The sequence below is a fragment of the Leucopleurus acutus genome (genome assembly GCF_964270905.1).
Source record: "Leucopleurus acutus genome assembly, chromosome: 21".
NCBI lineage: Eukaryota > Metazoa > Chordata > Mammalia > Artiodactyla > Delphinidae > Leucopleurus > Leucopleurus acutus.
In genome coordinates, this window is record NC_139163.1 from 17409799 (window position 1) to 17673279 (window position 263481).

General features: G+C 39.5%; 4 protein-coding genes across 12 annotated transcripts; 2 read left to right on the plus strand and 2 right to left on the minus strand.

Moving 5' to 3' along the window:
* The first annotated feature begins 7787 nt into the window (after window positions 1–7787).
* MTMR7 (myotubularin related protein 7) lies at window positions 7788–108665 on the plus strand. 7 transcript variants are annotated; one of them, XM_082863776.1, is made up of 15 exons: window positions 7788–8319; window positions 9227–9381; window positions 51354–51476; window positions 52680–52842; window positions 60805–60962; window positions 69242–69370; window positions 75968–76102; window positions 85343–85475; window positions 97828–97937; window positions 99019–99144; window positions 100885–100934; window positions 102926–103126; window positions 104741–104881; window positions 106217–106343; window positions 107057–108665. In XM_082863776.1, exons 2-15 carry the CDS (start codon window positions 9364–9366, stop codon window positions 107417–107419), a joined length of 1977 nt encoding a protein of 658 aa, XP_082719902.1. In that variant the 5' UTR covers window positions 7788–8319; window positions 9227–9363; the 3' UTR covers window positions 107420–108665. The 7 variants fall into 7 exon arrangements, with proteins under 7 accessions (XP_082719902.1, XP_082719904.1, XP_082719903.1 ...); XM_082863778.1 differs by lacking the exons at window positions 9227–9381; window positions 52680–52842 and adding an exon at window positions 8460–8570; XM_082863775.1 differs by lacking the exon at window positions 7788–8319 and having other exon boundaries at window positions 8610–9381.
* A 6999-nt stretch (window positions 108666–115664) lies between these two features.
* On the minus strand, window positions 115665–154123 carry VPS37A (VPS37A subunit of ESCRT-I). The gene is made up of 12 exons (XM_082863875.1): window positions 153708–154123; window positions 141282–141356; window positions 139306–139420; window positions 138657–138757; window positions 127905–128130; window positions 126367–126437; window positions 123655–123782; window positions 123516–123574; window positions 123369–123437; window positions 119596–119739; window positions 117809–117889; window positions 115665–116262 (listed from the first exon to the last, which is right to left on the minus strand). The coding sequence occupies exons 1-11, from the start codon at window positions 153830–153832 to the stop codon at window positions 117809–117811; spliced, it is 1194 nt and encodes a 397-aa protein (XP_082720001.1). The 5' UTR covers window positions 153833–154123; the 3' UTR covers window positions 115665–116262.
* Window positions 154124–154208: 85 nt separating this feature from the next.
* Window positions 154209–171130, plus strand: CNOT7 (CCR4-NOT transcription complex subunit 7). Of its 2 annotated transcripts, none has more exons than XM_082863997.1 (7): window positions 154209–154384; window positions 155952–156162; window positions 158024–158217; window positions 161591–161752; window positions 164497–164641; window positions 166983–167093; window positions 168729–171130. In XM_082863997.1, exons 2-7 carry the CDS (start codon window positions 156046–156048, stop codon window positions 168855–168857), a joined length of 858 nt encoding a protein of 285 aa, XP_082720123.1. In that variant the 5' UTR covers window positions 154209–154384; window positions 155952–156045; the 3' UTR covers window positions 168858–171130. The 2 variants fall into 2 exon arrangements, with proteins under 2 accessions (XP_082720123.1, XP_082720124.1); XM_082863998.1 differs by lacking the exon at window positions 154209–154384 and adding an exon at window positions 155018–155231.
* A 3650-nt stretch (window positions 171131–174780) lies between these two features.
* ZDHHC2 (zDHHC palmitoyltransferase 2) lies at window positions 174781–242214 on the minus strand. Of its 2 annotated transcripts, XM_082863813.1 has the most exons (13): window positions 242017–242214; window positions 213996–214022; window positions 212767–212861; window positions 202676–202796; window positions 198451–198520; window positions 197680–197712; window positions 191813–191933; window positions 189528–189660; window positions 186120–186246; window positions 185755–185847; window positions 181841–181953; window positions 179967–180041; window positions 174781–177009 (listed from the first exon to the last, which is right to left on the minus strand). In XM_082863813.1, exons 1-12 carry the CDS (start codon window positions 242141–242143, stop codon window positions 180001–180003), a joined length of 1101 nt encoding a protein of 366 aa, XP_082719939.1. In that variant the 5' UTR covers window positions 242144–242214; the 3' UTR covers window positions 174781–177009; window positions 179967–180000. The 2 variants fall into 2 exon arrangements, with proteins under 2 accessions (XP_082719939.1, XP_082719940.1); XM_082863814.1 differs by lacking the exon at window positions 213996–214022.
* Window positions 242215–263481: the final 21267 nt, after the last annotated feature.

Sequence of the window (263481 nt, forward strand, 5' to 3'; positions counted from 1 at the left end):
CTCCTCTTAAGAGCACATAAAAGATATTATAGCTGCCTGAGTAGTTGGAAGAAAGATAATGGTAAAAGGAAATGTAAGGAAAGGGAACTTCGATTCATATTTCAAATAATATTCACTACACTAATAGGTGTTTTCAAATTGGTAGTACTGTGCTGGGTGATGTGACATAAGCAATCCTAAAAATTAAAAAAAATATATCTTCAGTATTATCTACATTTTCTCAAATATTTGGTTTGAGTTGTTGTATGTAGAAATACAGGAAAAACTGAGTTGTAAGTCTAAGGTGACAAACCATGGAAGAGAGGCAACAGGACCCTAGAACCTGTGTTGACTTTCCTCCTCATGTAAAACTCTGCAGAAATGTGGACTTTCATGGGGCCTGGACTGTGGGTTTAAGCTAATTTCATCTCAGAGAGTGAGTATGTCCCAGCTGACATCTGGGTGAAAGAGGAAACAGTCAGTAAAGGTTAGCTAATTACAGTTGTGGTGGAATTAGAAATCGTGGTGGTAGGAATGTTCTTGAAGAAGCAGATACCCCTGTGCCAGTTGGGTGGGGAAAGAACAACACGGTGCAAGGTCAAAGCAGTGGGTATCCCCTTAGCTTGTTTAGAGCCCTAGGTGAGAGAAACCGAGACTAATACCCTAACCCACCTTGTATCTCCTACAAATCATTACCTACCACATAAAATAGCGTTCCAGAGGACCTCAGCATGGTCATCGATCCATGCTGGTTTGCTGACCTTGCAAGCAGGTGCTGTCTCTCTCTGAGCATCTGTTTAAGTTGCTATGATCAAGTACTTTTGGGTTGTCTGTAAGCTGCTAAGTGTATGAGTCACGGTTCTTCAGAGAAACAGAATCAATAGGAGATATATACAGAAAATATACAGAAGACATCATAGGCTATATATATCTATAATTATATATTTATTTTATCATCCTAATATCCTATATATATTCTATTATCCTCTGTCCTATTATCCTGTTAGGACATTCTACTATCCTATATGTAGTCTATGTATCTTTCATATCTATATCTATCTTCTCTCTATTTTTAGATCTAGATATGGATTGATTTATTTTGAGGAATTGGCTCATGTGATCATGGGGGCTAGAAGTCCAAAATCTGCAGGGCAGGCCAGCAGGCTGTAAATTCCAGCAGGAGTTGTTGCAGTCTTGAGTTCAAAGACAGCCTGGAGGCAGAATTCCTTCCTCTTTAGGGACCTCAGTCTTTCCTCTGAAGGCTTTCAATTAATTGGATGGACCCACCCACATTACGGAGAGTAATCTGCTTAACTCAAAGTCTACTGTTAACCACAGCTAAAAAAAATTGCCTTCACAGCAACAAGTAGGCTCGTGTTTGACCTCACAACTGGGCAACTTAGCCTGGTCAAGCTGACACACAAAGTTAACCACCAAAATAAGGGCGTTTGCTTTTGTTTTCTCTAGAGGCAAGGACAGTGGAAATCCTGACTGACACATTGTTTCATCAGTCAGGTTTGAGCACCAGTGGAAAGATGGGTGAGCCACCAACTAAAGGAGTTCATGAGAAATTCTGTGGACTCTGGACTCAAACAGAGCCGCTTTGCAATTCAGAAAAATGTGACCCGGAGCTGGCGAGAGAGGCATCCTGCCCACCTCTGTGAGAAACCCAGCATGGTTCCTGCCCTTCAAAATGGTCAGCCTGGAAGTGCCAGGAAACAACCCCCTCGGCATGATGTTAACCTTCTCATTGACGGTAGCAGTGGTGATGAGGACGTAACCCCCAGGTGGGGTTTTCATAAGACAGAAGCTGGAGTGGAGCTTGAGGAGAACAGGTGTTCCTGGGTGTATCCAGTAAGCCTCTAGGAATGTCTAGACATGCCTGGGGGTAACATTGCTGGAGACAGGAATCTCTGTCCGGGCAAATGGAGACAGTGAGCCCATGGAAGTTGTATCCACAGGCTAGAAAGACCCAGAGACTTCTGGCTTATATTCTTTTTACTTTACAGACTGAGAATTCAATTAGTCTTGATACACTTTTTGTGGATTCCGTAGGAATTCTTACAGGTATTGTTATCTATATCTATCTACAAACTGTTTGAACTCTACCCGATCATTAAAGTCAAGAGTCCAGGGCTCAAGATGAGCAAAACCATCTCTGTTCAAGGTCTACCGTATAGACATAAAGATGAGTGTGTTAACGTTGCATAAAATCCGGTCTTTGGTCAAACTTATGGCGCTCTCTGAGGGTCAGCTGACTTAGCTGACTTAAAGCTGTAAGCTATCTAGCTGTTGGACAAGAGCACAAGATATGGGGTAAGAGAACCATGAATTCAAATTCTGATATCACCTTGACAGGTCTGTGGCCCAGATTAGTTATTTAATAATTAAATCTTCATTCCTCCCTCTCCTTCTGGATCTGTTATAAGCTTTAGCGCATAGTAAGGACTCAACAAATTGTAGTTGTTAATGTTACCGTTGTCAGTTTCATCTACCATCCTTTCCATATTTTCCCCTTAAACTTCAGCTGACATCTGTGAAAGTAACCGGTAAGTATCTACTGTGGTTCTTAACCCAGGTGGGCATTTGGAACGCAGGGGCATTTGTAAATATTGCTGGGGAGGGGCACTGTGTTTGGATGTCACAATGACTGGGCGTTCCGCGGGCATTTGGTGCCCAGGGATCAAGGACAACAAACGCTCTGTGGGTCAGTCTTGCATCATGAATTAATTGTCCCACTCCAAATACCCCTATAGTGCCCATTAGTGAGAAATGCTGTGTTTTCCTTTCTGCCTATTTTGAGTTAAAAAAGAGAAATGAAGTGGAAGAGGAGCTGGGCCCAAGAAGAGGGGTTTTCGAGGGCGTAAGGTGAGAAGCACTGCTCCAATTGCTTTGAATTCACCACTCCCTGATTCCTTACAACAACCCAGTCATTAATTCCCATTTTACAGGTGAGCAAACTGAGGCACAGAGAGGTTAAGCATAGGAAGTGCTTATTCCCCTGGTAAGTGGAGAGCCTGAATTCAAGGCCAGGCGGGCTGGCCCTAGGGGCCCATGCTCTTAAGCACCCCATTATCACGCCTCTCGAGAAGGTAAAAGAAAGCAAAATCAAATTAAGCAAAAATCATCACACAATACAAAACACTAGCGGTGCGCATAATTGGTTTTAGAGTTTTCTATGCTAATGGAAAATTCTTTCTCTTTTAAGCTCAAAAAGATTAAAATGAAGTGATTTTCTTGGGTAGTGCCTCCCATTATGTTGTAGGAGAAACAATTTGAGGAAAGTATTAATAATCTCAGTGGCACCAAATGCACTTCTCTACAATTGGAAGTGAGCCCTCTTTTGGTGCAGAGAACATGTGTGTGCGTGCGTGTGTGTGTGTGTACATATATTTTTCTATCTTCTATTTATAGAGATAAATTTATATTGAGGTATTATTCCCTCTCCATAGTATTCGAATGAAAAGTTTGATATTAAATTTTTTTCAGAGAATAGAATTATACTTTGTTACTTAAAGGGTGAGGTGAAGGAGTGAAGAGAATACCTTGACTTACAAATAACCTACATGACTTTAAACAACCTGCGCTTTTGTATATTCCATAATGATGACCCCAAGTTGCAGATTGTCAACTTTTCCTTAATGAGTGATGAACACACACTTAGAGGTGTCTCATGCTGACCCTGCTGGCCAGTTGGCATAGTATTTTTATTTTACTTTTTATTATTATTATTATTTTTTGTGGTATGCGGGCCTCTCACTGTTGTGGCCTCTCCCGTTGCAGAGCACAGGCTCCAGATGCGCAGGCTCAGCGGCCATGGCTCACGGGCCCAGCCGCTCCGCGGCATGTGGGATCCTCCCGGACCGGGGCACGAACCCGTGTCCCCTGCATCAGCAGGCGGACTCTCAACCACTGCGCCACCAGGGAAGCCCGGCATAGTATTTTAAACTGTGTTGTTTTCTTGGTTTGTCCAGGAGAGTTTGTACAATTATTTGAATATTTAATACATTTTGCCATTATTTTAAATAATTAGTAGTAAAAAAATAATACTAGTGATATGACAATTGCAGCAGATGTAAGTAACTAGTCATGGTCAGGTGTTTAGCTGAGTTAGAAACATGGACTTTTGAGGTTAAGCCTATCAAGTATGTATTAAATAGTGAGTGAAAATGTAAAGAAATAAAATGTACAAAATGCTAGAAATAGGTTGTTGAAGCTCAGGACTGACAGTTGAAGGGCACTAATGGTAGAAATGGAAAATCTTTAAAATTAAAGATTGGAAATTAGATTGGAGACACTCCAGAGATCCGAAGGCCTAGGGAAGTTCCCAGAGCTTCTGCCAGCTGTTTCCTCCTTCAAAGCACAAAGAAGTCAGGTGTTCAGTTTTCACACAATAAATACTTCAGTAGAGTCAACGAACATCGTCACATTCTCTTGTTCAATCCTATGCGGTTTTTTTCCTAGTAAGCTTCTCTTCCTAAGAATAAAAGAAATTGCTTTTGTTCCACACTGATGTCACTTCAAGTAACTCGAGCAAACTAGAATTGAGATAAGAAATTACTTAAAAAATTTTTTTTGTCTCTATGTACTTGTCCTGCTTTTTGGTGTATAGCATATGCGTTATGTATCCTGAAAAGAGACGAATGATAATCCATTTACACCACTATTAGGGAATTTTGTGATTTTTAAAACTTTCTAGTCAGGGAAGCTCTATTGTTTAGTCAATTGTGAGTCTGTGTCCTGCTTTGGTTTTCAGGGATCCTGGGCATACAAAGGTGGTCATTAATATAAGGTCATGGGAAATCATTGTTGCGTCAGTCCCTACCTCTCTCAACTCTCCTTTGTTCTTTAATTCAGACTTTTAGAGTTTAAACAGCGCTTTCAAAAGTTGGACCAGGATGCCATCAGTTAAAATAGAATAAGATCAATCTTTCTCAATTTTCAGGAAAAGGAATTATCTCTTTAAATTTTTTCTTCTATAAATGTTCTTAAAATCTTTTGTGTTTGCTATTCCCAAGACCAAAATGAATGAACAAATTGCTAACAAATATGACCATAAAATTTGGGAGCATTCTACAAAGCAGATCTTTTATTGACACATTATCGTGGTTGAGATATTCTATATATGACTGCAAAAATAGTCACACATAGAGTTATATATATGTAATCCTCTATCCTGGTGGAATACTGTTTCATAGTCTGCAAAGACCACAGAACCTAAAGAACTTTATGACTTCCAGGTGCTCTTTAACCTAATAATGTAAAGAGGAAAGAGTTGAGATATTGCTCTTCAAGAGAAGTCACTTCCATTGGCACCCCATCACTTAAGGCTGCTCTGGGGCTTGTGGAAGTGGCCCCTCCTGCTTCTAAGGTGGAGGGAGGAGGTCTATTCCTAAAATGCAATGTTCCTTATGTGTTTTGATGTAAAGTCATACGTGGGAATTTAGTACAGTGTAAGTAACAGGACGACTAGTACCATTGTTTGCAGACCTTTCTGAGGAATGGCCCCGAAATTGTCATTGTTTGTGAAATCTGAGAACCAAACAGCCTTCTTACAATGCGACTCTTGGACTATAATTCATTCCTAAGTTGGCGATTATTCACGCAGACTCCCTGAAAAATGACCAAATGATCAGGAACAAAACACTGAAAATAAATGTGATCTGTTCTACCTGCAGATGATGGGGTTCCTATCTTGTGCCGTGTTCAAGCTCTTTAGGCTTGTCTTTGCCGTGGCAAGACAGTCAATCACATCTGTCAAATGCAAATGCAAACATAGGTGGTTCTCAGCCAGTTAGAGCCAGATCAAATCCGTGTTTAGTTCACCATCTTGCACAAAACCTTGTTCACTGATTTTGTTTACAAAAATATCCTCTCTGCCAAAGAAGAGATGGAAAAATTCCCTTGCAGAGCCAGCATTCAAAATTACTCATTATCTCCACAAGAAACCCTAATGTAACCCAAGAACAACTTTTACATCTGTTTATTAAGAGTCTCAGATTGTCCTGGCTATGAGATTTATGTTCATATGTATTTTGCCAATACTTAGCATCTGCATCTAAATTTTAAAAAGAAGGGGATTAAGATAAAGTTTTATTAATTATGTATGACCCAAACACCAAAGATACATCTCAGATTTTTTACTAAAAGTTAAAGTCAGTTAAGTAATTTTTTTATAGAACATTGGCTTTTAAGCACAGAACATTCCTCCAAGCTTGATTGTACTTCATAGAAAAATCTTTGGGGCTTTTTTTTTTTTTTTTTGGTTGTAAAAACAGCATTGCTAAAATCCTTACAAGTCAGGAGGGAGCGCCCTCCTCTTTTCTTTTTCCAGCTATTGTTACACACTTGGGATATTGTTTTTATTGTTTCCTTATGGAAAATAATCCAGATTTTATCCTTGAAAAATGATTACTTTTCAGAAAGATTTTTGACCTGAAATTTTAGGAAGTATACACTTAAAATTTTCTCAGCTCTTCAGTAGTCTTTTTAAAAAAACAAAATAAATTTTTTCTCCACAAAAATATTTGCTTTGACTTTTGACACTATGATGTGATTATTATTACTTGTTTCTATTTGAAATTACCTTTTTAAAGTACGCATTCTTTGTAATTATTAAAATGTGCAATGTAAATATTTGTAAAATATAAAAAAATAAAATTATAATCACCCACAAATCTACACCCAGATGTAATTGTTATGCCTGTGTTTTTTTCTTCTATTTTTTCTCTCTTTACTTTCACATATACACATACACATTTTGAAACACAACTCAGATCACACTGTATATACAGTTTAGTATCTGGCTTTTTGGCTTAAAATTTTGTTATGAGCATCTTTCTATGTCATTAAGTATCCTTTGGGAAAAATACTTTCAAGCTCATACAGTATTTCACATACAGCCAAGCCACATTTTATTTTAAAATTCTATTTATTTTAAAAGTTAATTAATTAATTTATTTTTGGCTGCGTTGGGTCTTCGTTGCTGCGCGCAGGCTTTCCCTAGTTGCAGCGAGCGGGGGCTACTCTTGTGGTGCACGGGCTTCTCATTGTGGTGGCTTCTCTTGTTGTGGAGCACCGGCTCTAGGGGCACGGGCTTCAGTAGTTGTGGCACAGGGGCTCAGTAGTGTGGTGTGCTGGCTTAGTTGCTCCGTGGCATGTGGTATCTTCCCGGGCCAGGGCTCGAACCTGTGCCTCCTCCACTGGCAGGTGGATTCTTAACCACTGCACCACCAGGGAAGTCCAAAATTCTATTTATTTTTGATATTTATTGCTTCTAATGTTTCACCAACCAAAATGTGACAGGGAGTCTTGGGTGGACTGGAGCTAGAGCTCAGATGCTTCCAGATTGTTGGATTAGGCAGAATCCTGTCCCCTAGGGGTCCGTTGGAATACTGTTATTTTCATGGGAGCTGAAGAACATCCTGAATTTACAAAAACTTGAATGCTGCACAGATATTTGCGAAAATCTGAAGAATTACGGAGCCTGTGATGATATCAACTTGCCCCACAAAACCTAACTCCATCCAAAGAGAGAGAAATTCATCACGACTGAAAACGGGATCAAAATAAAAGGTACGTCCTAGCATCAGGGCTTGATGTCGGAAAGGGAGTGTGGTGGTTCTGCGTCCAAGGTTCTGACTGATCTCAGAAACATTCCATTTCGGCGCCTGGTGGAAAACGGCAATGTCCACGTATTGACAGATTGTGAACTCTGACACTTGGCAACCCAGGAGCTCTGCTTTGGACAAACCCTAAATGAGCTTCATAAGAAGGTCTTACCTTTCATTTCACAAGAATATCTGCCGTAGGCAGATGTCCCGCGCTGGAGTGTGATAGCGGCTTCACAATCTCACAAACTTTGAGAAGAGCCTGTTTTCAGCAGTGTAGGTGTCGATGACCACAGAGTAGCAGTGTTGACAATGGCAGTGACGGACTACAAGAGGACGAAGTCTCAGTTGAGTATTGGCACTGAATGAAGCTGTCGAAGACCCAGAGTGGAACAATGGTGGGGAAAGGAGAAAACTCTTATACTCTGGAATACTGTACATCTTTGATGTGAGAAATCCTCCAAACTGAGTGCAAGTTTGATTTTTGAATCAGAAGACAGAGGCAGCATGACAGCTTCCCTGGCATCGAGAACAGCAGATTCCCAGCAGCAAGAGCAGCAGCATCTTTTGCCTCTCACTGCGTCTGCTGCAGCAGGATCCTGCCCTGGCTAGCAATGCAGCAGGGAGCCACCAGGACTGGCTGTGCATACACATTGGTTCCTCTGCAAGTATTAGGAAGAAGAGGACTCTATATAATGAAGATGGAGGCTTAGGGCTGTTGAGATTTTAGGTATTAATATTCATGTGATTGCCTTTATATTCCTAAGTTTCTGAAGCCTGAAATATTTACATTTCATAAATTATGTTGTTCTAAATATCTGTGTCAAGTTGGGATCAGTGCAAACCACTCTATGTATTTGTATTCATCAGCTTGAGTTGCCATAACAAAATACTACAGACTGAGTGGCTTGAACAACAGAAATTTATTTTTCATAGTTCTGGAGGCTGGGGAGTCCAAGATCAAGGTCCCCCAAGTTTTTGGTGAGAGCTCTCCTTCCTGGCTTGCAGATGACGGCCTTCTTGCTGTATCCTCATATGATAGAGAGGGAGAGAGAGAGAGAGAGCGAGAGAGAGAGAGAGAGAGAGAGAGAGAGAGAGAGAGAGAGAGAGTGAGAGAGATCTCTTCCGCTTCTTATAACGGCACCAGTTCTATTGGACTAGAGCCCTACCCTTATGACCTCATTTAATGTTTATCACCTCCTCGTATTTGGATCTGCTGGGGTCAAAAAGCCACTGTCATAGATCTGTTTCCACCACAACTCAAATCAGCTAGAGACCCTTTTCTTACCCAAGGCCCCAGTCAGAGCTGGTGGGCCTGATGGCCAACTCTGTAATAGGCTAGAGGGCCGCAAAGCAAAGCAACTTGCCTTTCATGCTGGAGAAGCTATTTCACCACTGCAGATCCTAGAAACTTCACTGAGATGGCAGGACCCTGAATTTCCCCAGAATGTATCTCCCATCCTCTGACACATGTGTGTTTTTCTTGGGCATCTTGGACCCCTGCAACTTTCTGTTCATTCCATCCGACCAGCATGACATTGTCAGTGTAGTGACCCAGCGTGATTCTTGGAACAGGGGACTGATTAAGGTCCCCTGTGGATAAGTTGTGACAGAGATGCATAAAATTACACTTCCAGATGAAAATAAACTGCTTATGACGATCTCTGCTTATTGGAATGAACAGACAAGAGTTATTTTGGAAGAACTGCATTTGGAGGGAATGTTGAAGTGAATCTTGAAATGAACCTAGGGGATCTGATACACAGGAATAGTAATGAACAAAGACATAAAGGTAAGTAAATGCAGGATATAGAAAGTGATTGGTTGACTAAGTGATACATTCAAAAACTATTTATTGAGCACCTACTAAGTGCCAGTGACTTAACTTTGCTGAGTTTGTAAAAGAGAAAGGTAGGATGTGACTGGGCCTTAAATGACAGAATAAGGAGATGGTGCTTAATTAAAAGGCAATTGTAAACCACCTGAAAGTTTTTAAGCTGGAGCGTGATGATTAGAATTGCTTTTCATGAGGATTGATCCGGCAGCAGAGGCTAATATTCCAGCCGGGAAGAAGCAATGAGGATCTTAGAGCAATGGCAGTGAGAAAGGAAGGGGAAGGATCAGCTGAGGAAAAGTTGTGGATGAGGAATCTGCATCTGTCTGGGTATGGGGGCCAGTGAGGGACATGAGCCAGAAACAACTCAAAGGCTCTGAACTTGAGTGATTGAGATTAACAAAAGAAATAATGACATCAACAGGAGGTTTGGTATCAGGTGGAAGATAATGATAATAATAATAGTAGCTGATATTATTAGACGGAAGCGCCTTGAGGGCAGGACTGTGATTGCTTTGGTTCACACTTTATCCTCGGTGCTTGGCTCACAGAGGACAATCAATAAATATTAGTCACAAAATATATGCTCGATCTCACTGAATTGTCACATCCATCCTAAGAAGGAGGTGTAATTATGCCCCATTTTTTGCTATCAATTTTATTTTTTATTTTGGACTACCTCAGGCATATACAAATAAACAGGAAATAATGATATATATACATAGATATTTATCTCTATATATAGATATCTACTCCTCAACTTGAGAAAAAGAAAGTAATACAGATATTATCATTATCTCCATTTTACAGGTAAGAAACCTGAGGCTGAGAGGGGTCAAAAACTTGTTCAAGGTCACACAGCTAGCCCATGCTGCAGCTGTGACTTGAATATAGGCCTGTCTGTCATACCTAGTTTGTGACATTGATGGGACATCCATGTGGAGGTACTCAACAGGTGGATGGAAATATCATATGTGAGGTATGGAGAGAATTTAGGAGTAGAAATATTGACATGGGAATTGTCTGCATCAAAATGATGGTTGAAGGGACAGCAGTGGGAAGGGAATAAACAGTAAGTGCTCTGAGGATACAGACTTGTGTTTGAGTGATGTGCCTTCTTGGAGGGAGAACAAAATATGCGAGTCTATTTTAAAACCTGGCCTGTTCATAGAGTAAGAGCTCCTTTTATGCTGGTCCAGAGTGTCCCCTTTGGTTTCTAGAAAAAGGGCAGAGCTGCCTGCAATCCACAGAGTGCTTATTCTCTATGTCTGGCATAGGGCGAGGCCAAAGAAGACATTGGTATTTGGCATCATTGGCTTTATAAAAATCCTGGAGGTGAGGATGTTATTTTTTCTAGGCAGAGCCCCAAATGCGGCTCTAACCCTATCCTATTGGGTAGCTAGCCTGCTTCTAGCTGAGGCTTGGCTTGTATAGAGATGGGTGCCCTCCTCCACTCATATCCTCATGGACCGCTGAGGCTTAGCAGTGCTGAATAGGATTTTACTGAGTTTGTAATCGTTAGCAATGCTACCCTCCTGAGGAAAGAGTTCTTGGCTTCACTCCAAATCAGAAGTTTTAGTTGCCTCAGGAGAAATGTAAGAATTCTAGAAAAAGTCTTGCCAGTGTTTGAGAAGCCTCCACATCTCCTCACGCCACTGAAGAGCACAGCATTGGGGGAAGTTCCCAGTGAACATCAAGTTTGGATATAAAAATTCCTATAGTAATATTATTTGCAACTAGACTATCTGTGTGATAAAAATTTCTTAAGGAGAGGTTCTGCAGAAGAAGTTTGGTAACACACGATAAAGTTGAGGTCTTGGAGATGACATGTGTCATCAGACCTCTTTAATGACATTATCAACCCCCTTGAGAAAAGATCAGAGACACAGGAGGTATATTATTTTGACTCTCAGAGTCCCTTCTTTAGAATGTCAGCATAGGCGAGGGTAGGTACAAAACTTAACCTCTAAATCTCAGTGGCTTCATGCAACGACCACCGCTACAAAAAGCTGTTCTTTTCACTCAGAAGAATCTGCTGTGACACTTCAGAGTAGCTCCCTTCCAAGTAAGGACTTGGAGAAACAGCCTGTTTTTCTCTTCATGTCAATCTAATGCTGAATAGTTTGTGGCCACAGTCACGTTATATACTCAGAGTGAATTTATCATCATTATTTTCTCTATAATTTCAAGATAAGATCTCCAAAGAACAAGACAAGGGAAGAGAAAGCTGGAGGGCCACAGAGGTTTTGCAGAACTTTGGCTTCAAAATGACACAGGTCACTTTCCACGGCCCTGGTCCACGGTCCCACCCAACAGTAATAGAGTGGGGAAGCATAGTCTCCTGTGTGCCCGTGAGGGAAAGGAGAATTAAATATCTACCATTTTCACAGAGGTAGAAAAGCACTGAAGCATGAGCACTAAAGGTAAAATGAGGGCAACTATATTGTGTGCTGTCAAGGGAAGAAGTAGTTTGACGAATATGCAGGTAACTAGGTCTTAACCTTATTGTCTGATGTTTTGCTTGATGGTGAAAATAGTTTTGTTGAATTTTCCATCCAGGATTCACAAATGCTAGCTTAAAAAAAAATAGCCATCTTCCAACCCACTGGGCAAAGTGACTCTGTGGTGTAAAAAGTAAATTGATGTGCTATAAATCTGGATGCGGATCCCTCTGCAAATCACGCAGTGTTAGAAGAATACATTTTTTTCTCCCCTTCTTACTTCTTGGTTCTGGTGCCAGATGGAGAGATTTCTGCTCTGTGAACACTCAGAGGTGCAACAGTTATCCACATGATCCTTGGTTCATAACAAATGCAACAGTAGCAAACTTTAGGCATTAGGTATATGATCCTGAGTTCACCTATTATTTTCCATATAATTAACATGGAAAATGTAGGAAGCAGGTCAATCTCCTTGAGGCTACTTTTGGCATTTCCACATGCTCTGTTGCCATCTTACTGGTCTACTTTTCACTTCCTTGGTGTTATCCATATCACTGTTATGGAACTTGGTATCCTCCTCCTCTGGGTCTCCCTTCCATTTCCCAGCATCTGCCATGGTACCTTGTGCATGACCGTCAGTAAATTAATATCAGTGATTCTTAACTAAATGAATGGCTGATTTCACTTTCTGCCCTACTTAGGATCAACGTGTATTCTAGCTTCTCTCACTCCACTGCCCACCAGCTCTTGCTGCTTTGTTCAATCTCTTCTGCCCCACTGGGTGGTGGTTCAGAGAAGCTGTGAAACATGGGGGCATGAGGCAGTGCAGAGAAAGTGAGAAAGAGCAGAGTGGCTGTCTGGGGTCAACACAGCTTGTGATCTAATAAGCTGGATAGCGATCGGGGCTGGGGGTCAAGTCAAGGAGGATTCCTCAGAGAACTGTTAGTTCAAACCCAAATGTTTACTTATAGAGATTTTTTTCCCTATTGTTATTTTATTTCTAGCTTATTCTGTGTTAACTTATCCTAATAAGTGGAATGAGGTCAGAGGCTGAATTGGAACCAGAGTGCTCCTGACGCTATTCCTGGTGTTTTTTAGTAACAAGAAATTATACTCTGGGTCAGTTTTGCCATATGCAAACATCAGTTTACTGAACTTGTCCTAATTGCCTCCCAGAGTGGAAGGAGGATGAAATGATAAAAGATATGTGAAGGGGACCTGAAAATTTAAAAAAATGCAATACTGTATTGATTAAATAAACATTTATTTGGAAGGTTGAAATGTGCCTACCATGGACTGGACAAAAAGAGATTAAAAAAAAACCAATGTCTACAGCCAAAGAATTTACAATCCAGGTAAAAGAGAGATGAGTAAGAGCTAGGAAAAAATTGGATAGATATTATTCTAAGAACTACGAACAGTTTTATGAAATAATTAGTTATGGTAAACCTTTACACACAGGTTTGCAAGAAAAAAAGGCGGGGGTGGGTGGTGCCCTTTGGCTTTTCCAAATGGCTTAGTACTAACAGTGGCAACAACTACTCTTAATATCATAAATGGAAGAATGATGCTTTATAATGGATGCTTTGTTATCTATATCTTACAGTTCAGTTAGTTAGAGCTAAGTGAAGATGTCAAATGAGCATCCAGTACTGTGCCAAGGGAAAGTGTCTCTTCCAACGGTAAAGTCACAGGTTGATGTGAGATGCCTGCCTTAACAGCACTTTCTCGGGCGCTAACACTGTTGCTATTTCCACCTTCATCCCAAATGCTCTGCCGCCTATGATGAAATATACAGACAGGGCCCAAGAGGCCACACTGGATCTGGAGTGTTTGTGGCAGCCTTTTTCCCGCCCCACCCTGAAGTCCCACCTATCCTGGGACGCTCTGGAAGGAAGCCCATGGGCGGTGTGGAGCAGCGCTTGGTTCCATCTCTCCTCCAAGAGGCCACAGCCACCGCAAGGCCCCCATTGTGTCTCGGGGAACAGTAACCCGACAGTCTTACGCTGGCTGCCCTTCTTCAGAGGAAGCGAGCGGCTCTGGCTTCCGCGACCCTAACCAGGCAGCCAGGCAAGGGGCGGGGCGGGACGGCGGCAGGCGGTGCAGGTGGCAGTGGCGCAGAGACGCGCGCTCTAGGGCCGCGCGCTCTAGGGCCGCGCGCTCTAGGGCCGCGCGGGCGCCCCGGGGCCCGCACGCCTGCCTCGCGCGGGCGCCGCCGCACCTGAGGGCGGAGCTAAGCCCGAGACCCGCCCGCTCCCGGGCGCGAAGCCCCCTCCCCGCGTCCCTCCCGCCGCGCTGCAGACTCGCGCAGGTACGTGAGGCCTCACCCGCCCGGGACCAGCAGACGTGGGCTCGCCATGGAGCACATCCGCACGCCCAAGGTTGGTGCTACGGGCGCGGGCGGAGGAGGGAGAGCGGGAGCAAGAGGAAGGATGCTGAGCCGACTGGAGGCCCGGCTTCCCTGTCCGGCGCAGACCGAACTGGCACCGCGAGCGAGCGAGGGAGGAGGCGGCGCCGGAGCCTCTCCCGCTTCGCCGGGAGGCTGGGCTTCCTCTTGCTGCCTCACAGGCCTAGCCTTGGCTGCTGCTGGATCTAACCTCTTGTCCTTGGGGATGCTCAGTGGACAGAGGGCTGGACGGGAGGGAAGCCTAACTGCCAGTAGAGTAATGGGGCTGCTGATAGGCTGATAAACGCTTCCTTCTGGTCTAGCACTAGGTTGCTGCTTTAAAAAATTTTTTTTCCTGTTGGCTGCTCTGAGCAGTTGAAAGAGAAACAAGCCTTCTTAATAACAGGTGCAAGGAAACGAGTTACGTGCAGGTGCGTTGAATGCACTCGGGAAGCTTGTTGAATCTAAGGGTTCAGACCCGCCCAACTCGCCCTTCTGCTTCTTGGTCCTCAGGCTATCAGCTGCAGTGGACCTTGCACCGAGCAGATGATCAGTGTTCGCTGTAGGCTGAATATTATCAATTCTTCCATCTTCTTGCCTTTTCCAGTGGGTTGCAGCTTACAGATTCGTCCACTGGTCTGTTTTAAACAACACCAGATCTTGCCAACTCAACAAAAGCGACTGGTCCCAGATCATTTCAGTTAAATAACACTGGAAACGTTGACCGCTGTACCAAACCTTACTATTCATGGTTGTACTAGTAATAAAATTTAGAGCGAAAAAGGTGATCGACATTCCTGATAAAAACCCTAAATTAGTGACAAAACCTATTTCAGGAACCTATTGGCTGTCTCTTGTTACTACCACTATAGCGCCTTGCGTTTCCGGGATGATCTCCTGTTCAAAATCTAGGTCCTGACAGTGAAGTCAAAGCTGGGCCTGAGTGGGCGGAACTTAGGAGGCCCCAGGGATCGTATTCATCTCATGGGGCCATTGCTGTGCAGTAAGTCCAGTAAGAAAAATTCATTCCTAAATTCCGGAATGGTTTCTCTTTATAAAGGCAGCTTTACGATTGTCTTATGTCAGTGGAAGAATAAAATCTTTCAGTTTGCCACATAATGTGAGTTCCAACAGTAAAGTTAAGTTGTATTGATTTTGCACTATGGAATTAAATTGTTGCTTCACAATCGGGAAATTGTAAACTTAGAGGAGAGTGCCGTAAACCGCAAGATAGGTGGCTCAGAGCTTTCAGGGTTTAAGTGGTGCTAAATAATTTATTCTGGAATGAGGAATTTAACTCATGAACTCCCTCTGCCCTTGCCAGGGGCATCTTTCGTTGTCATGATGAAGGGGGCTCTTGATAAAAATGATGTCTGATGTGAATGTCAGTAGTGATAGGGTGACATGACACTGAGTGCTTTTCTTCCTATGGAATATGAATTTTGGGAGTAAAGGCCTTTTCTCATCCTTATTCAAACTCATTCTCTACAAAGCCATGTGTGCAAACCTGAACATCAAGCAATATTCTCACTTGTTCTTAAAACCTGTTTTCATAAACACCCTGTACCATAAATCTTCTGTCAGGAAACAGAAGGAAATGGGGGGAAATGGATAATTGTCTGAAATTTCATTGAGTTGAGAGTCATGAACATTTAGGATAATGCAGGTGGAAAAAAATTAAAAGCTACACAGGTTGGGGGGGATCCAATCCAGTCATTCATTCATTTCATTCCACAAGCATTGGAGAACCTTTCCTGTGAGAAGCTCCTGTGTGAGCTCTGTGAAGCTCCAGACCAGGGAGCTCCTGGTCTGGAACGGAGGCAGTTGTAAATCTGGAGAGAGATGTGTACAAGGGACAGTGGGCAGACAGGGCAATGGATGGAGGATCAGCTCTACCATAAAGGGTGAGGGAAGGCTTCTTAGAAGAGCTGAGTCTTTTTTTTTTTTTTTTAAATTTTTTTTTTTGGTGGCACGCGGGCCTCTCACTGTTGCGGCCTCTCCCGTTGCGGAGCACAGGCTCCGGACGCGCAGGCTCAGCGGCCATGGCTCACGGGCCCAGCCGCTCCGCGGCATGTGGGATCTTCCCGGACCAGGGCACGAACTCGTGGTCCCTGCATCCGCAGGTGGACTCCCAACCTCTGCGCCACCAGGGAAGCCCGAAGAGCTGAGTCTTAACACGCAGGAGCATTGGAGATGCTGTCAGGCAGTTGTGTAACTATGGTATATTGTAATAAATCATTACTCCCTCAAAGATGCTGAAAGCCTAACAGCGATAAAGGTAGAAATGATGACATGACATGATTCCTTGAGGTTGAACAGTATCATTTTATTTTACATTTTTAAAACAATTAAAAAATTTTTATTTTTCACTTCCGGTTTTATTGAGATAGAATCGACATACAGCACTGGATAAGTTTAAGGTGTACAGCATAATGATTTGACTTACATCATAAAATGATTGCCACAATAAATTAATGACCATCCATCATCATTTAGATAGAAAATTAAAGAAATAGAAAAAAATTTTTTCTTGTGATGGGAACTCTTAGAATTTATTATCTTAACTTCCACGTATAACATACAGCAGTGTAAATTATATGTATCATGTTATCCATTCCATCTCTAGTACTGATTTATCTTATAACTGGAAGTTTGTACCTTTTGACCACCTTCGTTCAGCCTGCCCCGCTGGTAACCACAGATTGGGTCTCTCTTTCTATGAGTTTGTTTGTTTGTTTTGAGGTGTAATTGCCCTACATCACTGTGTTAGTTCTTGTTACACAACATAGTGATTCGATATTTTAAACAATTTCATTTTACATTTTTAAGTGCAATACTAATTTTCACAGTATAAATGAAAAGGGACCGTACTACTTACAGAGCTTGTGTTGTAAAATGTATAATTTTTGATGGTCATATTCGTCTTTGTTTTGGGCTTCCGTTATATTCTGGGGGTGCTGAATAGATAGCTTGTCTTATATTGTACGATTTCACGTCTTAGGTGGCTTGTGAGGGGTATACACTCGAGTTTGAAGTGTATTTACCATGTGGCTGGCAGGGGTTCATTTTAAGAGGAAAGGAAATGCATGTATAATGTACAGTTGTTTTCCTATTACAGTGAAGTCATTCATTTACTCTTTGTAAGCTGTGCGATATCCATCACAGCCTCTGTACTCTGCTTCAGTCTCTGGAGTGCAGTGTAAGGAGAGAGATACCCATGTATAATCTGGATGCTTTGCGTGTGTGTGTGTGTGTGTTTTTAACAGAAGCCTTTAACAGAGCGTGTACTAAGCAGGGTGTTTCTCTCCTGGAATGGTTCCTGTATAAGAAGAAGAAAATGTTTCAAGGAGGAGCTAGTTTGCAGTTGGGTTTAAGTTAGGACACCAAGCATTACCTGTATTGCATCACAGTGAACTTTTTGTTTCTACTTCTCTGTCTGGTTTTCTCTGCCACTCTGAAGACTTGCTGGTAAGAAAAAACCCTGCAAGAAACTTAGGGATAATTTGGGTTCACGTGTTACTTAGTTATATTTAAAGCCTTCAGGGCTTTTAGAAGTAACTTGAAGTGTTTTGTAGGATTTGGGTTAGTATGGGATAGATGCTAATGTGTCTAGGAACCTGGTGAAGTAATCTCTACTTTTTATGTTTTGGTCTTTCTGGAAGACATTTTTTCCCACACATGTAAATTTGAGTTGTAAAATAGAATATATGATGACCTCCAAAACTCCAAATAGACCTTGAAAATGCCTTTTGTTCCTTTCCACCCCCAACCCTGGTCTGAGCCGTTACTCTCACAGCCTCCTAACTGGTTCCTCTTTGCTTTTCTCCAATCCCTCCTCCACAGAGGGAGCCTGGGTGATGCTTTTATGACACAAATTGGTCATGTTACTTCCCTGCTGAAATTCTTGGGTGGCTTCCCTTTGTACCCAGGATATAGAGTGAGAATCCCCAGAGTGGCCTGCCTGGACAGACCCATGTTTACTTCTCAGCCTCATTTTGTGACAGTCGTCTTCTTACTCACCACCCTCTGATCACAGCTAGCCTTCGTGGGTTTCTCACATGTGACAGGTTCTTTTCTGCCTCAGGACTTCTGCATTGCTGTTCCATCCGGAGGATACTCTTATCCCCCTGCTCTTCACCTGCCTAAATCTCTCATCTTCATAGTTTCAGATTAAATATAATTTCCTCAGGAAGGTATTGCCCAATTCTCCATCTAAATCAGGGCTGCCTGTTATTGATATATTCTGTCATGGAACCCATATTTCACCTTATGCCCCTTGTTACATACATGTTTTATATATATGCAAGTGATTATTTGGTTCATGTCAAGCTCCCCTTTTAGACCAGGAGCCCTGTGAAGGTGAGGATCACATCTTGTTCACCCCTGTATCCACAGCATCTAACATAGTTTCTGGCACCAAGTAAGCACACAGTAAATAAATTAAGAATTGGATAATAGAAGGAATGAGTGATTCTTAATTTCAGCCCTTCAGTTTTTAATATTTTCTTTAGTAATCCAGGCCTTTTGTGCATTGTACCCATGCTAGGTACCATATTGTCAGTCTTCTAATAGTATTAAGTACTTGTGGATGTCAATATATTTTATAAAATATATAGCATATATATAATGATATGTCTTTTGTCATTATATATTGTTTTAATGAGACAGAATTAAAATAACATAAAATTCACCATTTAGCCATTTTAAAGTGTACATTTCAGTGTTTGTGGCCTCTCCTGTTGCGGAGCGCAGGCTCAGTGGCCATGGCTCACGGGCCCAGCCGCTCCGCGGCATGTGGGATCTTCCCGGACCGGGACACGAACCCGTGTCCTCTGCATCGGCAGGCGGACTCTCAACCACTGTGCCACCAGGGAAGCCCCATTTCAGTGTTTTTTGGTATATTTGTGTGTTGTGTACCTCTCACCACTATCCAATTGGGAACATTTTCATCACTCCCAAAGAAACCTAGTACCTATTAGTAGTCAGTCCTCGTTCCCTACTCCAGCCCTTGGCAGCACTAGTCTACTTCCTGTCTCTATTAGATTTGCCTATTCTGGACATTTCACATAGATGAGTAATATAATTTGTGGCCATTTGTGACTTGCTTCATTTAGCATAACCCTTCCTAGGTTCATCCAACTTGTAGTAGGTGTTGGTGCTTCATCCCTTTTTTATTGCAGAATAATATTCCATTTTGTGGATATACCGCATTCTGTTTATCCTTTCATCAGTGGATGGGCATTTGGGTTATTTCCACTTTTTTGTTTATTATGAATAGCACTGCACATGAACACTCATATACTTGTTTTTTGGGAGAACATAACTTTCCAGTTCTCTTGGGTGTATCTCTGGAAGTGGAATTACTGGGTCATATAGTAACTTTAATTTTTGAGGAAACTTATGAGTACATCTTACATATTATACAACTAAATCTTTTTTCTTTATATATACATCTAATAATCTAGAATGATTTATGTAGTATTCAGAACCTAGGCACTTTAGGATTAATTGTTTAAATGGGTGAAGAGATAGGTTTACATCAAAAGGGAGTATAGATTTTTATTGTTAGGTTTACATCAAAAGGGAGTATAGGGTTTCCCTGGTGGTGCAGTGGTTGAGAGTCCGCCTCCTGATGCAGGGACACAGGTTCGTGCCCCGGTCCAGGAAGATCCCACATGCCCTGGAGTGGCTGGGCCCGTGAGCCATGGCTGCTGAGCCTGCACGTCCGGAGCCTGTGCTCCACAACGGGAGAGGCCACAACAGGGAGAGGCCCGCGTACCACAAAAAAAAAAAAAAAAAAAAAAAAAGGGAGTATAGATTTTTATTGTTATACATTTAAACAATTTCTTAGAAAACAGCCTAATGAGATGAAGTTATATTTATATCACTCCAAATTCAATTCTAATTTGTGATAATATGCCCTTTTTATATAGTTGAAAATAGCATGCTTTATCTCTCTTATTGAAATTTTTGCCCACCATTATTTTGTATATATATTTTCTATTCAGATGTCATCTCCCTATTTATTGTTTTAATGCTTGCATATTATTCATTTGAGTAGGGTTTGCTTAAACTGTATCCACTCATAGGGATGTGGGTTTTGTGCCCCTAGGAAAATACCTGGTACAGTTTTCTTAATTATTGCCCAGAGTGGAATGATGAGAGTAGGAACAGTCTTTATAAGGATTCTCATTACGTGATATCTTTCAGTGTTGGAAAGCTTCTTTATGGTCCAGGGTTTAGAAGAACTCTTTATAGTCCCAACGAGCAGAAATGAAGGGACTGCGGAGGAGAAGGTCTTGGCTCCGTATAGAGAAGTTCTTTACCACAATTATACCTTTTATAGAAGAGAAATTAGTTTATCTCTTGAAGGATTACATGTGTCTTAAGCAGAGTTTGGATGACTCTCGTTAGCAAAGACATGAACGTGTTTCAGGCATCTGAGGGGAGAAAAGACTAGAATCCTGTCTGAATTTCCTCTGAGCCCAGTGCCCAGCTGGCCCGAGCTCCCTACTTCTGATTCTGAGAACTTGCTGTGTCCCTTGGCAATCCACGCTGACCATGGACAGCTCTAGCCATTAGGAAGTTTTCCTTATATTGAGTCAAAATCTGGCTCACTGTAGTTTTTAGTAATTGTGTCTAGCTCTGTCCCCTGGAATGTTCCCCAGTACATCAACCCTCCTTCCAGGAAATGGCCCTTCGAGGATTTCCTAGGATGCCACCACCTCCATAATCCTTCCCTCTCACCTAAGTAGTTGGCTTAGCCCTGCTTTTCTGGCAACCAACCAGTGGCTTGGTTTTAAGTCCCTTTATATCCTGGTTACTTTACTCAATGAGTTAAAAAAAGTATATGATTACTTCAGGTTTTGTTGAACTGGGAGAGAGTAAAGTTTGCTAACTATTTTTAAAATTTAAATATCCTCGAGCCACAGCTCAGTGGCCTGTGGAAGGGAGCCCTGAAGTGGTCTCCACACACTGAGCTGTGAAGTCAAGTCTCCCCTGCCTTTTCCTTGCATGATAGTATCTTACACTTAGCTTTGTTGAATGTTATCTCATTGGATTTAGCTTCTCGCTTAATCCCTAACACTGTTTTTGGATCCTGATATACATCTGCTATTCCTCTCAGTCGGGTACCATCCACTGTTTAACGGCCTTGCCCTCTATTATTACCTCATCCGTGATCTTATCCAGGGAAGAAACTAAATTAGGCAGATGTGACTTCTTAGTAGCTTAAGTTCACCCTCTCTCTCAGGTTCTCCATCCTGATAACAGATACACTAGTTGCCCCAGCTTGGTGCCATTTACCGTTTGATAAACTTGGCTTCCATCACCTCTCCAAACAGCTCGTCAAAGAAAAAACTGAGTAGCCTGCGAATGATGGAGTGAATCCTCCTGCTGACGGATAGTTTCCTTTTCTAGGTTCATACAAAATTCCATTAAAGAAGCCGTTTTAGAATCTTGCCTAGATTTAATGTCAAACTCACCAGCTTATAATTCAAAATTCCATACCCCCATTTGAAAATAGTGATGTCATTTGCAAGATCTCTTTGTGATAGAGATCAGTAGAGTCATGAGAAGATTGGCTTTCTCTGTGTCATTCACTGTCATTATACCATCGGCACTAAGTGTTATCTCTTTCATCTTTATTTTAAAAAGTATACATTTTCAGGTTATAAAAGTATATTTACTTTTAATTCCTTAATGGGAAAAATATGGAAATTAACCACTGTTAATATGTGAGTATATTTCCTTTTGATATATTTTTTTCTTTGCATGAATACTCACACTTTTTATTTGCTTGTTTAGAAATTTAGGATCACCCAATTCAATTTTGTAGTGTGCTTCTTTTCATTTACCTTATTGTGGTCTTTGAAAACATGCTTTTAGAAGACTATGTGATTTTTTTATCCTATGGAAATGTCATTATCGCATTAACCATTTCCCCATAAGGCTGTTCCAATAATATAATGAAGAATATCTTATATATTAATTATTATTTGCATATAGGCTAGAGCCCTAGATGGAATTACTGTGTCATGGAAGATGAACAATTTTATGGCTGATATATGTTGCCTAATGACTTTCCAAAAATATTATATCAATTTTCAGAAATAGGGCATAGTGTCTTTCTCACTGTACCATTGCTTAATTATTTGAAAAATATTTGTTAAAGGGGGGATAGCACTGTGTTATTTCATGGTACATTTTTTTTTATTTCTAGTGAGGTTGAAGCATTTTCAAAAATATGTTTATTGACTATTTTATTACTTTCCTCAATTATCTATTTATATCTTTCTCCATTTCAATAATTGTTGTTTTTGTGTGTGTGTATAGTATGTATATATATTTGTATATATATTTAACTGCCAGTCTGTTTTCTGGAAGTGACTATACCATTTTAAGATCCCACCAACAATGTGTGAAGGTTCCAGTTTTTTAGTATCCCTGCCAACACTTGTTATTGTCTGTCTCTTTTATTCATCCTAGTGGGTGTGAAGTGGTATTGATCATGGTTTTGGTTTGCATTTCCCTAATGACTGATTATTTTGAGCATCTTTTCATATGCTTAATGACCATTTGTATATTTTCTTTGGAGAGCTCTCTATTCAGATCCTTTGTTCATTTTTTAATTGGATTATTTGTCTTTTTTAATTATCGAGTTGCAAAAGTTCTTCATATATTATGGATATAAGTCCCTAATCAGATATATGACTTACAAATGTCTTCTCCCGTTCTGTCAGGTTTTTTTCACTGTCTTCATGGTGTCCTTTGAAACACAAAAGTTTTGAATTTTGATGAAGTCCACCTTACCCAGTTTTTCTTTTGTCACTTGTGTTTTTGATGTCATATCCATGTATATTTTTTTAAAAGCCCTTTTTTTCTGATTAAAAAGGTAATACATTACAGAAAATTTAGTTCAAAAAAAGCAGAAAGAAAATAAAAGCCATGCACAATCTCAATACCCAAGAAGAACTGCTGTTAACTTTGTATATTGTGAGCCCTTTTCTTTGTATAAAAATGGAAAAGTGTTATAAAACAAAATTACATTTGTTTTCCCTCTCTCTTTCTGTCTCTCTGTGCCTGTGTGTGGGTGTAATTTGGGGAGTGAGAGTCTGTGTTTTGTATGTCATAGTATACCATAAATATTTTTCTCACCTTATTAAACATTCTTCTGAAAAGTGATTTGTTGTAACTACATGGTCTCACGTTGCGTGGATGCATTATAAGTTATTTAGTGTTGGGAGGCAGTTAATTCTCTGTGGGTCGTAAACATTTCTGTTCTTTTGTTCTGAGGTTATCTTTTCAAGGGTGATTTTATAGTAAACAGCCTTGGAAGAGAGAAATAGTTTCTCCCTTGGGCAAAGGGCAGATTTGTTTGCTGTCCGGGTAATAAAGACAACATTTTCCTCGGGGCCAAAGGTTGGTCAGGGTTGCTAGCAGCCCTCTTATAAGATTGGCGTGTATGATGCTCTGAGCTCTGAGTGTCCTCATCTGGGACACAGAGCTGCTCTGAGTGCAGCATCCACTGGGCTGCTGTTTCCCCTCAGACTGGGGAGGTGGGGAGGGGTGGGTGTAGGCACCTGATGCAGACGTGGAGCTCCTGCTTCCTGGTGTGCAGAGAGTAATGAAGTCCTTTGTTTCTGACCCAGGAGTCTTGTGTCTTCCCTCAGCAGCCATGAAACTGCGGCAGGCTAACTTGTTAGGTTGCAAGCAGACTAAAATTTCAGGCATTTCACAGCTTTTAACCAAGTTTATTATCACTTACTATTTGATAGTTAATTTGCTTCCATTTCGTCACTAGAACAAATAACTGTGATAAACATCAGTGAATTTAAATTGTTGGGCAGATCTCTCTGTTGCCTCAGATTAAATTTCTAAAGTGTGATTTTGGGTTCCATTTCTATACATATCTTAAAGATTTTTGATATCTTCTGCTAGATTTTCCTCTAGAGTTGTGTCTGCTTTGCCAGTGTAGCAGAGGAACTTTTTTCCTTTATTCTTATGAGAATGATATGTGAAGTGTGGTTTCTCATTAATTTATATACTATAGCTTTGCTTATGGGTGAGATTGAATATACTTTCGGTGGCTGTCTGTAACAGTAGCAATATAATAATAGTACTGGTGAAAGAAAATCCTTCAGTAGCACTTGCTGTGTGCTAGGCACTCATTTCATTAGTCCTTGAAATAACTCTATTAGGTGTAAGTATTATTATTATCCCCATTTTGCAAATGAGGAAATGGAGGTGAAATAACTTAAAAGGGGCAGAGTGAGGATGCAGAACCAGACAGTGTAGCTGCAAAGTTTGTTTTCTCAGCAGCTACGCTATCTTGTGTTTGGATGTTGAGAGTGGGAGAGAGTGTGGTCTGGGTTCTCACTGCGGTCTGGCTTTATACTCCCAGGGCGAGGCCTTCTGCAGCCCTGCTCACATTCTTGCCTTGAGGCTGCCTCTGGATTATTAAACATGCCCCTTGTTTTTTCTTATTATTGCAGTTTGGTTTTATCGAAAGAACCAAGGTCAGCATTTTGCTTTGATTTAAGACAGATTATTGCCCAATTGTTAAAGTCTCTTCCGTTGCCCAATATTTGACAATATTGGGGAGGTAGTCTGTGTAATCAAATACACTATCTCACTTCAAAAGCAAGGCTGATAAGTTCGTTACAGTGAAACACGCCACTAGCGTGTAACAGCGGCAGTTACCTTTTCTTTAGTTTTCCAAGTTGTGGTTAAGCAGGAGTTTTTTAAGCATTCCTCAAAACCACCTGCATTTCTTGAAATCCTCACTTCTAGTAGGCTTAGCAAAAGTTTAGTTGAAGTCTGGTTGTTCGGGTGCGAGTTGGGTGTGGGTACAGAACACATGGTGTGTCATAGACCTTAAGAATCCCTATTCATTCTATACTGTGTAAATGCAGGTAGCTGCCAGGTAGCTTTCTAATTAGGGGATATACACTCTGTGTGTGTGTGTGTGTGTGTGTGTGTGTGTGTGTGTGTGTGTGTGTGTGTGAGATGGAGAAAATTCTATGAAGAAAAATAGCAAAATTCAAGGAGAGGGATGTTGGTGGGAGTGAGTTAGGGTGGTTATTGATATATGCTGATAATACAGCCTTCCTGATAAAATGACACTTGAGCAGAGACCTAGAAGTGAGGGAACAAGGCATCCATCCGCTCACCTAAGGACAGCAGAGGGTCTGGAAGTAGGAATGTGCTTGGAGTCTTCAAGGAGGAACAGGAAGACAGGGTGGGTGAGGGGCAGGGATGGGGCAGTCGTGGGCAATGAGCTTTGAGGGGGACCAGGGACAGAGAACGTGCGGACTTTCACCTGGCTGTGAGGAGATCCCCAGGAGGAATCCGAGCTCGGAGTTAACATTTAGCAGGCTCTTGGGCAAAAATAAACTGGATGGAGGTAGGAGGGTAGGCAAAGCTGGAAAGAGGGGGTGGCAGGTAGCAGTGGAAGTGGAAATAAACAATATATTTACAAGTAGAGTGCTAAGGATTTACTGACAGAGTAGAGAGGAGAGGAGAGAAAAAGAGGAGTTAAGAACAGCACCAAGGTTGTTTGCCCCCCGCCCTGGAAGGGTGGATTGCTGAGACAGGAACAGCTACAGGAGGGGAAGATGGGAAGCGAGGTGAGAGGGAACCCGGGCCTCAGTTTTGGACACAACTGAGTTTGAGATGCCTCTTAAGACATAGAAGCGATTTCCTTAATAGGATCAGGGAACCCCCTTAAGGAACTACAGAATGGCAATACAAGAGTGGCATACTTTTTTAATAGGACTGTTTCTTTTTTATCACTTTATAAAGGTCTCAAATCCTTTTGAAAATAGTCTGATGTAAATAAATTCAGTCAATAAATACATATTCTGGAAAATTTTCTCATAAGCCATATGCTTGTAGTTAGGTCAGAGTTCCCTATGGATCTCGTTTTTAAGCAATAATTAACCCTGAATTATTTTCAGTTGAATATTGAATTTTCTATCTTGTACATAAATAATATATTTACTCCCAATAGTTTAATTTTTGTTCTTTTCCACCTTCGCCTATCATGTATCAAGATGGACAGTAAACAAATACATTTCTCAGCATGAGAGGAATATAATATTTAAAGGTATGCTAGATTGTTCCTTTGTAATATGAAAGATGCTGCTTTGCTTTCTCTGGTTTCATCTGTTTTCACAAAGCAAACTAATACACTTATAACTCAACAATAACAAAAAAATCAAGGAGCTCAATTAACAAGTGGGCAAAGGACTTGAGTAGACATTTCTCCAAAGAAGATATACAAATGAAGGCATATGAAAAGATGTCCAACATCACTAGCTATTAGGGAAATGCAAATCAAAACCACTCTGGACTACCACTTCATACCCATTAGGATGGCTCTTGTTAAATAAATAAATAAATAAAAATAACAAGTGTTGGCAAGGATGTAGAGAAATTGGAACTCTCGGACGTGGCTGGTGGGAATGTTAAATGGTGCAGCTGCTATGGAAAACAGTTTGGCAGTCCCTCAACAACTTAAACATAGAATTACTGTATGATCTAGCAATTCTGCTCCTAGATACATGATCAAAAGTATTAAAAACAGGGACACAAACAGATACTTGTATTCCTGTGTTCATAACTGCATTACTTACAATAGACAAAGAATGGAAACAATCCAAGTGTCCAGCAATAGAAGAATGGATAAACAAAATGTGGTATATACATATAATGGAATATTATGTAGCCGTTAAAAGGAACAAAGTTCTGATATATACCACAGCATGCGTGAACCCTTGAGACATTTTGCTGAGTGAAATAAGTCAGACAAAAAGCTTCAAATATTGGGTGATTCCACTTCTATGAGATGTCTAGAATGGGCAGCTTCTTAGAGACAGAGGTAGAATAAAGGTTAACAGGGGCTAGGGTAAGGGAAAATGAAAGTTATTACTTAATAGATGTAAAGTTTCCATTTCAAGTGATGAAAAAGTTTGGGGATAACGGTGGTGGTTACACAGCACTTTGAATATACTTAAAATGGTAAATTTTATGTTACGTGTATTTTGCCACAATAAAAAAAAAAAAAAAACAAGCAAAACCATTCCCTAACACATAACCAGTGCTGAATAAATAGTGAGTGAATTTGTTGAATGAATGAATGAATTCCACCTATGCTTAGTTTGACAAATGAACATCAGCTTTTAGCGTGGTAGTGTGTGTGGGGGTGACAGTGTGGCTCTGAAGTCAAGTGACCACAGTTTAAATTCTTACTCTGCCAATTCCTATGACTTTTTTAACTTTTGGCATAATTTTTAAAAATGAGAAGTAATTCACATAACCATATAAGTCATACTTTTAAAGTGTACAGTTCAGTGGTTTTTGTTATATTCACAGTGTTGTGTAACCATCATTACTGTCTATCTAATTTCAGAACATTTTCATCACCCCCAAGAGAAACTTCATACCCATTATGAATACCCAGCTTCATACCCATCAATTCCAGTTTCTGTCTCCCCACACTCCTGCAAACACTAATGTACTTTTTCTTTCTACAGATTTGCCTATTCTGGACATTGTATATAAATGGAATGTTATATAGTCCATTATGACTGGCTTCTTTCACTTAGCATAACATTTTCAAGATTCATCCATATTGTAGCCTGTATCAGTATGTCATTCCTTTTTATTGCTGAATAATATTCCATTGTGTATATTCACCCACATTTATTTATCCATTCATCAGTTGATAAATATTTGGGTTGTTTCCACTTTTTGTTTATTATGAATTATGCTGCTATGAACACTTATATACAGGTTTTTTTTTTTTTTGCGGTACGCGGGCCTCTCACTGTTGTGGCCTCTCCCATTGCGGAGCACAGGCTCTGGACGCGCAGGCTTAGTGGCCATGGCTCACGGGCCTAGCTGCTCCGTGGCATGTGGGATCTTCCCAGACCGGGGCACGAACCCGTGCCCCCTGCATCGGCAGGCGGACTCTCAACCACTGCGCCACCAGGGAAGCCCTATATACAAGTTTTTTGTGTATGTTTTCAGTTCTCTTTGGTATATACCTAGGACTAGAATTATTGGGTCACATGGTAACTGTATGTTTAATCTTTTGAGACTGTTTTCCAGAGAGGCTGCACCATTTTATAGTCCCAGCAGCGTTGTGTGGGGGTTCCAGTTTCTTTGCATCCTCACCAGCACTTGTTATTGTCTGTCTTTTTGGTTATAGCTATCCTAGTGGGTGTGAAATGGTCTCATATTGTTGTTTGATTTGCATTTCCTTGATGGCTAATGATGTTGAACATCTTTTTATGTGCTTATTGGCTATTTGTGTATCTTCCTTGGAGCAATCTCTATTCAAATTCTTTCCTTTTTTTAAATACTTTTTTTTTTTGGGTGCAGTTTTAGGTTCACAGCAATATTGAGCAGAAAGTACAGAGATTTTTCGTATACCCCTCCCCCCACATGCATAGCCTCCCCCGTAATCAGTATCCCTCACCAGAGTGGTCCATTTGTTATAATTGATAAACCTACATTGACACGTCATTATCATCCAAAGCCCATAGGTTATTAGGGTTCAGTCTTGGTGTTGTACATTCTATGGGTTTGCACAGATTTATAATGACATGTATCCCTCAATGTAGTATCATCCAGAGTAGCTTCACTGCCCTAAAAATCCTCTGTGTCCCACGTATCCGTCCCTCCCTTCCCAACCCTTGGCAACCTCTGTTATTTTTGTGTCTCCATAATTTTATCTCTTTCAGAATGTCATATGGTTGAAATCATACATTATGTAGCCTTTTGAGATTGGCTTCTTTCACTTATAATATGCATTTAAGTTTCCTCTGTATCTTTTCATGGCTTGATAGCTCATTTCTCTTTAGTGCTGAATAATATGCCATTGTGTGGATGTATCAGAGTTTATTCACTCACTTACTGAAGGACATCTTAGTTGCTTCCAAGTTTTGGCAATTAGGAATAAAGCTGTTATAGACACTTGTGTACAGGTTTTCAGCTCCTTTGAATAAATCCCAAAGAAAGTAATTGCTGGATTACATACTAAGAGTGTATTTAGTTTTGCAAGAAGCTGCCAAACTGACTTCCAAAGTGACTGTACCATTTTGTATTCCCACCAGCAACGAATGAGAGTTCCAGTTGCTTCACATCCTTGTCAGCATTTGGTGTTGTCAGTGTTTGGATTTTGGCTGTCCTTGTCAGTGTGTAGTGGTAACTCATTGTTGTTTTAATTTGCATTTCCCTGATGACACATGATGTAGAGCATATGCTTATTTTGCCATCTGTATGTTTTTGGTGAGGTGTCTCTGTTAAGATCTTTGGCTCATTTTTTAATCGAGTTGTTTTTATCAGAAATGTCTTTTGCAAATGTTTTCTCCCAATCCGTGGCTTGTCTTTTCATTTTTTTGACTGTGTTTTGCAAAGCAGAAGTTTTTAATTTTAATTAAGTCTAGCTAATCAGTTCTTTCTTTTGTAGATCACGCCTTTGCTGTTGTATTTACAAAGTCATCGCCAAACCCATGATCATCAAGATTTTCTTCTGTGTTATATTATAGGTCTTTGTTCATTTTTAATTGTGCCATCTATAAGGGACCTCCTTCGTGGTCCAGTGGTTAAGACTCCGCACTTCCACTGCAGGGGGCATGGGTTCGATCCCTGGCTGGGGAGCTAAGATCCTGCATGCCTGGTGCCGTGTGGCCAAAAAAAAAAAGCGTACGTGCCATCTATATTTTTATTGTTGAGTTGTAAGTCTTTGTATATTCTGAATACCAGATCTTTCTCAGATATAGGACTTGCAGATATTTGCTTCCATTCTGTGGGTCTTTTTTTCATTTTCTTGTTGTTCTTAGAAGCACAAAAGTGTTTAACTGTGATGAAGTCCAATTTATCTATTTTTTCTTTGGTTGCTTGTACATTAGGTGCTATATCTAAGAAACCATCGCCTAATCCAAGATCACAAAGATTTTCACTGTGTAGGTCTTTGATCCATTTTGAGTTAATTTTTGTGTATGGTGTGAGATAGCGGTCTACATTCATTCTTTTGCATGTGGGATTCCAGTTGTCCCAGCATCCTTTATTGAAGGACTTATACCCTTTAATTATCTCCACAACCTTGTGGAAAATTAATTCACTATAGTTGCGTGGACCATAGATGCCTGGGTTTTTTACTGGCCTCTCAGTTCTATTCCTTTGATCTCCGTATTTATCCTTAATTAGTACCACACAATCTTGATTACTGTAGCTACGTATATGGCCTTGATTGAGTCACTTGAGGTCTCCCAAAGCCTTGATTTTCTCATCTGTAACTCATTAGGAGACTAAATGAGAGAATACATTTAAAACACTTAATAATGTGGCATTTAGTAAACTTTAGCTGTTTTTCTTAATTTTATTACCATCATCATTGCCAGAGGAGGTGGTCACCGGTTTGTATGCTGGAAGAACTTCTATGAAATCCGAGAATAAAAATTTTTTTCTTTATCCAAACATTTCATTTGATTTACTCATCCATTTCCTCACTTTACAGTGAGGTTGACTAGTTTTTCCCCTGAGGGCACTCTACAAAGAGTCCCTTCCTGTCACCCAACTCTAGTTCACACCCATACTTGAGAGCATAGTTTTCTTTTATAAAAATGTTAATTTCATCAACCGCGTGAATTTTAGGTAAGATGTCAAGTTTTGCTCAGGAAGCCTCTGTCGTGGCCTCTGTTCCCTGGAGAAGAAGCCTCAGTGACATCATCCAGGATTCCAGAGGGAGAATCTTTTTGGAGTGGATGTGTGGGGAAGAAACTGAGAAAACGGTCTGATTTTTTTTTTTTTTCTTTTAGTGGATGAAAGTAACATGGTAACATTGGTGTCTGCATTAAGCTTTCAAAAGGGATACCATTAAGACATTTCCTACCTTGAAATATCTGAAGGCTTGTGAGGAATGATCAAGACATGAATGTGTAACCTCCTGCATATGTCCACTCTGGACATTTATTTATTTATTCGTGAATTTCAACATTTCTCACTTGAACTCACATTATTGACTGATGTGGTTTAGTTATCACTTCTGTCATATCTCCACAGGCACACAGTGTCTGGAATGCTTGTTTTCACAGAACAGATGTGCACGTATTTTCTTATCCTTATTTAAAGTTTATTTTTATTGGTTTTTCCATTCCGAATGGGACAAGCTGTGAAATATGCATGAAATTAAACCTCTTGACCACACACCCAGGGTTCCGTGACTCTGTCCCGTGTGATGGTTCCGTTTGTATTCTTCTGTTACACTCAGAGGGAGGCCGAGAAGCTCATTTTGTACCATATTTCTTAGGCCAGGAACAGTGTAAACTATTTTCTGGTGCCCTTTCCCCTGGTGGACAGCTAGTGGACAGCTAGTTGAAGCCTTTGGGAGTTAAAGTACTTCCCAGGACATAGGCCCAACCCTTCCTCCCTCAGCCATTTAAAATAGTTTAAAAATAACCCCACTTAACGTTTTGTGGCAGGCTGTGACAACTTTATAAAAATTGTGTGTTTACTTTTCTCCTTTTTTTCGTGTATTAAAACGCTGTTTATCACAGATTGCCGGAGAAAGAAATTTACTGCCAAGCTCTGAAAGAAAGTTTCATTCCTCGGGGCATGTAGCAAAGCACAGATTATTTCGAATGGTCAAGGTGGAGTTGACTTCCACATGGAAGTGAGCTGCTCAGCTTGCATGAGTAGTGGTGGTGTACCAAAGGGGTTCTGCCTTCTTGAGCTAAGTGGATCGATTCAAAGACCCTATTCATGCAGGTATTCTTTCACTTGGACATTCAACAGCTCTTCTTTGAGTGCTTTCTGTAGGCCAGGTGCTGTTTTAGGCCTTGGAGATCCATCCAGTGGTGAACAAGACAGGCTCTCTAGTGGAACCTCTAATGGAACTTACGTTGTAGGGAAGAATCAAGCAAACAAAAAATATTCCAATATTTCAATATAGATATAATCACTGTAAGTCAAGACCTTGGAAAATCGTCCACTTCTAGAAGGTTTATCTGCCAAATCCTGCTACCTTTCTTCCCCTGTACACCTTCCAGTGTGGGCTTCTCAGCCCACTCAGAGTGAAAGGCAGTGAGTGTCCTAGCATCCTCTTGGAAGGCCTGACAGATGGCCCCAGCTGCCTGTGGCAACTCGTCCCCACTCTACACCAACTCTGGTCCAGATGTCCCACCTCCTTGTAGCCCCTTGAATTGTTCAAAGATCTTCCTGTGCAAGGTCTTGCAATGGTTCCTTTGGGCTGGAATGCTGTTTTCCCAGATTGCCTTGTGGCCGGCTCTCTCACTTCCTTTGGTCTCTACTGAAATGTCCAATCATTTTATAGGAGAGGAAGTCCCTGGACATGCTGATGCCCCTCCCCACCCAACTGCTTATCTTGCTTCCGTTTCCTCCCTAGCACCTTCTGGCATGCATGTATGTTTGTTTGTTGGCTTTGCTTGTTTATTTGTCATTGCCTGTTCCTTTGCCCCCCCAAACAATGCCAGCTCCCCGTGGGCAGTGACGTCGTCTTGTCCACTGCTGTAGCCGCAGCATCCAGAGCGCTCTGTGCCTGGCACAGAGGAAAGGTGCACAGTGAAGATTCCTTGAAGGAATGAATCAAGGAAATGGTTTAATGTGACTGGGTCCAAGCTTCACTATCTTTCAACAGCCTTCTTTCTTCTTTTTTTTTTTTTTGTGAAAAAATTTTTAATTGAGGAGTAAGAGACATATAGCAGTATTATTAGTTTCAGGTATACAACATAGCGATTCAGTATTTGTATACATTGTAAAATGATCACAATAAGTCTAGTTAACATCTGTCTTATTTTTTAACACAATTAAGCCAGTGTTCCCTGGTACTCTAGTGGTTCGGGTTCGGTGCTCTCACATGTAAGCTAATATTTTATTAATTCAAAAGTACTTTACAAGAAAATATAAATATGGCTTCCAAAAAAAAATGTTATACCTGGATTTAGTACCAAGTTCACAGATTTTCATTTTGCAAGGACTGTCAGGCTCTAAAAAGTGAAGCAACATTGTAACCAAAACTTTAACCCCAAGGATTCTCGTGGAACATTACAAATGACAGCACGAAAAAAAATCTTGCATGGTAACTCCAAATTTAGTTCTACAGTGTACCCAGAAACTGGCAAGACATGGTGTCTTGAACAGTCTCAACTTTTCAAATAAAGAATGTTACAAAGAGCTATATAGGGCTTCCCTGGTGGCGCAGTGGTTGAGAGTCTGCCTGCCTATGCAGGGGACACGGGTTCGTGCCCCGGTCCGGGAAGATCCCACATGCTGCGGAGCGGCTGGGCCCGTGAGCCATGGCCGCTGAGCCTGCGCGTCCGGAGCCTGTGCTCCGCAACGGGAGAGGCCACAGCAGTGAGAGGCCCGCGTACCGGGAAAAAAAAAAAAAAAAAAAAAAAGATATCACAGCAATCACATGAAGAGTTTATGACCTAAAGTTTCTTGAAACTTGTCAGCTTCTATACCACCTGGGTAACGTCTTCCCAGTGTGAAGACGAGTTTTATTTTGTCTTTTTAAAAATCTCTAATCTAGTTTAATGGTGCAGCTTTTGTTTTTACCTGCTGGCTTGTGTTCACAGCAGCTTTTGAAGACTGCTTGTTCAACCACACCTGCATCTGTACCCCAGCTATGGAGAAGAAGGTAAAACCTCTTAGTCCTACGGCACTTAGTTTTAGTTTTCACCTTTGCAGATGAAGTTTGGTGTTTTGTTTTGTTTTTTTGTTTGTCTTTATTCCTTGTTTCTTGTCCTTGCAACATCTTCCATCATTGAATAATACTTACCTTGTCTGAAAATTCAAATTCAAAAATAGAGCATTCCTGGTTAATCATACCTGAAGCTACCTATAAGCCCTCACATACTTTGTTTTTACCATAGTGCTGTTAACTTTCAGTCACTGGACGAATATTTTAGCACATGCGTGTGCTAAGCATTAGGGCACAAAGATGAAAAACACATAGTGCCCGTCCTCAAGGAGCCTCTTGTCCAGGGGTTGCCATGTTGCTCTGATATCATCGTAATGATCCATCATTTCCGGATGCCAGTAAGCCAAGGACTGCATCTCCTTTTTCCTTCTTCCCACAGTTCCAATGTAAGTGTGGGCCTGCTTGTTCATGGTGTTGCAGGGAATATTGGAAATAAAAGAACCTTCCTTGAGAATATGCATTCTGGGAAACAATTAGAATGGTTCAGTAAAAATAGCATGTAATGGGGCTTCCCTGGTGGCGCAGTGGTTGGGAGTCCGCCTGCCAGTGCAGGGGACACGGGTTCGTGCCCTGGTCCAGGAAGATCCCACATGCTGCGGAGCGGCTGGGCCCATGAGCCATGGCCGCTGGGCCTGCGCGTCCGGAGCCTGTGTTCCGCAACGGGAGAGGCCACAACAGTGAGAGGCCCGTGTACCGAAAAAAAAAAAAGCATGTAATAAGGCAGTGCAGAATAAATGGGAAATAAATAGTAATGACCAGAAGTGCCACAGCAATTCCCAGTCCACAGAGAGGATGATCTCTGGACTGGGATGGTCAAAGGGAGTCAGTATTGAGGAGGCGGGTCTTGGGTATTAGGCTGGAGGGGATATGCTGTGCTGGGTGAGTGGTGTCCTCACGCTCCTGGGGACCTCAGAGCTCTTTGTGACAGGACAGTTGTGCAGTCTTTCTAATTGGGCCTCAGAAGAGGCTTCCGCATCTTTGTGTCTGCACGGCATTCTGCTGTAAACTCATTTCCCAGAATGGGAATGATGGGCTCCCAAGGGGTGTCCTGTAAGATGAGAAAGGGGAAAATGTGGTGCCGATTATAGAGTTTGTCCTTGGGGGCTCGGAGCTCAGGGTGAGGCATGGGAATGTGTAAATGGGCTGGAAACTGGCCTTGCCCGCGTGGACAGGCTGTACCCCTTTGCCCTCTGGCACCGATACTTGCCAGGACACGGTGGGAGGGGCAGGGGGGTATACCACTCGGTTCTCTCTGTGCCCAGGCTGTCTCCTCTCTTTGGACCAGCAATGAGTTCCATTTGGCACAATTTGCCCTTGGAAAACTGGTTTCCCATAGTTTCCAAAGAGCTATGTAAGTAGACGGTTTAATCCTTTGCTCGCAGTGCCTTTGTCAAAAATATGTCAACTTCAGAAGCGTTTTAGAATTTTAGAAATATTTTTAGAGGAAAATCATCATCATAAGATAAGCCTTTGCCTTCTGTATTGCCTCCTAGCTAGGTCTTATTCTCCCAATATTATTCTAGTTTTCAAAATACTATTGTTTTGAAGCCAGCTATCTTTAATGGGTTGTTCCATAGGTTTATTCTTTGAGTCACAATGGGCCCAGCATCTGTTCTTCATTTATTTTCCTCTTAATCTCTATCTTCCTCTTTTTCTCTTATTTATGCTTGTTGAAAATGGTATTTTTGGTTGAGGTTATTTTGAGGTGGTGTTGAAATAAATCCTGAGACTGTCCTCTTGTTCAACAGCGCATGTTCTTTTAAGCCTACACATCCAGGGTCATCCTACCAAAATAAATTATATGGGCCCTGTGCAGATCTCTCAAGTGCCTGACTTTATTTATGAGCTTGGCTGCTGGCATAACGTTTATAGTTTCCCCTGAGCAAAAATGGGCTCCCTTTTCTTTTCTCTGTCTTTTCCAAGAATTGCTAGCAATCTCATTTCTTAAGTAGCTATATAGGCCTGTGTCACTTACTATTTTAGCTTTATTGTCCCCCTCAGGGAATTTTTAAAATTTAGTTGAATGTCAGTCAGATCAACTGTTTTATTTATTTATTTGTTTATTTATTTATCTTTGGCTGCATTGGGTCTTTGTTGCTGTGCACGGGCTTTCTCTAGTTGTGGTGAGTGGGGGCTGCTCTTCATTGCGGTGCGTGGGCTCTAGGCACGTGGGCTTCAGTAGTTGTGGCACATGGGCTCAGTAGTTGTGGCTTGCAGGCTGTAGAGCGCAGGCTCAGTAGTTGTGGTGCACGGGCTTAGTTGTTTCGCAGCATGTGCGATCTTCCCGGACCAGGGCTCAAACCCATGTCCCCCTGCACTGGCAGGCGGATTCTTAACCACTGCGCCACCAGGGAAGTCCCAAATCAACTGTTTGAACAATTGTATAGGCAGATGGAACTCAACATTGTGCCCATTTATAGGCATTCAGGGCTGTCTGAAATCATCAAGAGATTTCCTTTACCTTGGCTTAAGCTGGATAAAAATATCCTTTTGTTTTTATTTTTTTAAATCAAAAAAATTTTTAAATTTTGGCCGTGTCGCGTGGCTTGTGGGATCTTAGTTCCCCAACCAGGGATCGAACCTGGCCATGGCAGTGAAAGCGCCGAGTCCTAACCACAGGACCACCAGGGGATTCCCAAAAACATCCTTTTCTATATAGGAAAGTTGACTGACTTTTTTCTTCTTTTAAAAGCAAATTTCCCACAACTTATATTTTTCAGAGTATAACCTTATTTATTGGAATTATTTGGAGATTTGTAGATCTGTAGAAATAAGTGTGTCAAGTACCTATTTCTTGTGTGGAGAAAGGTCTTAAATTTTCCAGCCAATTGGGGAAATACATAGATTCTTCACTTTGAAAGCTGACACACTAAACATCCTTATAACATGCATACAATTCAGAATCTTTATTTTCATTGTCCTTTTGTGCAACTAGCATAACAGAATATTCTGGATAAACCCATTCATTCTTTTACCTCTTACTTTTGAAAATTAGATCAAGGTTATCGGAATGAACTTTTCTACCAATAGCTACCCATGGGTGTGTCTACACTCCTTGGATTATGAGTCTGTTTCAAACTAGGTTTTAGTCTTTCCAGATCTGAACCCTCCCACTTCAGTTAACCTGCCTGATGCTGGCTCTGTCCGGACAGAAGTTGGTGCTTGAGGGGGTAAGATTGAGGAGGCGGGCTCTGTAGGCTGGTAGATGCTGTCGGAGGAAGCAGCAGCATGGGGGCTATCTGCGCATGTGCAGATTATGGTAGCTCAGTATGTCTTTGGAGAATAATCAGTGGCCTCTATTATATGATGTTGGCGATGGTTTTGGGTATTAAAAAAGGAACCTGCTGAAAAGGTAAGGTGCTGCCAGGCTGCGGGAGGCCCTGATCAGTAGTACTGGGAGCACTGAGGCTTTGAACAGCGAGTGGTGTGACAAAGGCGTGAAGTAGGATGACAAGCTGGGAACAGAGGGCGTGGTAGCCGTGAGCCGGGCTCTGGCAGCTCACCGTGCATTCTCCCGGGCTCACTGAGGGCCCACGCCTGCTCTGCCCACAGTTTGTATGCTTTTGTGTGGCTCAAACCGGGCCACTCATCAGGTCATTCCTGTGACCACTGTGACTGGCTTAAGTGTAGGCGTAGGACCCAGTGAAATGCAGCGAGGCTGCATGGGCTGCGGGGAACGCATCCGGTGAGGCTGGGTTTCTGGAGCCATCGTGAGCAGAGAGCCGAGAGCCAGCAGAGAGGGAGGGGCCCCTGCTGAGAGATGGCGGGGGTGGGGGGGGGTGGGGGTGGGGCTGGGGGCTTTGAACCCCTGGCCAGTCTGATCGTTATGGTTAAATGCTTCATTAAAATCCCTTTTGGCTGCAGCCGTATGAAGTTGAGACTTCTGTCTCTTGCTCCTGGAAGAGTCCTGACAGAGGTGGAGTCACATAATCTGCGGGCAGTGTTACTAATTAGGAGTCTCTGGGTAACCGGTTTGGGTCCCTGGCACAGAATAGACACTCAACAAATTAATAACATGAATTAATAAATTAATTACATTAACAAAGGTTAAACTGATGGGTGGCAGCCGTCTCAGGGATTTTTAATAGGTGCCTTGCTTTGTAGTATATCTGACTGTATTGACTTAGTTTTAGAGAATAATTCAGCTTCATAGCGGGATACATTTTTAAAAGACTTAATTTTTCAGGCAGCTTGAAAATAGGATTATTTTCATGCAGTCTAAATGTGTGTATCCTACCCGCATCTCTCTCTGTGTTATGTCAAAGATATTTTATAAATTTTATGAAGGGCAGGATGTCCTAAGTATTTCTTCTGGTTACATGCCATATATTTTCTTGGATTGTGTTTTGTGATTTTTGCCTTTCCCTCATTTCTTCTCCAATATCTGACCTCTGAATAAAATGGTCCTGGGAAAAGACTTTCATTAGTTTTATAGTTTTAAACAGATTAAATCTGCCTTTTGGGAGAAGGATTGGTGTTTCTGATTTTTCTACCAAACGGCTGGATTAGAAAACTCCTGAAGCTTCCTGACTACCCCCGTTTTTTAAAAAAATATATTTATTTATTTACTTATTTTTGCCTGCGTTGGGTCTTCGTTGCTGCACGCGGGCTTTCCCTAGTTGCAGTGGGGGGGGGGGCTACTCTTCATTGTGGTGCACGGGCTTCTCATTGTGGTGGCTTCTCTCATTGCGGAGCATGGGCTCTAGGCTCGCGGGCTTCAGTAGTTGGCGCGAGGGCTCAGTAGTTGTGGCTCACGGGCTTAGTTGCTCCGCGGCATGTGGGATCTTCCCGGACCAGGGCTCGAACCCATGTCCCCTGCATTGGCAGGCGGATTCTTAACCACTGCGTCACCAGGGAAGTCCCTGACTACCCCCTTTTATGAGTTCAAGCAACTTTATGCAACTAGGAAAAATGTGTATCTCTTAATTACTTTAATTAAAATTTTTTTTGCAAACAAGTTTATTATATGACATTTTACCATGTGATTTTATTTTATTTTTTTGATGTGGATCATTTTTAAAGTATTGAATTTGTTACAGTATTGTGTCTGTTTTATGTTTTGGTTTTTTGGCGGCGAGGCACGTGGGATCTTGGCTCCCTGACCAGGGATCCAACCACACCCCCTGCATTGGAAGGCGAAGTCTTTACCGCTAGATCGCCAGGGAAGTCCCTACCATGTGATTTTATTTTTCCAGTTTTATTGAGATATAATTGACATAGAACATTGTATTGGTTTAAGGTATGCAGTATAATGATTTGATATATGTGTGTATTGCAAAATGATTACCACAGTGTTATTAGCACTCATCACTTCATATAGTTAACAATTTTTTTCTTGTGATAAGAATTTTTAAGATATACTCGCTTAGCAACTTTCAAATATACAATACAGTATTGAAAGTACTTATTATTATTATTTTTTTTTGCGGTACGCGGGCCTCTCACTGTTGTGGCCTCTCCCGTTGCGGAGCACAGGCTCCGGACGCGCAGGCTCCACGGCATGTGGGATCCTCCTGGCCCGGGGCACGAACCTGTGTCCCCTGCATCAGCAGGCAGACTCCCAACCACTGCGCCACCAGGGAAGCCTGAAACTACTTCTTTTTAAATTGGAAAAATCAGATGCTTGTTTTCCCTATTATAAGAGATTATGACAATTCCAAGCGGTCTGAAGAATGTTTTATTGCTTCACTTTTTCTTCATCTATGTCAAAATATTCTGCAACTGTCATTGAGTAGCCCATCTTTTTTGCAAACTCTGTCATTACCACTACTGTAACAGGGGAAATGGAATCACAGACACGAGGTGAGCATTCAGTGAGAGCAAAAATGTAATCTCCGAAGTCTCTGTTATGAACTTGTTTGTCAGTAATTACAGTTTATTCATAACTACAGAGATGGACGCCTTTCCTCTTTCTCTCTCACACATGTAGTTACTCGCAGGTGGAATCATTCCTTGTCCAGGAGCTCTGGGTTCAAACTTAAAACATCCTACTTGGCCTTCCCTTGTGGCGCAGTGGTTAAGAATCCACCTGCCAATGCAGGGGACACGGGTTCGATCCCTGGTCCGGGAAGATCCCACATGCCATGGAGCAACTAAGCCCACAAGCCACAGCTACTGAGCTCTCGTGCCACAACTACTAAAGCCCGTGCGCCTAGAGCCTGTGCTCCACAGCAAGAGAAGCCACTGCAATGAGAAGCCCATGTACCGCAACGAAGAGTAGCCCTCGCTCGCCGCAACAAGAGAAAGCCCGCTTGCAGCAATGAAGACCTGATGCAGCCAAAAATAAATAAATAAAATAAATAAATTTATTAAAAAAATAATCCTACTTAGTGCCACAGGGACATCTACCATAAATGAAACATTTCTAAAATTGATGCATGGCTGGTGAGAAGTGCACCTTGATTCCTGACATGGTTCTCCTGCTGCCAGAAGGTCATGGCACCTTATGACGTGAAACAGGCCAGAGCACCTGTCATGACTCTGGCCAGCTGGTCCTGGGACCACGTGGGAGCTAGGCTCCCCAGGCCTCCTTAGTACCATGGCGGGCATGCACCCCTCCAGACCAGTGAAGTGACTAGATGGCGTTAACGTGGCCATTTTAACTTAATGTTCTACACCGAGTTATCAGTGTTTTAGCTTTAGTCAGAACTTTTTTTTTTTTTTTTTTTTTTTTGCGGTACGCGGGCCTCTCACTGTTGTGGCCTCTCCCGTTGCGGAGCACAGGCTCCGGACGCGCAGGCTCAGCGGCCATGGCCCACGGGCCCAGCCGCTCCGCGGCACGTGGGATCCTCCCGGACCGGGGCACGAACCCGCATCCCCCGCACCAGCAGGCGGACTCCCAACCACTGCACCACCAGAGAAGCCCTAGTCAGAACTTTTTACGTGTTAACCGTGTAACTCTGTCGTTGAAATTTTAGGGAAAATGGAGGATTTACAGTGTTAGGCTTGGACCGAGGGGGTAAAGTATGGGGACACATCTAGGGAACAGGTGTGGGCGTCAGACACTTCTGGTCTGAAATCTGGCTCTGCCGCTTTCTAGCTGCGGGGCCTTGGGCAGTAGGTCTACAGGCTGCATGTGTATTTTATCATTTGTTCAGTGGGACCACTACGTCTAGTTTTCAGCCAGGGTTAGAAATAGTGTGCGGACAACACTTAGTACGATACCTGACACTCAGCAGTTGCTCAGTTAATGTGAGTAGTGTTGTTATTATTACCCTTCTTTCATCCTTTCTGCTCAAGGGAGAAGTTGAGAGGAATCCTCCTCAACGGTGCTTCCTTCTTTACCTTCAGCTTTTCTAGAAAAGTCCTGGATGGGCCTGATTGTGATTCTCAGCAGTTCGTTCGTTCGTGAGCAGGTAGTGGGCACTGCTTGAAGCCAGCACAGCCTCTGCACCCAAGACGGTGGATACCTGAGGCCGGGCTCTGCCCGCGGGGGCTTCTCTCCGTTGGGCCCCGAACACTGGGCTGCAGTGCAGCCCCTGGGCCACTTTCAGAGAGTGTTGTGGCATCTGCTGTGGCCGAGGCTGGTGCTTCCTTTCCTTGGGAAATCGCGAGAGCTCTGTTGGCCAACCACGTTACCGAGGGGCTAAATTTCTTGAGATTTAATATTGAGTCATTATCGTGTGTATTTTCACAACTGCTGTTTTCTGGGTTTTCTAACATCTCTCTGAAGCACCTCTGAGTTAACCTGTGCAAGTGTGGGAAGGCATTAAATACCTGTAGGTCCTTTACAGGAGTCAGAACCCAGACGGAGTCACTCAGCTGCCTGCACCCAACGGTTTCCTTTCAAAACCAGAACCGGAACCAGAACCAGAGTCGAGGCCTCCTGACTTGCAGACAAATATTTTACTTTTCATGTTGCTGGACTTAGAAAATGTCATGATACCAAATTTAGCACGACAAACTATTTATCTAGTTGCTTTTCTTAGATTAGAACATAAACTTGTCTTCGGTTTTGGCCGCTGCAGACATTTTGATTTCTCCCTGTTCCGCAGCCTCTGGATCTCTTCCCCTGGCTGACTGGCCGTGACCCTCAGCCTGCTTTATACGGGTTAGAGGACTCACCTTCAGCCCAAGCAAAACTGGTGGGCAGTGCCGTTCATCTTCCTTTCTTTCATTAAAAGGTAACCCTACACTGCACTTTGGACTCCCTGTCCTACAGAGCAGCTTTTCTTTTCCAGATAGAGATGATTCTAGAACCCCAAAATGTTCAGTAGTCCAGTATTCAACCTGCAGGGTAGAAAGTAAAGACTTCTGTTCTCTTTAGATTGAAATTAGAAGGTGGTGCAATGGAGAATGGCTGCGGAGAGGCTGTGTCTCCCTGTGATGGATGGGGGAAGGATGCAGCCATACTTGTGTCCTGTTTCAGGCCTGGCAGTGCCGTGGAGGGGCCCCATGTTTTCACTGAGGCTTTTCAGCCTCGGCTTAGAAAAGCTGATGAAAGCTTTTTTTCCTCTCAATCTAACCTCAGCAGAGCAGGGATGGGAATGAAAAGGCTATTAAACTGGGGCACAGCCTTCTCCATTGAGTCTGTAAGATTCTTCAGGATGAGACAAAGACTCCATCCTATTCAGCCTTTTGTTTTTCTTCCCAGAACCTAACACCGTGCTACACAAAGGCATTTTGTTGAGTGGAATTGGATGTTTACTGTTCTTTCTTTTGGTTCTGAGAATCCTGAACATGTCCTCATGCCAACATTTGGGTTCCCCTAGCCCATTCCCAGGCCTTTTGTCTTTGGGTTTATCTCAAAGAAGAATGTTCTCATAGTGGTTTGTGAATATAGTTTTACAATATAATTTTCTCTTAAATCATTCTGTTTTTTTAAAATTAATTAATTAATTAATTTTTGGCTGCGTTGGGTCTATCGTTGCTGTGCGCGGGCTTTCTCTAGTTGCGCCTAGCAGGGGCTACTCTTCCTTGCGGTGCGTGTGCTTCTCATTGCGGCAGCTTCTCTTGTTGTGGAGCATGGGCTCTAGGTGTGTGGGCACAGTAGTTGTGGGTCACGGGCTCTAGAGCGCAGGCTCAGTAGTTGTGGCGCACGGGCTTAGTTGCTCCGCGGCATGTGGGATCTTCCCGGACCAGGTCTCGAATCCGTGTCCCCTGCATTGGCAGGCGGATTCTTAACCACTGCGCCACCAGGGAAGTCCCAGCATTCTGTTTTCAAATACTAATTTCATGTATAAAGTTGCTTAAAATAATTGTTAACTGGTTATCCTAAACATATTAATTTTGGGTAACAGAACTAGAATGACCTCATAGGCATTCACCAGGGTCCATAGCCTCGCTGACCTGTGAGCTTGGCCTTTGGAGCTGGATAGACCTTAGCTCCAAGCTGAGCCTTCCCATCTACTGCTCGTGTGACCTGGGAAGATTTGTCAGGTCTCTAAACGTAACAGTGAAATGAAGATTATGTGAGGACCTAAGTCATGGGGTTATTGTGGGGATTAACTGAGGTCAGGTATGCAGTGAGAGCACAGTGCATGGCAGAGAGTAAGTTCTCCAAAAATGTTTAATTGTTGTTTTTATTATTATTATTTTGGTAATTTTTACACGAGCCAACTGACGGCTGGGATTGGCCTGACCCATGCCATGTTGGTAGTTATTTTGAACACCTCCATTCTATTCCCTTCAGAATTCCAAAGCTCTTCCCAGAATCTCTGCCGGTTCCCTTGGATGTTTGCACTTTCACAGTCTCCTCTAGCATAATCTTCTGCTCCCACTGAATTAGTTCAGGTTATAGATTGTTTCACCATCCATTTAGGCACCTCTGGTCCATGACTCAGCTGTGTTGTATTAAAACCCGCCTCTTACTTAATTACACAGCCCTTGTCCAACCCATCAAGGCAGTACAGTATACAACCTACTCTCCTGAAGATTTGGGGCAAAGGAAAGGTTCAGTAAAGCAACGGCAGAGATTAGATTTTTCCTCCCCATCCTTGGGTTTCTTTCCCCTGGCACTTTGCCACGTAATCAAAAAATGCTTAAAATAAGGTATAAATATTTTCTAAAATACACCAAAAGATTCACAGTGCTTGTGGTTTTTAAAAATATTTATTTGTTTTTGGCTGAGTTGGGTCTTCGTTGTGGTGAGTGGGCTTCTCATTGCAGTGGCTTCTCTTGTTGCAGAGCATGGGCTCTAGGCGCGTGGGCTTCAGGTGCTGTGGCACGTGGGCTCAGTAGTTGCGGCTCGCGGGCTCTAGAGTGCGGGCTCAGTGGTTGTGGCCCACGAGCTTAGTTGTTCCGCAGCACGTGGGATCTTCCTGGACTAGGGATTGAACCCGTGTCCCCTGCATTGGCAAGTGGATTCTTAACCACTGCGCCCAGGGAAGTCCCAGTGCTTGTGTTTCAATTATGGGCCTAGGGTGAGTTTCTTTCCCTCTTCTGTATTTCTGAATTTTTAAACATTGCATAAATAAGCATGTTTCTTAATTTTTAAAAAGACCAGTTTTAAAAGCTGGAGGAGAAGCTTTGTAGGACTGGGGAGACTTCAGTACAAGCAGGATAAACAAATCCTTGTCCAGTGATCCTCATCTCCTTTTTCTAATCTTTAAAACGTATTTCTCACAGTTTCCTCCGAATGGGAGTTACTTTATTTCCTGTGTGCATCACAGTGTGAGACGCTCCCTGGTTGGCAACCCTCATAGGCTGCTTTGTCTTGACCTGCCTATTGCTTCTGGAAAGCTCTTTGCATGCTTTGGTCTTTTGCTACTCCGGGATGGAGTTTGAGTGGTCAGGTTCCCAGCTCTGGCTTCTGCCCTCACTTCCGCGAAGAGTAGAATCTCCACTTTCTCAGCTCTGATGAGTTCACTCCTCCAGCCGTTGTGTTATGGCTTCTGATCCCAGGGCTCCCACGACCCCTTCTGCATCTTCCGTGATGCTGAGTCCAATGGGCATTTTACGGTTCTTGCCTTACTTAATTTCTCAGCAGCAATCGGCATAAACATTCTCCTTTTAAACCACTCCCTCTGCACCCTCTCCCCTGACAGCACGCTCTCCTGATTTTCCTCCTAACTGGCCATTCCTCCAAGTTTGCTTTTCTGATTCCTCCTCTTCCTTCAGAGCTTTAAGTGTTGGATGCCCTCAGGTCTTTCCTCTTGTCACTTTGCATGCTCTCCCGAGGTAGCCTCTTTCAGTCCCATGATTTCAAATATAATTTATATGCCAGTGACTAATAACTGCATTTCAGCAAACCTAAGACATCAGTGATTGTAAAATGCACTGAGATTTTATTTACCACAGAGAAAGAAAAAGTGCTGCCAGTTAAATGCCACAGTGGCTTCTTACCACATTAATCATAAGATACATTCCATTTTTGGAAATGTCAGAAAGTGAAAAATGTACACTCAAGAGTTAATGATAATAGTGTAATATCTTTTGCATAGATGAATTGCCATTTGCAGAGCACGAATGCCAAGTGTGTCTTAAGCGTGGTGTTCCCAGGAACATGCAAATGAATTGCAATAAGTTTGTCTTAAGAAGCTGGTGGTTTCCTGGGCTTCCCTGGTGGCGCACTGGTTAAGAATCCACCTGCCACTGCAGGGGACACGGGTTCAAGCCCTGGTCCAGGAAGATCCCACATGCCGTGGAGCAACTAAGCCCGTGCACCACAACTACTGAACCCACGTGCCACAACTACAGAAGCCCGTGAGCCTAGAGCCCGTGCTCCACAACAAGAGAAGCCACCGCAATGAGAAGCCCACACACTGCAACGAAGAGTAGCCCCACTCACCACAGCTAGAGAAAGCTTGTGCGCAGCAACGAAGACCCAACACAGCCAAAAATAAATAAATAAAATTAATTTATATATAAAAAAAAAGAAGCTGGTGGTTTCCTAAGAGTCATTATCTCTCCAAGCATGAAAGAAGCCTTATTACCATATAGTTTATTACATGTGTAGATGAGGTAGAATTAAGTCAGCTCGACAGTGAGGCAGCGTTATTGAACCAATGGGGCTTCATGATGGCGCCCAAACTCTTGAGATTTATTTCATTTTTTCTAGAATTGACTGACTCTAGCATCACAGTCAGGAATGTTCTGGCTGTCTTAGTGTAAACCACGTGGTGGTCCCAATTTTAGTGCTCCCATCTTCACAGAAATTCTCAGATTACGGGATTTTAATTTTTATTACTCATTTCTTTTATTACATCACTGGGAAATCATGCTGTTGGTGTTTCCCTCATTTTTTTCCCCTCCCTCCCCTTCAGCCTTACTTTTGACAGCTGTGAGACCTGTGAGAACGATTGCCAAATCTTGAAATGTAATTTTCCTGCGGCAGCATCCAAAGTTAACAAAAAGACATGGAAAAATCTCATTAAGTGTTTTAACCTACCACCATCTGCAAACCTTCTTCTGTTCCACTGAGGTTTTCTAAAAATAATCTAAGTGGTATAGCTTTCTTCACTTCTATAGGGAGAATAATTCATACTAAATACTTTGGCTTCAAAATATTATCTTATGTTCAATGTGGTTACCCTAATAAAGTTTTGTTTCATTGGTTCTAAGTGCAGAGAGAATTATTTACATTCTGTTTTTAGATATTTTTAATTGGTATGTCAATCCTGGACCTCTGGTTAATTTAGCTAGGCACATTTCAGCATGCAAATGAGTTTTTCCCCATAGAAATATCCTAAAAATAATATATCCCCTTGCTTTTCTCCTCCCACAGTCTCTTCCATATCTTTCTCATAGTCACTTCAGAATAGAATGTTCAATGACAAAAATTTAAATACCATAATCCAATCCCGTGGGAATTGAAAAATATTCTCTTTAAGAACTCTTGGGTCAAAGAAGAAATAAAGGGCTTTCCTGGTGGCGCAGTGGTTGAGAGTCCGCCTGCCGATGCAGGGGACATGGGTTCGTGCCCCGGTCCGCGAAGATCCCACATGCTGCGGAGCGGCTGGGCCCGTGAGCCATGGCTGCTGAGCCTGCGCCTCCAGAGCCTGTGCTCTGCAACGGGAGAGGCCACAACAGTGAGAGGCCCGCGTACCGCAAAAAAAAAGAAGAAATAAAAACTGCAATTATAAACTACCTAGAAAGTAATAAGAATGATAATATTGCAAACAAAACTCATAAGAGGCAGCCAAAGATTTAGCTGGAGGAACATGATTGGACTTAAAGCTTGTTATTAATCAAAAAGAATGAAAATTGATGAGCTATTAAACCCAAGAATTTAAAACTGAGCAAAGAGGGACTTCCCTGGTGGTCCAGTGGTTAAGACTCCATGCTTCCATGGCAGGGGATGCAGATTCGATCCCTGGTCGGGGAACTAAGATCCTACATGCCTCGTGGCGCAGCCAAAAAGAAAAAAAAAAATTATAAAAAAAATTAAAGTGAACAAAGAAACAAAAACCACATGATATACTCAAGGAAAGCATGTTAAAACATTTATTAACAAACACAAGCAGAAGGTAACGATTGGAAAAGAGAAAAATTAACTTGATAAATCCAAGACCTGTTACTTAGAAGAAAAACATATGCATACCTAATCACAAAGAAATAAGAACATAGTTCACAATATTGGGAATGAGAGAAGGGGTGAGGAGAGAGGGATTTACCCACAGACAAGAATTAAAAGATTGTAAAGAATTTGAAAATCGGCAGTAAAATAATTTGAAAAGAAAATAGATATCAAAATGAGATTTAGTAAAAAATAGAAACATTGAACAGATCTATAATTGCACAAAAAATTGAATGAATTATTAAAGTCTTGTTTCTGTATAAAGAAGTACCCATATTTCTTTCAAATACTAAGTAATTTGTATGTTGAAAGCTTCCTAATTAATTTATGTAATTTTAACTGTAATGATTTCTTAAAAGCATAGATGCAAAAAAACCAAAAGGGAAAACAAGAATAAAACAATTATAGCAGATAAAATATAAGGAGTATTGAAACACTAACACACCGATTCCAAGTTGGTCATATACCAAGATCCAAGACTTCTTTAAGGATTAAGAAATCTATTACTATTATTAATAGCACAGGACTAAAATAAAAAAGTAAATATTCATCCAAATATATATTTAAAAGGCATGATGTTCATTCCTCATTTTCAAAAATCAAAACTCTTATAGGAGTAGGTCACTTCCACTATGTGATTTTTAAAAAAATCAACATCAAACTCAAGGGTAAAATATAGGAAGTGTTCCCATTAAAAACAGATGTGCACGTGAAAAGATGTTAGCATCATTAACCATTAGGGAAATGCAACTAAAAGTCACAAGATACTATCTCATACCTACTAGGATGGCTATGATCAAAAAAAAGAAATTATTTAACAAGGGTTTGCAAAGACATGGAGAAATTAGAACCCTTATAGATTGGTGGTGGGAATATAAAATGATACAACCACTTTGGATTTGGAAAATAGTCTGGGAGTTCCTCAAAAGGTTAAACAAAGAGTTACATATGAACCGGCACAATTCCATTCCTAGGTATATATACACCTAACATATGTCCTCATAAAAACTTGTATGAGAAAAAACTTGTATAAGAATGTTCATAGCAGCATTATTAATAATAACCAGGGCTTCCCTGGTGGCGCAGTGGTTGAGAATCTGCCTGCCAATGCAGGGGACACGGGTTCGAGCCCTGGTCTGGGAAGATCCCACATGCCGCGGAGCAGCTAGGCCCGTGAGCCACAAATACTGAGCCTACGCGTCCAGAGCCTGTGCTCCGCAACAAGAGAGGCCGCGATAGTGAGAGACCCGCACACCACAACGAAGAGTAGCCCTCGCTCGCTGCAACTAGAGAAAGCCCTCGCACAGAAACGAAGACCCAACACAGCCAAAAATAAATAAATAATTAAAAAAATAATAGTAATAATAACCAAAAGGTAGAAACAACCCTAATGTTCATCAGCTGACAAATAGATAAATTAAAATGTGGTATATCCATATAATGGAATATTTTTGACAGTAAAAATAAATGAAGTACTGACACATTCTACAAATGGATGAACTTTGATTGAAACACGGATTGAAAACATGATGCTAAGTGAAATAAACCAGTCACAGAGTACAACAGACTGTACGATTCAGTTCATATGAAGTGTCTGGAATAGGCAAATCCATGGAGACAGAAAGTCGATTGATGGTTGCCTAGTGCTGAGGTGGTTAGTGGGGAAAGAGGGCTGACTGCTACTGGGAACAGGATTTCCTCCTCAGGTGATGAAAATGCTTTAACATTGACGGTAGTAGTGGTTGCACAATGATGATCTACACAGTGCTGTGAATATACTAAAAAGCGTTGAGTCGTATACTCTTAATGGGTGAATTGTATGGTATCTGAATTCTGTCTCAATAAAACTGTTATCAAACCAATGAAAAGCAACACAAGAGTGTTGTTACCACTGTTATTTACTGTTATTCTGAAGGTTCTAGTTAATGCCGTTAAACAAGGGGAATGAAGGTATAAATATTGGAAAGGAAGAGAGAAATTATTACGGAAAATATTCCTGTCTATTCGGAACATCCAAGAGACTTTGGTGAAAAAATTATTAGAACTAGTAAAAGAGTTTGGTAAAGAGGCAGTTATAAAACATACAAATAACAATTAAGCCATAGGCTACTATCCTTACTATATAAAGTTTTCATGAATGTATAAGAAATGATGACCACCTGGTATGAAAGTAAACCAATGATGTGAGGACCATTTACGAAAGAGACAGACTGATGAATAACCATGTGAAAGAATGTGGAGCACTGTAGTAACAAAAGAAGTTTTTTTTTTTTCTTTTGCGGTACGCGGGCCTCTCACTGCTGCGGCCTCTCCCGTTGCGGAGCACAGGCTCCGGACGCGCAGGCCCAGCGGCCATGGCTCACGGGCCCAGCCGCTCCGCGGCATGTGGGATCCTCCCGGACCGGGGCACGAACCCGTGTCCCCTGCATCGGCAGGCGGACTCTCAACCACTGCGCCACCAGGGAAGCCCCCAAAAGAAGTATTTTTTAAAACCATAAGCTGGTAGGTTAAGAACACTGCTGTTGAATGACCATTCTTGATACACATAGACATTCACAAGGCCTCAGGAATGATGCAACCACCCCCCGCATAAATTGTATGCCCCCCAATTATAGTAAATACCTGATTCTTTATTTGCCTCATTAGATCCCTGGAAATTGGGAAGAAGTGGGACAAGATGCTCAAGTACTATTCCCAGAAGGCTAGTTTGGTTCTAAGGGCTCAGAGGAAACTGAGCTATCTACCTTACGTTTGGTAGTGTATCTTTTTGTAGATGGTTGATCCTTGGCAGTAGTAAGTAGCATTGCTAAGCACTGCCATCCTTACTAGAATGTTCATCGAGTGTTTGGGGTGGCTCTGCCTTATTGGAGTCGTCGTTGCTGCTTTTTTCGTTTGTAGAAACTGTCTTGTCATTTCCTTTACATTTCATATTGAAATGACCCCGATGCACATGTTCTTGAAATTACTCTACATTTCAGAGATGTATGCTTGATAAAAGTTGTTTCCAGAAGTCTCCTGTAGCAGTTTGAATTTTAGCTCAGGGGTGAGCATTCTATTTATTAGAAAGATTTTATTATAAATATTAGCATCTTAATTTGGTAGATTTTTTTGCTAAGCATTGCAGAACATTCTTCTGATACTTTTTGCTCCTGTATGTATATTTGTATTTCCTACTAGTTTATATGGAAGCAGATAACCTTGGGGCCATTTCTACAACTGAGAAACACATAGGAAAATACATTATTTTTTAATAGAATGCTATTCATATATAGTTAATGTGTAAACTCAACTTTCATGTGTATGCTTCCTGCCTTAAAATTACATAATTACAGTGAAGTAAAAATGTTGACCTATTTAAAACACAGAAAGGGTATTCTTAAAGAATAGGATCTATACATGGGGAGGGGGAAGGGTAAGCTGGGACAAAGTGAGAGAGTGGCATGGACATACATACACTACCAAATGTAGAATAGATAGCTAGTGGGAAGCAGCCGCATAGCACTGGGAGATCAGCTCGGTGCTTTGTGACCACCTAGAGGGGTGGGATAGGGAGGGTGGGAGGGAGATGCAAGAGGGAAGAGATATGGGGATGTATGTATAGGTATAGCTGATTCACTTTGTTATACAGCACAAACTAACACAACATTGTAAAGCAATTATACTCCAGTAAAGATCTAAAAAAAAAAAATAGGGTCTATAACTCTTGTGGTACATTTAAGGTTCTATTTAAGGAATTGGTGAATTTTTATCTTTTGATACACAGAATCATTGTGAGATCTAATTAAGAGGGAAGTTTTGGTTTTTATTATTGGGAGAATTCTCAAAATCATATTGGATTAAGCTCGAGATTACTTACTGATTGCTTTTTGTGAATAGCTTTTTTGCTCGCCTCTAACCCTGTCACATTAATTTCTCTAGGTTGAAAATGTCCGCTTGGTAGATCGAATATCTTCTAAAAGGGCGGCCCTTGGTACTTTGTATTTGACGGCTACTCATGTCATATTTGTGGAAAATGCACCTGACACAAGGAAAGAAACATGGGTATGCATTCCTTATTGTTGGCTTTATGTGTTTCCCATTGTTTTAAGTAACAAGTTTTCACCCCCTCTTTTTTTGTTTGTCCTCAGGGTGAGGAGGGTGGGATTTGGCGTCTGGGTGTTCAGAGGACTCTTCTTGGAATGTGGGTTTTGCCTTTTTTCTGTAAAGGGGCACATCCACTTGATCTGTTTACTCATTTTAAGCACCAATTATTTGAACATCATCAGAGACATAGAAATAGCCAGAGCTGTAAGTGCTTCATGTCACAGCTGTCAAGTAGAGATTCAATAATGTTAGTGTACCGGATACAGCATTTCCACAGTGCTTTATTTGCAATCCACTGTATTTGTAGCATCCTGTAATGCAGGCCATTTAGTCCTCTTATTATGTTGTCTGCAGTTTTCTCATAACTTAAAAAAGAAAAAAAAGTCTAGGGAACAGTCCCATCATCAGGTATTTCTGCTACATAATAATGAGACCATTAGATAGTTCTTATTTTATATAGCCACCCAACCATGACATTATGACCAGAACCAGAGTCCCTGAGTTGTAGATTTTGCCTTTTCTGTAGTCTGTAGACTTTATCTTTTCAGCAGAAGGTGGCAGGCACTACTTAGTGGAGAGGAATTTAAAGAATGAAGTGTTGCCACTGAGCAGAGAGAGACCCTCCTGAAACGTCAGAGCACTTCAGCATGATTTCCTTTCAAGTAAATCTCTTCTGCAGCCTGCCTGACCACCAAGAGCTTCGAAAACAACAATCTCACGTTGCTGTTGAACTTGAGAGCATTCCATGTGGAATTGAGGAGCGTGGTGGTACCTCCCAGCGGAGCTGTCTCTAACTTTTGTTGATTGCAAGGTTTACTTTACTAACTTCTCATGACCTTATTTAATTTTAGCTACTCAGTGCATTGCAACAGTTGACGGCCCAAATGTTCCCTTACCTGGACCTGTGCAGAATTGTATGCCGAATAGTTTGCTTCATATAATTAGCTTGGATATCAGAAAGCTTGGCACTGAAAAATAAAATGATAAATTCAGACAGTGGGCTCTTACCCCAAACACGTAGATTCTTGTCATCTGAGTGCAAGCCAGCGAAGGTCAGGGAGTGTTTCCTGTCTGTGTGTGTGGCTCAGAGATCTGTGTTACTTTTTGTCCTGTGTATCTGTTATTTGTGCTTAGTTTACCCACATTAATTTTTGGTGGTAGATTCTTCACAGTCAGATTTCCACCATCGAGAAACAGGCGACAACGGCTACCGGGTGCCCTCTGCTCATTCGCTGCAAGAACTTTCAGCTCTTACAGCTCATCATCCCTCAGGAAAGGGACTGCCATGACGTTTACATCTCTCTCATCCGCCTTGCAAGGCCAGGTAGGGCAGAGCGGCTCGGCATTCAGCTTGGACCCACTCTTAAGACATTCACAGATTGTGTTGAAGAAATATGGATAATACTTCATAATTACGGTACTTTAGGAATTATTCCAGCCTTCAGAGGAGGCCAAGAAATCTGATAGAGTTCTTGTCTTTTGGGGGGGCGCTTCTGTCTGAGTTACTTACTGTATGAGCTTCCTTCATTATTCATAGTTTTTATCTTGGAGGGGGTTTTAGTTGTGCTTCACTTTCGGGGTGAAATCATCCCAAACTATGCCCTTCTGATACTGTGGTAGTCAAGCCACCTTGACTGAGCGCTAAGACAAAACCCACAAATGGTTTTGTGTGGAAAACATTGATATCCAACAGGTCTAGGGCAGTTTTCCCTATTTGGGGGCTTTTAAGGTTTGGTTTCTGTTGCTTTTTGATAGTGATACGTATTTCCCAAGCTTGGCATAACTAGACCTTTGTTAGCATCAGTGAATGTTCGGGGTATGTATATGTTGATTCTCCTAAACAAAACCTCCTTAAGTGTTGTGGGAAGAATGGCTGATTTGAAAAATATATGCTATCAGTTACTCTCTGGTTATATATCCCTCAACTTAGGGTCTTTAGAACTATAGCTTATTATGCTTTAAGTCTAAGAAATTTATAGCTTACTATGCTGTAAATGTATGAAAATCTACACAGGTGTTTCTTGTGTATGTGGCTTGTGTGAACTGTAGGGTTCCTTTGTTCAGGGTCTTGGAAGTATACAGTGAAAGGAGATCATTTGTATAACAGTAACATCCATGGTAGTGTTTACCCAGAAGTCATTAATAAGGGAGATAGGACATGTGCTTATAGTTACTTTACTAAATGCTTTTTGATTCAGGACAGGAAGTTTGATTGTAAACTCTTCAAAGCATTTGGTTGGGTCCTCAGATTCTTATGATACAACTGTATTGTCTGTTGAGAGCTGAGAGCTAAATTTACGTGATGGGAACATCAGAATCTGATCATTATGAACTTGACTTTGCTCCCCTTTCAAGTCAGCCCGTTGAGGCTTTTTCATCTCAGTGTGTTGAAAAGAACTGCCGAGTTAGCCAGAAAAGCAGTTGAACTTTTTGGAGGGCGCACTATAATTGGAACAGAAGTTCTGGGAAGATGTACGTGAGGTTGCATGTAGCAGAGAATGCGAGGGGAATTGCGCGCCAGCAGTTTCTGTGTCACTGATTAATGGATGTACTGGATGATAAATGTGCTCTGACCGGATTAATGGGATTTAGGAATAGCCCAGAGAACTGGGAAAGGGCTGAGGCACTGGAAGAGTAGATCACAGTGGCGGTGAGGGCTCTGGCCCCAGATGACAGTGAGTGCCCAGATTCACATTGCGAGGGTCCCCAGGGAGGAAAATCACTGTGTTCCCCTGCTTTTAAAAATATACACTTTTTCTTAAAGATGAAGTTTTGGGAGTTCAGTATTAGCTGTAGCCGGAGACCAAAGAAAGAAATTACAGTCATTAATTGAATTAAAGCCATTACCTTAGAAGATTTTTTAAAAAGCCACCAGCATTGTGAAACATTGGAATTAGAAATGCCAGTTTATGTAAAACATAGTACTTTCATGAGTATGGGAAGAGGAAATAGAATCCAAGCAGCTTCACAGTTTAATGCTGAAGGCAGTGCTAAAATTAGGACATATTACAGCCTGTCACCTTGGAAGCAGGGTGTTGAATCTGGGTGGAGGTGAGGCAAGGTGGAGGGAGTTTCCACCAGGAGTGTGGTGGCTTCTCAGACCATCCCAGGACCTTTTACAAGTTATACCTTTGCACTCCTCAAGGTATTTCAGAAGAGGGGTGTGTGTGTGTGTGTGTGTGTGTGTGTGTGTGTGTGTGTGTGTGTGTGTGTGTGTGTGTGTGTGTGTGTGTGTGTGTGTGTGAGGTGTGTGTGTGTGTGTGTGTGTGTGTGTGTGTGTGTGTTTGGTGGGGAAATGACTTTGAATTCCAGCAGCACAATATCCATCTCTGGGGTTATTGTTGTTGGTCACCAGCACAAATCATGTGTTTTCAGCTCCCCTTATGGGCACAGCTAAGGTCCTGTAGAGGACACTTTTTTTTTTTTTTAACAAAAGAAGAAATGTTTGGGAGTCCATTTCAGTCAAGGCCTATGAAGGAGATAGCTTCAAAGCTCTTGCGAGTGTGTCTTCACCGAATTACGATTTCTGGGATAAGGGTAAATCAAATGACTAAAAAATTTGTCTAGATTTTATTGGTTTGTCTTTCATATGAATTCAGATTGGTCAGAATTTGGTCATGGACTCTAAAAGATCCCAGCCAAAAAATAACGTAGCCAAACCCAGTAAGCTCCTTAATTCTTCGTAAAGAGATAAGTTAAAATAGGGCTGTGGCCCAAATGAGAAAAGAAATGAATGCTGTAGATCTGATGTCCTAATAAGCTTATACATTTTTCTGATTTGAAGACCCCTGTTTCTCAGAGGGCTTCCATTTTCCCCATGTTCTTTCTTTTCTCCTCCCTCTAATTAGCCTCCTGCTGTTTATTTTTTTGTATCAATTATCTTTCCCTCTGTAGTGTTCTTGGGCCCTTTAATATTTAAGCCATCTCTTTTGTTTATTTTCCCACTTTTTATGAAATTGCAGTATTTTTTCAGCCCATCTTAGTCCCTAATTCTTCAGCATGTTTACTGTGATTTTTAAAAATCTCAGGATTGATATAATTTGCCTAATTTAACTTTTTACTGTTCTTATCTAAGTCAGTGCCACTCAAGCAATTTTTACAGTAACAATTTCCTTTTTATTGATGATACTAATTTCCGGGTCCCGTAGCCCTTTTTTTACTACGTGTTACCTTCCACAATCCTGATGTTTAATTCGATCACTTGTCTGTTCAAAATAGACAAGAAAGTTCTCATTTTTTTTAATATGCAAAATCCAATTAATAGCTGGGTTATCTTCTCACCCCTCTTTAAATGGTTTTTCAACTACGTTTATTTTCAGTTGCCTGAATTCATTAGGGCGTGTAGAGCAATTTAACTTTCTAAAGTTAAGGGTTAGGGTTTACTTTGGGTTCTAAAACCTCTGTGTTCTTCCAGTAACTGCTGGTGACTTTTCCCTTTCCTTCCTCATCCTTCACATTCTGCTGATGCTAATTCATGTTTGTGTTTCCTTTCGATTTTTAAAAAAATTTGCATAACAGTCAATAATGTAATTGGATTATTCAGGTTTTACATTGGTTGTAAAGATTTTTTTGATTTTTTTTTTTTTTTTTTTTGTGGTTCGAGGGCCTCTCCCCGTTGTGGCCTCTCCCCGTTGTGGCCTCTCCCGTTGCGGAGCACAGGCTCCGGACGCGCAGGCTCAGCGGCTATGGCTTACGGGCCCAGCTGCTCCGCAGCATGTGGGATCTTCCCGGACCGGGGCACGAACCCGTGTCCCCTGCATCGGCAGGCGGACTCTCAACCACTGCGCCACCAGGGAAGCCCTCGATTTTTAAAGTACTTTTGATTTTAGTATAAATTACCTTCGGTTTTTCCCAGTCAGTCAATAATAAGAGAGAATGCCCCCATGTTTTCTTTTCTGTTTTCCTGACTGCTTTGTTCTGCCTGAAGGCTCTCTTATTTGGTGGAATGAACACGCTTTCCTTTCTTACGGGAGGAAGGAGCAGAGGTTAAATGCTGAGACAAGGCCATTTGTAGGCTTGGTGCCTCCAGGTGGAAAGAGTTTCCACTTGATGGCCCATATCTTCTCCAGGAGTAGAAAGTGGGATTATCTGAGCGGGAAGGAGTTGATGAGAGCAGTAGGTATCGAGTCGATTGCAGCCACACATGCTGCCCTGTGTTAAGGCGTGCGCTGAACAATGATGCTAAAATAAGATGAGGTCAGTCCCAGCTGTGTGTCTCTGTGCTTGGGTGGAGCTCATGCGCCTCTACTTAGTCCTGAAACACTGACTTGGCCTTCTTAGAACCATAGACAAAATGCTACTCATTCTTAGTTTAATGTAGTATTTGAGAAATGGCCATTTTTCTTTCTAAATAGAAGTCTGCCCTTGTTTAGCAGTTATATGATTTAGGTAGGTAAATAAAGGAAGTGCTAGAATGATTTCCACATAAGCTTTTCTGAAAATTTTTTTAATTAGAGGTGCACATTCAGTTTACCCCCCCCCCCCCCCGTCCAAAGGCATGCTGAGGGTTTGCTTCTTGTTGGAGGAGCTCTTGTGCCCTCCTAGTCATGAGGCCGCAAGGGGCGAAGCCTTCAATGCATCCCCTGTTGAAGGTGCCAGGCCACGAGCAGCAAAAGGCATTTTATGTTGGATGTGATGGCCTAGACTTTGCGATGTGAAAAGCCAGTGGAGTATTTAACGTGTTTGTTTTAAGAGTGGGTGGAAAATCAGGGATTTGGCCTTCCCAAAGCACATAAGTATTTTCTCTCAGTTCAGATTCTGTAAGGACCGGAGATTTCTCAAAGCCCTACTTTGGTTGTTGTTGGTTTTAATTTACCTACCTTACTTAACTTATCTTAATAATGTTGATTACTAAACATTCTGCTGTGTATTTTGCAAGAGATGGAGATGAGGGGAACAAAACATTATGAATGGGAAATATTCAGTAAAATTTACAACTTTGTTAATGCTATTTTTTAATTTCTCAGAGTAGACAGTTTTTAGCTGAGGGCTTCTCCTGAGCTGGCCTCTGGGTAAGAAGCTTGCCCACATTAACAAGACTGAGCTTTGACTGACAAAAATGTGTTTCTCTGCCCGCATGTAGAATTTTAGGTAAATTGGGCCAACGGTATGGTTGATCACCCTTTTCCTTAAAAATAACTGAAAGAGAGGGCTTCCCTGGTGGCGCAGTGGTTGAGAGTCCGCCTGCCGATGCAGGGGACACGGGTTCGTGCCCCGGTCCGGGAGGATCCCACATGCCACGGAGCGGCTGGGCCCGTAAGCCATGGCCGCTGAGCCTGCGCGTCCGGAGCCTTTGCTCCGCAACGGGAGAGGCCACAACGGTGAGAGACCCGCGAAGCCCCCCCCAAAAAAATTAACTGAAAGAGAAAATTTCATTATTTCAGTGGCAACCCATTCTGATGTCTCCCAGTTCAAGAGTGATCTTCTTAATGTCGGTGACAAGTTATTCTTGCATTAATTTATGTGCAGTTTCCTCACCTCTTCCCAATGACAGCAAGAGTGAGCCCATACATAGAAAACTATCTGCAGTCATGGAATGGTTTTCTTCTTCTACCTTTAAACCTATTTGTAGGCATTTAGCAAATGGAATTTAACTTCCATTAATACCCCATCTTCCTTAGCTCTTCTTTCACTGAAGGAACTGAGGCTTTCTCAAGAGATTCTCTTGGCATCTTAAACAAATTGCATTTGTGGTTAACATTATGATATCAGAAGCCTGAGTCATGAAAATGGTACTTAGAGATGGAAAACATATGTCAGTGTTGAGCCGACCGTTCCCAGAACAGGATGTCAATTTAATATGCTGTCTGTTCAATTTGCTAAGATGACAAGAAACCGTTTTTACTGGAAGTGTCTGTGCTGTGTGTGTGAGTGTGTGTGTGCGTGTACATGTACCTGTATGTGTGCATTTTCTTCGTTGAAATCTCAGTATGCTCAATTTTCAAATTTAGCAATATGACATCGAGAGAGAATGAAATAGACATAGCTTATCTCACTGATAAACCCCAGTCTTCTCGCTTCTTTTTTACAAGAAAGAGTGCGTGTCTAATTCAGAAGTCTGGTACTTAAAATATGACCCTTATCTTATCATTCTAGTAGATGAGTCATTTCAGTAGTAATCAAAGGAAGCTGGAAACTTGAGTTTTGACCTTAGGCTGCCTGTGTATTATTGCAGCCTTTTGCTGGTGGTGAGATGCTTTGTTGGTCCTCCAGACACACGTTTAGGAGCACTGAAGTGTCCATGCTGAACGCCATTGACAGATGAAGGAACAAATGGGATGATCTAAGAAAGCTATAAGGAGGAAAAATTCTGTTGAAAAAAAAAGAAGATTGGGGGATGGTTGGAAAGAAAATATACAAAAGCGGCCCGTCTGGGGAGAAGAGAGAAGGGTCTGCTTGGAGTGGGGGCAGAGTGCGTGGTGGTGAAAGCCAGACTCCCTGCCTCCTAGCTGTGGGACCCTGTGATCGCTGCAACACATCCCTTTGCCTCAGATTTCTCATCTGTGCAAGGAGACCTGTCATGATGCTTACTAGACGGGTCAGTACATTTAATCAGAACAGAATCTGGAATGAAACAAGGGTTCGCTGAGTATCAACCACGATTTATTATCACCAGAAATGCTTTGATTTGCACTGTCCAGTAGGTAGCTCCTAGCTGCACGGGGCTATCGAGGGCTTATAATGTGGCTGGTCTGAACTAGGTTGTGCTGTTTGGTGAGAAATACACATGGAATTTCAAAGATAGTACAAAGCAAAATGTATAAAATATTCATAGGTTTTGTATTCCGTATTTGTTGAACGATATTTTGGGTATACTGGGCTAAATAAAATATTTTGTGAAAATTAATTTCACTTTCTTTTTACGATTTTAATGTGGCTACAAGGACATGTTACATGACATATGTGGCTTACGCTGTATTTCTGCTGGACAGCACTGGCCTAGTTGCTTCCCTTAATGTGGCAAGGCCAGAGCAAGGAAACCAAATCCTTGATCTTGCTGGGGATAGCTGTTGGGCCTGGCCTCACAAGCATAAAAGGCGATGCACAAAGTTAGAGACACCCTGGCACAACGGAAAGAAGTCTGTCATCACACATCCTTCAACTTGCCCCTCATGAGCAGGGTGCCATGTGAATGGAAACTTTTTAATGAACCCTGTAAATACTGTGTGAACAGTACAGTTATGACATTTATGTAGTTGTTAAAAGTTCAAGGGTTTCAAGTGCAAACATTTAAATATATTCCACAGTTTTTTCAACTGTTTTGTCATTTAACACTGTTTGAGCATCAGAACATGGCAGTGGCCTGACCTCTGTGTATCTCTGAGAGGCCATCCCAAATTTGAGCTCGACGTACATAAACAAATTTGAGTTCTGGTTTTCTAAGGAATATATGTGTTCTTTTTTTTTTTTCTTTTTTTAAAAATTGAACTATAGTCGATTTACAATATTGTGTTAGTTTCAGGAGTTCAGCAAAGTTATGCATATATATTCTTTTTCGGATTCTTTTCCATTATAGCTTATTACAGGATATTGAATATGGTTCCCTGTGCTATACAAGAAATCCTTATTGTTTATTTTATATATAGTGGTGTGTATCTGTTAATCCCATACTCCTAATTTCTGCACCGCCCTTCGCCTTTGGTAACCATAAGTTTGTTTTCTATGTCTGTGAGTCTGTTTCTGTTTCATAAATAAGTTAATCTGTATTATTTTTTAGAATCCACATAAAAGTGATATCATATATTTGTCTTTGTCTGACTTACTTCACTTAGTAGGGTAATCTCTAGGTCCATTCATGTTGCTGCAAATGGCAATATTTCATTCTTTCTTATGGCTAATACTCTATTTTATGTATATATATACACACACACATATATATCTCACATCTTCTTTATCCATTCATCTGTTCATGGACACTTAGGTTACTTCTGTGTCTTAGCTATTGTAAGTACACATATATTCTTAATTACTTTTTAATCTCCATATTTTATGTGGTCTGAAAATATATGCGCTTTCAGAAGCAACTCAAAAAAAAACAAGATGGGGAAGGCCATGCTCCTGAAAGAAAAGAAGTTCATGCGAAGTTGAGTTCAGTTGTCCTGAGGTCTTGTCGTTGTTGGGAAGAGGTGGGTGAACCCACCTCAGAGACAGGGTTCCCTGGGAGAGCCCCGAGGGGTGAGAAGCTGGGCTGGCCTCTCCAGCCCAGACACAATGCATTTAGGGAAATTTGATTCTGGCTTTGACTTGGCTTGATTTGGCTTTATTCTCCCCTTTTCTTCTTTTGCAGTGAAATATGAGGAGTTATACTGCTTTTCGTTCAACCCCAAGCTGGATAGAGAAGAAAGGGAACAAGGCTGGATGCTGATCGATCTCAGTGAAGAGTACCAGCGAATGGGCCTCCCTAATAATTACTGGCAGCTCAGCGATGTGAATAGAGATTACAGAGTGAGTGGAGGCATTTGGTGAAATGCAGATACTTAATCCAGATGAAACCATGATTTCACATAGTTTAGCATGACTTCTGTTTGATCTCCTTCAACTTCGATAGCTCTTTGTGGGTACAGATGTGTGGATTCCCAAGTCTCCCTTGGTTATTGCCGGCTCTGTTTCCTACTTGCACCTAGAATCAGAAAGTGTGAACAGGGTCACCCCAGAGAACATCTCCTCTAATGGATGAGGGAGTGGAAACCCGGAGAGGCCCAGCGGTGGGCCTCAGGGCCAGCACCTCCCTTCTCCCAGCCAGTCTTTTTATAGCTCAGTGAGTGATGGCTGGGGAGTCACAGAGGCTCTGCTGGCAGCTTGGCACGAGCTCTCTGTGCTCACTGAACTCTTGATTGGTACACAAGGTCACCAAGAGCCTTCCCTAGAGAAATGAGGAGAAATATGTCTGCACTTACAGAAGGGAATGGGCGATGCAGCGAAGCAGGGGGGGCAGAGCCAATTCCATATTCTCCCTGAGGGTGGGCTTACAAATCAGTGTCGGTTTCCTTGTTAATTTTTAAAGTGTTTTCAGTAATAAAAGTACATGAGAACATTGCAGAGAATTTACAAAAGAGAAGAGAGCCGGCATCCCATTGCCCTAACATTCTTCTAGAAGGTTTTAAATTTTTTCTTAATTTTTTTCTCATCTGCATAGTCCAATAACTTTTTTCTTACGAGTAATGCATTTCATTGTTTACAATTGGAAAATGTCAGGGCAAAGGAGCCGTTCAAATATATACAACAAAAATGGAATCATCCTACATATGCCTTGTGTTTTGCTTTTCTGCACATAGCATATTGTGAGTGTTATCCTGTCAATAAATATATTTTATATCGTTTTAAAACATTATATAATATGACATAGTATGGCTATATCATATTCTATCTGTCTAATCTCTAATTTTTAGACATTTAGGTTATTATTATTTTTCACTATTTTAAATAACATAGTGAGAACATTCTGGTAACTGTACCTTTGCCCATGTTAAAAGTCTTTTTTTTAAAGACAGATTCCTAAAGGTGGAATTTGTACGTCAAAAGGTTTACTCAAATTTTTGTACATATTATCAAAAAGAACTGCAGGGCTTCCCTGGTAGCGTGGTGGTTAAGAGTGCACCTGCCGATGCAGGGGACGCGGGTTCGTGCCCCGGTCCGGGAAGATCCCACATGCTGCGAGTGGCTGGGCCCGTGAGCCATGGCCACTGAGCCTGTGTGTCCGGAGCCTGTGCTCCGCAACAGGAGAGGCCACAACAGTGAGAGGCCCGCGTACCGCAAAAAAAAAAAGAGAAAGATTGTACCAATTTATATAAATTCTCAACAGTTGTGTAGGAGAATGCTTGAGTCTTTGTACCTTCACCATTAAAGAGTTTATTTCTTAAAAATCTTTTGACAGCTTGATAGTGGGATAAGTGATTTCTCAATTTAATCTTCACGCCTTCATCTCTTGAATTGTAGTTTCGTACATGCCGACCATTTATATCTTGTCCACTCTTAACTGACCATTTCTGGCCGCATATTTTGAATCCTGATTACTTTCTTCACCTTACCATATGGATTTTCTATATTGTGACAGTATTCGTATCAGTAATTAAATGACTGTGTAACATTCCATCAAGTGAATGTACCATAATATACTTAAATATTTCCCTATTATTAGACATTTAGATTACTCATAATTTTTGCCACATGAATAGTTCTGGGAGTAATATCTTTGTTCGTGTGATTTTCCCCATATTTTAAATTATTTTCTAAGGATAAATTCCCAGGACCAATTACAAGGCATAAGAGGCTTAAATCTTTTTTTTTAGGTTTCAAGCAGGCAGGCCATTGATGTTTTTGCTTTTGATCAGTATTTGGTTGTTAATTCCTGTTCCCTTGTATAGCAAGCAGTATATGTGACCTGTAAGATTTGAACTTTGGGGATTTTTTGAAGATTTATGTCTTCATAAAACACCCAATATTTGATTCATTATCAATATTTGATTTTATCAATGTTTTGAGTCTGGAAAAAATGTATATTCTCTTATTTGGGTATAAAATTCTGTCTCCATCTAAATTAAGTTTCTTATGTTATTTTGGTCCCTTTGCTCACTTGATTTCTGACAGAAGTATGTAAAAATTTCCCATTATGATTGTTGATTGGACGTTTTCTCCTTACATTTCTAAAGTGTTTGCAGTATATATTTTTGAAGTTATGTTGTCCAGCACATAATGGTTTAGGACATCTGTTTGGTGTGCTTTTTATCAACTTAAAGTATCCTTTTTTCCTGTGAATGCTTTGAATTCTATTTTGTATTATTATGTTTCTACTGTTTTCTTCTTCTTGTCAGAATTTGCCTGGTAGAGCTCTACTTATCCTGTTACTTTCAGTGATCCTATATGAATGTTTTGTCCTTTTAAAAAATATCTAACAGTGGGAATTCCACCGGCGGTCCAGTGGTTAGGACTTGGCACTTTAACTGCTGAGGCCCAGGTTCAATCCCTGGTCAGGGAACTAAGATCCCGCATGCCGCAGGAAAATAATAATAATAATAATAGAATAATAATAATCTAACAGTAGTTATCTTTGGGTTGTGAGGGTGGAATGTGTTGTTTTTTCTCAAATTAGGTATGGTTAGATTTTGATTTTGCAGTAACTGATATCTCTGACATTGTTCTAGATACGATGCTTTGTGGTTTTACTAGTCATGTTTTTCCCCTTTTCATATCTATAGCTGATAGTTTTTTTCTTGTATTTGCCTGTAGTAATTTTGGAAATATACATCTTACTGCTTTCTTCCATTGATTATTCTTCATTTTAAAACAGCTGTTTATTTATTATGCCACTCTTCCAACATACACAAAACTTCGAAAAATAATGAAATGAACAGCAGGGACCTACGTACTATGTAAGAACAAACACGGCCAATGCTGTTAAACCTCCTTAATATTCTCTCCAAATCACTTCCTGCTCCAGGGTCCCTGACTGCAGTTTGGTGTTGTCATTCCTTTCTATTTATAACGTTTCTACGTTTGTAAGTAGCGGCATGTAGTATCTTTTCGTGCTTTTTTACACTTTCTGTATGCGGTATCATGCTGAATGTTGCTTACTGAAACTTGACTTTTCACTCAAGTTGTATTTGTGAGATTCATTTCATTTAACAAACACATGTATAATAGTTACCACATGCCAGGCTATGTTCTAGAAGCTTAAAAAATGTTAGCAGTCCTGTGTGGTAGGTGTTGTTATTGTCCTTGCTTTCAAATGGAGAAACTCAGGCAGAGACAGATTAAGTAACTGTCCAAGATGTAAAGAAGTTAGTAACTGTTGAAACCTATAGCTCTTGTTTACTCATTCTTCACTATTGTCTTATACTCCATTTTACAAATATACCATAATTTAAACTTTTATTTATTCTTTTTATTTCTCTCTTTTGTTTTACCATCTTAACTAAAGCTGTTATCTGGCTTATATATGACTCATAGTACATTTTGAGTTTCTACCTAGGAGTAGAATTTCTGAGTTAGAGGGTATGTGGATTTTAGCCTTACTAGATATTGCCAGATTCTTTTTTTTTTTTTTTGATGTGGACCATTTTTAAAGTCTTTATTGAATATGTTACAGTACTGCTTCCGTTGTATGTTTTGCCTTTGGCCGCGAAGCATGTGGGATCCTAGCTCCCTGACCAGGGATTGAACCTGGACTCCCCACATTGGAAGGCGAAGTCTTAAGCACGGGACCGCCAGGGAAGTCCCATTGTTGCCAGATTCTTTTCCAAAGTGTTTGCATGGACTTACACATCTAAGATATGATTTCTCATTACCCCACAGACTTACCAACAGTTGGTATTTACAGTGTTTGGTGGTATCCCTACTTATTGATCCAACAGTCTTCTGGGAATTTCTTCTAAAGAGTTAGCATAAACGCACAGTGACGTACACAGTTATTTATTGAAGCATTGTTTATCAAAGCATGTATTAGAAGAAACCCAAATTTCTTTAATAGAGGACCAGTTAAATAATTTTGGGTCTATTCGTATAATTAAATTAGTGTGTAGCCATTAAAAACATGTAGAATATTTCCATGTACTGATAAGGAAAGATCGCTAAAGTATATTGTTAGGTTCAAAAAAGCAAGGCACAGTATCCTGAATATAGTGTGATACCTTTTATTTTATAAAAGAGGGAGAAAAATAAGACTTGTTCATATGGATGTGTAATTGCCCCAAAGTGATAACCTAGAAAGTAGGTGGGAATGGGATGAATAGAACACAAGGGTGAGGCTGTGCACCTTTTTGTACTGTTTTATTTGTTTTATAACCATGTGAATTTATTAACTAATCAAAACGTTAAATTTGAGAAAATGCCAATTGAATTGGTGTGAAATAGATCTCAGTGTGGTTTTCTTTACATTGCCCTGTTGTCATTTATAGCTGTTGCAAATATCTCCTCTTAGGAGATATTTATGTACTGTGCCTAGAGTATCTTTTAATCCTCAGAAGTTTTGAGTTGTCAATGTTTCCTAGTTTGTTTCATGGTTTTAGCATATTATGTAAGAAAAAATCCTGGTCTATTCGCTAACCTTTGTCCCAGTTTACACTGTGTAATTTCCATAGTTACGTTTTCACTAATTATGATTATTATAGCTTTATAGTAAATCTTGATATTCTACAAGTCAGGTCCTTCCACATCCTTCTTCTGGATATATTGAATGTACAGATTATTTGGGATAGAATGGCCACTGTCATGATACTGAATTTTCTTTGTAATTACTCTTAAATGTAACGATCATAATCTTACACTGTGAGTGGACATTTGGGTCCTTTTTGTCTCAATCATTATAAAGTATCTGGCTAATGTAGTAGTTTGTTCCCATGCTAAAGCCAACCTTTGCAGTGAATTTCTAGCCTTGAAATGAAAGGCAGGAAAATCCAAGTTTAGTAAAGAAAATAGGATATCCTTTTACAATTTAAAAAAAATATGACACACCCTTGGGTGTGGAAGAAAATGAGGCTAAGGCACGTCTTGTGGAATAATATTTTCTTGAAAACACAGGTTCTTGTTGTTTTTGATGAGGATTCCTTCTAGACTTAGCACCACAAACATGACTCACGTTTAGTCACTTAAGTTCTACAGTATAGAGACTGCAAAACATGAGTTATTCAGCATTTTTTCCCCAAAAGTAATACACAGCAAACCCAAACTAACAATCAACAAACTGTGTTGAAACAGAAAAGGTGAAAACCTAGGGGATTTTCTGATTTTACAAATATCATTGAAATAGCGAGAAAGGTGATGAACCCTCATTTATTACCAGTTAAAAAATGTAATAAAAGTTGGTTCCATCAAACTATTTCTGACTGTTAGTCCATCGGGAAGATTATGTCATCATCCATTACTTTTGCTTTTAACCTTATGGTTGAGAAAAACCTGTACTTTTTCCTCCCTTCTTTTGTAAGCGTTATTTCTTTCTTTTCACAAGTTATTTGATGTAAGTGGGGCTAGTGATGTCATCTGCTGGAGAAGAAGCTTTTGTCCATGGTGGAAAGAACAGCATACATAGCGCACAGAGACTTAGGTTCCAGAACCGGCGCTGCCCTTTTCTCTCCATGTGGTCTTGGGCAGGCTAATTATTATTATCATAATCACCTCTATCAGCATTGCTATTATCCCTGTTTATAAGACACTTGCTTCTGGTAATCTAACTCTCTAAGCTAAGATTTCCTTTCTGCACCTAACTCTTAAAATTATCTTTCTTTAAATAAAATAATTGGCATTCATTACTAGGTTAAATTTTTAATCTATTTCTCTTGGAATAAAATTGAAAGTATAACCCAAACCAGTAATTTAAAAAAATCTTGTTTATTTCAGTTCTCTACAGCTATAGTTTATGTATTATTTTATTTTATGTATATACAAATCATTTCATGCTGTTCATACCCCTTCTCCCCATTACATCATAAATTCCTTGAAATAAATTTTAGGTCTTAAATGTTGAAGAAGACCGTTGTCTTTATAGATATATCTCAGTTCCTGACAACTAACCCTCGCCCTGAAGTGCTCAACTGAGTGACGGGTCCTCAATAAATACAGAGCCTTGGCTGGCTCTCAGGTGGATACTATGCTGCAGTGGTAAATACATGTATTGGGAGGTTGTAACCAGGGCAACAAAGATCAAAGATTCCTGGGAATGTGAACTCCTTGAGGCCAGTAAATCTTCTGTTATTCATCACTGCTCTAGCACCTAACCTAATGCCTGACACATAATAAGTATTCAGTAAAAATTTGTTGATAGACACCAGTATTCTCTGATAATCATCACATTTCTAAGAAACTAGAACTTAATGATTCCAACCACTAAAAAGAAAGGATGATTATGTAACATGATAGAGGTGCTAATTGTCACTACAATGGCAATTGTATTACAATGTACAAATGTATCATATTAATATGTTTTACACTTTTAATTATACAGTGTTATATGTTAAATATATTTCAGTTAAAAAAAAAACTTGTTGAATGAATGAAAGAATTACCAAAAAAGGTTCCTCTTGGCCAGGCGAACCAAGACACGCAGGCACTCCAGGCAGGCTTGTTTAGCGGAGGACAAAGAAAATCGTTCCCTTATTAATTAAAAAAAAATTACGCAGGACTTGTTTGAACTTACTGAACTTACTGAAACTTAGTGAACTTACTGAAAACCTACCAATTTCCTTTTTAAAACTGCTATTTTAAGAAAACGTTGTTAAGTCTGGTGCAATGACTACGTCTCTTGAACTCAGACGCGCAGGTGTGGTCTGTGTAGTAATGTTCTGGCTGCCTGACTCCAGAGAGGTTCTGACACCAGATTTGCAGGGAAGCAAGTGTAGTGTCCGTGGGCAGTAATTGCAGTAAAATCTCAGGTTCCAAGTAGGTTGGACCATCTGTTCTTGGTCTGGGATTTTTGTCTCAGTGCCAGAGCCCACGTTGACGTCTCTGGTAATCTTGCCTAAAATGCCGTTGGGGAAATGCTCTGGGCCTGGGAACTTCACTTCCGTGGCCCATCTGTCTCCTTCTCAATGCGGTGCCCAGGCTGGAAGCAGACAAGGTAGGCAGGAGGGCAGGCGAGGGAGGCGTCGTCACAGAACAACTGATGTACGCTTTGTGACGGGTTCTCGTTCCCTTCGGTCCCGTGAGTGGTAAGGATGGGCGGGATGGTTAGAGGACGTGCAGACACACATTTCCCCTGCTGCTATACCTGCTTGAGGACTCTGCTTGAAGCGCCCAAGGAGGTGCTTGACTTCTAGGAAATAAACAAAGTTCAGGAACTGCCATCTAAACGGTCCTCGTGTTGCAAAAGGATGGGTTGGCTGCCATCAAAGCAAAATATGTCGAGCAAGAAGTCGACTATTACTGTGGCCACCATTCGCATTTCTGTCAGGATTAATGGTTGATGAAGAGCCTCGTCACTGGTGTCCTTGTATCAGCCGCGGGGGATGTCATTTCTGTTCCGTGTCAGTTTCAGAGAATAGCAAGTGCTCAGTAGTTTGACTTCTTGAAGGTCGTGAAGTTGGCAAGTTGGAGCTAGGTTTTAAACCCCAGATTTCTGACAGAATTGCCGGACCATTCTGAGGCGCCAGAGCTTCCACTGGGGGCAATCACTGCCAGGGATGCGCAGAAAGGGTAAATCATTTCTTACCACCTCTAAAATCGTCACGTAAGAAACAAAAAGTTGTCGTAATGTGTGGTGAAGGGTGGAAGCGCAGGGGAGAGGAATTGGGTCGGCCCCCGAAGAGTGGGTGGGCTTTGGGAAGATGTCTGGGGAGGGTGTTGGCTTGACCGTCACCTTAGATAGGAGCGCACAGAGGGTGTGCCAGGGACGGGAAGGTGCCCTGAGGAGGTCACCACTGGTGCTGGCATTTTAGGACATTGTCTTCCAGTGTCAGGCGGTCTTAAACAGGCAGCTGAAGTTTTCCCAGTTGCCAGGATGCAGAACTGCAGTTTGTCCCTTTTTGATGAAAGAAATGCTCGCTTGTCACTGTCTTACCTCCCACCAAGAGCCCTTGGAGAGAAGGGGCAACGCCTGAGGGCAGGATGATGAAGTGTCTCGCTTTGCTTCACTGTGATTTCTTAGAACCAGCGCTCCGCTTCTCTGAAGCGGCTCTGTAACTGGTTAAGAACACTTAAATATGCAACCTGTAAGCCCAGTGAAATGGAGTTTCTGGTGGCAGTTTGTAAAGCATGACTAGATTGCCTAAAACATGCCCTTGTGCTTTCCACAACAGGTTTGTGACTCTTACCCTACTGAGCTGTACGTTCCCAGAACGGCCACGGCACACATCATAGTGGGGAGTTCCAAATTCCGGAGCAGACGGCGATTTCCTGTCCTTTCTTACTACCATAAAGATAACCACGTAAGTCTCAAGGCATGCTTTTGTTTCATGCTTTGCTTTTCTTCTTTTATCATAAACAGGCCTTTTCCAGGGAATTCTGCCGTGTGTGTGGGTTTGAATTCTTTTTAAAGTATGTGGATATTGCTGTGTGTGTGGTACGACATGGCACAACACAACTGTGCTTAAACCCTTATCTCCTGTAGAAGTTGACCTTCCCTGCTTATTTGACAATAAAGGAATGGGAAAGAGTCACAACACACCTAACCTTAATTATCTGAGTGGGCGCCGTCCTCGCTTCTAACTGGTCACCCTGGGAGGCTCTGTACTGAAGAGCCTATTTTACAAAAGCCTAAAAGCCATGGCATGTTCTTTCTCTTCTTTTTTTAAATGCAACATAAATATGTTTTTTCAGTATCTTCAGTATAAGAAGTCTTTCTTTATGGAGAGCGAGTTTCAGTTTTTAAAATAATATTGGTGAAAGCTAGAATTAGGTTTGTCTGCAACAAAGAGAGACCATAAGTAACCGTGGCTTAAATAGGATAGAATTTTATTTTCTCTCACATAAAACTCCCCAGGTAGGCAGTCAGGGCCTGGTGTCCTGGTTCTGCCCCACTCAGCCCTCAGGGACCCGAGCTCCTGGTGCCTTTCTGCTCTGCCAGCCCTGGGGGTCGCCCCCATCACGTGGCGTGAGAGGTGACTTTAGTTCCAGCCGTGACCTCCGCGCGGCAGCAGATGGAAGGGGGCGCAGTGGTGCCCTCGCTGCTTTCGGAGGGAGGCTCCCAAAACTGCCATGTGACAGCGCTGCTCCTATCCTGTTGATCAGAACTGCACAGGGCCTGTGGGAAAAGACAGTCCTGTGGGTAACTGTGGAAATCACAGCTAAAAGCTGTGATTCCATTTCTGTGGAGGATGAGAAGACAAATTTGGGGAGACAAGAATGATCTTCCTTACCTGCTGTAGAGGTCATGTGACTTCAGCCGGGCGAAAACGTTTGGTTTTCAAGTGAGATAACATAGCTTCATTTGACTTTAATCCCAAACTATAAACAATCGCAACAGATGTGTGTGAGTGTGTGCCGTGCATGCACCTATAGGCAGGGCGTGGGGCAGGATCTGTGTCTGCTCTTAAAAGGAGGCTTCCAGAAATACACTGAGCAGTGCCAGCTTGGCCAGAGTAAGGCATATAGCCTTCTGTGGTGCCCCACTTTGAAAGGAGATATTCACTCAGCCGTGTAAGGTCCGTTAATTGAAAGGATATTAATGGTCTTATTTTCAGTTACACTCACTGCTCTGAAATGGCCTAAAGAAAGCAGGTATTTCATTAATATCCTGTATTATTTGACTCCAAATATATCTCAGCCTACACAGAGCTGGCCTGATGGTGAGAGGCAAAGGAAGATGTGAATCTCTTTTTTTTAAAAAAATGATGGGATGAAAAGGGATGTGGAATTTGATGATGTTGTATTTGAATTTAGGATGCCAGGAACATTTACTTTTGTTTTGTAGCATCCATTGATAAAGAAGTAAGAGAGGAGAGGGAGGGAGAATCTTTGATGGTTATGTCAGAGGTGGGGATGGACCGGGTATTTAGAAAGTGAGCTTAGGCCTGATCCTACTTCTTTTCCTTCTGTTTTGATTTTCTTGAGAAAAGGAATTCTTTTGTCAGTGTGAGTATTATAAAGGGCAAGCATGTAATGTCTGAGGATAGGATAGAATTTTTAGCAGTTAGGCCACAGAGACCAGCTTCTTTGCCTCTTGACGTCAGACCCTCATCACCCCATTCCCGCTCTCGTGCTCTGTTCTTTACTTGATCTCCAAGCCCGGAAATGAACTCACACAGCCATCAGTTATGGTTAAAAATAATTGATTTCCTGTACTTAAAATTTTAAAGCAAACAGTACTTTAAGTTTTAGCTCTTCTTACAAGATAGAGAAGGTTTCTAAGCATTACTAAGAAACCATTTCTGGTTGCCCAGGGAAATACTTCATGTACATGCATGCCCACTCTCCCACACCCACGACCTAAAATCTCTGCTGCAGGTAGAATACGATCAAATTTGTGGTTTTATAACAACGCTCAGGTTTTCATATCCAGGTTAATTATGTAAATGCTTCCAAGGTGACCAGGGGTTTTTATAGCGGGAGATACCATTAGCGAAGGTGGATTTCTGTGGTTTGGCGGGAGACACAGGAAATATCAGTGCAGTATTTCATGCTGTTGCTCAGAAAAACCCACACATAAACCAGGCATCTTCCGTGAAAAGTAAACAGCTATAAAGTACCTAAGTTTGCGGACCTTTCTTTCTTCCTTTTTGTGATTTTAGACTTTTTAGACTTGAGTGTGTATTCCTGCCCCAGTAGAACTCAGGCTTGGGAATAAGAATATCACATTATCTGGTTAAATTCTGTCCCTCACATAGCCCCTTGTTCCCAAGGAGCACTGAAGATTTGGGTGGTGAGATGAGTTGGCCGGTGTTGGGTAGTGGGAATTGGTGATTAGATTAAGAAAAAGCTTGACATGTACCTCATGTCGTGAACAGGAAGCCCCGTTGAGACTCCTTTGATATAAATCCCCCCGCTGATGGTACATCATTACCTTTGGACCGGCTTTTAGCATACATGGTGTTGTAATCACTTCCTGTTCACCCGTTGGTGAGGTCAGGATTCCTGCCCTAGGGTTTACTGGGCTGACTGAACACATGGCATCTGACACTGGACAGATGACGTTTATTAGTTACATATGCCCCCTGCCCAGGGGAAGAAGGCACTGCATGGCAGGCAGGGCTGTAGGAAGGTTGCATTCAGGAGTAGAGTGAACCAGCAGAGATGGTGTGAGGCAGGCTTTGGAGTCTCAGGAGGATGAGTTGACCCCTGGTTCCCAGGGGAGCACGCGATGGGCTGGTTTGAGTAATTCCATGGGCTGGCAGGGGACGAAACGCACTGCTCTGGGATGAGAAGGGGCTGCATCTGGTCCTGTGGGAGAAGGGTTGCTTAGCTGGGGACTTTTCCACGGAAGCAGAGTATGGAGGGGAGCTTGCAACTGACCATTTGAGGCCCTGCTGATGTTACCAGCTGTTAAGGGCAGCACTTAACGTTAATTTCAGGCCTTGAACCACACATGAGTTATACAGAGCCATCCAGAATCCTTTTGGATATCAAACGGTTCAGCAGCTTTGCAGATCACAGTTAGAGATGTGTCAGTGTCACTTGTGTTTGGAAGCCGCGGTATCCTTTGTTCTTTCTTACTAAATATTTTAATTGCTTTTAAGAAAGCAGTTCTGCTTTAAATCATTAATAGCATGGTATCCCCAAATCACAGTACAAATCTTTGGGAAGCCCAAGTCTGAAAGATTTCCAAAGAGGCCATTTTCCTTAAGAAAAATATAGACCTTCTTACCCTTCTTTTATAAATAATGTTTATTGAAACTTACTTTGTGTTAGGCATAGTTCTAGGAGTGTTATATACCTCATCACACTCTGTAGTTTTGGTATTATTATTATCCCTGTATTAAAGATGAGAAAAACCAAGGTTCAGAGATGATAGGTAAATTACCTAAGATTATATAGGAAGTGAGAACACACCTTGGATTAAAAGCCAGATCTTTTTGAATCCTGCCTCTTAATTCTCTCTCATGCTTCTTGACTTATTTACACACATGGGCGCTATATTATGTTGGTTCAGAAAATATTTTGCCTGGATTCAACTCCTAGCTCTGTGACATTGGGCAAGTTCCTTTACCTCTCTGTGCTTTGGTTGTCTCATCTATAAAATGGAGCAAATAATAGATCTTACCGTATATGGTAGTTGGGAAGATTAAATAAAAATACACAGTTCTTCTAATAGTGCCTACCACATAGTAAGCATTCAAAAAGTATTGGCTATTTTATAAATTATCAGTAGCCTTTATAAATGAGGCTCTCGTGACAGTTTACCATTGAGGAGTCTTATCTCTGCTCTCAGGTGGCTGACATCAGTAAGAAAATGCTGCCAGGTAATGGTGCAATTCTCTCAACAGTCTTGACTCTCTGACGTGTGTATAGGGTGGACAGGGCACTTAGAGACTACTCACCGCTCTTTACAAAGCGGACAGCTCTATGCCAGCAATCACTGAGTCAGTGACGAATTCTGTTTGGAGCCTATCTATAGATTATTAAGAAAATGTAACTACAAAATATTAACATGTAGTCTGCTTAATATATCTGGTTTAATTTATCAACTACATTTCATAGTGTAACTCTGTTCTGACTTAACCCTTCACTGAAAACTGCTCTCAGCCTGAAGGTAAGTAGTAATAGTTGTCACTAATTGGCTTCATTTCATGATTGGACCTGCACTAGTTGAGTGAGTTTAGGTGCGCCGTATGCTTCCTTGGACAAATTCTCCCCGTTGAGATATGGTCTCTTCCCCATCTAGCTCTTCTGATAGGATCTAAGAAATTGCCTGATGGTAGCTGTCCTTAATTAGTATTTCTTTAGCCCAGACAAAGCCAGCTCAGAATTGTTTTCTGCTCCAGTCAGAGCGGCTGACGTGACCCCTCTGCACATCATAGGAGACGGGAGCCTGGATGAGCGCAGTGAGAGCATCTGCGGTGCTTTACTCTCTGTCCATCCTCTGCAGCTTGCCTTTTGTCCCCAAGCGCCCTCTGGTCCCTGCCGTCACTTTGCCTTGCTGCTGGCCGGCCTCCCGTCCACGGTCAGACCCCCGGGGCCCTTTCTCCTCCACTCTGTGGTTGGACTTCTGCTGCCAACAGCTCGAGAATTCAGCAGCCCTGGAGCCCCTCTCTTGCCCCTTTGCTTTGCTTCCCACTCCGCAGGCACCGGCCCCCTGAATTCTGGCTGCAGGCACAGAGTTCCTGGAGCGCCTCAGCAATTGCCCCTCTCTGTCACAGAAGGTACTGGAACCCTCGGGCGGTTGCCCGGTTACTTGTCTGCAGTTCTCGGTCCTGCCGGGAGCTTCTCTGCTGGAGGATCATATGGTTAGTAAGAACCATCCCTGCCTTCCCCAGCGAGGAGTGCCAAAGCTCACCAAACCCTGGCTAAGGAGTGCTGGCATGGGCTTTAAGGACAGTTAGGCTGTGCTTGGACTCAGAGCTGGAGTGGCTGCCAGGATGAAGCCCTGCACGCAGGCGCCCTGAACGGGCTGGGCCACGGCTGTTTTCAGGGGAGGTTTCCCTGCTCAGCCTGCCCCGAGCCGGGGGGCTGCCTGCACCCTCTTACACAGGGGGCGCCTGGGCTCAGTTCTTCAGAAGAGTCATTCCTAGATTGTATTTGGTGATTTGAGTTCAATTTAAATGTTATAAATCTAAATCCATAAAAAGTACTTTGCCACAAAAGTGTAAGTTTTACAGCTGTGAGGTTGTGGCTATACTCACCTGTTAATAACTCAGGGAAATGTTTATGCTGTTATGTATATTGTTTATGCTGTTGTGTATATATTATTTATTCATTTATTTATTTAGTTTTGGCTGTGTTGGCTCTTTGTTGCTTCACGTGGGCTTTCTCTAGTTGCAGCGAGCACGGGCTATACTCTTCGTTGTGGTGCGCGGGCTTCTCATCGCGGTGGCTTCTCTCGTTGCGGAGCATGGGCTCTAGGCGCGCAGGCTTCAGTAGTTGTAGCATATGGGCTCAGTACTTGTGGCTCGCAAGCTCTAGAGCACAGGCCCAGTAGCTGTGGCACATGGGCCCAGCTGCTCCGCGGCATGTGGGACCTTGCTGGACCAGGGCTTGAACCCGTGTCCCCTGCATTGGCAGGCGATTCTCAACCACTGCGTCACCAGGGCAGTGGTGTAGTGTACTCTTAGAATCGCAGAGTAGAGAGGTCGAAGAATAGAATGGAGATCAATTCCCCAGAAAGACCTTGCTTCTAACTTACGTGGTCAGCCCAGGTCCATGCCTGCTGTCCTTAGAAGCTAGCAGCAGCCTGGGCTTCATCACTGTGAAAACGCCTCCATTTAGGATTAGAATTGTTTTTTTTTTTTTCTGCGGTTCGTGGGCCTCTCACTGTTGTGGCCTCTCCCGTTGCGGAGCACAGGTTCCGGACGCACAGGCCCAGCGGCCATGGTTCACAGGCCTAGCCGCTCCGCGGCATGTGGGATCCTCCCGGACCGGGGCACGAACCCGCGTCCCCTGCACCGGCAGGCGGACTCTCAACCACTGCGCCACCAGGGAAGCCCTAGAATTGGTTTTTGGTATTTGTGTTGTTTCTAAATGGGCTAGTAAATGATGGAAACACTAAAGAAGTCACTTTTATAATTTTTATAAGTTTTACTAGAATAGTTACTTACTTTATATTTCTGCTTTGGCAGGAAGATGAAACAGTAGTGGTGAAGAGGAAAGTAGGATGTTTAACTGGCTTTACGTTTCATAGTTTGGGTCCCACCTAAACATCCTTACACATTCCTAATTTCTTACACAGAGAAACTGTTTGCACTGCTTGCCCATATAGTGGTTTCTTGACTTGAATTAGAAAGAAAGCAACCTCGGTTTCTAGAAGGCATTGATACTTTTACGAGCTAGTGGTGGGCGTCAGTGAACTGGGGGGCCTTGTGAGGGTGGTCTTGAGGGTTCCGGGGAGGTGCCGTCGCACTGCTGCCTGATGCTGCCGCATTGCTTCCCCCCAGGTCTCCATCTGCCGGAGCAGCCAGCCCCTGTCTGGCTTCAGTGCCCGGTGCCTGGAGGACGAGCAGATGCTCCAGGCCATCAGGAAGGCCAGTCCAGGAAGCGACTTCATTTACGTCGTGGACACTCGGCCTAAAGTAGGTGTCACCACGCTGGTGTGTGTCTTTGCCGCTCTGAATCATGGAATGGGAGATGAGGCCATGCTCCCTGACCACCCTCACCCGCTCAGGGAGCCCCATCTGCAGAGGCGCTGTTTCCCTTTGCACAGTCGTGCGTGGCTGCCCTGCTCAGCTGCCTCTGGGGCCCCTGAGGTCAGCAGGTACTTTAGATATTTCCCCTGCTCTGCATTGTGCTTGGTACATAGTGCACACAATGAAAGTGTGGTTTCGTGTTGGAGATTACTCTCCTAAATATACCACATTATTTTTTTGGTTTGTTTATAAAAGGACCGTTTCTTCTCTGATGGTATGAAATTTACTGTGGAATTCCAGCAGTTCAGCTTTTGTGAGATATTCACCTCTTCTATTGCAAATTCCACTTGTAGTGCTCTGTAGCTATGACTTGGAAAGATTTACAAAATGTAATGTTAAGTAAAAAAAGAAAAGTCACAAATTAATGTGTATACTACTGTGTCTGTGAAAAAAACAAACTATAGGTAGGTAAAAATTTAAATTAAAATAGAAAAAGATCTGGAAGGATAAACACTAACCTATTAAAATTGCATGGAGAAGGGGGGAGGCTTGAGGGAGGTAGAGAACTTTCTACTTACCTCGCTTGAAAATATTATTTTATAATTATGCAGGTATTCATATATTAATTTTATAATTGAATAGAACAACCAACAGGAAATAATCTAGTTATCAACGGGTAGACCAAGTTCATCTTATGCTTACCACCCACTCAGCTTTATATGTTCTTGACACTAGTCAGGGTCAGGTCAAGTATAATTTGTAATTTCACTCCTTAGACCCATTTCTTTGTAAACCAGCCAACACATGGAGTCCTCAGAGGTACGTGCCGTTGAATACATGGAAACAAAATCACCTACAGGGGCATGGAATATATGGGACAAAATCACCTACAGGGGCGTGGAATATATGGGACAAAATCACCTACAGGGGCATGGAATATATGGGACAAAATGAGGTGCCACAGAGAAATGGCCTTTATTCAACATATTTGGCATAGGAATTTCTTGCCAGTTACGAAAATAGACCTGGACCTATGACTGTGAGAGAGAGCTGCGTGTTCTTTCTCCACGTGGGTGGAACAGTGTCCAAGATAGACCGTGAAGCAACAAGAGTGAGCTACAGAAAAGTAATGCCATGTATGTAATAATAATTAAATTATAAAAATTATACGTTGTTCTATAGTTTTTTCATGGAAAAAAGTTTGAAGGTATGTATAGTAAACTGTTAACAGTGGCTTTTCTTGTGAGGTGAGAGGAGGATTTTAAGAAACCTTTATTTTATAAATTACAGTGTGAAAGAATTTTTAATCATAAAAAGGTTGAAAGAACATAAGGACTTCAAAATGTTACACATAAAAGTTACCATGTGACCCAGTAATTCCACTCCTAATTTAAGAAAAATGAAAACGTATGTCCACACAGAAACTTCTAAGTGAAAATTCATTGTTAATAATAGCCCCAAAGTGGAAACAACCAAATTCCATCCACTGAGAATGGATTAATAAAGTATGGTGTATCCATTCCCTGGAATAGTTTTTGGCTATTATTACTAAAGGAATGAAGTACTGATAGGTGCTACAACGTGGATGAACCTTGAAAGTGTTAGGCTAAGTGAAAGAAGTCAGTCACAGAGGATCACAGATTGTATGATTCCATTTATATGAAGTGTCTCTATGACAAATCCGTAGAGACATCAGGCAGGGTGGTGGTTGCCTAGGGCTAGGGGAATGGGAGGAAATGGGAGGCGACACCTGATGGGTAGAGGGTTTCTTTTTGGGGTGATTAAAATGTTCTAAAAATAGATTGTGGTGACATGGTATATTCACAGTTCTGTGAATATACCAAACACCATTGAACTGTATACTTTACATGGATAGATTGTATGGCATGTGAATTCTATGTCAAAGAAGCTATCAAAAAAAAAACAACATAAGGACATAGAAACATTAGAACAGGAAGGAGGAAATATGACCAACGGCCCAAGTCACTTCAGAGTCTACACTGATGTTAGGAGTGGGTAATTACAGATAGGGTCTATACTCGTGGCCGATAAGAGAAATCATGGAAACTGGATGCTATCCATTGTGTAGCCACTCAGACTGGCAACCTCGCTGCTTCTCTGAGCCCTATTTCATTAAATACTGTGATTCACGGTCTCGATCACTAAGTTTGATGTCTGCCCAGTGTAAGATCACTCACATCACTGCCCTCAGAACAGTCCCTTCCTCTCTAACGGGAGGGTAGCTGTGGGATGGCCGTGGAGGGGTGGGCAGTGAGGATGAGTTACCCTCAGAGGCCAGATCAGCAGACCAACCATGCAGGTCGAGGACAAAACATGTTGCAGCTGGATCACATTCTAGTAGATGACAGGTAAAGGAGTCCCTTCCTTTTGGACAGATTTTCAAAGCACAGCAGGGAAGAGCTTCAGACTGGGGAAGAAATAGCTTCTCTGCTTGAAGGTTTTCACTCGAGAGATGCCAGGCTCTGACTTTTATTCTCTCTTTCGATTTGTGCTTTCTCTCTGCTTCATCCTTCTCGCATTGACTGTTTCCCTCCTGTCATTGTGCCTTTTGCGTCAGGACAGTGGAGCTGCTCTGAATTTCCTAACAGAGACAACTGAATGAATGCCTGTCCTAGACACACGTACTGAAGACAAGATAAGAAAAGGACGGGAAGACAGGGCCTTTAAAGTGAATTGGGGTGCCCTTCTCCGATCCCATTTTCCTAGATTTAAATAAAGGCAGACAGGTTCGCCTGCTGCTTTAAGGGCCAACGACCCAAGTGTGTACTACGCTATGCAGACCTTCCGGGCAATGTGGCGGCTGTTGAGCCAGGCACAGTCCAGATGTAACACAAATTAATCCAGAGGATTTGATTTGAAGGGTATATTTAGCACTGAGTGCGTTTGCTCTTGGCGATAAGAAGCTGGATGCTAATCCCTTAGAGAAAATTGGTGTCTCATACAAGTCATGCCCTCTACCTATTTCCCAGGCACACACACCTTCACAGGAGTCTTCACCTGTTTGCTTTAGAGCTCTCATTCTTTTAAAGATCACGTCCGTTGATGTTTATTCCTCAGTAGCCGGGAGACCCGGTCCGTGTTTGCTGTGGGTGGTAGACAGACAGATGGGCCCTGGCCAGGTTTGCTCACAGGTTTACTGCAAAGGAGAAAGGCTAGAAGTCATTCTTGTCCTTGGAGCAAGGCTCGCCCCAGATGCTGCCTGTTCAGATGAAAGCTTCTGCATTGCTTGTTGATGTTAAAATCTCAGGAGGCAAGGGCAGTGAGGGCCTCAGCATGAACTGAGTATCTGTTAAGAAAAAACATACCCTCGAGGTCATATGTTACTGCTAGAATCTGGTGCATTAAGAAGATAGGAGATCACGTTGATGCCATAGTTGTTGGATTTTAAAGTGATATCGAGCTCCTTCTATCTCAGCCTCGCTCATGACTTTAACATTACTTTGTTCTAGGACTTTGCTGCGCTTGTAAAAATGCCAGGCACTTTCCCATTCAGTTCTTATTATAATCCTACAAATTAGGAGCTGTTCTTTTCTGTTTATGGGTAAGGTCTCAGACTGAGAGAGGTTCAGTCATGTGTCCAAGGTCAAGCCATTCAAATCTAGGCTGATCTGACGCCCGAGCCCACGCTACTCTGTTTGATCACGGTCTGTTGACAGCGATATCCAGGGGAGCCTTGGGTCCACTGTCAGGTTCCACAGGGTTCCCCTTCTGAGCACATCTGCAGGGAGGCTGGAAACTCAGAGCTGAAGGACCAACCACAGGCTCGTACACGCTCAGGCCAGGGCAAGAGGTGTGAGCAGGCCTGTGAGCCAGGCTCTGACGCCGGCGGCCTGGGAGGGGTGCCGGGCAGTGGAGGGAAGCGGTGAGCAGGCCGGCTGGGGGCTCAGCTCATGCCCGGCCCCTTGTCCTGACTCTTCCTCCAAAGACAGCTTAGTGGTTAAAGGGCCTCTGATTTCCCTTGTGAGCGATTCTTTAGCTGTGAGACAGGAGGTCATGTTGGAAGTTTTCCTGTGTCTCTGGAATCAGTAATTAGGTGGTTTCCACTCACTGAATCCTGTGAGGGGGGGATCTGGGAGGATCTGTTGTAGAGATCGGGGTGCGTGACAGAGGGGCAGCTAGGAGGTCACTTCGGCATGGGATGCATGGCCGACCTGTTCCACTGCGGCAGTGAGCAGGGGAAGGGGAGCTGCGCGGCGTTTAGTGGCAGTGGGGCATCTGCTCTCCCTCTTTGGCAGGACAGGGATGGAGGGGGGACCTGTGGGTCCAGTAGACACTGAGAAAGAAACTTGTACGTGAGCCATCTTGCTGAGGCCCGGCTTCCACCCCCAACTGGAGGTTCCCAGCTGCGGCCGACTGTGGGGTACGTGCTGGGGAGGGAAGCCGGGGGCCTCGGAACAGGCTCAAGCCAAGGTGGGTCTCATGTCAGCGAGCTGTGTACCTCCTCCTCCCGGGAGCCCACGGACTTGCCCTAGGATTTGGACACTTAATGCCAGAGAGGGCAGTGCTGGTCAGCGAGCGTTAACCGGAAAAGCAGTGACGACCAATGGCGAGAGAACAGCAGCCTCGTCCAGCTTTACAAAGAGATATTTACCTCCTCTTTTATCCCCCTCCCCAATATAAAGATAGAGCCTAGAAGAAGGAGGAAAAGGAGAGTACCAGAGTGGACCCCTCACCAGTCCAAACAGCCTATAATAAGAGAAGGAGAAAATTTTGCATCATATATGGGGTTGGGATTTTAAGTTGAGCTGGACCATGATTTCCTATAAGTTATTAATTCTTCCTTCGGGGGTAGGAAAGGAGGATTTTGATTAGCACAGTTGTAGACAGTAGTTGCAAGAAATAAAATCATCTCTTATTTTCATGTTTATATCACAAGTTAAGATTCTTCATTTCACCAGATACAGATGCAGGGAGAGAAAAGGACCATTAACTGACACCACAGGCTAGAACGTGGTCCAGGCCTCCTTCTGCCAAGACCAACTTCAATTCTCATTTTTCAGGCACGTCAGATCAGGTCCTGGCATTCAGGTACAGAATGTGCTCTGCTGAAATGTTAGACTCCGTGGCTGAGATGCTGACCAGCTGACCTTTAACTTGATATGCAGATTATGGTCGACTGAGTTTCCATGATTTTGATGTGTCTGATTGATGATTTAAGATTGCGGGGGAAAGAATCTGATTCTGTTTTTTTTTTAACATTCTTGGCCTGTTCACCTCTCAGCCTCACTCTGTTAGCACATTCATTTGGCCGGTCAGCCTGTCAGTAAATCTTCACCGAGTGCCTGCTCTGTGCCGGCTTGACGCATAGGGTCCTGGCCATAAATGAGACCAGCCACCTTCCTGTGCGGCTCATGTCCTCTGCCCCACTCCAGAGGATCTTCTCTGTCATGGATACTAAATCTCGAATGTTTCGATTAATCCTGCTCAGAAGCCCTCAGTGGCTCTTTACTGCCACAGATGAGGTTAGAACCTCTTAATCGAGCTTGTGCATAGAGGACCCTCATAATTTCTAGCCTCGTTTTTTGCTGCTGCCGCCAGGCTTGAACCTTGCGCTGTGCTCGCACTGGTTGACTCAACTGATACCCACCTGCTTCTTTGGTGGCCACTGATACCCTACCTCTTCCCTCTCTCATCGCTTCATCTGGGATGCCCTCCCCCTTTCTCTCCATGCTTCCTGGTTGTTAAAGCCCATCTCAAGTCCTCCTTCCATCATGAAACGTTACCCCTGAGGCCCTAGGCCACGTGGGGCTGTTCCAGATTCTAACTACTGCCACCGCCTCCACCAGGCTCTCAGCTCCTGCCCAGTCCTGGTGGGTATGATCTGTCGTTATTTGGTGTTGTGTGCTCGCACTTCCATACTCGATGATAAGCTTGTGGTGGCTGGGACTACTTCTTATTCACGTTTTTATTCCATTCAGTGCCTGGCACACAGTAGGTGTTCGTTAAGTGTTTGTTGAGAATGAGTGAATTTTTTTGTTTCACTTATGAGTTTTTTTGCACCCAAAGGTGCTGAGATGATCAAATAGCAGAGTGACCTTGGATTAGAAAACAGGGCACTTTTTCCAGTACCACTTTTCAGTTGTCCGTTGTGTTCTTTAAGCATAGGTTGAAACTGGAATGCAGTTACCTCCATTGTTTTATCTGTTTGAGAATTTTTTTTTTTTAATTAGACTTTCTATGTTGAGATAATTGTAGATTCACATGCAGTTGTAGGAAATAATACAGAAGGATGCCTTGTACATTTTACCCACTTTCCCCCAGTGGTAACATCTTGCAAAGCTGTGTACAGTATTGCAACCAGGATATTGACATTGATAAAATCCACCAATCTTGTTCCATTTTTCCCAGTTTTACTGTAGTCGTGTGTGTGTGTATGTGTGTGTGTGTGTGTGTGTTTAGTCTATAAAGTCTTATCACATACGTATGTTTGTATATTCAGTACCACAGTCAAGATAGAGAACAATTACATCACCACAAATAACCACTAATCTGTTCTCCACCTCTATAAGCTTGTCATTTCAAGCACGTTCTGTAATTGAAAACATATAGTATGTGACCTTTTGAGGTTGTTTTTTTTTCACTATTTGAGAACTTTTAGGGGCCAAAATGAACAGCTTTTTCTTTGCCTGTGAAATGGAGTTCTCAGCCTGAGGGACAGGGCACCAAACTAGACTTAGTGTTTTATTTATATAAGAGATACTCTATCTGAATGAATACACCTATAGGTCCAAGATAGCTTCTGAATTTTTTATTAATTATGAAACTGTATTTTCTGCTTTGAAGGGTCAGCTAGTGCCCCATTATCCTGACAGGGCCTGTGAAATATGTGGAAACCTTGAGAAAGTACACTTTGGATGGTAGATTAAATATTGCCACCTTCTGTTCATTATGAGAAGTACCGTTGCCTTTTAAGAGGCCATCTTGTGTGGCTCCTTTGCTTTTAAAGAAGACCATCGATAAACTCTCCTAGGTCATAGGTCATCAACTACTAAAAAATGTGAACATAGGGTCCTAATTATAGATTAAAGTAATAATAGTGTTTTGGTTTTTATTCACTGCCCTGTTTAAAAAGAGTATGGTGTGTGGTGAGAAGGCTTAACTTGAATTATTCAAGATACAGAATAAACATAAGGTTCATGTAACATAAAGATACTTGCACGTATCCTGTTAACCATTTTATTTATGAAGCTTGTAAAGAAGCTTGTAAAGAATAAGCCAGCAACTTTGGAAAATAATTACACAAACCAGTGATATTTTTATAATAGTGTGTTTCAAAAGAACAATGTCTATAGGTAATTTTAGAAAAATTTTCCTCTTAAAATACTTTTAAAATTTAAAGCATGAACATCAGTTGTCTTAAAAATAACACTATTTTTATATTTTTTTCTTTATTGAGACCAAACCCTTTATCCTTCTCATAGCATGCCTGGGAGAAAGGGCATGATCTTTCCGTAAATGGGAAACAGGGTAGTGGGGCGCACCCCAGCTGATGTCATGTGAGCTGAATCACGGAGCAGGAAAGTGAGGGGCCTGCCATATGTTTTTTTTCTGTTATTTAAATTACAAACCCACTGTATCTGGTTTGTAACAAAGCCTGGAGGAGCGTCTGGAGTAGTATTGGCAGCCGCTCCCCACATGTGCCGCCTCTGTCTGTCTGCTGCAACAGCTGCGAAATTGGTGTCGACTTCCATTCATTTCTGTTCTGCTTACCCCAGCATGCATAAACGTAAATGCATGTCTGTAGGTCAGCGTGTTTTACAAAAAATGGGATAATTGTATGAATATTATTCTGGAGCTTACTCTTTTCACTTCACATGTCATGGCCCAGTATCTCCTCTCTTCTCCCCTCCCTCCCCACCCCTCTTTTTTTTCTTTCCCTCCTCCCTCCCTCTCCCCGCAATATCTAGACATCTGTATATCTGTCTGTCTCTATCTCTGTGTCTCTACTTGAGCCTATTAGAAGTCCAGGGTATGAATATACCATAATTCATCCAATCATGGCCCTATGGAGATATTCATAGGTTTTCCGGTTTTTTTACTCAACTATTATTTAAAAAAAAAAAAAGATTGCAGTAAACATCCTTGGACGTCTGTCTTTATGTGCTGGTATTTTAATAGTGTCAGATTCTCACACATAGGAAATCTGGGTCAAAAAATGCGTATGCTTTTAACTTAACTTGGCTTCTTAAGCTTAGATTTTTGAAAAGTATGAATATACCCCGAGTGCTACATCGTGGTCCTAAAAAACGGATATATTTTTGGTAGTGAGTTCTCTGCCTGGGCTAGCCCGCCTGCCCTTTGTGGGCAGAGGAAGAGAATGGTCAGTGAATATTGATGTCTAGGATGTGATGGCCCACTTAGCTGAACAGCAAGAATGGAGTATTCACAATAATACATTCATTCTAGAAATCTGTGTATTTCTCAGCTAAGGCAGGACTTGTCCCCTTCTTGATTTTAGTTACACAGGAATAAGGCAGAAGTTTGCATATCATAAATTTCTTCTTCAAAGTCCATCACCATTTAACCCAGTTTGCACTAGGAACCGTGACTTTTTATAGATGAAATTATGATAATGAATGTGATAGAAAAAAATCCTCTCTGGAGATTTAAATAGGGTGGCCAGAGGACATGTCTTGCCCTCTCTCTGTTTTGTTCAGCGTTTCCTGCTCAAAGTTGAACTGGGTACCTGAGGGATTCTTGTAGGCAAATTAGAATGACGTAACTATTCCTATACGTTGATGTGTTTGTTGGCATTCGAATACTGGAAGATATAATACTTTAACTTACAGAGCTTTATGTTGCCAACTGTATCTGCAGATATTCTTCTGCCAACCTAAGGCTGTCATGTTTGGTATTAAATTGGGGCGACTTGGCTCTGTACAGAATCCCACATTGGATTTGGCATCTCTGACAGGGAACGTCTCCAAAAGGGCTTATCTCTAGGATGCTTCCAGCTCAGAAAATGTTGCCACATCGACAAACTGATGTTGTTGAACGTAAGCTCAGCACGAGTGTCTGTAGCTACCTAGCCCAGCGCGGTGTTCCCGGGATTTAAAGCATGTTTCTGCACATAATGTTGAATGTTCTTATGGATATTAGCCGTGAAGTGTTGTGATTGTTTCATGAATATCACTGGTGACTGTTCTGTTTTGCTGCCCACTGCAGCTTAATGCGATGGCAAATCGTGCTGCAGGGAAAGGCTATGAGAACGAAGACAATTATTCCAATATCAAGTTTCAGTTTATCGGGATAGAGAACATCCATGTCATGAGGAACAGTCTGCAAAAAATGCTGGAAGGTAAACCATTTCCTTATGCACAGCATTTAAAAAATGCAGTTAAATGTTTTAATGCCAAGACGGAATAAGATGGTCTGTTGATGTGAAAACTGTGCTTTACTTCGATGTTGTTTGCAAGGGTGGGATCAGTTGGGAAGAATATCAAAATGCAGGGACTCTTTAAACATGTAACAGCTTTTCTCTTCTTTTTTGGTGTCATCGTGGAGTGGTTTTGTCACGTGGTATTAGCTGCCGGGCTCTCTCCGGTGGTACCTAACACCTAAGATAGAAGTGCACGGGGATATTTTTTCTTTCTCTCTCATAATAATAGTTCGACCCATATTCAAGACCACTGGGAGATAAAGCAGTCCTACGTCGAAGCGGTTCACGTGTGGACGTGAGGCCCATAAACTGAATCCGAGCGGCTGAATGGCCATGAGAAGGATGTTGGGGGGTCCCGGTTCTCCCTTCCATCAGCAGCACTGCTGCAGCGCGCTCCCTCCACCCACCCCACCCAGCGAGCACCACGAGACGCGTATGCCCAGGCTTCTGTACTCACAGGGAGAGCTAGTCGCAAAGCAGGGTTATGCAACGTAGAGGAATTATTCATGTGGCCACACCAGCCGTAAACTAATTACCAGAAATCACATATTCCAAGCAAAACCAGCCTCGTTTACTGCTTATGCTCTTGCGATTGCCAAGGCCCAAGGAGGAGGCTGTTGTTATCTCCACCACTTCTCCCTCTTGTGGGAACTGAAGAGAAAGAGGATGCATAACCCAGGGCTTTGTGCCTCTGGACCAGGGGAGGCTGTAAATGCTGGGCTCGCACTTCTGGGGGGAAGCCCTGGGGAGGCGGCGCTGTGTGCCAGGGAAGTGGGCAGTCCGGTCTGAACCGGAAATGCGGGGTCTGTAGTGAACAGGGACAAAGTGCCGAATTCCCTTTTTCTCGGGATACACGTCTGCTCTCAGTAACCCGTGCAGTTCAGTGCTTAATCAGAGCAGGATGTAGTGAGAAGCTAGCGGTGGAGCTGGAGGAACTTGAGTGTCACAGACAAGCCTGATTGCCATTCTCCTTCCTGGATTCCCGGGGTCATCTCAGTCATTATGAGACTTTGAACACGTCATGTACCTTCTTTGGGGCTCTGTTACCTGCTGTAAATGGAGAGGATTGGACTAATAATTTCTGTGGACCCATCCAGCCCTGACAGTCTGTGAGTCCACACTTTGATGCCCCTGATTGCAAATAGTTTAAAATTGAGGGTTTGAATGGTTAGACGAAACCTCTTCCTGCATTTAAAAAAAAAAAAATAACGGCCCCGGAGCTGTCTATCTCCATCTTACCTCCACGTGAAATTTGCCATGTCTCAGCGGACAGGAGGACGCCTTGGGCATTGAACTTCGTAAACTTTGGGAGATTATCGTGGGCGGTGTGGCTCTCCCTGCTCTAAGCTGTGCTTTTTAGACATTGAAAAACTGGACTAGCTTGGTACTGTAACTGAACGGGTAGTCTAGTTTTAGTGTGAAGAGTGTTCAATATCAGAATCATTAAAACATTTGCATGCTTTATAGTTTTCATTTAGTAATTTCATAAGCTGACTTTTGAGGATATATATTTTCTTCTGTGCAGAAGGTGGCTCCCAGGAGTGCTTGGAACATGGCGATTTGGCTTTTGTTTTAAAATTAGCATTTACTTGGTTTCTTAATAGGAACCATGTCTCCTGCCCTCATACCTTTGGTCTGACTCGCTATTTCTAAAGGACCAGCAAACGGACCGAGTTCCAGAGGGAGGGCAGCCTGTGTTTCATAAGGGATCGTGGTTCTTCTGCATCACTTTTTCAGCTCTGTGTCAGTGCAATAAGCAAGGACAACTTTCTGGATGCCTTTCAGGGGACTTGACCAATGTTTGACTATCTGTTTTTACCAAGTAAATTATAAACTGCTCGTGGAAGCTCAGCTGATGAACTGATGCAATCAGACCCACCTTTTGAGGCTTTTATCCTTCAAACAGCTGTCTTGGCATCAAAGAGATCGGAAGGTTTGTACCGCTGGTCACTTGGTAGGAAGCGGAATAATGCATTCCCTTCATGATTATTATTTTTTTTTCAAAATTCCTCTTATCAGGGATATTGATATTATCAGGAGAGATTCTGAATAACAGAAATGAAAAATTGTTCGCATTCTGGCCCGAAATAGCCCTGTCTGTGAGCAACAGCTGCAGGGTATTTCATCAGAAACTGAAATCTAGGACCAAGTTCACATCCGGTGTAGGTCCTTTTATGGAGCTGATTGATTGCATGTTAACTTTGGTTTCTAAGTTCTAAACCAAACTATTTTGTGGCATTCACACCTCCCAGTGAGATAATAATGAAGTCTTTCCGTTATGTAGCAATTGTGTGATTTATTAAGTGCTTTCCACAGAGCCTTTCCTCTTGATCATATAAACAGTGGTTTTTCCCTCAAATAATAAAAGGATGCCCTATATTTTCTTTCTTTTGTTGTTGTTGAAACAGGCAGTAGAAGGACCTGGAATAGGCTCTTTCCGTGGCTGAGGAAATTGTTATCAGATGTGGAAATAAAAACCTCCCAGGGCATCCTTGATTTGGGGGGAGGAAGTCAGTGAGAGGGAGGGAGAGAGGGGCACATGGAATTACCTCACATCCGGGCTTTGAGATTGAGCCGCACTGTCGTGCCTCTTCGTAAATAAATACCTGTTTTCAAGGTAGGCGGGTGTTTATGGGAAAGACATGATGGCAGTGACACCTTCCTGTTTTTCAGTCAACCTGCTCCACCTTTTGTATGTTGCCCAGAAAATCGACCTTTCTCCCCCCCACTAGTTTCGGCGTGCCTGGATTCTACATGAATCTTAGATTAATATTGTTGGCCACAGTGTAGTTCTGTATAACTGACCCCTTATTCATTGACTTGTGCATTTCACTAAAAACAGAGCACCTGCTACGTGCCAGGCTTCCTCAGTATTTTTACTTAAATGATTCACGAATGGGCAGACCTTAAAGATATCGCAGGTTCGGTTCCAGACCACCTCAGTAAAATGAATATCGCTATAAAGTGAGTCACACGGATTTTTTGGTTTCCCAGTGCATGTGAAAGTTATGTTTACCCTATCCTGTAGTCTATTCAGTGTGCAATAGCATTATGTCTAAAAAAGCACTGTACGTACCTTAATTTAAAAATATTTGATTGCTTAAAAGATGTAACCATCATCTGAGCTTTCAGAGAGTTGTATTCTTTTCACTGGTGGAGGGTTTGAAATACTTCGAGAATTGCCAAAATGTGGTACAGAGGTTTGAAGTGAGCAAATGTTGTTGCGAAAATGGTGCCGATAGACTTGCTTGATGCAGGGTTGCCACAGACCTTTAACCTATAAAACACACAATATCTGTGAAGTACAGTAAAATGAGGTCTGCCTGTATTTTGATTTCACAGCAATAGTGTGCTGTACGTAATATTATCTGCACTTTATAGATGAAGAAAGTGTCTCAGTGAAGTTAGGCAACTCAATCTAATTCTTTAAAGAAAAATAAGTTGAAACAAACGGAAAAACATTTAAACTTGCTCTGATAATTAAAGAAAGGTAGTTAAAACCTCAAAGTACCATTTTTCACTTAAAATTTTTTTTAATTTAAATAAGATTAAATTTAAATATTTAAATTCAAATACATTAAAATATTCAATACTGAAAAGAATATGGTAAAACTAGTACTTTAAATATCTCTAGTATCATTGAAACTGGCAAGAGGTACCTAATATATTTTGTTCTGAGATACATATTTTTACCAGATTAATTCCCCTTAGGGACTAATCCAAAATATGGTTTAAAAAAAAGACATATAATGCCTGTTTTGATAGAAGTGTTTTATTTATAATAATAGAATTTTGGAAGCCTCAGGAATGTTCAACAATAGTTGACTGACTAAACACTCTACCTTTTGATACAAAATTTTGCATCCATTAAAAATGATAAATGTGAAAAATATATTACTAACATGGGAGAACGTGTATAATTAAGTGAAAAATTCAGGTTGTAAAATTGTATACATACTCTGATTCACTATACAGTAAACCATATTTATGAAGAATTTCCAGAATGATAATTGGATTAGAACGAGAGGGCGATGGGTGAATTTTTTCTTTTTCCTTCTTTATTTACAAAATTGTCTATGGTTGGTACGTTACATGGAACATAAACAGTACACACTTAGCAGGTCACAGTTTCTGAGGGTCACGAGTCTGGGCATTTCTCATGTGTCAATGGGAAGCCAGGATCCCTCTGCCTAGGATCTTACAAGGCTGCAGTCAAGGTGCTAGCCGGACTGTGTCCTCATCTGGAAACCTGGATGGGGCAGAATCTGCTTCCAGGCTGATTCAGGTTATTGGTTGCATTCAACAGAGGGCCCTGAGCGCTGTCAGCTGGCGGTCACCCTTAGGTCCTAGAGTTCTCTGCCATGTTGGACCTCCACGTAAGCTGTTCACAACACGACAGGTTATTCTTCAAGACCAGTAGGAGCGCCTATCTCCAGTTACAAAGTCTGGTGTATTACATTTTTAATTAAAAAGTTTTTAAAGACATACCCTTCTTGGTATCATATAACAAAGGAAGAATTGAGCCTAGTACTTTCCATCATTTTACCCTGATCCTCGTTGATTTGTGGTTCTTTTATTAGACTCACAGATAACCACCCACATGGTAATGATGATATAACATTTACGGGTGATTATTATGTACTGGACACTGTTAATTTTTTTAATATACTTATTTATTTTTGGCTGCGTTGGGTCTTCGTTGCTGTGCGCGGGCTTTCTCTAGTTGCGGCAAGCGGGGGCTACTCTTTGTTGCGGTGCACAGGCTTGTCATTGCAGTGGCTTCTCTTGTTGCGGAGCCCGGGCTCTAGGTGCACGGGCTTCAGTAGTTGTGGCATGTGGGCTCAGTAGTTGTGGCTCATGGGCTGTAGAGCGCAGGCTCAGTAGTTGTGGCGCACGGGCTTAGTTGCTCTGTGGCATGTGGGATCTTCCCGGGCCAGGGCTCGAATCCGTGTCCCCTGCATAGGCAGGTGGATTCTTAACCACTGCGCCACCAGGGAAGTCCCAGACACCATACTCTTAACCACTTTGCTTTACAGTCTCTCTAGGTGGTGGCTTGGGTAGAAAGTACCCTGGCCTAAGTGTCTGAAGATCTGGGTTTGGGTTCTTGCCTTAGTCTCTTAGTAAACATGAACAAACTTCATTTCCTGTATTTGTAAAACAATGTAAGCAATATATCATTGCTGTCTAGCTCACAGATTTGTTCACAAAGATTCCTTGCAAACTGTAAAGTGCTTTCCAGTATAAGGTGCATTATGCTTTTTCTTGGGAAGCAGTACAGTAGTTTAAAATAAGTACTGCATAAAATGGATAAGCGAATGGACTGTAGATTAATTCAGGCAGCTAGGTGGGTATTTGATAGGTCCCCTGCCTTCTTATGGGTGACTTTCCTTAATTTTTTTATTCAAGAGACATGGAGTAAGCACAATTTCAGAGGCATGGAAGTGCTTGCCTCGTGATACGGTCTGTGTCCACTCAGCACAAGTTCACCAAAAATAATTTAATAAACCCCATGCCAGGCCTGGTGGGTGTTTTCTCAGCAAGTTGTCTGACAGAGATACAAACCTCAGCCTGACAGCCGATCAGATGGGAGCAGGTCCAGAGCACAGGAACAAAGGCCCGCTGCCCATTCAGCAGTTTGGACAATACTACAGTGAAGGGCTGTTTGTAAGATTCAACTGGAAAGATTGGAATCTTTTTAGCAGGCCCCAAGAGGTAACCACTTCTATCGTTTCCCCTAGAATTGGGAACAGTGATGATGGTGAAAGTTCTGTGGTAGAGTCAGGAGGCCCCAGAGATAAGTGACCTGTGCTTGTGTGTGAAGGTTGTGAGGCCCGATTGTTCAGAACCTTTGTTGGGTGTAGAAGGGACAGGTAAAAGCAGAGAACTTCGAGTGTGTCATGGGAGGCAGCACGGCCGTGGGTGCTGTGCTTGTGTGACGACTCCCTGCTCTGGCGTCCCTGCCCGGTGCTCTCGGGCGCACCAAGGTCTAGAAGGGGACAGTCCCTAACACACCTGGCTCCGAGGTTCCCACGAAGTATTTTTCTCTGCTCAGAGGTAAGGTTGTAACTCTCAGTCCCAGTGTCCTTTTTATTTGATTCTTTCTTCCTCACGTCATTACTTTATGTGGCGATGGCTAAGTAAGCCTGGAAGAAATGGAAGAGTTCAACCCTTTATAGTCACATTCAAGTTTTTCATTTCAAAGTGAGTATTTCCTGTAACATGGCCTACAAGTTTATGCTATGAGGTTCTACCAGCTATGAGCTAATGAAAAGCTATAAAGGTTGATCTTTTTTCAGTTCTCGATCTTCTGACTTTCCCCATTATTAATTTCCTGAGATTACTAACCTATTAGACGAGACAGCCAATAAGACCTGGCTGAAAATCTGGTCACTGTCCCTCAAAATTTAGCACGTGGCATGGGTTTCCACACAGAAAACCTACTTTCCCATTAAAGTGAACTGGATAGCTCCACCTAGCGGTAAGATTTTTTAATAAGTGTTCTACTAGAGCAACAGATCTCTTTGTCAGGCTCCACTAGTTATCAATTCATGGTCACTTGGAAGAAAGAAATGCATCAAGAGTGTGTACCTGGCTCTCTCTTTGTTGTAAGAGGATGTAAAATGTGGCTGGATGGTGTCGCCCGATCTAGACTGAGATCTAATGCTCTAAGCACTGAGGCAGAGAGGAAAGAGCGTGAGCTTTGGGGTGTATGTGTTGTGGCCAGGACTCCAGCTCAGTTATTTGCTGGCCGAGTAACCATGGATGACTTAGTAAACTCTTTTTTTTTTTTTTTTTGGTTCGCGGGCCTCTCACTGTTGTGGCCTCTCCCATTGCGGAGCACAGGCTCCGGACGCAAAGGCTCAGCGGCCATGGCTCACAGGCCCAGCCGCCCCGCGGCATGTGGGATCTTCCCGGACTGGGGCACGAACCCCTGTCCCCTGCATTGTTAGGCGGACTCCCAACCACTGCACCACCAGGGAAGCCCGACTTAGTAAACTCTTTAAGCCACACTGGCTAATCTGAAAATTGGGAGTAAATATATGCTGCATGGTAGATAATGGATGTAGAGGAAGTCACTGGGAGCTACATAGTTATTTTAGACAGTCATCTGTACATCAGACAGTTCTTGAGAGTTTTTTATACACTGGGCATTGCATAGAAAAAGGCTTTATTTATTAATACAAAGTGACGTTACTGATCTTGATATAGGGCAGAAAATCCTGGCGGGAAGAGAAGATGATGCTTTCTCATAAGTGATCTTCCTGAGGGCTGTCCTTGGGTAGATCAGATGGTTGAATGTTTTAATTGGATGTCAAAGCCAAAGACCTCATCTCTGGGTGATTTTAGCAAAGGAGAGGACAAGAGAAAACAAAGATTTAATGGGAGAAGAATGGCTGTTTTTTATTCTCATTGTGCTGTATCTTGATGTTCCTTGGGACAATTCAAAGATCAAAAAATTTCACCCTCAGAATTGTTGTTTTCATTTTATTAATCATGACAGCTAGTTTTTGGATAACTAGGACATTTACAAAAGGAGCACTTATAGAAGAACGTGTCTCCCATAAAACTAAAGATAGACGTGACTCACATTAGCCACAGGGTGAGCAGTTTTCCCATAAGGCTGCAGGGGGGATGGGGCAGTTCAGTATCTGCTTGCCAGTGACAGTGTGGCCTCAGATTCGATGGGTGCATTGGTCCTGCAGCTTTGCTCAGCCGGTGTGATGAGCGTGGAATGCTTTTCCACCAGTTACGTCCCCAGCCACGTGTACTGCTTATTTCACCACTTGTTATTTGCTGCCAACATCTTAATCTCAGATGATTCTCGGCCTTCTCTCCAGCATTTGCCACTAATATCTTACATCCACCCCGACGTCACAGGCTCTCAGCACCCCGTCTCGCAGACTAGACTTTTCTATTTTCATCTGCCTTACGTTTCCTATTTAGACCTGCTCATTCCTTAAGCCCTGTCTTTGGCTGAGTTCCTGTTCACTGCGAGAAAATGACCAACTCCCAAGCCTTCTATATGGTAAATGTAACATAAATGGGCGTATATATTTTAAAATTTATTGTGGCAAATTGTGTCTTTAGACACAAAACTCATATGCAAAGCTAATAAATGCTAGTAGGGCATTCTTTTGTGAGCCAGCTGCTTGATTTTCTTTAGGTCAATGGTAGTCAGTATTACTGGAATGTGTGTGTGTATACATGCATTTACACACACATACACGTTTATTAGTAGCTCGACACAGACACATACTCACGCCCATGTGTGTTTGCATATAGTTACGTATGCTGCTAATGCAAGCAGTGCTAGCACAGGTGTACAGAATTTAGGCTGGATCGCAACTTACCATTTGATATTAGCATCGACTTCTTTAGAGGACGACAAGGCTATTCAAAAATGGCTTTCATGGCATTGTTAGTTGTGTGGAGATTCCAGAAAATAGCATCACAAACAAAGCTGGAATCTTATTGGTGTCCAGTAATATACAGAGAAGCTACTATACAGATCTCTCCAATTAATGTAAAGGCCTCTATAAAGAGGGTGCATGTCAGTTGGCAGGGGTGCGGGGGGGAGGAGAGTGGCACTGACATTAATAGACTGAGTACACTTCACTGCAGAGTTTATTCTGTCACCAGGGTGGGCTCTAAGTAAAAAAGGGAGACTACAGGGCAGGCTTTACCGAACACTTCTGTTGTACAGGCCATAATTAAGTCCTCTTTGAATGGTATCGCCTGCTGGGATGTTCAATTGAGGGAGATTACCATCATTTTGCTAGTTCTTTGAAGGCCGTTTCATTGGGCTTGGGTCTTTGACTCCAAGATGGGAAGGAGACAAATCACACATGAGGAGAGCTCAGGTATGTGTCTGGCTGGCAAGTAAGGGAGGGCCATGTACCTTCCAACCTTAGATCTTAGACACAAGAAAGACCCATCCCACAGGGTTCAGATGGAGACTTTGCACCCTCTGTGATCCCCACGCAGTCACTGTGTAGGAAGAAATGAGCTTGGTATAGGAAATAGCTAAGGAAGATCATGGGAGGTTAATTTTCTTCCAAATAAATTCCCTATTTCCTCAGGTGCCGTAATTATCGATCTTTTTTTAAGTGTTGTTTTTATGTGTTTGTGGGATATAGTTGCCCTGTTATGTAAAACAAATGTCACTAGACCCAGGCATTAAACTCCAGGTTAGTATAATAAGTCTGGTTCTCTGTGATCTGTGGCTGACGCCTCTGAGGTCAGCTGAAATGAACTTTGTTCAGCAAAATGGTTTGTAAATATTGGTTCAGCTTTGGCAACAAGGGTGAACCGATCAGTATTTCTGCCTTATCCTGAGTTTATCCAAACAAACCCACCAGTTTTATATTTAAAAATCCAGGCGCTAATTCTTGGAGTCTCAAGTGTACCCCCATCTGTCCATGTGTATTAATCACCTGTGGGCTGATTGCTCTTAACAATGGCCACTCAGCATGTGAGGGGAAACACTCAGCCGTTACCTTGCGTGAAACCTCGGGAGGCTATTTTATTCAATGTACCCAGTTATAATGTTCCTGAAAGCAGATGTGTTAAACAAGGAGCCATCCTCCATGTGGAAGGAAGGGAGCTGACCTGGGAGAGATGAGGCAGCTGGTCCCCTGGGCCGTGAGCCAGTGAAGAGGGTGGCCTGGGCATCCTCTCTACAGCACCTTTTAGGGCCTTGTTCTGTGAGCTGGCCGGTCCCCTCTTGCCACTGGCACAGGCTACCTCCCAGTTAGCTGGAGAGCCTGGCGTCTGTATTTTTAAACTTGCTGTCATTTCCACACCTGGTGAGAAGAGAAGGCAAAGGGATCATTTGTCCTTGGACTGAGCTTCTGAGCTTGGATGCCAAAATATCCCTCTAGCTCCCTGGACTTTTTGAAATGAAGGAGGATGCCAGCTAGCCCTGAGCCCGATCATGACCACCAGAAATTTGGGCTAGTTCAGTGGAAAAAAAAAAAATCACAGAAAACTGTTTGCAAGTCAGTATTATCTGCGGAAGATTTAAAGGACTCAGTGGGTCCAGAGACTCTACGTGGTGGAATGTGTGTATTTTAGGATTAAGTTGAACGGTCTGGGTCACGGCCGGGGTTGGACAGAAAGACCAAACATCAGGCGCCCGCGGGAGAGGCCGCAGCACAGAGGGTGCGGGGATTGCGTCATGTGCGCTGCACGGAGGGCCTGGGCAGCACTGCGGCCAGCCCGTCCCCATCCGCCTCCCCGAGGACAGAGCCACGCCCGGCCCAGTTTCTCACCAGGGCTGGCATTTTTCAGTTGCAGCAGATTCAGCGTCTGTCTTCACACTGAGTACATACACCCCGAGGTCACGGGAAGAGTTTCCCAGGGGCGCCCTGGCTGGATGGCTTTATGGCACTGACTTCCGCAAGTGCTCCTTCCTAAAACTGCCTCGCCTGCCTTAGAGATGCTCCTCCGTCCAGGTGTGAACCAGCCGTCCTTTCCCACCTCCCGTAACGAACTGTGCTTTTGCCACCTTACAGACGGCGAACACACCTTCAGTCTTATTATGGGGCGTTATTCTAGGGTGCCTGAGAGGGTACATAGTTTTTTTTGTTTTTCAGTGTTCATAAAGTTTTTTTTTTTTTTTTCTACATCTTTATTGGAGTATAATTGCTTTACAATGGTGTGTTAGTTTCTGCTTTATAACAAAGCGAATCAGTTATACATATACATATGTTCCCATATCTCTTCCCTCTTGCGTCTCCCTCCCTCCCACCCTCCCTATCCCACCCCTCCAGGCGGTCACAAAGCACCGAGCTGATCTCCCTGTGCTATGGGTACATAGTTTTAAAAATCAGTGGAGGGGCACACGTGCAAAAACGTTTGAAGACTGCACATCAGGTTAATCTTCCTGGAACAATCTAAATCGCTGCTGGTGGGGAGCCAGTAGCACTGTGACCTCAAAGGGACAGTGTCCTGAACCAGGGCAATGCTGGAGAGAACTCAGTTCTCCAGCTGGGCTTCCAGCTCAGGGCAAGCTTTTGGAAGGAAGAGGTTGGACTCTTGCCTGAACATATTCATAATACGGTTTTTTCTTAAGAAGGGCCTTAAAAGCTGGGAATCTCGGTATTTTCTTCCTCACTGCTGCCGTCTGTGACTCAGAATTTAACTACTTGTGCTTTTTTTGTGTGGCTCTTATGTTGCGGGAAATACGACTGAACCCTCTGTTATCTGGCATATCTGAGGGAAGGGCATCTGATAAATTAAACGTTGTTAACTGTTTTTAAGTATTGCAAATGCGCGATGCTTTCATAGACTTAAAGTTGAATCTGGGAGTCTAGAGTTGGAAGGGCACTTAGATATAATTTAGTACACCTTCCCCGTTTTAAACGTGAACAGATCAAGGCCCAAACTAACACTTTAAACAAACAAAATCTATGGAACATTAGTTAATTTTCATTGATTAATTTATAAGATTCCTCAAAAGGGCTTTATAGGTATGAACCCCATGAACTTTGGAATGTCATATTTGTGATATGTAGTCAGAACGCTGAGCCCTAAAGTTTTTTCATGCTTAACTAAAAGATAAGCTCTCGAGATGAAATTGTTTGTGATAATATTATAGAAGTGTTTACACACCTGCCTTAGTTTTGTAAAATATAGGTATCATTGGAATCCTGGATTATCTTCATTTTCGACCAAAGGGAAAGCCCCTAACCTGATGCTCTAGAAGCATTCGGAAGTGCAGGGCCTCATGTTTAAGTTCACACGCTTTGCTCCCTTTGGCTAGGGTTGTTGGTAGCAGGAGTTCGATCACTTCCATTTAAGACTTCTAGGACAGCTCTGTTTCGTATTTTTACAGCAGTCCGCAAGTGCGGTGCTCGGATGATGGAGTTCTAGTTGCGAAAGTGCTGGAGTTCGTTATAGGCGTCTTTTCCTCCAGGGCACTCTTACTCAAGTGCTTCCTGGTGGCACATTTTGACTATCTTTGCTGGAAGAATAAATAAATCTCTTATTTTTACTATGGTAACATTCAATGATTTTCATTTATTGGGGTTTAAACTTTACTAATATAATACTCCTAAACAGATGCAGTGTCCCCTGTGACCAAAGAACATAGAAAAGCCTTTACTTGGAACTGTTCAGTAGAACGAGTAAGCTTGGGCGTCTATCTTGACTCAAGTCTTCCAGAAAATACTGCAGTGAAGGAATCATTAACGAACTGCCTGCAAATATGATCACATGCAAAATGAGAGATTTTCTGTGTTTTGTTTCTGTAACACGATTTATCTTGCAGTGTGTGAACTTAAATCTCCCTCCATGAGTGATTTTCTTTGGGGACTGGAGAACTCTGGCTGGTTGAGGCATATTAAGGCCATCATGGATGCAGGAATCTTCATTGCAAAGGTATGCGAATGCAGAGAACGGAAATTATGGGGCAGAGCAGCCAGTGTACTCTGACTTCAGAATGGAGATCTTGTTGCCTCGCGTGAGCTCCTCTGTACTAAACTGGCTGATACCAAATGGGGAGCTGGCTTTGCAGACCTCCATGAAGTTTGCCCTCTGAAGATGGGATTTTGTGAGAGAGAGGATGGTGTTCAGTTGACAGTGTATCATCAAGGCGATCAAGTGGTAAAATACTTTCAGAATGGTCTCTCTTCAGTTAGGCTTGGTCCTGGGTGGAAGAAAGAATTTTCTATAGGAGGGTACATCCAAATGTGAGTCACCTGAGTGACCGAGGCCTGAAGCTTCCACCTTAGCAAACAGCTCCCCCTTTTCAGTGATGGCAGAAGCAAGTCATGTTCCTGAACCTGGCAGGTAGATTCTGTTCTGCCAGAGGAAGATTTTGCTGCAACTTTCACATAAGCTGCTTTTGAATGCATTGTCTATTTTGTTGTTCAGTGCGTTTTTTTTTAAAAATAAATTCCCCTCAGATTTATACCTAAAGACAACCATATCTTTTCTGATGACATGGTATGCCCCCCTTTATTAGATAATTCATTTATTTAACAAATATTTATTCAGTGCTGGGCACTTTCACTTGGCTCTTATCCTTTTATCTCTAATTTCGTAGTTTCACAATTTATGATTTTTGTCTTTTCCTTTTTGAAAATGATTGCAGCCAGCAGCAGCTCCAGAATTTCATTTGGAAAGGCTTAAGGTGGAAACCCGGCAGGGAGGAAGAGGGTTGAAGGTGGGCTAGGAGACGTTCATACAGGAAGCCTGCTTATATATGGTACAAAAGCCGGGCTCGTGGCTCCTGGATATAAGGGAAGGGAAGTGACGCTTCCGTTACCGGCACCAAACCTCTCCTTGGCTCCGCCCTAACTACACGGGGGCGTGAACACTCAATAAATGAAGGAACAGGTTTTGGTGTTGATTTTTCGCCTGTAAATCTTTTTTTGATTCTTTCTGCGAGTACAAAGCCAAAGCTAATTCTGATGATGTTTCCTGTTGATAGCCGTCCTTTGCCCATCCTGTTTTTCAGGCAGTTTCAGAGGAAGGGGCAAGTGTGCTTGTTCATTGTTCCGATGGCTGGGACAGGACTGCTCAGGTGTGCTCGGTGGCCAGCCTCCTGCTGGACCCTCACTACCGGACTCTGAAGGGCTTCATGGTGAGTGTGGCCGCTTGGCCACTGTCCAACGCACGCAGTGCCTGGACAGAATGGACCTCTCTTCTGACAACTATTGGCAACTTTTCCCCCTCCTCCTCAACATTATTTTTCTCTTAGTAGATCAGCATGATTAATTAAGGGGAAAAGGTGAAATAGGCTTGGAATAAGGTGAATTTCTGGGATTTTGGAACCAATTCAAATCAATGCTATTATAAATATAAATATAAAATATCTACTTAGCAGTTTGTAAAATAGTTTTATACCTCATTTGTATAAATATATTTCAAGTTTGATATATATTTTCAAGTTTGAGGTAACATGACTATAAAACAGAAAACACTTTCCAGAAAAAATATTTGGAGAAAAACCTTTCTATAGGAAAAAGTGTTTTCACTTACTGCTTTTATATTTTAAATTGTCCTTCACAACTCTGGATATCCAGAGAATATTGAAAACTTTACAATGTTTTTGCATTCCTTGCTGAAATTCTGGGTGCATCCTCTCCTAGACTTTGCACCTTTTAGAGGTGCATCAAAGCTTGACATGTTGCTTCCAACTGCAGAATATTTGTGTTAGTTGCCTGGAAGGGTGAAGCTTTGGCTAAGCCAGAACCAAAATCTTAAAGTGACTGCAGGGACTTCCTAGCGGCTGGGAGATTACTGGTTCCTGCCTCTTGAATCATGATTTGGTAGAAAGTGCTTCAGAGGATCCTGAATCCATGCTTGGGATCCTTTATCGAGTATTATCAGCTGACACTCTGGGGACAAGAGAGAAGTGGCAGGTTTCCACTCTTGGGCTTTTTCTTTCCTTTTGTTTTGAATGCGTCAGAGAACTTCCTATCGCCTGTGACAGCACTGAGACTTCAGGGTGACATTCCTGCTTCAGACCCCTCCCCTGGACTGAGGTTGGGGGCTGGAGTCCTTCATTTATGTCTGGAGAGTGGGGAGGCTGAGTCACACACCACCGGGCAGTTGTCAAGGCCAAACTTCAACCAATCCTTACTTTTTTAAGGGAAAAGCTCTGGCTGTTTTAGAGCATTGGTGATATTGATGGTACTATCCTATAGTATTTGATTAAAAAGTTTTTTGTTTTTTTAATCCAGACAGTTTGAGAGTATAAACTCATGTTACCCCTAACTCCAAAGCAGGGCTGAAACTTCTAATATGTTCCAGGCCCTCATCATTCTAGAATTCTTCTAAAGTATACTGAAGATCACTGGAAAACATCCCTAATTGTTTCTTGTAAAACGGTTAGTATTTGCTATTATATTGACAAGCAGCATTGCCTGTTGGTTGAGTTGGGCTAGATGGGCTGTGGTTTCTGGAGCTCGGTTACGAGGTGGCATCCACCACTTGCCAGTAGCGTGATCTTTGGTGAGTATTTAACCTCTCTTTCAGTTTCCCCCTCTCTAAAATGAGAGTGATGATACCTACCCCACAATGAAATGAGATCATACATGAAGCAATATGAACAGTGCTCACTGAAAGCACTCTGTGGGTGGTGGCATTACATCTTCGTATGTCCACTCTTGTTTTTCCTATGGAAGGCTTTCAACTTTGCCCTCTGACATGCATCTGTATAGGGATGGACAGTGAGTGAGTGTTCATGTGCAGGTTACGGAGGAGAGTGACTTCCGCTCCAAGAACCTCTGAATTCAGAATCCTTCAGAATTATTGGTGCTGGTCTCTTATTTTCCTTCATTTGCTTCTCTCCATGATATTTATATTCTATCTTGTGTAGGTATTAATTGAAAAGGACTGGATTTCCTTTGGTCACAAATTTAATCACAGGTAAGAAATATTTTAAAATCTGTTGTAGTGAATGTTTAGGATAAAAGAGATAAACTGTTTCTGAAGTTCTCAATTGAGTGGGGGAAAATAGCCTTGTTTTCAGAGTTTCCTTGTGTACCTTATTCAGGAAGTTAAAATTTTGTTGAATATATGTATCACAGATAAAGAAGTTCTAACTCGAGAGCGGTTGGTATTTACTGAGCAGAACTAACTAATATTAAGTTCTTCCAGAAGAGACAGAAGCTTGTTCATTAATCGACCTAGAAAGGATGGACACTCCCTTCCTTCCACACACATTTGATTTACTAAATTATTCCATTTTTGAAGTGCAAATATTCATTTTAAGCTGCACGTTGTGAAATGCCTGTGGAACAGTTTTTCTTTGATCTTCCACAAGGGGAGTTAAATTGGGCTTATCCTGCGGCATTTGTGTCCCAGGCGTCTCTGGAGAGCTAATGTAGGACAGCGGCCCAGGCTTTGAGCCCAACAGATCCAGCCTCAAATCCAGGCTGTGGCATTTACTGTGTGGCCTTGGGCATCTGTCCTCTCTGAGCACTCGCCTCCCGTCTGTTTAAAGGGGAGACCCTCCCTAATCCACGGGGTTATAGCAAGGCTTTTAAAACTGTATATGTGAATAGCCCAGCTCCTTGCCTACTAGCCCATCTACTGGGCTTTAAATAAACAGAAGCTACTGGCCTCATTTGGTTAGTGTGGATGGTAATGTCTGACTGGTGTTCTGCTGTCTCTGATCCCTGAATGTTACGTGTTGTAGCTGGTTTGGTCTCGTCTTTTAGAGGTAAAATTTAGGCAGTATGCTGATAATAGTTTAGAGATTTTGATATACATTTTTGATTGTTTGAGCATTTATTATGTGGTTTTCTGGAATTCTATTTTTATAATTATCTTTCCCAGAAAGCAGTGATTCGATTTTACAAATGAGAAAATTAAAGCCCCCAAACAATTAAGTAACCTTACAATCAATTGTTATTTTCAATTTTGGGGGTTCCCCCGACTGTCTGATAGGCACTTAGGATCTCTGAGGTAGAGGATCTGTGGCAGAAAGAATACAGAAATGGCTAATGTGTGTCTTGTGAGGAAAGAACATATTGGGCAACCCTTTTTAAAGCGACCAAAGGTGAGTGGGACTAAGCCTTTTGAGAGGTCTCCAGGCAGTTTCTAATGTTTCCACCCTGGAAAAAACTACTAAACCGATCCTTGCTCCTTCCTATTCCTCAAGCTGATTATCCATGTCTGAGAAGATGAGGTTCTATGTTGTTATTCTGTATTTGATGGCACCCAAATCACCCTTTTGGATTCTTTCTGAAATTCACATAATAGTGTAAAGGACGAGGCAGTCTTCGTTTAAAAATCAATACAAACATGAGGGAGGAGATTCCTGATGTACTCTTGAGAACAGTGATACGAGAGATATAAAGGTATATGGGAATCTGGTCACGTGGAAATAAATGGACAAGGTTTAACCCTGGTCTAGAAATGGAAATATCCCTAGAAACTTGGGGAACCCGTTTTTTTAAAGCTGTCTCTCTTCCTCTTTTCTTCCCAACAAAACCACGCAAAAACGAAAAACTCTGAAGTTGCTTAGGAGTTTCTTCCCATTCTCCCCCCCAGTCACTAATTAAAGTGGAAGATTTATTTCAGAAATTCTGATGTACTTCGCACGTTTGAATGAAAGGTTGCTCTCTCCATGGAAAGACTCCTTGAATGCACTAACACTTTTCTTTTGTAATTATAACGTCAACATGTCCCTTCTCTGCCCAGACCTTCACTACAAAGTTTCTTTTGACATTAGAATTTAAAAAGTTATGTTTTTCCACTTCTTCTGCATTCCAGGTTTATAAGATAAGATGTTTAGGAACTAGGGTTGCTTCTATGATTGTTTTTGCATTTATAGCTTTCGAGTTAAAAAAAACAAACAGAAAAAGAAACCCCCAAAAACCTTGCCGTAACGTCTCTCATACTTTGTTTTACAGATATGGCAACCTAGATGGTGATCCCAAAGAAATCTCTCCAGTTATTGACCAGTTCATTGAGTGCGTCTGGCAGTTAATGGAACAATTTCCCTGTGCCTTTGAGTTTAATGAGAGGTTTTTGATTCATATTCAACACCACATCTATTCCTGCCAGTTTGGAAACTTCCTATGTAACAGCCAGAAGGAGAGACAAGAACTCAAGTAAGTGTTTCAGTGTTTAATTTTTATCGAAAGAGTTTGTGACTGAGAATTTCAGATGGCCTTCCACAGTTTTGAAGACTTTTACCCACACATCTATACTGACAGAGTAAAGTTATTTTCTTTTTCCTGACGTCACTTTAACAGTTTAATGCCATCAGCTGACAAAGATAGGTACAAGTCCATTTTGCCCAGTTCCTGCCTAGCGTCCACAGACAGGTAGGTATAGGTAGACTTCACGTACTGATGATGGAAAGGAAGCTTCTTGGAGTCAGAGAAAGCAATTTTTGCATTTAAAACGAAAGAGACATCTTTGGCGGATATACTGTCATAAGAATTGCAAGTACAGTAGTCCCCCTTATCCATGGTTTCGATTTCCATAATTTCAGTTATCCAAGGTCAACTGTGGTCTGAAAATATTAAATGGAAAATTCCAGAAAAAAACGATTCATAAGTTTTAAATTCTGAGCCATTCTGAGTAGCACAACGAAATCTTGTGCTGCCCCCCTCCATCCTGCCTGGGACCACCTGTTACTTACTTAGTAGCTCTCTCGGTTATCTGATTGACTGTCGAGGTTAACACAATGCTTGTGTTCAAGTAACCCCTATCTTACTTAATAATGGCCCCAAAGTTCAAGAGTAGTGATGCTGGCATTTTGGATATTCTTATTATGCCTAATTTATAAATGAAACTGTATCATAGGTGTGTATGTATAGGAAAACACAGTATACACAGGGTTCAGTACTGTCCACAGTTTCAGGCATCCACTGGGGGTCTTGGAACATATATCTCATGGATAAAGGTTGACTACTGTATAACTGGGAAAGTAAATTAGAAACTCAGGTCACTCTCTTATTCAGATTAAAACTGGATTGCTTTTTATTGAGAGGGAAAAAGTAGATGAATGTGGACGTTTTATAAAATCAAAAACTTAACACAAAGTGACTTAAGAGCTGCAAATCAAAGAACATTTTTGAAATTTTTATAAAATAAAATGACTTTAAGTGTGGTATATATAATACCGGATTTAATTTTGGAAATGATCAGTTCAAATAAAAGACTCTACTAGTTTATAGAGCCTGAATGGAAAGAAAATGACTTTTTCCAGTAGGTACTAGTTTGTTTTCTCTAAGGAACTTTAATTCCAATAAATCGTAATGATTTAAAAGTAGCAGAGTACATCCTTTAAGCTCACGTGTTTTCCTAGGTAGTTTTGTGATTTGTTGGGCCAGATTAGCAAAAGGGACAAATGTCATAGAAATTCAGTGAGGATTAAAGGAGAGAAAATATGTGCAGCATTTAAATAGTACCTGGCAAATAATAAAAATCCAACGACTATTTGGGGAAAAATTCCAAAAAATTTCTTGTGGTTTTATTTTACACTCAGAGGGATCAAGCATCTTGCTGAGGCCAGTACGGACAGCAGAGGAGTCAAGACTGTTACAGAGCTCTCCTGCTGTACCATGAAGACACAGGTTGCAAATTTCCCTGCTAGAGAACAGGGACACCTGATGTTCAGATAACAGTTTTTGATCCCTTTCCAGCTTTAATATTACATGTCTACTATTTGTAAGAATGAAGATAAGCTATATTCAGGCTTATTTTCTTTTTAACAGAATTCAAGAAAGAACATACTCTTTATGGGCCCACCTGTGGAAGAATCGGGGTGACTACCTGAACCCTCTATTTAGAGATGATCCCAGTCAGACCCAGGGAACCCTCCATCTCCCCACGACGCCATGCAACTTCATGTACAAGTATGTAAACCTCTAGGACCTTAACAAGTATGGCTATGAACTTAGATTCTGGCACTTTTTACCATGTGGAAGTTGAAGTGTATGAGCTTCAAGGCTTTTTTGGATGCAAACACACTGAAGGAAGATGCTTAAATATCTCATCTGGCATTTTTGCCAGTGTCTCTCCTCTTCTCTCTCTTTTCCCCCCTAAATGTGGAATTCTCTTTAGAAGTCAATGTTTTGTAGTAATGATATCCTTAAAATGTAAGTTCCAGTCTATTTAAAAGTGAAGGAGGGAGGGAGGGAGGGAGAGAGGACCTTAGAAGTTAAATGTGGAATCACAGGTTTAGGTAGTGATCATGACACAGCTTACGTTCAGGAATACTGTGGCTTTGGTTCCTGACCACTGCGAGAGAGTGAATACCACAATAACGAGTCACATCAATTTTTTAGTTTCCCAGTGCATATAAAAGTTATGTTTACACTATACGGTAGTCTATTAAGTGTGCAACAGCATTATGTCTAAAAAACAATGTAACCATGTTATATACCTTAATTTAAAAACACTTTATTGCTAAAAAATGCTAACCATCATCTGAGCCTTCAGTGAGTAGTAGTAACATCAAAGATCACTGATCACCGTAGCAAAGAAAATAATACTGAAAAGTCTTGAAATATTCTGAGAATTACCCAGATGTGACACAGAGACACAAAATGAGCAAATGCTGTTAGAGAAATTGTGCTGATAGACTTGCTTGGCACAAGGTTGCCACAAACCTCCAATTTGTAAAAAACGCCATCTCCACAAAGCACAGTAAAGCAAAGTGCACCTGTATTCTCATTTGCATTCCAGTATGCTTTACTGTGTAGGATAAAAAAGGGAGGATTTATTGCAAATGTAAATTTTTGGTGGTTGTGATAAAAACAAGCGAAAACCCTCAAATTTAAAAGACTCCCTTTGTGGCTGAAAGATTCTGCATGTTAATACAAACACTCATTTTTCAAGTTGACTTCCAAACTAAGAGCCATTTTCTTAAGCCCAAGAAAGAAAGAAAATGGTAACATGTACTACCTTCAGTCTTAGAAAAATATGTTATGTGCCTACTAATTCAGTACCATCCGTACAAGTAGACTTCATGAATTTATTCTCCCCGAAAGAAGTCTACTGATTCAAGAAAATGAAAACATCAACATGAAGTTATCGCCTTAGTAAAGTGGCTTTTTTGAGCCTGTGCTTTGCATTTGGTTATTATTAGGACGGTGGGACTGTGGGTTGAAAGATTCCTTAGAAGACTCGAGGATGTGGATATACAGATTGTGACCTGGTGTTTCATGAAGCGCTGCTGTCCTCTCTAGATTTTGGAGTGGAATGTATAACCGCTTTGAAAAGGGACTGCAGCCCCGACAGTCGGTCACAGATTACCTTATGGCTGTGAAGGAGGAAACCCAGCAGCTGGAGGAAGAACTCGAGGCCCTAGAAGAAGTAAGACACACTTGCTCTTGTTAACCGTATTTTGTGACGATCACTGCTCTGGGAAAGCCTCTCATGACTCGGGATGTGTGACATGTAGCAACAGAGCCATTTCACATTTTTAGCTGGTGGGTAACAGGAAACACAGCCCCCAAAGGTGAGCACTTACCTATAGGCACTTGATACGTTTCAGACATCTGGCTTGGCTCGCTTCCTTGGTTTGCTTCGGGGATGATGAAAATATTAGGGAACTAGATGGTAGTGAATGGTTGTGTACCCTTGTGAATATACTAAAAACCACTGAACTGTACACTTTAAGAGGGTGAGCTACTTACATCTTAATTTAAAAAATTAGATAATGAACACCTCACTCCTAATTTTAAAAAAATGTATTTTGAGTTCACAGGATGAAAATCATTATGTAAAACCAGATAGATACAGAAAGAAGGATGCCAGGTGCTCTACCTATGCTACGTTTTCTGCATTTTATAGAAAACCTGTGCTAAGGCAGTGCCATCCTTACATTAGAGATGAAGAAAGCAAGCCTCACAGAATCTAATTATTTTGTCCAAAGTCATGAAGTCTAGTTTTCAACCCAGGTCCATCTAAATCCCATGTTCTTAACATTATACCCAGCTGGAAGGTAATGAATACCTTTAGGCATGCATATACAAAAAAGATACATGATTTATGATCGTTCCCTGAAATTGTTGTTTCTTTTTTAGAGGCTGGAAAAGATTCAGAAAGTCCAGTTAAATCGCACTCAAGTGAAGAGTAAACAAAGTGAACCCAGCAGACACTCAGGGTTTTCTACCTCAGACAACAGCACAGCCAACACTCCCCAGGATTACAGCGGGAATATGAAATCATTTCCATCCAGGAGCCCTTCACAGGGCGATGAAGATTCTGCTTTGATTCTAACCCAAGACAATTTGAAAAGCTCAGACCCAGATCTGTCAGCCAACAGTGACCAAGAGTCTGGGGTGGAGGATCTGAGCTGCCGCTCCCCCAGCGGCGGGGAGTGTGTGCCAAGTGAGGACAGCGGCAAGGACCGGGATTCGGACGAGGCCGTGTTTCTCACGGCCTGAAGGTCCTCCGTGGGGGGACACACAGAAACACGTTCCAGAAATAAGGGAACAGTGCAATTTCAAATGACAAAGTAGCCCAACAAATGATACAGGTCCTTGAGAATTATAAAATGTAGCAGTGAAAAGAAAAAAGCCCAACTTTTAGTTCCTTCAGGTGTTGAAGAACAGGAAGTAGCCATTTCTTTTATCAAACAAGTATAAGGAAAATGATTCCCCATTTTGAAAATCATTCTAGACTGTGGAAGAAGTTTCATTCACCACAGAGCAATGACCTCTACCATCACCTGAGGTTATCAATGCAAATCTTCCTTGATAGCCTGCAGCTGGTCAGAAAGTGCCCTGACCTCTTCACACTTATCACTTCAGTCTTTCCCCTTATTTCACCTCCAGATGCATATTTTGTTTCCTAAAATATTTTGTTACCTTCCTTCCTGTTATCAGTATTTCTAATAATGGAACACGTTATGGCTAATAGACATATTTCTGTAACTGATGAGCTCTGTAACTGCTCTTAAGCTTATCTTTCAGGTTTATTGTTCACTTTAACGTTCTCTTAGGTAATATATTTTAAATCGTTATAATTTCGTTGCCTTTTCCTGGAATTTCATATTGCTCCTTATTTAAAAAACGCTAAGACTTACAACACACTTTTCTCTAACACCAGTGTACCACCTAATAAAGTAGAAACAACATTTACTCTCTGGGTCTTAAATATGAATTTGGATCATATTAACTTCTTTTTTAATAACCTTTTATTACTACTCCAGAGGCCACATCACCAGGACAGGGTGGGTCAACCACCAGCCTGATCCCTGAAGTATGACTGTATAAAGTCACAGGGCACCATTTCAATGAGAGAAGATGTCACGTAAGAACTAGAGAATTTGGTTTTCATGTCTGTTTACCACGTGGAGTAAGTTCTGTCATTTGTTACCTTAGGAACCGTGTGACTGGTTAGTATTGTTTGATCGACGTTCTTTCTGCCTGCAGAGCCCACACAGCTGTCTCAGCCAGCAGCCCCGTTCATCAACAGAGTCCGGTCGGTCGGTGGTGCAGTCTGACCAGAGAATGCGACAAGGCGCAGGTTTGCCTAGCTTGGGCTCCCGAGGGGACGTGCTGCTGGCCCTGGAGTCCAGTCTGCCCACACCCAGGCAGAAGAGCTGAGCCATGGCGCCTCTGCTGTAGACTGTGGCTCCTGGCCCCTACTGACCAGAAAGCCTGTTCAGGAAGATGTGGGAGCTGCCTGAAATGGGCCTTCTCAGTCCTCCGCTGGCAGAAGACAGAGAGCCCCACCCGATAGGGGGGGGTGGTGAGAACACCTGGAAGCTGCATACCCCAGCAGCGCTTGAGCTGAGAAGCGAGTGGACAGAGCTGACTGCCCTGAGAGCAAAGCCAGTGGCCCTGTTTGGCCAGGGAACCTGGGGCACAGGTTGACTTGAGACCACGAACAAACAGCGTTAGTGACCTTCGAGCTGCTTCTCCCACGGTGCCTGAGCAGGGAAACTCATCTGTAGCCCCACTTATTGCTGAAAACATGCATCAGCCTGCCTGACCAGGGAGCTTTACCAGAACACATGGGAAACTGCATAACCCATCCAACAGCCCCGTTTACAGTGGCAGTTGAACAGAGAGCACAGCCTGTGACTTTCCCTGTCTGCAGAGCAAGACTGGTGGCCTGCACCTTCAGTGCACACTCCTGCCTGATTCAGGTCCCCAAACAATGAGCTGTGCAGGCCTTGTGTCCCATCCTGCTGCACCACCAGGGCAGAGAAGCTAATTTCATAGCCCCACCTAATGCTGAGTATAGTATCCAGTCCCAACTGTCTAGTAACATCACAGAATCCAAGCAACCATGAAGCCCATCCTACAGCCTCACTTGGGTGGGAGGGTAACCAAGCCAACAGTCCTACCAGGCTATCTCAGCCAATGACCCTCGCCTCCCCCTCAGTGCTCAAACAGATGCTTTGCCCAAAAATAGACCACCTAAGTACATAAAGCAAAAACTAGCAGAGCTAAAAGGAGAAATAAAAGCAATAAAATAATAGTTGGGGACTTTAATACCCCACTCTAGACAATGGGTAGATCATCTAGGGAGAGAATCAATAAGGAAATAGCAAATTCGAACCACACTATATACCAAATGTACTAACAGACATATACAGAACATTCTGTTCATCAACAGCAGAATACACATTCTGAAGTGGACATGAACATTTTCTAGGATACACCATATGTTAGGCCACAGAACAAGCCAGTAAATTCAAGAAGATTGAAATCATACCAGGTATATTCTCTGACCACAATGGTATGAAACTAGAAATCAATAACAAGAGGAAAACTGGAAAAGTCACAAACATACGGAATGAAAACTCTCGTGAACAACCAATGGATCAAAGAAGAAATTAAAGGGGATATAAAGAGTATCTTGAGATGAACGAAAATGGAAACACAACAAAACAAAACTTACGGGATGCATCAAAAGCAATTCTAAGAGGGAAGTTCACAGCAATAAATGCCTACATTAAGAAGCAAGAAAGATCCCATATAAACATCCTAACTACGCCTTAGGGAACTAGAAAAAGAAGAGCTGAGCCTTAAGTTAGCAGAAGGAAATAGCAAAGATTAGAGCAGAAATAAATAGAGAGTACGAAAACAACAGAAAAGATTAACCAAACTAAGACTTGGTTCTTTGAAAAGGTAAACCAAGGAAAAAAGAAAGGACCCAAATCAACAAAATTGTAAATGAAAAAGGAGACATTACAACTGATAGCACAGAAATAAAGAACTGTAAGAGGGTACTATGCAAAACTATATGCCAACAAACTGGACACCCTAGAAGAAATGCAAAATTCTTAGAAACATACTATCAAGAGTGAATCAGGACAAAATAGAAAGTCTGAATAGACCAATTATAGTAAAGAGATTGAATTAGTAATCAAAAATCTCTCACAGAGGAAAAGCCCAGGACCAGAGGGCTTCAACTGGTGAATTTCACAAAACATCTTAAGAAAAATTAATGCCAGTCTTTCCCAAAAAATTGAAGAGGAGGGAACACTCCCAAAACTCATTTTATGAAGCCAGCATCACTGATAGCAAAGCTGGAAAAGAACATTACCAAAAAAGGAAACTACAGACCAATATCCCTGATGAACAGAGATGTAAAAATTTGCAATAAAATACTAGCAAATTGAAATCAGCAGCACATTAAAAGGATCATTCACCATGATCAACTGGGATTTATACCTGGCATGCAAGGAAAAAATTATCTGATTAGATGCAGAAAAAGCATTTGACAAAGTTCAACATTCATTCATGATAAAAACTCTCAACAAATTAGGTATACAAGGAATATACTTCAACATAATAAAGGCCAAAAGGGATAAGCCCACAGGTAATATCATACTGTTGAAAGGCTGAAAGCTTTTCCACTAATTTCAGGAACAAGATAAGGGTGCCCACTCTGACCACTTCTACTCAACAAAGTAGACCACAAAGTAGACCAAAGTAGAAGGAAAAGAAACAAAAGGTATCAGAATTTGAAAGGAAGAAGTAAAACTGTCTCTGTATGTAGATGACATGTTTTTATACATAGAAAATTCTAAAGACTCCACGAAAAAAATCTGTTAGATCTAATTAACAAATTCAGTAAAGTTGTAGGATACAAAAGCAACATAAAAAGTCAATGGCATTTCTATATACTAACAATGAAATTATCTGAAAAAGAAATAAAATGATCCCATTTACAAGAGCATCAAAAACAATAAAATACTTAGGAATAAACCTAACCAAGGAGGTGAAACATCTCTACTTTGAAAACTACAAGACACTGATGAAAGAAATCAAAGAAGACACAAATAAATGGAAAGGCATCCTGAGTTCATGGATTGGAAGAATATTGTTAAAATGATCATACTACCAAAAGCCATTTATACATTCAGTGCAATTCCCATCAAGATTCCAGTGGCATTTTTTAAAGTAGTAAAAACAATCCTAAAATTTATATGGAACCACAAAAGACACGGAATAACCAAAGCAATACTGAGAAAGGAGAACGAAGCGGGAGGCATCACACTTCCTGATTTCAAGCTATCCTATAAAGCTATAGTAATCGAAACAGTATGGTACTGGTATAAAAACAAATAGATCAATGGAACAAAATTATGAGCCCAGAAATGAACCCAAGCATATATGGTCAACTAATATTTGACAAGGGAACCAAGAATACTCAGTGGAGAAAAGATGGTCTCTTCCATAAATGGTGCTGCAAAAATTGGATAGTCATATGTAAAAGAATGAAATGACCACTATCTTATACCACTACCCAAAATGAACTCAAAATGATTAAGACCTAAATGTACAACCTGAAACCATGAAACTACTAGAAGAAAACAGAAAAAAGGCTCACCGGCATGTGTCCTGGCAGTGATTTTTGGATATGACATCTAAAGCACAAGCAACAAAATAAAAAATAAGTAAGTAGAACTACATCACATTAAAAAGCTTCTGCACAGCCAAAGAATAATCGACAAAGTGAAAAGACAACCTATGGAATGGAAAAACATATTTGCAAACCATATATCTGACAAGGGGTTAATATTCAAACTATATAAAGAACTCATACAATTCTACAGCAAAAAAAAAAAAAATCCAATTAAAACATGGGTAAAAGACTTGAGTAGACATTTTTATCAAAGAAGATATATAAAAGGGTCAACAGGTATATGAAAAGATGCTCAGCATCACTGGTCATTAGGGAAATGCAAATCAAAACCAAACCATAATGAGATATCACCTCACATCTGGTAGGATGGCCAACATCAAAAAGACAAGCAATACGAAACGCTGGTGATAATGTGAATTTAAGAGAACTCTTGTGTACTGTTAATGGGATCATAAACTGGTACAGCTACTATGGAAAACAGTACGGAGGACACTCAAAAAATTAAAAATAGAACTACCATATGATCCAGAAATTCTACTTGTGGGAATACAAAGTAAATGAAAACACTAATTCGAAAAGGTAATCTGTACCCCTTCATGTTCATAGCAGCATTATTTAAAATAGCCAAAACATGGAAACAACCTAACTGTCCACCAGCAGATGAATGAATAAAAAAGCACACACACCATGGAATAGTATTCAGACATAAAAAATGAGGAAATTCTGCCTTTTGCGACAATGAATGGGCCTTGAGGGCATTATGCTAAGTCAGAGAAAAACAAATACTGTATGATTTCACTTATATGTGTAATCTAAAACAAACAAACGAACAAACCAAAGTTAGAGAAAAAGAGATCAGATTTGTGGTTAACCTGAGGTGGAGGTGGGGTTGGGGAATTGGAGAAAGGTGGTCAAAAGGTACAAACTTTCTGTAGCAGGGAATACCTTGTTAATGATACTTAGGATAAGTTGTAATAGCTTTTGCATTTTTATAACATAACTCACTTCATACCACTCTTGTAGTTGATTATCAACTCTAGAAACTTCTTTGCCTCATGTTGAGGATGAGACTTTAATTTCTTCCATTTGGCAGTATACATCTACAAAAATAAATAACAAATTAAAAAAAAATAACACAGTAACTATACCAAACAGAACTATGCATTTATTTTAAAAAGCAAATACTATAAATCTTTGATATTTTAAAATTTAGTTCTTTAATGTGAATGTTTTCCACATCAGACACAAAATTTTTTTTCAGCCCCACACCAAATATTTTACAAAACATAATTTAAGCATATGTTCATTTAGACTACTTATAAGTTAACCTAACACTGAAATTTATTTAAAAAAGGTTACCTTTATTGCTTATTAAAACTTTATTGTGCTGGACAGAGCCTTAAAAGAGCATGGCCAATCCAACAAGGCTAAAATCTCTAACAGTATATTCTCATTTTAAATCAAACATCGATCAAGGAACTGTTTTATTTAGAGCAGTTGGTTTAAACCAATGTAAAACTGACTCAAGACAGATTACTTCCCAACTAGTAATATTTAGCGCTCAAGTGATTTATTATTGATTTTCTGGAAATTTTAATAATATGAAGTAGATAAGCATTTTGATCATGACTCAGCAGTCAACAAAGCAACTTTTTTAGAATAAAGGAAGGTGAAGAGAAGGGAAAACCTGGCATAGGTTTTTATTCTTTAAGAGCACATGATTAGTTTACTTTCCGTAAAAATGAATCTGAGCTGTCCTTCAATTTAAGCACATATGAATTATGATCAGACTTACCTGTCAATCTCTATTTCAATATAAATTTCCTAGTCTAGAATTATTCCTAGAAAATCTTCCAACTTTGAAACATTATGTTTAGTACGTATCACATTTATTCAGAAAACTTTCTTCTATTTTTGAGATGTTAGCCTTTAAATTTCTACCCGTGACAAACCCCTACTCTGAATTATCTAATAACTCCTCAGCTTTTCTGTACTATTGTGACTTCCATCTAGTCTTCTATTATGTGTTAAAGTAAAATCAGAATCTCTGCTTTGGCAGGCTTTTTTTTCTTCCTCTGGCACTGTTTCTCCAATATAGCCAATTTTAAGAAGAAAATAATATATCCATAAGATTAAAGAAAAGTCACTAAAATTTTTATTGTAGTAACAGAACCAAAATGCATACATATTCAAATGCAGACTATTGTCCGTCCTGGATGACTTATATGACCTATTATCTGACCTGATTTGTCGGTTAAATGTAGGTAATGATGATCAGACTCCTCTTATTAATGACTGGGTTGTAAGGAGGTTATCTAAAAAATTAATTTTAAAAGGAGAAACCAAGGTATGTTAACTGGTACAGAATGAAACTGGGATAGTTCAAGTTTAAAGAATAAAAAACATTGAGATGAATTACTTATGTGATTATGTAGAAGAGATCTACTATATAAGAAAATGACTTTTTTTTTTTTTTTTTGGGTGAAGGAAAAGGTAGATAAGTACCTAAACACCTAGACCATGTTTGAGTCATCGTTGTATAGTATTTCCACAGCGCCTCATTCTTAGTAGGGGCTTAATAAAATTAGGAGATCAAATGAATTAATGGCTGTGGTCTGCTGGCCTCTTGTTCTGGGCTCAGCCTGGTTTCTCAGAAAGCTTCCTGATTGTTTGCAGAAGATTGGGACTACCATGTCCTCCACTGTGGTGACTGCTGGGAAAGCTGAAGCTTCTGTGACCACTACAGTAAGGAAAGGTTCCTGAATACCCAGAAGACTGCCACAAATTTGCAACACTTACCTCAGTTATCTCATCTACACATCCAGAATAATAATACCTTCCTCGTCTGGTCATTTTGAAGATTAAATGGCATGCCCTTAGCACAGTACCAGGAAGACAGGTGATTAAAAAAAGTTAATTTCTTTACCCAAATTATATCTTTATAGTCCGTGTGAATACTTGCCCTTCCACACACATAGACTAAGTATTAAGTATTATTCAAGTCTAAGAAAATTTTGTTTTTCCTAAAGTTCTATTGCTAAAACATGTATAGAAAGAAGAATAAAGAAAAGAAAACACCTGTACCGTATGCTGGTGTTTGGAATGGCAATCATACTGTGATGAAGTTTAAATAAAAATTGTCATTAGGTTGTTCTGTGATCTGGATACTCTACCAAGCCTCAGATATCTAGTTCAAGATTTTCTACTTAATTAGCTTTCACAGCTACCCATAAAATATATTCATTCTGTAAAGTAGTATAAAAGCAAACTGTTTAACACAGTACAAGTTAAAGCGAAAATCCAATTAAATTAATTAAAAACTAGACTGCCTAAAAATTAATATTAATTTATTATTAAAGCTTTTCTGTTATGAAAAGCTAACACAGTAAAGGTCAGAAAAATTCACTGACTTTTGTGTGTTTAAATTTACTATTTATTAACAAAAATATTGTTTTAAACTTCAACATGAGGAACTTAGCATATCCTTATCTAACCACAAACCCAGCAGATACTTATATTTACAAAGTTAGCATGAGGCAACTCCCTGGTGGTCCAGTGGTTAGGACTCTGCGCTTTCACTGCTGAGGATGCGGGTTCAATCCCTGATTGGGGAACTAAGATCCTGCAAGCTGTGCGGTGTGGCCAAAAAAAAAAAAAAAAAAAAAAGAGTTACTATGAAAGTTTATGTTGGACTATTTTAAATGAAACACAGTTTTTTCTATTAGGTAAAATATTTATTTACCTGTATTGCCTCTTAAGTGCAACTTTAATTTTAAAAATAAGACAACAATAAGTAAAAAACGCTGGTTTACTCTTTTGATTTATTGTATGAATTAAAAGTTACTTCCTTGAGACGGCACATTGGCAGGTTTGGTGTTTCCTGACACTGTGAATATTTAAAAACAAATTATTTCTGAAAGTTTTATCATACAGAAAGAAACAGGAAGAATAACAGTTTTTCTACAGTTGAAATGGTAATTTTTCAAAAAAGGTTGAGAGGAAAAAATCGAAACCATTCTTGATAAAGCAATGAGGCAGTTTCAAATTAAAATGACAAATTTAAATGAAGTAATTTTATAAAATATTGAAACTAGTTAAAATTACATGCATAGGTATTTAAATCAATAGTAAGAGAGGAACAGCAGTGGAACTTAAATATGATAGGATTTATCAACAACAAATAAACATTTTTAGTGCAAATAGTGCAGAAAAATTTCTCAAAGCAAAGATCATAGCAATCATTCTAATCTGTACAAAATCAGTCTCAGTTCTGTATACAATCTATATAGTGTATCTATGAATTCAGCCACTGTAATGAAATGCCAATTTGCAAATCATAAATATAAATGTGCTTAGTCTTGTGTCCCATTCCTCTCTTGGCAGTTCATGTTTTCAGGAAAATCTGAAAAGAAAAGAAAATCAAAACCTAAGATTTAATTTAAGATGATAAATTAAGATTTACCTAGAAGAAGATAATCTGACTATGAGGGAAAAGAGGTAGGGATAGGATTCTAGCATGCTCATGTCAGTAAGCAATTACTCAGTGCCCACTTACTTCTCAACCTTGAGAAATGCATAGTTGATATTAAAAATCAACCCTTACCCTCAGGGATTGACAGTCTGATTTGTAAAATAAAACAATTCAATGTTGCTACTAATGTTAAGGAGAACTAGATTGAGAAAAGGGGCAGAGAGTTTGAATGGGGGTTGAGAAATGCCTGTCACTTCCCTCCCTGTAGCCTGATCCCTTTTAAGGGAACCTCCCATGCTCCCTTCTCAAAGTCTACTCCTTTAGCCCAGCAGAGCGGGCAGATGAACACAGGACACCAATCTCTAGGTCAAACTGCTGAGGTCAGGATGCACACTGTCTATGCAGGGCCAGTCTCTTTCCCTGAATTTGTGGTGAGACCCTTGTCAGTCTCCACTGGCTGTTTGGACTGTCATGATATGATCAAGCCTGTGGGTAGCAAAGAAAGCTCTCTGAAGAGCAAGTGAGAAAGCACATGGGAGTGAGAGACAGAAAAGAAGAGAGATGCAAAAATGAAAAACAAGCAGTCGTGGGAAGGGTCTAAGAGGAGCTGCTTTGGTTACTGATGGCCTCATGTCGTGTTTTCACTCCCAGGTGACTGAGGTGTACTTTTCTGCATTTTGGCTCTGTTTCCCTGCGTTATCCAGTAACACAAGCTTTTAAAGTTGTTGAGGTGGGAGCTAGTCTTTGCCACCAGGTCATTCCTAAAACAAGATAGATGGAGAGGAAAACAGAAGAGTGTCCTGAGAGCAGGTGAGAGCATGAACAAAGATATGGTGGTAGAAAAAACAACATGACATGAGAGAACATAAGGGGAAAATGGAAAATTAAAATGGATGATCTAAAATATAAGCGAGAGAAATTTGGCATTTCTCATCCCTAGGGGTTCACTGCAGGTCCTGGAGCAGAGAAATGTTATCACAGAGTGGTATTTTAGGAAGATCATTCTGTCAGTGCTGAGCAGGAAGGAGAAACCCTAAAGTCAGAGGACTGGTCAGAAAGTTATTGGAATAATCCTGATGTGAGATGGAAAAGAGACAGAGCAGAAATTCATTTTAAAGGAAGAAATGACAAAAGAGACTACTGAGGAATATGTCAACTAATATGGTATACTCCCCACACCAGCTGAGAGAAAGGAACTAATTACAGTTTAAACTCTACATAAGTAGCTATCAAATACTGAAAAAAAATTCATTTAAGCCAATATCATACTGAGAAAATATGCAAACAATTTCTACTGGTTATATGCTTAGGCATAAAACATTATGCTTAATATAAAGTATTCTACATGTTATATAGCACAATAGCTATAACGACAGTATTATGCTTAAAGCTGGCTGAACAAACACTAGTAAGAACACTTCATTAAAAATAGCCATGCAATAGCCTGAAGACTCAAACCTTCTAGAATACAATTTACCTATAGTGGAGCATGAAATTGGCTGTGCATTGCTATCACTTGTTGAAGTTTTTCTTCCTTGGCTCTTCTACAGTGGCAAATCTAGAAGACAAATTATTTAAAATACCAGTCACTTCTCCAGTAATCTTCCTACTACTAGCTAAATTTGACAAAATTCTAAGTAAGAATCTTTTAACTTGTTGACATTATTTAAACTGTCGATGTCTGAGGTAGAGCAGAATTTAAGAATCAAAAAGAAAAAAATTTTAATTTTGTTTGGAAGATAATCTTTGTAAACTTCCAGAATGTAAAACACACTCTGATCCTTTATACCAGTTCTCTGATTATATAATTTCAAATATCTGTGTTTTAAAAATATGAAAATAAATCCTACTGTTATTACCCAGGAAGCTTAACAAATAAAAACTTCGGGGCTTCCCTGGTGGCACTGTGGTTAAGAATCCGCCTGCCAATGTAGGGGACACAGGTTTGAGCCCTGGTCCGGGAAAATCCCACGTGCCGCGGAGCAACTAAGCCCGTGAACCACAACTACTGAGCCTGAGCTCTAGAGCCCATGACCCACAACTACTGAAGCCTGCGTGCCTAGAGCCCGTGCTCCGCAACAAAGAGTAGCCCCACTTGCCAATGAAGACCCAACGCAGCTAAAAATAATCAATTAAAACAAAAACAAAAAAAACTTCAAGATACAGTTAAATAGTACCGAAGAAAAATGGACCCAGAATCGACGCTTCACTAATGCTATAACCATAGTCATTAATATCTCTGTACTTCAAATTTTCTCATGGAAAACAGGGATAATAAAATCTGCCACACTTTCCTTAACAGTTCATATATATATATGGCACACTGTTTTATAACGTTTATTAACAAAAGGTTATTTTAAAACTGTGATGTTTCAGAGAAATTAGGTAAATATTTAGGACTCTATCAAAGGACAAGATACTGCTAAGCAGACTTAAAATTTTTTTCTTTAAATATAATGAAGGGCTTCCCTGGTGGCGCAGTGGTTGAGAGTCTGCCGGCGGATGCAGGGGACGCGGGTTTGTGCCCCGTTCTGGGAGGATCCCACATGCCGCGGAGCGGCTGGGCCCGTGAGCCATGGCCGCTGAGCCTGCGCGTCCGGAGCCTGTGCTCCGCAACGGGAGAGGCCACAACGGTGAGAGGCCCGCGTACCGCCAAAAAAAAAAAAAAAAATATATATATATATATATATATATAAAATGGAAATACTAGAACAGAAATTATCCCCAGAATGTTCTCAGTAATATTAAAAACAAAAAAGTTTTAAAAATCTGTATAGGGAATTCCCTGGTGGTGCAGCTGTTAGGACTCGGCACTTTCACAGTAGTGGCCTGGGTTCAAACCCTGGTCAGTGAACTAAGATCCTGCAAGCCGTGCGGCACAGCCAAACAAACAAACAAACAAACAAACACACTATATAGGTTATTCTCTTTTTAAACAACTTGTGAAACAGGTTATTCAGGAGTATATTACATCTATTAAGACTAGACTTAAGCTAATTTACTAGCTTTACTACAGAACGATACAGATACTATCATTTCTGAAACAGAACCATTATGTGATTTACCTGCTTGTGTACTCACAACAAGCAGGTTTAAAGTGATAGCAGGATGTTGCTATCATTCTCAATAGAGGCTCTTCAGTTTCCTCTCACGGCACTCAAAACTCCAGCTCAGTAATGTGCTAAGGTTTTTTTTACTCATGAATATACATAAGTTATTTGATATTACGCTGTCACTTGTCCTCAACTGAAGAGTATTACATACTGTTCTCTTTTCCATGAAGCTACTGAGAAAATCATCTATATCAGTTTTTCCCTCCAAGAAATCTTCTGCAATATTATCAGAGTCTTCCTCAGCTTCATGTGCAGCTACTTTCAATCTTGCCTGTAGGGCACTCGCACTACAGCTCTGAAAAAGAAAATCAAGTATATTAGTTTCTAATGCTCAGAAAAACTCCTTAGAGGGAAGGAAAATGGAGTAGAGGTAGAGGCAGGGAGAAACAATTCATTATGTGCCTTACAAAGCTTCTTTTTGAGGAAATCTGGTCCCATCTAAGTCCTTACCTTTTGGATATGAGATGGCTACCTAACACAATAGAAACCAATGCATTGCCTGCAAGCTATTGAGTGAGAGAAACTGGGCAGATCACTGTCCTCTCTTGGGAATTTAGGAATCAGATCATTGTGGTAGGCACCCTCTAAGATGATCCCCAATGATCCTCTCCTGGTATTCCTGCTCTTGTATAATCCCCTCCCCTTGAGTGTGGTCTGGGCCTAGTGACCTGCTTCTAATGAACAGAATATGGCAAAGGTGATGGAATTAAATTTAACCAAAGTGGTGAAGGACACCGAAAACTACAAAACATTGCTGAAAGAAATTAAAGAAGACATAAATAAGTAGAAAGACACCCTGTGTTCATGGATCAGAAGACTTAATACTGTTAAGACAATACTACCCAAAGTGATCTCCAGAGTCTACGTAATCCCTATCAAAATGTCAACAGCATTTTTTGCAGAAATAGAAAAATCCACCCTAAAATTCAGAGAATCTCAAGAGACCCCCAAATAGTCAAAACGATCTTGAAAAAGAAGAACAAAGTTGGAGGATTCATACTTACTGATTTCAAAACTTACTATAAAGCTACAGTAATCAAAACAGTATGGTACTGGCAATCAGAAGAGACATATAGATCAATGAAATAACAAACACTCATACATATGGCCAAATATTTTCAAAAGTGTGCCGAGACCATTCAATCGGGAAAGGACAGTCTTGGACAACTATTGCTAGGAAAACTGGATATCCATGTTCAGAATTAAGTTGTACCCTTACCTTACCTCATACACAAAATTTAACTCAAAATGGATTAAAGATCTAAATGTAGGAACTAAAACTGTTTTTATTAATAGTCATCCTAGTGGGTGTGAGATGGTATCTCATTGTGATACATCACATACAGGTATATATAGAAATACACCATTTTTAATCACCTTTACCTACACTGGTTATCTATCCTTACAAGTCTCCCTCACACAATGTAATTTTGCTTATTAGTGTAAGGTTAAGCATCTTTTCAAATGTTTCCATTTACTTACTCATTAAATATTTATTGAGTACGTACCATGTGCCAAGCACTGGACCAAGGTATTGGGTATACAAGGGGAAAAAAACAGGACAGGTTCCTGCACTAATGGCACCAACAGTCTAGTGAAGTGGTTTCCATACTTTACAGTATAGAAGAGTCATCATCGTCAGAGGTTCTGAGTGAGCACATCTATAGAGACAATCCTAGGAATCAAGGATTTTTTAAAACATTTCAAGAAGTCAGAATAATTGCTATATCAGAATGTTTATTGGACCTTCATATTTCTCCTTTTGTGAGTTTCCTGTTCTTCCCTTTGCCTGTATGTAAGGTTTCTTTATGGACCATTGGCATTAATATTTGTTATATCTGCTACAAATATTTGTCCCCTTTACTTCACTTTTGATTTTATGATCTTCAATGTATACAAAGTTTAAATTTATATATAGCTTAAATCATCAGTTTTTTATTTTATGCTTCTGCCTATTGTCATAATGCTTAGAAAGGATTTTCCCATCATAATCCTAAAAAAAAAACTCTAGCGATAGTTGTCTCTCATAATTTTACGGTTTCCACCTAAATAGTTACTCTATCTAGAGCATCCTTCTGTCTATGCTATGATATAGGGATCTAACTTTTTTCTAAATGGACTGCCTTTATTAAATTCTCATTTTTTTCTAACCAATTACTCATATATATGTCTGTTTCTGAACTGCAGAATCTGTTCCATAGAACTATTTTTTGCTTCCTACAAGGCTACTCTACTGTTTTAAAGAGTTTTTATAGTGTATGTTGATATTGGGAAAGGGTTTCTTTTTGCTCAAGCTCTTCTTGACTAGTTTAACCTGTTTAGTTTTTCAGAAGAACTTTAGAATAAATCTGTTTAAATTAAAAAAAAATACTCTTGGGATTTTGATTGGAAGTATAGAAGATTTTTAAGTTATTTTGGGAAGAATGAAATCTTTATAATACTGTATCTTTCAGTCCATGAATATTCTGTTACTCTATTTCTTCAAGTCTTCTTTTGTGTCATTAAGTTTCCTAACTTACTTCATTGGGTTCAGTTCTAAATTTTTTACAGTTTTGTTTATATTGTAAATGAGTTTTTTTCTTCTACTTCATTTTGCACTGGTAGTTGCGAGATATCTAGAAGAAAACCTCAATTTGCTAGGATTTTTACTTGTTTGGTTTTGGTTAACAACTGTTTCATCTTTTCTTTTACATTATACCTCTTTTCCTTTTCTTGTCTTCTTACAGTGGCCAGAACCTCCCAAGCAATGTTAAATAGCAGTGATACTGGGGCATCACTCTCTCATTCCTAACATTAAAGGGATCCTGGAAATGTTGAGTCATTAGGTATGATGTTTGCTGTTGGTTTCCTTATTAAATTAAGGAATTAATTTTATCTTAGTTTACTAAGAGTTTGTCTAAGGAATGATGCTGATTATTGTGAACAGCTTCTTCAGCATCTACTAAGCTTTAATAAGCATCTAAAGGTATTTTAGTTGACTCTGTCAGATTTTCCAGTTAAGTGAGGGAGGACTGCTTACATGTGACTCCTGACTCTGATACTTTCTATTTACATGACCTCAGGGATGTTATTTAATATCCATGTGCCTCAGTTTCCTCATCTGCAAAATGGATAAACAGTAACAACATCTACCTCATAGGGTTTGGGGTGGAATAATGGGCAATATATGTAAATAGCTTAGTGCAATGCAAAAGATACAACAATTGTACAATGTCAGCTACTATTATTTTATTCTAAAGAATGATCATCTGAAATCTATTACAAATTTATATTCTCCTTTACTTTTTGCTGTTGTCTTCTTTCTATTTTATGTTTTACTAAATTGGCTTTACCTTCTAGAATTCCTGATTTTAAAGGAAACAGAATATTATGATTGGGTTATTGATATTTATTTTAATTTTTTAAATGATTTTATTTTTAAAGATTTGTTTTTTTAGGAACATGCGTTGAATTTTATGAAGTTTTTGATTTTTCACATATTTCTAGCATAAAATCTATTATTTGTGGTGAATTATACTTTATACTTTTTATATATTATATTTTTCAATTTGCTAACTTTTCATTTAAGATACTTGTATATAGGCTTACAAGTAGTCTAAAATTAAAATTTTTGTTGGTAGCTTTTATTAGAAGAGTTAAACTGCCTTTATAATAACTCTCCCAGAAGAGTTCTTTATGGGGCTTTTTATATTTTTCTATTTTGGAACCAAATGACCTTGCATGAGCACAACTGATTTACAATGGCTTATAACTGACAGCTGTTCATCTGCGTAACTTAGAGCTGTTTATCATGATTTATAAACAGATAAGATAAACTCAGATACCTAATAAATGCTTTCTGGTAATAATGAATTTAAGAATGTGGCACATGCACATTAAGATTAAACATTCTTATGGTAAAAGAAAAGAGCTAAACAATCTTACCTCGCTAAGTTCATGCTGCCTTTGCATCTTCTTTTCAAAAGCTGATTTCATTTGTGTAAGTAATTCATACTAAAAGAGAAAATTAAAATGCTATTTAATTCTATTTTAAAATTGTACGGATTTCTTAAAAAATGATAACTAACTCACCTTATCTAAAACAGTTTGCCTTTTGGCTTCCAAGCTGGGCTCCAAAAGGAGATTTTTTCCTGTAACATAAATCCTTAGTTTATTGCTAGGTAAGGATCACATTTTTCTTAGGAAATTTAATAAGTAAGGAAAGACATACTTGCTAGCTCCTCAATACTTTTCATTAAGTCATCCTTGTCAGTAATAATTTGTTTTAGTTGAGGCAAAGTCAGAAACTGTTCTAGTAATACCTCCTCTTGGTCATTCATATCTGTAAGTTGTGATACACTAGAAACACAACAGAAAAAAATGTTAATGAATATCAGTCATCTAGTTTTTTTCCATAATAAATATTCACCATTTTTCAGTTTTACTCAGCTGATAGGTTCTAAGTAATTTTTGACATATATATTTTTATATAGACACAGAAGAAGGCAAATTATAACCTTAAAAGCAAATAAAACATCAATCACAATAAAACAAAAAGTATTCTAAATACAGTACAGTGTCAAGTCACTACAGGACTATGAAGACAAGGGTTTATGAACAGCCCTAATAACCTACCAATTTTAACCTCTGAGCCTATTTACCTAATAGGTATGTGGCTGTCACAATAAATGATACATGTATATGTGTCTGTGTACATATAGTCATAAAAATGTTTTTAAAAAGCAATCGTGGAAGGCCAATCCCAGAACAAAAATCATATCCAGAGAGTGAAAGAGGGAACTGGATGGGGGGGATAGGGAGGGAGGGAAACCTTTCTGAACCTATCTTTCAGTTTTGACTACATATAGATCCATATAAATGCATTATATAATTAAAAAACAAAATTAAAAAAGAAAAAGCAGTCTCTAAAATTCAAAGCAAATGGAAATAAATGAACCTGTTTTTTTTCCCTAAGTTATATAATCATCCAGAGAAATTTTACTGAAAAGACTTTAAAAAATAGTATTTGGCTGTACATCTCTGGTGTGCTATATCCTAAAGACAAAAGAAGTGTAAAAAACAAAACAAATAAACAAAAACTTATCCTGCTTTCAATAATCACTACTGATATTGTTATTTTATTAGTATTGTTATTTTGAAAAAGAACAAGTGCCTTTCAGAGAAATGGCTGGCTTCAGGTCAGAGAAAAAAAAATGTTCATGTTGAGCCCATGACATCTTTGTTTTGACAGAGTTTCCTATTGACTAAAGATAGAACTGTTTAAGCAGCAAAAAGAATAATGTTTGAAATGGACTGAAACACAAATTTCTTTTTTAATTTATGAGTTTATAACAACTCAAAAACAACTATAAAAAAACAAAAAAAACCTCACCTATCAGAACTTTTGCAGCTAGCTTATGCATCAACTCATTATTCTCAAAATCAATAAATTAAGAGGAAAAAATCAAGCATATATCTTGTCTTTCTCTATGAAGTATATTTCAATATAACTAAACTTTCCTTTTCTATGAAGGAAAGTCTTCATAGACTTCTGGCTAATTCTGGCAGTAGGAAATCACATTTGCAATCCTTAATGAAATAATGCACAGTCAGTGATTTCAAGTGTTTCAACCTGTTTCAATCCTAATGTCACTAAAAATAAGGCAACCAGACATCACTGCGGCCGTATGTGATGTAATAGGAAATATGCACTAACTATGATGTAAATATTCTTGCCAAAAGAATTAAACCTAAATTTTTCCCCCAGTTTTCTTGAGACATTGTCTAAGTTTAAGGTGTACAATGTAATGATTTGATAAAAAAAATTGAACCTACATCTAATCAAAACTCTGTTATCTAGCCACCAGTAGAAGGAAATATGAGAAATAGAGGAACACCCTCAATGGAACCACAAGGATGCAATCAGGCAACAACAGGGTATGGGAAATTCTATAGGACAAATAACCAGTTTCTTACATAAATATTTAATAATATGTGTATAATTTACTCTATATGTGTTTATATGTGTATGTATATATATTTGTATGTATATGTATGCATGCATGTGTGTATATGTATATGTTTGTGTGTATATGTACATACATATTAATAAACGTGGGAGAAATGGTTCATGATTAAAAGAACTATAAAAGATAACAGTATTCAAATGCAATAGGTAGATATTATTTTGAACCCTGATTCAAATAAACTACCAACCAAAAGATTTAATTATTAAGACCCTGGGGAAATAAGATAATATCAAAGAATTAAAGAATGAGCATTCATATTATGAGGTATGATGATGATGTGGATTGGGATTATGGCAAAGAAAAGGTCTTTACCTGGTGGAGAAATTTAGTGAAAAACTTATAGGTAAAAATAACAGAATATTTGGGATTTGGTTTAAAATAATCCTGACCTATACCCATACTTCCTGAAAAAAGCTGGAAGATGGCAAAGAGGTTCACCTTTTTGTATTTTTGACGTTTTCATAATAATGTTTTTAAAGGGAAGGAAGAAAGGAAAGGAGGAGGAGAATGCTCTACAACACGGCAACAATAACAGCCCCTACCTTCACGGGTTGCTGCAAGCATTACTCCGTGTATGACTGCTTTAATGTGTACATGCTGCATGTAAACTTCATTAATTATTAGCAGAGAATAACACATCACCACTTCCTGCAAGTGACTGTAAAACACTGTATCAAATAAAGCTAAACCTTTTTTAACTGTAGGATTTCTCACAGACCAGTAACTCAATAAATATAACCTACAAGACATACGACTGATTCATAGAACTTTCCCACTAAGACAACCACAATATAGGAAGAGTGATGACTTAAAAGGTTTTTTTAACTTAATATGGATATGAAAATGATGATGTGGTTTCTATTTACAAATTAAATAGACAACAAACACCAATGTTACTCTCTTAGTTTTTTTACCTTAGTTCTGAGAGTTCTGGAAATACATCAGGGATATCAGGCATCTTGTAACCAAAACCATTTTGGCTTATCTAAAGAGAGTGTGAAATGGTGTTAAATTTCAGCCATCTTTTTGACTGCTCCTATTTGGTTATAAAAGTAATTTTTAATGTACTGCGTCCCATAACTGTTTTCATTATCACACTTAATCTTTGCACTTCACATTGTCCTTACCCTCCCCTTCTTTCTTCACTGTTTTTTCAGTGTATCTTTATACATATAGGGTTACTTTTTTTTTTTAATGGGGATCACGTGAGTACCTGTGTTTAGCCCTTGGACAAGTATACGGTTGTAAATAAATCTCCTAAGTGTATCTGTGACATATGTGGAGAATTATCTCTGGGTTTCATTGATGTATATTGATGTATATGAATGTTTGTCTCAAAGTGAAAGGCATTAAGTATAGAAAAATTAGTAAGTTGGCAAAAATCTGAATAGTTACCTAAGTTCCATGAGAGAGTAGGGTAGATAAGGAATAGAGTATACATTGTTTGAATATAGATGACATTTTAAAATCAAGGACCCATGAAAAGTTCTCTTGTAATTTTATTTATACTAATTATAATTTGTTCATAATATTCATTAATACAATGATGAAAGGTTTTGGAAAAATGAAGTCCACTTGGGTCTATACTCTAATGGGTCTATATTCTAAATTATTACAAACACTAAAATTAGTAAAGTTGATTATGATAATTTTTTAATATTTGAGTATTACTATGGGTGATATTCACTAAGGGTTAAAAATGAAGGTTTTAAAATCCCTTTAATATGTTTAATGCACAGTCTCTCCCTCAGTAACATCCCACATGGCAGCAGATACCAGCTTAACTTAAGAACACACAATTTTTTACACCAATGAGACACTGGATTAAAAGTCCTCAGTATGCTAGAGCAGACCCTCCATAAGCTGATACATGCTTCTCCTATACGATCCTTCTCTTATCTTTGCCTGTGTCCTACATGACAACCAGAGGGCTCTATAACAGGCAGCTTCACAAATATGCCATCTGGTTTATGCTCCCAAATCTTTGTCAATGCTGTTGCCTCTTCACAGAATTGCCTTATGTGACCCCTTATCATCCTGGCAAATTCATTACCATCTATCAAAATTTGGCCGCAAGTGTGAATCCATTCATTCATCTGCCTCATTTTGAATGAGCACCTACTATATGCATCAGGCATGCTTTGAGGCACCAAGGATAAAGTGGTTTAAGAAAAAGAATTGCATCTTTTATAAAGTTATCTTTCTAGCTCTACGATGGTCCCTGAGAGCACTGACTATTCCCTTAACTGTGTCTTTGCCATAGCTCTAGACTATCTCTTCTACTTACAATTATTTAATTATTTGCTGGTTACCTCTTTGAAATTGTTACTTAAGTTGAAAATGTGATTTAATCTTTTTATCTTTTATGCCATGGTGGCTGGCACACTGGAGGGATATAATGTTTGTTGACTGAATATTTCAAGGGTACAAACTACAGATATCTGATACCAACCGGTGCTGAAGTGTCTGTTGTGGGAACAGGCAGTGGCAGATTTGAAAGGACACCAAATGAAGGAGCAGCAGGTTTGGCTGCTGTATGACTTGTCGCTGAAGAAGAAACAGTGTCAGCAACAGATAAAGAACTGACAGTCCTGGTAGCTTCTTGTGGGGGATATGGAGGAAGAAATGGAAAACCCGGAGAAGCACAAGGAGGCGTCCCACCCGCTTTACTGTACAGGCTAAAGAGAAAGAGACGAAAAACATGAGGTTAGATTTTAGGGGTAAGTTGGTAAAAGTATTCCTAAATTGTTCTAAATAACAGTGGTTATGCAGTAGAGATGGCAGGTGCCATTAGTTATTGTAATTATATAAGTGAATCAGATATCATATAAATTGATAAAATATGAACACCCCTCAAGAGAAAATTTTCATTTCTTTCCATGAAAAAGAAAAATGTTTTAGAAAATATACAATTCAACTGGTCACACTGGAAATGAACAGAATGCTCAAAACTCAAATATGGCCTTTCTGTTGGCATCAATGAGTATCTTCATAGAAGAAATGGAGAACATTTAAGTCCAGGAAATATATTCAAGTGTAGCTTGAATAAATTCGTAGCTTTCATTATATCTGGCAAAATCTGACTGCAAGTCAAGACTGCTTTTCTGGAAAATTTCAAAGAAAAATCAAATATATAGATGAGCTGCTAAAAATGTTAAAACATAAAAAAGATGCATATAAAAACTATGTATATATTAGAAAAAGCGGCACAGCAGTATGTACTCAAGATATAATCAGAAAATAATTTATTTTTTCAAGGTAATAAATATTGGGTTCTGGATCAAGATGGTGACATAGGAAGATCCTGAATTCACCTTCTCCCACAGAAATACTGAATCAACAGCTACATAGGGAACAATTTCCTCTGAAAAAAACCCTAAAAACTAGCTGAGCAGCTCCTACACGTTGGGCAAACAAGAAGAAAATGACATCTAAGCTGGTAGGAGAAGCTGAGACACAATCTCACCATAAACCCCACCCTCAGCAGGACAACCCACAAGCTGGAGAAAACTCAAAACCCAGAGCTTTTCCCTGGGGAGTTAAGGGTTGAGTTTGAACCTGAGAGACAAGCCCCCAAAACATCGAGCTCTGAAGACCAAAAGAGCTCATGTCCCCAAGACGCGAACTAAGAAACAATTCTTACAGGGCTCGTACTCTTGGACTCCCCTGCCTCAGGGCCAAATGCAGAAGAGGACCTGACTTAATGCTAAAGAGGCTCACTTGCCAATCTTAAAGCATCAGCTCCAGGCAGCAGGCATCTAACTTAACACACATCTAGGGGTCCGCTGGGATACTTTCTGGGGATGGTGGCTGGTGGGCGACATCTTGTTTCCCATCTGCTGTGCTCCAGAGACCCAGTACCACCCAGAGGGAGCTCCTATATGCATCTGGTGCTCTGGTTTCTGCAGCTCCTGCCCAAGGAACATCCCTTGATTGCTTGACTCTGGATGCCAGGCAGGCTAATGTTCCTGGGTCCCTCAGGATTGTAACCATCAGAGAGAAGGTTCTTGGTAGACTATGACCCCCAGGACACTGCATAGACAGCAGACAGAAGCAACCCCCAGTCTTTCTGTGAAAGAGGCCTATGTGCTTGTCCAGGGGCTTTGACATCGAGGCACCCACGGAGATGCTCTCAGGGAATGGAGGCCAGTGGACGTCATCTCCGCACTCTCCCTCTGCTTCACTCTCCAGCTCACCAGTATCTTAGAGAAAGGAGCTTATACCCTTGTTTTTGCAGTGACAACCAGAGGACACCACAACATTGTCTGAATCTGACAGCCAGCGGGTCTCACACTCACAGAAATGGAGAACAAGTTCTTAATCAGCTACCCCCCCAGGGGAACAGCATGAGACAACAGGAGCTCAGTCTTTCTGCTGAAAGAGGCCTATTAGCTTATTATCATAGCTATAGCCTGAGGGGCAGGCTTCTAATTAAACACAACTCTAAGGACTGAAAGTAATCCTTCCATAGACTCCGGAGGGCGGGCTCTACTATCTTTGTGCTCTCCTCTGCATGTTCCGGAACGCCAGCACGTCTTGCAGGGGAGATCTTACGGGGAGATCTTACGTGTGTTTGGTGTCCCAGTTTTGTATTTGGTGCTCTGGTTTTTGTGGCTGCCAACCAGGGAATGTCCCTTACTTACCTGGCTCTGGTGGCCAGGGGGGCTGACATTCCTGGGTCCCATGAGACTGTAACAGTTGTAGACAGTTCTTGGCAGGCTACCACACCAGGGCACTGCAGATAGCACACTTAAACACACCCACAGTCTTAATGTGAAACAGGCCTATTTGCTTATCCTGAAGCTTCAGTCTGAGGGGTGGGCTTCAGGCTTGGAATCCATGCATGTGAAGGCCTACGGAAGGGCCTTCAGGGAACAGAGGCCAATGGACACCATGTTTTCATTCTCATCACCTGGCTCAGGTGGCTAGCAGGACTTAATAAGCAGGACTTAATAAGCACAGAACTGTATATATTTGCATACATTAAAAGCTGCCGCTTGAGGGTCTTGCTTCCAATCAGCCTAAATCTAGGTATGGATATCCTCCCCTGTGGGGCAATGACGGGTCTTGACACACCCTTAATTCCTGGGAGCTATTAAAAAAATAATAGGTTGCTTGGACAATCACAAAGGCTTGAGAGACAGTCAAGAGCCAGGGTAGGGTTGAATGATAAGGTTCATCTCCTAGTCCTGTCCTCAAAACTGGGAGAGGTAACTGTTTTATCTTACACAGAGTCAAGCAAAAAGAAGAAACAAAGAAATATGTTCCAAATAAAAGTACAGGATAAAACCTCAGAAAAAAAAAAAAACCTTAATGAAATGAAATGAAGATACATAATTTACCTGATAAAGAGTTCAGAGTAAAGGTCATAAAAATGCTCCCTGAACATAGAAAGAACCTCAACAAAGAGAAAGAAAATACAAGAAAGAAGCAAAGCTGGAGAATACAACAACTGAACTGAAAAATATACTATAGAGGGATTCAATAGCAGACTGGATGAAGCAGAGTGAGAAATGGAATATTTCCTGCCATATCAGTAAACAAAGGATGTCACAGTCATCAGCCAGAAGAAATGATCAGTGAACTCAAGACAGGGCAGTGGAACTCACAAAATCAGAGCAGAGAAAAAAAAGGAAAAAAAGTGAAGATAGCTTAAGGAATTTATGGTTTGTATTATAGGGGTACCAGCAAGAGAAGAGACAGAGAAAGGGGCAGAAAACTTATCTGAAGAAATAATGGCTGAAAACTTCTCCAACCTAGGGAAGGAAACTGGCATCCAGACCCAGGAAAGCCAGGAAGTCCCAAACAAGATGAACCAAGACACATTTTTTTTTTTTTTGCGGTACGTGGGCCTCTCACTGTTGTGGCCTCTCCCGTTGTGGAGCACAGGCTCCAGACGCGCAGGCTCAGCGGCCATGGCTCACGGGCCCAGCCGCTCTGCGGCATGTGGGATCCTCCCGGACCAGGGCACGAACCTGTGTCCCCTGCATCGGCAGGCGGACTCTTAACCACTACGCCACCAGGGGAGCCCCAAGACACATTTTAATTAAAATGTCAAAAGTTAAAGACAAGGCAAGGATCTTAAAAGCAGCAAGAGAAAAACAACTTGTTAAGTACAAGGTAACCCCCATAAAACTACCAGCAGATTTTTCAGCTGAAACTTTGCAGGCTAGAAGGCAGGGGAATGACATATTTAGACTACCAAAAGAAAAACACTTTCAAGAATACTCTACATAGCAAAGTTCTCATTCAGAATTGAAGCAGAGGTAGAGTTTTCCAGACAAGCAAAAGCTAAAGGAGTTATCACCACTAAACCGACCTTACAAGAAATGTTAAAGGGACTTCTTTATGCTGATGTTACATGCAAATAGAAACCAAAAGAAAGCTGGGGTAGCTATACTTATATCAGACAAAACAGACTTTAAAACAAAGACTGTAATAAGAGACAAAGAAGAGCGCTACATAATGGTAAAGGGGTCAATCCAACAAGAGGATATAACAATTATAAATATTTATGCACCCAAGAGAGGAGCACCTAAATATATAAAGCAAATATAAACAGACCTAAAAGGATAAATAGAGAGCAATAAAATAAGAATAGGGGACTTGGGACTTCCCTGGTGGTGCAGTGGTTAAGAATCTGCCTGCCAGTGCAGGGGACATGGGTTCGATCCCTGATCCGGGAAGATCTCACATGCCGAGGAGCAACTAAGCCTGTGTGCCACAACTACTGAGCCTGTGCTCTAGAGCCCACATGCCACACAACTACTGAAGCCTGCGTGCCTAGAGCCCGTGCTCCGCAACAGAAGCCACTGCAATGAGAAGCCCACACACTGCAACAAAGACCCAATGTGGCCAGAAATAAATACGTACATACATTTATTTTTTAAAAAAATAGGGGACTTTAATACCTCACTTACAAAACTAAACAAATGGGACTACATCAAACTAAAAAGCTTCTGCACAGCAAAGGAAACCATCAACAAAATGAAAAGGTAACCTACGGAATGGGAGAAAATATTTGCAAACCATCTATCTGACAAGGGATTAATATCCAAAATATATAAAGAACCCATACAACTCAACAGCAAAAAAACAAATAATCTGATTTAAAAATGGGAATCTGAATAGACATTTTTCCAAAGAAGACATACAGATGGCCAACAGGTACAAGAAAAGATGCTAATTCTTTGATAATTAGATTACTAACTATCAAACTTGTTGGAATGACTATTATCAAAAAGATAAGAAATAACAAGCACTGGTGAGACTATGGAGAAAAGTGAATGCTTGTACACTTCTTGTAGAAATGTAAATTGGTACAGCCACTATGGAACACAGGATGGAGGCTCGCCAAAATAGAACTACCATATGCTCCAGCAATTCCACTTCTGGGTATTTATGTGAAGAAAATGAAGACACTAACTCGAAAAGATGTCTGCTTCCCTATGTTCATTGCAGCATTATTTACAATAGACAAGAGATGGAAACAACCTAGTGTCCATCAGTAGATGATTAAAGAAAAGGTGGTGTATATATACACCGAAATATTATTCAGCCATAAAAGCAAAGAAAATCTTGCCATTCAAAACAATATGGATGTACCCTGAGGGTATTATGCTATGTGAAATATGTCAGACAGAGAAAGGCAAATACCATATGCTCTCATTTATGTGTAGAATTTAAAAATGAAAAACAAAAACAAAAAACACTGAGCTCATAAATACAGAAAAGAGATTGGTGTTTGCCAGAGGCAGGTGATGGGCAGCAGTAGGCAAAATGTGTGAACATGGTCAAAAGGTACAGACTTTCAGTTATAAAATAAATAAGTCATGGGGAGGTAATATACAGCATCATTATGGTTAATAATACTATATATTTGAAAGCTGCTAAGAGTAAATCTTAAACATTCTCATCACAAGAAAAAATTCTGTAACTATGTATGGCGATGGGTGTTAACTAGACTTATCGTGGTGATCATTTTGTAATATAAATTACTATTGATCATTCTGTTGTACACGTTACATGTCAATTATACCTAAAAAAGATATTTTACATTTAACTTTTTTTTCCTTTTAGAGCAGTTCAAAGAGAACCACACTCTAAAATAATTAGTGTAATTTAGGCCAAAATGCAGATGAGAATTATCTAAATACCAATACTTAAATTAATATAGTTAAGTTTAAATGGGTCAGTCACTCTTGTATAAAAGATTAAAAGACTTTTAAAAAAAAAAGAATACTAAATACTTTACTTTATATTTGTGGTATAATAAGAAACATATTTGTCTTTGACCAGGTTCTAGACAAAGTGCTCCTAAAATCCTGGTAAGTTCCTCAATGATAGGACCCTTTTTTGTTATTTGTAACATCTGAGTTTATGCTAATGAGGTGACTTAGGCTGAGTCCCTATATAGTCTGAGGACTGGGTTGGTCACCAAAAAGACCAACTGACAGAAAGTTGGAACTTTCAGCCCCACCCATCGATCTCAGGGAAGACGGGGGCTGCTGAATAAGCTCTAAAAAACCCTTGAACAGTAAGATTTGACAAGCTTCTTGTTGATGAATGTATCCATATGGTAGGAGGGTGGTGCACCCCAGTTCATGGGGACAAAAGCTCCTGTGCTTGCGGCTCTCCTAGACCTTGCCCTGCCCTAGGTACCTCTTCACCTGGCTATTCATCTGTATCCTTTATAATCAACTAGTAAACATAAGTAAATTTATTTTGGAGTTCCATGAGCCACTTAACAAATTACTCAAACCTGAGGTGGAGGTCATGGGAACCTGTGATTTATAGCACAGGTAACTATACATTTTCAATTGGTATGTGAAATGGAGCAGCCTGTGAGACTGAGCCCCTAATCTGTGGGATCTGACGCCACCTCCCGGTGGATAGCATCAGAATTAAGTTAAATTCGTGGGAAACAGTCAAGTGTCTGGTGAGAACTGGAGAATTACTTGGTGGTGTTGGAAAAAAAAAATGGGTATCAGAGTACTGAAATGTTCCATAATATATCAAGCTTAAACAATTTTTTTAAACGAGAGTGCTATTGTTTCATGACATAATTTAATGTCATATTTAATGACATAATAAGTTAACATAAATTGGAATTGTGTTGGAAGAAAACATTTATCACAGATTTTGAAATTATAATACTAAAGCTAATATGGAAAAATAAATAAGAAAATAGAGAAAAGTACCTGAAAAATGAGGGTAAAGAGAGATTAACCCTGCCATATAGCAAAACACATTAGAAAACCTTAATAATTAAAAATAAAAAACCACAAAACTTTTTAAAAGCATAACACTGGCAATGGATAGGTAGATCAATGGAACTGAATACAAAATCCAGAAAAATCCCAAAGATATATGGCAATTAAGATATAATAAAAAGAATCTCAAATTAGTAAAAAAAAAAAAAAAAAAGATTGGTCAATAAATAGCATTGGGACATCTGGAAAAAATTAAATTGGAACCAAGCCCTCATATCTATAATAAAATAAAAACCAAATGTATCAAATTTAAAATGTTTTTTGGATTGTTTTTTTAAATCTTAAAAGAACTGGAAGAAATCACTGGGAAATTAAAAACTTGGGGTGGTAAAGGACTTTCTGTGACCCCAAATTCAAAAGTCGTCAGACAAAATAATGATAAATCCCATGACATAAAAAACAAAACAACGAAAAAACCCTCTACATGACAAAGTCCATTATAAATAAAGACAAATAACAAATTGGGGGAAAACATCTGAAACATGTCATAGGAAAATGGATAATTTCTCTAATATATAAAGAATTTCTCCAAATTAATAAAAGACTAACAACCCAATAGCAAAATGGAGAATAGGACAGAATACACAGGTTCAAGGAAAGGAAAAAAAAATCTCTAAATCATAGGAAAAAACTGTCAACTTCACTGTAAGATAAATACAAATAAAGTTATACTAACACATTTTCCGCTTATAAATTAGCAAAGATCCATTTTGATAGTTTACTATGTCAGCAAAGGGAATAAGCATTGCGTACAGGAGTAGAAATTGGTACAACTTACTCTGTAGGGCAATCCTGCAGTATTAGTCAAAATTACAAACATGTACACCACTTTGAGACTGTATCTAACAAATAAACTTACACTTGGGTAAAATATTACTTTTAATGTTATTCACTGCATCACTGAGGGCAAAGAAGGATGGGCCTTTCAGGAAAGATTGGAAACAACAAAAATGTCCATTAATAGGAGTTTTGTTAACTTATGCTATATCCATAAAACAAGTACTTTGTGGTCATAAAGAATGAGGAAATGCTTTAGTAACCAACATGGAAAGCTCTCTGAACCATACCATTTAGTGAGGGGGGAAAAAAAAAAAAAGGGCAAGGGAATAGTTTGCTACCATTTGTGTGAAAAAAGAGGGAATAATACTACGCGTACATATTTCCTTGTATATGCATAAAATATCTCAGGAATTCTATACATGTGCACCCAAATGAAAAACTCTGGATACCAATAAAAAGAAAAAGTAAACTGCAAGGGAAAAGGTGGAAGGAGACTTTTCGCCCCATACCCTTTTACAGTTTTAAAATTTTTGAGCCAAGTGAATATATGATTGAAAAAATTAAGTTTAAAAAAGTTCTCTAAAAAGTTTGTTTATTTCAAAGTATGGCTCACCTTTATCTTAAAGCTTTACTTTTATGTAAAGGTATATTATTAGCAGGTATGTAAATATAACATAAGTTATTTAGAAAGAATATGTTCAATGTGAGGGAATATTTGTACTATCCTTGAAACAGTCTTAATAATTTTGAACCAGTCAGCTTTATTTTAATCTCAGTAGCAGGTACAACCTATAAAATAATCTAAGAAATGTATCAAACTTGCTTTTTAACAATGTGTACTGTACCACAGTTGTTGGCTTATATCTTCAAATAAGGTGAATGAGGTATATTTAACTCTTTCCTGACAGAAGATAGGAAATACAGTTTTTAGATAAAGAATATCAGCGAGGTTTATGACTCCAGGACAAAGACACAGGAGGGCAAAGATGATGGCTGGGGCTGATACACCCAATGAATGGGATAATCTAGCCTAAGCAGATTTCCAGGCAGTGTTAAAGATGCCACCTGACTTCTGAACAAGAAAAAGTTCTTGCAAATTAAGTAGAAGAACTGGGTAATTAAGCCAAGAGATATTACAGGAAAAGGAAGTAAAGATTGTATGAAGTTGTATCATCATGCAATTTCAGAATATCTGATATAAAAAGTTACAAAGAATCAGGGACTTCCCTGTGGCACAGTGGTTAAGAATCTGCCTGCCAATGCAAACAGGGGACACGGGTTCAAGCCCGTGCTCCACAACTACTGAGCCTGCACTCTAGAGCCTGTGAATCACAACTGAGCCCATGCACCACAACTACTGAAGCCCGTGCGCCTAGAGCCTGTGCGTCGCAACAAGAGAAGCCACTGCAATGAGAAACCCGCGCACTGCAACGAAGAGTAACCCCCGCTCACCGCAACTAGAGAAAGCCTGCGTGCAGCAAGGAAGACCCAACGCAGCCAAAAATAAATAAAATAAATAAATAAAAAAAGAAAAAAAACATTACACAGGATCAGAAATCAGAATGGCACTGGACATCTTGGCAACAGAAGCCTATGTATAGACAATAGAGGAATGCCTTCAAAATTCTCAGTGGAAAACCACTTCAACATAGAATTTGAACTCTACCAACTTTTAAGTGTGAGGGTATATTAAAGACATTTGCAGGTAAAAAAAAAAAAAAAGTCTCAAAATTATTCTTCCAAGCACCTTGTGGCATACTGTATTTTCCAAACGTGGCCACAGCACTATTTCTGGTCCCATATACTCTTCTAGAACCTTGCCACTCCACCATGAAGAGGAAGAGCCTGTTTTCTTCCCCTTGAATCTGATCAGAACTTCTTGATTGCCTCAACAAACTGAATGAAGCAGAAGCAGAATGAAGCAGAACAAACTGAATGACTTCAGTAGCTATGTCAGAGAAGGCGAATATGACTCTCTCATAACTCGTTCAGGATGTTCACCCCAGGAGCCCAGCCATTATGATGTAAGGAAGCCCAGGCTGCATCTAGGTATTCTAGTTGACCTCCCCAGGTAAGGCCTCTGATGAGAGCCCACTGATGATGAGTACAGCAGACAAGAGCTTTCCCTGATGAACCCTTCCTGAATTAAAGATCAGTGAGCAAAGTAAATGTGTTGTTTTAAGCCATGCCAGCTGATGCAGAAGGTGGAGCACAAACAAGCTCTATTAGTCCCTAACCAAATTGCAGATTCACAAGGAAAATAAATGTTGTCATTATTTTAAACACAAGTTTTAGGATAATTTGTTATTCATCCTTAGTAACTGGAACATGCCGTTACTTAGGAAGCTATGGGGAGGCAGTAATGCAAGAAACTAGGAAATAGCCTGAGAAAGAAAAAAACTTAGGATGCAGGAAAAGGAGACTCCAACACAGGAGAGTGGGAAAGGGAAATCCCAGGATGACAGCTTTATAGCAGTTGTAGAGTAACTAATTCAGAATGGAGGGGGAAAATGGAGCAATGTCTGCAAAGAGAAAATACCAGAACCTAGAGATTACCTGACAGGTTTAATGATGTGAAAAAATGATTTGAAAGGTATTTTTCAGAGCTGCTAAAAGTTGTGGAAAATTTAAAAGATCAAAGAAAATAAAACCAATGGAAAAATGGAGTAATTATTAACTCCAGAGAAAAGCAAAAAGTTATACCATCAGGGAAATATAATCATTATAAAGTACGAGGCTCAGCAGCAAGGAATATTCAGAGAGTCAATGTAATGAAAGTACCAAACATGAGTTTAAGTAAAAATCAAAAATTTCTCAGAGGATGAGGGAAAAGGAAGGTTTGTGAAAGGTAAGTAAAATCCTCATCAATCCATAATAGGAAGTCAATAGATAGTATCTAAAATGAAAGAATCAAGAGATAGCAGTATGTATACATTATTCAGAAAGATGAAGGTAAATATTAGAGAAGCAGCTTAAAAAAGAAAAACACAGTTGCCTCTGAAAAGTATGAATGTATCTGTGTGTGAAGGTGGGGATGTGGAAAACAGAGGATTGCCTTTTAACATTATTTGAATTTTTAAACTATATTTTGATTACTTAGATCAAAAGTAAATAAATGTATATACAAACTCTTTCGATATAAACATACTTACTATGGGAATGCTGTTGAAGCAGGAGCTAAAGCTGGAGGATTCTTCCAAAACTCATCCAACAGACTCTGAATAATTTTCCCAAGATCTGAGTGCATTGTAAACTAAAAGTAACAGTAATACACGGTGATCAAATTCATCTTCAGAAAAAGATTATAAAGTCTCATTAGGATAATTTAACTGTAAAACTCAATCTTAAATCCACTTTTGCAAGTCAAGAATTAAATGAAAAGCAAAGGATATTATGTCAAATGAACATATCAGCAATCCACAACTTACAATATTTTCTTATAGAATCAATACCATAAATGAGGTTAAAAGTTTATTTAGTCAATAATGGAGCTGAAATACTTCCACATTTCACTATTGACAATAATTTGAAGGTTCAAAGGTAAATACTGAGTACATTTAAGTTACCGTCCTTCACATTAATCAATCATATATATACATATATATATATATGTATATATATCCTAAGAAATTTAAGGCATATTTGAATTTTATCCCTTCCTCACCACTATAAAAGATCTACTATGAACTAAAGTTCTTAACATCAACAGGTCCTCACCACTGAAAAACAAATAACCTTCAAATCAGGATTATCTATTAAATACAGTGAACATTTTTGAAATAAATTACACCATATACATACATTGTTTACTAATGGAGAGGTAACATACACTCCTTGTTTATCCACTAAGTGATGTCGTATTGGTGGATAAACACTGATCACTGGTTTTTCCTGAGGAAATTGTGGAGGAAGTAATCTGGTAAAGGTAGAACAGATTAAAAAACAAAAACAAAGACAACAAATGTGATATTATACAGTCATAATCCTAAAACAAAATTACTTAAAAGCAAATAAAAACTCAGTAATTAGTGCTCTACTATGCTTGTTGAGTTGATTGAACGTACACAAAAAGATACACTTTGGCAACAAGACTATAAAGTAATTCAGTATAGTAAAACCTTCTTAATGTGGAATAAGGATACCATGAATTATAGACTATTCTTCACACCACGCCAATTAATTGCTTCCAAACACAATATACCAAACTATCCAAAATCTCAGCTAAAATTAGACCAGGCATTTTTATCAGGTGAACCCTAATTTAACCCAGTCTGGCTATTTAGTGGACCACAGGTTCCGGCCGTATACTTTTCTTATGGCTTTCCTACTTTTGAAATACTGCCAACAATTATTTCATTATATGCTGAATTTTTTAAAGAGTTGAGTGGATAAAATGGGAAGTGCTAGGATTGGAACAGTGTAGCTGTCATCATGCCTTCTAAATGTCTCAATTAACATATCTCTCCCAACTTTGAAGTCAATCACATGGTTTCAAGTAAATAACAGAAAATTCTCAATACAAAAAATAAAAAGAGTAAAAACCTTAACCTTTTTTGAGCTAATACAAATTTAAAATTAGGGAGTAAAGTCTTTAAAAATGAGAGTTTACTGGACATGGAACCATTTTCCAAATCTCTAAAAACTCAGACCAGTATGTCCCTTTAAACTGCCACTCTGTTCCCCTTCTGGCTCAGAAAACTATGTGTTGGCAACACTGTCAAGAAGAAAACTGGGTCCTTGTTGGCTTCTCCTACTTAGCTCTACCTAAGGCATGTGATGAGAGATAAAACTACTTCATTTATATAGTTGAAGATGTTAAACTAGTTTGGTAAAAAAAGGCAATGTATGGCCTTTGGACCCCAACCAATCTGGGTTTCTCTCCCCACTACACTATTCACTACCTATTTGTTCCAATTTGCAGGGCTGCTGTGATGATTCAGAAACTCCCATATATCAAGATAACACAGCATAATAGTTGTCACTGTTATATAGTCATGCTTTAATCCACTCATTCAACTAGGATTTAACAAGGCCTCCTATGTGCAGGCACCGTGCTAGGCAATGAGGATAGGATGATGAACAAGTATGGTTCCTATCTTCAAGTTAAGTGCCTTTTTACCTCACCCAAACACTCACTCTAGTGGCTAGCCACCTGATGCAATCTGAGGTAATAACTTAATTCTTTCATGCTAAAGACTAATAACTGCACTTAAGGCTAAATGAGTACTTCAGCAATCACTTTGTCCAACCTTTCCTCTTTATAACTTAATAACCTCATGATTACATTTTCAACTTTTAATTTTTTTCTTTAAAAATAATTAGCAGATCAAATTCAGTCTTGAACTTTCTGGTTGAGGTAGTTTATCTGTTGCTGAAAACTAGAATATTTTCACTTATTTCTGATGTAAAAGTGTCTATATCTCTAATGGTTTTCCACACATGATCCCTTTGAGTGTTTGTCATTATCATTCTTACTCTTTCAGCCTACCTCCAGCTTAGACTTTAGTGCAAAACAATAAAAACAATTACGTCTTTTTATTACATTTCCTCTTTTACAGTTTCTTACAGCAATATCTATTACAATGATGACTTAAAAAATTTTTTATTTCACAAAATTTTATGTTTAATAACCTATAGTTACTAGAGAGGGAGATAAATACTAGAAAGGGAATAAATTCACTTTTAAACAGTTTACTTCTAATAATAGCTAAGAAACAAAATAATAAAAAGATTTTAAAGTCCTATTACATGAAAAAATAGTATACAATTCTACTCACATATTAATGTTAATTGTCAGGTTGTTTACGGTGAATGGCAACCTGTATTCCACATCTTTCTGTATTTCAGCTATACTGTAGGAGAAAATTTGAGAAAAATAATTTATCTAAAGTTATAAAAACCATTAATGTTAAAAACAAATGTTAAATATTTTTAGAGTCTACTAAAACTACTTTATTTTAATAATAGAATTTAGATGGCCAATATAACTTGTATCTTGAGGGGAAAATGATGTTTGTCGAATAAGCAGGCAATACTATTCTGAGATATGGGCGGGGTCGTTGCTGAGAGGGGGAGTTAGATGGTGAGGTAAAGAGACAAAAAAACTCTTATATTAGTGCTAGATCGATTTACCATCACTTTATCTAATTCATCCTCAGGAGAAGCAATTGTGAGCCCTCTAGTTAGAACAAGTCAGCAAGACATCTGGGTTCTGATTATAATTCTGCTATTGCCCAGCTGTATAGATAGCTGGGGAAGCCTGGGCCTTAAGAGCTTAAACTTATAAGTCTGGATGAGATGTCTCCTACAGTCGTATGATTGAGACCGCTGGCTGCTTTCCAAAACCAAATATTCCCCTTCTTCCTAAATAAGAGAAGCCTGATTTTATTCTGAGTAGCAATGTTCTAACTTTTCTTGCAGCAAGTTGTTGCTGTAGACTTAAGTTCCAGTCGATAAAACATAGAAAAGTTGTGAGGTGGAATTTCCAGGAAAGCATCTTAAAAGGGAACAAAAAAACTGGTATGAGTCCATTTTCCCTTCCAGCCTGGCCCTGATAGCTGAACTTCTAACAGCCATACTGGACCAGGAGTGACCCTGAGAACGGGAGCCATACACTAGGGAGAGCTCAGCAGGAAGATGTAGCTTGGGTCCTTGATGGCTATGGAATTGTCAAACTGAATTTCTTGTATGTAGAGAAAAAGAAACTTTTATCACGTTTAAGTTACTATTTTGGGAGTCTTTGTTACTAGCAGCTGAATATAAATGCCAACTTGTATAAATCCCATATACTTTAACGTTCTACATTCAGAATTTTATTTTTAATTGCAGACATGCAATTATTACAGTTATAATCTACCAACCAAATCTTTGGGGGGATCACTTGGAATGCTAACCAACATTCAGAATCTTTCCAAAGGGAAAAATGTTTAGTATTAATGAGTTAACGCTGAAAGGAGGCCTAATCTCCAAACAGACGTGAAACTTTTTCAAGCATAAATACCTTTGAAAGATCTACCAATTACGTAATTTACTTTTCTTTTGGTTGCTTCAATTAGTAGCTTTAGAAAACCTCTTATTTTTCTCATTTTCTTTTTTGGACTATGACTTTTTTTTGCCTTCTAATAAAAATCTAGCCTCTCAAATATGTAAATTTTAGGTAGCTTGAAAGGTTCAAAAGTGTTGGGATGGAGTTATGGAGAAATCATAGATGTCTCCTCTGACATCCCATGGAATGAGGTTATGACTGAAGAGAAGAAATGGTTGAGAAAAGACTCAAGAAGATATTCAATATTAGGACTAACACAATTTTTATGAAAGTTTCTCTTTGGGGATCACGTTTGGACTAGGATACCAACAGCCTTCTCAACATTATGTATCAATAAAATGACTTAAGTTTTTTATTCCTCTTTGTTATCTTAGGACCCTAAGGTGTCCAATGCTTTAAGGGAATACTGATCACAAAAGCATCCACCAGTTCAAAGCCAAGTTCAAAGCCAAGTGGAGCATCTTAGTGATTAAGAGCACAGCCTCTTAATCTAAGCTTCCTGGGATCAAATCCTCTACCATTCACTTGTGTGATCATGGACAACTTATTTAATCTGTCTAAGCCTTATCTCTCAAATGGTAAATGCAGATGTTAAAAATACCCATCTACCTAAAAGAACTGTTAGATTAAGTGAGATAATGCATGCAAAGCCCTCCCCACATAATGCCATAATAATTGTTCAATATATGTTAGCTATTATTAAATAAGCATTTAGAACACACATCTAAATTGGAGCCTGTCTACTAAAGTTTTAACTCATTTTTTCAGACACTGTATTTTTATAGAAAAAACTGAATTTGATTAAGATGATTTTTACTTAAATCATTGGCTAGAAGTGTTCAATTCACTGTTCCCATAATTATGTTCTTGACATTTATTAAAATTTGACAAGTTTCCTCCACAAATGAGGTATCAAAAATAACTAAAGGTAATATTTGTAACATTAATGAGAGCTAAACCGTCATTAACAAATTCCAAAACAACAGGTTAATCATGGCAATTGATGGGGTTCAGGACACGCTACCCCTAAATGTGGCACCTTGGCATCTTGAATATTTTAAGCTGAAGGAGTATGAGAAAATAGCAGAAACAGGAAGGTTACTCTGACCTTCTCCCCCCTCACCCTTCTTCCCTGAAACAGGTCATAAAACCTCATTAAGAGGTGCCCTCCCCATGCCAAGAGGAAAGGAGCATCCTTATCTCAGAAGACATAGGGACACCAAGAAGAGTCCTAACAAACTGGCCTTGCTATGTCATCATTGTACCCTGCAACCCCATGCCCCCTGCTCCATTTACTACAATTACAAGCATACTTCACTTTATTGTGCTTCATAGATATTGCCTTTTTCTTTTCTTTTCCCTTTTTTTTTTTTTTTTACAAATTCAAGGATGGTGGCAATCCTGCATAGAGAAAGTCTATTGGTGCCATTCTTCCAATATCATTTGCTCGCTTCATGTTTCGGTGTCACATACTGGTGATTCTTGCAGTATTTTAAACCCTCCACCAGCAGAAAGATTGCGACTTGCTGAAACCTCAGATAACAGCATTTTTTAGCAATAAAGTATTTTTAATTAAAATACATTGTTTTTTAGATATAATGCTATTGCACACTTAATAGACTACAGTATAGTGTAAACATAACTTTTATATGCACCGGGAAACCAAAAAATTCATGTGACATGCTTTACTGCAATATTTGCTTTATTGAGGTGGTCTGGCACTGAACCCGCAATATCTCTAAGACGTGCCTCATACCCCTTAACCCATCATATTCCTCCACAACTGTCCACTCTTCATCAAACCCAGCATAAAATACTCAGGTCTGTTTCTTTGGGTCTTCATTTCCTTTTGAAGGCCCCCTGATATGTAAAACTCACATTAATTAAAATTCTATGCTTTTCTCCTGTTAATCTGTCTTTGTCAGTTTAATTTTCAGACCCAGCCAGGGACCCTAAGAGCATCAAGGAAAGCTTTTTCCTCCTCTACACTAGCTGTGTTAGACAAAACAGCAGATATTTGTTCTACTTAATTAAAACAAGAATCATTCCCTGAATCTTTATCACAAATTTATTTTGAAGTTTTTGCTATTTTCAAATAACTTTAAAAAAGTTATTCCAAAAATAATTCATTCTCATTAGAAAAAAAATTATTTTTCCATTTTCCATTTTTAAATGGCTGCATAAAGTTCTAGTATATTGTTTAAACTACTCCATACTATTAGATATTGAAACTGAGCAGGACCCTGTGGGGCTCCTGGGCGTGGAAGCCTTTCTGTGTCCTCCGTTTCTGGTTTGTAGGGAATACACTGAATACACTCCAGCCTCCATTACCTTCCCTGAATTCTAAAGGGCAGATTCGAACAGCTGCTAATCAGGGAAGGGAGGGGATGCAGAGACAAGGAAGGAGACCACCTGAGGCCAAATTAAAGGAGTGCAGGCCCTGCACACACCCTGATCCTTATTAGCAACTCCACCCTTGAACCACTGCTATAAAACTCACCAAATCCTCCCAGGCTGGGACACAGTTTCTCAGGGCATGAGCCTGTTGTGTCCCCGTTTGCCTGGCAAAGCAATGGAGCTATTCTTTTCTACTTCTTCCAAAACTCTGCCTCCAAGATTTGGTTTGGCACTGGTGCACAGAGGCTGAGTTTTTGGCATCAATATTTAGATTGTTTCCAAGTTTTACTACTATAAACCATACTTTGATAAACATCCTTACAGTCCTATAGCCATATCTTTATGCTGACAGGTAAGTACTCTTTGGATGTAAACACACACACTTTGAAGTAATACTGTAATCACACCAGAGAAAATTTAAATAGCCTTCCATTAATAATTTTATTTCCTAGGTTCTCTGAGAGCAGTGAATTACTATGGCTTTACTTCAGTGGCTCTGGATCTGTTCGGGACTAAAGAAAGCTGCAACAACAGAAAACTTTGTCAGCATGTGTCACTAACTGGCATCCACATTTCTTTAATAGTCCCTAAAACTGTAAACAAGCAGATCTTGAAATGCAAGAGAGGCACTAGTTATGGTTAAAAGCTTCTTTTTATAGAACAATCATTTATCTCCTTACTTTGTATTTTGTGTAAACTTGTATTTTGTAACTAAGACTAGGTTCAACTGAACAGCTACCATATATCCAGCATCTTCCAAGGAAATGGAAATAGTGTGGTCTTTGCTCTGATGGGGCACACAGCGAATCAAGTGACTGAAAAAGAGCAATTCAAGATACTGATTTCATGCATCTCTGGCAGTGTTGGGTAGCTCAAGGGAGGGTTTTTAAGTGATCCTTTCCAATAGAGGGTTTAGATGCTTCAAGACAGTAGATGAAGGTTAGACAATTTCCCTTTCCCATCCCATTTTCTCCAGGAAATATCGAAACTGACTTTTAAAAAGCAAATCTGTAACAGTGCTGGAAAGCAAATACTACCATAAACTGACAAGAAGCTTTGAGGAATCTTAGAAAGATAAAAAAAGATGGGATTAGATTTAAGGAAAAGATCAGCGTTAAAAAAAATAAAGAAAATAAATACAGGAACTAATGATGACCCAAAACATAAGACCAAAGCAAAGTAGGAGCAGTCTGAAGGTCCTCCAATCCCTTGAACCGATTCAACGCAAACCAGAGGGTGGAGGGTAGGGCAGGAGCGCCTCTCAGGGTAGACAGTGCTGGGACACGTGGACCAGCAGGAAGCTAGAGCACTCTCCTGGTGCCCCGCTTGTTCCAACCAGAGGACAGCAGTAGTATCTGCCCCCTGAACAACACGGGGATGTAGCCTCTAAGGTAGCAGTGCCTTAGGAAGCTACTGACTCCCAGGAAGCCTCCATTTCCAAAAGACAGCTAACAGCTTGGCCCATAACAAAGAGAGTCATTCTTTTTCACCTATCACCTGAGGCAGGGTATGATAAACAGAATTAAATAGCTACAAACAAGTCAACCAGGAATCTCAAATACAGAGAAGGTTTGAACAAAACAAAACCACGCAAAGCGTGCACCAAACTCAACAAGCCCCAAACACAAAACTTCAAGGAAACAGAGTTAAATGAGCAAACAGAAGACTATCAATTTGTATAATACCCTGAGAGGAACAAAAGAAAATAGCCCTTGCCTTACCGAGTCCAAGCTCGAGCTCCTCACTGCACGACAAGCCATTATATTGAGAGACGAGTTGTTGGGGTAAGGAATAGCGACTTCATTTGTAAGACCAGCAGATCAAGACGGTAGACTCGTGCCCCCAAAGAACCATCGTGCCTGAGTCAGAATTCGGGCTTCTTTTATACTAAAAGGGGAGGGAGTAAGGCCAAACATTTCCTGTTTCTGGTCAGCCTCCGGAGGGGATGTGTTAATTTCTATCTCCCTGCAGTCATTCACAGGTGGGCCTGCTCAGGAGCTAAACAAAGGTATTTTAGCTTAATGCTCTTTACCTGGGAGGCAGGGCTCCCAGATATGGGCCACAATGTATAATTGAAGCTAATAGGCAACATCCCTTTAGTAATTAACTTGTAATAGAATACAAAGGTTCTTCCTTATTAACATTTGCATTCTCTCTCTCTCTCTCTCTCTCTCTCTCTCTCTCTCTCTCTCTCTCACACACACACACACACACACACACACACACACACACACACACACACGTTGATATGAAAATGAATAATTAAGAAACTGGAAATTTAAAATAAATAGCTAAATAGCTCAAATAGATGGTTCAGTGCTCTGCTTGGAAGATGCTTCATACTGTATCCTTCTCCTGGAGAATATTGATGCACTTTAGCATATTAAAGGCTTTTAGAAATTCTAGAGTACTCGATTTTGTTTTCTATGTCTGACATGGACCACTTATTTTACAGTAGTTTTTGAACAGTGTTCTGTAGAAGACATTGGATCATGACAGAGATATGCACAGAGCTATAGGAACACAGAGGAAACAACCTAACCTAAACAGGGATGGATGGGTATTTGGATTAAAAAACAGTATCTGAGCTACATTTAATAGTCAAGTAAGGGGCTTCCCTGGTGGCGCAGTGGTTGAGAGTCCGCCTGCCGATGCAGGGTACACGGGTTCGTGCCCCGGTCCGGGAAGATACCACATGCCACGCGGCTAGGCCCGTGAGCCATGGCCGCTGAGCCTGCGCGTCCGGAGCCCGCAATGCGAGAGGCCACAACAGTGAGAGGCCCGCGTACCGCAAAAAAAAAAAAAAAAAAGTCAAGTAAGAGTTAACCTTAGGAAAGAGAATCGGGGAAATGAAGTGTACATTCTAGACAAGAGGAAACACAATTAGGAAAGCTTCAGTAGGAAATAATAACTCTAAGAGTGTCCATATCCTTTGCCCTAAAGAAACTTTACATTGTGTCTGCTGACATGTTTCCATCAGTCACATCACCACCTTCTGTGACAACCAGGCTTTCAGCTAAGGAGGCTGGCAAGAGTTAGGAAGCTACTGAAAGGAATAACATGGTCAAATTCAAATTTTAAAAAGATGACTCTGGCACCCATGTGGAAGAAAAAAGTAAGGGAAGAAGACTGCAGGCAGAGAGAATAGTGACAATCCAGTGGTAGCAGGGATGACCAAGTGAAAACAGGATGACCAGGTTTTTGGCTTAGGTGAGCAGGCAGTAGAGACAGCTTGGAAGGAGTTCAGAGGTAGGAGGGGAGGAGTAGATGTGGTTGGATTCAACCGGCAATGGAGAAATGACGACCTGTGTGGTAACTTTTTTTAAAAAGCAGGTATGGACTGATACTACTATAGGGAAAATTAACTAGAGATAGCACTTGAGTGTTACCATCTATTTAGGAAAAATTTTAAATGGTAACATGCTTTATTGTGTCATATACTCTGAAATTATAACGTTTAATCACTGGTTATAGACTATATGATTTAATGTATCAAATTAAAATTCACTTAATTATGGGATTGTTTGATATACATAACTTTTAAGTTCACTATAAGAGTTCAAATTTAGAGTCAAAATATTGACATTTTGTAGGTTTCTGTAGCTTCAATAGGCTAAGGCACAGCAGATTCTTATAGAATTTTTTATTGCAACAAGTCAAGGTGATTTTCTTCCCCAAGAAAATTTTACTCTCAAATACCTTTAAGAGTTAGAAAGGTACATGAAATGAAGGCAGTTGCTTGTAGTACAAAAGGGTGTGATTGCAAACTGGTAAAATGGAGAAGAGCAGCCCAGTAAATAGGACAGCTACTCTTAAGCTCAAAGCAAGCACTGTTATGTGGGAACTGTTGCCAGATCTTTCCATTTTAAAAGAAAAGTTGGAGAGGGCAAAGGCTATATGGGAAATCTCTGTACCTGCTGCTCAACTTTTCTGTAAACCTAAAACTGCTCTAAATAATAAAATCTATTTTTTAAAAGTTGGAAATTTGGATATTTTAATGAAAAATCTCAAATTACGTCGACAACAGATCTATTAAAAAATACAACACTAGACAGGTTAAAACATATACACATATCCTCTCATTACAAACTTTTTGTTTTATCAAGTTTGCATGTGAGTCCTTATGAGCTGACAGTAAAAACTACAGAAAGAAAGGTTTGGAATCTAGGCTTACTAACAAACCCATGAGTTTTATACCTGAGAACAAGGGGTTAAACTTAACAGCTATAGGGTAGAAAATTATACAAGAGCAGGCTCTCCAAAGATGTTATAAGGTTTTTAAAAAGATTCTGGGTAATCAGAAAGAATATCCAAGGACTGGCAACAAAAGAAGATTTCAAAACAATTTTTAAAAACTATGAGGTTGGCACTATTATATTTAAGATACAAAAATAAAATAATTGGCATTTACAGAGTACTTACTGTGTGTCCAATAACATTCTAGTTTCTTTACATGTATTGTCTAAAATCTTTCAAAATGAAATGTTACATTTGTGAAGAAAAGAACTCTCTGGAATGGACATGCTTTCTGAATGGAAAGTCAGAAGTAGTCCTGCCAGAGGCAAGTGAGCTGTAAGCTTGTGAGCAATTCATAAACAATAAGCTGGCTAGATCCATGTAGGCTAAGAGGCAAAGGTTCCAGGCACACTGATTCTATGCAGTGGAAAGAAGGAATACAATCTGCTGCCTGTTTACTGTGTGTCAGATACTCTAATAAATGTTTATATATATTACTTAAATACCAACAATCCTGCAGAATAAAAATCACAATTCCTGATTCTACAGATGGGAATTGGAACTCAGATTTCACCTAAGTCATGTTGCTTTTCCCAATGTCAATAATTTTTGCTTGTTTGCATTTATGTTCCTCAAATTCATTTTGTCTAACATCTCATACCAGAGTGAAAAAGAAAGCAGTTGATAAAAATAACTCCCAAATTAGATTTTCTGATTAAATATAAAATAAAAATAGCACCAGAATTACCACATAACTAACTGATTATTAAAACGGAGCAGTCCTTTACTTGAGAGAGCTGATCTCCCTAAGTAAAAGGTAACAAAGAAAGAGTACTATTTGTATAACTTTGAATTTATATAGTTAATTACAGATAACAATTACAAACACAGCTCCAGGTTGTTCCTTCAGAGCTAAGGAAATAAAATAATAAAGAAGCTAATAACTGTAGATACTGTGAGAGAGGAAAAACCAGGATAGTAAGGATGGTAAAGTAACTGTTAAGCTACCATCAGATTTTAGTATTTTCTGATTGCAGGGTCAATGCAGGGAGATACTTAACAGCTTCAGTTCGAAGAATCTTTAAATACTGGAATTAGTGAGTATCACTTGGGGCAACTGCAAGTATTAATAATTGAAAAACCAGGCCGGAAGTGTCTTAAACAGTGAGGGGTTATTTGTATGTATAATACAAATGCATATGTATCGTATAATTTTATACAGCAAGAAGTCCGGAGGAAGGAAGTTTCCAGATCTGGTTAATTCAGCATCACAATATTATCACAGACTTTCCATCTTTCTACTCTACCACATTCAGTAGTCAGTCTGCTTCCTTCATGATCCAAGCAGTTCTAGATGTCCCATGTAACACAACGATATCCAAAACACAAAGCATTTCCTCTTAGACACTACTATTACTAAGAAAATGTTTTGAGCAGCTCCCCAGCAGACCTCTTCTCCAACCCACCACTCCACTGACTAAGATTAGGTCAAGTGTCTTGCTTCCACAATAACTAGCAATGGGAATGAGACCATCATCATTGGCGTAAACAATCATTATTTACCTAAGCAGGTTGAAAGAGCACAGCCTCCATTAAATAATTGGTCCCGCAGACCAGGAACCCATATAAAAATAATTGTTCTTCCAAGAAATCAGAAGAAATGGATTTAGATGGGAAATCAACAGTGTCTCTTAGAGTGAGCTTCTTTAGGAAGTAAAAGAAATAACAGAATTAGTTCTACTCCTGCCTGTAAAGTCAGGAATTTTAGTGGTAAATTGAATACTGTGATGACTGTTATTTAGAAGGTGGAATAAAATTTTTGAGCCTAGTAATCTATATAACTTTGTTTCCATTTTCATAGCAGACAAATGTGTTACTATATTTTGGGTAAACACTTTTTTGGTCATCATTATGACAGTGTCCCATTTGCCCTGCCTTACCAATAAGACTTAGATGAGGAAAAAATACACATAAAATTCAGCTAACCTTTAGGAGAGGCCTGAGGAAGATGAGGAGGTAGGAATTTCTTAAGGTAACTGAAAAGAAGCTTACATTAATTAGAGAAAGGGAATTAAAGACTCTTTCCTGAAGTGGGATTTTTTTTTAATTATAAGGAGTTGGAAGGTAGATGAGAGAATGGGGGTGGGAAAGGTTATTGAGGAGACGAAAAGAAGTCAGACGCTTTCATGGCCAAGAAAGAGCTACTGACCCTATATTTAGAGAAGGGATAGAGTATTAAACGTGAGGCAGGTGGGCAGCATGCAACAAGATATTAATACTCGTAACTGAGGAAGTTTTCTATTATTCATTAAAATACTGTTCGAAACACTCTTTGAACTTTTAAAAAGTGCACCTTCAGAATAACCAATCGCAGTGTCTTTTTATACAGAAATCTTTAAGCATAAGTTGTAGTATTGAATTTGGTTACTCAAGCAACATATTTTCAGATACTGCACACATACATCATTTTTACCAGCTAGTTTTAAAATGTATGTCATGAGTTAAAAGGGAAGACTTAACAAGAATAGGTAGAAGACATTTTTTCTGGGATCGTACCATTCTTTGAAAAATGGAAGTACATGACCTCCTTAACTGTCACCAGAATTATCCAAGTATAGTCTATAAATGTGAAATATTTCAATAAAAACTTCAAATATTTTTATAAAAGAACTTAAAAGAATCAAGTACTTAAAGTTAGCTGTTCATAAAACATTACAAATGTGTAGATAATATCACATGTCTGATTATGTCCATAATTTCTGGCTCAAAAAATAACAAAATAGATCCCTTCTGCATTTGACTCAGAGTATTTACCGATCCTCTTAAGCCAACTGCAGAACTCCTTAGATTAGCAATTCCTGCCTTAGAATCTCACCTTATTTGAAGGCCAAAAAAATATACAATAAATTTCACATCAATCGCTTTCCTTATTTACCAGCTTTAGCAGCAAGGGACTTTGGAATATTTGAAAAATTCAACTCCAACCTCAAAGAATAAAAATTTGCCAGCAGTGAGAATACCTAACAGAATATACTAAAGGATTAAAAGCAATTAATTCCAAAAGTATGGTTCTAAAAAGTATTTTGGCAATAGTAGTACTAGCATAGTATACAGTCTTTCAAGGCGATGCCTTCTAAGGAGACAAACTTTCGTTGTTTGTTAAAAAGGAGTCACCTTGTTTCATAAGCATATTTTGTAAGAGTAGCTCTTACAGGTTAGTAGAGAATACTATTTGCAGTAAGTCTGACTTGTAAGAACTCTATGAACTTAATTTTCCAAAAAGAAAGCCACCATTAAATCAAATACCATGCCATTCTTTCCTGTTTAATACCACAAATTCTCACCTTTCTAAAGTTCTCAACAAGCAGAACAATTGAGACAAAGAACCAAGAAACACCTGAAGTTCAATCAGTAATAGGCCTCATTTTAGCCTAACTCATTTTGCAGTGATTTTTTTCTTTTAACACTATATCTAATTTAAAACTATTCTACACTATAACTTGCTTGGGAAAAAATCCTTAGTGTAACAGATAAAATGGCTCCTAGAAGTTCCTTCCACAGGAATTAATCAATTTTAATACCTCTGAATATATATATTTCAAATGTATGAAAAGTCTATTAAGATGTTGACATCTTTACATTAAAATACGTGCTGACACTCAAGTAAATATACTTGCAAAATCCATATAATATAAAGAGGCAGTTCTAATTTTTAAAAACCACTAGAGGTCACAGATTTTTGCAATATAAAGGGCTGCAGCAAACCAGTTTACAATAAAAACAGTTGAATTAATTTGAATTGCAAAATATTTCTAATCTGACCACGCTGGAAATGAACAACTCATACAACGCCAAAAGAACAATCAAGATGACTCTAAGGCAATTCCCGAGTGTGGGAACAAGAATAACGAAGTGAGAAATGAACAGAGACTGATAGTTGCCAGCTGGGGGGAGGTGGTTAGAACGGGGTAAATCTTCTATTAGAGACTTCAGAGGATTGAGTATGTCACTCCCAGAGAAGAACTCACTGGTGAAAACTGTCTTCCCTTCTCTTTAATGTTGAAACAGTTTTGGGTTTTTTTCAAAAATGGTCCACTATTTGTGAAACTTGGAGATCACTCTTCACGATTCTTTTTACCCAAGTACAGAATTTTAACAATTCCGCCAACGCGGCAAACAGGTGGGCAAAGGGAAAGATTAGTGAGGAAGCCGGGCAAAGCAAGGCACACTGGAGACAGACTATGAGATAGATTACAGTCAGCAGCGCTGTTGTCAGGAGGGATGAGCAAATCGGAATTAGAGGAGCTGAGCAGTGGTGGGGCGGGACGGAGGGAAGGAGGGCCCGGAAGAAAATCCTGAACGTGGGTCAGGGATAGGAGAGCAAGCGTGAGAGGCAGGACGAAGGGAGGTAGGTCAAAAGGCGGCAGCTGGCGGGAGTCGGCCTGAGGAGCTGCGAGTGTAGTTAGGACCAGCCCGCCCTCCCGCCCTACTTTTTCTTCCTGTCGGAGAGGCGGCGACCAGTCACCTGGAGTGTGAGTTCCGGAGGGACTCGATCAGCCGCTGCTTCTGCTGTTGGAGGCTGGTGAGACCACCGGGAGACCCAGCCGCGGAGGAGGAGGCGCTCTTGGTCAGGGGAAAGAGCCAGCTCATCCTCCACGGGTCCCTGGGCCCGAGGCCCTAGAAGGCTCCGGCCTGCTTCTCCCAGCTGCTCAGCCCGGCGGTTCCCCAGCAACAGAGGAGGAGCGGGCAGGGACGCCCCAGCCCAAGTGCTGGGGAGCCGCGTCTTCTCTAAGCAAACCCGGCCGGGGGTCCTCGGGGTCAGGGGGGCATGTTCTGTCTGCGGACAGCTGGAGACAGGGAACTCGCCGCCCGGGACCGGCAGTCCTCCCTTCACTGCCCTGACGCCCCAACCAGCCAGTCAGGACGCCTGACCGCGCAGCTCTCCACCACCCCAGCTTCCGTCACCTGCGTGCCCCGCCCTCTCTGCGTGTCGCGTCATCATCTGGCGCCCCCGCCTGGACGTGCGAGAAGCGACGGCGCAGCGCGGTGCGGTGCAGCTCCGGCTCCCCTTTCCCCCTTGCCGGGCGAGAGGTGTCTATGGGGCACCCGCCGCCGCCGCCGTCGTTGCCGCCACCCCCGCCGCCGTTGGGTGCTGTCTCTATGGCGAGGAGGAGGAGGAGAAGTGCGAGCTCAGCGACACAAGTAGATCTTGCCACAGACTTGCGGGGGGAGGGGCGGGTTGGAGAAGTAGAAAGGGGGCGGGAATGACGAACCTAAGCGGGTGCGCGATGGCGCCAGCTGGAGTGCAGCTGGCTAAGGGCTGGGCGGCGGGTGGAGGGGGGAGGGTAACTGGGGCTGGGGGGTATGTCAACGGGGTGGCGCAGAGTGATGACGCGAAGGCTTTGTACCTGGTGCTTCGATGCTGTGGGGCGGAAATTGGGAGTGGAGGGCGGTGGCCTAGATCCTTAGCTTCTCGTATTCCTTCACGCAGCGGTGCTTGGGAGTCCATCCGGCTCCGGTCAATGGTTATCAGCACCTTCGCTCTGGCTTTCTGCCAGGGAAGAGAGTTATCTGTGACTTGAGTGTGTCTGTACTGTCCTCGCGTTTCGTTGGGAACCCGCTGTTCGGAGATGCTACCTCCAGTAAAGAGAGGGGGCCTCTGATGCCTCTTCGGGGCTTCTGGAACTGTAGTAGAGAGAGGTGGAGGAAAGCAGTGTTCAACTACAGGGTCTTTCCACTGTGTGTGTGTGTTTGTGTTTAGCGAAGAGGGTTATAAAGGAAGGGGCCCTGGATCTTTCCACTGTGTGTGTGTGTGTGTGTGTGTGTGTGTGTGTGTGTGTGTGTGTGTGTTTAGCGAAGAGGGTTATAAAGGAAGGAGCCCCTGGATCTTTGGTTTCTGTTCTTAGAGCACTCGAGGTTACATTTGTGACTGCAGAGTTTAGAAGGGGCCGTCACAATTCCCTTTTTTTACACTTTGTTATGATTTTTTTCAAAGTTGTGTGAAAAATGAAAGCGCATCTGGAATTTCCCTGCTCAAGAATCAATGTTGGTCTGTACTGCTCTCATTATATACCATGAAACCTGTGTTTAGGGACCAGAAACGTGACATGTGTGTTTGGTAACCAGGGAAAATGCTCTGGTTTTTAGGAAATTAGAAAGAAAAAATTTGAAATGCAGACCCTCTATTGCTTTCTTTCTTTCTCCCATGCACAGTTACAGACATGGAAACAGTTTCTGTGGCTGTTACTTACTGCAGAAAGAACTTTTTTTTTTTAATTAGTTTACTTTTGGCCCCTCCAGTCTGACTTGAATAAATTCCAGTAGATTTTGTAGTTAAATCAGACTTTGAATGTTCAGTTAATGAGGAATAAAAGCAAATACTATCTTTGCCCTAGTAACATCTGATCTGATCTTTTCACATGTATATCAGCATGTCACTTCTCCTTTTTTTTCTGGAAAGGGATGTCTTTATAAAGTTTTATTCAGAGAGTGAGTTGAATTTATAGCAATTTTTAAGTAATGAAAAATTTTTTAAAATGATTAGTATGTACACAAAAAACACTGTTTTTACATAACATATTAGAACCAGGAAACCTGTGTTGTAGTCCTTTTTCTCCTACTGATTAGCTGTGTGACTTTAGACAAGTCACTTTCTAAACTTTGATTTTCTTATAAAGCAAGGACTGTGAATAGATAATCTCTTAGGTTTCTGTCAACTCAATTATTCTGTGATTCAGATTCTTCATATAGTTCGTTTTTATTTTGACAGGTACATAAATAAAGGATAAAGTATTTTACGAAACAAATCTTCAATCAAGTGTAACATTTTGATGCTTGGCAGCTAGACTCCTTGTGCCCTCACTATGCCAGCAGCGACTGTAGATCATAGCCAAAGAATCTGTGAAGTTTGGGCTTGCAACCTGGATGAAGAGATGAAGAAAATTCGTCAAGTTATCCGAAAATATAATTACGTTGCTATGGTATGCCTATGAGCAAAATCCTTAAAATGCTTTTTATGAAAGAGGAAAGGGGATTTTAAACATCTTGAATTCAGCCCTCTGGCTGATTTTTTTTAGTGATTAATTTAATTATAAAAATAATTTTGTCAATGACCTCCAAATAAAGACCACCAAGAACACACCTGTAATATGACAAGTTGGGTTTCTTACTCATTGCACTGAGGGAAAATGCGTTCTTAGAACCATGGGGCATTTGAGTAAGAGAGTGTTAGAAAAGACTTCTAGGATTTGTGCTTGTGGCAGGTGGTTTTAGGAAAGGAGTAAGGAAGCAGGGCTTTGCTCTGAACTGGATGCTGTTAGTAAGCTCGGGTAATTCCATGATAGGGTATCTTATTGAGTCTCAACTAGAATGGGAGAAGACTGGAGTGGGGCTAAAGCCATAAAGAAGCAACAGTCACTCAGCCAAGATAGAAAGATGTTTGGTCATTTTTGTGGTTTGGACAAATGTCTGTGTTTTTGCGTATGTTCAGTCATGATTACAGACTGGCCTTGTCTGATGTTATAGTGTGAAACTGTTTATATTCAGCAGAAGAATGCTAGGACCTAGCTGTGAATGCCAGGTCTGCTCCTAGCAACATTAAGGCCTAATATTAATACCAGATGGAACTCCTGAATGTCTTTCTCAAACAAAAAAATTCACATTTCCCAGTGAAGCATTGTTGATCTGCAGTTTTTTTGTTTGTTTTTTAATTACCAGTAGAGTTCCGTGGACACACTGTACTGTTAAGCATTTCTACTTTTGCATGTACTGTTCAATCTGCCTAGCTTGTCTATTCAGTTAATTATTTCGCTTCTTTACTATTGTGTTTTGGCTTCTCTACTGTTTTCTAGATTATTAGCTTCGAGAAGTAAGAGATTAGTGTCTTAATCATCCTTTCTTCCCTGACACCTAGCGTAACACATAGCGTCCAATAAAGTGGTTGTTGAGTTGGACTGAATTTAGAAAAGTTTTAATTTCTTTACTGCTTCATATGAGTTGGTATTTAGGTTTTGTTCTTAGTTTCCTAATTTGAATTTTAATACTAAACTGATATATTATTTTCTTAGTATATTTAATACAAATAAATTAATACTCTTTTTTTTGGGAGGGGCAGGTTGATTGGTTAAAATATGAATATTTGAGTGTACATAGATAATGTCCTATTTAATAGATGTACTTACAATTAGAATGAAATTATTATTTTTTTCTAGTAGGAATTCATAGTGATCATTTCTTTCTCAGATGATAAGGAGTGACAGCATTAGAGATGTGTTTAACATTCTACAGGAATGAGTGGTGGCATGCAGTTTTTAGCAGTTTTTAAGGATGTGCTTTCTCTGGACTGTAGAGAGAGTACTGTTTTAGCCCAAGAAATTAGGAGGGTTTTGGTGTTTAGATACACCTTACTTCAGAAAAGCAATCGGAAAGTATGGTGCATCTTCCATTCTTTTTAAACAGTTCTTCATTGGTTTTAACATTAGAATACTGTGAGCATAGTTTCACACACCAGTTGAGAAACATGAATTTGTGACTTTTTCCCCCTTCCTTGGGAATAGAGTACTCAGTTGCATTATTATGTGTATCTAATACATAGTAGTTTTTTACTAATATGATATTTAAAGTAAGAAGAAGTCGTTAAGTGTGCAGAGTTTTCTTTTATGGTTCTAAAAAGTAATGCTCTTCCTAGTTAAAAGGTACTTTGCAATTGAACGTGAATTGTGTAGAATATAATCTATAACAGGATTCTTTGACTTGTACCCAAAATTAATTATTTATTCTAGGAATGTGTGGATTGTGGTTTCGACCATTTAGTAAATAATGAACCTTAAAACTATTTTACAGGACACCGAGTTTCCAGGTGTGGTTGCAAGACCCATTGGAGAATTCAGGAGCAATGCTGACTATCAGTACCAACTATTGCGGTGTAATGTGGACTTGTTGAAGATAATTCAGCTAGGATTGACATTTATGAATGAGCAAGGAGAATACCCTCCAGGAACTTCAACTTGGCAGTTTAATTTTAAATTTAATTTGACGTAAGTGGGAAATAAATTTAACCCAAACTTCTTTTTTTAGTTTAATTTTAGGAATTAATTTCCCTCAAGTATGACAAATGAAATTCTAACTGAATTTGGTGTCATTATCCTGGAAGTATTTAAAACCTAAAATTTCAAAAGTTTACGTTTCTTTTTATCATGCGACAAAAAAATTAGGCTAAAGAAGACTTAAATGCAAACACTTTGAGTTTTAGAGATGTTATTTGAAAAGTATGACTGCCACTATTTTGAAATTTGGAAAACTGGGTATTGAAAATACTTCTTGATTGAAAAAATTATCTTACAACATTAATTTTCCTTTCAAACTTTGAGTGAAATTTGCAATATATATGTTTTTGTTGTAACAGTTATCCTTGTGAAGAGATTTTTATTACGGTCATACTCCAGTGTATGAGTAGATTACACGTCACAGGTGGTAAGATAGTTCTTGGAAACTTGGGTGCATTTTCCTTTTAAATCAATATTATATGTTTATATTCTCAGGTCAGTCCACAAAACCTTTTGTAAGTTATATATGGGAGAAGTAATAGTATCTTTGAGCCTGGTGTTTCTTTTAGAAACAATTCAGAATCTGAATTCTAACTCAAGCCCTGGGTCAAAACCCAGTTTCTTTACTCACAATACTTCTATATCATTGGTACGAGTAGTCTTGATAGCTTAGGGAAGTTTCCAGTGTTTTGGGGTAAGGGCAGATTGTTTACAGACTGTGAGATGGGGAAATGTTTAATACATTTTGAGTATATTACTATACTGCACTATCCTTCTATTTGACTGCCTCTGATTGTTTCATATGATCTAACATCCAATTTGAAAAACTGTAAAAGAAGCTGTAGGACAATTAATGGTAGTGCCACGTAAGAACTTCCATTCTCTGTAATGTGATACTTAGCATATAAGATCTAAAGAAAAGCAGGGCTGATGAATTCAGAGGGTAGTGTTGTCAATGATGCAATAGTATGGCTTCTAATTGCATTATGTTTAGCCTGACTCTTTGTTTTTACTCTGTTGAATTTAATAATATATGCTCCAGAACTTGGTAGAGGGTGAAAGGTACTCATCTCTATTAAAACTGATAATAACCATTTATATGTACTGTAGTTCCAAAAATTCCCTTTTATCCTTTTCCCAAAAGATAACCCTTTTTAAAATCAGTTCTTTACCATTTCATTTGTTCCATGTTACCTTTTTTCCAAGCTGATCATTAGAACATTGGTCTTTACTAAGATACTGCTGTGATCGCATTACGTGAGTAGGTGACCATTAAGTGTCTCAGTTTTGGTAAAGTTGACATTTTTCTTTTCTAGAAACATCCTTGTTCTAATAATAACTGCTTTATTATTACAATCTCTGAAAGACGTTTTTTTCTTATACAGAGAGGGCTACTGTAGTTTTGCCACCATTCATACTAATGTTAATATCTTAATAGATGTTTAAGGATACAGTGAAAAATATTATTTAAGTAGAAAGGGTTAGTTGGAAGATAAAACCAGTTCTACCTAATGTGGAGAAAGAGCACCATGAATCTTGGATATTTTGAAGAAAGATGAAAATTGACTTTTTTATTGAGTGCCTAGAATGAATGTGTCAGCAGCTGTGCTAGGCCCCAGGGACATAGTGTTGGGGAAGGTTGGTCATAGTCATTATAACTTAGTGTTTCTATAACTCTTCTGTCAGCTTTCTATTGCCAAAGTCCAATGTTTGGGAATTTGCTCTAAACTGAATTTGGAGTTGATATGTACATGAAAATTAAAGTATAATTTGATACTTGATCATAAAACACCAGAGGTACTCATCCAGGTCTCTCTCCTGGAGGCTGTGATTCATTAGGTCCAGGTGTGGGACTTGGGAATCCATATTGTTGCTAAGTTCTCTGAGCGATTGTTATCATTGGTCAGGTTTGGGAAATACTGACTTGAATAGTGCAGTACTCCTTGGTGATATAACATTGAACAAAACAGACAAAAATTATTGCCCTCTTCAAGCTTAAATTCTGATTGAGAGAGAGATAATAAACTACAATAAAAGTAAAGTGAACATATGGCCCAGAATAATGTGTGCCTGGAGAAAGAATCTGGTATGCCTTTGGTTGGTTATAATTGCTAAAGCATGTCTCTTAGCATTGGGGCATGATGAGTGAGATTCTACTTGTTTAAGGTACATATTTTAGTATAATAAGGACAGTAATATCTGTTGTGTAATGAAAAAACTTGGATTTATTCAGATACCCTTCTGTAACAAGGGTTTTCCAGGGAAATTTTCCAGGGAATTTTGACTTACAGTGATCGTTGTGGTTCCTCTCTGTTTTTAAATATTTCAGTTGCTAGTTTTGTTATTTTTCAAAGACATTTAATAGTAAATTGATTTCCAGAGAGTAGACCATAAGGATACTTTTTGGCCTAAGTGTAATGTTCCTTTTGGTTTTGTTTTATTAAAGCTTTTGTAGAATTTTTTTTTTGCTAAGTGGTAAAAACCAGTATTCTCACAATTTTAAAAGTAAATAAAAGGAAACAACCAGTGGGCAATGCATGAAATACTTTTCATTTATTCTCAGGAACATACTTTCATTTTGATCATTTTGATTTAATATAATGTTTTGGATACCTGTGTGTTTGTGCTTAGAAATTAGAGATGGCTTTCTTTTTGGCTTAAGTAAAATCTTGAAAGATTGGTTTATATTTAGATTTCCTGGCTTGATTTTTGGGAGGTAATCTTCTAGGAGTAAGGTTGTTAGAAGAAGAAATTAATGCTATTCTAGCAGAGCCCTTCATTTTAAACAGTTTACTGTTTATTAGAGCTATTTGAAAGGCTCATCATTAGTGAGAGGAGGCATCTCCTTTTTCTTTAAGACGGAATGTGGTTTAACTCAGCCACAGCAGATGTTTTCTACTCAGTCTCTTTCCTGCTGAGAGCCCGGGAGATAGACACAGGCCTTCACCCCCGGGGGCTGCAGCTCCATTTGGCAGCATTAAAAGGGCTGCTGAGACTGAAAGCCCCCGATAAGAACACGTCTCTTACTTTGTGGTGGTAGCCACTGGTTAGAAGAAGACCCTTTGTTTCAAATCCAGTTAAATTTACTTAACTTGTGAAAGGCTAATGAAATTGATAGTAAAGATGAAAATCTCACCATTGGACTGTTGTGAATGATTACTTACCACATGAACATTTTTCTAAAATACTAAATGACCTTTGTACTTAAGTTGTGTTTTCATTCCATATATGTGAAGCATTGGAATAAATGGACCCAAGCCCATTCTCTCTCTTGATATTTCTGGCGCTGTAGTTGTAGATATAAGTGGGAGAAAAACAGTTTGAAGTATGGCACTTTTGAATGTTTTTCTTTTTCTTCTGCCAGGGAGGACATGTATGCCCAAGACTCTATAGAGCTACTAACAACATCTGGTATCCAGTTTAAAAAACATGAGGAAGAAGGAATTGAGACCCAGTACTTTGCAGAACTTCTTATGACATCAGGAGTAGTCCTCTGTGAAGGGGTCAAATGGTTATCATTTCATAGGTAAAAAGATTACATTGAAAATGGCATTTGTGTTATCATTTCCTGGCTGCTTCACACTTCACTTGGGTCACTGTGTCAGCAATTTCAGGCTTAGTTACAAAAAATTGGCTGCCATGTAGCAGTCTCCTAACTCTTGACAGGCTAATGTTGGTCTGCTTAAAGACAAATTTAATGATATGGGATCCATTTTGGACTAAGAGACAGTATTGCATGTGGAAAGAGCACAGGCTGGAAAAATAGACCTTGGTTTAAATTCAGCAGTGCCATTTGGAATCTTTGTTACCTAGGGTTATTTAACATTTCTAAGCCTTAGAATGAAAACATTTATTCATTTTTCAAAAAAGTTATTTATTATCTACCATATGCCAAGCACTGTGGTAAGATTCTAGGCATTAAGCTACGAACAAAATAGAGTAAAATCATTTCATGGAGTTTACATTCCGGTGGGAGTAGGCAGACAATTTTTTAAAATGATGAGATGTATATTGTGGTTTGTTAGATGGTGATTAAGTGCTATGGAAAAAAAATGGCAAAGAGAAAGCTAGGGGTGGGTCTCTGTGGTGGATTTTAATTTTTTTTTTAATAGAGTGTCAGGAAGAAATCACTTAGAAGAATTATCTTACAGAATTGTTTTAATGGTCGATAATAACATATTTAAAGCATCTAGTAAAGTGCTTTACACACAGTAAATTCTCAATAAGTGGTAGTTTTAAATTCTTTCTAATCATAAAATAAAATCAGATTGTTGAAGAGAATTTCTGGAAAGGAAATTAATTCCATTTTGTAAATATAGACTTTTAGGTAAGAGAAAGAATTTTCCTATCTAAGTAAACTAAATTAAATTGGCAGCCCAGGGACTAATAGTGACCTTGGGAATTTTATTTGGCCTCTTGTTATCGTTTTAAAAATCACTGCATTTTGCATATATTAACGTTCTTATACTTGGTCCACTTCACACATTTAAAACAAAAAAAGAGTTTCTGCGTGCTTTAGAATTTCCAGTGCTGGCCTGTGTAATGAATGAGAATAGTGAAGGACTGTTCGTACTGTCAGCTTCAATGCAGTACTAAGCAGTAACTTTTGAGTTGGAGTATTGAGCATACCAATTCCCACCTATCATCTTTTTTCTCTGTTCTCCATTTGAGCCTATACCTCAGGAGATGAGGCTTAAGTCTCTGGTAATTTCAGGAACGTTTTTTGAGTTCTTTTTTTTTACTTTCCTGGTCATGAAGATACAAAAGAACTGGAAAGCATAGTCCTGTTTTTTTATTACTATGTATGACAGGTTCTTTCTTTCAAAAAATACCCTGAGCAAATACCCTATGCTAGGTACTAGGATAAGATGAACAAAAACAGAAAGGGGTCATGTCTTCTTAGAGTTTAGAGTCTGGATTAGACTCTGATATATTTGAGTATTTGTCAAGATATGTTAAGATTTTATTCTACTAAATGTCATTAAATATTTTCTTCATATTCTAATCTATTTCTAGTAGATAAAGACTGGTTGAAGAAATTTATAAATCCTAAACTCTAATATGATCTTCCTTTTACTAGTATTGATGCTAAGCAAACATACTGACATATTTTAGGTAGACAGCAAAGTTAGTTACTTCCTTGTTAGCTACCAGAAATTTAAAGGTTTCTGCTGTTTATTGTTTATTCCTTGATATTCCTTAATGGTCTTCAATGGAAAAACATTTTTTTCTCTTTTTAAAGTAAGAAGTAAAATTCTAAACATTGAATAGAAATTTTATTTGTAATCTCCCCTGAAAGATATGTTAAATAATATCTCTCATCATTTGAGTCCCAACTATGTGCCATAAGGAAAAAAAATTAAGATGTGACACCTACCCTTTAAACGTGGAGAAAACAATACATGTGCTTTAAAGGGAAGTACAAGAAAGCAGCTTGTCTGAGAAATCTGCGGGAGCTGAGCTCTTGAGGGAAGGCATCCTGTGGGAGGTCCTTAAAGGAAAGGTAGACAGGGAAAAGAAGGGGTGTGATTGTGGCACGGGAGTGTAGAGAGGTATTGATGTAAAGCTGTGGAAAAGCCAAACAGTAGGGAGAGGAGGTGTTGATTTGAGAGTGTGGGAGTTGGTTTTTCATTTTCTAGATATTAGTTCTCAGCCTTTACTACCTTCGCTTCAAGGTTCAACATTACCATTAGTATCTCTTGGGGATTGAGATAGGAACAAAATTTTGAGGGAAGAGTATCATTAATAAAATCACTTAAGGGAAGTGAAGATACTTTGTTAGGGAATTACCGTTTGGGTTTTTGAAGTGTATGACCTTGTTATGTAAATGATGGGAAGATATGCATTATTTTTGCCTTCTGCATGCCAGTTTTCCTGCGTCATTTGACATTTTTGCCAAGTTTCCTTTCATCTTTATTTTTTGAGCTATCTGCTATGGACAGTTTGATACTCTTTAGAGAGTTCTCTATTCAAGGATTAGCAAAATAGTAGTTTAGTGACTACACGCTTAGGAGGGTGGTAGAGATCTCTGTATATTGGTATCCCTGAATGATGAAATGACACTGTCTGTAAAAGATGGCATTTTTTTCCCATTGTAATTGTAAACATATTTATTTTCTCTTTTATTCTGTGTACTTTTTTCTGGTTCATTCTTTTTTTTTTTTCCCGCCTACAATGTGACTCACTTAAAAGTTGTATCAGAAAAAAATTTATCTTTTCATTTCTGTGGTATTTATGGTCCCTCTTCTTTATTCTTTCACCCTTTTGTAGTGGTTATGACTTTGGCTACTTAATCAAAATCCTGACCAATTCTAACTTGCCTGAAGAAGAACTTGACTTTTTTGAGATCCTTCGATTGTTTTTTCCTGTCATTTATGATGTGAAGTACCTCATGAAGAGCTGCAAAAATCTCAAAGTAAGGCTTCGAATGTCTTTATCTGTAATCAGCACAGTATTCTTTCAGAATGGGTGACTGACTTACAAGGTGCTGGGTTGGGATGTTGATTTAAACCCTATTTTTAAGTTTTATGTTAAATGCGGTTACATTATCTGATTATTTGATTCCTTTTTTGCATAAATAATAGTTTATAGGAAATCCTTTTTCAGAGCTTCAATATAGATTGGCAGAATAAATTTTCAACAAGATTTAAACAGAAGATTAGATTTTTGTCATTGCTTGCCAGATTGAACATAAACTAGCACAGAATCTGAGCCTCTCAGGCACAGAAGTCCAAGTTCTCACTGTCTTGCAACACGCACATAATCTTTCCATGCAAGATAAAGTCTGAAGTGGCCAGCAATGTGCAGATATAGTCAGTTGTGTAGCAGAAAGAGTTTCCCCTTCAGCTTACCTTCATGAGAGATTATTTTCTTGGGTCTAGTCATAGGGTCATGTTACTAGGAGTAAATTACATAGCTAAAAGGGTTTTTTTTCCCTCCCCTGGCCCATAGATGTCAGCTTGTTAGTAGTAAGTGCTAGTGATTGGGTAGGTCCTGTCTAGACAGCAGCTTACATTCTGACACTGCTTACCATGTGTGTAATGATTTGTTACTTCTGAACATTAATTCTTTCAAAAAGAAAAGAAAGTGTCTTTATTAAGGAAAAGTGCTCCTTTAGTCTTAGAATGAATTCATTACGGGGGTACAGACTCCTAAGGAATATAGTGGTTTTGTTTTTTCTGGTGTGTTTGTGTTTAAGCTGTAATTCAGGAAAAACATTTATGTAAAGTGGTTGCTTCATAGAACTTACATCAAGGTTAATCAAGTTTTCTCCTCACCAGCTTTTTAGAAGTGCAAGGAAGGTTACACTTTTAGGAGATGGTAAAAACTTTAAGAGTTTTACTTTTATGCAGAAAGAAATAATTTAGGAATTGAATAAGGAAACTTTGCTTTTGACAGATGAACTGATAATCATGAGAGTGGTCTTTTGTCCAAAGTTTGCTTGCCTCATTACAGGATATAGCATATAACCAGGGAAATTTTTAAGAAATATTACTTCACGTTTGTAGCACCAAAGAACAGCAGAATTCTGTGCAATTTGAAGAGACTACTGTGACTCAAGTGAACTTACAGTAGGTTATCCTCATTACTCTAGAAAGGGTACCCCCTGAAAGTATTGTGTGCTGAGAATCCAAGGTGTAAATGTTTTAATCTGGCTGTGGAAATGCTTTTTAAAATTGACATGTCTGTACAATGACAGTTTTGGGGAACAGAGAACCGAATTATTGTTCATTATGTGTATGTTGTTGAAAAATTTCTAAGCATATTAGGTATTCTGAATATGCCCCGAGTTAACGGCAGTGTTAAAATTTAGGTTAATGACAAAGGTACTTTTTGACCTATAGTTAGTGGTACTGAATAGCTCTATTCTGTTGCTCTCCTAAGCAGCTGCTAATGATACCTAATCCTTGTGCTGTTTTTAGCTCTGAAGCAGCTGCTGTGCAAAGCACTGTTTCAAGCTGTGTTGTAGAGAAGGGCTAGTTTGGTGGTAGAGGCCTTAACAATTGAGAGAAATTTGTGTGTGTCCTTGGTCCTGATGTTTCTTTACTTTCTCTCCTCCCATTTTCCCCCTCTTTATTCTCCTTCCCTCACTCCCTCTCTCCTTTTCTTGTATTCTTTCTCTTCCTTTCTTTCAATCTCATTATCTTTTTTTTTTTTAATCCTAGCAATATTTACATAGGAGGGTGTTTAGCAGACCCTTCTAAGGAGTTGTATTCTTATAACAACATAACCTTTTTAAACTAACAAAACCATAGTTAAGCACTTAGTGAATTCTTATGGATTTAATCATAACAGCTTTGTTTTGTGCAAATTATTTAGATGAAACTATTTAGAGATAGATTGGTGTGAAGCTTAAGAAAATTTGAAGTAACTGCCTACAGTCAGTTTTATAATAATTGATGGATGATAGAGGGACTGGATGTACTTGGTAAATGTTACCCTGTGTACCTGTTACCTTACATATGATCTGCTTCCCCCATATCTTTAGGGAAGTTATTTGCCTGCCACATGCCTTAAAGAGTATGATGAAGATAAATTTTCCCAATTAGGATCTCATTTATTAAATTATAAACATCTCCCCCATTCAACAAATACATCAGTAATTCACATTCTCTGTTTTTTTGCTGATCTTCATAAGGCCCGTCTTTACATACTGAAGTTCATTTCTATTTTGGTCATTGTCTAAGTTATGTAATTTGTGAATTCGAGTGTTGCAATGTTTCTTTCTTTTGACAAGCCATTTTTCTTTCTTCTAGGGTGGTTTACAGGAAGTTGCTGAACAGTTAGAGCTGGAACGGATAGGACCACAGCATCAGGCAGGATCTGACTCATTGCTCACAGGAATGGCCTTTTTCAAAATGAGAGAAGTATGGAGACATCAGTGCATTTTTCTCAGTTGGTGGTTAGGTTGAGAACATTAAAATCTAATGGCAAAAGTTTTGGGGCAATAAGTACATATTAAGTGAAGTATATAATTATAAGTACCATATAAGTCATACTCACTACACTTGAATGAAAGTAATCAAAAGTCATCATAAGTCATCTTGAAATGTAGTTCAGAAGGCAATGAAAAAAATAAGTTCTTTGTAGAATTAAAAATTTAAACTACCTTAGAAGTCATGTAGGTCCAACCATATTATTTTTTAGGTGAGGAAGCTGAGGCCAGATGCAGGTAGCCTTTATCCAAGGTCATACACATTACTAACGGGAGAACTCCAGAGGACTTTCTGTTGGCCACATCAGTGTTGCTTCTGTCAAGTCAAGGAATCCATATGTTAAGTTTTCCCTGGCATTGGCTTCTCTTAGGTATTAAACTGCTGCTGAAAATACTATTTGCTCTTGCCATTCTTCAGTTCTTTGAGGATTTACAGAGTAGGACTCATGCTTTTTAGTAGATTCTTACAAAGAGGTTTTGAATTCTAAAGGGGTTAAATCTGAAATAGTTAAATCAAAAACCATGCTGGGCAGACACTCCTTAAGTGGCAAAAGACAGAGAGATAAGTTCTTCAAATATAAAGAAGTTAGGTATGGAAGAATGAAATTTAATGAACCCAAGTCTACTCTTAGGTTAAGTGACAGGTATACTTCATTGTAGCTAAATGCAAAGAAAAGAAAGCCAGTTGTGCAAAAACAAAACAGAATGGACTTTTTTGCTTACAAAAGAGTTTTCCTTCTTGCAAAATATTCACTGTAGAATTCTTTTGAGTATATCCTCTTAGACATTAAAGAAATGACTGAGAATACTTCTGGGGATTTAAAACTTTTTGTAGAAATGTATTAATAATACATACAATAGAAAGCATATAGCTATTTTGCCAAGTGGTATTGATTCAGAAGTGATTTGGACTGTTCATGACAAGTAAATATTTTGTTTTGTACTTCTTCCCAGTGCTTCATTAGAGAATTAAGACAACCTTTTGAGTTCTCAGTTTTCCATTTAAAAATGCCTTTATGGTTCAATTAATGGTGGATTCTCTGCTACTAATTCGTTATCTTTATTTTTCTTGGCTTTATTAAGGATAATAACCTAATCTGAATGTTCAGGGTTTGCTGTCCAGACATGTTTGGGGTTTGATTGTTTTTAGCCAACTTAGCCTTGCACATAGACTCAAGGCTACTTATAAACCTAAACTTCCCCTCCCCTGCCCATTACTGGCTATTTTTATTCATTCTCATGATTAAGTATTATTAAATTAATGGAATAAAAATGCCTGCCATTTTTCTGTTACAAATTCTCAAAAATGGTCTGAGTGTTAATAGGAAAGGCGTTATGTTTATACATTTTTTTGGTAGTCTTTTTCTTTGGTTTCTTTCGAGCTCTGTACTTCTTGAGAAAGTCAGTCTTATACGTTTAATTTAAATGTGTGGCTTCAGAGGAGCACCATAGAAAAGAGCTGTCATTATAGTTAATGAACAGTCAGTACTTACATTGCTGAAATATAAATTACCAGTGGTACCTTTTGGTTAAAATTATCTTTTTTTCTTCCAAAATTCCTTTTTAGATGTTCTTTGAAGATCATATTGATGATGCCAAATATTGTGGTCATTTGTATGGCCTTGGTTCTGGTTCATCCTATGTACAGAATGGCACAGGGAATGCATATGAAGAGGAAGCCAACAAGCAGTCATGACATGAAATAGTTCTTTTATTTTATTTGAGCTACGCACATGCTTGTATATAGGTTTTATCTCTGGTTGAATCCCTTGAACAATAGACATTACTTTTTTTTCTCTCATAGCTCATTTTATTTTCTGCCTTTCAGTACTAAGTATGACCATTCCTATCTCAGATCTTAATAAATAGAAAAGCATTCAGGTTAAATCTGGCCTTAATATACTTGTTAGTAGGCGTGTGTGACAGAGTGGGGAAGGCTATTCAGTACATCATATTGAATACTTTGATCAACATTACTTGAGCTTGGTTTTTTTCCCTTTCCTAAATTAACTAGCACTGACTGTAATTTATTTCCCTGTTTCATGTCTCCCTTCCATTCTGCAGGAGTTTTAGCTATTTGAGATTGTGGACCATCAATTTTGCACTTCAGAGAGTGATTCTGACTCAAATCCTCTGTTTTATCAGCAGTTTTGGCTTTTCTTGCTCTTAGCTGGAAAAATGACCATCTGCCAACTTTATACAGTATTTACTTGCTTTTGACCCACAGAATATAGAACATGCATTGTGCAAATGGTTGATTCAGCAAGACTACAAAAAAAAAAAAAAGACAAAAAAACTACTGAGGAGCTTAGTAACTGCTGTTTCTGTACGTAGTACTTAATCTCCCAAGCACATCTAGTGTCTGTCAGTTTCTAATTGGCATGTGTAGGCTGCTCTGTGACTGAAGAATTTTTCAAACCAGCTTTACACCCTTCAGGAAAAATCCTTTGTGATTGGATGTTTAGTGTCTGCCCGGAAACTGGTATCCAAGATGTTGAAGCTGCGGTTATTTTATGATAGCACACTTCCCTTGATCTGCTTCTTTTTATTCCATCGCTATTTACCCTTATTTTTAATTTTTAAAAATTTTATAGCCATACCTAATGATGCTCTTGCTTTGTTGATAACACAAATCAATTTCATTAAAATCCAAAGATTGCCAGTCTTTAGGTATATTTTGTACCAGATTAAATTAGAAGACAAAAAATTTGTGCTTTCATAGTTGCTACAAAGATAAATAATGGAGAGACTTGGTGCAAAACAACAAAATACAAAAAATATAAACTTATTAGCTATATACAGTGTAGCTAATAAAATTACCTGAGGAGTGTAATGCTTGTTTATTTTTTTGTGTATATCTTTGCAATCTATTTTATATATATTGACAAAAGAGACTGTGAAATATTTAGCCATGCAGAATATGTGACCAGATCAGAGCATGTGTAGGAAGACACTTTGGTAATCATTAACTCTGCCCTGAAATGATGGACTACAAGTTATGATGTGTGTTATCTGCACTTCAATCAGTAGTATTAGCAAATCTCCAAATGTTAGCCACATTGGTTTGTTTCCCTTGTACATTCTTTATTCATGATACTTAAATGCTGTAACTGGGTGGTCCTTTTTAAACAAAACATTTGTGAAACAGAGGGATTGTTTTTAAAGCTTTTGTAAATAAAGGCTTCAGAAATGTTTTCTTATATATGTTGATGACTAGTAATTTTGTTTCAGAAATATTTGGGGGCTATTGTGGGTTTTTTTTTTAATTTGGGCAACTGAACATAACTCAGTAACTTCATTAACTAGATGATTTTTAATCTCTTAATTGAAAAAATCAACCTGAGCCTTCTACATTTCAACAGTGTTGGCTTATTTTTTAATGCATACCTCAACTAGATGTTAAGACTGGACGTCTGTCTCCCCATTTATTCTGAAAGATGTACAAAGTAAATGCATTTGGTATAACTTACTGTGGCTTCTTTTAAAGTCAACACAAATTAGCAGCTATCTAATTGGTTTCTTTTTCTTTTGATCTTTTATAAAGATTGCCTTTTAAATAGCCATGTAGTTGCTGAATTTCAGTTTGTAGTTGCTGAATTTCAGAGTTTGTATCAATTTTTTGGTTTTGGTTTCTGTCTCCAAGAACTAATATATTTTATAACTTCTAAAAGAGGAACATTACAACCTTTACTAAACCTAGCTTTTGGATAAAAGATATTCCATCATTTTTTCATGTTCCTAAGCCATTAATTCTGGACTTAACCATATTCTGTTAAATCTACTAGAGCAAGAATCAGCAAACTATGGCCTACTGATCAAAACCAGCCTGCTGCCTGTATTTTGTATGGCCAGTGACATGAGAATGGATTTAACAGTTTTTAAATGGTTGGGGGGAAAAAAAAGAGCATTTCCTGACATGTGAAAATTATGAAATTCAACATTTAGTGTCCATAATAAAGTTTTATTGGATTGCAGCCACAACATTTATGTACTGTCTATGGCTATCTTTGCACTACAATGGGAAAGTTGAGTAGCTGCTACAGAAACTGCCTATGGCATTCTCATCATTTCATGACCCGACAGCAGTTGTGCCATGTATATCTCTGAACCACAACATTTTATTATTTGTTTATATTACCAATTCATACCCACTATGTCAAAACAAGAAAAGTGCACTTTGGTGTGCTTTTTAAGGCACATCGGAGTGTGAATTATATTACCAAATTTTAATAAACTGTGACACTGTAACTGTGCTAAAAAAAAATACAAAGTATGTTGATATAACCAGACTAAGCCCTCATCACAATATTCCCAACTCATGGGAAAGCAACAGGAGAATTAGCAATTTTAAAATGGAGTATCTCATCACAGCATAATTTCTTCATAAAAATAAAAAATGAAAATAAGCCTGCAGCCAAAGTATGTTTACAAGTGGCCCATTTGTTAGCCAAGCAAAGCTGTTTACTGATGGTGAGTTATGTATCATGTCTGAATGCAGTAGCCCAAAGAATGTATCCAGAGAAAACTTAAGCTTTGTGTACAGCTTTCTGATGAGAACAGTTGCTTGAAGAGTGGGGCACATCAGCAGTTAATTATGGAACAAGACAAATGATTGTTTTTCTTTGGCTCTTAATGAGTCAGATGTTATCAGTACTGCCAGCTGTTCTTTACTTTTGAGAAACCAGTGCTGAGTTTGAGTAAAGAAGAAACAACTACAGGTGAGAATATTTTCAAAGAAGTTGAGAAACCACTAAGTACAACCTGAAGTGGAATCTACAAGGATGTGATATAATTGATGGTGCTAAAAGTATGCATGGAGCAGGAAAAAGTTTAATTGATCAAATTTTAAAACTTGTGGAAATGTAAGGTGTTTGGTTTGGTGGGGACCCATTTCACTTGTGTCATACACCTTTTTTTTTTTTTTCTAACAAGAATTAACATTGTTTACTGATAGCTGGTGTCTTATACCACTGCAAAGACCATGTAGAAAGAGCATAAGCCAAAAAAAAAAAAAATACCTGAAGTATACATCTGTATACAGACTGTCCTTCTGTTGATTCTTTCTAGCCATTTACTCCAGGGCTCATCCATATTCTCTACTTCTTGCCTAAGTATATTTTTTTAAAGAACTTTAAAACATGTTTGTTTTAGTGTATAATCTAGGTTTATTATACACTAGTGTATAGTCAAGGGTAGTCAAGGGTAGTCAAGTCAAGTCTAGTGTATAATCAAGGTTGCTTTTTTAAAACATTCAACTTTCACATTATAAATGATTAGGGCATTTAAGATACTTTCAATACTAGGCTTTAGGGCCTATACATACTGACAGAAAAAGAAACAAACCTAAATTCTGACAATAGTCTTAGTTTCAGCTGAATAAAAAAACAACAGAACTGAAGCTTTCCATGGTAACAGTTCTTTAATTCAGCATCAACAGAACTCTACTTTGGGGCATTATGTTTTTTTCTTAATTTGATTAAGCACCTGTATCTGTCAAACAAGAAACATTAAGTATTAAATTCAGGTCAGGATTGAACTCCTTACATTGTTAAATCTTCCCTAGAAGATGCAACAAAAATCAGTTTGTTTTCATGAATCATAAAATAATATGTCCTTTCTGAGCAATAAGGAGCTGCTTTAGCATAAACCAGAGCTTAAAGTCACTTATCAAAAGGCCCCCTTTGGTTTAATTGGTACTCAGAAATAAGTCAACACAAAAGATGAATAACATTAACACATTTTCCCCCCAGCTGTAAACTAACAGTACAGAAATACTGAATATTGGCTATATGAAGAGTAACATCAAAGATCTACGTTTGGGCGTTGTCACCATTTTGTTTTTGCTGTCACTCTTTTGCAGTGAGAGGGCTTCCAGAGATTTAAAGTTGTCTTTATTGACATTGGCCAGACTTTCATTTGACCTTTTTGTTGGTAAAGAACAATTCAAGGGTGCTAGAGACTGAGCTCTTAATAACCTAGACTGCATTATGGACAAGCATTCTCTTTACTTACATCCTTTTTTTTGGAAGATGGAAAAAACATCCTATTTCAGAGCCTCCTGCTATACTGAACATCGTGCTGGGAGATACTTCATAGTTTGTGATCCACAGGAGTTCCTTTGAAACAAGCCTACTTGAACTCATCCCTTCAGTGATGTCCACTTGATACAAATCGGGACACTACTGTAAAAGAATAACAAATCCATCATGGCAAAGACAAAAGGAAGGGTGCACGGTTTGGACCATTATAAAGTCTAACACAGTTGCCTGTGTTCTGTAACAAAGTAAGATATTTTGGTAGTAAATTCTAAATCTAGTGGAGGAAGAGATTGCTCAGTTTTAAAATCAAGACTTCTCTAATGTTGGAATGTATTTAATGTTTTTAGTAAGTGACATGATCAAATTGCTAAAGTTTTAATAAAAATTAGAATCTATGAATTTTTACCAAGGTAAAAAAAATTCTGGTGGTGTCTTTGTAAAAGAGTAACAAATCCTTGAGGTGTGTAACACAATTTGCTTCCACAGGTAAGAGGAAATACTTCTAAGTTGGCTAAGTATGTGGAAAAGGAGTGCAGGCTGTTAAAAAACATTTGGGGTTACTTAGAACAGTTTTCCACAGAAGGCTCTTACCCAGAGATGTATGTTACTAGCGAAAATCCATTGTTGAAATGCATCACTTCAGATAAAATGTTAGCAGATCAGAATTTGTAGTCTGTGGAAGGGGGATGGTCGTACTGGAGGATACCTTCATCACGGTTTACAGTGTAAGTGGATTTGCGTTTAAGTTTTATGAGGTTTGAATATACGTGGTGGCTTTTCCAAAAAAAATTCATAATAGTATCAGAACTATCACTTTTACAGGTAAATATTTGACAATAAGTGTGTACCACAGTATACAGTAAGAATCAGCCCAGCAGGTTTACATGTACTATTGCAAAATAGGGAAAATTTGCTAGTTTATAATATAAGGGAGTAGCAGCTTTTTCACAGGTTTTCTTGAAGCATGAATCATGTTTCTAGCTTAATTTTTTATGAACATGGTTTATAAGACCTTTGTGTATGATTTTCCCAGTGAAGATGGTTTTTTGTCAAACATATGCCATATTTCCAACAGTTATCTATTGATTACAGCACACTCAAATGTTAGTCTTTTTCTAATTGTCCTCAGACTCCTTTAACTACTAATGAGCAATCACCTCATCCTGTCATCCACTTCATCTCCAAAGACCTATGTTATAACCAGGTTGTAGACGTGAATCTTGCCTGCAGGAGCTCTGGTAGATGATTAGGAAAAGTATATCTTTAAAGCAATTTAGATTGTTAGTGCAAAGGCAATTTCATATAGACAGCTAACAAAGGTGATCAACCAGACTTTATTATGGTGTAACAGGAGGGAATTCATAGATAAGCACTTACTTGAATGTCTCATCATTGTATTCAGATGCAGTTTTTTTCTCTTTGAAAAAAAACAAATCTTTCACTGCACAATGGCAAATAGCTAATGTATATGAAGCATTTGTACAACATTTTTAAATGAAAAAATTCTTAAATATTGATACCTATATGATATAATCTCTAAAAACAGGAAAAATCAAAATGATCATTTAATGGACTGTCAGGACATACTTCAAGGGTCTTCAAGTTTGAGTTAAGCAATTAAATTTTTTAAAGCAAAGTGTTTAAAGTGTTTTTAAGGTACATTTTATAAATATATACAAAACGTAGGTCTATTTGATGCTCTGTTCACTCAGATAAAATTTATACTGCAAATCTAATGATATGCCATCATCTCCAAAAATTATAACCCCTTAGAGTTAAAAACAAAACTAAACAAAAAACATTTTAAAGATCAGTCACTGTATGAAACCAAAAAGGGAACCATTACAACTTAATGAAAAAAACTTTATTTTGAAAAATGTTTTCATCTGATTCTAATGTATATTGACTTATGGATTTGAATAATTACATGAAAGAGCTAAAGGGAGGGGGGGAAATTAACAGTACTCTAGCAAGGTAAAGAATAAAAATCCCTCTTTTTCCCCTAATTTCTAGTTTGACAGGAGGGGTCACCCAACAGAATCCTGTCCGTAAAAACAGCTCTAGTACTGTGCTTTGAAAAACATCTGGCTGCATATAATTCTTAATACATTATGTGATGCTCTTGCCCTTAAGACTTCTAACAGGAGCTATAGGTTCCAACCTGGCACTTCAGGTAATGAAAACGACCAAACAATGCTTTAGGATAAAAGTAAGAATGTATCATATCTTCCAGAGTTTTCTTGAAGTAGATTGTCAGATCAAAATCTTTAGTTTAAAAAAAAAAAACCTGAAAAAGACCACCATCCTATTGCTCAAAGAATTGCACTCAAATGATTTATAAAATGGACTGGGCTGACACTAGTTCTTTTATGAAGTCATTTAATATAAAACTTCATATTTTTAGCAAGGATGAGCAACTGCAAAGATCTGTTACTCCATTATCCTCTGGTCTTCTAGTCTACTTTGTGTTGAATTTATCTAATTCAGATTTTGAAAACTTTAATACCATTTTCTCTTTGTTTAAATACCAGTTCCTTAGCTGTGTAGTCTTAAAGGGTAATCTGCTTTAAATTCTCAAAATCAGTACCAAAAAAATGTATACAGCGTATTCTAATTGCTAACATTTACAAAACTTGCACTCCATCAAATTAAAAAAGAATAAGACTCTTTAATAGTGCATAGAAGGCACAAGAGCTTCTTAGTATATTTACTGAAGCCAAACATTTTGGCATCAACAAACACACCACTGTAGTTTATCTTAAACTCAGTTTCCAAACAGCACACCATTCAGTTCCTGTGGGACTAAATTTCCAAAACGATATGACTTTTGTTTGATGATTTGCATAATTTAATCTTAACAGGTATTTGAGGACCTATGTAGTTTAACTGTCATACTTCTGATGAGAGGAAAAAGAAATAATATAGATGTCAATGAAGGATTAATTCATTGGCCCATCAGGGATTCTTAACAAAAATTCAATGTTTGCTATGTTCAATAGAATAACCTAAAAAGAGACTTTTAAAAGCTAAACCAGCAAAAGAATATCATAAACCAATCTTCATAATTGTTATTATAGACTTTCCCCCATTTTCAGATAATTAAAATAAATGAAAAATATATTTCTGATGTAATAGAAATGTATTAATTCTGACAAAGATTTTCCAGCCAGTTGAGCTCAAGCTTCAATGATCACTTCTTTTCCAGCAGGGAACAAAGGCTAGAATTAAAGTCTGGCAAAAAAAAAAAAAAAAAATGGATGGTCATCTTCAACTGCAGGCCACTTGAAATTTGTAATGATTCATAGTTTTTACAGTTCACGCAGCCTAAGGCTAGATTCACATCAGAGGGAGTAAACAAGTCTCATCTGCTACCTCCACCTTCTCGTAGGTAACAGGTTTTACGAATAAAGCTTATCATTATAATGTTACGTGAAATCTTTTAAATCTCAGTATCTTAATAGTCTCAATTTTCTGAATCAGAAAATCAGAGGATCAGTGGGTTTTTTATGTGGTAAGTTGTGCTCCCCAAATATCTGGGTGAAAACTGGCCCATGAATTTATTCCAAGTTTTTATGATAGAAGATATTTTTGTCCTTGATTCATAAACCATAACTACTTTTAATGTTTAAGAGGAATCTGTGTTAGCTGAAACAATCTGTACACTGGAGTAAAAATGTGTTATTTTAAGCAACAGCTTGGAGAGAAACGGTCAATTCACATTCTGCATATCCAGCCAGAGGGGGTGGGAACAGCTAGTTAGTGGTGCCTTCCTGCGGGAAGCCTCTTCCATCCATCGACAGCACTGATTACCTTGGGATGAAACAGAAAACATGAAACTCTCGTGTTAACTCTAAAAATACAAGCAAACAAAAAATGAACCAACTCATTCATTGTTGCAATAACATCCCTTGTTCAAAATTAAATGTTTTCTATACTAGAAGGCTCATCAGATGAGTTCTTCAATATAGACAGAACTTTACATCAATTCTCAAACTATAATACACACATACAAGAGAAGAGGATCTTTTGTTAAAATGCAGAAAATACAGATTCTGATTCAGTAAGTCTAGGGTAAGGTCCACAATTCTGCATTTCTGTTAAGCTCCAGGTGATGTCAATACTGCTGGTTTGGGGCCCCAATTTGAGCCACAGGGTTCTATGTTCTTAGTTCTGAATTTGTCTGAGGCCAATAGGAGTTTACAAGTGACAAGTGAGTTGTGAGGGGATTTAGGGAAGTAATTCTGAAATACCATGTGCACAGAATCACAGCATTTTAAAGTTTCTATTGTGTAAGAGTGAAGGTTGGGCAGGCTAAGTTTAACCTATACTTTAGCACTATTATGGATTTAGGCACATTTTCACTGTGTGGAAACTATACTGAACCAAGAAATATTTTATAAAAAGGTCACAGGTCATTTACTAATGTAGTTGAAAAAGGAGAAGAGATATCATTTAGTAATATAATCAAATTAGGTGTATCAATATCAGATAATATTGTTCAGTATAAATGTGTATTGAATGAATTGCAAGTCTGAGGTATAAAGCAGGAAAAACTTTAAAAAACTATTTTGACTATCAGCTACCTTAGGAAAATTCAATTTTTTAAGGAACTTTTCACTGGTATGTCAACAGAATGAAAAACATTACATCAGAAAACACTTTTTTTTTTCTTTTACGTCAACACAGTTGATTCATGCTACAATTGGGTTTTTATGACCACTACTGTCATATATTTAAGTGTAATAACATCAACTTTCTGTGAGATATTAAACGTCAATGATGTTATTTTATCACCCATTTACCAACTGTTTATTTAGAACCTACTATGTGTCTGGCACTGTAAAGGGTTGAGAATAATGATGAACAAACACAACACTGATCTTGTCAAAATACTGGGAAATCTACCAGATTTACACACAAAGTTACGTTACTATGTAAGCTTATAAAGTATTTAACACAGATAACCTCACATACAATGGTAATTATAACTAATTCAACGTACTAAAAAAAAATCCTGTGAAACTCTGTATGCTTTACAGAACTATGTTCTGTAAAATACTTTGCTTGTGGTATTAGCTAATGATTTGTATTTATATAATCAGTTATATTTTAAGAATTATTTCCAGAAATTTACACTGTATTCACTAATTAACCAAATTAAGAACATTAAATTCCCACGATCCTAACCATAGTTACAATCAATCTGATCTACTATACCATCATATAGAGTAATCTAAAACCAAAACACTGGCCAAATGGCACACAGAATTACATGGCTATTCATCAAAACCAAAACCAAGTAAAATAAAAACCAGATATCCATGAACTACTTCGACACAATTTTGTTTTAGGTGCTACTCTCTTGCTAGGTCACAGTTTTATAAGTAGAGAGTTATCTTGATAATTTCAATGTTCAATTCTTCATATATTTTTTTAATTTTTAAAAATTTTATTGAAGTACAGTTGATTTACAATGTTGTATTAATTTCTGCTGTACATCAAAGTGATTCAGTTATACATATATACATATATTCTTTTTCATATTCTTTTCCATTCTGGTTTATCAAGGCTATTGAATATAGTTCCCTGTGCTATACAGCAGGACCTTGTTGTTTATCTATCCTATATATAATAGTTTGCAACTGCTAATCCCAAACTCCCAATCCTTTTCCCTTCCACCACCCTCCCCCTTGACAACCACAAGTCCAATTCTTCATATTGTTTACTGTAACAGTACACATAGTTGTTTGATTTGTTAAGATGTTTATGGCTTTGTTCCAAAGGGGCTCCTTATTGTAGCTTTTTATTGACCGCAGCCTTATAAATAGATTTCACTTTAAGGAAACTAATTTGGAACTACAGGTTTAAAAAAATTACGGGTTAAAGAAAATGACTTGGAACACCTAGTAATTTAAGGATGACACATGCTCTGGGGTCCTACTGTGACCAAAAATAGGGGTGGCAGAGATTTGTGCTAACAAGATATAATTATCTTGTATTTAGACCCAGTGAGATTCAACTAATGGGTGGTCAAGAATAAGACCACTGGATATCCTGAAGGAAAGAAAAAAAAAATTGCATGATCCTATGAAATGACAAGACAATTGTCATGTAAAATTCAATATTTTAGGATCAATCTTTGCTATTTAATGCATTACTGTAAAAATGAATTTTGTTCAACTTATATTTTATCAAGTTAACCTAAGTACTAGCTAACATTCAAGCTAAATCCATGTCCAGAGGTCTCCAGCATGACTGATGCAATCCCAAGGGTCAGCTAAGACATCTTGTATTTGAGTCACTCATAAGTAAATGTTGGGACTTCCCTGGTGGTGCGGTGGTTGAGAATCCGCCTGCCAATGCAGGTGACGTGGGTTCGAGCCCCGGTCCGGGAGGATCCCACATGCTGCGGAGCAACTAGGCCTGTGCGCCACAACTGCTGAGCCTGCGCTCCAGAGCCTGTGAGCCACAACTACTGAGCTCGCGTGCCACAACTACTGTAGCCCGTGCCCCTGGAGCCCCTGCTCCACAACGGGGTGGGGGGCCACCACAGTAAGAAGCCCGTGCACCGCAACGAAGAGGGGCCCCCTCTCGCCTCAACTGGAGAAAGTCCGTGCGCAGAAACAAAGACCCAACGCAGCCAAAAATAAATAAATAAATTTATAAAAAAATAAATAAATAAATGTTTATGGAAACTATTTGCCCTAGGAGAGCTAGAGAACTGTTGAAAATATAAAACATAACAATAAAGGAAAAGCTTTTCTTACTTCCGTGACGTATGAGTAAATTTTGTTAGAAGAGTTAATTCTCATTCTCCATGGTAAGTGCAGGATTGCTCATACCTTCAAGAAAGAACATAAGTTAGCCATTTTTGTTGTTGCTTTTGAACAAATAGGCAGAGACTTGTTTATTCAGTCATGAATCCTGCCAGTGTTTTTCCAAAAGTGACCTGTATGTAGTATGGGTATTTAGAAGATGTTGTATAGAACACACACACACATACAGTACAGTTCGCCACAACCGGTGTCACAAAAAAAGCACTTTAAAAACAGTTAAATCTATACACCTGAGGAAGTAGGGGTGTGAATAAAATAATGTAAGAAACATTGAGCCTGGCACTTCTCACACTACCTTAAATCACTGTTTTCTAATTCTTCATCTACCTACCTCATTCTTGTCAAACTAATCTTGGAGCCCTTTCTCATCTCACCATTTTCATATTTCTCTTCCTTCTTTTACACCATCCTTTAAACTTTAAATAATTTCTCAATTTATCTATCACAGTAACAGAAAATTAATCTATGTCTCCAAACTAACAGCACAGAGAAACCAGAATATCACTTCTACATTAATGTAGAACTATAAAGTGAAATATGAATCTCTTCTGAAAGACAGTTCTTTGTCTTTCTACCCCCCGAATATACATCACTTCTTTGTCTCTAAGGAAACTGAGGGATTCAAAAGGCAAACAGGTGTCATCAATTTTATTCAGGTAATACCTAGTCCCTCCCATAGACTGAAAAATGGAATGGAATGTTTGAAGGTGAAGAGACAGACCAAATTATGAATACTCAAATCACGGGGATCTTCAGAGGGCATACGCATTTCTCAAGAACAAGACTCTTTAAAGAAAGAGAGAATGTGACGGATTATATATTAAATAATGACTTAAGAATTTTAACGCAGGACTATCTGTTTGTTTTTCACTAAATCCCAAAGAGATTTCAAATAAACCAGGAAACACCTTAAAGTGCAGTAAGCCAAAGTCAGGCAAGCACTAGGAAAAGGTTTGAAGAAAAGACTAGAAATGAAGGGGAAACATTTGAAGACTTAAATAGGTCAATTTGGAGATTTTCTGGCTAACAGTGCCTTAACTGAGCATGCATGCTTTTGCACTCAGGAGACCACACATATAATATATACACACCCCTGCACATATGATCACGTATTCTGTTTAATACTTAACAACCCTGAGAAATAAGTAGTATGTTAAAGATGAAGCTAAGTCTAAAGGAGGTTAAGTAACTTAACAAATACCACACACTGATTAGGTGCCCAAATTGGGATTTGGTATCAGGTCTGTCTGCCTTCAAACACTTCCTTGTTTTTTGCCAATAACCTATATTGACCCAAATCATCAAAAGATTCAAATCAACAATAACAAGAGAACTGTGAGTGGGATGTGAAGAAATGACAGGTAGCTAAAGTTATAGCAATTCTGCAATGGCTTTGCTTCGACATTTTGAAATGGATAAAACTTTTGAGTAAAAACCACGTAATTCGAGATCCCTTTCAGTAGATAGTTTTCAACCTTTTGTCTGAGCTTACTGCACTTTTTCCAATTTTTAAATAAATTATATTTTGAGTTTATCAGTTTATTTAATATGCGGTAATAAAGATTTGGTTTTCTAAATTAGAAAAAGGCCATGTAAATCTATTTTTCACAAAATGATTTTCTACAGCTTCCAGACATTAATCAAAGCACTTCACAAGCAGTTCTTTGAAAACAGTTCTATACTTACAACGGTAGTCTGCCTCAAAAACAAGAAAAATTCTACAGCTAATAAGAATGAAAAATTTTTACCACTTTCACCTTTTAAAAATAAAATATATCAAAATAGCCGAACAAGCATACTCTTACCAGCTTTACCTTTTCCCAGGTTTGTGCTGTTCTCTGTCCAAGACTGAGAATCAGTAAGAAGGTGGCTCTGGGACTCTCTCAATGGCTTTGCAGGAAATTGATGGTTTTCAGGACTGAATAACAATAATTATCATTAGGTTAACTCTTGATAGTATTAGGGTGAGTGTTTTGCAAAGGATGGAACTCAACCCACTTGTGGTGCAAGATAATTGTAGGAGTTACACAAGAGAACTTGGGGAAAACAGGAACAAGGCATTAAATCACACTGACTCACAATGAAAAAAGCGTTCTCGCTTCAGCTCACTTTTCTTTCTTCTGATTGCGATACAATGACAATCTCTGACTTTGGCAAATCTCCATTCTTAATATGGAGAATAGGCCTCAGCCTAAGACTTTAGCAGGTAAGGGAATCTAGTTAGAACTTAACAGTATTTTATTATTGATTTTATTTTTTTTTAAGTTATATTCTATGGCAAATTATACTAATTTCTCATTTATGACAGTGATATAAAGTTTGGTATAAAAAAATTTAAGTGGCAATTTAAATACAAATATTAAAGAAAAATATTAATTTTACAAGTGGAAAAAATATGGAAAAAAATATATGAAGATGATGGTAGGAAGATAAGTTTGAGAAAAACTGACCTACTTATTGTTTCTAAAGTGGTCTAACTGGTCTCGAACAAAGAATTCTCTATCTTTCTCTATAAAACTGAAACAACAAATTTGAACGTTATCTTGCTGGAATGTTGAAAACATCTGACATTGTCAGGTCTTAAAAATCTGATGTTTAATTTGGTAAATAAAGAGTTTAAAAGAAAGACTTTAGGTTTTAAAATTTAAGTAGGCATGCCACATATGACATATTAGATGGTATGAAAAAAATGTACATAAAATAGCATTTCACTTAGATTAAAAAAATTATTGGCACAGAAACTATTAGTGTATTATTTTACAACACACCAAAATAGAAATTATAATAATGTTCAAAAGAAAAACCCACTTAAAATTCTTCCAAGAGTAATTTCACATATTTTAGTTGACTATTATATTTTTTAAAGGATATGCCTTTGCTCCTTAACAATTACCTCATATCTAAAATTTGAGACTATTTCAATTTTGTGCTGCTTTAACAACCCCTTACTAAAATTTTGGGAGGAAAATCTTCAAAAAGAAAAGCTTGTCTCCTATTCATATGAAATATCTCTTTTACTCTAATTCTAATTATTCCTCAGGAAAGGGACCTTAGACCAAGAACAGCTAACTAAGTCCTGGCTTAAGGACTGCTTGGAGATTCATTACTGCTACCAGGAATCTAACACATGGCAAGGATCCACTCATTCAACAATACTCATTGAGTATCTGTTACATCAGTGAGCAAAGTCTTTGATCTCATGGAAGTTTTGTTGTAACTGAGGAAGAAGTATAATAAATATATAGTAAGTCAGGTGGTAAGGAGAGCTCTGGCGACAGTAAAAGACAGTATGAAGAGAATGGAGGGGCAAGTTACGATTATCCAAGGGTTTCCAAAGGCGGCCTCAACTGTAAAGCTACACCTGAGCAGAAAGTAAAGTGAAGGCACAGACCGTTCAGATATCCAGAGGAAGAACCTTTAGGAATAGGAACTGGCAAGTACAAAGCCGCTAAATAAGGAACATGCTCGGTATATCTGAGGACCAGCAAGATCCGTGTGTCTGAGGATTGTGAGTGCCGGGAAGGTGGTACGGGGTGACATCGAGAGGTGTTGGGGAAGAGATTAGGCAGCGCAAGGTAAGGACATTCATTAGCTTTTATTCTGAGCAAGATGGACAATCAGTGGAGGGTTCTGAGCAGAAGAGTGACACAATATGATTTACGCTTTAAAAGGATCCACTCTGACATTTTAATGGAGAATAAACTGGAGGAGGGCAAACATGGAATCAGAAAGGTCAGGAACGAAGGTACTGAAATAATCCATGTGAGAAATGATGGCTTGGACCAGGAAAGCAGCCTTGGAGGTGGTAAGAAAGTATCCAGGTTATAGATATATCTGGAGGGGACATCTGACAGGATCTACATCTGTATATACAGGGTCCCTGAAAGAGAGGAATCTAGTATGGCTCTGAAGTTTCTGGCCTGAGCATCTGGGAGAATGGAGGTCACTACTACTGATACATGAAAGAATGAAGAAGAATCGAGTTTTGGGTGGGGCAAGGGTAGAGATGGCTTGGAATCAAGAGTTCTGCTTTGCACCTGTTCAGCGGGCAATGACTTTTAGATGTTTAGGTGGGACCACTGTGTAGACAATCAAATATACAACCCTGGAGTACACAGGGGAGACCAGCACTAGCCATAGACAATTCACAGGGGCTAATCGGGGGAAATTACAGAATTTTGTAGAAGAGACTTTAGCTGTCAAAATCCAATCTCAACATTTAAAGGAAAGGGAAGAGAAGCCCGGAGAGGTTACGTGACCTCTTCTAGATCACCTAGCTGGGTAACAGTGCCAGAACTAGGATTTCTCCCAACGCCCATTGTACATTTAGTAGGAGAGATACTATCTCTAAAACCCAAATAGTCTTAAACTACAAAAACCTCTTAACAAGGATAAAAAACATTATTGAAAACTACTGTTAACTTTTATAAAAGCAGGAAAGCATTCTAAGTAATTTATTAAAACTAGATTTTTCTGCCCTGAGGTATATATAAAAAAAAAAAAAATTAGCATTTAGCTCTGTGGAATTTTAAAGCCAAAACTCACAGGGCAGGACCCAGTAAGACTCTGGTGCCTTTGAATGTCCCTGTGACACACATGGGAACGGCCTCCTCATTAACTAACCGGTAGAGTCTGGACTGCACATAGCTCACTCTAGGGATGGGGGGGGGGGCAAATAGGTTTCATCTCATGACGATTTAAGATGACTTTGGAATGGCTGCCAGAATCACCACCTTGAGATGGATGCTGGGGTCACATCAGGCTCCAAGGGACAAAGCGCCGTGATCAATAAGAAACACGAACTAGACGGGGAGACTATAAGCATAGGTGCTGTGAACACAGCATTCCAGCAACTAAGAAAACCTTTAAAATTTAACTAATGATATTATGGTCATGCTTTTACTATTGGCTTTCATTTAAAAATTAGAGGTATGGTCACATCAAAAAAAAAAGTCTCTCTTGAACATGTAAAAAAATGTTTCAACTTAAAACTTCATGTAGAGCATTTTGAAACGTTTAGATAGTTTTGCCTTTTGGCAGTTAGTAGCCAAGTCAGAATCCAATTTCAGGTCTTCCTCAAACGCCTGATAGACTGGAACCAAAAGAGACTTAAAGCAGTAACCAAAGTCTCCAGACAATGAATTTCCAAGACTCCCTCCTTTCTCTCTCCACAGAAATGGCTCAGATCATGCTTAGAGGTCTTGGAAGAGTACCAAGGATATGGTGCCCATTGCTAACGGGACTGTCAAGCAGATGTCTGGGATTCCACTTCATCTCCAAAGGCCTGATCCAGGCAGGGAAGTTTTTTGATCTCTTTATAACGGTTACGGCTGAGAAGAAAGGCCCGGAGGGTCAGAGGGAAAGTTTACCCTGTCTGCTCACCTGATCACTAGGGGGACTAATTTGGACTTACGTTATTTTCTTTTAAGCACCACATTTAAAAAAATCATAATTTATTTCCATTAACAAAAATGTATAGAGAGTTAACACCTGTTTACTGACCACCCAGATTAATAACAGAATTTTATAATTATGACTGAAGCTCCCTATGTAACCCTCCCCAGTCATACTTTCCTCTTACCCTCATTCCAGGTAGAAACCAGTGTAGTAAATTATCTTAAGTTCTTAAAATTTTTTTTCAAAGGAACATATAATTGAAGGACGCAAGAGGATAAAATATATTCTTTGAAAGTAAAATAGAAAAAAAAAATGGACTCACTTTTTAGATGATGAATTCAATCCTGCAGGAGTAGACGGCTGTTCAGGATCCTGGTTAACAAGGCAAGTTGGAAAGGAGCAGCCATCACCTAGACTGTAATTAAAATGAAAACTTACAATTATGCAGTAAAAAAGATGATCTCTGTGAGCAGAACATAGTTATATTATGGACAAAACGTGTATATCAGACATTGGCTCGAATGTGGTATGTTTATGGAGATGTGAGTCAACTGATTTCCACACTGAAATAACAGTGAGTCATAAAATAATACTGTAAAAAATAGTTTTTATGCAGAATTACAGAGTTCTTTTGTTGGATTACTTCCATTTGCAGTCTAAACCCTGAAAATTTTCACAACAAAGTACCTTGAAAAAATGGGTAGCAACCAGTACTTCTTCTCATCACCAAAAACCTGTCGCATATTTTTACTGAAACCCAAGCTGAATCCATTCTTATCTGTTCCATGTCGAAATACTGGACTTCTAAATGCCTCTAGAAAAGATGGTAGAGCAATCACATGAGTAAAGAGCACATCATCTAGCAACCCCTATAGTTAGAAATGACTGAATTAAATGAAGAAACTCTGAAAACCAATGGCTAGCCTCCTGTGACTGCTTATGTGCCTATCAACAGCCCTGCAATGAAGACTGTCTATTCTTTTAAAACAAACATAAAATATGATTAGATCTATTTTAGTTTTTAAGTAACCCTTTTATTCTTGCAGCAGCACATCTGCATTGCAGAAAATTAGAAAATGCAAACAAGTAAATAAAACTTTACATCTTCTAAATCTTTATTAAATGGACGGCTGGATGGATAGAGAAAATAATTACAAATGTACATTTTTTTAACCAAAGTGCGACTAAAGATACATTCTACAACCTTTTTTCAGTTAATAAATTCCATTTTCCAATTTCATTAAAATTTTATCTCATCCAATCAAAATTTTTTTTCTAGCTGATCAAAAATGTACTTTAAAGCTCTTTGTCCAAACCAGGGTCCAATGCAGAGCCGTACATCATAGCTGGTTATGCCCACTCTGCATATGGAAGCTGAGGTTCAGAGAGACCGTGCAACTTGCTCAAAATATCACAAAAAATAAATGACAGAAGTGGAACTTGAACAAGGTCATCAAAGTTCTGTCTATGATGCTACATTTTCTTCTTAAATAATGCCGAGATGCAAAATCTAACATGTTAGTTTTGGGGTGCAAATAAACATAGAAGTGTAATGATTTCTGCCCATAATTTAAAGAAGGAAAAATATAACTAGCAGAGTCATGGTACTATGAAAAATGTGATTTGCAAGATCCTTAACATTTATCAACCTAGGTTATATAGCTTTTTATAAAACGCTTTAATAATTATAGGACCATACTGTCCAGAGGAAGTCCTTTCAGTGTTACAAGTTAAATCTAGACGTTTCTAGAAGTTAAAAGCTAGTAGAAAAATTTACGTTTGAAAAATAATTTAATTGCTCTACATATAATTTGAAATAAGGTACTTTGCTTAAAAATTATTATACCAATATTTTCACCCTAATAGTACTTGCTGGGATTTCACCTGAATCCTAAAAATGAACATTCACTGACTATATACTACAATTAATCTTCACTGACTATTATAATAACGGAATCTCATAGCCAGTATCACACTCTTTTGATTACTATAGATTTGTTGCAAGTTTTATAAACAGGAAGAACTTAACAATTTTTTTTGGTGGATATTGTTTTTGCTATTTGGGGCCCCTTGAAATTCCATATGAATTTGAAGATTAGCTTTTCCATTTATGCATGAAAGGCCATTGAAATTGTAATAGAAATTTCAATAATCTCCTTTGGGATGGTTCATTGATAGTATATAGAAACACAACTGATTTTTTTTGCATATTGATCAGCAACTTTGCAGATTTTATTAGCTCTAATAGTTTTTATTGTGGATTCTTTACGGTTTTCTATACATAAGATCATTTCATCCACAAAAACAACAGTTTTACGTCTTCCTGTGCAATTTGAATGCCTTAATTTCTTTTTTTGAGTAATTTCTCTGGCTAGAATTTCCAGTACAGTGCTGAACAGCAATAGTGAAAGACGGAATCCTTGGTTTATTTATTTAGGGCAAAGGTTTATTTTTCACCACTGACTATCATATTAGCTGAGAATTTCTCATAAAGTCCTTGTCAGGTTGTAGAAGTTCCCTTCCATTCCAGCTTAAGTGTTTTTATCATCAAAGGGCGTTGTATTTTGTCAAACACTTTTTCTGTTACAGTTGAGATAAAAATGTGCTTTTTTCCCCTTCATTCTATTAATGTGGTATATTACCATTGATTGATTTTTATACATTGAACCACCCTTGCATTCCTGAGATAAAAGGTTATATACCATGACGAAGTAGGATTTAACGTGCTGCTGGATTTGCAGATATGTTATTGGGAATTTCTCCACCTATATTCATAAGGAATATTGGTCTATAGCTTTCTTTTCTTGTGATGTCTTTGTCTGACTTTGGTATTAGGGCAATGTTGGCCTCACAGAATGACTTAGGAAATGTTTCCTTCTCTCCTAATTTTGGGCATAGTTTGAGAATAATTCATGTTAATTCTTAAGTGTTTGATAGAATTCATCAGTGAAGCCAACTGGTCCTGAGCTTTTCTTTGTTGGGAGATTTTAAATTACTGATTCAATCTCCTTACTTATTATAAGTCTATTCAGGTTTTTATTTCTTCTTGAGTCACACTGGTAGATTGTGTTTCTAGGAATTTGTCCATTACATCTGGGTTACCTAATTTTTTTTTAATTTATTTTTTGGCTGCGTTGGGTCTTTGTTGCCGTGCGCGGGCTTAGTTGCTCCACGGCACGTGGGATCTTCCTGGATCAGGGTTTGAACCCGTGTCCCCTGCATTGGCAAGCAGATTCTGAACCACTGCATCACCAGGGAAGTCCCAAGGTTACCTAATTAAACTTTTTTATTTCTGCAAGGTTGGTAGTCATGTTCCCACTTTCATTTCTCATTTTCATGATTTGAGTCCTCTTTTTTGCTTTCTAGTTATAGGCTTGTCATATTTGTTGATATTTTCAATAAACTAATTATTGATTTCATTGATCTTCTGTTTTTTAGAATTCTGTTTCCATAATGTCCTGTCTAATCCTTATTATTTCCCACCTTCTTCTGGCTTTGGGTTTACTTTTTGCTCTTCTTTTCATAGTTCCTTAAGGTGTAAAGTTATTGATTTGAGGTATTTCTTTTTTAATGTAAGCATTTATAGCTATACATTTCCTGCTAAGCACTGCTTTTGCTGTATCCCATCTCTGCAGGGCTTCTGAACATACTGTTTTCTCTGCCTGAGATGTTCTGGCTCTGACTTCTTAGTTTAAATATACTTTTTGCTTTTGTGAGCTCTTCCCTGACCACTCCATCTAAATAGGTTCCCTTCTACCATCCCCAGACCTTGACTCATACCTGAACATCCTGTTTGTTTCTTTCGAAGCACTTCACATTTTGTAATTACGTTTATGTTTGGTTATTGATTTTCTGTGTCCCTCACTAGACTATTTCACCCTTGCTAACCACTGTATATACACAATGCTTTACACGCAATGGACAGTCAAAAAATATATGGAATGAGTGAATTTGTATTTGTCCCACAAGACAATGTGGGAAACAAGACTGATTTTACAGCTTCAGGACAGGTTAGCATTTAATCATATGGCAACTTCTGATGACTGTTTGTTTTTGTATTTAAAGTTCTGTTAACTACAATAATTGGATACTCACCTAATGTAGATTTATTTTTGCTGACTAGCCAACAATGATAGCCAAACAGAGAAGACAAGCTGACAGAAAACATAGCTGCAGCAAAGAATAAAAACATAATATGGAACTTGGCTTGAGTATCAGGTAGGCCATTCTATAAAGAAAGGAAGAAAATAAAATGTTTTGTCAAAGGGATAAGTATTCCCCTACTTTTATAAGTAAGATTTTTTTCCATAAAATTTTTCTTAAATTTAGGTATGGAGAAAGATATATGGCTTTATGTGAAAACTTTGAGGAAAAAATACATCTTCAGGTTCGAATAAATGTTTACTAGAACATGAATATATATGTATATATATATGGAAAATATATTAAAATTTGGGATATTTATTTTCTTTTGTATAACCAAATTCATAGAAAAATTATGATGTGTGTAAACTATATCAGTAGGGAACAAGATAAAACAAGCTATAAAATATAGCTTTTAATTTACTTCCTGAAAATGTTTTGTTAACATACTCCAGATTTACAAATGCTTAAACAGTTTGATTATAATGCCAGAAAATGGAAGGTTAATTGGCACAATTTAGCTACTCTTCTCATTGATGTTTTACATCACTACAAACAACAGCATCAACTACAAACACACAGAACACATCCACAATAATACTTCAAGCTACTTTAAACAACATCGTCACAAAAAAGATCAACACTAGTTTATAACACCTGTCTAGAATAAACCTTACAGTACCCATGGGATGAAAAAGGCCATCTCAAAGCAAAACCAGACTGCTCCTTGTTCGTATGTCCAAGGAGACCTGGAGTCCCTCTAGAATGGCAGGCTTGGGGACACTTAGTGAAGCACCAGAGCGGCCAGGACGTGTCCCCTTCTGATATTCTGTTTCAATATCCTGTAGTACCTGTCAGATTGACCCAGGTCACAAGATCTCACTGATAGCTTTTGACAGCAGAGTCATCACAGTGAAAACCAGTCGTTCCTTTACAAATTTATTTGTGGTATGGAAATAAAACCATCCACAGGAATGAGGAGCATGAGGCCACAGGCTCTCAGACATTCATTAGAGATCATTCTTCCAGTTGGACACTGGAAGTATCCTTGAACGCTAGGCCATGTTCATTCACCTGTGGATTCCTAGCACTTAGCAATATAACTGGCACATAACAGGATTCAATAAATCTTTAGTATTGAATGTGGTTCAAATCTCACATCAGTGATCTAGCAATTCAGAAAGCCTTACCATAAGAAAGGATAATTTAATGAATGTAATAAACAACCCTACAGGGAATAACTGTTATTTTTTACCATTGTTTGGTGTTGTAAGGAATAGCTTTGGGTATTTAAAACACATAGTTCTAACTTCATTTTGCTATGTTTAAAATATACAGTGAAGAAAACAAATGAGCTGCCTAAAGCATATACAATATCTAATAACAATTCAGGACATTATAGGTATAATAGTTTAATAGTAGTTTTACACATAAAGAAATACTTCTATTTTTTCAATACTAAGAAAAACATTCTTCTTATATAGTCAATTCTCGTTATTCGCAGTGGCGCTGTTCTCTAAGTTGCCATGAACACCGAATTTGTGAATCCTGAACCATTTCTCCTGGGAAGATACAGCGTTAGGGTCCTGTAAGCCTCTGGTCACAATATTTTTGTCAAATGATCAATACGTAACCTTGTTCTGTGTGTTTCTGCTTATAAAACCTAATTTATACCTTATTTAATGCATATTAAATAACAGAACTCACAGCCGCCAGCACCATAACTCAGGTCTGAAGGAAGCTTATCTAAACACTAAACACATGTATTTTCTCCATCAGGCACATCTCAGTCTCTTCTTCTGCTCAAACACTAGACAGCACTTCAGCGCTAGGCTTGAAGACCTTTTAAACAGTGAAATCACCAACAAAAAAGCACAAAAAATGCAAAAGACATGGCACTAAATAGAATGAAAAAGCACACTTATTTACAGTATGTGAGTTCCAACAGGAAGGCAGCAGGTCCTCTGGTTTGATCTCAACTAGAAATGTGCACGTGGGTGACTCACATTTTCCCTACTCTGTGCATGTTTGCAAATGACCACAAAAGCTACGTTGAGTATTGACTCTGAGGTTACAGATAAATGTTAGCAAGTACGTGAATTCACAAACACAGAATCTGCGAATAATGAGGACTGACTATATATAAGTTAGCGCTCTTCTATAAAATTAGTGTCAGGATTAATTCACTACTGAAAATCTATAATATACAAAAAAAAGTCACCAAGGTAATGACTTACGGTCCAAAATTTGATAAAATACTGTAAATCTGTAGCAGCAATAAAAAGGCAGTACAGCAGAGAATAAGCCAAGAAAAGGAGGAAAAATTTATAATTTGAAAATCCAACACAATTGTTCACCCTGTTAACAAAACAAAAACAACATTTTCAATGAGTTTTACATTGTCACCCTAGGTATACATATGCTCAACCTTAATACAAGTATTTTGTTTCCTAACATTTAAAATTTATTGGCATTTCTTTAAGCATAACTCAGAAGATTTCTTTATACATACAAACATTAAAAAATCCACTTCACTAAAAAGGAATTTCTATGTTCAGATTTTTAAAATTTGATATATATGTAATACTGCTTTAATCAATCATGACCCCTATATTTCCTGTCCAATTATACAAATAAACACATGCCTTAAGCATAGATACTGTGAGAAATCTACTAATACCAAGCAGATAAAAGGAATTTTCTAAGCTCTTCTCTGTGTTACCTTTGGGTTTGATTTCTAACTACGATTAAGTAATTTAAAAATCTTTCAAGTTTTCCCCAATTAGATGAAATTTCTTCAGAGACTACTTGCATGCCGTCAGTATAGCACTGAAGCAACCAGATTATCAAAGCATATTAAGTGGTAGGTTTAAGAAAAGAAACAGGACTGGGAACCAGACAGCCAGGTTGTCGTGCACATTTGATGCTAAATAACTATGTGGCCCTGATAAAGTGCTATCGTCTCTAAGAATTTCACTTTCCTTATCTGTCAAACAAGCACTCTGAGATCCTTTCTGAGAGCCAGCTCTATATGTTATGATTCCGAAAACAGAGATATATAATTCTCAGTCCTTACTCTGAAATCACTCTATTTGGTAAGAGGGGCGGTAAGAATTCAAACTACTGTACCAATAAACATAAATACAAATATAACTCATACTTTACAGTCACACTTTTTCTATCAAAGCCTTTTCCCCCCTTTTCATAAAGACAAGGGAATTCCTAGATAGTGTATGTGACACAACACCTAAGCGGAACTGGCTGCTATCTTCACGGGTTCACTTTGTTAATTGGTATAATCAACTCATTGCATAGAACACATAGGTGTTTCTTCTCCTCAAACACCTTTGTTCCTAACTCTAATGTTAGTATAAGGTAATCTCACTCTCTACTGATTTTGCCAATAAACTGAAACATTTTTCTTTCTCTCTTAAGGTGAAACTATGTTCATATGAAAAATGTTTACTCAGTTACACAAGATGAACAAGTTCTAGATCTGCTGTACAACACTGTACCTGTGGTTAGCAAACTGTACTGTGGAGTTAAAATTTTGCTAAGAGGACAGAGCTCATGGTAAGCGTTCGTACAATTAAAAAAATTTTTGTAATTAAAAAAATTCAAAAGTCAAACACTGGGCTTATGAATAAACAGAAATTTGGAACAAAAATGGAAAATGTGTACATCTTCTACCTTAAAAAATATAAGGCAAAGGGAACAGCATTAGATTTAGTAATTCTGGAACTTAAGGGTATTGTGTATGACAAATACATAAAGAAGGCAAAACTGTGGGTGCACGCTGTATGAAAACAGTAACATTTGCAGCTCTAGAGATTCCAGTGTGAGTGCAAACCAGTTACTGAGATTGCCTCTTACGACATCTGAACGAAATAATGGCAAGAAATAATACTGCAAACAGTTCCATACTAGCCTAGCCTAAATGTATTGTCACAAAAGGATACAGGATATTCCCTGTGCTTCCGTGCGTTGGTTTCAAGAGGAGAGAACGGGCAGACAAAGGCTGGGTGCGTTAAGACTGGACATGTGGATGGAGACAACGACTCTTTTGTGGATGAGGGGAAAATGAGAAGGGACAGGAAAGACTGTTTCTCTTCCTGCAGGAATGTAAGAAGCAGCTTTTGTATTAGATGACAAATAGCGTTTTTATAGAAAGGAAAATGATTTTGAACGTAGATTTTACAACATGTAATTTAGCTTACTTTAACTTCTCCTTAGGGTCATGGTGTAATTTGCCATGTCAGAGCCAGGAAACAGGAGAAAGTCAGTAAATAAAGACCAAGTATTTTAGAGTCTGATGGGTACTTTGAACTTGAGGAAATACAGTAATAATATTTATTTTTAATAACCTCTTAGTCTCATCATGACAGACAGCTTTTGGTTAGACATTTTAACTGCCTACTACTCTGTAGACTCAATTTGAAAAGGAAGTGCATGTTTCTGAGTCTGAATGACTTTACATGGAGAAATAAAACACATTCTAGGTAAATATGCCTTATATGTTGTTTAAATTCAGGGTAAATAGCTCTTGGCTCTGTTTTAGGGAAATTGCTTTCTGAGTCTAAATTGGAAAAAGAACATAATACAAAAAAAAAAAAAAAAAGATGGAAAGAAAGTAGACTCTGAAGTCCAAAAACCTTGCTACATGACTTTAAGCCCACTCTTTAATTTATCTGAGGCTCAACTTTCCTCTTCTTTAAAATGAAACAAGTAATTCCTAATAATATCTGTCACTGTTATAAGGATTACAGAGTTTTACAGATATATGGATATATCATCTTTAGACATTACAGGCACTCAATAAACTGAGGCTAAAATTATTTAATTTAATTAGGGCTACCTAACCACTAGCAAGCATGTCAAGGTATACTGTTAGTATAATTAATTGATAAATGAAAATTTTATATTAAAAGAAAAAGCACTTCTCTGACAGGAAACTCAATAAGGCAAATACTACAGGATCTCCACTTTAGTTAAAAAAGAAGTGTGAGGTTGATCCCCTGCACCCTGAAGGGTACTCTTAACTGGCCACAGCAGACATGGCTGAAGTCACTGAGAACAGAAGAGGTATGGCTCTATGATCTTTCCAACACTAAAAGTTGACAGATACTGAACTTCAAAATCATACACAAGACCTGGATAAAAAGGTTCCTCACAGTTTGGGAACATACTAAAGGTCTTAGTAAGTGACTGTTACACATTCACATAATGGCTGTAAAGAAGATCTTTTATATACTGATATGAAACAATTTCCAGGATATATTAAGTGAAGGGAAAAAAAGGCAGAGACCCAGTCCATAAGGCAAACACTTGTGTTAAAAAAAAATGTGTAAAAAATTTTCTTGTGTGTATAAAAAATATTAAACACACGCACACAGATTTTTTTTTTTTTTTTTTTGCGGTACGCGGGCCTCCCACTGTGGTGGCCTCTCCTGTTGCGGAGCACAGGCTCCGGACGCGCAGGCTCAGTGGCCATGGCTCACGGGCCCAGCCGCTCCGCGGCATGTGGGATCTTCCCGGACCGGGGCACGAACCCGTGTCCCCTGCATCGGCAGGTGGACTCTCAACCACTGCGCCACCAGGGAAGCGCACACATACAGATTTATATCTGAAAAGCACACGTGACATTTAGCAACCAACACTGGTTCCCCGTGAGGAGTGGAAGGAGGTGGGGAGGAGGGGCTAAGAAGAACACCTGCACCTTTTTATTTTTGAATTTAGAACTGCGAGTGTGTATTATCTGTACATTTTTTCATTTAGAATTTTAATTTGAAATTTAAAATAAATAAAATGGCTGCTCCATTAGCTGGCACCAAATCCTTCACAAGTCGACCTGGCTACTGCTTTCTGCAAGGGAGTGCCCGGATCTGGATGGTGGCTGGGGCAGTGGCTGCAGCACAGGAGGTGACAGTGCAGAGAAGCAGCAACACAGAAGCTGAAAGGCACTGCAGTCAGTCCATTCAACTTCTTCCACATTGCCACGCAGCGTGAAGGTGACAACAGGTAGTGTATAGACATGTAATCTGAACCCATTTTTTAAAAACTCTAGGGTCACATCTGTTCCCCTTATTTAATAGGGTCTGTCAAAATTTAAAAGATTATCCAATTATGCTATGTTTCTTTTAAAGCCAAGTTAATTTCAGGTTTAAGAAGACTGCTATCAGGACTTCCCTGGTGGCGCAGTGGTTAAGGATCCACCTGCCAATGCAGGGGACACAGGTTTGAGCCCTGGTCCGGGAAGATCCCACATGCCGCAGAGCAACTAAGCCCATGAGCCACAACTACTGAGCCTGCTCTCTAGAGCCTGCGAGCCACAACTACTGAGCCTGCGAGCCACAACTACTGAAGCCCACGTGCCTAGAGCCCACGCTCCGCAACAAGAGAAGCCACTGCAATGAGAAGCCCGCGCTCAGCAATGAAGACCCAATGCAGACAAAAATAAATAAATTTTAAAAAAAACCAAACAGAAAGACTGCTATCGTAGTAAATCATCATTTCTATATGTGTAATTTTCTGAGGATAGCAAGGGCATGGCAAGCTTTATAGGTGTGCACTAGCTTGGGATTAATCCTGTTTCCAGCTCTCCATTATTACCACTATCTGTTATTACTTTAAGATAGGAAAACGGGAGTGAACTCTATGCCCCTGATTTCTTTACCACTCTGCTCAATCACAGCTAGACCACCCAGCTATCCAGAAAGGAGGAGAAAAGCCGAGAAAGCATGTGTTCCTGGCCAGGCCCTCACTGGGTGAGAGTGGCCTCTGGAAGCATTAATGCCCTGGCACTTCTGAATTGCCTGGATTATGAGCTGAACAACCCCCCCCAGACATAAGACAGCCCTCAGGCAGAGAAGCAAAGAAAAGGCAGTGCCCAAAGTGGGAGCAGTGGGTGGGCTTGGGAACTGTCCACCGCAGGTGCAGAGAATGCACAGGTGGATGGTGGGGATATGGTGGTGGCGGGGAGGGACTGACAGCAGGTGTTACTGGAAGGATCAACAGAGGAGTATAAGGAGGACTAAGAAAACGTATAATTGGAGATGTCAGGGGGAAAGAACTTGCTGAGAAAGAGAACAGAATGAATGGAATGAAGGAAAGAATGAGGAAAGCAAAAGAATGACCTCAAATGAAAATTAATAGTCCAAAGAGAGGTTATTTACTGACAACTTTCTCTGAGAGGAGCATTATTCTCACAGGCATTAACTAGCCTTGACATGTTAAAGCAGAAAATCTAGGTGAAGAAAAGTACGGGGTACCCTGGAAAGAGATAAATAACATTGCAAACCCGACATTCCTCTATTGTTTCCGGCAGCTAAGACAACCATTTACTATGTATGTTTCCACCTACCCCCGGTGTAGATTTGTGGGCACGTCTACCTTGCCCTAGTGCCATCCCTGAAAGAAGATAAGGCTTTTAGAATGATCATGCCTAATATCTAAATCCGACCTGGCTGGCAACTTTAGCGTGGTTTTCACAGGGATGTGCACATTGAGATGAAGAATTATAAGGTAGAAAAATCAACCTTCATTAGTTAAATAGATCTTTCAAACAATCCTCTATTAAGTTATCTAATTTCATGATTTAGACTTTTTTTTAAAAATATTAATGAATTCTAAGTGGAAACCCTTGTTTAAACATATATGTGTATTTGTATATTTCCTATTCTACTCCTAAATGTTAAGTTTTATTTAAAATAGATTGTTAAAGCTCTAGATGAATTCATTCTTTATTAGAAACTTTGAGTGCACTATCGTGTATAATTTATGTGTACATTTTGGTGTAATTTCTGAGAAGTATTTTAGAATCTCTGTGTTTATGCATGTGCATAAAAAGAAAACCAGTTGTTCTGAGCAAATATGAGAAAATAACTTTTACATTGTTAACCTACTGGTGTTAAAATTATTTCACGGAAACTCTCCTGAATAAAGGCTCTTTTGAGCTAACTAAACAAATACTAGAAACTTAATCTGAAAGGTCCTCCTAGGTCAGCTAAGGCAAGATTTCATTTATAAAAAGATTTAAATAGATCTATGATTCAACTTGTTATGTTATAACGGACAGAAACTTCTTTAAGTATAGAGCCATACTCACCATGGGCAATGATGATCCATCTTCAAAATACATCTAAAAAAAAAACACACATACAAAACTCAACATCCCACAAAATTTTAATCCCAATACATTACAAAGAGGAAATACTATTTCAAAAGAGTCGTGGTGAGTAAAATATTGCAAAGTTATTTACTTATCTAAAAACTGAATAGTAGCCAAAGTCTTCATCTAAAATAAACACACTACGGCCAATTCTAGACGATCCAATAGTAGAACTTTAAATTCAAAATATACATACTTTAAGATGCAAATAAAACAATTTTCTAAAAACAAGCAGTATGTAATATACAACTCTTATGCTAAAGATAAAGTGCAAAATGTCAACAGATTCACACAAAGTCTGGATAAAGCTTTTCCGTTAATATCCAACCTTAAGCTGAGTAGCACTGTCCTTGTCGTGTAAGTATATAATAACATCTGACTGTCATGAAGCCAACTGAGTTATCTTTATGAAGAGGGAAATGAATCACAGAAGTACTTGTTAACTAGAACCTGCCAAGTATGAGCTGCAAAAAATCATGCACTTCATTCATATCAGCGAAAATCTGGGGGGAGAGGGGCAACCAATCACAGCCCTCAGCCACACTCACATTAATGCAAGGGACCATGCTGGTTATACTTCCTAAATAAAGGTCTGAGAAGCATGAATAAGGAGAAAAGGAAATAATGTGGAAAGCGGTGAGAAAAGAAACATATTAAATAAAAAGACCACCAGCATGTAGACATTTTAGAAGTAAAAGGTTTTCTTACTTATCACAGACGGAACAGTGATGGCAGCGATCTGGTTTTATAAGTTGGCATCTGTCACAATAGCGGATTGCTATGAAAAAAGAGTTCCACTTAGCCTTAGATTTAACAGTGAATTGAATATACAATTAAATAGCTTTTAATCATCTATCCAAATTTAAATTCTAAAAAGCATAATGAATTTAAATTCGGTAAAAATGACATATCCGACTGCGTAAATACAAAAATGGAATGACTTGCCTATAGCTTCAGTTCTCTGGAGAGGTTTCCCAAGAATAGAAAATCTTTTGGGGAAATTTTTCTAAGGCACGCTCAACTATAAGTATACTATATAATTATAAAGCAGTCACAGTAAGATTCACAAAGGGTGCAACCATGTCCATTTCTATCAAAGTAAACAGAATGTCTCCCTCGACTAAATCAATTCATTTCCAGTACCCTGCCAGGATAACTAGGGGAGGATACAACCACATTCTAGAAGTTTTTTGAGAAACACATTTTAGAAATTTGTGAATAAACTCAATTGGTTGCTTGAATTGGGAAAGCACTCACATCTTTTCTGCTGGGTGAAATACAAGATTAGAAGTGAGTATTGCAAGAGGTATTTCCAATAGAGAATTTTAATTCTTGTGACTGAAGTCCTGATCCTTTCTTCTCTAATACAGATATCAAAGACAGTTATGGAGGACTGATCTGGAGATGCTCCTTCAGTACACAGGCATCTGACAGGATGCACTCAGTCTGCCAAAATTACAGGAGATCAGTTAAGTGGGCAGTCCAGTAGGACCAGCAAAACCAATACTAATGAACTTAAAATTTGGAAAAAATACTTGCAACACACAGTTACCAAGATCATATTAGCTAATACTATAATCTCTAAAAAACAGAAATGGTTGCTATAAACTAAGAATAAAATGAGGTTTATTTTTAAGACAACAAGGCCTAGATGGAGTTGTTTTCAATACTGAAATAATTCCTTAATCATTCTCTTATAACTTTCTTTTTCAGAAATTCCAGAGATGGATGGCATGGCCTGCTCATCTCCTGAATGAAGAAGCCTCACAGGTACATCCCAAGTGAAGGTCTAAGGTATTATTGGCTCATGCAAAGTATCAAAGTGTGAGGCAATGTTGTCCAGAAGGAATATAATGTGAGCCACATGAGTACTTTTAAATTCTCTAGGAGCTACGTTAAAAGAAGTAAAAAGAAACAGGGGAAATTAATTTTAATTTTATATATATATATATATATATATATATATATATATATATATACACACACACACACACACACACACACACACATATATATATATATTTTTTTGCAGTACACGGGCCTCTCACTGTTGTGGCCTCTCCCGTTGCGGAGCACAGGCTCCGGACACGCAGGCTCAGTGGCCATGGCTCACGGGCCCAGCCGCTCCGCGGCATGTGGGATCCTCCCAGACCGGGGCACGAACCCGTATCCCCTGCATCGGCAGGCGGACTCGCAACCACTGCGCCATGAGGGAAGCCCCTTAATGATATATTTTATTTCACCTAATATATCCAAAATATTATTTCAACATAAAATTAATATAAAATATTAGTGACATATTTTACTTTTTTTTATACCAAGTCTTTGAAACCTGTTATGTGTTTTACACTTACGGTCACATTTTAAGTTGTCAGTAATCACAACTTAAAGACTAGTGGTTACCACAATGGACAGCATGGGTCTAAAGTCACAGAATTTCCAGGTGAGTTCTGATGTGCAATGCTAGATTCTCTCCAAGTGGTGATTATCTCTAAAGTACACTGGGGTAAAAAAAACCTTTCAAATTAAAGTGGGCAATAACTCACAAGAAATCAAAACAATGTAGAAAAAGGTTTTGTTTACAGTCTTTCAGAAACAGAAATTTAGTCTTATAATAAAAAAACACTCCACGTGCCATATTATATTCAACTAAAATCATCCCACTGGAATTTTAAATGAGCCATCTAATTATCACTTAAAAAGTCTTAACAGTGGAGGGGGCATTTTATTTTAACTGTCTTGCTTGAATTTTTTGAGAATTTATTCATGTATTATGTGATTTTAAACTTTTTTGGTACATGTTGAAAAGGAAACATGACCAACATCTGTGTGCAAAATGATAAACTAATTACCTCACTTTTAATGGTTACTTTCCTTTTCAAAAAATCTACAAATTTTTTTTGTAGGAAAGGATCGATAGCAAGGGAGAGCTAAGAAAGCAAATAGTCCTCATTAATAAAAATAAAAATAAATAATAATACAATAGAGTTTGGAGAGCCCTGTAAGAAAGCAGGAGATGGTTGGATCAGAAGAAAGCACAGGACAAACAAGTGAGATGAGGAGACTTAATACCTGCCTCACTACACCCTACACCCAAGTCCGTATATGGTTGACTTTGTTCTCTGTGTACAGCAGTCAGTATATAGGCAGCTAGTATTTTTCTCTTTTAGGTTTGGAAGAAAGACTGTGGACTGAGAATGAATGGGAAAACCCCAAATTATATTGCCATCTACTTTCTTCAGTTCTCTTAAGACGTATAAAGTGTGTGAACATCAACTGAGCCTTTCAGTTGCTTTAGTCCACGGCCTTTCGCAGGGTGAAGAAGGAAGTTATCCAAACGACCCAAGGGTCTTGGCTGGGGATGGGGTAAGAAGGACCCTGCTCACATTCCTGCCTTGGGGGTACTGTGGCTGCTTCACTGGACGTCCTTTCTGCATCATGATTACCTTTACGTTCCACATGTTCCAGAAGGAGAGCAATCACACCAGCATTATAATCTATTATACTTTCTGTAATTTGAGTCAGTGACTCTAGTCAGTTAATATTGATTTTAGCATGCATCCAGAATTTTTGCACTAAAAATAGAAAGACTGTATCAGGAAGTTCAGATTCTGTCCCAGACTGTCACAAATACTGAGAAACGTAAGTTCATCCCAGGAGATAGGCACACAATACAAGAGATGACAGCCTTACCAGTACATAACCCACACAAGAAGATAACTTACAAATCCAAAGGGCAGTTGTTATTAATGAATAGTAATACTCTATCCTGGTATGACTTATACTTCCCTCCTTGGCCTTAATGTGGTGTAGCAAGGGGTCTAGTAGAAAAAGCACTTCACTAGGAATGAGGAGACGGGATTTTTGCACCTGATACTGTCACCGCCATTAACTAGTTTCGGCAACTTGTGTAGTAACTTATTTTTAGGGGGCTTAAATTTCCTCAATATTAGTTTAGGCTTATGCGGAGTCAATATATGTAAACATACATAAGCACATCACTCTCTTTATGGGATAGAACCAGTAGCATAATATTAAATCAGGGAATGACCACTTGCTCATTGAGAAACAGTAAAGCAACAGGAAAAAATGAAGTGTGAAGCTTAGCGTTATATTCAATTATGACTCTAAAGTGAGTCAGAAACAAATATAAATAATATAAAAATATTAACGAGGTATTTTACAGTCCTTTTTTCATACCAAGTCTTGGAAACTAGTTGTGTGTTCTACACTTAAAGCACATCTCAGTTTGGACTAGCCACGTTTTAAGTGCTCAACAACCACATGGGGCTAGTGGCCACTGAAAGGGACAGGATACGTCTAGTCACAGAGTTTCTTTCTGGGTGAGCCTTTGTGGGCAAGTACCAGCAGTCCATGTGTGTCAGTTTTTAAGACAATTCTTTAATTAGATAGCTGTTAAATTACCTTAAAAATCTTAGTCCAAGTAAATGAGATTTATTGAGTTGCTTTTGTAAAAAAAAAAAAAAAAAAACCATAAATTTTAAAGATAAAGAAATTTTATCAATACCCGAATTAAGTTTTGTATAATTTACATACTAAGTTTTAAATTTATGTAAAATTATCAATGTTATGTTCATAACAGATACTGCTCTTTTGAATTAAATAAGAATAGGAATTAAAACTTTAAAAATGAGCGCAACTACAAATCAAGTTTCAGCAGTTCTAACATCTTCACTGAGTCACAGCTAGGAAGGCAGAATAGAAGTCAAGTCAGTTCAGACTTGGTTGAGATCTCTGTGCCATAGCATTACTCCTGTTTCCACTCTGTTTTATGGGACTGTACAGGAGAGATTTAATAATAATCCAAGCTGAAGCACAATGTGTTTCAATGAGTGCTTGACAGTTTCAAGTATAGATATGCTTTCTAACCATCACCACACCCCATCCTGCCAAAGCACTCGTTATCCTCTACCTCCAGACATGGTCCTGGTGTAGATGGGAAGGTCTCTGGCTGCTCGCCTAAGAACTTCCTGGTGGGCTTCTCCTCTTGGCTCTCTCTCTAGCAATTCTTTTTCTGCATAAGAGAGATGGAACTGTGGAAGAAAGTTAAATTTTAATCAGTGTTCTCAAAGAAATGATAACATATTTATCTACTATACCCAAAAAGAGGTATTTATAAAATATTAACAGTATATAGCATATAAATTCAGAGACGTAATAGATTTAAAATCTGGGCAAGTCTGTTAATCTCATGGATCACTAGTTTATAAATCTAAAAAAGGGGAAGAATAATAATAATACCTACTTCCTCAGATGTTTGTGAAACTCAAGAGAAATAAGGTATGTAAAAGTGCTTCATAAACTGTAGCGTTCTATCCAAATATTAGTTACATTAATAGATGAAATGGCAAAATAAACAAATTTGGTTCAATGGATGCATTTTTCAATTGGTTATAATTAAAAACAAAAATAGAAACAAATACATCAAGCATGTATTCTCATCTAAGTGAGTTTTAACTTAGGGATAATCATTACATGAATTCTCTAGCACTCAGAAGAACTAGTCATTGATTTTACTTCTTATACTGCCAATTGGACCCAACCAATTTAAAAAAATACTTATTTGAGAAAAATGAAAATTTGTTTGGGCTCCAACTTGATAATCACAAAAATATGGTTTTAAAAGTCTATTTGAACTCCTATAAATGTACTCCAGGAGACATGTACAAGGGTATTCACAGCACCATTGTTTAAAATGTAAAAAACTAACCACAACCCAAACGTCCATCAAAAGGGGAACAGATAAACTAGAGTATGATCTATCCAAATAATGGAATCCTATACGGCACTTAACATTTAATGAACTACAGCTGTGTACAACCAAGACTCTCAACCTATTGATGAACAGATATATAAAATAAACTACTATATATTATTATGGTTAGGGATATGTATATATGATAAAATTATTTGAAAACAAGGAAATGATTAACACAAAACTCAGGATAGCTGTTACTTCTTGAGAAATGCAGGGAAATACAACATAGAAGTACACAGAAGATACTTCAAATATAAATAATGCTTCTATTTGGTTGGGTGACTGTTAGGTGTTTTCATTTTATTATTCTTTAAACTGTGCCTTATAAATGGTTTTTGAATGTAAGACATATTTTACAATTTTTTAAGTTTTTAAAAAGTGATTTAAGTATGTCAATGAAGGAAAGAAAAACAATTCGATGAAAATGAGGTCATGACATTTGAACCTAAATCATTATCTTCAGAGAAATAAAAATTAAAAAGCTTCGTTTGGAGGTTGATAATTCTACTGAGGTTATTTTAAAATTAGAAACAAATCTTCAGGGCTTCCCTGATGGCGTAGTGGTTAAGAATCCGCCTGCCAATGCAGGGGACACAGGTTTGAGCCCTGGTCCGGGAAGATCCCACATGCTGCAGAGCAACTAAGCCCATGAGCCACAACTACTGAGCCTGTGCTCTAGAGCCCGTGAGCCACAACTACTGAGCCCACGTGCCACAACTACTGAAGCCCACATGCCTAGAGCCCGTGCTCCATAACAAGAGAAGCCACCACAATGAGAAGCCCGCGCACAGCAACGAAGAGTAGCCCCCGCTCACCACAACTAGAGAAAGCCCGCGCACAGCAACGAAGACCCTACACAGCCAAAAATAAAAACAAATAAATTAAAAAAAAAAAAAGAAACAAATCTTCAGCTTCCAAATGTAAATAATTTTAAGGTACCATAATATTCACAAATGCATGATTTTTAATGTAGTTGTAAAATTTCAGACTCATTAAGGTAAAGAAAATAAAAATAAGTTTTCCCTAAGTAGAAATTTACATAATATGAATGATTCTAAATTAGTATATCAAATTTACTTACATTAAATTAGTAGGTTTGTTACAGTTAGGCCCCTTAAGAGTTTGTGAAAGATATTTGAAAAAAAGTATTCGCCACATTAAATATTCCTCCTGCAAGATGCTCACAGCATTTGCTTACTATTAATTAATTTCACAGTGTTTCAAATTACACTTTAACCAGTCCTTTTTCAAATGAATACGAATAACAAATAAATGAAGGCCACATTTATAAAGCCTTGGTGTATTCGTTTTATCAGATACTCTTCACTCGCCTACTACCTTAAATCTCAGTTCATAAAACAAAATATATTTACACAATTTTCCGGATTGAATGACTATATAAATGACGGCAGTGAGTGGCAGTGAGCAGTGTTGAGTCTCAAACTCAGAATAAAAGGACCTTGCAGCCTGATCCTAGAGGCTGTGGCAGGAGTAGCAGCAGATTAAATACCTTAGAGTCAAAGAAAAGTTTGGGAACCACATTTCCAACAGGTGGAAAACTATCTCCCAATTGGATCGTGGATTCCTAGAATCTATTCCCTTGTTTTCAGAGTTACTCTGAAAAAGCAGTTCACTGGGAAGCAGAGGCAATGAGAAAGCCGTCACCATTCAGGTCTCACTAACAGAATTAAAGACCTAACAAAGAAAAATTCAAATTGCTTATTGACCCATCACATGCAATCATACTGGTTTATCAGAGGATCTGCCAGATTTTCTTTCTTACTTAAAAATACTAGGTTGGGCACCATGCACCTGTTGATGACACTACTTTAAAATTTGAAACATGCTATTATTGTTTTTTAAAAAAGAAAACACTGACAAACAGGTAAGTGTACTGATGGTCTGTATAGAACTGTTTATCTTGTTTAGAAATATTTGAGTGGTAGAAAATGTATAACATCAAATGATGCTGTAATTCTGTAGTAGTCGAGAAAAGGCAGGGTTGATCTAGAGAAAGAACTTTGTACATGTTGATTCCTCTGCCTAGAACATTATTCCTTACACTTTCTGGATGGCTCTTTCTCATTTTGCAGGTTTCAGCTTAAATGTCATCTTCTCAAAGAACTTCCACGATTCCCTTACTAGGGTAGGGACCCTGATCATTCTGTCCCTTCCCCCTGCCATACTCTCCATCAGGTCCATGTGTGATTTCTTTGTGCTACACACCATAATTTGAAATTATTTTGTTGGTTCATTTGTCCTTTGTCTGTCTCTTCCACAAGCATGTAACCCCACAAGGGGATCAAGCTTAGCACAGAGTAAGCCCTCTGCTAGAACTGTGGAATGGACAAAGGAGAAAGTACCAGGAAGCCTAAGTCAGAGCACTGAAGATCAAAGCAAAAGTTATTTTGTATCCTAGTCTCTAACTTTCCATTGTCAGAACCATCAGTCCCATAATTCAAGCAGATATATCTCCCTTGCCCATTTCTAAAAGTAATTTAAAACCTAGCATTGAAAGTTAGTTTCGTAAAAGACTTAATACTCAAAAGGAATAAAACCATCGACATTTTATTACATTTTCTACAGAGTTCTGGATCCTTTTAACTTTAGAGGTAAGTTCTAGTGAGTGATGGAAATGGAAGAGTCCTTAGTATGTTTAATACTTTTATAAATAAATAAACATTACACACTGCAACCATCAGGTCCTAAAAACCAAATACATGTTGGTGGAATTGTTATTTATGTAAGATGGATGTCAAAATATCTAGTTCTATCTTGGAATGCATCAAATATGCAGTCCCCTCCCCCTCAGAACACTTTTATGTACAAACGCACATCACAGATCTGAGGAAAGATGTAGAGATCTGAAGGAATGAGAGATCTCCTGGGGTGAAAAAGATAATATACCTGACCTCCAATCTTCCAGACTGCAGCAGTCCTTTGGTCAGTAATGCAAGCTGTTTTGTTTTTGTTTAAATTTTGTTTCAATTTTGACTTACAGAAAAATTGAGAAAATGGTACAAGGTTCCCATATATCCTCTCATCAACTTGCTGATATTCCTAACATCATATATTAACATGGTACATTTAGGACAATTAATGTATCAATATGGATACATTGTTATTAACCAAAGTCCACAGTTTATTCAGATTTCCTTAGTTTTCATTGAGGATCTTTTTTTCTGTTCCAGGGTCCCAACTAGGAGACCACAGTACATTTATTTTTCATGTTTCCTTACTCTTGGCTGAGACAATTTTTCAGATTTTCCTTGTTTTTGTTGAGTTTGACAATTCTGAGTAGTACTGATCAGGTATTTTGTAAGATGCTGCTCTACTGGAACTTTTCTGATGTCTATCTCATGATTAGACTGGGGTTACGGGTTTTGGGGAGGAGGACCACAAAGGCAAAGTGCCCTTCTCACCACGTCATATCAAGGGAACATACTATCAGTGTGACTTAGCACTGCTGATGTTGGCTTTAATCACCTGGTTGAGGGAGTGTTTTTCAGGTTTCTCCGCTGTAAGGTGACTCATTACTTCCCTGTCTTCACCCTGTACTCTTTGGAAGGAAGCCACCACATGCAGCCCACATTTAAGGAGTGGAGATTTATTCCCCTCCTTGAGGGCAGAGTATGTACATAAATTATTCAGAATTCTTCTGTAAAAGAGATTTCTCTTTTCTCCCCATTTATTTATTCATTCAATCATTTCTTTGTATCGGTAGACTCAAAGATATTTATCATACTCTGAGTTATACTTCATACTTTATTTATACTTTATTTAGTTATACTTTATTTATACTCTGAGTTATAAATGAACACTATTTTATTTATTTTCCTGCTGAAATTGTTCCGGCTTTGGTCACTGGGACATTTTCAACTGGATCCTATGTCCCTTTGATATACCACCGTCAATACATTTTATTTTATTTTTTGGAGTACCTTTTACTTTTTGGCATAAGACGCTCCAGGCTCATTTTCAAAATATCCTGCCCTAGTTCTAGAATCAGCCATTTCTCCAAGGAGCCCTTCTTCCTTTCCTTAGAGAATGATACTTGAAACCAACAGCTGGGATCAAACACAGTTTTCAGATTAAAGGAGAGCATAATTTTAAAAGGGTGCACAAATTAAGAAAAAACCCAGAATCCAATAATAAACAGAAAACTCAAAGAATTGTATTTCCTTTTTTGCTAGTTGTTTTTGATTTAGGACAAAAATTAAAATATAACCTCACTAGTATCTAAAATGTCCAAATTAAAACGTAGAATTTTTTTGCCTATTAAATTCACAACAGCTTTCTTAAGAACAGCATGCAGCGCCAAGGTTCTGATAAAAACTGGTGGCTTTGGAAATTGCTGTAATTATTCTGGGAAACAATTTGGAAAGTGACTTAAGTTTCCTTCGTCTAGTAATTCAACTTCTGAGAACTTATATTAAGAAAAATAACCCAAAATATGGGTAAAGCTCTATGAACAAACACTTTAACAACGCTGTTTATAACATGAAAAGTTGGGGTCGGACTAAAGATCCAGTGTTTCAGTGAGAATATCATGTTGTTATTAAAAATGACAATAAAACAAGGAAGAACTATTACATGAAAAAAATTGGAATGTGTGTGCTCTGAATACCACTAGGAAAAATAAGCAGAAAGAAATTCAGAATGTAAACTGGCTGAATTAGTGTGGTGGGATTTTTGTTTTTTCTTTTTCTTTCTGCCTACTCTTCGTTTTCAAAATATAATTTCGTATGGTTATATTACTTTAATATCGGGAGAAAATGTTATGAATTGAAAAATTATATTCTCTGAACAGTGACAAGAAAATATTTACATTATTTTCTTATATTATCTTTTCTCCTACTTTTTTAGTCCCAGTTGAAGTCCAAGACCCTCATTTTACAAGTGAGAGGGTCTCTGGCTGCAAATCAGCTAGAAGATTAAACCCAAGATCTTGCATTTTATTAATGGAATAACCCAAGATTCTTAACCAGCAAGCAAGGGCTCTTTCTTTCATGACAACGGTCTCCAGACTTTTTTTTTTTGCGGTACGCAGGCCTCTCTCACTGTTGTGGCCTCTCCCGCTGCGGAGCACAGGCTCTGGACGCGCAGGCTCAGCGGCCATGGCCCACGGACCCAGCCGCTCTGCAGCATATGGGATCCTCCCGGACCGGGGCACGAACCCGTGTCCCTTGCATCGGCAGGCGGACCCCCAACCACTGCGCCACCAGGGAAGCCCTGTCCAAACTCTTTTGATAATGTACCACTACCAGTAAAAAATAATTTGAGACTGCACTGCCAATACATGCATATTTACTTATTTACAGATGTGCTATTAGCTAATATAGTATGTATCTTATATAAGGAACTTTAAAAAAGGAGAAACATAAAAGAACAGCATATAAATAGAAGTTTGGCTATTTCTTTCCTCCATGCGCCAACTGATGTCCTGGCACACGTCCCCTCCACAGCCCCCCACATGGGGTCCACTCTACATGCTAGAGCGTGGTGCAGTGACAAGAGTGCAGCCTCCACGGTCAAAAGGACTTTGCTCTGAACGTTATTAGCTCTGCCACATACTAGCGCTTGAAGCCTTAGGATAATTAGTTCATGTTCAAGCCTGCTGCTCCATCTGTACAATGGTAATAAATAATACCCATCCCCTACAGTAATATGAATCAAATAAGGTATGTGTCTTCTGCACAAAAGTCATCCAACAAGGCCTGGTACAAAACTGTAAATTCACTGTTATGAAACTCCACTACTCCCTCAATTCTGCGTTTTTTATCATTTCATTCTTCCTCTCTCTCTAACTGCTATTTCAAACCTTCTCTGCTCTTCCAGACCTCAGTCAACCTACTTCCCCCATTATTCTTAGTTGTCGATCTCACATATAATTTTAGGGAGAAATCAGAAGTCACTTCAACTTTCTGCCAAAGCTATAAACACAAACCTGCCTCTATGCACATAACTTCTCAACTTTCAGTCATTTAACAAGTATTTATTGCGTACCTTTTAGGGGTCAGACACTGCTCAGACACCAGGTACTAGTGATGGATTAGTGAATAAAACAGATAAAGTTCATGCTGTTGTAGAGCTTATATTCCAGGGATGGTATAAAAAATGACCATGGGATGAATTACAGAATGATATGCCATGGGGAGAAATACAGCAAGGTAAGGTTTAGAAGGATGCAGGGATAGGGTTTTGCTTTTGGAGGAAGTGGTCATGGAATGCCTGGAAGATACTCTTGAGCAGAGACACAGAGATAGCAAGAAAATGAAGGACCTGGCCATGCAGTTATCTGTGAGAAGAGTGTTCCAGATCAAGGGGTAATAGCAGCTCTCAAGGCCCCTGAAGGAGACACATGCTTAGTGTGTTGACAGAACAGCAAGGAAACCAATGTGACTAAAACAGCATTACAGAGGGTCAGAGAAGTGGTGTGAGGCCAGGCCATGTGCAGCCTTTTAGGTTACAGTAGAGCATTAGGTGTTTACTCTCAGTGAGCTCAGATATGACAGCAAAGGTCTGAGCAGAGGAATAATATGAACTGTCTTGTGTTTTGTTTTTATTTATTTATTAATTATTTTTTTTGTGCGATACGCAGGCCTCTCACTGTTGTGGCCTCTCCAGCTGCGGAGCACAGGCTCCGGACGCACAGGCCCAGCGGCCACGGCTCACGGGCCCAGCCGCTCCGCGGCATGTGGGATCCTCCCGGACCGGGGCACGAACCCGTGTCCCCTGCATCGGCAGGCGGACTCTCAACCACTGCGCCACCAGGGAAGCCCTGTCTTGTGTTTTGAAAGGATCACTCTGGTACTGTGCTGAAAATATACGGAAGAGGGCAAACACAAAAGCAAGGAAACGTGCTGAGAGGGTGCTGTACATATACCAGCAGGGATGCTGGTGGCTTGGACCATGGTGGGAGCATGGAGGGGCACGAGCTAACACTTGTGTGCTCTGAGGGTATGGCCTACAGAATTGGGTGATTGATTGAGTGTGGCGTCTGAGAGAAAAAGAGTAGCGAAGGGTGACTCCAAGATTTTGATCTGAACAAGTGGAAGGATGGAATTGCCATTATTGAGATGGGAAAAATGTAGGAATAGAAGCATTTGGGGAGCAAGTAAAAAATCAGAAGTTTATTTTCAGGTACTTGGAATTTGAAATTCCTATTAGATGCCAAATAGGAAGCAGGAAAGGAGTCTGGAGTTTAGGAGAGAGGATCAGGCTAATGAATAATTTGAAAGCGATGAGATAGTATATAAAGTCATAATGTAGATAAATAAGAGAAGAGGTCCAGAGATTGAACTCTAGGATAATCCAATGCTTTAGAAGTTCAAGAGATAATGAGGAACCAGCAGAGGAGACCTAGAAGGAGCTGCCACTATAAATAAAATTATTTTGATGAGAAAGGAGGTAAGCATATTCTAGAAAGAAAACTATGGCATGGTGTACACAGGAAACCATATACATAAGAACTACTAGAGTATAAAGTGAGGAGTCAGAAATTTGGACAAGGGTCATCGTTGCCAAACTAGGGAGACTGGCCTTCACCCTGTGGGATGGGCAGAGTCACTGAATAGACATAAGCAGCAGAGTGAAGGATGGATTTTTGCAGAATTCTCCGAAGGGAATGCAGGCAAGATTGTCCAGGGTGACACCACAGAGAAGATTGCAATGTCTCAGATGACAGAGATGACCAAGACTCTGAATTACAGCAGGGATGGAAAATAAAGAGAAAGGGGCTTGAACTGAAAAAGAAAAGTTAGGAAGTGCAAACCTTTCCAGGATTTGGACGCTGGGGGAGGTGCAAGGATGCCAAGCTCTGGCTCGAATGACAACGTGTTTGGCAGTGGCATTAACCCGTAGAAGAAACAGATGAGTCACGGTTTGGGGAAGGAGAGGGTGGTGGCTTCAGTCTCAGATGTGCTGTGTTTGCGGTGTCAGTGCAGTAATCAAGGAGCTATGTTTGGCAGGGAGATATATAAATTTGAAATTCGTGGGAGAGGTCAGGCTAGAAACAGATCTGGGACATGTCAACACAGAGGTCACAGACAAACCACCAGAGTGGATGAGATGACCTATGATAAAAGTCAGCATTTTCCTTCAAACCTACAACTAAGGCCAGGATGAGGGTAAGAAAGATGATGGGAAAGAAGAGAACATGGTAGGAGGGAGGAAAAAGAGGTAGGAAAAAAAGTAAGTAGAGAGAAGAAGAAAAAAAGGCTATATATCTAATGCATTCTAGGCCAAGCATGCCATTAATACTGTGCAAATATCTGTGGTTTTGTTTTTAATATCCTTTCCCAGTTCATACAGCATATTTATTGGCCTTTTTGACCACAGCTGCATTTCAAACAGATTACTTCAGGAAACAATTCTAAGTGATGCCTAGACTTCTTTTTTTTTTTAACGTTAGCCTACTAAAACTACATTATTATTACTGGAGCAGAGTTTATTTCTATTCAATACCATGTACTAGACTAAGTGCCAAGGGTCCAAAAATGAGTAAAACACAGTCCTCTGCTTCAAGGACATTTAACCAGGATCAAACACCCAGAAATGGGCTTCCCTGGTGGCGCAGTGGTTGAGAGTCCGCCTGCCGATGCAGGGGACACGGGTTCAAGCCCTGGTCCGGGAAGATCCCACATGCCGCGGAGCAACTAAGCCCGTGTGCCACAACTACTGAGCCCACGTGCCACAACTACTGAAGCCCGCGCACCTAGCGCCTGTGCTCTGCAACAAGAGAAGCCACCACACTGAGACGCCCATGCACAGCCCCCACTCGCCGCAACTAGAGAAAGACCGCACGCAGCAACGAAGACCCAATGCAGCCAAAAATAAAGTAATTAATTAATTTAAAAAAAAAGTAGAGAAGATTAGTTAAGTCGTTGATTTGTTGTTATTGTTTCTGGTGGCTGACAGCCAACTAATGCACCATTAGTATGACAATTATAATAGAAATATGTCTACCTTCAGCTCTATCTTTTTATCTATCTATCCATCCATCCATCCTGCCTCACTCTAAAGTAGAAATGGAATGTATAACATATTTAATATTGTAAATATAATACTCATCCAGTGCAAAAATAATATTTATCAAGTGAAAATTCAAGTATTTAATTAACACATTAATAAAAAATCACTACACTAAGTTTGCAACATTAATAAAGACATAAAACTCATTCTTCAGGCATCAGTATTACAGACTTCCATCTTTAGGACATAACTATACTAATATTTTAACTTACTTCTTTTGAAGGATTCATTGGTAATGTAAAGATAGTTTTCCAATACGACCAGACAAACATTGCAAAAAGTAGATGATACGCAATCAGGCACACAACTAAAATGAGAGAAACAAAATTATCACTTTAATATGCAAGTACATGCTAAAATCACGGTATTCACAAAAGATGTGCTTGTTCTAAAATAACCAAATAATTTAATTATTTAATTACTTACTATCCCATGATTAGAACCCTCCCATCTGTAGACAAGACCATCTATCGGCAAAATGGCTACGGGGACCTCTCCTAAGTTGTAAAAATAAGGCAGCTATGCCTGCAACTTTAAATAATAAACAAAGTGTTAAACGAATGTTAAAACATTCAGGCTGTAAGAACTTTGCTTCACTAACAAAGAATAGCAAAAGCAGTTCCTGCTTGAGCTGTTTGCCTATTTTGCTCAGCTCGAGTCAAATCTGGTGGTCCTGTTTCAAGGACAGTAGTTTGAAACAGAGATCTTCTGAACAAAGAGAGATTTCCTCCAAGGACAGTTCAAGTTTCTTACTGATCACATGGGACAATTGTTAACAAAAGCATTCTGAATATTTTTTTAAGGTAGTGTACATAAACACACTTTGTGTGGTATTTTAGTCTTGAAGTCTTATGCAAAGCTGAAATATTAATTTTGTACACAGTGATAATGATTAATTCTGGATAATACATTAATATATAACTTACTTGTGTAAGATACAGTTGAATAAAATATGCTAATTTAATTTAAAATATAGCATGTTTGGTATTTTTAAACCTTAACAGCCATTTTAGCTTTTTAAAAGCAGCTGATATTCCTATTATAGAACCATAAAAACATTCAGTTACCTCATAAGGCACTTATATCGGTGTGAGATGACTAGACCCAATGATATTTTTCATGAATTATCTAGGTGACTCAGGTATGGGGTCAGACTCTGAGTTGAAACAGGAGATTGTTGATATTCCTGTTATCTTGGAGCCATAAGAACCTGGCACAGTGACTGCCATTTCAGGGTTAAGTTCTCTGCCAAGCGTCTGAGAGAATTCAGTCTGGGGACTGAGAGAATTCAGTCTGGGGACTGAGAGAATGAGACGCCTTTAACCCATCCTGACTCCAACATTCTCCAAGTATGACTTACTCCAACCAAATCAAAATGAATGCTATTTGTTTTTGCCAACGATTTTTAAAATTTTAGACTGAAGGCAGTGATATATCTTACCTTGTTCTCCAATATTTTCCATGGACACTATAGAAATAAATAGAGAAAAGAGACAGGCAATAGGTTATAAGAAGCTTATGGCAAACAGAGGGCCTGACGGAGACAGAAGACGCTTGAGTAGGTTAATAATGTGGCTCCGTTTCAAGCCAACGTTCTTTAAATATTTGTTCAACGTTGTTTCGAGGAGGGATGAGCACTATGGGAGACAGGTGGGGAGGGAAGGCGGGTGACTGCCCTCCACCAGGCCCCCGCTGGCGCTCCAGAAAGCTCCAGCTTTCTGGCTGCCACGCAGAAAACTAACCCCGCCAAGCGTGGCCCTGGCGGGTCTCACTCCTTTATCGATAGGTTTCTCGGGTTTCCTTCCAACTACAGAGTTCGGATGAAAGCTCTCCAGCTCATCACATTGCCAGTGACACTGATTGCTCTTTATAAGTTGGCAACCACCGAGTTAGCTTTCCAGAAGGAAAAAAATGTTGTGTCCACAGCATACACTTCTCTTGCCGTATTTCTGAAAGGATGAATTCTTACGCCCGATGACTAACTGCTTCCTACTGTACAACAAGGGGCCCAGACCACGTGCCCGAGAAACTACCATCCCTGAAGGGCTGCTGTAAATATCGCAAGGTGGCAGGTAGATTGAGGACAGGGACCACAGAGCTCAAACAAGCTGGGACAAAAAGCCCCACTCCGGCAGTTTTCTTGCCTTCTGTTTGTCTACTTGTTTTGTTTCCCATGTGGTGGTCATCCTCCATTTGTACTAAAGTCTTCAGGAAGCTCTGGCCTATCTCAGTTGTAGCAAGGGAAGATTTGACTTTATTTATGTAGTTTTGTTCCTCCTTGGCTATTTAAAGGGGTACAGTATTCTGGGCCTTTGTCCTGGAGTATATTTTCATTGCCTTAAGAAGCACTGAAATCAGAGGGTAATGTCGTGAGAGATTTTTAAGATTACCTGATCCAATCAACCTCCTTCACAGGAGAGCTACCGTTTAGCCATTTCTAGAGTGAGCAGGAGACACCGTTTTGGAGAGCAACCCACTCCCTTCCTGGATTGCTCTTAAGAATGACTGTATGATCAGAGGGTGCCGAAATGAGCCTCTCGTGGCTTCTACCTATGGAATCTAGGCTTCCAATCTGTAGCAATAAACAGAAAATCTAAATGGCAGACCTTCATGTGTTCTCTTTTAACCTAAAAAATAGATGATTTCGGGCTTCCCTGGTGGCGCAGTGGTTGAGAGTCCACCTGCTGATGCAGGGGACGCGGATTCGTGCCCCGATCTGGGAAGATCCCATGTGCCGCGGAGCGCCTGGGCCCGTGAGCCATGGCCGCTGGCCTGCACGTCCGGAGCCTGTGCTCCGCAACGGGAGAGGCCACAGCAGTGAGAGGCCCGCGTACCGAAAAATAGATGATTTCCAGATTTCTCACCAACCTTGATGTGGCTCCTTTAAACATTTCCTGGTCTCTCAATTTCCTTTTACCTTTCTGATCCTCATGATGGGACAGGCAGACACAGGTGATCTTTGACTTACAAATGGCCTGTTCCACAAGTGTGCTTGTCCACCAGAGGCGAGAGTCATAGTGCACTTTCTCATAGAATACGTGAAGACGTTAATGTGAGGCCAGAGGAAGGACCAACCTGGCTTTTCTGTCTGATCTCCACCTCTCCCTTCATGCATTTCTCTCCAGGCTCTGACTTCCCTGTCTTCAAAGTGCTCCAAAACTGACTACAGCTCTTCCTTGGATCAACATTTCTCCTCCTTCAGCTAATCTAATGAAATGCAAAAGCACTTTTAATTCATTCGTGCATTTATATAGGAATGACCCTTAATGACCATTTCAGAGGTGCTGGTGTTTTAAAGAAAATGTATTTGCTAACCCATGACTCTAGCTGTCAGAACTGAAACAGTAAAACAAAATGACATTAAAAAAAGAAAAAGTACAGTTAGTATGAGAAGTTTTTTGCCCTGGACCATTATTATATTGACGGGATATGCATTCAAAGACATCTTTTAAAAAGCTATTTCTGCCCCTCACAGTTTGTTTTTCTCTTAATGTACTTCAAAATTCACAGATCTTCTTTTTTTTTTTCATTTAAACAAGTTACTCATGGATGCATGCTTATGGTAAATAATTCTGATAACATTTATAGAGTTAAATGTGAAGGTCCAAAAAGGCTGTATCAATTACACTCCCCCAAATTGTGAACCTATCCAATTTCCTATGAATGTAAAATGTCTTTAATTTTTGTCAACATTTTAGGCCAAAATAAAAAATCACTGTTTTAGTATTCATTTCCCTGATTACTAGTGAACTTTAAAAAATTTTTATTAAAAAGTAAAATGATTGGCTTTTCTGATCTCTTCTGATTAAATTACCACTTTCCCATTGGTCTACTTCTCTTTTACTTATTGAGAGTCTTTTATATAGTACTCTGGGAAGTAATCCCATATTTGTTACATATGTTCCAAATAAAGTTGTGTATAACTACTTTCAAATGACTTAATAGGTTAGGGGCTTCCTTGGCGGTCCAGTGGTTAAGATTCCACACTTCCAACGCAGGGGGCGCAGGTTCAATCCCTGGTTGGGGAACTAAGATCCCACAAGCGGCATGCCGCAGCAAAAAAAAAGACAATAAATACTAGCAAAATCTTACGGTTTATCCCTGATTAAACAGCAGTATCAAAACTTTCAAACTGACCTATTTCACTAACAGATATATGGACTATACTTGGTTTTGCTTTATGATCTTGAGGAAATTAATGTTCTTTCAACCATGTTTACCTGTTTAGTGGGTCAATGGTTCACCCTGTAATTTTCAATTTAGTGGAAGAGTTGTCAATTTCAACATTTCCTTTCTCAGACAAAACCACATAGAATACAATGTTATTTTCTATTTTGTTCATAAATGACTGTTGAAGAAAAGGTTATAATTTAGCCACATATGTTATATGTATATAAAGATAATATATGGGAAATACAGACTCATTTTTGGAAAAAATAGATGGTAGGTCAAAAATAGATGGTAAGTCAAATGTAATTTGACTATTTACATCAACATGAGAATTAAATAGCAATACTGATCATATTTATGACAGATCTTCCAAAGATCTACTGGGTTTTAATGTGAATTTTGCGTTTTATTCAGTATTATTTAATTTTATTATTTCACAGAATTTCAGTTTGGTCTATTTAAAAATTATGCTGATACTTATTCTCCAACTACACACACATAGAAATTTCAAATCTTTTATAACCATCTTTAACATATTTTGTAAAAATGACTTTTGACGTAATTTAATACAGTTATTTCTATTTTTATTAAAAGAAAATGGAGGCAGATGAGCTTTACTCCAAGTCACAATGAGTAGCACATTAGTTAATTCTATCTGAGAAATTCTTTTATTTTCAATTTTAAAGTTTTACGCATGTGACAAAAATATTATGATTTGGGCTCTGCTGGATCTTATTGAAATTAGTTCCTTATTAAAGTACAATAACTGGCATAGAGCATCTGCCCCATAAATGTTTACTGAATAAAGACAGAAACGGCGCAGTGGTTAAGAATCTGCCTACCAGTGCAGAGGACGCGGGTTCGAGCCCTGGTCCAGGAAGATCCCACATGCTGCAGAGCAACTAAGCCTGTGCGCCACAACTACTGAGCCTGCGCTCTAGAGCCCGTGAGCCACAACTACTGAAGCTCACGCGTAGAGCCCGTGCCACTGCAATGAGAAGCCTGTGCACCACAACGAAGAGTAGCCCCTGCTCTCTGCAACTAGAGAAAAGTCCACGCGTAGCAAAGAAGACCCAGTGCAGCCAAAAATAAATAAAACAAATAAATTTACTTAAAAAAAAAGACAAACAGAAGAAAACACCATTAATTTGAATCATAAAAGTGGAATCCCAAAGCACACCTATGAGAAATGTTAATTCTTCTGTTGACTTGAAAATTTCAAGAACAAAGTTATTTCTTTTACCTGTCATCTTAGCACACTGTAGAAACTCAACTAGTAATTTGCAAAACCAAGAGTAATCTTATCTGTACTGCCGGCTAGCATACATCCCCAGAAGTGAAGACAATACCTCATTACACAAAGGAGACAGAGACTGACCAAGTGGTTCATGATCCTCTAAAAATTAAAAGCTTGAAGACGACACTGGCTTCAACTTGGCTTCAAGAAACTTTAAAAGAAGACAGAAAGGTTTTATACGTTTATAGGGTTTTTCCCTCCTAATTTTGGCTCTTCCTTAGTATTTTACTTTTTAATAGTTCAGTTTGTCAAAGTGAAGAAGAATCTTACTAAGCACAACCAATCTAAAGAGCAAAGGCTCTGGATAAAGACCGGCAAAGCTCCATCCTATTTCTGCCACTTGCTGGTTTACACAGTGATTCTACATATTCCATCATGAAGTGAGGGTAGTAATAACAACAGCAATATCATCACAGCTGTTGTGGAATTAAAAGAGGTAATACATGTAATGTACCTAACATAGTACCTGGCACACAGTAAGCCCCCCAAATATACAAGCAATTATAATACATGATATTTAATTTTGCAAACACTAACTGTAATAGATAACATATAGGAAAGGGGACTACAAATTACAAAGAGACAAGTAGTATTTGTACAGACCTCTGAAAGACATCAATGCAAAATTCTGACTAAAAATAGACTTTACAAAGTGAAAAATAAAAGGTGAAAAATAACTTAGATCTCCATATCCTGCCTTTTTATATAGATGTGTCATTCCAGAAACGTGATAAATAAAAATGGTGGTACTCATCCTTACACAGGGTAATGATGAGACATAAAGACTTCATTCCTGATGTGGCAGTCAGTCCATGTGAGAACTTCACTAAAAGTGAGAAGATCTATTTTGGATGTGACACAATCTGTTCAACTTAATGAATAAGAACAATGACTTTTTTTTTTTAAAGGCCTAAATCTTATATTCATTCCAAAAAAGTTAGATGCAATTTACTCTTGAGAATAAGAGCACTGCTGTTGTTACACTAAAATATTTACCCTTCATACATATGGTGACCATCTAAATACATACAATAGTAACACCATGGGTCAAGATTCTAATTTTCATTTCAAAAACTTAACTGCCTAATTTTATCTTGGATTAGCCTAATTTCTTTCCAGTTCCATAGCCTACAATGATCATATGCTGCTTTAGAGATCTCTAACTTTCAATCTACCTGCAGGACTTAACATTCCTCCCAGATTAAGTGCAGTACAACTAGGCAACAAGAACTCTGCCTTGTTGAAAGATCCTGAAGAACTGAAGTACCTTCTTGGCACTGGTGGTCTATTGGAAGAGAGAAGTGGGAATGATAAATTATTACCAGCGTTTGCAAGAATGTTCCTTTTGCCAAGAGGAAAATGAAGGCCTTTAAGAATTACATCTTGTGGGGGGCTTCCCTGGTGGCGCAGTGGTTGAGAGTCCGCCTGCCGATGCAGAGGACGCGGGTTCATGCCCCGGTCTGGGAGGATCCCACATGCCGCGGAGCAGCCGGGCCGTGAGCCATGGCCGCTGAGCCTGCGCGTCCGGAGCCTGTGCTCCGCGGCGGGAGAGGCCGCAGCGGTGAGAGGCCCGCGTACCAAGAAAAAAAAAAAAGAATTACATCTTGGAATCTAGCACTGTCAATATAACTGCAAGACTGGTAGGTCGGGGGGCCAGTTGTGTTTTCTGGCCACCCTTTCTGCTAACCCTCCTCCTCCCTCATTAGTCATTTTTCTAAGAAACAGAGTGAGGCATTAGAGAAAAGGCTGACTGGTCAGCCATCAGTTTAGAATTGATGCATGATACTTTTGTTGTAGTATTGATCTTTAAGAAACTCTTGTGTAAAAATAAAACAGGTAAAACCGAAGTTGAAGAGTCAGATTGTCAGCCAAAGTAGAAACCTCTAATATACAAAAGGGTGAAAAACTGCTTCTTATTCCAAACCTGACTTGAGTAAACATCCTTAAAAATGCATACAAAAAAAATTAAAGGCATACCTCACTTATCTCTTCCACATGAATTATCAAGCAGTCATTTAATCCAGGGGTCAGTAAACTACAGTCCTCAATCCAAATATAGCCAGCCACCTGCTTCAGTAAATAAAGTTTTTTGGAGCAGAGACACACGCACTCATTTACATGGCTATTTCTGTGCTACAATGGAGAGTTGGGTAGTTGTGACAGGAAGAGTATTATGGCCTGCAGAGCCAAGAAAATTTACCATCTGGCCTTCTTATAGAGAATGCTTTTCAACCCCTGTATAAATATAGTTCTCCAGAGAAACAGAACCAATAGGGTGTGTGTGTGTGTGTGTGTGTGTGTGTGTGTGTGTGTGTGTGTGTGTGTGTGTGTGTGGAGAGGGAGAGAGAGAGAGAGAGAGAGAGAGAGAGAGAGGCCAGAGGAGGGAGCAGGGAAGGAGAGAGAGAGGGTAGAGCATGAATGAATATGAATTTTAAGGGCTGGCTCACAGGGTTATGGGGGCTGACAAGTCCAAACGCTACAGAGCAGGCTGGCAAGCTGGAGAGCCAGGGACGGGTTAATGCTGCAGTCTTGGGTCTGAAGGCAGACTAGAGGCAGAGATGCTTCCTCCTCAGGAGACCTCAGTCTTTGCTCTTAAGGCCTTCAACTGATTGGATGAGGCCCACCTACATTATGAAAAGTAAGCTGCTTTACTCACAGTCCACTGATTTAAATGTTAATCACATCTAAAAGAATGCCTTCACAGCAACATCTAGACTGGTGTTTAACCAAACAACTGGCCACCACAGCCTAGCCTAGTTGACACATAAAATTAATCATCATTGGGGCTTCCCTGATGGTGCAGTGGTTGAGAGTCCACCTGCTGATGCAGGGGACACAAGTTCATGCCCTGGTCCGGGAAGATCCCACATGCCGCGGAGCGGATGGGCCCGTGAGCCATGGCCGCTGAGCCTGCGCGTCCGGAGCCTGTGCTCTGCAACGGGAGAGGCCACAACAGTGAGAGGCCCACGTATCGCAAAATAAAATAAAATAAAATAAAAAAATTAATCATCACACCTTGCATCTAGAATCTAATTTTATTCTAGAAACAGTTTACTAAGAAGACATGTGTTGATCTTCTGTGTAAGTTCTGAAGCCAAGTTCATTATTTACTGTAAATTAATAAATTGGAATTATAGCCAGCAAAGTAACTACATAAACTAACTTTATGTACCTGCTAGAGGGAAAACAATAATGAAATCCTTTGTCATACTCTAAAAGCTTGACTGCAAATAATCCTATTCAAATTAACTTTATATATACACCATATGATTCCCTAAGGATGCTATCCAACCCTATTTTCTAAAGAGCTCTAAAAATATTAGAGCCGATTTAGTCTAGATGGATTTAAATTCAATCTTGATTAAAAGCAAAGGTTCACCTCAAAGATCCTTCCAGTCCTATATTTTACCAACTGATTTTTAAAAATTTTGCTTTGGTGATTATACAATTGAGAGTTTGCTGTCAAAAATGTTATCTATTGGTAAGTAGCAGGCTACCACTGTTAGTAACTTGAATCTAGTTCAACTTTCAGTCCTAAGTACATCCAAAATCCAAAACTTCAGATACTAAAACAAGCCTTCATAGTAGGTAAAAAAAAAAAGTACTTTCCCCCTTAAATTAGCAAAGAACAGTTACATAATTTTTTCCAGAACAATCTGGTTTTGGGGTGTTTTCATCACAAATGTATACTGCTGTGGTTTTTTATTTCTTTTCTTAATCTGAATTTTCTTTCTCTTGCCTTCAAATTCAAACTCTGTTTTGGAAGAATAATTTACTTTTATTGCATAAACACAGTACCTTCTCTGTATAAATCCACTAGGGCAGTCTGACACAGATATACCTCAGCCCCATATATTCAGTCTGATAATGAAGAACACCAAAAGTAAAGAATTGGTTCTAATGAATGAATCTGAAGGGTAACTTTATAGCCAAGCTCTATTTTTTTCTACTTATCTTTAACTCATTTATTGAAAAACAGTCACTGACTCTACCATAGTTACACCACTGAGGACAAAATGGTAAATGAGACTCCATCCCTCTGCTCAAAAAGCCTAGAGTTCATGGGGCCATTTTACATAGAAGTTGAAACTAACAGAAAAAACAAGGACATTAAAACAGTAAAACACTTCCAGTTAAGAAACAGAAGCCCCTCAGATTCAGAAAATTAAGATGAAAATAGGAATAGTGCTACAAATATACTTTAATATCTCCTGTCCTAACATCTCTCCTTTGACCTCAAGTCTCTAGCTGCCACCCCATTTTTCTGGCCCTTTCACAGGAAAACTTACTTTAACAATCATCCAAACGCACTGCCTCTACCCCCTAATTTCTTTTTTTTAATTAATTAAATTATTTGTTTATTTATTTATTTAGTTTTGGCTGCGTTGGGTCTTCGTTGCTGCACGCGGGCTTCCTCTAGTTGCGGCGAGCGGGGGCTACTCTTCGTTGCGGTGCGCAGGCTTCTCATGGCGGTGGCTTCTCTTGTTGCGGAGCACGGGCTCCAGGCGCGTGGGCCTCAGTAGCTGTGGCTCATGGGCTCAGTAGTTGTGGCTCGCAGGCTCTAGAGCGTAGGCTCAGTAGTTGTGGTGCAGGGGCTTAGTTGCTCGGCAGCATGTGGGATCTTCCCGGACCAGGGCTCGAACCCATGTCCCCTGCATTGGCAGGTGTATTCTTAACCACTGCACCACCAGGGAAGTCCCTACCCCCTAATTTCTTGTTACTTCCTCGACCACCACCAAGTGGTTCTGCACCCCCAACATTCCACTGCTATCAGTCCTGTCAAGGTCATCAATACCCTCCCTAATTCTTGGTACTCAAGTTACTCTAACAGAATTAATTACTCTCTCTTTGAAATGCTTTGTTGAACTGACAGTGAATTCTTTGGTGAAACCGGCCAGTGAAAACCCCTTGAAGCAGAATCCTTTGTCCTTTCAGCTACTTTCCAAGAAGCACTAGTTCACTTTTAATGTATTAGAGATCAAAACTGGGGCAGTAGAATACATCAAATCATTCCCATGAATACTGGTGACACCGCTGCTAGACCATTTCAGTAAGAGAAGCCACCGCAATGAGAAGCCCGCACACCGCAACGAAGAGTAGCCCCCCACTTGCTGCAACTAGAGAAAGCCCGCGTGCAGCAACGAAGACCCAATGCAGCCAAAAATAAATAAATAAATATTTTAAATAAATAAAAATAAAAACTTGGGGCAAAAGTCATTCTACAAATAGAATTGGTGGGTTTGTAGGAACTGTTTTGTCAAGGACAGGAAAGCAGTTTCAGAACAGAAACAAAGAATAAGGGTAAGGCTTCACATTATCTGGACCCGAGAACACATGGTTTCCAATGTGGATTCTCACGGTTACATAAAAGCCAGACGTCACAATCCCAACCACAAACACAGGCCATGCAGTCTACACTCCTTGTCAGATCCCCATACGGTTCCTTAAATACTCATTTTGGGATAAGAAAACCATGGTCTCTTTTAAAATGTCAATTGATGTCATCTCACTAAAAACCCTTCCGTGGCTTTGCACTGAATTTACACTAAAAGTCCAATCTCCTTACTCAGGCCTCAGTGCGCCAACACACTCTGGGTCCTACCCACCTCTCCAAGATCACTTCTCATTCCTCATCCTCTTGCTCACTAAGCTGCAAACAGGCTGACCTTCCAGAACACACTAAACTTTAGTGTCTTTACCCTCTTCACCTGCTGCCACTCCTGGCTCACGCCTGATCGTCCTTCAGCTTGCAAGTGACAGGTCAGTTTCTCATAGAGGTCCTCCTGTCCAGTACCCGGCTGCAATCCTTACCACCACACACTGTTTCTTTCTTAGCACTTAGCACAGTCTGTACTTGTTTTTATTTGTTTCTTTTCTATGTCCTTCACTGAGGTTTGCATCCTGGCTCTGTCCAGTTTGATGTTTTATCTCTGCCAAATTACTTATTCTCTCCTCAGTCTTATCTCAATATTTTATCTCATTGGGTTGTTTTGAGAACAAACTAGGTAATGTAAGTAAAAACACCTCGAATAGAAGTTGGCATATATGAGGAGCTCAATCAATGTTAGTTGAATATGGAGCATAAATAAATCACGAAACAGTGAAACCTTAAGAGTAGGAGTGTCCCCAAGGTTTAGTGTTAACAGTTTTATAAACAACCTGGAGAAAGAAGCACATCATGCATTTTTAGCTTGCTGTAGTGCTACAATTTTCTGGACAGTGAAATGCCAAGGCCTCCACCGAGGCCTGTCCAGGTTCTGATAGGGTCTGGCATGCATCAGCATCTCAATGTGAGGAGTGGAGGAAATTGTGTAATTTGGGGAGAAGTAGGATTTCCCAGGTGGTCTGATGCATCCCCCCCCGCCTCTATCCCAGGATTTATATCTAACAAACTATACTGATCTAAACTAGATGTTTTGTCTGCTAGAAATTATCAAACAACCATGGAAAAATGGTCAGGGAGACCTTCTCCAGAAGAATGGCACAATGCAACATCAAAGAAAAAAAATGAATGGCAGTAAACCCGTCAATATAAACCAAGACACAGGAAGAAGAGGAACCTTAAGAACAGGTTATGATGTCCATTGACAGAGGAATGGATAAAGAAGATGTGGTACATATATACAATGGAATATTATGCAGCCATGAAAAAGAATGAAATAATGCCATTTGCAGCAGTATGGATGGACCTAGAGATTATCACACTTAGTGAAGTAAGTCAGACAGAGAAAGACCAGTATAATAGGATATTGCTCATGTGTGGAATCTAAAAAAACAATTCAAATGGACTTATTTACAAAACAGAGTCACAGATGTAGAAAACAAATTTATGGTTACCAGGGGGGAAAGTGGGGGGAGGGATAAATTGGGAGATTGGGATTGACATATACACACTATTATATATAAAACAGATAACTGATAAGGACCTACTGTATAGCACAGGGAACTCTAGTCAATATTCTATAATGGCCTATATGGGAGAAGAATCTAAAAAAAGAATGGATATATGTATAACTGATTCACTTTGCTGTACACCTGAAACTAACACAACACTGTAAATCAACTATACTTTAAAAAAATTAAAAAAAAAAAAAGAACAGGTTATGATCCAAAAGGTTATGCAAGTCGTATGTTATCTGGGTGGTCAGGCCTCCAAATCAGCCATCAAAAGCCTTTCTAACGCTTAATGTACCTGCAACAATATGACAAAGCTGTGAATTAACAATATTACGAAAATCAGCTACTCTGTGTCAGGGGAGGCTTTTTGGCTGTCGGATGTTCCAAACTCACCTCCTTCCCCCAGGATAGACAAGAGGCTGCCTTCATTCTCTTCCCCTACCTGCTGGGCTATGAGAGCTGACGTTCCTCCCACCCCAAGTCTTCAGTGATGACTCCTGTATTAGTGGGTCTGGGGAAGTACCACAGACTCCGTGGCCTCTTTATCAGACAGCTATTTCCTCACAGCTCTGGAGGATACAAGTCTGAGATCAAGGTGTCGGCAGGACTGGTTTCTTCTGAGGCCTCTCTCTTTGGCTTGTGGATGAGCATCTTCTCCCCGTATCTTCACATAGTTTTCTCTCTGTATATCTTTAGAACCAAATTTCCTCTTCTTACAAGCACATCAGTCATACTGGATTAGGGTCCACCCTAATGACCTCATTTTAACTTAATTACCTCTTTAAAGGCCTTATCCCCAAATTCGGAAGTCCTGCAGGTTAAGATTTCAACCTATGAACTTGGGGGAAGACACAATTCAGCCCGAAACACTCTCTGAAATAAGCCTGCAGGTCGAGCAGGGTGAAGGCTAGGTCGGGGTGACAGGGCATCACTGGGCTGGTGGGGGCGGTCAGATGACAAGGGGCAAGAATAAACTAAAGGAAGGGAGTGTTTTGTTAAATGTTAACTCTATGCCAGGAATTGTGCTAATTTTTTTCAAATGTTTATCTCATTTAAACCTTACAACAATCTGTAAGGAAGGTATTATTATCATAATTTTAAAAGTTGGGAAAACAGTCTCCCAAAAGTAAAATAACTTTCCTAGTGTCATTCAGTCATAACCTGTGGTGCTAGGATCTACATATTAGGTCTGTCTGACTCCAAAACTCTTTCAAGGATTCCACCTGCCCTCCCAGGATGTGTGACATCTGGCGCCCCCGACTGCATATCCCTTCCAGGCTTCTTTGTCCTGGGCAGCTGCTCCTTCTCTGGTTGCTCCCACACAGTGGCCCCTCTGTGTTTAACACCTGGGCCGCTCCATGTTACTTGTGATGAGGGATGTTCTGGAGATCAAGGTTTAAGACGTCCTCTTTTTGTCACCCTTCCTCCACCAACCAACCTAAACATAACCTGGAAACAGGTCATTTTACAAACTCTGGGCACAAAAACATTCAAATATTTGGTTATATTTCAGTGCCAAGAGCTTGGCTTTCCTGAGTTCTCAATTCAAGAGCTGGGGAAGGAAGAGAGCTCCAGGTTCCAAGGATAAGAGTGAGATGGTGATGCATGGAAGAAGGTTAGGAGAGGAGACTGGGACTTCCTGACCTGCCTTCTCAGTAGCAGAGGGAAAGATCATTCTTGAGGTCAGTACAGCCCAGGTACACTCCCTTACAGGAAGATCCCTCACTTGTAGAAACTGGCAATGAAGAGTGAAGGAACATACATCTGTCCTGGAAAGGGAATTTGTAATTCCTACCGCTATCAAAATTTTCCAAGTTAGAAGTTCTTCTCTCTCTCTCTCTCTCCCTTCTTTAGCAGTTTGACCACATCATTGTTCTCAATACCTAAGCTCTGCTCTGCAGAAACATTTGGTGTAAACTCTGACTTTCCCAACTGAAGGCTGGGAACACACCAAATGTTTGTACTTAATCATTAGGGATGTGTGGTCTTCTGATTCAGTAGTTTTGAAAGGGGAAGGAAGATTCTGTCTCACTATTATGGCCCTGAGAAAACTCACTGCCACTTTCCTCTCGGCAAAGAGAAAGACAATCCCTGACTCACTGAGTGTACTAAGCAGTACTGTTAAATGAGGGACTGATCTCAGGGCTGGTCCCTGGCTTAGTGCCCTCACTTCTAAGCTTACTCAATGGAATCCTATAATCCCTCTGTCTCAGTTAAAATAGAGGAGATTCCCAGTGCCAGCAAGTTGTACAGATTTCAAGGCAGGTGAGTTTATTTACCCTGTTAGACAGAATTGTACGGGTGCCCCCCCTCTTCCACACGTGGCTACAGCTCAACTCAAGTTCCAACAATGCCGGGGTCTTTTCAACTCCAGTCCCCTTCCTTTCCAATTCCACATGCTCTTCTTTGGGTTGGCCCTGAGAGGCATGACCGACTCCTCTGAATCGGGCAGGTTGGTGTGGACAATACACCTTCAGCAAAGTTCTCCCCAATTCCCAAATAATGCTTGTCTACTATTGGAGGAAGGTCAAGCAGAGATTTTAAATCCTGAAAACATCCCCCTCATTAGTCAGAACCCAAATTTTAGAACTGGAAGGGCCTTAATGATTATTTTGCTCAGTGTTAACTACTCATCTTTCTTATATATGTATGTATTTATTTATTCGTAGTAAGCAAAAATCCCACTTGTATTTTGGTTATTTCAGCATTTAAAAATACACATATAAGATCAGATGGAAACAATTTTTGTAGTGTATTTTTTAATGTCATTAGATCAATCCCTTATTACCTGGTGTACTCAGAATTATCACAGAGGACAGTACTGAGAGAATTTTTTTTTCACTACCGAACATTAGCTTTCTGATTTATTAAGCAGAAAAATCAGTGCTGCTTGTGTGCTTCTCCATGGAAACAGATAACCTTCTAAAACTATCTCCCGGGGTTAGCAGCTACATGTTGAGTACCAAATGACCAGGGCACTTACAACAGAGCACATATAACATATTTAAAAATTAAACCAATATTTCTAGGTTCATGTAAATTATCTGACTCTTCTATAGTACTCCAGAGAAAGGTACAAAGCTATAATTCCAACCTTTGTGTTTACGATGCTCATCAGTATAGAATTTACAGTGTCACACTTGAAGGGATGAATTAAAAGATTTAAAACAACATTAGCACCAGCAGTAATTACTGCAGTCGAGCAATGAGTCGCAATATCTATTAAAACATGCAAAGGTATTAAACTATTCACTGACTCACCCTTCTGTACTGGGTATTGAAGGGTGAGTCAGTATTTTCTTTTATAACTTCACTGTCATATATTCATGAAGTAAACTTCTCACACACACAATCTTTCTTTGATCTCAGCGTGAATTACAGTATGCCTTGTTCCTCTTACTTGCAGCAAATCATACCCTTACTCTGTACTGCATTTACCAACAGCACTAGCACAGCCCGCCGGACAGTAATTGCAGTGATAGTACCTATATTCAGTTGCAGCAAAAGCAAATTTGACATAGTTGTAAACTGGCAGGTCACAGATGAAAGACGGGCCCTACTACTGCTTAAGGCACAGTATAAGAGCACAATAGTATACAAGTACTACCTAATTCTAACTAGATATATTCTTTAATGTAAACAGGAAGTTCTACATAATCGTGTACAGAACTAAGGCAGTCATCAATACTTGGACTGAGTCTCTTTCTCCGCTCAGTGTGTGAGTGGCATCTCATGTTTCCTACTTGTATCTCTCCACCAATTAATGTGCTGATTTTTGTTTTCTGTTCCTGAAACCACTGTCACTTACTCTAGATCTGCAGGCAAAACAAATACCCTGATATTCATTCATGAATTGTGTTCACTGCCTGTGCTGTGTATAAGGACCTAGCTCATGATTAACACCAGGGGATACTGACGCATCCACAGACACAGGTATGTTTCCTCGACTTCTCCCCACCAGCTCATGCCACCAGCTCATGTTTACCCAGTATATGTACCATTTAAACTCATAACATGTTGCTCTTTAAAAAGATAAAATTTCCACCAGTTATCATTAGTGCTCTGGTTACCCAAAAATTGTTGTTGAATTTTAGACTACGTACAGTAAGTAGGCCAGCAGCTCTCAACATTTCTGCCTTGGCCGTACCTGATGGCCGGTGTTCTCATGAGGGACACAGTCCCTACGAATGAAGAAAGCTACTGCATGGGCAAAATGGAGTTACTCACAATTCCCTGACCACCAGCTTTCCTGCTGCACTGTGAAAGGGCAAGGTAGTTAAAAACTACTCCAGTGACATTGAATATGGACCTCACAGACACTTCCAGAGACCTTCAAGTTTAGATATGTTTACAAGGGTATATACAGGCTTCTCTGGAATCACAGTTCCATCAAAATCACCTGCTCCAAGAAAACAGCATGGCGGGCCTCAAAAATTAAACACAAAATTACCATACAATCCAACAATTCCACTTCTGGGTATATACCCAAAGAACTGAAATCAGAGACTTGAACACGTATTTGCAGACGAATATTCACAGCAGCACTATACACAATAGCCAAAAGGTGGAAACAACCAAAACGTTCACCAACAAATGAACAGATAAACAAAATGTGGTATATAATACAATGGAATATTATAGATGATTAGGAATGAAATTCTGACGCATGCTACAACATGGATAAACCTTAAAGACATATGCTTACGTGAAATAAACAGACACAGAAAGACAAATACATGGTTCCACATATATGAGGTACCTAGAATAGTCAAAGTCATAGAAACAGAAAGTAGAATGGTGGGTGCCAGGGGATGGGGGAAAAGGAGAATGGGGAATTATTGCTTAATGGATGCAGAGTGTCATCTGGGGAAGATTAAAAATGGCTGGAGGTGGGTGGTGGTGGCGGTTGCACAGCAGTGGGAATGTACTCAATGCCGCTGAACTGCACACTTAAAACGCAGTCAAAATGGTAAACGGGTACAACGGCAAAATTTTATGCTACGTATATTTTACCACAATCAAAACATTTAAAAATCACCTGCTCCAGAGACTATTCTCAAACCACAAATTAAACTAATATTCACCTGTAGCTAAAGTTTTCTTTCTCATCTCTGGTTATTTCTACAATGAAGGATTTTTGTTGTTTGATCTTTTCAAGAAAGTAAGCTCAGAAGTGGTGAGTAAAGAAAAACAAAGCTTTGTTGAGATGCAGATGTCTAGCTAGGCATTTCCACTGAAGTGGTTCATTCATGAGTCTTCCCAGATTCTCAGTGTCTGATATTCAGAAGAACACCTAGGCAAAATTACAAATTCCACACCTCCTGGGCCTTTTTCAGTGAATGAATGCAAAATCCAAAGACTTCAAGGGTCTTGGGTATTTTTGGATATTGACTGCATACATGTATCCATCTCAGATTGACAGCTTCAAATTAAAGTTAAATTACGTACAGCATACTCTATTTAAGAAGGCTGGGGCAAGAAAGTCTTTCTCTTTTGTAATCTAAAATGGGTAAAAATTTTAGCATTATAAGGGGAGATTTTAGTTAGCTGAAAACTTTTAAAATGGAATGTAGCATCTCTGGGCAATGCTGGCTAAGTTTGAGCACTTCCTGCAAATGCATTTCACTCATTTTTTTAGTGATTATTTTATACTTATATATTAGGGCAAATATTTTGCATATTCTAAATTGTTCTTAATCTTTTAACTTTTCAAATGGGTTATAAAATTAATGTTGTCATCTAAATCCTTATTATAGATGATTACATTTCAAAATTCAGAAAGAAAAAAAAAGAGTCATTTGATTATTATATTTGTGTATTAGTTCACTAGGGCTGCCATAACAAAGTACCACAGACTGGGTGCCTTAAACGACAGAAATTTGTCTTCTCACAATTCTGGAGGCCAGAAATCTAAGATCAAGATTTAGCAGGTCTGGTTTCTTCCAATGCCTCTCTCCTTGGCTGACTTCTTGTGTCTTCACGTGGTCTTCCCTCTACATGTGTGTGTCCAAATTTCCTCCAATCATCTGGTATTATGACTCATTCTAATGACCTAATTTTAATTTAATTACCTCTTTAAAGGCTCTATCTCCAAATACAGTCAGGTTCTGAGGTACTGAGGGTTAGGACTTCAACATATGAAATGGGGGGGGGGAGGGTACAACTTGGCCCATAATAATTTGAAACCATAAAAATATTACAAACTCGTTTATGAACATCTGAGTGATCAAATAATAAAAAGCTAAGCAGGTAAGTCTCTCATAAAGGATTCATGTTCTTTGAAGCTTGAAATGTCTACTGCGATCACAAAAGGCTCAATTAAAACAAGTTCAGTGGGCATCCATTCATTTAAGAAAAGTATGTCTTGAATGCTACTCTGTGTCAGGCATCAGGGTTACTACTGTAACCAGTCATGGTTACTGCTCTCATGAAATTTTCTATAGGTAATCTTCAGATAATAAGAAAGTTAAGCTTGTCTAATAGAATAAGGTCTTTTTAATGTGGATTGAAGGAATCCAGATATCCCAGCAACTCACACACTGGTGTATGTGTTTCATTTTGGTAAAACTTTTAAAATTAAATTCGGGGGTCTTCAGAGCATAGTCAGTAATAAATTAAAACAAGAGTTCCGGGCTTCCCTGGTGGCACAGTGGTTGAGAGTCCACCTGCCGAAGCAGGGGACACGGGTTCGTGCCTCGGTCCGGGAAGATCCCACATGCCGCGGAGCGGCTGGGCCCGTGAGCCATGGCCGCTGAGCCTGCGTGTCCGGAGCCTGTGCTCCGCAACGGGAGAGGCCACAACAGTGAGAGGCCCGCATACCGCAAAAAAAAAACAAGAGTTCAATCTCACATTGTTAAATTCTCAGTCCTTATTTTACTTAACATATGAGCTTATCTGTCAACATCGATTGCTCCCTCCTCCTTGACACCTTCTCCTCCCCAGGCTTCAGGACCCCACATTCTCTTAGTTTTCCTCCACTTCACTAGTCGTCCCTTCTCAGTCTTCTTTGCTGGTTCCTACTCATCTCCTCAACTCTCAGTGCTGGTCATCTTTGGTCCTCGTCTCTGCTCAATTTACGTTCACTCTCTTGTTGGGACAAATGTATCCGATGTTAAGTCTTTAAATCGATTTAAACGCTGAGGACTCCCAAATTTACTCCTCCCGTCCAGACTCTCTTCCCAATGCCAAACTCATCTACACAACTGCTCACTCAGCATCTCTGCTTCCATGTCCACATACCACTGCTGATCTACGGTCACCCCATCCCCACCCAGCTCCGCTCTACCTACATCTTGTGCATCTCAGCTCATTTCCATTCGTCCAGTTGTTCAGGCCAAAACACTGGAATCGACTGGCTCCTTCCTTTCTTTCACAACTCCCGAATGTCTGTCAGGAAATCCTGTTGTCTCTAAAAATAAATGCAGAAGCTGGCAACCTCTCTCCCTTCCCACTGTCCCCACCATGGTCTGACAGATCATTTCCCACCTGGATTGATGAAGTAGATAGCCCAGAGTACGCAGCAGCCAGGATGATCTCTTTAAACGTAAGTCATAGCACGTCACTGTGCTACTCAGCACTCTGCCACGGATCCCTGTTTCACCCCAAGTAAAGCCAAAATCCTCACAATGGCCTATGAGGTCCCATAATCTGTACCTTTTCTGCACCTCTCTGACCTTGTCACCTACGTCCCTTCCCCCTGCTCACACCCCTCCAGCCAAAATGACCTTGTTCCTCCTCTAACATACTCACACACTCCTGCCTCAGGGCCTCCATACTGACGGTTCCCTCCGCCTGAGATGCATTTCTTCCCAGTGCAAGCATGGTTCAATCCCTCAGCATCTTTGAGTCATTGCTTAAATTCCTTGACCATCCCACCACACACACACACACACACACACACACAGACGTATGGATAAAAAGATGTGGTCTATATATACAATGGAATATAGCTTGGCCATAAAAAAGAATGAAATCTTGCCATTTGCAGCAACATGGATGGACCTAGGGTGCATTATGCTAAGTGAAATAAATCAGACAGAGAAAGACAAATACTATGTGATTTCACTTATATGTAGTATCTAAAAAACAAAACAAATGAACAACACAACTAAACAGTTCTAGATACAGAGAATAAACAAGTGGTTGATAGAGGGGAGGTTGGTGGGGGGAGGAGAGAAATAGGTGGGGGAGATTAAGAGGTCCAAACTCCCAGTTGCAAAATAAATGAGTCACGAGTACGCAAAGTACAGTGTGGGGAATATAGTCAGTAATTATGTAATATCTTTGAATGGTGACGGATGACAACTAGACTTATTATGGTGATCTAAAAACTAAAAAAGGAAAACTTCCACTGGCATTCCCCATCATTTCTGCTCTGCTTTTTTGCTTTGTTGTTATGATACTTAGGAGCCTCTAACACATTATATAAGCTACTGTGTCTCTTGTTCTTCCTATCCTCCAACTAGAATGTAAACTCTAAGAGCCATTAATATATATATATATATATATATATTTTTTTTTTGCAGTAGGTGGGCCTCTCACTGCTGTGGCCTCTCCCGTTGCGGAGCACAGGCTCCGGAAGCGCAGGCTCAGCGGCCATGGCTCACGGGCCCAGCCACTCCGCGGCATGTGGGATCTTCCCGGACCGGGGCACGAACCCATGTCCCCTGCATCGGCGGGCGGACTCTCAACCACTGCGCCACCAGGGAAGCCCAACAAATATTTCTGAATGAATGAACAAATTAGGGAGGTACTCAATAAATTATGGATGGTTTGAAATGCATTCTATTCTTGGATTTTAAAATTGCTTGCTAAAATGCAAGTTTATGGGGGCCTCCAAATGAATCACTGCTCTCCACCCCCTCCAACCTACATACAGCTCTCAGTTGTGCATATCTTAGTTTTTAGTATGTCCTAGTCCTGGAATAAGCTGCATTTCATTAAAAATATGCTATAATTAAAACCTTGATTAATTCCAGCTGGTCTCTGCCCTGCATCCCTTCACATTAATGGACCTCCCTGGAGGTGTCCTGTATAATCACAAGTCATAATTAAGCACATAAATCCCTTACTGTCTTTCTTCCTACAACATGTCACATGGAGTTGGCCACCAAGTAAAAACCCTGATCACAAATTAGTCCCTGCAATTCAGAGCAGGCTCGGGACTTACAGTCCGAGGCTCATAACACTGAAATCTTTTTCTCCGGCGGTAAATGGTACCAGGTGTCTCTCATTAGGGCTCAGCATCAGCTGTTTTGGAGCAGGCTGTTTTTCCCACTACCATATTCCCAATGTGAATTATATGGACATTACAGAGACTGTACTTTAGGTTGCACCATCTCTCACATCCCTACCAATTTGGTGAAAAGCCACACTTCAGATTCAGCCACCTACTACCTCTCCTGAGATGACCTTTGGACCCCCAAAACCATCAGGGACACGGTCTGGTCTGGGTTTTCAGTCACCTCATTCTAAACATACTCATTCAAATACAGTGAAAATCCACTTTTTACATAATGCAATAAACAGAGTCAGAAATTTAACTGTATCTATATATATGAGAAAATAGATAAGCATTACAAAGCATTCTGGTCTGCCAAATTTCACCTAGTTATAATCAAATAAATCTATAAAGTTCTTGTAAATACATGAGCTGCTTTTTACAAGGACTGTTGCTATTATAAGATGACCATGAAGAAAAGCAAATTACCTTGAAACTATTGTACTCTTTGGGTACTTGGTTTTAAAGGATGTAGAGAAAAAGGTTTTTTGATTATTGCTTGGCGTTTATTTTACTGAAGAACTGATCTGTACCATTCTGTTCCTTTAGGGTGGCGATGCTAGTGAATAAATCCAGAGGTCAAAATACTTTATAGCAGGAAAGCTTAACTGACACTCTACATGAGGAGAAATTTCAGGATACCATGGAGAAATACTGGCAAAGAAATAAAGCTCAGTGATCTGTAAAAGCACTTCTCTTTCATTTGCATTTAAAAATGTAATCAACAACATATCTAAAATGAACTACCATCAATATGCATTTTTTAGAGTGCTGAGAAGCGCTAAGATGATAAATGCAGCAGATAGTTTTGCTCCAGTGTCTCCCAAATAAAAATGGATTTTTAACATTCCTGGCACAAATATTTAAAATTGAATTTAAAAGTCATAGTCAGATGAAAAGTCAAATTAGGAAAAATGCTACACAAACGTTTCAAATGTGATTTAATTTTGAAAGGAAAAATTTCAGGCAATCATAGCCAGTTACTTTATTGCTAACATATGCTTCTTAAGAAATCAGGTCATCTACTTCCTCCCAGCTGCCCTCACCCCACCCCCTGCCCTGCAAATTCCACCCTTTTCCATTCTCAGCATTTGACTGAGATAACAATTAAGATAACATAAAATTACCCTTAAAAGAATTAGAGAAAAATATTTCAACAATGTTTAATGGACTATTAAAGACATTAATTCAATTATGTTATGCTTTTATTATTAATTCTCTGGTATATATCTACATGGTAATATAAAATCGTAGGCTTCCGCATACTATTAAGACTATCTTTCTAAACAATCTTTGTAAAACTGTTTGCCCAACGGAGAACATTAAGAATCTATGGCAAATCTATCATTTTGCAAGTAAGATGAGATAGTATTTCTCCAGTCATGACAATGTTGCAGTCTCAGGGGACCCACGAACTCACCACTTCCTAGAGGAAAGAAGGCTGAGCGATGTGATACAACAGTCAAAATGCATGAAATCAACAGTATAAATTACAACATGTAAGTCCTGGTTCCATTTTTCTGAGAAGAAAAACCACAAATTTTCCATCAAGATGAAAAAGAAAAACAATCGAAGCAAACAAAGTCCACTGAGAATCTTCTCACTGAGAACGCTCCATCTACACTAATCTCTGGAATATCTGTCTTCTTGGTTTGTTTGGTTTTTGTCCTCCTGGCACTTCTTCCTACCACGGAGGCCAAAGGGATCAAACACCTGCTCTTGCTAAATAAACCCTGTTGCCTGGGATGTGGGCACAACAACAGCTCAGCCAGCTGATGCTCCCAGAACCATCTTTATGGAGTCACAGGGCGCAGGGATGGCTCCAGGGCTTGGGATGGCTGGCCACTAGGGCGGCAGCTCCTTCCCAGGGTATGACGTCAGCTCTGCTTCACCCACCTTCTCTCGGTTTCTGCTCATTTTCTAAGCTAGGTTCTCCAGTCTTCCCATGGATTCAATAAGGTGTGTTCAGGAAGTTCTCACATTTACTCACCAAGCCACAGGCCCTAAGCTGAGAGCACAGTAAAAGTTGCCCAAGCATTGGGTAAGAAATGAGGCAACTGAAACAACCACGTAGTAAGCAGCTGAGGCAAAAATTGCTGGTCATAATCTCGCTCTGAGATATTTATATGTGGTAGATTGATAATATGATTAGACAGTCATCACTAGTGAAGTGCTCTCCATCAGCTCTTCTTACCTGCTGTACTGATCATTCTGATTTAACACTGGTACAGCAACCAACTCACAGGCTCCCAGGACTGGGGTGGTTCATTCTCTATTTCTCCTTCCTGCCCCTGTGCCATGGGAGCAGCATTTTGAAAGTTACCAACCCTGCTCCTCATGCACAAGCTGGAGGGAAGGCTTCAGTTTTGTTCTGTTTTGTTTTTCCAGAGGCAATTTTTCCGCTTAGCTGTGAGGAAAAGATGTCTATTCAGTTCTCCTCTAAATCATCTCTGTGGGGAAAAAGTGCCTAGCACATAACACAGGTTCAATAAACACTTTTGAATGAACCCTGCTCAAACCCCTCTGAAGCTGGCCTCTTTCTAACCTTGCAGAAATGCACCTTCTCTAGAGACAATTATCTTGACTTAAGAAACCATCCCTTCAGCTTCTGCTTAACTACTGGAAACACTTGAGCAAGTATTTAATTTGATGGCATGGACACGGCATTCTCCGTAAGCATTTGAAAGTAAACTTTTATTCTCCACAACAAACTTTAAATTGAGTTTGGACTTCTAGACCCTCTTCTCTTACCTATTTACTTTATACAATTGTTTCATAAAAATCAAAGACATCAATTCATTCGACTTTTAGTGAGCACCTCTGCATGCTAAGTACCATGGTAACTGCGTTACCTATGTCATGTCATCTCTGATAGGATTTAATAGCAAACAGTAATGCTGCATTGTCCAATATACAAATTAAAAAGTTTTCTGACACACTAAATGGAACCAAGAAAGCATTAAGCAGAGGCTTTTTTTCTCCTTTCCCACTGACCATTTATATTAAAGTCAAATGGTACACAAGTCAAGAATTTGGAGTATATCACATTTTATACATTTGAATTTTAGATTTGAAGAAATGTTGAGTTCTTATCCCTCTATTTAGACAATTAAAAATCTTGAAAGTATTTGATAATATCAAGAAAAGTTAAAGAACTAATATATTTTAAATCAACTGTCAACAAGAAATAATTTCTAAGTATTTAGGCATTAAACATTCAGCATGTGCACATCTTCTACGGATGTGCTTTCTGTGTCATTTAAAACTATTTTAATAATTATAGACTTGTAACACTTGTATTCTCAAGATCGTTTGTCGTCAGTAGTTTTTTCTAAAAAAGTTTTAATGTCCTGCATAATTTAAAAAAATGATAGTTTACCAATAACAAAAACACAGTTCTTTCTCTGTGGGGCTCAAATTCATTTCATGATGGAAAACAACTTAGAGCCCCATTCAGTCTCCATCCTTGAACATGCAATGGCCTTGAATTAATGGTAGATCATAACAGAATCCACGTATGAGGTTTTATATGTTTTATCCTTAAAGATATCCTTAAAAGAAGGAAAACGTAATTTTCTATCTCCTAAACTGATCCCTAAGTATGTAGACTAATCTTATAATTCTTGAACATCTTCAATAATCACTGTGGAATACAAGAGGTTGCAGTCATTTCTGAGAGGTGTTTATTAATAATAAAGACTGCAAAACCATGAGTAAAACCCCAATATTCTAATGGTCTAACTACTAACATAATCCAGGGTCAGCAATCTATTGCCCAAGGGCCATCTGGCCTGCTGACTATTTTTATAAATAAAGTTTTATTGGAACACAGTCACACCCATTTGTTAAATTATCTAAAGTCGCTTTTGTGCTACAACAGTAGTGTTGAGTGGTTGTAACTATCTGGCCCAAACTATAAACCCTTTGAAAATTCTGAAATCATTATATAAAGGCTGTTTCCCTTACTTTCAGAGCTGTGTTAACTCTTACTAAACAACAACAATAAAGTTTAATGAACTTGCTAGAGGACTTCATTGGGCTAGAGAGATTCGGTGAGGGGTTTGCAAGGAAAGGGAGACATTTTAACATTTGTACCAGAGAGAAGCTGAAGTCACATTCGTTAATTTGGAAAAAGGACATAGGACTGGTAGCAACTCTTGGACATTTAATGTCTGCATCTACAAATGCCAGACAGAGTTGGCCTAAATGATCTTTAAGCTTTGCAATCTTCATGATTCTCTGAAATGACTTCAGTAAATCCATAAGCAAACTCAGAACCACATGAGCACACAACTTAATAATAAATGTTTCATGGCACCTGCCTAAGGTGAAGGCAGGGAAGGAATACATTTTAGAAAAGTGGAAACCAAAATTATTAAACAAGGGTATGTGGAGCTTTCTGGTACTATTCTTGAAACTCTTCTGTAACTTTGAAATTATTATCAAATTAAAAGGTATAAAAGTAGTTAAAACAATTTTAAATGTTAGCACTTAAAAGAGAAAACTTCAGTCACCATATTCCACAAAGTTAACACAATGACTGCCATAATGGATCTGGAAAACACACACGCCATGCTTAGTATGTTCCCCGAACCAAGCACGCCTGCAGATTACCGTCATTCCCTCTGTTCTGCATCCTAATTACCCACCTTACAGATTTTACCCTTTGAATTTATCTTACTTTATGGAAAATGAGCTAACTAGTAATTAAAGGGATCCAAAGACAGATAAGACACAAAAGAAGCTGGAGTGGAGAGAGTAGTGGGAGGCAGAAGGAGGGACTAGAAGAGATCAGTTAACCAATTGACTAGATAAACATGTTCTGAAATGAGCACACACAGCAGCAGCTCTATTTTATCTCTTCTTTGGTAGACGAGGAAGGAAACTAACCCCAAATACTTGACTCTCATACAATATATGTACATCCCGTATATTTTTTATGTACACATATTCCAAAAAGAGATATGAGTTTATTTTTTCTAAATACAAACACTAAGCAAACATTATGCTAATTGAAAAAGTGCCTAGAGAGCCACACACATCCACATGGTTAAATATAGAAACTAACTGTAATGAGAATCATTATCTCCAGTTTCCAAGGATACCAGGGTAAGCACTACTCCTAAACTGCAGTTAATTCAGCAAAGGGCACAAAGTAATTTATATTCAGGGTCATCTCTGCTGACAGCAGATACAGAAGGAAGGCCAGGGTAAACCGCCCTGTTTTTCTATTCTGTTTGTTACTCACTCTAATTCCCAACCCCCAACCCCCATCCCCTGGTCCCAACCCTGGCCAATGTTTTATGGGTAAAATTTGGAAAATCTGATGGTAAACAGCAACTTCCAGGAGAAACAGAATCCACAAAGGGCAGGGCCGTCAGAGATGCGAATAATGCTGGGGGGTTGGGAAGGCTGGCATTCCTCTTTGTTTGTGAAAAGGAGAGAAGCCTGCTTTTGTGTGCCTGCCACACCAGTGGCCCCCTTTCCCAGTGCCTGTAAGGGAACTGTACAGTTAATTTCAACTTCCCACCCAACCAAGGCTATCCAAGCTTTTAGAGCTTACCCCTCCTAAACTGTCACAGTGTCTAGAATCAAATTCATTTTCAATTTTCTCTGTCTTCTTGACTCTAGGATCTAGACGTTTCATACGATTACTTACAATTTGTTTCTATAGCTTTAATATAAAAACTACTTTCTGACAACTTCAGAGAGATTGCCTCTGAATTATTTTGTTCTTGTTGTTTATTCAAGGCTATTTATTGCTTTCAACATGACATTCATTGTACCAGGTGAGGGAGGCAGTGATGAGAAATGATACGAGACTTCACTTTTGATCTCCAGGGAAAGTATCAAAAACAGGCCATGTCACTTAGGCAGTTTAAAAAGAGGCATTCCCCTCTCAAATTTTCACTTACTAAAATAGTGATGTGGATTTCATGGTTACTTTAGATTTACCTTAAACTTACAGAAATTAAAATAAAAATATATAAAATATATATAAATAATATTCAGATAAAACAGCGGTTTTCCATTTAGTTCCTCCCCCATCACCTGTCCACTCAATACAGTAAGACATACTATGTAGAACTCAGCTGGGACAGAGATAATTGTAAGGGAAGAAAAGCTCTCCCAGCCTTCATGTGTTTCTTCCTGATGGGCATGAGACTGCATCAGGCTAAGCTTCTTATCTTAATGTGATAATGTAGGCAAATAAATTGCCTGTTTTGACAACTGAGGTCTTCTGAGACTTTCCTCTTTCGCACCAGTTACAGTAATTGAAACTGCTCACTGCTTCTCTTTAAGGAATGAAATACAACAAACGTTTCTAATAGTTATGTAACATTTCAGTATACCTCAATAAGGCAAGTTGTTTTAATATTAACAGTTAATACAAAAAATCCGTTTCTGAAAATTTTTTCCTGTACATTTTTGATAACTTGAATGCTACATACTCAGTTGCACTGTCTTGATGATTTCGGTACCCAATCCTTTTTTTTTTTAAAAAAGCTACTTTTGTACTGAAATATTGTTTCTAAATTCAATAAACAATATAGTAATAATATCAAATTTTAAAACTATATGAAATGGGAAGTTAGTCTCAATTCTGTTAAAAGTTTTGCCAGTAATTATTTTGGTGTATTATTGTGACACCTATTATTTCTCACAAGGGGCAACATTTTGAGGTAAGATGGCTTCAGAGAAGATTCTATGACTGAATCTTGCAGCTTGCAAAACACTTAAATTGAGGAGGTTCAACTAAACAGGCCACCGTTTAACCTTTCTCCTGGCCTCACGGGAAGCTAACGCTCCGGAGGGCGAAAACACAAAACACAAAAAGCGTTCACAAGTCACTGGCAGAAAGGTCATCCTCTGGTTTATCACCTTTTCTGATAACACAGATGAGTTTTCACAAAACCTCTAAGGTAGAAACCGGCTTACATTAAGAAACAGAATTGTATTCCCTAATCGTGCATAATCAACTTTTTTTCTTCTCATCTTCAGCGCTGCAAATACCCCATCCAACCGATTCTGGAGCCTAAAACTTGGACTGGAGCCACTTGGCTCTCCGGATGAAGAAACATCAGATGGTCGCCTCCTTTCTTCCTTCTATTATTCTAACATGTAAATTACGGTCTCGCGTACTGCATGTATCTTCGAAAATACTTTATAGTAGCTGACCACCCACCCACCTCCACTTCACTAGCAAGTGTCCAATTGGCAACGCTCAAAGATCATAAAGGCAGCAAAAACGCCCCTGCGCGCTGTCACAAAATTTTAAAAAGTGGATTAAGGACAACCAGAAACGGGCAGCTCTGACACGCGAGGCCACCGTCCCCCGCGCCGGTCTGGCGCAGCTCAGATCCTGGGCCCAGCTCGGAGCCCTCCAGCCTCCAGCGCAGCCTCTCCGGGCCTCACCCCTCGGCGGAGGCTGGGGCGGCGGACACCGCCGTTGTCCCGGGTGCCGACCTGCCGAGGGCGGGGGTGGCTGGGCTGCGCGAGCGTCCGGGTGGAGGTAACACCGTAGCCGGAGAGTTGCGAGGGGAAGGCGACGGTAGCGGGAGGAGGCTGCCGCGAGGCTGTTTTCGGCCGCGGCGCCGGCCGAGAAACAGCCAGTTGGCGGCGCACGGGGCGCGACAGACTCCGGGGTGGGGAGAGCGGGCGCGCGGCGCCGCGCGCTCGGCGTCCCGGCGTCCCGCCGTCCCGGGACTGTCGAGTGGGCGGCGGAGGGGGCGAGGGGCGAGCGCAGAGGCCGCTGAGTGGCCGGGCCGGCCCTCCGGGGGCGGGGGAAGGGCCGAGCGAGGGCGGGCGCGCACTCACCTATGCACAGCTGGATGGCGTAGGCGTAGTAGGACCAGCCGAGCAGGAGGCTGATGAACACCACGGGGATCCAGTACAGGACCCGCCGGCACCGCCGCCTGACGCTGCCCGGGCCCGAGGGCGCCATCTTCCAGCCGCATCCACCTGCCCAGCTCCGCCGCCGCCTCCGCCGCTGCCCGCGGGCCTGGCTCCGGGGCTGGCTGGCCGCGCCCGGCGTCCCCGGCGGGACGGGCCCGGGGGCGGCGGCCGGTTGCGCCGCGGCCACTGCCGCCGCCGTGGCGCTAACTCCCCATCCCGCAGCCCCGAGCCGGCGCCGCGGACTCCCGGCTCCTCCGTCCGGCGGAGGCGGTGGCTTCGAGAGGAGAGCGCGGAGAAGGCGGACGATGAGGAGGCGGAGGCGGAGGCGGAGGCTGAGGAGGTCCGGGAGGAGGAGGCGGCGAAAGCCTCCGCCCCGCCTCCGCGCGTCCCGCCCGCGCTCCAGCCCCCCCGCGGCCGCCTGCCCGGCGCGGCCCGCTGCGCCCCCCGGCGGCCTCTCGCGGCGCTCCGGGCCGTCCCCGCTGCGCCCCGGGGCCTCGCGCCCTCGTCGCTGGGCACCTCAGGGGCGCCCGAGGCGGGGAGTGAAGGCGCCCACCTTGGCCCGTCCGCCTCCGGCTTGGCCCCTGGGCTGGAGCGAACGCGCCGGGCCGAGGGCGAGGACCCTTGGCGGCGGCCGCGGGCCGCGGAGACGCGCGTGGGGCATGGCCGGGGAGGGGCAGCCCCGGGAGTCGTGTGCACTGACCGGACTCCTCGCCGGCCCCGCGCGGACGGGGCGAGCCGCCATCCCTGGGGATGCGCCTCGACGACGTCCTTAGGCGCCGGGGCCAACGTCCGTGCCTCCTGCTAGGAAGGGAAGGCTCAACTTGCGGGTCCCGCTAAACAGGCGGGGGTCAGCGAGGGCGGGGCTGGTGCTCCAGACCCGGAGGCTGGCGCGAGCGGCTGGGGCGCCTCCTTTGCACGCGGCGTTTTGGGGGGACGCGGGAATGCACCACCAACAGGGGCTGCGGGGCCGACGTCCGCCGAGGACTGTGCGTGAGGAGGAAGCACCTTGGGTTGTGAATCCAGAAACCACCGGAGTTAGAAACACAAATCATGTGCTCTGAGAATTTGAACTCTTTTAAGCCACTTAGGGATTGTAGGAGCAACCATCGCCACCGCCGCCTCCGGAAAGGCCGGGGCTTCTCTTGGTGTACGCTTTTTTCCCAGCCGGTTCTTCACTACAGTGTTTTCTTTTGTGGTGGCAATTCTCAACTTAGCATACAGCTGGTTCTAAAGTGGTTGCTAAAAACCCCGAAAGAATCCTGAAGGTAGTGAGACTGAAGTCCCGGCTTTATGGTTGGTGAAACGGAAAAGAAACGAATGCTTCTGAGATTGTTTTCTTTCTCCTTTCCTCTAATTATGAACGCACCTGACTCCGCATGGAAGCACCCCAGTAAATGGAGTGTCTCTGAATTATGTGCATAATCATTATATATAATGTGCACGATTTTAACATTAATGAATATATGTGTGTACACTACACAGCAACGATATTGGATGAAATTACTTCGTATTCATCTGTAGAATGAACAGATAAAAAGAAGTACTGATTTGCATAAAGAAATTTAAGCTCTTATGTCTTTGCGATTATCTTTCTGAGATCATTTCTATCCCAGTGAATCACTGCATATTGGTATAACGCCTTATACCCTTTATGGATATCCTATAGGGTAGGTTAATATAAGAACATAACTTCCTTGGAATACTCAACTTTTCCCATGGATATCAAATTTATGCTCCCAGTCCGAAGACTCTAAAAACAAGAAACAAAAGTTCGTACCAGGACTGATATACCTCCACAAAATGAGAAAATCAGTGTTGAAGGTCACTAAAAAATTCTAAGGAATGAAAAGTAAGGGATCAATTTTCCCATACTGGAAACAGTGGAAGAAAGCGCAAAGTGTGCCTCTTTAGATATTAGATGCTATAGCGCCCTGTGCTGCTTCTCTGCAAACAGTCTTACAGGGTCTTGAGATCAGAAATGGAGAACATTCGACAGTTTTCACATCTTTTACCCTTTTGGAAGAATATGCAGGTGTAACATCTTTGAAGGAGGCGACTTTTTCTTTTTAAAGATGCTTTTTTAAAAATTTTAATTTTTGGCTGCATTGGGTCTTCCAAGCTGCACGCAGGCTTTTCTCTGGTTGCGGTGAGTGGGGGCTACTCTTTGTTGCGGTGCTCAGGCTTCTCATTGTGGTGGCTTCTCTTGTTGCGGAGCATGGGCTGTAGGCGCACGGGCTTCCGTAGTTGTGGCATGGGGGCTCAGTAGTTGTGGCTTGCGGGCTCTAGAGTGCAGGCTCAGTAGCTCAGTAGTTGTGGCGCACGGGCTTAGTTGCTCCGCGGCATATGTGATCTTCCCGGGGCAGGGCTTGAACCCATGTCCCCTGCATTGGCAGGCGGATTCTTAACCACTGTGCCACCAGGGAAGCCCCGAGGCTACATTTTTATTATGTATCTAACATGCTATTGTTCATATTTATAATAAATATTTGTGGAATAATCGCAACCTATTTTGAGTCATTTTAAGAGTACTACTATTACTGAGTTCTCCAAGGGTATCACTCTTACCGAAAAAAGAAAGTCTATCTCAGGAATAATTGTCTCTAAAGCCACATGATGATAGGATTTAGCTCTGCCTAGGCTCTAATTAGACAGGCATGAACATGCATGCACAAATGTAAGCTCTTTGGGGAGTAGCCAATCTCTAGATATTAGGCTCTGATGAGAGTGGAAAAGTAACTTTAATTTTTAGGACCAGAGAGCCTTTTTTTGGGGCTTGATTTAGAGCTGTGCATCAACAAGAAAACAATTTGAAGGTCATCAATCGTTAAGAAGAAACTTCACTGGAGACTTAAGAGGGGAACTTCACTGGAGACTTAAAAGTACAGAAGGTTCAACTCACCAATTTTAGATACTCAGTAAGTCATATTATGAATTCCATGTAATAATTTTGATAAAACTGCTACAGCTATTTATGAAAAAACGAGTCAGCCACTGCAAAGGAGGGAGAGGGTAACACAAAGGCAAAGAAGAAGGGGACGGCCAGGCAAGCATCAGGGCAGGGGAGCATCTGAGAAGAGCGAGTCCCCCTGACCTGGCCCACGCAGTCCCTAAGAACCGTAGCTCCGCCCTTACCAGACCTCTGCCTCCATGCTCCACCCACTCAGCAGTTTTATGGAAGTCATTCACTTTTCAAAACCCCTATTATCATATCCTGACCCCCACATGGGAAACGATCTTTCTCTTCTCCAGCCAAGATCGACTTTGACATAGTCCCCAGTTTCTCCAGTCCCCAAACATCAAATCTGTCTTGCCATCCCGACTAATACTCCAAATCTTCCTCCTACTTCCAGATCCAGATTAAAAATGTTTACTTATTGCCTTTCATAGTATGAATCGAGAATAGCCTTAACCAAGCCCAGGGAGCCCCTGGACCCAGCCTGTCCCTGGGGAGCATGGACCTCCATTCATGCTGCCTATTGCAACCTCATCTCATCTTTTCAGCCATACCACCTTAGAGCGGTCTGAAAAAAATACCGATAGATCCTCTTTCATTGTTTTCTTAAACTAAGCTTATCACTCTTTGGGGGAAAAGAAAAATCCCTTTAGAAGTCAGAAATCCATGACATCAAGGACTCCAGTATTAATTTGCATTTTTGTAATAGTGGCCACGATATTCTCTGTGGGACCTTAATAGTATGCCCAATCCACGCATCGTTTCTGGACACAAGTAACATAAAAGCAGTCTTAGTGAACTTGGTTTAGGGAATGTGGTTCAAAGTGCTGCTAAGATACACTTTGGTTCTCAGAGATTTATAGTTTGCAGTCAACCTGGTGTGGAGTGGAATGGAATATAATGGAAGAGAATTTCAAAGTCCTAAGGAGTATCTGGTGGATTGGGTTAAAACGTTAGGAAAACAGTAAAGTGGGAAAAACTCTGGCAAACCTTGCCTTTCAAACCCTGTGGGATCTCTATGATAGTGTTAATAGCATCTTGCCACTAGAGGGCAGGCGCACACCAAGCGGTGCAGCTCTCCTGACATCTTTCTGTAGAGATTTCGATAGAATCAGCCACTAGTTTAACCAAGCCAATTATAAATTATGAATTATAACTGCATGACTAATTATATATACTTATAACTAATTATAATTATGTTATATTTATACAATTTTATGCTATAATTTAGTGGCTAATGAAAACCATATTCAGAAAATTGAAAAGAATGCAAATTGCTCTGTTTCTGCTTCCACTTCTTTACAGTTTGCACGAAGGTTAATCTCTTTAGAAATAAAATTGGAACTTTTCATTTAAATGAGTGCTTTTGCCTACACCAACCCCCCTCCCTTGCCCCTACATGGGCAGAAAGCAGAATCTATGAACCCAAAAGGGGAGCAGATATTTCCTCTCCATGGACTGGCATGATCTTTAAGTGGTGACACAATGGCAAAAGTTCACTTAGAGATGATGAGACATGGCCACTGTGTGGAGTGGAGAGTTCAATGGCCAGCAGAGAATAACCAAGGGCAGCAGAGTCCTGCAGTGCGGTGGCGAGCGTCCAGCAGTGTCAAGGCCAGCAATGGCGTCCTAGGAGACTGTTCTCAGTGGCAGGCCCTTGGCCAGCCATCAGCTTCCTCTGTGTCAGCTCAAGCTTGATTCTCCAGGCTTCTGGTTGATTCTGTGGGGTGTATACATACTCGCAAAGACATTTTCTGTGTAAGTCCACTGGCATTGACTTGTGTTTGCAACCAAGAACTTTGACTGGAACAGAATTTTAATTTCATTCAGCATCCCATTTCTTAAAGGGTCATGGAGACCGAGGCATTATGAGAAGTAGGGATACAGGAATTTGGGGACAGGGGAGCCAACTAGGTGCCTTCAAATTGCACTCTCCAGACCTGCACTGTCCAGTAAGTACCACTAGTCACGTGTGGCTTTTCAAATTTAAATTAAAATTAATTAAAGTAAAAGAAAATAATTCCATTTCCTTAGTTGCAGCAGCCCATTTCAAGTGTTCAGAGCCACATGTGGCTAGTGGCTACTGTACTGGACAGTGAAAATCTAGAACATTTCCGTCATCACAGAAGGTTCCGTTGGAAGCGCTGACTAATCTTGTCTGAATATTCATGAGGCAAGCTCTATATTTATAATTGCAAGAAACAAAATAATTGCCTCTAATTAGATCTCTACTGTTTTACAGAAACCAAAAAAAAAAAAAAATGAGAGGTAATAGGAAGTTAAAGACACTTTTAGGTTAATAGTATTACGAGCTTTCTTCCTTTGAAGACAAGAATCTAAAGAGTCAGGAGCCACACTAAAGGGACAAGAGGTCACACTATAGATTCTTCAACCTGAGGTTTATATACAAATAATTACTTTCAAGGGATATGCAGGGAGAAACATACTTCAATACTTCACTCAAATTCCTATCCATAAAGCTAGATCTTGGGTTTAGCTTTTCATCCAATAGTGCTCGATACAGACTTATTCTGGGATAACTCCAGCCTTTGAGCACAGGATCGTCTGCCTTCATCCAGTGGCCGTCAGGACACTTTCTGTTCTGTTGATTGAGCAGATAATAACTGGGGGACCGGAAGAATAATCGGTTATATTCAGCTCTGTTTCTGTCAAGCTGTAGGCTAGATTAGTCATGCTGGATTTTCTGTATGGCAGATGTGGGAGGGGGTGGAATTAATATGTCTTGCCCAGTGGTTTGTAGAAACTGACACTGGCTCTGGTTCAAGACACTCGTTTGTCCTGAAAAAAAAAAAAAAATATATATATATATATATATATATATACGTTTAATATTAATAAGTATTTCCAAGTGTTGTCAAAGACTTTAAATGTAACTTAGAGATCAAGCTCACATTGCAATTTGTTACTGTAGAAGGGAAAAGAAAATCTTACCAGGGTTTTCTCAGGCCTTTAAAAAGAGCAGGGAAAATGGAGAATAAATATTTAATGATGACATTTAACAAAAAAGTATGTTGGCTTCAGATTTGTAGTAGAAAAAAATTTTTGATTATCAGGGATTCTTCCATCAGCTAGAATGTATTCAGTGTAAGTTATGTCTTATACCTCAGAGTCTACAATTATTTTCAAGTGATACTTGGACACTGGATTCTGAATTTCTTTGGACTGTTTCACTGGTTGCTAAAACCTTTCCCCATTTGCTTATATTTCAGTCTTTTTGATAATGGGTCATGCTATGAAATGCTAGATTGGCAGTGGAATATCAGTAACCTTTATATCTGGAATATGAGACAACATGGGTTTTTTGTTTTTCAAAAACTCTATATAGTGGTTGAAGGTTCAAAATCCAAATGATTAGAGGTTTTGGATTTTATGCTTTAAACCAAATAATGGGTTTCGGTAATAGATTTTCATTCTTTTAAGCTTTCCATGAAGTTTTAAGCCACAAAGTTTTAAAGAGAATTATCTTCATAGAAATAGAGCCAGCTCGGACTACCAGGGACAGAGACAGTACATAATAAAAAGAGGCCTTTGGGATTCCAGACTTCTACAAGTGGGAAACCACTAAGGAAATTGCACAGCTGCAAATACGTGCTACCTTTTATGGAAAAGGAAGGATGACTAAGGTGGCAGAACCAAGAGCCCAGAGAATAGATCTAAGAGCCATGGAGAATTATTCCCAGGCAGGAGTAATACTAAATGTTTATCGAGAACTTCCAGCACTTAACATACTTCCAGAAATGCTATCAACCATTGACTCCTTCATTCCTCCAGTTTCCTGCCTTTTGAAGAAGAATGCCTATAATGGCTATGCTATCTCTGTTCCACCATTGTACAATATATTGTATATAGGTTTTGTGTGTGTGTGTGTGTGTGTGTGTGTGTGTGTGTGTGTGTGTGTATGGCAGGGGGAGCAGGTAACTTGTCTTGTTCATTCACACATTTTCAGGTTGAAAGGAACTGTACTAAGGGACCTGTACTTAAGGACTATACCCAAGGAGCTTCATCCATACCAGGAACTGATTTAGATTCTGCAGTTCGAGCTAATGCATTAGATCTTGTAGACCTTGGGAGTGGTGAGTATATTTTGCAGGTGGGAAGAATGTAAATAATTTGTGGCCAGAGGATGGACTCTGGTGGTTTTAAATGTCTCCTCAAATTCTTTGACATTCCTCCCTTCAAGAGGCAGAGTCCAATTCCTCTTCTTGTGAGTGTGGTTGGATTTAATGACTAATTTTTAATAAACAGGATATAGCAGAACTGAGAGAGGGAAACTTTAGAAACTAGGTCGTAAAATGCATTGTGCCTCTCTCCTCTATCTTGGATCATTTGTTCTTGGGGAAGTGAGCTGTCGTGTCATGAGCACCCCTGTGGATTGGCCCAGGTGGCAAGGAACAGAGTCCTCCAACCAAGAGCCATGTGAGTAAGCTTGCTTGGAAGTCGATCCCTCAGTTCCGGCCATGTCTTCAGATGACTGCAGTCCTAGCTGTCAGCTTGATTGGTCATCATGAGGGACCCTGAGCCAGAATCACCCAGCTAAGCTGCTCCTGAATTCCTGACTCTCAGAAATTGTGTGAGATAATAAATGTTTTCTTAGACCACTTCATTTTGGGGTAATTTGTTATGCAGCCACAACTAATATAGTAGCAAAGAAAATGTTGCTTTGTAGCATTTGTCTACATAAGTTCAAATATGAGGGATTTAGTGAGCATACCAATTCCTGATAATCATGGCAAATTATTGCCACTTAAGCTGCATGGAACGAGTTGGTGAGAGACATGGGAAGAACAAAGAGGAAGAGAAAGGAGAGGGGAAAGAAGAGAGGAGAGAAGAAAGAAGGAATAAAAGAGAAAAAGTTAGTAAGAGAGGGACATGGGTAAGGTGACTGTTGTCCTAGTTTACCAGGATAGTCCAATTTGTGGTGCTATCCTGGTGTAATTATGCAGGAGCCCTCTTTCACTTTCAAAAGTGTCCTGGGAGCTTCCCTGGTGGCTCAGTGGTTGAGAGTCCGCCTGCTGATGCAGGGGACGCGGGTTCGTGCCCCGGTCTGGGAAGATCCCACATGCTGCGGGGTGGTTAGGCCCGTGAGCCATGGCCGCTGAGCCTGCACGTCCAGAGCCTGTGCTCCTCAACGAGAGAGGCCACAACAGTGAGAGGCCCGCGTACCGAAAAAAAAAAAAAAAAAAAAAGAAATGCTTAGCCTCGTGTCCAGCATATAAAGAGAAGCTGTATGTACAGAGCATATGTATATACTGTACTAAGCATTTTATATGCATAATATATATGAGGAATATATGTTAGCTACTGTCGGCATTTACTGTCATAGAAGGCAAATTCATTTCATTGAGGCTGAAGTACTTTAGTCGTTGGGATGTGTGTTTTACTAGGAAACTCTCAAGTATGTGAGTGATTGTATTTATTAATTTTAATATTGGAAGGCAGAGACACAGTTTAGGAAATATGTTAAGGAGTAAAGTAATAGTCAGGCAAAGACTGTATTTGCTTTTCAGGCTTGATATGCCTTACTTTGTTTATTTATTCATTCATTCATAGATTCACCCACTTATTCTTTCAACAGACTTGTACTGACCAGATCCCAGGTACTATGCTAAGCACAGGATTGAGCAAGGCTTTTCAACAAGAATAAAGCTTTATTCCCACTTCTTAAAGGAAAATATTACATTAAAAAAATTAAAAAACTGGTGGCGCAGTGGTTGAGAGTCCGCCTGCCGATGCAGGGGACACGGGTTCGTGCCCCGGTCCGGGAAGATCCCACATGCCGTGGAGCGGCTGGGCCCGTGAGCCATGGCCGCTGAGCCTGCGCGTCCGGAGCCTGTGCTCCGCAGCAGGAGAGGCCACAGCAGTGAAAGGCCCACGTACTGAAAAAAAAAAAAAAATTAAAGAGATGTTTGTGTGGGAATATGAGTGACAAGGGATCTGCAGCCAAATTTAAATACATACATATATACATATACATACATACATATATATATGTTTTTCGGGTTGTCTGGATTTTACTCTAAATTAGCTTTGAGCAATGGAAGCTATTTTCTGCTATAAAAAGCAATGTATTTTAGTTTTGACTTCTTGTTGTTTTTTTGAAAACTAAGAGTCGGAAAATCCAAATTATGCGAATATATAATTTGGAAAGCTGAAATATCAGCAGAAGGAGCTGACAGAGAGAGAGAATTTTTTGTTTTAGCTGTAGGCATTCCTCTTTTCTGTTTTTAGAAACAAGAAAAACTAGTAGACAGAAACAGTCCTAGGTACATGGACTATATATTTCACATGCATGGCATAAAATATTCATTAAATTAAGTAGGTGCCCAGAAACCAAGAAAATTTAATAGATGAAGATGGTGACAACAACTAAAGTAGGAACCATGTACAGGATAGGGTTAAAGTGCTTAGCCATATTTACCAAAAGAGATTTTAAAAAGATATTTTCTTTTCACTATTTTTAGTCCACTTTAATAATAAGTACCACTTTATATTTTTCAATAGTCCATGAATTTTTACCTTTGTGTTAATCTTCAAGGTCAACTTTATGAACATGATTACAAATAAGCAAATTCTAAATGAATAGGAATATTATTTTAGGAATAATAACTAACATTGATGGTGTGTTTGCTAAAGTCAGTACTCTACAGGCAGTTTCCCCTTTAATTCTCACAACCACCCTAAGACTCAGCTGCTCTGTTACCTCATTTTACATACAAAGAAGCTGAGGTGTGGAAAGTGTAGTAAGAACCTTGCTTAACTACAAAGGTAGGGAGTGACAGAGCCAGGATCTGAACTCGGGAAGGCTGACTCAAGAGCCCTTGCTTAACCATGCTGTGCTGAATGGATGGGCTAAATGCATTTCGCCTGTTAATGCATATTTTCCAATATATCCTTTTTGATATAGTTATGTCATCTTGAATTCTGCTTTTAGTGTTTGCTCATCTTCTCAATTCTATGCAAAGATCATTTAACTTTATAATTAAGCAAGTCCACATCTGTCTGAATGATACACTGACTCATTCATTTAGTTGAAAGGGTGAAACCAAATCAATTTTTAAAAACACCACAGGAACCTCATTGAAAAATTTCATGAATCACCTTAATGAGAAAATAGTACCAGGATATCTAGTACCGAGAACCTCAGACAATTGTTTTTTGAAAAGTGCTAATCAACCACATATTCATCTTGAATGAAAATGCCTCTCTAGCAAGACACTGTGTGACAACAGTGATTACCGAAGTACCAGTTGTGAGAACCATTGCTATGGCTTTTAAAGATTTGTTCCTTACCCTTTTCTTCTGTGTTTGAAGATGATGATTTGTCTACTTATTATTAAGGTGACCAGTATTCTTTCCAGCATTGGGTACATTAAAGCAGCAGAAGGTGACTTTATTTGCTAGTTCTTACTTTTTTTTTCCCTGGAAAAATGTCATTCATTTCCTTCCTTTAATTTGTCCCAAGGTTAGGTTATCTTTTGGTTAGGTTATCTATTACAGTCATTTGCCCACAGCCCACAGCGCAAACCCACAGCTAGGGTATGTTCTGTGTGTCCTTTAAACCCGTTTTTATCAAAATACCTTCTGCCTCATGTGAAATTTAAACATGTTATACTATCTTGCTATGATTTATTCTTTATAAATTTACATTCTGCTGGAGTTATAGCTTACCTTTGTACATTTTTAAAACAAGTGAACCTGCTTGGAATTTTGTTAAGTAGAGTCCCTAAGTCGTATTGTTGATACTCAGGTGGTCAGTTCGGACAGTTCATCGTAAACTGCTCTCTAGACATCAAGTTCTCCTAGGCCTTAATGCTACGCTGTTGCCATAAACCTCCGGTATCATAAGCAGCACACTTACCATCTTAGCATTCTTTTCTGTTTTTTCTAACACAAAAACCAATTGAGAAAATCAATATCCACTTTCAAGTAGCATAAAATGGTACTCTTTTCTTCCTGTGTTTCTTACCATCCTGTATCTCACCAAACCCACAGACACCGCTGCACACTGGCCCAAATGTCCACATTCCAGGGAGGGACCAGCTACATAATTTTTGGAGCCTCGTGCAAAATGAAAATGCAGGGCTCTTTGTTCAACAAAGCAGGAAAAAGTGCTAAGGTATTACAATAGAAAACTTTTTCTTTCTTCCATAGTCTCTCTTTCAACATGTCATGATGTTTTTAATTTGCTATTTAATGTCATTTTAAGTAACTGAAACTTAAAAATTTTGTTATTAGCATGACTTTTACCATTCATCTTTATATTGTACAATGTCTGTTTAAAGTGCAAATATCAGAGCATTTACCTTCTCTGTGAAATCGCCAAAATTACGCAATTCGTATTTAATGGCACAGCTTCTGAGAGTGCTTCTGAGGCATCTTGAGTCAGACTCAGGAAGGCTGGGAGGAGGAAGAGAAGGTCCATCCAGCATGAAGCAAGCCAAGGGCATGCTCCTTCTGCTACGGGGATGCTTCCAAGGTGAGTGTGGACCCTCACAGGTGTCCTGGGTCCCCATCCCATGACTCAGGATGCACGTACACTTGCTCACACCAGCTGCTGGACTGATGCACTGTGCTTCAGCTGGGGGAGCACCCTGGGGAAGTTCAGGCAGACATTTCTTTTTCCTATAGGCATGATACCCCAACCCACAGTGAATAAGCCACCCCCAGGGTATCGAAACCTCGGAGTTAGAAAGCTCTAAGTACTCGGATTAGGAATATGGGATAAAGGCTCATCTCCACCAACCTGTGGCCTTCGGCTGGCTGCCAGCTGCTGCAGCGTGGCTAGCACTGCCAGTCCAGAGCAGGATGGTCTCCACCATACTCTGCCCCAAGACTCTGACGGTGTGGGTGCCCTTCCCCATTCCTACACCTAGAGCCCTGGGCAGGGGTGGGGAGGGTGAAGCTGGGCAAAGCAGCGGGTAGCCAAGAACCCATCCTTGGGAGTGGGAAGGAGGCCTGGGTGTGAGCAGAGGCTCCAAGCCCCTGCACAAGCTCCATCGGCCCACTGACTTCATTTACAAAACAAAAATTCAAAGATAACATTATTAAGAATTTCAAGATGGTAACTGCAAATTATACAGATTTACTTTATGTGAATTATCTCATCTCATCTCATCCCTGTAACATGGGGCAGATACAATTTTTAGCCCCAATTTAGAGATAAGGAACCTGATACAGGGAAGGCAACTTGTCTAAGACCAGGAAATGAAAAGAATGGTCTACTATGATCAGAGTTTATTACAATAACATGGGATAATTTAAAACTAGGAAGCCTGTAAAGCAGATATATTGCATGTGGAGATCAAATTGGAAAAATGTATAATCACGTCAGTCAAAACTGAAAAGGCATTTGAGATGATTCAACACTCATTCCTTTTTCCAGACTCTTTCAAATTCAGGAAATAAAGGATAGTTTCTTAACAAGATAAAGTATTTGTCTCAACTCAACAGGAAAATATTATGCTTAACTTGAAACATTAGATATAATCCTATTGAAACAGGAAATCAAAAGATTCCTGCTATCGCTATTAGTATTTTACATTGTTCTGAAAGCTATAATCAACACAAAAATACAGGAAATAGAAATAAGAGCAATAATATAGGAATGGCAAAGACAGTAACCATCATCTGCATATAGTATGACTGGCTAACAGAAAACTAAGAGACAACAGAAAATAATGTCAGAACTACTAGGGGTCAGTTTAATGGCTGAATAAATCAAACTGCTTTTCTATATACCAACAGTAATTGGGTAGAGAATCTAATGGGAAAAAATCCTACTCTTAAAAGCAATAGTAAGTATGTAGGATCTAGAAAAGACCTTATGAAGTGTATGACCTAGATAGTGAAAGCCATAGATCTTGAGAATAAATAATTGGAATAACTGTTCCTGGATGGGATGAAAATATTATAAAGATGTTGTAATGGTTAATTTTTTTTTTTTTTTTTTTGGTGTCATCTTGCCTGGGTCATGGAGTACGCAGATATTTGGTCAAACATTATTCTGGGTGTTTCTGTGAGGGTGTTTTTGGATGAGATTAACATTGAAATCAATAGACTGAATAAAACAGATTAGCTCTCTAAGGTGGTGGGCCTCATCCGATCAGTTGAAGACCTGAATAAAACAAAAGGGCTAACTCTCCCCCAAGTAAGAAAGAATTCCTGCTGCCTGACGACCTTTGAACTGAAACACTGGCTCTCGAGCCTGCCAGCCTTCAGGCTGGAACTAAACCAACGGCTCTCTTGGTTCTCGGGAATTCAGATGCAGGTTGGAACCATACCATTGGCTCTCTTGGACTTCCAGCTTGCTGACTCACCCTGCAGATCTTGGGACTTGTCAGGCTCCATAATCTTGTGAGCCAATTCCTTATAATAATAAATCTGTTTCTCTGTATATCTACATCCTATTGGTTCTGTTTCTGTGGAGAACCCTAATACAGGTGTCAGTTCTTTCCAAATTTATCATTTCAAAGTGACCCCAATAAAAACACTATTTGGAGGAGATATGATTCTAAACATATCTATATATGTTTATATATGTTCTAAAGTTAATCTGAAAGGATAAACAAGTAAGAATAGTTAAGAAATTTTTTGAAGAGAAGAGAAATCTGTGTGTGGCTGTTGAGAGGGGGAGACAGACTAGTTTTAGGAACTATGAAAACATTGTAAATAATTAAAACAATGTGGTTACAAGGATAGCCAGACTCTTAACACAGATTCAGGTATGTAAAAATACTTAAAAATAATTTGCATTATATTAGATGGCAAAAAGGAAGAATTATTCTGTAAATAGTGCTGGATAAATTGGCAGGGAAATCTAGAGTTAGGGCCTCATTTTTTTAAAACCATGTAACAAAATTAATCCCAAGTGGATTTTTTTTTTAGTTAAATACAAAGAAAATATAAGCCATAAAAATATATGACAGAATATTTATCAAATTGGGAGCTTAAAATTTCTAAGCTTAAAAGCAATGGAGGAAATGGCAAATAAGATCATATTCAAATACATAAAATTTATATATTATATACTAGTCAATTCTCCATTATTCTAATAATTCTTTATATTACACTTCCCTGTTTAAATCATGTGTTACTTTGTCTTCTGACCAGATCCCAACTAATACAACTGGTAATTCTCGTTGCCTTGACATGTGTTTTGTCTGATATTAATATAACCACTGCAGTTTCTTATTGTTAGTGTTTACATTGTATTCTTTTATCTATCACTTTACATGTCGCCTATCCATGTCTTTATATCTAAAGTACATCTTTTCTAGGTAGCAAATGATCTTCATAAAATAATTGAGCTATTAACTGGAATATTTAGTGAACTTACATTTAATGTAATTATTAATTGGTTGAATTTATACAATCATTCTGCTATTTTTAAATTTATCATCCTAGTTTTCTTTGTTTCCCCCTTTACTGCCTTACTTTGGGTTAGTCAGTATCTTTTTATTATTGCATTTTAATTCATCTATGTTTCCATGGGTTAAAATATGCACTGACTGAATGAATATTATATCATTGCAGTATACTGTAAGACTCTTAGAACAGGATACTTCCATTTACCCCTTTCTGTCCTTTATGATATTATTGAACATTTTAATGATAAACTCCACACTACATTGCTCTTTTTGCTTTAACCAGTTGATTACTTTTTTATATGTTTAAGATAAAAAATTTTATATTTGCTAGAAATTTACCATTTATGGCAAACTTCATTATTTTGAACAGATCAAAATTTCTGGCTGGTTTCATTTCCCAAGAGCCTGAAGAATTTCTTTTAACTTTTCTTATAGTACAGGTCTGCTGGTTTCAGGCTGTCTGATATTTATCTAAAGTTGTCTTTATTTCACTGTTATTTTTAAAGGGCTATTTTGCTGAATATCATATTCTAGGTTGCATTTCCTTTTTTTCTTTCCATACTTTAAAGATGTTACACCACTGTCTTTTGCTCTTCATTGTTACTGATGAGAAGCCAGCAGTTATTCTTATCACTAACCCTGTGTATAATGTATCTTTTGTTTCTGGATCCTTTCAAGATTAAAAAAATTTTTTTTGGCTTTTCAGCAATTTGGCTAGGATATGACCAGGTGTAGGTTTCTTTATTAGGGTTTGATGGACTTCTTGAAACTATAGTTTATGTATTTCTTCAAATTTGGAAAAATTTTGGCCATTATCTCTTTGAGTATTTTTCTGCTCCCCAGCCCACCCTTCTCCTTCTCCTTCAGGATCTGTAATCACATTTATGGTTGACTGCTTTGTGTGGTCACTGATGCACTACTGTTTTTTGTTTTGTCTCCCCCACCCCCGCCAGTAACTTTCCCTCTTTGTGCACCAGTTTGGATAGTCTGTATTTCTCTGCCTTCAAGTTTACTGATCCTTTCTTACTCTGTCTCCAATCTTCTATTAAGTCCATACAATGAATTTTTATTTTAAATAATATATTTTCCAATCCTGGAATTTCCATTCGGTTATTTTTTATAGTTTTAATTTTTCTGTATATAATTTCCATTTCTTCTCTCATATGTCCATCTTTTCCTTTAAACTTCTCAATGTATTTATAAGAGCTTTTAAAGTTTGTATCTACTAAGTCAAACATTTGTTTCCATGGGTTGCTTTTTCCCCTGGTTAAGGGTCACATTTTCTTGTTTAGCATATATAAAAGTTGTCTGCTTTATAGTGGTTGCTGTGGATATTACGTTATCAGAAATAGGATTTTTGTTGTTTTCCTTTAAAGAGTACTGAATTTTGTTTTGGCAGGTAGTCACTATACTGGTAGATCCGCTTGTTCCAACTGAGGATTAATTTTAGGTTTTATTAGGGTCCAGAGTCACACTTACTCTAGAGTGGTCTTACTCCTAAGGCATGTCTTTAATTCTTGGGTTGTTCAGTGAGGCCTTTACACTCTGGCTGATTTGAACTCCAATGTCTCCCAGCCCCATGTGACCTTAAGTGGCTGTTTTCTCATCTCATTTCTTCCATCTTCTATTTTCTGTTTGGGCTTCACTTCCCTCTGCTGAAAGTGCTTCCAGGCAGCAAGCCAGAGTGGATGTAGAGGTCACCACATGAGTGTCCTTTCTCTCAAGGACAAAAGCCTTGAAGTGTCTGTTGTGCAATGTTGTAGTTTATGATGGAACAATACCAGTTACTCACGGCTGGACTCAAAACTCTTGATTGAGGTTTTGATTTCAGCAATTAAATTTTCTTAGAGATTCTGCCTCATAAGTGTATCTGTGTAATTCCTATAGTTTTAAAAAAAACTCGTTGTAATTTCATAGTTTGTTTCATACATAGCTCTTATGCATTCTGTCTTCGGTTCCAACAACTGCATTCTTTGGGGTCTAAATGTATTAGTTGATTCTCACTAATAGTGGCAGGCCTTATCTGGATTTGGTAGTCTTTGTTTAAGAGGTCAAGCTTGATTGTAATCAAGCATCTCTCTTTGTGTACATACGTGTCTCAGGACGCCTCAGGACCTCCTTCAGGATTTTAGCTTAGAGGAAGGGGTCTCAGATTCAGGTTCTCCACCTCGTTGCTGTTTCAAGGCTGAATATACTCAGATATGGTCAGTACAGAATTCTGACCTCAGGGAAATCCTATCCCTGCACAAAGCCTGCAGGCTCCCTATCATTCTAGTTTCAAGCACCTGTGAACTTTGTTGCTCTGGCCTGAGGTCCTCACCTATGTTCCTGACTATTTCCAGCAAGTCCAAATCAGGCTCCAAGCTACCTTAGTCTACCTGATTATTTGGGGCTCAGCTCTTGATTTTAAAAATTTCATTTTTACTCTTTTTTTTGAAGGGAGAAATCCCTGGAAACCTGAAATGCTTCAGTGTATATTGTGTCTGTGCAGGGGTGGGGGGTGTCTAGCTATAGTGGAGGAGAAGTTAACCTCTAAGTTTCTAAAACCTCAAGTATTAGGAAGCAAAAACACATGTATTAACATTATAATCAGAAAAATAACAAAAAAGGACAACAGGTATCTATATCTGAATTATTAATGTACAATTCATGTGGTAAGTAATCACTATGAGAAATTGAGTTATTAGTATAATCTATTCATCATTTTTGTGTTGCTTAATTTATTTCTCAAGTTCAAATACTAGCTAAAGGATACTTTCCATAGACTGAATCTTTGTAAATTTTAGAAAAATATATTTAAGTTGACAAATGAAGGCTGACATTTGGCTATGCTTTAATAGGCTGAACACCAAGCAAATCCTATTCCTTTATTTGTTCATTTGGCAGTAAGTCTTGACATCACCTTCTCCTCTTTCTTAAATTTGCTTACTCAGCAGGGCACAATGCAGTTTTGATGTGCAATCTGATTTCAAAAGAATCTTTGAGACAGCTAATCTTCTGTACACTCACTGTAATTAAATATTACAGCACAAAAGGTACATAAGATACTCACCTTCTTGAGACCCTCTTAGCACCAAAGAGCAGTGAAATAAAAAAGTATAGATTTTCAGAGTGGTTTTTGTAGATTTTTCAGCTTGAACTTTTAACTCTTATAGCGCCTAGAGCTTACAAGGAATAAAGCATTAAATACCGCAGATTACAAATATCTTTATTAGTTGTCTTTCCTTCTGTCCTAAACTCTCATTTTATCACAGTTTAAAATCCGCTAGAAGACAAATCTGCTTACCTTCAAGCTACTTGCTTCATCCTTGAAAATATGCGATAGAAAATGCCATACTTAATTAGGCTAATAATCAAGTTCAGTTCTTGGTCTCTTTGGTAAATGTCACCAAAATATGTCTTGTAGGAGAGTATGTCTGCTATCTTTAACTTTAAAATCCAATAACTGATATTCACTGACGTTCCTTTATCAATTAATCTCTACCACCCAAGCTTAAACATGTGGTAGTTCCATAAGTTCAAAATCACCATTATACATTTATTTTTCTTAAAACTATCTCTATCTGCCTCAAGAAGAAGTAACCAAATTCTGGATTTGGTGAATAAATCCATCCAGCACATGACCTTCATGATTTAGTCCCACTTTTCCCAGACTGAGGTCCTAAGTTTTAAAAATGTGCTTTTCTTGAAAAAGTAAACAAAGACATGGTAAAAATACTCAAACAGCTCAATAACAGCTCATTAAATATATGAGCTTATGGCTCCCTTTATTAAATATACCTATGGCTCCATCTTCAAAGGGCCTCTGAACACAACAGCAGCTAGGCTGTGGACTAACAGGCAGGAGAAATCTGACCAAAGAGAAAAAGACCTAGCAATACTGATAGTCAAAGCCCCTCATATGAAATGGCCCAGCCAGAAGAGCAATGAGTGGAATCCATTGGCCAAAAGCTCACTCCATGCACACAGAGCTTCTAGTTTGTTTTAAAATATGAACATATAACAAAAGATTACCAGATATTTGAGAAAAACCTCTAATATGAGACACCTAAAACACAAACAGAAAAATGGAATGAGGCAATGAAGGGAGAAGAAAACTTCAAAGAAACTGAAATTAAATAATCAGAGACAGAATTAAAAGCTGCTGAATACGCAAAACAAGCACAGGAGACAATAAAAAGGTAAATTCAGAGAAAAAAAATTTTCTTCCTATATATATACATACCTATGATACAGACTAATTTACAAATTAGGTACAGTAACTAACAATAAAATAGAACACTTGTAACAACATACTGTAATAATAGTTATGTGAATGTGGTCTCTCTCTCTCTCAAAATGTCTTCTTGTATAAATTAAATGTCTTTTCCATCTTAACGGAGCATTTACGACACTCTGTGGCTGTAACTTTTGCAGTTTGAGGTGTGACAGTATAACTAGCATGAATTTCTTTTTCTTTCTTCACAATTTCAGAAATAGAAGATTCGTTCTTACCGTAGGTATTAGCAACCTCAGAATAGTTTTCTTTTCCTTATTAAATTGAAAACTTTTTTTTTTTTTTTTTTTTTGCGGTACGCGGTCCTCTCACTGCTGTGGCCTCTCCCGTTGCGGAGCACAGGCTCCGGACGCGCAGGCCCAGCGGCCATGGGTCACGGGCCTAGCCGCTCCGCGGCATGTGGGATCCTCCCGGACCGGGGCACGAACCCGCGTCCCCTGCACTGGCAGGCAGACTCTCAACCTCTGCGCCACCAGGGAAGCCCAAGTTGAAAACTTTTACCTTCTCACTTAAAGGAAGCACTTTACAGCTTCTCTTTAATATATCCAAATTACTAGCATCACTACTCTTGCACGTTGGGTCCATTATTAAGTAAAATAAGGGTCACTTGAATGTAAACACTGTGATACCATGACATCCATCTGATAACCAAGACGGCTACTAAGTGACTAAAGGGTGGGATACACTGGGCAAAGGGACGATTCACAACCCAGGAAGGACATAGTGGGATTTCCTCATGTTACTCAGAATGGTGAGCAAGTTAAAACTTACGGATTTTTTATTTCTGGAATTTTCCATTTAATATTTTTGGACCCAGGTTGACCACGAGTAACTGAAACCACGGGAAGTGAAGCCATGGATAAGGGGGGACTACTGAAATGTATTTTGAAAGTTGGTAAATTTCTAGGAGTTGTCTTAGTAAGATGATACCTACAAAATACCAACATTAGTGAAACGGGCTGCTGCAGTGTTAGTTTAATGATTTTAAACCATTTAAACAGTTAGTCTGTAAAGGAAAATTGATATTCCATTCACATGTAATCTTTCTGAAAGTTTTCCAGTACCAATGATAATATTTTATCAATATAATGTATGAATTCCTATTATACACTTTGAGAGGCTTTATGGCTCTATGATGTATTTACTTACAGAAGTGTTGATGAGATTAATTTCTTGGCATGTATTGCTATAGCAGAGGGCATAAAATCAATGGAGGTTTGGTAATCAACAAAGATTTTCAAAGTTTATACGTGACATTTTTCAGAAAGACGTTAGTCCACAGATATACAGAAAAGCAAAGTACTAAATTTCTTGATTCAAGAGCAAGTGTATTTATTTTAAGATAACATAAGAATGTAAGACAGGTCACTTTACAGTTATAATAAGAACAATAAACTGGAACTTAAATGAAATTCATAATAAGAAATGATTCTGAGAATTACCATAAACCTTTCATCATAAAGTCTTCTGTAAAGAGTATGATACTAAAATTTCATGTATAGCTTCATCTTTCCAAGGAATAGTTTGTAGAAGGAAATACTGAGAATAGCATACATGTATTTAGTACATTACTATTTTCAAAGCACTTAAAATTTTTAAAATTGATGTAAACAACAGTCCAGTGAGATATTTTTACCTCCCATTTTATAGATGATAAAGTTCAAGACTGATAATATGTGGAGAATCACCATAATTTACTACTCTTTTCCATTTTAATTGATCAGAATATTTTATTTATTTGCATTTTAATATTATGCTGCAGTCTTACAAGCAGATGAGTATCCATTCACTCTGATAAGCAATAAAGAATAAAGGTTACATATGTAGTATTCCTTGGGAGAACGGCAGAATTATAAAGAATCTTAATGAGCTAATTCAGTTTTTAATATCTATTTATAGGACTGTTCTAAATAGCAATTTTTCCATATATGCAAGATAATTTAGTTTATAATTAAAGATAAAAGTAGGTTGCATTTTTTCCATTCTTTTAGATAGCAAATAATATTGAGAACATTCAGTGTAAGGTAAAATAGAGCTGGGCACGTTAAATGAGAAGGTAGACATTTTCATTTAGTTAATCAACTGAATCAACCTGCAAAGCAGGTGAAATTATACTATGTGAAATCCTAAAACTGATGAATCACATATTTCTATATCAATGTAATAAATAATATCAGATAAAGAATGTAAAAAGTCTAAAAATGCATTGTCAATGCTAACAACATATTCTTGGGAATAACATTACTTTCATAAATAGGCTGATGCAAAACTATCAATTTCACCTTTAATAACTTAACAAAAACAAAGTCAGTATTTCCTATTTTCATATGTAAAAGCAAGATAACAGTTGGAGTGTGTGCAGTTTATATTTAGTACATCTTAGAAGATAAATGAACCTATCTTCCACATACAGTATAATTTAAATTCATTGTTCTATTTTTGCATAGTAACTTTTTATAAACTACATTTTTTTAATTGAACAGATTTCCATTAAATCCTATCAAGTTATTTTCTCCAGGAGAAAATCTAATTTTGCTGTTTTTCAACAGAAAGTTTATCTTTTCTCTTTTAAGACATTTTGAAATAATAAATTCTATTTAAAGTATTCATGATTACTGGCTGTTTGGCATTACTTTAACATGTGGTCCTTTCGCAAGAAACAAATATTAACTTCTACCTAATATATACTTCAGTCTGCTAAACCATTTTATATTAATCTTTTATAATACTCATTTTGACACCACAGACACATAATAACAATATGCGATAAG

Excerpts from the sequence above, each read along its gene's own strand:
- MTMR7 (XM_082863774.1), top strand. The coding sequence starts at position 14,222 with ATGGAGCACATCCGCACGCCCAAG. Across the intron at positions 52,843-60,804 it reads CATCCGCCTTGCAAGGCCAG|TGAAATATGAGGAGTTATAC; the intron begins GTAGGGCAGAGC and ends CTTCTTTTGCAG. Across the intron at positions 99,145-100,884 it reads GGACTCTGAAGGGCTTCATG|GTATTAATTGAAAAGGACTG; the intron begins GTGAGTGTGGCC and ends TATCTTGTGTAG.
- VPS37A (XM_082863875.1), bottom strand. The coding sequence starts at position 153,832 with ATGAGCTGGCTCTTTCCCCTGACCAAGAGCGCCTCCTCCTCCGCGGCT. Across the intron at positions 139,421-141,281 it reads CTGACAATTAACATTAATAT|ATTACTTCCTCCACAATTTC; the intron begins GTGAGTAGAATT and ends TACCTTTACCAG. Across the intron at positions 123,438-123,515 it reads GGCAAACTGTTTTAGATAAG|TATGAATTACTTACACAAAT; the intron begins GTGAGTTAGTTA and ends TTTCTCTTTTAG.
- CNOT7 (XM_082863997.1), top strand. The coding sequence starts at position 156,046 with ATGCCAGCAGCGACTGTAGATCATAGCCAAAGAATCTGTGAAGTTTGG. Across the intron at positions 161,753-164,496 it reads AAATGGTTATCATTTCATAG|TGGTTATGACTTTGGCTACT; the intron begins GTAAAAAGATTA and ends ACCCTTTTGTAG. Across the intron at positions 167,094-168,728 it reads CCTTTTTCAAAATGAGAGAA|ATGTTCTTTGAAGATCATAT; the intron begins GTATGGAGACAT and ends ATTCCTTTTTAG.
- ZDHHC2 (XM_082863813.1), bottom strand. The coding sequence starts at position 242,143 with ATGGCGCCCTCGGGCCCGGGCAGCGTCAGGCGGCGGTGCCGGCGGGTC. Across the intron at positions 189,661-191,812 it reads ATTTTATCAAATTTTGGACC|AATGGCCTACCTGATACTCA; the intron begins GTAAGTCATTAC and ends CTTTCTTTATAG. Across the intron at positions 181,954-185,754 it reads TTGAATTCATCATCTAAAAA|TCCTGAAAACCATCAATTTC; the intron begins GTGAGTCCATTT and ends ATTGTTATTCAG.